The sequence below is a fragment of the Bos javanicus genome, chromosome 14 (genome assembly GCF_032452875.1).
Source record: "Bos javanicus breed banteng chromosome 14, ARS-OSU_banteng_1.0, whole genome shotgun sequence".
NCBI lineage: Eukaryota > Metazoa > Chordata > Mammalia > Artiodactyla > Bovidae > Bos > Bos javanicus.
The window spans coordinates 76,007,849-76,276,903 of record NC_083881.1 but is presented as its reverse complement, the minus strand read 5'-3'; the positions used below and the strand labels follow the sequence as shown (position 1 = coordinate 76,276,903).

At 40.3% G+C, this 269,055-nt stretch overlaps 2 protein-coding genes and 1 long non-coding RNA gene across 5 annotated transcripts; 1 reads left to right on the top strand and 2 right to left on the bottom strand.

Moving 5' to 3' along the window:
• The first annotated feature begins 6,438 nt into the window (after positions 1 to 6,438).
• CPNE3 (copine 3) lies at positions 6,439 to 54,946 on the top strand. Of its 2 annotated transcripts, none has more exons than XM_061439437.1 (16): positions 6,439 to 6,561; positions 19,735 to 19,874; positions 20,138 to 20,317; positions 21,837 to 21,911; positions 23,157 to 23,228; positions 27,896 to 27,979; positions 29,690 to 29,779; positions 34,188 to 34,286; positions 37,740 to 37,826; positions 39,125 to 39,184; positions 39,719 to 39,852; positions 44,563 to 44,617; positions 44,698 to 44,749; positions 48,026 to 48,159; positions 49,175 to 49,411; positions 51,729 to 54,946. In XM_061439437.1, exons 2-16 carry the CDS (start codon positions 19,743 to 19,745, stop codon positions 51,837 to 51,839), a joined length of 1,602 nt encoding a protein of 533 aa, XP_061295421.1. In that variant the 5' UTR covers positions 6,439 to 6,561; positions 19,735 to 19,742; the 3' UTR covers positions 51,840 to 54,946. The 2 variants fall into 2 exon arrangements, with proteins under 2 accessions (XP_061295421.1, XP_061295420.1); XM_061439436.1 differs by having other exon boundaries at positions 6,439 to 6,646.
• Positions 39,121 to 49,239, bottom strand: LOC133260754 (uncharacterized). 2 transcript variants are annotated; one of them, XR_009740951.1, is made up of 3 exons: positions 48,457 to 49,239; positions 47,063 to 47,482; positions 39,121 to 39,371 (listed from the first exon to the last, which is right to left on the bottom strand). It is a non-coding gene; the product is annotated as an uncharacterized LOC133260754 (long non-coding RNA). The 2 variants fall into 2 exon arrangements; XR_009740950.1 differs by lacking the exon at positions 39,121 to 39,371 and having other exon boundaries at positions 46,378 to 47,482.
• A 13,236-nt stretch (positions 54,947 to 68,182) lies between the features above and the next one.
• Positions 68,183 to 258,320, bottom strand: CNGB3 (cyclic nucleotide gated channel subunit beta 3). The gene is made up of 18 exons (XM_061439435.1): positions 258,210 to 258,320; positions 254,335 to 254,416; positions 237,464 to 237,590; positions 162,970 to 163,115; positions 161,818 to 161,946; positions 160,816 to 161,024; positions 152,374 to 152,424; positions 147,020 to 147,106; positions 143,721 to 143,785; positions 142,866 to 142,988; positions 129,140 to 129,281; positions 124,390 to 124,549; positions 122,217 to 122,314; positions 100,960 to 101,043; positions 94,426 to 94,544; positions 71,997 to 72,143; positions 71,577 to 71,751; positions 68,183 to 69,038 (listed from the first exon to the last, which is right to left on the bottom strand). Exons 1-18 carry the CDS (start codon positions 258,318 to 258,320, stop codon positions 68,781 to 68,783), a joined length of 2,313 nt encoding a protein of 770 aa, XP_061295419.1. The 3' UTR covers positions 68,183 to 68,780.
• Between the last annotated feature and the right edge of the window lie 10,735 nt (positions 258,321 to 269,055).

Here is a 269,055-nt window from a genome sequence, read left to right as displayed (position 1 = left end):
TTCCAAATTTGCTGGCATATTGAGTGCAGCACTTTCACAGCATCATCTTTCAGGATTTGAAATAGCTCAACTGGAATTCCATCACCTCCACTAGCTTTGTTCATAGTGATGCTTTCTAAGGCCCACTTGACTTCACATTCCAAGATGTCTGGCTCTAGGTGAGTGATCACACAATCGTGCTTATCTTGGTCATGAAGATCTTTTTTGTTCAGTTCTTCTGTGTATTCTTCCCACCTCTTCTTAATATCTTCTGCTTCTATTAGGTCCATACCATTTCTCTCCTTTATTGTGCCCATCTTTGCATGAAATGTTCCCTTGGTATCTCTAATTTTCTTGAAGAGATCTCTAGTCTTTCCCATTCTGTTGTTTTCCTCTATTTCTTTGCATTGATTGCTGAGGAAGGCTTTCTTATCTCTTCTTTCTATTCTTTGGAACTCTGCATTCAGATGCTTATATCTTTCCTTTTCTCCATCTTTGACTGTGAAGAATAAAATCAATCTGATTTTGGTGTTGACCATCTGATGATGTCCATGTGTAGCATCTTCTCCTGTGTTGTTGGAAGAGAGTGTTTGTTATGACCAGTGTGTTTTCTTGGCAAAACTCTATTAGCCTTTGCCCTGCTTCATTACATACTCCAAGGCCAAATTTCCCTGTTACTCCAGGTGTTTCTTGACTTCCTACTTTTGCATTCCAGTCCCCTATAATGAAAAGGACATCTTTTTTGGGTGTCAGTTCTAAAAGGTCTTGTAGGTCTTCATAGAACCGTTCAACTTCATCTTCTTCAGTGTTACTGGTTGGGGCATAGGCTTGGATTACCGTGACATTGAGTGGTTTGCCTTGGAAAAGAACAGAGATCATTCTGTCGTTTTTGAGATTGCATCCAAGTACTGCATTTCGGACTCTTTTGTTGACCATGATGGCTACTCCATTTCTTCTAAGGGATTCCTGCCCACAGTAGTAGATATAATGATCATCTGAGTTACATTTTCAAATTAGATATAGACTGGTTTATTTGACCACTGGAATATGGCAAAAGTGATTGTATATGACTCCTGAGGCTAAATCATAAAACTCATTAAGCTTTTGTTGTGGTCTTTTAGATTGTTTGCCCTGGGGCAAGCCAGGAGCCGTAGGATACTCAAGCAGCCCTATTGAGAGGGGCCGGTGGGAACGAAGCTGAGGTATCCCACCAGCAAAGTGCACCACTGTTACATGTAAGCAAGCCATCTTGGAAGTGGATCCTCCAGCCCCAGAAGACAGCTGCAACCCTGAAGAATACCTGCCTGCAATTCTCATGAGAGATGATGAGCCAGAACCACAGAGCTAAGCCACTCTGAAGTTCCTGAGACACAGAATTTATATAATAAATGACAACTTTATTTTTGTCATCAGTCAGTTCAGTCTCTCAGTAGTGTCCGACTCTTTGCAACCCCATGGACTGCAGCATGCCAGGCCTTCCTGTCCATCACCAACTCCTGGAGTTTACTCAAACTCATGTCCATCGAGTCGGTGATGCCATCCAACTATCTCATCTTCTGTTGTCCCCTTCTCCTCCTTCCCTCAAGCTTTCCCAGCATCAGGGTCTTTTCCAATGAGTCAGCTCTTCATATCAGGTGGCCAAAGTATTGAAGTTTCATATTCAACATCAGTCCATCCACCCAGGACTGATCTCCTTTAGGATGGACTGGTTGGATCTCCTTGCAGTCCAAGGTACTCTCAAGAGTCTTCTCCAACACCACAGTTCAAAAGCATCAATTCTTCGGTGCTCAGCTTTCTTTATAGTCCAACTCTCACATCCATACATGACCACTCGAAAAACCATAGCTTTGATTAGATGGACCTTTGTTGGCAAAGTAATGTCTCTGCTTTTAAATATGCTGTCTAGTTTGGTCATAACTTTTTTCTTTCCTTAGTCATATCTCATTGAATTTAAGTTTTTATTGGAGTATAATTGCTTTACAATGTTGTGTTAGTTTGTGCTGTACAACAAAGGGAATCAGATAAATGAATACACATATCCTCTCCTGCTCAGACCTTCCTCACTCCTTCCTGCCCATCCGACCCCTCCTGGTATCACAAAGCACCAAGCTGAGCTCCCTGTGCTGTACAACAATCTGCTTTACACATGATAGGGTATATATGTCAATGCTACTCTCTCAATTCATTTTACCCTCCTTTTCCCTCTCTGTGTCCAGAAGTCCTTGCTGCATGTCTGTATCTCTATTCCTGCCCTGCAAATAGGGTCATCAACACTATTTTTCTAAATTCCATGTATATTGTTTTTCTTTTTCTGACTTACTTCATTTTGTATGACAGAGTCTGGGTTCATGCACATCATTACAAATGACTCAATTTCATTCCTTTTTATGGCTGAGTAATATTCTGCTCGCAAAGAGTCGGACACAACTGAGCGACTGAACTGAACTGAACTGAATGTTCATTGTATGTATATATCACATCTTCTTTACCCATTCATCTATTGATGGACATTTAGGTTGCTTCCATGTCCTGACTATTATAAATGGTGCTGCAATGAACACTGGAGTACATGTATCTTTTTCAGTTATGATTTTCTCAGGGTATATCCTGCCCAGTAGCAGGATAATAAATGACTACTTAATTGCAAGCCCCTAAATTTGGAGTAATCTGTTATGGAGTAGTAGATAACTAATACACCCCCAAAGTAGAAAGCTGGAATCTAGAGTTTCAGGATTTGGAAGTTTGGTAAACTTCACAATATAGATGGAGGACCTCCCTGGTGGCCCAGTGGTTAAGAATCTGCCTGCTAATGCAGTGGGCTTGGGTTCAACCCCACAAGCCTGGGAGCAACTAAGCCCGTGTGCCACAGCTACTAAACACTCATTCTAGATCCTGCAAGTCTCAGCTACTGAGGCGAGTGCTGCAACTACTGAAGCTCATGTGCCCTGGAGCGTGTGTTCCGAAACAAGAGAAGTCACCACAATGAGAAGCCCACGTTCTACAATGAAGAGTTGCACCCACTCGCAGCAACTAAAGAAAGGCCATGCACACAAAATACATAATAAATAAATAATTTTTAAAAAGAATATAGATGAATTTCAAAGCTGTAAGGCTAGATGAGATAGCTAAACGTTTGGATGAAGATAGAAAAAAGGAAAGTCAAGATCTAAACCCTGGGGCACTCCAGTGTAAGAACTGGGAATAGGAGGACCAAAAACCAAAGGATATATGAAGGAATAACAAGTGAAGTAGAAGAACACCAAAAGAATACATATATATATATATATATATTTTTTTGTATTTCTTGTTCATTTTAGCATCCCTTTTCATCCCTTTAAATCTCCGGCAGGTGTTTAGTCCCATGTCTATTTGTTCTTTGTTTCTAGAACCTTGTTATGCCTGATACATAATAATCATTCAATACATGTTGAATAAAAGAGTGCATAAATAAGTACAAAAGTAGAATGGAATTAAGACTATAGTTTGAGAAGAATAAATAAGTTAATCAGCAACGGCACTGTCCATTTAGATGAGAGAATGCTTATTGGACACTAAAAGTACAAAACCATTTCATTGTCTCTGCTCCCAGTGGTAGTGGAGACAGAGGTCATCAAAGTTGGTATTGATATTATGTATTCTGAAAATTTTGAAACTTGCAACAAAATTAAGGTAACCCAAGGACCTTCACTTTACTGTTAAAACAGAATAAAAACCAAAACATAAAGGTTGTTTTTACCAATCTTTTAGTAAAAACAAAATAAGATACTTCTCTTTCCTTTCTGCTATGTTCCAACCACAAAGGTTGCTTCTGTTCCTGCAGTTTGCCAAGTCTAGACTTGCCTTTGCCCCTGCTGTCTTTCCTCTGCCTTCAGATCCTCTTCACATGACTGGCTCTTTAAATAAAATACCGTAACCTTAGAGAGGCCTTCTCTGTCTGAATAGGCTCTCATTATCCTCAAGTCCCTTTCTGTCACATTGTGTTGTTGTTCATTCATCCAGTCATGTCTGAATCTTTGTGACCCCATGGACTGCAGCACGCCAGGGCTCCCTGTCTCTCACCATCTCCTGGAGTTTGCCCAAGTTCACGTCCATTGCATCAGTGATGCCATCCAGCCATCTCATCCTCTGAAGCCCTCTTTACCTCCTGCCCTCAATTTCTTCCCAGCATCAGGGACTTTTCCAATGAGACGGCTCTTCACATCAGGTGACCAAAATACTGGCGCTTCATCTTCAGCATCAGTCCTTCCAATGAATATTCAGGGTTGATCTCCCTTAAGACTGAGTGGTTTGATCACCTTGCTGTCCAGCGGACTCTCATGAGTCTTTTCCGGCATCACAGTTCGAAGGCGTCCATTATTTGGCATTCTGTCTTTACGGTCCAGCTCTCACAACTGTACGTGACCGTTGGGAAAACCAGAGCCTTTACTATATGGAACTTTGTCAGCAGAGTAATGTCTCTGCTTTTCAACACAACGTCTAGGTTTGCCATAGCTTCTATCACATTACTCTGTATTATTTTCCTCATAGTACAATAATGTGAACAATAATCCATGTCAAGGTTGCAACAATGAGCTTTACTCAAGGGCCTTAGGAATTGCAATTTGGGAGACAAGGACTTGGGTAAAAACCAGAAAACTGCTTCTGGAGAGAGAGCCAGGGGCTTATAAAGGCAGATACTACGAGGTTGTTAAAGTTGTCTGGTGAGAATTATGGCTGATTCTGATGCAGAAAAGAAGATATTTCTTCTTAATGGGGAGCTGTTACTAGGGTCAGATAAATATCTTGAGTCTCATGGATTTTGGGCAGATGCTCTAGATGCTCCTACTAAGAGTCCACCTGAGCTGAGATGTGCATGTCTCACTCCCTCAAGGGTTCCTGGCTCCATTTTAGGAAGCTCTTTTAGCAATATCTACTCCATTTCGATTTTTCTCTCACAGCACTTATGGTTATCTGAAATCATTTTGGTTCTTTTAATAACCAAAATGATAGGTTCTCCCTCTAGAATAAAAGCTTCTGTTTTTTTGCTAGTTTATCCCATCTCTATAGAACAATGCTTGGCACAAAACAAGGACCCAGGAGGTGTTGAGTAAAGGAAGGAATCTTCACTTGCTTTGATACAATTATACTTTGCATATTTTTGGATTAAAAGAGAAGCCTGGTTTAGAAGTCTGTATTTCTTCATTTACTTTCCCATATCTTCCGTAATTAAAAAAAATTATCCTTTGCCCATTTTTCTATTTTTTTGAAAGCAATTTATACTTAAGATACTAACCCTTTCTTTGAAAGTCAATTTTGTAGCAAATATTTTTTTCTCATGTTTGCCTATTGATCTTTGTCCCGTTTTTTTGGGCGGAAGTTCAGATTTCAAGCAGTCAAATGTAGCAATGTTTTCCATAATACTGATAATTTGTTTTAACTCAGGCAGCATCAAGTCACAGTTAGGTGGGGTGCTTAGAGATTACTTTGAATCTGTGAATTCGGGCAGTAGGCCAATTACTTAGCTATCAAACCTCAAGTTACTCGTATTTTTCTAATTTGCAAAATGGGGATAATGGCACTAAATACGTCACAAACTGGGAGGACTGAATGAAATTAAGAATATCAAATAATTCCGATAGTGTGCACATTGAAAGCGCTCTAACAGTGGTTCAGTTCAGTTCAGTCGCTCATTTGTGCCCAACTCTTCGCAAACCCATGGACTGCAGCATGCCACACCTCCCTGTCCATCACCAACTCCCGGGGGTTTACTCAAACTCATGTCCATTGAGTCGGTGATGCCATCCAACCGTCTTATCGCCTATCGTCCCCTTCTCCTCCTGCCTTCAATCTTTCCCAGCATCAGGGTCTTTTCAAATGAGTCAGTTCTTTGCATCAGGTGGCCAAAGTGTTGGAGTTTCAGTTTCAGCATCAGTCCTTCCAATGAATATTCAGGACTGATTTCCTTTAGGATTGACTGGCTTGATTTCCTTGCAGTCCAAGAGACTCTCAAGAGTTTTCTCAACGTAACAGAGGGTAGGAGTTAGCACTTGTCTACTTTCATGCTGAACCTGATTCTTTCCTGGTTCACAATGCGGTCTAAATTTTCTCAAATGTAAATTCTTATATTTTCAGGAATTTATTTTGGTGTACCGGATAACTTACTTTAAAAGCCTGAAGTTTCCTAGGGGTTTTCAGTAAGAAACCAGTTTCCGGCAGGCAGTGGCCGAGGTGGGCGGAGCCGGCCTCAGCCCCGCCCCGCCCCGCCCCTCTACCGGGCCCCGCCCTGCCCCTCGTCCGGGCCCCGCCCCTATCCCCGCCTCGTCCCTCGGCCGGCCCCAGCCTCGCCTCGCCCCTCAGCCCCGCCCCGCTTCTCCAATCATTCCCGCCCCTCGCCCCGCCCCTCCACCCCGCCCCTAGGCCTCGCCCCTCGACTGGGCCCCGCCCATCAGCCCTGGCCCTGCCCCGCCCCTCGGTCCGCCCCTCGGCCCCGCCCCGCCCTTCGGCCGATCCCCCGGGTTTCCTTGGACTCACCGCGACTGGGAGACTGTCCGGTGTCCGCCTGCCGGGTCCTTACGGAGGGACTCCCATCCCTGTGGCCGAGCCGTGAGTGCGGACTCTCCTCTGCTTCGGGCCCGGTGTGGCGGGGCACCCGGAACCCAGCGGTCCCCTGGAGAGGAGAAGGAGCCAGGTCGGGAGAGCCGGGGATCCGCGCGACTGGGCCGGGCCGCACTCGCGCTGCGGGCGCATCCGGGGCTCCGCGCGGCCCGGACTCGGCCGGGCGCATGGGGCCTCTGCAGCCGCTGGACGGGCGATCGGCGACCGACCCAGGGCCAGAGTTGCCCGGAGTCTTCCGGGGAGCCGGAGCTCCGGGCTCAGCTCCGGGCTACAAGGCGCCGCCTGCGCTTGACCTCTGGTGCCCGGGAACCCACAGCCTCCTCCTGCGGGGTGGCGGGCTTGCGGCCCGGGGAGACACGCGGACTCGCGGCCCGCTCTGTGTTTCGCTAGTACCGGGGGGAGCGGGGCGCTCCTCGGTAGCGGGGGACCCCAGGGGAGCTGCCAGATCGTGGGGTGGACAAAAGTGACTCCGTATGGGGGTAACGCAGGAGGCTGCGGGAAGGCGTATCCTAGTGGCTCCAGTTCCGGCTCCAGCTTCGAATTTCTAAGGTTTAGTGTTTTGGGCTCACTACCACCGAGGGCGTGGAGGAAGTGCGGTTAGGTTTGTTTTGCATTACCAGAACCTCTGGGAGACCGAGCAAACCTATCACTGACGTTACCTGTGATGGTGATCCACACTTTCTGTTTATCCTCGGTATTATCTTTCCGTGGCTGCCTCTGTAACTGCTAATCAGGTAGGAGGAAGAGTGGCATTGAGTGCACCGAGTACTGGTTACAGGATGGCACAAACCCTGCTAGACAACTTTCCTATATGTTAGTTCACTGAGTGCTCGCAACCATCAGCTTAAGTGGTATTGCTATTTCGTTTCATACTCGAGGAAACTCAGATTGCATAAGTTTCCAAATTGCACAAGGATTAAGTGGTAGTAGCATTAGAACTGAAATTCAGATCTGTATGATTTCTGCACCCAGGCTTTATGGCCTAATGTGAAAAAACATTATTGGGGCTTTTCTGATGACTCAATGGTAGAGAATCCACCTGCTAATGCAGGAGAGGAGGGTTTGATCTCTGCGTTGGAATGATTCCCTGGAAAAGGAAATGGCAACCCACTCCAGTATTCTTGCCAGGAAAAATCCTATGGACAGAGGAGTCTGGCTGGCTACAGTCCATGGGGTCGCTAAGAGTCAGACATGACTTTGCGACTGAACAACAACGAAGAATATTATTACTCTTTGGGATAAGATGGATACCAAGGTTTGAGATCTATTCTTTGAGATTTGTTAGCTGTATGACCTTGGGCGGGTTGCTTAGCCTTTTAGGGCCTGTTTCTGCACTTGTAAAATAGAGATAAAATACCTCCTATGTCATAGGGTTGTTATGAAGATTGAATAAGATCTTTTTGGACCACACTTAGCCAAGTGTCTGGCACATAGTGGTGAACTATATATAGCAACATATATCCCACTGTTGTCATTAATTGTGGACGGCAGACTGCACCTCTGAGTGCTGCCAGCTAGCACTTATGCGGACCTAGAGCAGAGGCAGAGGGAAGCAGAAGAGGGTCAGAAGGGAAAGCTGAGGACAGATGGCACGGATGGTGGCGATTATGGGCGTGCCAGTGATCTGTGCGGCCCAGGGCCACTCTTCTGCTTTCATGAGAGTTTTTTAAAAGGCAGTTTGTTATAGCTGATGAACTGGAAAAACATCCCACTCTGGGCTGAAAACATTCTGAGAGGTGTCTGGGAGGGGACTGTGCTGAGGACTCCCGCCTGTGAGGGGGAGCGCGTTTCCACAGGGCCTGGCACAGCCTTTCAGGATTTCTTCTCCCAGATCGAGCGCCTGAAGAAAGGAGAAAGACAGGAGATTTCAGGTTGGGGAAAACAAAACACCTCTTTGCCTTTTCACTTCAGTTCAGTTCAGTTGCTCAGTTGTGTCCGACTCTTTGTGACCCCATGAATTGCAGCACGCCAGGCCTCCCTGTCCATCACCAACTCCCGGACTTCACTCAGACTCACGTCCATCGAGTCAGTGATGCCATCCAGCCATCTCATCCTCTGTCATCCCCTTCTCCTCCTGCCCCCAATCCCTCCCAGCATCAGAGTCTTTTCCAATGAGTCAACTCTTCGCATGAGGTGGCCAAAGTACTGGAGTTTCAGCTTCAACATCAGCCCTTCCAATGAACACCCAGGACTGATCTCCTTTATGATGGACTGGTTGGATCTCCTTGCAGTCCAAGGGACTCTCAAGAGTCTTCTCCAACACCACAGTTCAAAAGCATCAATCCTTCAGTGCTCAGCTTTGCCTTTTAAGAGTTGGTAAATGGCTGGACACTTCTTCTAATTTTACCTGTAGCTGTGGACACTTTATAGACAATGATATTCATTTTCACTCAAAGTTAAGGCAGCCTAAATGTTGCAAATTTGTACAGCCTCTTTACAGGGCTCTCACTGTTGCCCTGAGTATTTCCTCCTGTAGCATGGGTCCAGACACCCAGCTCATACCGCACCCTAGCTCCTGTCAGTTCTCGTGTGGCTTTGGACACAGTTTACTTGCCCTCTTTTGTTTCCAGTGATTCCTGTGATTTTTTTTCTCCTACTATTATTATAATTTACTTTTCTGTTTCTTTTTTCAAAACTTTATTTAGCCAGTGATTTACTATACTGGAAAATATGCCTGTCAGCAAAACCTAGAGAGTTAAAGTAGGATGTGAAAGTTGATTCAATAACACTTGAACTTCAAGGATTTGTGATTGGCTACTCTTATACATCAAAAGCATGATCTTTCAGGTAGCTCTTTCAACAAGGATTAATACTACTTCCACTGGTGCCATTCAACAAGTTGAAGAGTCCAACTTTGGCCATTCCTTTAATTTACCCATTATTACCTTCACCCTATAGGCCAGCTTCCTTCCCACCAATATTTTCCCTTCCTGTTCTTTCTTACCTTTTAAGGATTGCTAATTGGTTAAAGTCCAGACAATTAAGTAGAATATTTGGTAGAAGATTTAGTAAAAGATTGGCTGAGAAGAAGGTTTAAATTAACATCTAAAAGTAAAGTATCATAGATTTAATTTGACTACATTATTTGAGTTTCTAATATGATGATCAAAGGCAGACATTATATATACATTTTATTTATTTAGTTGAAGTATAATTCATCTACAGTACTATGTTAATTTTAGGTGCACCAGTGATTCAATATTTTTATACATTACATTACAAAATGATCACCACTATATATATTTAGGCAAGATTATACCTACAATTCAGCCAGTTATTCTGGTTTAAATCTATTTAGAAGATGAAACAAGGAGAAAATGGGATTCTTTTGGAGAGACTGTTTACTCTTTTAATATATAACAGCTCATGAGTGTGCAGTCATAGTTTTTAAAAAGACCTTAAAATTAGCCTATGTGATAGTCAAATTTACCAATATAAATTAGATGGCTAGCATACTAACACAGTTTCCCCATGAAAATAGCAGGAAATTACTACATATTCATTTTAGCAAACAATTCTGAAATGGATGTATTTCAATTTTGAAATGGATGGTACACTTGGATGTCCCAAGTGGATGTATTATGTCTGGTTCCTGTGAAAATTACCAAAGCAAGAGTGTGGCTGCAATATGTGTCGTCACCAGGCTACCTCAGTATCCTGAGCATTTAGCTTACCGTGTCTCTAGACCCTAAGGTGATAGATGGGACATGTTAAAATAGATATCTGAGACTGTATGGAGAAACTTGTCGTCCCTCCCTCCTCCCCCATTTCTTGGTATTTGACTTATTTTATATTTAAAAAAAGCAGGCTTCCCTGGTGGCTCAGTGGTAAAAAAAAATCCACCTGGCAATGCAGGAGATGTGGCTTTGATCCCTGAATTGGGAAGATCCCCTGGTAAAGGAATGGCAACCCACCCCAGTACTCTTGCCTGAGAAATCCCCTGGACAAAGGAGCCTGGCGGGTACAGTCCATGAGGTCAACAAAGAGTCGGACATGACTTAGCAACTAAACAACAACAGCAATAAAAATACACAACCTAAATATATGTGACACTGTCTATTTAAGACAAAAACAACTGTTAGATTTAACATTTTCAGTTATTTCAACAGAAAGCAAATATGTAAATGGCCTTATAAGAACAAAGTGTTTCTTTAGAGACTCTGCATTCCAGGTCTAAGGGAAGAATACCCCTTGAGTGAGCCATATAGGAAGTAATCCAAGTCTCCAACTCTCCAGCATGTTATTTCACCAGCAGGACCTTTATCACACAGTATCATAACGCACTGCTTGTTAGATATAACCTAACATCCACACTCCAAATTTAAGGTTTTATCTTCCCTAGAATACTTTAACAAAAAAGACAGTGTACAATCTGCTTAGCGGTCAGGATTTTTTTAAAAAGAAGGGAAAATTTTAAAAGTTTTTTTTCAATGATGTCATCAAAATAAGTTGATAAAAAATATATAAATATTACACCCATCTGCAATACTTCTTGCTCCCCTTCTGGGCTTTATTTCTCTCTTTAGCACTTACCGTCACCTAGCATACTATATATCTCCCTACAGTGTAATCACATCAAAGTAGAGATATTTGCCTGCTTTGTTCATTGTTGTCGCCTAATCCCTTAGAATAGTGTCTGACACACAGGCATTCTGTATTTGTTGAATGAGTACGGAGTGAATGAACAGTACTATCAAACTGTTCATGATTGGGAAATATAAAGTGGTTGGCCAGAATGTTAAAACCAATGAAATGTGTGCACTCAGCATCCAGAAAACGAATATTCTTGAAATCAGGAAATGTATAACATCCCAGGTCCTTTCTCAGCATTACAAACTTTTAAACCTTGAGGACCAAGGAAGGTTTTACAGTCTAGTTGTTGCAGCTCTAAAAGGAAAGAATTTTCATTATCACTGTTCACCATGAACGAGAGAGGAGCATGAAGTGTTAAAATGTGAAAACACCTGTCTTGCCCAGTTAAATAGTACATGTGCCCAGCTAAGAAGAGAAATAACGGAGCCAGGTTTTAGAAAGCACGCTTTCAGGATTGGGCATCATTGGGTAATACAGAGGGTGAGACCTTCTAATGGCTGGTCCAGCCTCTGGTAGATTGAAGAAGGTAGGCGGTTCTTAAAACGCTCAGAGGGAAGTGAGAACCCCAAGGAATGCCAGTAGGTTGCTGTGCCTTAATATAACATCCAACCAGTGCTGAATATTTGGCCAGTAGCTTTACTGAGTCTCTGTTGCTTTTTAGTTGCTAAGTCATGTCTGATTCTTCTGCAACCCCTTGGACTGTAGCCCACCAGTTTCCTCTGTCCATGGATTCTCCAGGTAAGAATATTGGAATGGGTTGTCATTTCCTTCTCCAGGGGATCTTCTCTACCCAGGGATCAAACCCACATCTCCTGCACTGGAAGGCAGACTCTTTACAATGGAGTCACCAGGGAACCTTAAATTTTCGGTTGAGCATCCTGGAATTTTCTGCTAGGTGATGCAGCTCTGATTTTTATCAAAGGAGTTTTGGTAAAAGATGATTCACTTAGTAGGTAAGGTACGTATAAGTGAAAGTGAAAGTCGCTCAGTTGTGTCTGACTCTTTGCGACCCCATGAACTATACAGTCCGTGGAATTCTTCAGGCCAGAATACTGGAGTGGGTAGCCTTTCCCTTCTCCAGGGGATCTTACCAACCCAGGGATCAAACCCAAGTCTCTGGCATTGCAGGCAGATTCTTTACCAGCTGAGCCACAAGGGAAGCCTAAGAATACTGGAGTGGGTAGCCTATCCCTTCTCCAGGGGATCTTCCTGACCCAGGAATCAAACCGGGGTCTCCTGCATTGCAGGTGGATTCTTTACCAACTGAACTATCAGGAAGATCCCCTGGAGATAGGGAAAGGTATGTATACTCTGTAGCTAACTTTGCCAAGATGCATGTTTCATAAGGCGAGGCAATATGATGTGATCATTACTTCTTTTATTAACACTTCACTCACTACTTATGGTGAACTGTTCATTTGATATGCTTGAAAGTAAAATAACCGGTGACATTTCTAAAATGTATGTACAGCAACCAGGGGATTAGTAAAGCAGGACAACCTGAAGCACATGGTAAGTAAACTGAATGATAGGTCAGGCCAGTGCATCTCAGAAATTTTCTAGAGAAATCAAGGGAGGGGCCTTAATTGATTCCTCACTTTGTGGTGGATGGGATAGAGTAAAACTGCACTAACAGTTTAAAGAAAGAGGGGTCAATGACAACTCTTTCATATTAACCTCTGCTGACCCCAGTTCTGCATGTCCAAGTGTCAGCAATAGTGTTGGTTTAGATTTTATTAGGATGATTGAAGAATCTGGAAGTTCAATAAAAAAACAAACAGTGGCCAAAAGCTGATTCCTTCATTCCTGCCATGATATGAACTGAGAGTTTAATAATGTGAGATTCTGTGGATGGTCGTAAAATTCACTTCCTTACTATGCTGCATGTACCTAATAGACTGAGCCCTCTGTTTTGTTTGTTGATGTGGATTATTTTTTCAAGTCATCTTGGGATGGAGAATTGAATAACAATTTTAAGTGAAGGTGCCTCCTTCAGTGGGAAAGTATCTGAATATATATATTTTTTCAGATATAGCTTTTTCAATAGTGGGAAACGGAGTTTGGAAACCTGTATCTTTTTTATTTCTCTTCTTGGTTCTTAAAATTTTCTGTTCCCCTTTAAAAAAATTAAGAAAAAAAAATATTTTTAAAGGAGTAGGAGCTCCTTTAGTTCAGTTCAGTCTCTCAGTCGTGTCCGTCTCTTTGCGACTCCATGTTCTGCAGCACGCCAGGCCTCCCTGTTCATCACCAACTCCCAGAGTTTACCCAAACCCCTGTCCACTGAGTCGGTGATGCCATCCAACCATCTCATCCTCTGTCGTCCCCTTCTCTTCCTGCCTTCAATCTTTTCCAAGCATCAGGGTCTTTTCCAATGACTCAGTTCTTTGAATCAGGTGGCCAAAGAATTGGAGTTTCAGCTTCAACATCAGTCCTTCTAACGAATATTCAGGACTGATTTCCTTTAGGATGGACTTGCTGGATCTCCTTGCACTCCAAGGGACTCTCAAGAGTCTTCCCCAACACCACAGTTCAAAAGCATCAATTCATCAGCGCTCAGCTTTCTTTACAGTCCAACTCTCACATTCATACATGACCACTGGAGAAACCATAGCCTTGACTAGACGGACCTTTGTTGGCAAAGTAATGTCTCTGCTTTTTAATATGTTGTCTAGGTTGATCATAACTTTCCTTCCAAGGAGCAAGCTGGTACTCCTTTAGTACTAGTTCCTAAACAAGTGCTTTATTCACTGTCATTAAGTTGGGATCATAGAACATTAACGGGAAGGAGCCTTAGGAGTTAAAGTGATTGACTCGACTCTTAGCTTTGACTCTTAGCTTTCCGGACTGAAAGAGCCCGAGGCCCAGAGAAACTGACTGCAGCGCTTGCCCTCCTGTGGTGACTGACACCGAAGTGCTTCCCGTCGTCTGTCCCACTCTCCTTGGTTCCTTTTGCACACTGAAAAGAACACTCGCCCTCTCTCTGTTTTTATGCTTCTGTACTTCATTCCCTATCCCCATGTGTAGTATCCCACGGCAAGGATTAAATAAAAAAGTGGGCATCCCTATCTTCTGAATACTGGGCAAACTCAGTGTACTTTTCTTTACTGTGAGGTGTTTGATCTCAGAGTCTGGGCTGTTAAGTGCAGTGTGTTCTGAGGATAGTTTTGCCTCCTTAAGCTGGTCCAGCAGGGCCCTCTGAGAACACTGAGATCCCGGGACCCTGTGTAGATCTGCGTGTGTGGGGACTTTACAGAGAAAATACCTTCTTAGCCTGAAGTCGTTTACAATCTCATGGGCTGTCTTGAAGAGAAACTGCTGTGATGTAAATATAAACCTTTCAGTTCTTCCCAGTCTTTGGCAAGTTACTGTTATTCTGTTTACATTTGTTTCAGAATATAGTAATAGTTATAGTATAAATATTAATCTTGTAATTTTGTACGATCCTATTCATTAAGTTGTGCCAGGCTGAATATTAATTTGACACACTAACTAAAAGGTCATAAGGAAATTAATAAGAGAATATTGCTGCTGTATTAAATAATGATTAATTAGAGGCTTCGGTGCCCTCAGGGCATTCTGGCAAGAGGGGGGAATAATCTAAGTGCTTTCTTTGGCCTTGCTACTTATTAGCTTGTTTATCTAGGGTAATTAACCTTTTTGGATAAATTCATTTTTTAAAATGGATACTATGCATTGTTTTGAAAATGTAACAATGTGCTAAAAATTATCAACATATTCAGAGGCAATCTAGTTATTTGCAGGCTTACTGTTATAGTTACAGCTGTGATGTATTGACCTCTTACCACATAGGAGTGCTCCTTGTCCTGGCCAGTTCACTAGGATTTCTTTTGGAGAGCACAGAATAAAATATATTATTTGGAAGCACTTTGAAAACTGCAAAAAGCAAACCCGCAGATTATCCAGATGAATGAAGTTGTTAACTCTTTCCTTTCCCACTGTCCTTCCCTTCTCTGCTCCCCCGGTCTCTCTCTACTTAAAGGGAGTCAGTGACAGTATGAATGCAAATGTTTTTATAGTGAATATAGTTTTCATCCTCAGTTTTGAGGATTAAAAACCTCTGAGGTGTTCTGTTGCTCTGTCTGAGCAACGGTTTGGATATCTTTGTATACAGAGAGAGCCAGGGGTTTATGTTGTCTTCTGTTTGCATCCCTCCATCCTCTGCATTTACGGCACTTGGAGGATCCTGTGTGGAATGACTGGGTGCCCAGTGTGCTTATCATGAGCTCCAAGATCTTCCATTGTTGCAGCGCCCCTCCGCCCAGCCCCGTGTCCTTAGCACAGTGATAGATAGGTATATAGTTGGAGAAGGACATGGCAACACACTCCAGTGTTTTTGCCTGGAGAATCCCAGGGATCGGGGAGCCTGGTGGGCGCTGTCTGTGGTGTCGCACAGAGTCGGACACAACTGAAGCGACTTAGCAGCCGCAGCAGCAGGTATATAGTAACCTCTTAGTATATACATCTGTTGGTTTGACTTGGGGCTTCCAGGTAGGGTGGCAGCTCTTGGATTTACTGCCATCTGACCCTTTTCCCACTTTGTTTGGAGGGGGTCCCCGTTGCTGTTGTGAGTCACGCAGTCTGAGAGCCCTTGTCTAGGCATGCACTGCTGATGCTGCTGGGCCGCCTTCCAGCCGCCCCAGGGTGGCCCCGGTTGGTTCCCTTTCAGAGGAGGTTGTGCAGGACACACTGTGGCTATCAGTTAGTGAGTCATGATGCTGGAACCAGGAGAAACCTTTGAGGACATTTTAGTACTGCCAGACTCCTCATTTTGTTGAAGGGAATGGAAACCCACTCCAGGATTCTTGCCTGGAGAATGCCATGGACAGAGGAGCCTGGCGGGCTACAGTCCATGGGGTCACAAAGAGTCGGACCCAGCTGAGCTACTCTCACTCGCTCCTCCTTTTGTAGCCAAAGACTGAAGTGTACTAAAGGCACTGGCGGGCGGGCACCGCCTTTTCCCTCCCGATCGCTTTAGGGCAGATCATGTTATTGTCGCTGGTCCCCGTGCAACTATTGCAGCTGCTCAGATAAATAAACTCTCCCGAGAGGATTTAGGAAAATTAGCACTTACCTGAAGTCAAGGCTGACTCCTTTGGCAAATTCATTTTGTGTAAATTCCAGAGGTTATTGTGTTATCATTCCAAGATGTTCTTCATAAGCAAGGATGAAAAAGGTGCTTTATGTCTTACTATTTAATAATGAGCCACCAATGCGTAGACAATCAACGGAAATACTTGAGTACTTAATAAAATAATAATCGCTACACTTTGTGGTGTGTCTAATATACATGCAGTTTGCATGCTGCAAACCCACGACTGTGAGAAACAGCTGTTTGGGTAGGATGCAACAGCTGTAAACAGAGCTGTGAATTCCAGGCAGAGCTGAGTGGACTAGGGTATGCCCTGGGCAGCCAGTAATGGTTATTATTATTATTTTTTTTCATCAGAATTGATAAAATCGTGATGTGAGTTGAGGGAAGATGGCAGTGGCAAGACTCTTAGGAGACTATTTCAGTAGGCAGAGGAACGCTACGGAATACCTGAAGTTGTGACTGTGGGTGAAGGAAGATGCTGTGCCTCCACCTTGGAGAGATTTGGGGTTATCGCAGGCGGACTCTGCTGCCGAGGGAAGATGGAAACTCGGGAGCAGACGAGACTGAAGGATTTTCAGCGAGGTCGTGGGAAAAACCATATGCCTTAAATTTCACACCTCAGGTCCTACTTAAGATATTAGGCCTTAATTTTCAATTCCTTTGACTGATCTGTGTTATATAGTGTTGATTCAGGAAAGTTCGGGTGACTCGGAGAATGACTGAGAAGCTTTCTAGGAGTTATTTGCATTTAGAAACCAGATGACTCCCCAGTAAGCGATCTGTACCATCAGAGAAGCCGTTGTCTAATCCTGGGGACCCTTCCTATCTTCTCTGTCACATGGCTTCCTCTGCCCAACCGCTTGTCCCAGGAACGTCTCCTATTTTCCATACTAAAGGATACAAAATAGTTGCTTCATTTTCTTCCATCATGAAAGAATGCCTATTGCTCTTTAAAAAGCTGAACATTTTAATATAATTGAATAAAAATTATTCTGTGCTCAATAATTACTTAGAAAGGAAATGAAAATAACATCTTCATGTTAAATATTCAGAATGTTTCAGACCAATGTGTTTATGTAATTTCTCCCATTTGCATTCAGCCATAATGGGTTTCTAGATAAAATTGGTGCTGCGTTGAGAGTCCTTTTCAGGCGGGGCGAGGAGCACTGCTAGTAGCTGTCAGCAGTTTAATAATGCTCAATAATCGTGTGCCTGGCATGTTGTTTTTGTATCTCTTGTGTGAGCACTGTTAAGGGAAAAATAACACTCTTCTGATATGTGATGTCTCTTTCCTATGAGACTGACTTTACATGTAAGGATTACCTTCACTGGGCTCCCCCAGTGGCTCAGCAATAAAAGAATCCACCCGCAACGCAGGAGATGCGGGTTTGACCCCTGGGTCAGGATGATCCCCTGGAGGAGGGCAAGGCAACCCACTCCAGGATTGTTGCCTGGAGAATCCCGTGGACAAAAGAGCCCTTTGGGCTACAGTCCATAGGGTCAAAAAGAGCTGGACATGACTGAGGCAGCTTAGCACCCACTCGTGCCACTTCCTATTCCAGGGGACCTTCCCGACCCAGGGATCCAACCCACATCTCTTGTGTCTCCTGCACTGGCAGGTGGATTCTTGACCATTAGGGCCACCTAGGAAGCCCCTTGTAATAGTAATCCTTATTATTTCAGACTTGACCACACATTTTGTAGAGCCCAGAAATCTCTTGACTGTAACAAGATGATGAGTAGATTTATTCTACTGTATTTTCAGAATTTCAGCTCAAAATGGAGTGCAAAGGGCACTAACCACTCCACATTCTAAGGACGTTGCCAGCAGCTCTAAGGGAGAGGGTACTTTTCTACCGCTAGGACCCGAAAGCTTCACTTTGCTTTAGACTGCCAGCCAGGTGGACTTCCAGCTGGGGAGTGCAATGCCCGCTTCCTCTTCTGATACCTGCAGGCCCTTTCCCCTGGTTCAGGGAAGAAAGGGCTCACCCTCAACCCCGCCTGCGTCTCAGGGCAGCGCCCACCGCTCTGCCCGCTCCCGGGTCCTCTCTGTATCCTGATGGCGAGTTGGGGCAAGCAGGATGAGTGAACGCGAGGCCAACTCTCGGGTTGTCTTGAGGAAAGGGAAGCCATGCTCGTTTGCTGGATACATTGTAGGTCGTGCTTCCCCAGTGGCTCAGCAGTAAAGAAACCGCCAGTAACACAGGCTGTAATGACCTAGGCTTCCCCGGTGGCTCAAACTGTAAAAAGTCTGCCTGCAATGTGGGAGACCCGGGTTCGATCGCCGGGTGGGGAAGATCTCCCAGAGAAGGAAATGGCAAGCCACTCCTAGCATCCTTGCCTGGAGAATCCTATGGATGGAGAAGCTTGGCGGGCTACAGTCCACGGGTTGCAAAGAGTCAGACACGTGACTGAGCGACGGACACACACTGTCATGCAAAAGACAGTGGAGACTCTGGTTCGATCCCTGGGTCGAGAAGATCCCCTGGAGGAGGAGGGACAACCCTCTCCGGTATCCTTGCCTGAAAAGTCCCATGGACAGGGGAGCCTGGTGGGCTACAGTCCACAGCGCCGTGAAGAGCTGGACACGACTGAAGCAGCTGAGCGTGCTCTGTAGATGGTAGTTTGTCGACCTTGTCTGCACATGGAAATTATCCAAGGAGCAACGCCCAGGCTGCACCCTAAACCAGTTAGAGCACATCTCTTTGTGTGGGCCACCAGCCTGAGGGGCTTTGTAAGCGCCCCGGGTGATTCCAAGAGCAGCCAGGCTTGAGGACCACTGCTCGAAAACGTGCAGGGAGGGGCGCAGGGGTGTGTGAGGGTCTTTTATTCCCCAGGTCTGGGTCTTAGCCAAAATTCCTTGAAAACAGCAAGTATCTCACTCAGTATTTTGTCAAACAAACAAAGTTAAAATTAAGGTTGAGGTTTAATCTGTCTCGTGAAGCAGAAGGCTATGTTTGCCTTTCCGTGAAAGGTCACGATTACACTTGGACTTTTTCTGAAGGGTAAAATGTACAGGGAAATGATAAGAAGATTAGTATATCTTATTTGCCATCTTGAAAGCTGCATTTTATTGTCACACTGTAAAATGAGTTTTATCCCAGAAAGATAACCTGGCGGAAGCAGTATGATTGGCACGGGGTCATGAGGCATCTGAGTCCCCTGGAGACACATGCAACAGTCTTATTCCAGCAAGTCCACTCTGTTATCCTGTTCTGACTGTGTGTCTTAAGAATTTAGGTGTTTCATTAACAATGCATGTGCCTTTTTCTTTGTTCTTTTTTTGGCTGCTTCACATAGCTTTCAGGGTCTGAGTTCCCTGACCAGGATCAAACCCCGGATGGAAGTGAACACAGAGTCGTAGCCGCTGAACCTTGAGGGAAATCCCAAGGAAAGCATGTGCTTGTTAAAGGCACCGCTTCACTGGCTTACTCATTTCTTTCTTTTTCTCACAGCTCAAGAGATGGCTGCCCAGTGCGTCACAAAGGTGGAGCTGAATATTTCCTGTGACAATCTTCTGGATAAAGACATAGGGTCAAAGTCAGACCCTCTATGTGTGTTATTTTTGAATACGAGTGGTCAACAGTGGTATGAGGTAATATTAAATACTTGCAGCTGAAACGCCACCTGAGTTGCTTTTTTGACAATATGAAGAGTTTATTTAAAAAATAAAGCCATCTCATCTGTTAGTGCAGTTTTTCAGGCAAATTAGTCCTTGATTGTGAAATATTTCATATACATATAGACACTTCTTTTAGCTATCATGCCAATATTTAGTCACATGTAGTATATAAAGATAATAAACAAATGCACCTTTCATCTGAGGTAACTTTTTTTGTTTTGGTGGGGTGAATATAGGTTGAGCGCACAGAAAGGATTAAGAATTGCTTGAACCCCAAATTCTCCAAGACATTTATTATTGATTACTACTTTGAAGTGGTTCAGAAATTGAAATTTGGGATTTATGACATCGACAACAAAACTGTCGAGCTGAGCGATGATGACTTCTTGGGAGAATGTGAATGCACCCTTGGACAAGTAAGTATGAATGGTACAGGTGTTTTCTACAGTTGAACCAAAGCATCAGGTGTTTTTGATAAATTCTCTATAATTGTTGGGCTTTCCAGGTGGCACTAGTGGTAAAGAATCTACCTGCCAGTGCAGAGACTTGGGTTTGATCCCTGGCTTGGGAAGATCCCCTGGAGTAGGAAGTGGCAAGCCACTCCGGTATTCTTGCCTGGAAAATCCCATGGACAGAGGAGCTTGGAGGGATACAGTCCATGGGGCCACAAAGCGTCGGACACGACTGAGCAACTGAGCTTGTGTTTGCCTTAAACATTATGGAATTTATCTTACTTTTTATGGGGGTAGGGACCATGGGTTTTTTTGTAGAGTGTATATTAGTTCTTATGAGTTAAAGATGTTCCATTTGCCATTTCAATAAACAGTCCCGTTACTCTAGCTGCTTGTCTGCAGTACAGTGTTGTTCTTACGTTTAGGTCATAAATGGTGTCAAGGTGACGGCAACTTCTCTGACGTTCTAACTTGCATGACCGATGCCTCTTGACCCCTTGATAGCCCAGCACAGTCCCTTTTCCTGGCTTGCTCCTCCTTTTGCCTTGGGTATGAACCCAACGCCCCCTCGCAAAGCCTTCTCTGACACCCTAGAGTCGTTTGGGTCACCCTGCTGTGCTCACTTGGTGGTCTTCTCCACTCCTTCTACCTTAATGTTCATCATATTTTATTGTAGTTGCTTAATTTTCTGTCTTTCTAGGATATCACAGGTTGGGTCGGAGCACGGGTGTGTCTGTGGGCTCACCATTGTGCTCCCAGCTCGGTTTGACTTCAAAGGAGAGCCAGTGACCATGTTTATGGGACTTTCAGAGGGAGGGGTTATTTTCTTTCAGTGGGTGACATCTAAGATTTGTCTTTTATGAGTTTATCTTTTAGTCTTGAATTTTTTGGAGATCATTGTATTTCCTGTGTCTCAAGGACAACATGGAGCTGGTCAGATTTCTAAAACTTTGATAGTTGTATCAAAAAGAAAATTAAAGAAGTATTTATTTTTTGGAAAAAAATCACTGTATCTAAAATTATAGCAAATTTGAGAAACATACTTGTGTGAGAGTATGTGTGCTTACTGTATTATTCTAATCAAAATGATATCTTATGAGGATCATACATTGAAGTTATGTGTCAGTTGAAAAATTGGCAGGTAACCCCTGTTTCCTATAGGGGTTTCGTTTCAGCTTAGGGATTTGTATATGTGATGAGAATCTGGCCCTCTTTTTTCTTTACAAGGAAGAATTTGAAGTGGTTGATAAAGAAACTAGTGGTGTGGGGAGATTTTATCCGCCAGGATTGGCTCCTTGGGAGTCTTTTCCATTTGGGTGCAGATGCATTTTGTAATCTCCATATCTTCAAGGAATGAACTTAATGTTTCCGTTTCTAATAACTTTCTATACTTTATTCTCAACTGTCTTTTGAAAACTGTTTAGTTTAAACGTTTACATGTTGAAGTGAAATAGCTCTTTGTATCACTTTCCGATTTTAACAGATTGTTTCCAGTAAGAAGCTAACGCGACCACTGGTGCTTAAAAATGGCAGACCTGCAGGAAAAGGGAGCATTACGGTAAAATAAGACCCTTTAAAATACAAGTTCTTTTGCCTCCTGAGACTTAGCACAAGAGGACAAGCTGAGACTGTGTATATCAGACAGAGATTCTACAGCAGGCGTTATCGTTTGATCCTGAATGTTGCCCTCCACCCACCCTTGACTTGCCTTAGAGTGATCGCACATGGAAACTGTGCTGTGCCTAAAAGAAAGTCACACGCATCGTGCTAATGCTTGCCTCTTCCTGATGGAAGCATCGATTCCCAGATTAGGAGGAAATTACGTAATAATGTGAATGGATCAATTTGGCTCTCAACAAATCAAACGTAGGCCCCTCAGCATGACAGAAACTTTCCATAGTGGTTTTGATTCGAGAATGATCTTGTAGTATGACATGGCCATTGAACCGCTCAGCTCTTAACCATGTTTTTGTGTGTGTGTGTGTGTGTGTGTGCGCGCGCATGTGCACTTTGCTATCTGTCCTCTTACCTAAATTTTTCCTTGCTGATTGCTGGACCTGGGCAAGTGAATATACGTATTATCTTATTTTAGATTTCAAATTATATAGTGCCATGCTTTTAAATGTTCTAAATGTTCTAGCTGTCTGGGTAGTCACAGCTGTCTGAAGAGCTGTCTTACTTTAGCTCTGCCCGGGAATGACTCCCTGAGAGAGTCGTGTTTGAGGATTATTGCAACTATCAAACACATTTCTCAGAGTAGTTTGCTCTAGGTTAGGTGCCATAAGAATGTCCAGTCTGTTGGGGGTGTTGACTTCTATGTGGGGAACAGAGATCATTACAAGTAGTTAGCTTTATGGCTTTTGGGACCATCACAGCCTGGAATTTGTTTTTGAGTAGAGTAAGTCTTTCAGTTACCTTGGATGAAAAATACGGAGCTGATATTTGAATGTGTAATGTTCTCTAGGTATAACTTACTCATGCTTCTCCATCTCTGGAGAGCTCTCGCTAGTGCTGTGCATGGCTTTGATTTTTTCCATCGGAAGAAGGAAGATCCAGTTTTGGCAACAACATTAAAAAGAAAGTTGCATGTGTAAATTAGGCGTATTTTGAAAATATATTTATTTCACATGCATAAAGGAAATAATGACAAATCTTTCTTAATGGTACCATTTTGTTACTTATTTTAGACTACCCTATGTTAGTGTAGACTTTGTATACTATTAGATAACAGACTAAATCAATACTTCATGACTGTATCAGAATCCCCAAAACACTTTCTTTTACTTACCTTGTCTACTCATAGATTTCAGCTGAAGAAATAAAGGATAACAGAATTGTCTTGTTTGAAATGGAAGCAAGAAAACTGGATAATAAGGTAGGTGGGTGATGCAGATTTCAACAAGGATATCATCTTTTTTTCCCCTCACATTGGTCACGTTTTGAAAAAATAATAATGCAATTAATATTATGAACTCTATCATCTAAAGCGTCATTTAGAATGTTATTTCCAATTTCTATTTTCTGGATGTGTGTTTAAGCAGAAGATATTTCTCTTTACCTCTTTCCTCTGGATGTAACCGAAGAGTTTGTATAGCTTAAAAGAAGAGTTAATACAAGCATTAACGTTATTGTAAGAGATATTTTAGAGTGTATTTGAATTACTTAAGGAAAAAAGCGAAAATCCCATGCTTTGTTGATTAGATTTTCCTCTTTGGGAAAGGAAAGGTGGCGCTAGTGGTAAAGAACCTGCCTGCCGATGCAGGAGACGTAAGAGTCGTAAAGAACCTGCCTGCCAGTGCAGGAGACGTAAGAGTCGTAAAGAACCTGCCTGCCAATGCAGGAGACGTGAGTCGTAAAGAACCTGCCTGCCAGTGCAGGAGACGTAAGAGTCGTAAAGAACCTGCCTGCCGATGCAGGAGACATAAGAGTCGTGGGTTCGATCCCTGGGTCTGGAAGATCCCCTGGAGGAGGGCTTGGCAATCCACTCCAGTATTCTTGCCTGGAGAATCCCATGGACAGAGGAGCCTGGCGGGCTTCAGTACATAGAGTCTCAAAGTGTTGGACACGGCTGAAGCACAGATATTGAATCAGAATTCAGCAAAGCCTTTTCTTTTTTGGAGAAGAGAAAGGCTACCCACTCCAGTATTCTGGCCTGGAGAATTCCATGGACTGTGTAGTCCACGGGGTCACAAAGAGTTGGACACGACTGAGCAACTTTCACTTTCACTTTCCTTTCTGCATTCAAAATTTAGGATGAGTACTAATAAGAACACTTAAGTGTAGTGTATACCCTGGATTGGAATAATTCTTTGAGTGAATTTTGTATGTAATTCTATAATGCAATCAATATTCTTCATCATTTTCATCTACCTTACAATGCAGTTTACAAATATCTTAGACCAGTAGTCAGTTATCTTTTAAAAAATATTTTGGAAAAATTTAAACATACACAAAAATAGAATAGTATTTCTAAAAAATTCCGTGTTCCTACCACCTATCTTTAAAAATGTTAAAGCTCATGACCAATTTTATCTCATCCCTACCCCTGTCTACTTTCTCTCCTCCCAGGCAGCATATCACTGCATCCGTAAATGTGGATGTATCTCTAAGGACTTTTTAAATAATACAGTTGATTAATGTGTCTCTTACATTTTTTAATCTTTACGTTCTCCCCTTCCCTTTACTTCTTCCCTTTTTCTCTATTGCTCTCTTGTTCCCTGTCTCTCCCTCCATCCTATCCATCCATCCATGGATTTATTCAATAAACTGACTCCTTTGTCCTATAGAAGTTTTCACACACAGTATACACTAATTAAATCCCTGTGATGTCATGTAATATGTTTGTCTCTCCATATTTTATTTCCTGATTTCTATCAGCTGAAATTGAATCTAGAGGTATGATCTCGTGGCATTTTGAATTGGTATGAATTTCATAGGTGGTGACACTAATTCCATCAAGAGGCTCACATTGTCAAGTTCTGTTTTTTGGGGTCTTAGTGACCACTGATGGTAACTACCTAGATATACTATCTTATTAAGAGTCTTGCTGCTGCTGCTGCTGCTGCTGCTGCTAAGTCGCTTCAGTCGTGTCCGACTCTGTGTGACCCCATAGACGGCAGCCCACCAGGCTCCCCCATCCCTGAGATTCTCCAGGCAAGAACTCTGGAGTGGGTAACCATTCCCTTCTCCAATGCATGAAAGTGAAGTCGTGTCCGACCCTCAGCGACCCCATGGACTGCAGCCTACCAGGCTCCTCTGTCCATGGGATTTTCTAGGCAAGAGTACTGGAGTGGGGTGCCATTGCCTTCTCCAATTAAGAGCCTTAAAATAGTGTTATTCTCATGCTGTCATTGCTTCTTCTTTTATTAGCGAGAATACTTCTCTAGAGAGAAGTATCTTTCTTCACATTAGGTATTTATTTATTCCAAGATAGTTTGTCCAGAAAAGGCAAGTTGAAGTGTTTGATTTTTTTTTTTAATATTTACTATTTTTTAGAAGAATAAATTTCTTTAAACGTGACTTTTACAGAAGAACTTAAAAAAAATTTTTTTTTAGTATTTCTAGGAACTCTATTCATACTTTTGATGCTTCAAGCATCCTAGGTTTGACCTATGGGGGGGCCTGTTTAAGTTTGTTCCTGAGCCATTTGGCACGGTCTCAGAAGTCTTTGGCTAGCTTCTTGCTCTGTGGCATGACAGATATTCCATGCTTATTTTATCTAATTTCTGCCCCAGATTGGCAGATTAAAGGGAGCTTTTCTATGGTGAGTCCACGATGTGGTACTAGGGGTGCTTAATGTTTATTGATTGCTGTTGCTCATTCTTTCTAGGACTTTTCAGTAGATAGCTATCGGAAAGTCTTTTCTTTTTTAAGGAAAACTAAATCGTAAACTTGTATAACAAATTCCAATTCAAATGTAAAATTACAAGGCTGTTATTTCTTTAATTCTGTAGTTGCACCTATTTTTACTTATGTCAAATGTTGATTCATAAGGAAATTAACGTAACTGCTTATGTTTTGCCCTACATTATATCTAACAGTTTAAGAATACAAATATACATGTTATAGCAAAAATATTTTTACTGAAAGTAGTTTGAGCTTTCTTTGAAGTTCTTTTTGCCTTTAGGGTTATATATTCCACTTGAATTATACGAATTTAATTCTTGGGTTTTAAAGGAATAATTGTTCTCCAAGTGGTTATGCTGTAACATTAACACATAATCAAATTTTGCTTTTGGTATTTAGAGATTGCTTTAAAATTTTGGGGGTTTAATTTTGCTGTATAATCATGTATAAGATGGTTCAAAAGCCAATAGAAAACGGTATATTCAACAAATTTAGCTTCTTTCCCTGTCCACGCTGCAGTTTTTTCTCTTGCTGTATTTTATTCGTTTGTAAAATTTATATTTAATGGCTTAATCCTTCATTTTCCAAAAAACGAAGGGTTTTTTTTGTGTGTGTATGTACACGTGTGTCTCTCTGTGTGTATATAAACGTACAAATAGATAGATATGGATGTATATGTCATATAGGTAGATATGAGTGTGCACGCCTGTGTATATGTATATATTTACATTTCCATACCCCAGCCCAGCCCCAGTCTTTGATTAAGTGTAGCATGATATATTAATACTACACATGCATCTCTCTGTCTTGTTCTTTTGACTTAACTTATCCTGGAGATAAGATTCAGGGAGTTTTACTTCTTGTTTTAGTTCTACTGTTGACAGTTTCATGAACTGTCAAGCAGGGTCTGTTTTTTGACCTTCATTATAGTAATAATGATATTCTACCTTTCTCAAAAGATTATCTCTAAGATAAAAGAGACAGAGGACGTTCATGTGCTTTTGGGAAAGTTAGCTTCTCTAGGTATAATATTGTTCCTAGTTTTATAAAATGGAGCATAGAGAGGCTTATTACATTGCTTAAATTCTTCTTAGAGAGAAGGTTAAATTTTAAAAGTTCTGTGTAGTCTTTGTGTTTTTATTTTTGACTATGAGAGATGTATTCCTTTCTTAACATTAAACTATGCTGAGGAAGGAAATAATATTATCTTAGTTCTTAATTTAATATTGAAGTAAATTCAAGACTGAAAAAAATCTTCGGTTTAGGAATGTATCTGCTTACATTCCTGTGGGTTTAACCAATGTCTTTTCACTTTCACAAATAATAAGTAGTAATGCTAAGGAGGATAGAAATTTCAAAACGAAGATAAATGAAAATGAGAAAGTAAAGTCATCCACAATCTTACTATCTTTACCTTTGTGCATCTCTCCAGGATTTTATCTCCCTGTGGAACAGTATCTGGGTGTGTGTGTGTAAGATGGCCATGAGGGGACGTTTGCACCCTCACTGTGCTTGCGCGTTGTACAGGAGAGCTGTGCGTGGTGAATCACAGAGGAAATAGGGTGTGCCTTGTGCTCTCCAAGCACTTCTGTTGTGCACTTCCCGTGTCTCCTTGTCTGTGCTCTCTTGCGTTTGTGTAAAGAAACGTGTGGGATTGCCGAACAGGTATTGGACATAGAAGGGTAAGATGTGAACTCAAGGCTCAGATCCATCACTTCATTAGATGTGTGATTTTGGCAAAGTCTTTAACTCCTCTGAATCCAGTTTGTCCTGCCTCTCGTGGAGCTAGTACGACTACTGTATGGGATTGTTTATATAAGACTACTTAGTGCTGTTTGAATGAGTGAATGCTGCTAATAATGAAAACCAGCTAAAAGCGTCCTGTGTTAATCATGGGTTCCATTGATCACTGTATTTTAAAGCCATCTTGTGTTTTGAGATTTAAGGGTGTAAGGATAATGAGCATTTATCAGGAATGCCTTAAACGTTCTCCTCGTAGACTTCAGCAGGTTTATGTTTGTGAGGAATGTATTGGGATTTGTATTTACTGTTGTATTGTACTATATATATGTATATATATATGTTTATCTGTACTATAGAATTAAACTTCAGGTACTACAGACATGTAACATATACAAAGTGTGTTTCACATGTTTTAGGAGGAGAATAATTGCTTTGCTTTTTATTTTAATGTAGGATCTATTTGGGAAGTCAGATCCTTACCTAGAGTTCCACAAGCAGACATCTGATGGAAACTGGCTAATGGTTCATCGAACGGAGGTGAATATCTGAATTTGAAAAGTAGGGTTGAAGTTTCCTTTGGAATTGTGGTAATCTGAATTTTAAAAATGTATGTATTTATAAAAATATTCATCTGAATTCAGACGTATATAACTGCCAGAGACACAAGGTCAGCGTGCTCGTTTCTTTTTTTTTAAATGAGAAGGTGCTGCTATGCTTAGTTGTTTTTAAATTCTTTACTTTTGGCTCAGCTGGGTCTCTGCTGCTGCCCACGGGCTTTCTGCGGTTGCAGTGAGTGGGCTCTGCTCTCTAGGGTGGTGCCCGGGCTTCTCATACTGCTGGCTTCTCCTGTGGGCCGAGGGCTCCAGGCGTGTGGTTCAGTGGTCGTGGCACTCATGGGCTTAGTTGCCCCAAGGCCTGTGGGATGCTCCAGGGACTGAACTGTGTCTCCCGTGTTGGTGGGTGGATTCTTCGCCTCTGGGCCCCCAGGGACGTCCCTCTGCCTTACTTTTAAAATCCTGTAAAGGACACTGAAATGTATGCCAGTGTGTCCTTCACCTAGATTTATCAAACGGTCACACCTGCACACGGGTGTGTGCTCTCTCTTGTTCACGCCCACGTCCATGCCCTTTTGCAAAACTATCCTAATGTAGGCAGCAGACATCGTGGCTCTTCACCTTTAACTGCTACAGGTATTTCTCAAGAACAAAGGCGTTTCTCCACACCTCCATAACTGAGAGAGTTAGCGTTGATTTAGTAACATCATTTACTATACCATGCATCTTCAGATCCTCCCAATTTCCCCAAACACGATTTTTATGTTTTGTTTTGTTTAATACAGGGTCCATTCCAGGTTCACAGTTTGCATTTGGCTATTATGTTCCCAGGACTCCCAGGTGACTCAGTGGTAAAGAACCCTCCTGCCAATGCAGGAGACTTGGGTTCGATCTCTGGGTTGGGAAGATCCCCTGGAGAAGGAAATGGCAACCCACTCCTGTATTCTTGCCTGGGAAATCCCATGGACAGAGGAGATGGACTGGCTATGGTCCATGGGGTCACAAAGAGTCAGACGCGACTTAGTGACTAAACAACAACAAATCAGTCTTTAAGCACTGTCTTATTTTATGTGAAATTATGTTGTCAGTTGACCTAGTACTTACCCTATCCCGTCTGGAATGAACTATTTCTCTTAGGAAGCCTGATTTTTCCTTTAAGAGGGTAGGATTTGCACAGCAGGGTATGAGTGCTCATTACTGCTGAGCACTTTCAGACCTTTTCAGTGGACATAAATGATAAATATGTTTGTGTATATATGTTTATATATATTAAACATTAAAAAAACCTAAAATCATAAATTTACACCATTTTTCTCATTCAAATCAAACATAGCAAGATCCTTTCCCAACTTTTCTTATTCCATATTTGAATCTTGTGTCCTGCAGTGAAAACTCTGGTTTCCAACAAAACCAATAATTTTCTGTAATTTGTAAATGCATCTTGTAATGGCTGGATACATTTCCCAGTTTTTTTTCTTTCTCAGAATGTATCTTGACTAGACAGTCCCTCACATTTTTCATATAACAGGTGTATAATATGGTCCTGGCTAGGTTTTCACTGACGAAGTTGGGTGGGTGAAGAGGTGAAGGATGAATGGTGCCCCTGGAGGGAACCTGGGAAAGGCAAGAGCAGAACATTGATGACGAATGGCATGTTTTTCTAACTGACCTTCATTATTATTTTTTTAAATAGGTTGTCAAAAACAACTTGAATCCTGTTTGGAGGCCTTTTAAGATCTCTCTTAACTCTCTGTGCTATGGAGATATGGATAAAACTATTAAGGTAATTTGAAATTATATATATATTATGTACACACATACACACTCACTGCTTTTGTAAATTAATTCATTGGCTAGTACTTAAAGAAAGTAAATGATGTAAGTTTGAATTTTATGTATATTTAGGAATGCTAAAATAGAAATGTTTCTGATAAGCAGTCAGTCTAAAGGAGCAGAGACATTTTGAGTGATCTGTTGATCTGTTGAATGCTTAATCAAACATTGTGGTTTTTATTTTATTCTTCATTTTTTAAAATAACGTATTAAAGTCTTCCCTACTTTTTAATAAGATTCTTCTGCTCTGGGAATGGAAACGGTTAACTGCACTCTTTGCCTTTGGTGTGTCCCTTGCAATAAAAGTAGGTATTACTTTAACTGAGAACCCAGAGCTTCCTTCCGCCTTCAGCGCAGAGCACGATAGTGGTGACACTTGCGTCACTGATGTTCAGTTCAGTCCAGTCGCTCAGTCGTGTCTGACTCTTTGTGACCCCATGGACTGCAGCACGCCGGGCCTCCCTGTCCATCACCAACTCCCAGCGCTCAGAGGAAGGTATAATTTACTACAACATTTGGATGGCTTTAGTTTTAGAGTTTTTAAAGGAAAGCAAAGTAGAAGCAGGGAGCTGCAGCAGATAGCTAAGAATTTTCTTAAATGTTTTCACTTCTAGCCAATATAGATATATTATTTTAAAGACACGTTTATATTAGTCACCTTTTTACATAAGATTCCCGATAGGAGCCTTTTCATGTATTGCAGAGGTCAGCAAACTGGGGTGAGTTTTTTGTTTATTTAATTTTTTTTTCTTTTGATAATTAGTATGGTGAAAGCAGGAAAGGTCATGAAGGGACCTGGAGTCAAACCACAGTCCAAGTCTTGACTTAGACCTTTAACCAGCTAAGGGATCTTGAGCAGGTTATCTAACTTCCTTACTTAACTTCCTTACTTATATAATGGAGAACATAATGTCTACATGGCAAAATTAAATCAGGATTAAATTAATGTACGTGAAAAGTTTCATAAACTGTTAAACACAGTAGAGATGCTATTATTATTGAAAACCATTTCATTTCTTAGATCCATAAATTTTTTCCTCATTTTTCAGAGAACTTTAAAGATCAATATGATTTGTGTGATATTTCAAACAGCAGTGAAAATTTTGGTACAAAATAAATAGAAAAGTAGCTTTGTACATTACTGTGGTCAACTGTAAAAAATGCACAGCGTGAGAGTTTTGAGTTAAGTTTTATTTGGGACAATCTGAGGGCTGCAGAGACAGCACCTCGGAGAGCTCTGAGAAACTGTTCCAGAGAGGCAGGGGAAAGGTCAGTGTTTATGGGATTTTGGTAAAGGGGGAAATACATGGAATCAAGCACAGGTTTTCCCTAAAGGTTTCTACGAGTCTTGTGAAGCTTCTGCTAGTCATGAGAAACCGTCGTGACCGTGAAGGATTTTAGTGCTTTTCTAGATATGCGGAGATGCAAGAATTGGCTTCATAAAATCAGCTCCTGCGAGTATTTAACTGTCTGAAGACCTGTCCTGCCAGTTTTTCCCTGAACACAGGGTGCCTCCCTTCTGCTCTCCACCCTAAACTCCTTCAGGGGCCATTAAAGGTCTGCAGCTGCTGCGTCACTTGATTTAATCCCTGTAGAGGTGATGGCAAGCCCCCACGGAGAGGGCCAATCTGTGGTTGACACTTTTTACTGTTATATTAAATCTAGACCTTTTGCTTTTCACATTAAAAATAACAAGTTAAGGCTTCATTAGATCTAAGAAGTAAGAAAGGCTAGGAAAAAAATGCCTAAACTGTTTGATTGTTTGTAATAATATATTAACAACGAAACAATATTTCTTTAACTTCTTTTTTTTGTGCACAGCGTCATGCTCACAGGGCTATTTTATTATAGTAAGTAAACTGATTTTTTGAGCTTTCTCTGATGAACGTCTTCATTCTTAAAAGATTCTCCACTTGTTTTCACTATGCGCCAGCTGGTTCGCCACCCCGTCTCTGTCTGTCTTTCTTTAGTTCTGTATTTCTTGCAGTCATCAGAAAGCCATCCATCACCGATTCTCTTGGGGTTTGGAAGGTGCTTAGAGGTGTAGACAGAGTTATAGAGCAGAGAACAGAGTCGGAATCATTGGTAATTTCTTTGCTGCAGTGTGAACGTCCCAGTGTTACCATTCTAGCATGGATTATTATTTTCATAAGAGTGTGTGAATAAGAAGAATAACCATGCATGTCTAAACTGAGAATGCATTAGTGACTGTAGTATTGTGTGATGTGTGCATTCTTTGCATATATACATATGCACATGTGTATATATGTGTACATTTCAGGTTCACAGACTGCTGAAGCTGTTGTTTAAAACAGCTAATAGTACTGGTTTTTGAATTCTTGAGAAGAGAAATTAAATGACATAAATCATTACACCCTTTGCCTCAGACTGTATCTGAGCACATGTCAGCAGAATAAATGTCACATTTTCCTTTAACGTCTAACATTTGTCTTTGATGGGGCACCAGTGAGCTTTTCCTACATGTTTATTACAGTGAGTTATCAGGAATCACATTCTAAAAATGGTTGTGCATTCCCAGAAGTTTTGGACAGTCTAAACATGAACTGTTTTAGCTCTTCCATAAGTTTTATTTAAATAAAATCTTGGTCTTATCAAAGCCTGATCTTGTTGTCTTAGGTATAAATTGGAGTTTCCTGAATGTAAATCTAAAATCCAATGTTCTGTTTTCTGTAATTAAAAAAAAAAAAACTTTAAAAAATGAAATTATTAAAATATTATTTTAACTTTAATTTTAATTCCTCTGGAAAAATTATTGATATCATTAATTTCCTGTCAGATAAAGGACTTTTGGTTTAAAAATTGAGTATGAAAAAAATAAAAATGAGTATCAGATGTATAGATCAAGAGTTCAAGATCAAGATGTATAGGTCTTACTAAGAGTTCACTCTTGATCTATACATCTGATACTCATTTTTATTTTTTTCATACTCAATTTTTAAATTGAGTATGAAAAAAATAAATTGACTGAAGTACTAGAAACAAATAAAAGCACTTACTGTTACTCAGAATTGCAATTCTAGACCTAGTTTGTATTCATTTATTGATCGTTTGATTTTTACTCTTGAAAAATAATGAAAATATATGCAGTGAAAGACTTCCTGTTTTGATAAGCACTCAATTCACTTTTCATAGAACTGAGGAAGAAAAATCACCTTGCTTGGTGAATATATATAAATCCTAAGTGTTTTAGCTTGATGATTAATATAACTTTGTAAAGGATTATAGCATAGGGTAAATGCAAATTGCTTTTCAATCATAGACTTTTATCTTAAATCACAGGCTCTAGAAGTATTCAAAAGTTTCCTTGGCACAGATGTGCTTTGTCGGTTACCACACAAGATTGGTCATCTTCTAAGACTATTAAATTCTTCTGTCTACCTGACATCCTCAGTAGATGCTGTGTGCAGTGCACATAATGAATGTTTGCGGAAGAAATGTTTGTAATTATAAAGCAGTATAAAAACTTAAGTTATTTATGATCACAGTGAGCACTTCTGCTTGCTAAGAGTTCACACCGTGTTAATTTTCTCGCTGCAATGAATATTCAGATATTCCTGTGAATATTTACTCTTTGACAGCATCTGCCAACATGGGAATCAGATACCCTCAGCTCTCTTCCACGTGTTTTCAGAAACAGTGAGCATTTAATGGAAGCCACAGCTCAGACTGGACTTGGCCTTGTCTTACATGGAAACAGCGTTGTGATGGCCCAGTGTAGACACTTCCTCAGTGGGTTAAATACTGTTTTCCTGGAATTTTCCTTTTCATTGTGGGAGTTGTGATCCTCAGAATGATGCAAATCCAACTTCATTGAATCGAACTCCTAAAAGAAGCCAAGCCTCACCAGATTGCAGCTAATGAAATACATTTTCCATAGTTATAAACCATCTAGAATTTAATTGTATGATTTTTAGCTGCCTAGGATACTGACTTCCTTTCTTCCTTCAGATAGATAATGGCTTTTAGCCACTGTAAAATAGCAAGGTGAAAAGTGGGCGAGAGAGAAGGTCTAATTGCATTTCAGTTTTATTAGAACTTGTAAAGGGCATATACAAGAACTGGAAACTGATCAACATGGAATTTCAACAGTATTTGTGTTTTTCATGTGCCTGCAATCTGTCTTAGAATCCCATCCCAAGAATAGCCAGGGCTTGAAAGGGTTTCAGTATTATTCCTCTAGGAACTTAGTTCCTGCTTCTCCAAGTAGGACTGTGTATTAAACATTTTCACTTATTTGAATTAAAAGTGCACTTCTTGGTAAGTCCCATTTATTGCAACCAGTTCTTTTAAACAAGATTGTATATATTTTTATATATTTATATTATGCTTCCTTATAGGTAGAGTGTTATGATTATGACAACGATGGGTCGCATGATCTCATTGGAACCTTTCAAACCACAATGACAAAACTGAAAGAAGCCTCCAGAAGCTCACCTGTGAGTCGCGCCTTTGTTATTTGAGTATACCTTATACTTGGCTCTGTATTTATTACTTCATTTTTTTCTCTTGAAATAGCAAATAGCTTTCCTTGCTTTTACTCTATAATACGTAATATTCTGAAATCTTTGGATTTTGTTTAAGTAGTCAGATGACTCAAAATTCTTACTTGGGGTGAGTTTACATTTATGTTTAGAGGTTTGGTTTCCTTTCGCTATGGACAAATTATGTGGTTTGTTTGAAAAGCCTTCATTTTAAAGATCTTGGCATTTCATTGGCCACAATAATTAATATCTACATGAGACAAATACCAAGGCTTAAACTGTGGACATTTATTCTCCTTTTGGATACTTTAGAAATTGGCTTTTACCTTCTCTCCCTCTCTGACATGTCCTTGCCCAAAGGATGGATAAAAGAATAGGTATACTACTTCAAATTATGTAGTCTTAAGCTGCCATCTAATGGACTGACTTTGTTAGGGTCATTTGTTTGCCTTAATTGCATTCAGTTTGTTAGTTAGCATCCCCACATATTTCTACGATTGCTTCTGAAACTTTCCTGTCTCTATGGCAAAGTGCCTAAAAACTATTCCAGAGTGTTTTTTATAAATAAAACTTATAAACTGCTTCCCTCTTACTTAACTTTCTAGTTTGAATGAAATAAGTTAATTCTCTTTTTAGCTTGCCTAGAATAATCTGAAATGTTTTTACCTGCTTAGTGACCTGAATAATGCTCTCGTATATAGCATTTGCTTTTGAAAATCCAAACATGAAGTTTAAAAGGTAAGAGATTATGGTCAGATGGCAAGGTCTTTTTTACCAAGTTATGTAAGTGAAGTGACCCAAAAGAAGATACTGATAGTTTTAGATCAAAACTTAAATACTAAATGAATAAACAAAACTGAATAGCTTTTTGATTTACATAATTGGGAGAAGTGAGTTTTGAGCTGACATAGTGGGACTAGAATTCTCAGGAGGTCATACAGAGATCTCTAGTCCTATCTCTACAGGCTTGCCGTGTGGCTCAGGGGTAAGAATCCGCCTGCCAATGCAGAAGATGTGGATTTGATCCCTGGGTCACGAAGATCCCCTGGAGTAAGAAATGGCAACCCACTCCAGTACTCTTGTCTGGAGAATTCCATGGACAGAGGAGCCTGGTGGGCTATAGTCCATGGGGTCACAACGAGTCAGACATGACTGAGTGACTGAGCGCACAGTCCTGTGTCACAAAGCCCAGGTACTTGTGTAGCAGAAGTACTTGTGTGAAGTAAGAAGGGCTTTTCCAACCACGCCTAATGGTTTAAATGCAAAGGTTGAATTAACAGTTTAAATAAAAACAACAGTAAAATTCAGCTGTAAATATTCTGCTGAAAGATATATATGTTTATTTTTAAGGGCAGAAATAATGGAAAATTGTGACAATCTGAACATTTCTATAAAGCAAGCTTCCTAAAAGAACTAAACATGAGGAGTGATGTGTATCGTTGTTTCGCTGGTTTCAGTTTGTTGTTATTTTGCAGAACCAGTAAATGACCTGTTTTTAGAAGAGAATGAACCAGAAACTAACTGTGTAATACTTTACAGAGCATGTAGGTGATGGTAGTTTAGTCGCTAAGTCGTGTCTGACTCTTGCGACACCATGAACCATAACTCGCCAGGCTCCTCTGTCCAGGGGATGTTCTAGGCAAGAATACTGGAGCAAGTTGCCATTCCCTTCTCCAGGGTATCTTCCTGACTCAGGAATTGAACCCGGGTCTCCTGCACTGCAGGCAGCTGATTTACCAACCGAGCTATGTGGGAAGCCCCTTCAGTTCCTAAAAGGGGACATTAATCCTACATTACAAGGTTGTTGGCAGAATTACATGAGATAATTGATGGAAAAATAAAGCGTTCGGGGTCTAGGAACTCACTCCTTTGGTGCAGTTGAGGAGAGGATGCCGTCTTAGCATGCGGAACTCTCCTAAATCCAGCTAACTTGGTCTTTCCCTCCCCCATGATAGAATGAGGCTTTTAATACTATTACAGTGACAAGGTTTACCCACTCGATCTTCAAAGACAGGACTCTATCTTATCAACTCTGTGTTCAGGACCTAGAACGGTGCTTGTTGCTTGGGTGGATACTGTACAAATGTGGATAAATGAAGTGAAGTAATGTAGCCTTTTACCAATGAGAGTTCTGCTTAGGGCATTTCTGCATCTCTAATATTCAATAATTAGTGTGTATGATGGAGAAGGCAATGGCAACCCACTCCAGTACTCTTGCCTAGAAAATCCCATGGACGGAGGAGCCTGGTAGGCTGTAGTCCATGGGGTCTCGAAGAGTAGGATACGACTGAGCGACTTCACCTTGACTTTTCACTCTCATGCGTTGGAGAAGGCAATGGCAACCCACTCCAGTGCTTTTGCCTGGAGAATCCCAGGGACGGGGGAGCCTGGTGGGCTGCCGTCTATGGGGTCGCACAGAGTTGGACACAAATGAAGTGACTTAGCAGCAGCAGCAGTGTGTATGATAATGACTGAAACTCTGGCAGGATCCTAAACCATCAAGAGATTTTTTTTTAAACATCATTTTGTTTGGTATCATTGTTTCAAAGGTATTTTTAAATGTTTGATTCTTAGAAAATTAGTAATGCCTCTGGCTAAAGTATGTAAGTTGCTTTCTATTGACCAGAAGAGGTGACTTACCCAGTATTCACTGAGTGTCTCTTATTATTTGGCAAGACAGTGAGAATTTCAGGGTATAACTTGGAAGTGACTGTACCCTAGCTATGAAAAAAATTAATGAAATGAAACAGTTGAGATTAATGTCAAGTATGTAAGTTTTATGTAGTTGTGGAAGCTTAATGAGAGAGATGGTGATCAGAGAAGACCAGAACAGGAGTTGATGCTATGGAGAAGGATGACTCGAGCCAAGCCTTCCAGAGGCATAGTGGGTAGGCTTTGGAAGGGAAGATGGTCTATTTGTGGGAAGAAGACATTAGATCTGTTTCTATGCATATTCCCAGTGGAAAGGAATGATCTTTGCTGCATATTTTACCATAGAGTTGGGCTTCATATATTTCTGTTTTCTGATGGTTGTTTTTTTTCTTTTTCAAGCGGTATGTTTTTGTACTTTGTGTGGGTGACAGCTAAAAATAATATTTTATTTCTTTTGTTATAAAGAAAAAAGATGATTACTTGGAGCGTTTATAAGGAAATGATCTACAAAGGAAACATTTATACTTAGAAACTATTTTAAAAGGTACAAAGTTTTAGAAGTGCTTTTAGGAAATGGGACTGATACATATTTCATATATATAATATAGTGTGCAGTTGTTTCACAGTTGTATTTTGTAACAGACCTATATCAGTAGATGGTTTGTTTCTAAGAGAAAAAAGTCATTCACTTAAATTTACATTGGCATTTTCTAATATCACTAATAATATTGAACATTTTGTCTTTTCTTCCTACAGGTTGAATTTGAATGCATAAATGAAAAAAAGAGGCAAAAGAAGAAAAGCTACAAGAATTCAGGGGTGATCAGTGTGAAACATTGTGAGGTTGGTTGCTCTTGACAGCTTATAGTGTAATGAGATCACATTTTAAGTTCTTCCATCAATATGGTATATATCACACAAACACTTTGAACAGTTGAAAATTACATGAGCATCTGGGCCCCTTTAGAGAAGAAAATAGGAAATAGTAGAGAATTTTTTCAAGTAACTTTGCTTCCAAGATTTGACAGCTCTCTAACAAAGGAAAAATTAAAGTTTTTCATTATCTTAGGAAATACCGGGCACCATTGGTGTTTTTCTGGTGCATCAGTGGAAATGACTTAACTCAGTGCATCAGTCCTGGTTATAATTTCAAGATGAGATGTTATGAGTGAAGGGGAAAAATCCAAGAGTTTCTTAAATGAGTGGGAGTTTTTGCTTTTGTTTTTAAACTTATTAAAGTCTCAACATATTAAACTCATTACTAGTTTCTTAAACCAGTGCATTTCATCTTTGGCTATTGATATTCTAATCTTCAGTTCAGTTCAGTCACTCAGTCTTGTCCGACTCTTTGTGACCCCATGAATCGCAGCACGCCAGGCCTCCCTGTCCATCACCAACTCCCGGAGTTCACTCAGACTCACATCCATTGAGTCAGTGATGCCATCCAGCCATCTCATCCTCTGTCGTCCCCTTCTCCTCCTGCCCCCAATCCCTCCCAGCATCAGAGTCTTTTCCAATGAGTCAACTCTTTGCATGAGGTGACCAAAGTACTGGAGTTTCAGCTTTAGCATCATTCCTTCCAAAGAAATCCCAGGGCTGATCTCCTTCAGAATGGACTGGTTGGATCTCCTTGCCGTCCAAGGGACTCTCAAGAGTCTTCTCCAGCACCACAGTTCAAAAGCATCAATTCTTCAGCGCTCAGCTTTCTTCACAGTCCAACTCTCACATCCATACATGACCACTGGAAAAACCATAGCCTTGACTAGACGAACCTTTGTTGGCAAAGTAATGTCTCTGCTTTTGAATATACTATCTAGGTTGGTCATAACTTTCCTTCCAAGGAGTAAGCGTCTTTTAATTTCATGGCTGCAGTCCCCATCTGCAGTGATTTTGGAGCCTAAAAAATAAAGTCTGACACTGTTTCCCCATCTATTTCCCATAACATGCTATAATTATCTTGAATCTTACAGATTCATGACATGTAGGGGTAGGTTGCTTTAAATTCAAATGTAGGGGTGGGTTCTATATGTTTGTATCTTGTGCTGTTCAGTTTATAGATGATTAAAAATGTATACCAGGGAGCTCTTTGCTTCTCTTAAAAAAGTAGGAAAGTTTTAATTTTGTTTACTATTTATTTTTAGATTACAGTGGAATGTACATTCCTTGACTATATCATGGGAGGCTGCCAGCTGAATTTTACTGTGAGTAACACACTGGATTTTTCCAGTGTAACATGTGGCTTTTCCCCTCTATTTTACAGTGTTTTTTCTTTTACTGCCAAACTGACTTTTTGATGAAATGTACACAATCTGTTGAATATGGTCTCTGCAGAGAGTTTGTCTAGGTTGATCCAGAAGCTTTTGGCCTTGTCAATAATACTTTTTCCACCTGAAAAAAAGCACGTGTGTATAAATCAGTGATTATCCTGCAGTAATTTAATTAATAAAAAACATTAATCAAATGTACCCAAAAGTCCTCTATGTCTAAAGTCATAGATATAATAATCTATGATTTAAGACGTCTAGAAAATTAGGACTAGCAGGTTGCTTCAGGCTGAGGCTGTAATTGTTTCATTGTCGTGAAAATACCTGTCGGCTCAGGGACTTGTTAGCAAATCAGAGCAGGCTCAGGGATGAGTGTTTCTGTGTCAGCATTCAGTGTGTGCGTTTTCCTGGACAGCAAGCAAGGATGTCCCTGCCTTCCCTTGAGTAAGGACCGCAATTGTCATTTGGCAGGTGGGAGTGGACTTCACTGGCTCCAATGGTGATCCGCGTTCTCCCAACTCCCTTCACTACATCAGCCCCAATGGTGTTAATGAGTATTTGACTGCAATCTGGTCTGTGGGACTGGTCATTCAGGACTACGATGCGTGAGTATGACTCCAGTGCATGACTCCCCAGAAACGGCAGTGTCTGGATCTTCTGCTGATTCTCTGATGTAGTTGATGGGATAACCGTACTGGGGAGAAGTAACTTTCTCCTTAAAATTTCTCTTATCTTTTCTATTTTTCCCTTTGTGAACAGTCAGTGTTTACCTTTGGCCTCTAATCTCTGGCTGTGATTAGTTGTATTATGCGTAGCGTCCTTCTCTAACAGCTGACTGTTGGCAAGGCTTTTGTTTCTTTGATCCGGTTTTCTTGGGGCTTACTCATTAGGGATAAGTTATTTCTGTGGTTGAAGTCCAGAAGACACATTTTGTAAACACTCATAGACACTAATTTTTAATGTCTATTTTCTAGGCGGTTGTTGTCAAATTAGTTTCTTAATGGTGATTTTCAGCAAGTGCTACAGGATACCTTGATATAATTGCTGTGAAGTATTTTGAATCGATTCTCAATGGATAGATTTTGAATAGATTAAAATAGGTCCTTCTGAAGGTGTACTAAACAATAGAAAAAAATCCACGGTATTAATTTTTTGTTCTGTATCTGTTAGGGTACAGTATACGTTTTCACTTGTTTTTGTCTGTCATTTTATGATAAAAGTCCATACATACTGATGGGATTTTTCGTTGATCTGTTATGCCATTTAGATGAAATTTTTAGAGAAACAAGTTTAAGCCAAGGGTAGCAGTTCCAATACCAGCCTAATAGAATTTAAGACAAAACTCATTAAAGGCAATTGAAAAGTTACTTTATAGACACTTTGTTGTATAATCCAAAATGAAAATGTAAGCATGGATATGGTTAGTAATACAGTATCAATGTATTTCAATTGAAAATAGCTAGAAATATGATAAAAATTTCAAAGAAACACAGTTGTAATGGGACTTAGATAAAAAAAAGTAGTAAATTTACAGGGTTACTTTTTCAGACTGCTTCTTGGAAGTCAAAACAAAACGTTAACTAAAAAAAACTTACCACATGAAAATTAAAAAAGCTCTTCAGTAGTTCTTAGATCAAAGAGGAAATCAGAGTGTAATAACAGACTGTCTAGAAATAAAGGGTAATGAGAAGGCTATACATGATCTCCAGCAACTTAGCTCCCCAGCCCACGGCAGTGAAAGCATCAAGTCCTAAATGCTGGACCACCAGGGAACTCCTCTTACTTCATTTTTTTCTTTTTTTTTTTAAAGCATCTCCAGGGACTTGAACCTATGCCCTCTGATTAAAAGTCTGATTACTCTACCAACTGAGGTACCCAGGCAGTACTCAGGCATCTTTATAAAGGAAGATTTCTGACACTTTTATTTTTTAAAAAAGAATTGAATATAAATGAACTAGCTTTTCAACAAAGTAAAATTCAAGGATAGAAAGAAAAATATACATACAGTAATAGTAGGAGATTCCATATACATGTTAGCTGTTATATGTCAGGGAAAATTTTAAATCCTTTCTATATGATATTCATCTAGTCCTCATGCTTGGTTGTGAGAGAGGTGGTATCATCATCTTGATTTTACGGATGAGAAGCCTGAGGCAGGAAGGCTAAAGTCACGTGTCCAGGGTCCCTCAGCGGGTAACGGCAGACACAGAACCACACCTGGGCTGTCTGGCTCCGGAAACTTGTCCTCACCACTTGGCTTTGCTCTGCTTCCTCCAAACACACAAAGTGATGACTTACACACACCAAGTTAATAAATTAAATGAAGAGATGATTCTTTGCAAGTTCAACAAAATTTAGGAAAACCTTTGTTGACACCGATCCCCAAGAAAAAGAGAAAACACATAGAATATTAGTAATGAGACAGAGATCATAAGCATAAATTCAGAAAAAAAATCATTAAACATTTGTATGTTATGTTTGGTAACATGTTATACTATTTCAGTGAAAAAATCTAGGTTGCAGGATGATTCTTTTAGAAAGCTACAAATTACCAAACTTGGCTCAAAGAGGCAGAGAACCTCCTCAGACCAGGAACTGGTCAAAGAGCTCTTCTCACAAAGGCACCAGCCAAGACAGCTTCATACATAAATGAGGAATGAATTCAAACCTGAGAGAATCAAGTGAAAAATGTTAGAAAGTAGTGAAAGTTCAAAATGTGGTTACATACAACATAAAATAAAAAATCAGCAATTTTTCATGAACTATCAAAAACCAGTTGAAGAAACTGGAGTGAATAAAAGATCACAGTTCATAATGCAATAAAAAATGAGAATAAATTTAGTCAAAGGTCTAAAGTGAGAGAAAACTACAGAATTATACCCAGGGACAAAGAAGGAAAGATACGCCATGATTCTAGATAGGCAGATGTCACAGTGATGAAAATAGAATGTTTCTCTCTGGATTATTCAGTTTTAATCAGAATTCCAGTGGAACCTTGACAAAATGATTCTTATAATTTTCTAGAGGGCAAAATGAATAAGAATAGCCAAGTTTTTCAGGAAAGAAAAAAGGAAATTTGTGCTTGTAGATATTAAAACTTGATATGTATACATATATGATTTATTTCCCTAGTGGTTCAAACAGTAAAGAATCTGCCCACAATGTGGGATACCCGGGTTCGATCCCTGAGTCAGGAAGATCCCCTGGAGAAGGGAACGGCTACCCACCCCATGGCTATTCTCTGTAGTTTTCTTGTCTGGAGAATTCCATGGACAGAGGAGCCTGGTGGCTACAGCCCATGGAGTCACAGAGTCAGACACGACTGAGTAACTAACGCTTTCACTTTGGGCTTTCCTGGTGGCTCAGCTGGTAAAGAATCTGCCTGCAGTGTGGGAGACCTGGGTTCCATCCCTGGGTTGAGGAGACCCCTGGAGGAGGGCACTGCAACCCACTCCAGTATTCTGGCCTGGAGAATCCCGTGGACAGAGGAGCCTGGCGGGTACAGTCCATGGGGTTGCAAAGAGTCGGATACGACTGAGTGACTAAGCACAGCACAGCAACATTATATATGTTTCCTGTGTACAATATTAAGTATATATTGACAGCATGGAACTATTACATGACCAGTAGAAACACGCAATCTTGAAATAGACCCAAGAATGTCTGTCAATTTAAGTATATGATAGAGATGGGGTTGTAACAACTGTCAAACTGCTCACGAACTGGATTTGAATCCCTGACTTGTGCTTGTATATGTTAGGATACTTCTGTACAGACTATGGACAGAACTGCAGAAATAGATACCCCAGCACACCGTGATTTTGACAAAATAGAGATTTGTGTCTCCTTCCTGTTGCACGTCTAGAGATAAGCAGTTCGGGGCCGACAGGGCCGTGCTGCCACTCAGAGCGTCCACCCTGGGTCTGAGTTCTCGTCCTCTCCAGCCAGTGGGAGGAAGACAAAGGGACTGAGGATGCATGTGCTTTCCCCAAGGGTGCGATTCAGAAGTGGCTGCAAACCCCTCCACTCACACATCCGGCCAGAACCTCGCCCCCGACCACTGCCAGCACAGAGGCTGGGTCGGGAGAATGTGGTCACTGGGGCCCACGGGATCCAGGGTTGAAGGGGGAGAGATGGATGCTGGTGGATCCACATGAGCAGTTTCTGCTTCACATGCCACTCCCGATGAATTACACGTTTAATATCAAGATCAAGGCTTGGAAGTCCTAAGAGAACATATATGTAAATTGTCTATAATACTGCAGTGAGGACAGCCTTTAAGCAAGACAGAGAAGGCAACAATCATGAAATAAGTTTTGGGTGTTCACAGTCATTAACGTTAATAACTAGAAAAGGGAAGCTCTTTTAAAGTCAAAGGCAGACTGTCAACTGGGAAACATATTGTAACATCTGTGACACAGGTTCTAGCCTTGGTGCAAAAAGAACCATTGAGAAGTAATATAAAAAAGAGTCCCGCTAGTAGAAATGTTAGTATCATCGTTACAGGGTTCTGCTATGGCCAGCCGCTGGTGTCTGTCCGTTGGGGGAGAATCTCCGTACAGTGGAACACTTGGCAGCCACTCTCATGATATTGTATATTCTGTCCAAATTATCTCTAAGCCCTTGGGTCAAATATTCATATATTTTGCTGCAGAAATGGAGAGTTTTATGATGTGTAGCATTTGTACCATATTTCTGTGGCCAAACGTATGATATCTTATTCATATTAAGTGGTATAAATAAATACAGGCTATAAATAACCTCTTGTCAGTTGAGGTCACGTTTTGCTGCCAAATGACTATTTTTTTGTAGACAAATGAAAAACTTGTGCTTTTTAAAGCTTTATTAATTTATTTACATATTTATTTAGTGAAATGATAAACGATACATAAGTAGAGGTGTGTTAAGTGTTAATTGCTCAGTTGTGTCCAACTCTTTGCCACCCCATGGACGGTAGCTCACCAGGCTCCTCTGTCCATGGAATTTTCCAGGCAAGAGTACTGGAGTGGATTGCCATTTCCTCCTCTAGAGGATCTTCCCGACCCAGTGATGGAACCCAGGTCTCCTGCATTGCAGGCAGATTCTTTACTGTCTGAGTCATAAAGTCCATATTAATAAATTTGTATAGAAAGACTTTAAATTCTTTCAATGCACAGAAAAATATTTAGGATGAGAGTTTCCAAATATTAACATTAGTTCTAGTCTTTATTTTTAGATTTTTCTAATATTTTGAATGTTTTAAAAGTAAGCTCGTATTGTCTTATTATGAGTAAAGAGACAAATGACCTTTTGCTTTTTTCAAATTTTCCTTTTAGTGATAAGATGTTTCCAGCTTTCGGCTTTGGAGCGCAGGTCCCACCTCACTGGCAGGTAGGAAGAGCTCATTGTGAAGGTTTGCCTCCTGGCAAAGCAAAACAAGCCTCATCAGTCCTTCTTTCATCTTTTGGCAGGTTTCTCATGAATTTCCAATAAACTTTAATCCATCCAATCCCTACTGTAATGGTAAGTTAAAAATCAACGTGAATTTTTAAACTGAAAGGCTTACTAAGTCTTTGTCAGTTGTTTTTTCCTCTATGATTGAAAGCTACTCAGATTTCCTTTCTAATATATTTTTGATATATATATATATATCTCTAATATATATATATCTAATATAATATATTATATATTATTATATTATATAATATATATATCTAATATAATAGAATAATATATATCTAATATATATTTTGTGATATATTAAATTTCCTATCATGTAAAGTAGAATTTTACACCAAGTTGGTGGTTAGTGTAGTAAGAAGGCAAATCACTATGATAATGATGAAGACTGCTGGCTAAATTCTTCTACCTTAAGAGGTCTAATAGAATAAAAGATTTCTCAGTCTTGATGGTAGATCAGTAAGAGTGATCATTTTATATTCACATATAAGTTGATTTAAAAATAAACCTTCAATAAAATGAATCATTTAATATGCAGCTGTTTTTCTCAGATTAACAGTTAACTCTCTGTGAAGAAAGTGTCCAGCAGCTAATTACTTGTTACACAGGTTCTGTAAGGAGGTGGATGTAGGCTAAAGAAGCACAGAATTAAGCTCTGGGAGTAGCTTTCCTTTGTGTGGAAAACAGGCATAAATATTGCTGTCATTCCACTTTTCTGTTTATCCCTCAAATATCCCAGTGCCTCTTCCTTTTTACCATATTGCTGCTGCTGCTGCTAAGTCGCTTCAGTCGTGTCCGACTCTGTGCGACCCCATAGACGGCAGCCAACCAGGCTCCTCCATCCCTGGGATTCTCCAGGCAAGAATACTGGAGTGGGTTGTCATTTCTTTCTCCATTTTACCATATTGAGCAATGCCAAATCTCCCACAAAATTAATATAAAACTAAACAGTTTGGAGGAGGGAAAGAGGTGGGGGCAGAGGCATACAAGTGTAGACCCTAAGCTAATTTTCTGCAAAGTGTCCTTTTAACAGTTGCAAAATATATAGATTTCTAATAGAAGATGATGTCCTTCCCTCCTCCTCTTATGATATTCATAAAGTAGAAGAGCATGAATATTTTGTTGGGAGTAGTTTGTATTAGGATTTTCTCCTTTTTTGCAAAACTCTTTTCTCATCCTTTATGCACGTTCAGCGGCTTTGGTTGTGGCCTTTTATATCCCTAGCCATATGAAACTGGGAATATTTTTCTTTTTTTGTATTTGGCAATGGTTAATTGGATATGATAGCAACACAGGCAACAAAAGAAAAAATAGATACATAAGACTAAAATTTAAAACTTCTGTAAATCAAAGGACACTGTCAAAAGAGTGAAAAGTCAGCTCATAGAATGGGCATTGTCACTTCATACCCACAATAAATAGCCATTATTTCTTTTTTTTTTTTTCAGTAATTTTTTCTTTTTAAAAAATGTGCTTCATGCTTATGATGAAATTGGAACAGTTTTTAGAATTTGTTGTAATTAGATTTTGTTTTGCAAGTAAATATGGATGACAGATCGTAGGATGATTCGTTTTAGAAGTTCATCCACTCTGAGTAATAAGAGCCTGTCTGTGGGCTGTCACGATGTGCAGCTTTTCTGCTTTCAGTTTAGTCTGGACAAAAGAAAGGATCGTTTTGGTTTCAGACAAAGGAAATGTCACATAGAAAACAATACAACTTTATTTTAAGACAAGGAAGTTTAATCCTCTTCTCTTAATTAGTCATTGAATTTAGTTGCCCATAAAAAAACATGTCTCAGTTGTTCCTTTAATGCAATGGAAAGATACTAGCATAATTCAGTTTTAGTTGAGGAATTGAAGGCTGTTGATATTTATGAAAACATTTAATAGCTTGTATACCTTATTGAAAAGCAAGCTAGATGATAGAAATGGAAGAAAATATTACTGTTGCTTTGGTTATGGGTTCAATTTTTCTATAGCATGTATCATTACAGAAAGATCCTGCTGCTGGCTTATGTTAATACTATTTTTGTTACTACTGGATTGACTAACCACTAGTTACAGCCTCACCTTATGCCTGTAAAATCATCTCTCTGTATGAATTAGTTACATTCTCAAAGGTGGTTCATAAGACCACTTATTCTTAAATTCAAAGTGCCTAAGGAGTCTATTGGCACTCATTCTAAGTGGAGAAAGTTGATCTCGTTAAGCTTTTAAACCAGATATACACTGCTCCTCCTTATTAATCTATGTTCTACGGGAAATTTTAAAAGCAGGACACCTGTTTTGGTTGACATTAAAAAGTCTTTTCAGATTTTCTTGATACTCTCAGCAAAGTACTGTGGGGGAATTACTATAGGCTTTCTAGTCTCTTACCTACATCTCAGACACTGTTGTGTATTAAGGGCAGATTCATCAGCAGTGCCTTAATCAGGAATGCTGTTCAGCTCTTGATAGGCTGTCTGCGGTAATCAACATTCTCCAAGTCTCAGTAATTTGTAATGACAATGATTTATGTCTCGATCACTTGACAAATCACTCGACTCTTGGCTAGACCGCTGCACTCCCCTGTTCCTTCTCATTCTGGGTCTCAGGCAGTCTGGAATACGCTGTTCCCATAGCAGGGGGGAAAAGCAAGACAGCTGGCAAAAACCGGCAGTAAAGATTCTTGAAACATCTGCTTAGACTTGGCTGTCGCGTCCGATCACTTGCACTGGGCGAAGCTACCCTGCAGGCCTAAGCCGCAGCCCACAAAGACATGCTTGAATGTTTCTGCAGCAAAATGTGATAAACAACCTGGAAGTGAATACTTGCAATTAGTGCAGTCCACTATACCACGCTTCATCTCTAAGTTATCCAATAAACCCTTGGCTAGAATTGACATTAAGTTCACAGCTGTCTGACATTTTTGTAGACCCTCTGGTCATATGTGCAAAGGTTTCCCATTTTTATCAGTTACTTTTTCGTACCTTGTCATCAGTTGTATGTTGCAGCATCTTTCGCATGGTTCTTTTTCCGTCAGAGTCTCATTCTCAAAACATATCAAAATTAAACAGTATAACAACCCTACTGAAGACTAATGAATAATTTGACTGAGGTGAAAACAAATGCCTTCTACTGGGGGAGAGGAAAGTTTATAGGTTTTTTTTGTGTGTGTGATGGAGCATCGCTATGGAGCTTTGTAATATATACCTTAGAGAACGCCTAAATATGGAACTTTTGACTCTTTAAAGCACTGTATGTTAGTATATAAATTAAACCAGCCACTATGGTGAAAAGTAGACAATTAAATTGTGCTTGAGAATTTTTAATCCTGCTTTTTTTTTTTTTTAAATCTAGGAGTCCAAGGCATTATAGAGGCATATCGGGCCTGCCTTCCTCAGATAAAACTCTATGGACCGACTAACTTTTCTCCAATCATAAACCACGTGGCCAGGTTTGCCGCTGCAGCCACACAGCAACGGACAGCCTCTGTGAGTGCCCTGTTGCCAGGGGCAGGGAGGACATGGGCTGGTAGTTGGCCCCAGTGCCCTTTTCCTGCTTATTTGGTCTGTCGAGATGCAAACACAGGGCATGAAGCAATGATATGTCCTCCTTGGTTTGGGAGTAACATCTGTTAAACTGGTGATCGTTAAAAACAAGAGAACAGCAAAACAACCTTTATACTTAATGAGTTTGTTCTCTATCTTTTGAAATAATTTTCCTGGGTAGGTTCTGGAAAAAAATTTTTTTTGAGTAGATTTAGCAAGTTAAGGCTTGAGGAGACTTACCACTTCGGTTGCTGTTGCAAAATGCCTGTTCGACCCTGGAGAACGAACCTCATTCAGCTTCATATCTTCAGAAATAAGTCAGGGATAACTGCCTCATACAGTTATTGAAAGAAGTGTGAGGAGATAAACCATAAACACCCAGCACATGATAGGTTCTATTATAATTCTGCTTTCCATTCCAGACGTAGATGACCCAAAAGATGGAGTCGCAACTTTATGTCCCATGGTATCACTCTCTAAAATGACTTAGCAGAGATGGCAGGATTGAGAGAAAGATTCCCTTCTGCCCCTCCCTGAACCATATCCATTTATTCAAAAGCATATTTTAGCTTGATAAACAATTCTACTTCCATATTTGATCTTTTAAGAATGTAGTTGTTGCCAGTTGCTCCCTTGACAGGTACTTTGACATATCCAATCCTCCAGTTCAATCAAAATGTTTCTGTGCTAACTGAAAGTTTCATCTTGCTTCTGTGTATTTTTGCCAACCTTCTTCTGTGGTCTGTTGCACTTTTAATTAACCTACAGTTTTCGTATCAGTTAATTTCCTTGTCATCAGAGAATCTTGGAAAATTTCATATAGATGGTATCCTGGGTAGAGACTGACAAGGAAAATGAGTGACGAAATGACTCATCAGGCGGGAGATGTCATTAACTGTTGCTTTTATTCTTGGGGAGCTCAGCTCGCTCAGCGGACATCATTGTCTTTTTTTGGCAGCAATACTTTGTGCTCTTGATCATTACTGATGGCGTGATCACAGACCTCGATGAGACCAGACGGGCGATTGTTAATGCTGCCAAGCTGCCTATGTCCATCATCATTGTCGGCGTTGGAGGCGCGGACTTCAGCGCCATGGAGTTCCTAGATGGTGACGGCGGAAGCCTCCGCTCCCCGACCGGCGAAGAAGCCGTCAGGGATATTGTCCAGTTTGTGCCTTTCAGGCAGTTCCAGAACGTGAGTACCACGCCTCCCTGCCCCTCACGCACTCCAAGGTGTTTGAACAGACTCTGCCTGTCCGTAGCCGGGCAGTTAAGAGTAGATGTCCGGAGTCGCCATGCATATATGCTGAGTTGTGTCCCACTCTGGGCAACCCCATGGTCTGCAGCTCACCAGGCTCTTCTGTCCCTGAGACTCTTCAGGCAAGAAGACTGGAGTGGGTAGCCTTTTCCTCCTCCAGGGGATCTTCCTGACCCAGGGATCAGACCCAGGTCTCCTGCAGATTCTTCAATACTGAGCTAGTAGAGTGTGTGAATTTTCCATTTGAAGAACCTTGATTAGATTTGGCTGTTTTTTTTCAAGGTTGTATTCTTGTGTACCTCTTATAGTCCCTATGATAAATTATTTAAAACGATGTTGTTGTGACTGCTGTTTTAAAATATATTTTATCTTTACAAATGTAACAAGAGAAAAACTATGTAAGTATATGATGAATTTACCAAACTAGAAGTTGATTTGATGAAAAACCTCTGAGGAGACTCTTTTACCCAGATTACTCTAATGGTAACATCTTGTAAAACTATGGTCCAGAATCATAACCAGGATATTGACGATACAATCAAGGTCCATCACAGCAGGCTTCCTCACGTAGCCCTTTTACAATCACACCACTTCCCGGCCACCTTCGCTCCCTCCTTAACCCCTGGCAACCACCAGTCTGGCTTCATTTCTATGTTTTTGCCATTTCAAGAATGTTATATAAATCACATAGTATATAACCTCGACATTGTCTTTTTTCCCACTTAGCTTAATTCTCTTAAGAGTCTTCCCACTTGTTGAATATATTGCTTTTTTATTGCTGAGTAGTATTCCGTGGTATGGGTATACCAGTTTAACCATTCACCCGTTAAAGGACATCTTCAATTGTTTCCAGTTCTCATCTGTCATACACAAAGCTGCTGAAAACATTCATAAGCAGGCTGTTGTGTGCACATAAGTTTTTATTTTTCTGGGATAAATACCCATAAGTGCAGTTGCTGAGTTGTATGGTTGTTGCATTTTAGTCATTAAAGAAGCTTCTGAACTTTTCTGGCATAATTGTGTCCTTTTACACTCCCACCAGCCAGGGTGTGCCTGGGAGTGGATGGAGGGGAATGAGCTGGGTGTGTATGCAGAAGGTGGCAATGTTAGGGATCTTTGTGATAATGAAGCTGTTCTGTGTCTTGATTGTGATGGTGGTTATACAGATAGACCCCGATGAGAAAATGACATATAACTGTGTACACACAGACTGGTGAAATCTGAATATGACAAAAATGTCATATAATGTAAATCATGTCATTTACATAATTATGTAAAATTATGTCATAGCTTTACGTTCCCACCAGCCAGTGTATGAGTGGGAGTGGGTGGAGGGGAATGAGGTGGGTGTATATTAAAAAAGGTGGCAGCGTTAGGGGTCTTTGTGATGGTGAAACTGTTCTGCATCTTGATTGTGACAGTGGTTATACAGATATGCTGCTGCTGCTAAGTTGCTTCAGTCGTGTCCAACTCTGTGTGACCCCATAGACGGCAGCCCACCAGGCTCCCCCATCCCTGGGATTCTCCAGGCAAGAACATTGGAGTGGGTTGCCATTTCCTTCTCCTATGCAGGAAAGTGAAAAGTGAAAGTGAAGTTGCTCAGTCGTGTCTGACTCTTAGCGACCCCATGGACTGCAGCCTACCAGGCTCCTCCATCCATGGGATTTTCCAGGCAAGAGTACTGGAGTGGGGTGCCGTTGCTTTCTCCCTACACAGATATACCCCCATGATAAAATTACATATAACTGTATACACACAGGCACACACACACACACACAAATGAGTACATGTAAAACTGGTGAAATCTGAATAAGTTGTGAGAACCGTACCAATGCTGGCTTCCTAGTTTTGTTATTGTCCTATAGTTATAAAAGATGCTACCTTTGGGGGAAACTGGGTAATGGGTACATGGGAGCTCTCTGCACTATTTGTAATTATTTCAAAATAAAAAGTTAAAAAAATTAATACCCAGAGAATGAAAGACCCACATTTAAAAGTTGAAAAGCAAAAGAACCAACATCATTAAATGCCAAAATGCAGGCACCAAAAAAGGACTTGTTAAATGTGAGCATACTAAAGCGTTCCCGAGTAACGGTTTGTTGTGTGTTTCGTGGCCTATTCTCGAGACAAGATACAAGCCTAGAAATTGGGAACTAACTGCTTTTTCCCGGTGGGGGAGTTCTTAGTCTTTTATCAAAATCCCAGTTAAAACTTGGTTGCTAATAAAATTGCTTTGATTTCATCTGTTCACAAGGCTCCAAAAGAAGCACTTGCTCAGAGCGTCTTGGCGGAGGTCCCCCAGCAGGTGGTGGGCTACTTCAACACGTACAAACTCCTTCCTCCCAAGAACCCGGCTACGAAATGAGAGGCGCCCTGGTCGTCCGAGCAGAATTCTTTTGTGCTGTGTGGAGCAACAGATTTCTCACCATCTCAAATCGTGAATCTGTCATTTTACACCCTTCTCAGAAACCCTACGATTTACAATGCAAACCTAGCTCTCTCTGGAGTATGTCTATTTAAAGCATTCTTTTTATACTTTTTTTGGAGGAGAGTGCTAACTTAGGCTTTGCCCAATCAACCCAGTGATTGCCAGTCATTGCAGTAATTGCGGTGAGGCTGTTTGGATTAGGAGCCGGTGCGAGAAAAGTACACGTTCATGTGGTTGTTTACTTTCATATGATGAAAATGCTGTTTTTGAATGTTTGTCAATAGAAAGAATGGGAAATTGTTGGAATGATGCAATTTACAGGTTGCTGTGCTTTGCTTAGGCGATATATGTATTATAAGCCGATGTCCACACCAGATGACCAGAGTTTCTTAAATTAGATGATACTGAGTTTGTATCTAGAACTATATTTTATGCTTTTCCGTGGGATAAAACTACCTTCACTTGTGCTTGAGTTTTGCTGCAACTTAGACATGCACAGTTCAAAACAGAATGCATCCTCAGAAGACTTCATAAGAAGTCCCAAATTAGAAAGGAAGACACATACATATTCAGTTCTTAAAGCTGTAAAATCAACAAGTAGAAGGAACTTCCTGTAAGCCATTTTATTTGCCTTCCTGGATCTTTCATTTTCACTATTTAATATTGTAAATGTGGTCAGATTTGACCTTTTCATTGATTGTATGTGACACTCGGGATTCTGTATGTGCATTAATGATAGCTTGTCCTAGACTCAGCATTATTAGATGATTTCAACTGGAGTTTGTTAAAATGGGTAGGACTGGGTTTGTCCAGGAAAAGCTATAAGGACCAAACATATAAGGGGAAATTCGGAATTGCACTTTCTGTTAGTTAATGAAAGACATTACTTATTAAAAAAGGCAAGCTTTATATTTTCCTTTATATCTTCCAAGGTCACATACATTGATTTCTACATTTATATAGATTCATTTAGGTATTTTCTCCTTTTTTTGTTAAAGTGATTTTTTACTCTGATTTTTTAAAACTCATGATAATGGTTATTAATCAAAATCCTATTTTACATTTTAATACCATGCTGCTTCCTAAGCCCAAAATGTACGGTATTAAGCAAAAACCTACTATAACTTAAAAAAAAAAATCCAACTGCTGCATAGGATAGAATGGACTTTCCATGCTTTTTTTTTAGTATATTTTTTTTTCCTGATGTTTACACTTTGGAATATAATCCTTAGCAAACATTACCTTTTCAGAATGGATTAAGGTTTTACTGAGGACCTGTGTGCCAGGTACCACACATGTCTGTGTGCTGGCCGGTCATGAAGTAACATCTGGTTATTGAGGACTGCATGTCGGTCACGGATCCGTATGGGATGCACCTTGTGCTGTGCTGACGTGCCTTCCAGGGTTACTGAAAATGTGCCACCGCGCGGGTCTTTTGTCCCCTGAAATATTTGAAGGAAGCGAGCCCTCAGCCATGAACAGCTTTTGGCTTCTTGGAAGCCGCTCGTTGCCCAGGTCAGGCTGAGAGGGGCTCTGCTGACCATCGTGGGTGCCTGCCCCCGGCGAGCAGAGAGGGCGTCTGCTGACCATCGTGGGTGCCTGCCCCCGGCAAGCAATTAACACTTTCCACTCAGCTAGCTGGCCTCTGGATGTGCGTTGTTAACCTGAAGGTACTTATTAACTAGTCGTCTGTTACCCTATAGTATGACTTATGAGATGACAAGTTATCTTGACGTCCGTCAGGAGAGGAATGAACTGCTGACTCTCCCAGGAGTTTGCAGCCTCTGTGTCTAAGATGCCCTGCTTTCAGTTCTTTTTGGTGCTGGGGAACAGCATATATAGTTTGCTTTGGTTTTCAGAATTTTCTTTTGTAAACATACGCGGCCTTTAAAAGAAACGATTTGCATGTGATCTTGGTATACTGCAAGACAGAAGTAGAGGTTCTAGTGTGAAGCTGAGGTCCAGGGGTCACCGGGCCCCCTCCTCAGTCTCCTGAGCCCCATCCTGGCGGCACTGGGGCCACCTGCAGGGCACCTGGGCACCGCTGGTCAGAAGCATTCATTGCTTTCATCGGCCAAACCAGTGTCCTGTCACCACTGTCATTGATTTGGTCTTCATAATTTTATATTCTGATTTTAACCAGAATTGTTCTCTTTTGAAAATTAATTTTGTATTATGCATTCTTGATTTGGTTCATCAGTAGGTGCTATTATTCATAAGACCTGTGATTCCAGTAGATTAGGGGAATTGATACCTTTTTGCAGTTTTGAATAAAAGTGTTGATAATTTCTAAATTATCATTTATAAAATTCTTAGAGCTTCAACATTTTGCATCATCACAGGCTGATTTAGTATTGTTTTGTATTAAAATAGTCCTTTTCCCTTTCGTGCTGCCATTCATTCCGTGCCATTAGTCCTTAAAATGCGTTTAAAGAAGAAATAGCCAAGTTGACTGTTACACCTCATCCAAACAGACACATCACAAACATACGAGGGCGACAGTGCCTGGGATGGACGTGGTACTTCTCAGTCTGCCTGTTCTGAGAGAAGAGCAATTAGCATGGTCACGTCACCTTGTGCTTGAAGTGGAAAACTTTAAGATCGGAAAAATTTAAAGTCAGATCAGGGATTTACAGCTGTCTACTTTGGTAGTGCCTTAGGCAGCCTTTCCAGAGTAAATTCAGGGCCCCCTTGTTGCCATGCCTTATTTAACATACTTTGCCTTATTAATTGTGTAAATTTTCTGGAAAATCATCTTCAATAAAATTTCTCCTAGTCTCTTTATATGTGTGGTTGGTAGTCATGGAAGTGACACATATGGTAAACCAGAAGCTTGGTTGAGATTTCGAGAGACTATTTTGTGGTTTTATGTCATATTTGATAATAAGTGTGTAAGTTACTAATATATGAATTGATGTTAAGTATATCTTCCATTTGGATAAAGTCATTTCTTGATGTGTTACAATAGTACCTTGTTTTTATTTTTGTTCTTTCTTCAAATGATATTGGTCAAAAAGTTAGAAATAAAGTTAGTGCTTTAATCAGCCTGTATTCTGTGTTTTTCTGAATTAAACAGTTTGGGGGGTTTATTCTTTTATGGGATGTAATCACTTAAAGATATTGAATGTATTCAAGGTATTTTTCAGGGTACAGTAAGGGAAAGGTTCTCAGCTTAACTAGGGTGCTCACATGAGAACTGTGCCCTCCTATTTTATCGGTTGTTGGGCAGGACAGTATATTCACCTAACTTTTTCTTCTAAGTTGCTTCTATCGTGTTGCAGTATTGGGCAAGGTCTTGGGGGAACAGTGTGACCTCGGAAGCCAAAGTTGCCGCCTTCATGGAAATAATGGACCGGAAGAGAGAGGAAAGACTAAGTAATTGTAGGGACATGAGGTCAGGGGGAGACCCGACCCACCTACTGCCAAGGAGCACTTTTCCCAGGATGTGCACCCCCATTCAAGTTGAGACCTGAACCCTCACTGGACGACGAACGCTCAAAGCATTTATGAAGGTGTCGTATCAACAGCAACTGTGGAGTTGAATGTTTGGGGAATGGGAAGAATTTAAGTTTGCTGGAATGCAAAGTGCGAGAGGGAGAGTGTGAGAGAAGAGGGGAGAGGGGAGACGGGGTGGCGGGTGGCTTTGCATCCTGTCCAGCCCCCGGGGGCATTCAAGGGCGTCCCTGCTTAGGCTAAAAGGAATGGGATGCCACCGAATGGACTTAGCAGCTCTGATGCGATCCAAGTCAGGTTTTTGAAGAACAGAAGGGTCTTACGTTAGGGGGGTAGGAGGGACCCCATTGCCAAAGTTGCTGCGGCCACAGTGGCCTTGGTGAAGGCCTGATGGAATAGGTGGTGGTCACCTTATGGCAAAGACTCCGCTGTTTGGTTACCCACTTGCCAAGTTCGGATTCTAGGTCAGTTTCTGAATTCTAGACTTTTTCTGCCACAGCCCTGCCTCCACACTGAATCATCTATCGATTAGCCCCATGTCAGTTCTTTCATGGCTCCAATGCTGACTCACACCTGATAATGGCACAGAGTCCCAGCATTGCCAAAGCCTTCTCATCTGTCACCCTTGTAGCAAGACCAGCACCCTCGTCATTTGTCATTGAGCGTTCCCAGGTGGCTCAGTGGTGAAAGAATCTGCCTGCCAATGCAGGAGATGTGGGTTCAATCCTGAGGTCCAGCAGACCCTTTGGAGGAGGAAATGGCAACCTGTTCCAGGATTCTTGCTTGGAGAATCCCATGGACAGAGGAGCCTGGTGACCACAGTCTACGGGGCTGCAAAGAGCAGGACAGGACTGAGCAACTGAGCACACGGCTGTTTGGCCAACTTCTCCAGAATACTCTGAAGAGGTTGCAGTGTCCTTAAAGAGTTATACTTTGTCTTGGCTATTGATCTTCTCTCTAAAAGGAAATGATCAGGAAGCAAATATCATTATAAGCAGAATTGTGACCTCTTACAATAGGTAAATGAGAGCCCTAGTATCTTTGATTTTTTTCATAAACTCACAGCGTGCCAGGTTTCACAACAGCGCTTGGTCATCTAGGACTGGACGCAAGAATCTCGGGTTGGGAAGCTCCAGAGGGTTCTCAGAGAGAAGACTGAGTGTGACAGGATTAGTCTTCAGCCACGTCTTCCAGCCAGTAAAAATTATTTGCTTGTTTTTGAATAAATATTGAATAGTTTAGTGAAACTTGCTCAGTCATGTCCGACTCTTTAGGATCCCATGGACTACACTGTCCATGGAATTCTCCAGTCTAGAAAGTCCAGAATACTGGAGTGGGTAGCCTTTCTCTTCTCCAGGGTATCTTCTCAACCCAGGGATTGAACCCAGGTCTCCTGCATGGCAGGCAGATTCTTTACCAGCTAAACCACCAGGGAAGCCCAAGAATACTGGAGTGGGTAGCCTTTCCCTTCTCCAGGGGATCTTCACAACCCAGGAATCAAACCAGGGACTCCTGCATTGCAGGCGGATTCTTTACCAACTGAGCTATCAGGGAAACCCAAATCGTTTAGTACTAGCAATCAACAGGTGGAAGTCAAAGTGAGTAAAATTTCTTAGTAACCTCAAAGAGTTTATGATCTAATATGAGAAAGGAGACAGTACATGATGCTAAAACAAGCAAGGTGAGGCAGGCTTTTTGTGAGACTTTACCTATTTTTTTCCCCCAGTTTCTCCGTCCCAGGAGGTGGGGTCGCTGGGGGCGGGGTGGGCAGGAAACTTTGCTCCGGGGCCACGGAGTCTGGGCTCCTTCAAGGCCCTGCGGGTGCACGGGTGCAGCGGTTGACCAGGCGGCCGTCCAGCAGCTCGCTGTAAGAGTGGACCTGATGGATGCGGTGCAGCCTGCAGAGCGCGCAGCCTCGCTGGAGCCCCGAAGGCCGAGAGCCGGTCCTGGACCCCGCGCACCGCGGTGTGCTATGCCTGCTTGCCCGCGGCCTGCGACAGCCGCTGCCTGGGTTCGGAGAGAAGCCCTCCGGCTCGGAGGCTTGGGGCGCTTTGATGGTCCATATGAACATCCTTTGCGTGAGTCTTTTCAAATGAGTCAGTTCTTCGGATCAGGTAGTCAAAGGATTGGAGTTTCAGCTTCAGCATCAGTTCTTCCAATGAACATTCAGGACTGATTTCCATTAGGATGGACTGGCTGTATCTCCTTGCTGTCCATGAGACTCTCAAGAGTCTTCTCACAGTTCCAAAGCATCAATTCTTCAGCGCTCAGCTTTCTTTATGGTCCAACTCTCACATCCATACATGACTACTGGAAAAACCATAGCTTTGACTATACAAAACTTTGTTGGCAAAGTCATGTCTCCTGCTTTTTAATATGCTATTTAGGTTGGTCATAACTTTTCTTCCATTCACTTAGCTACCTTTTATTGAACACACGCTATTAGTTATGCTATCCTGGGGTGGGGGCAACCCCACCTTATACAAATTTTTCATTTTTAATCAGAAATTATTTTTGAAATTCATAAGGGAAAGTGTCTCCCCCATCTATGTTTTTTTACCAGGTTCTCACTGTCCCCTCCACACATTTCACATTTTTAAGCAAAATATGGAATTGTTATCAACAGTGGGTTGTGGGCTTGGTGTCTGCTAGGAACTAGGAGATGATAAGGCCTTTTGGTTTTACGTAGAATGAATGAATGTATCAGAGTTTGTTGAGAGAAGTGTGGTCAACATCTGTGGAGGTTGTGTGTGTGCGTGTGTGTGCGCACTCAGTGGCTAAGACATGTCCGACGCTTTGTGACCACGTGGGCTGTAGCCCACCAGGGTCCTCTATCCATGGGATTCTCCAGACAAGAATACTGGAGTGGGTTGCCATTTCCTCTTCCAAGGCATCTTCTGGACCCAGGGATCAAACCTGCGTCTCTTGCATCTCCTGCATTGGCAAGCAGATTCTTTACACTGAGCCACCAGGGAAGCCCCATGGAAGTTACAAATCCAGTTTTCAACTACTGTTCTTCTCTGTAACTAAGGTGCTGGGAACTCTGTTTGCCATGTACCCAGCAAATGAGCTGATGTAATTTAAGGTGGGCATTACGTACATTCACTCACAGCTGTGGCTCCCTTGGTATGGTTATTTCACACCTCCACAGACCTGTCTTATCAGGTCTGCCTCTTGAATCTCCATGAGATATTTCTCATTCTTGTGTCCTGCTTCTCCAACCAACAGCTATCTCCTGCCATAGTTCATGAAATTAAGTATGTTAGTCTCCTGGTGCTGTTGTATAGAATAGTATGTATAGAATGTGTATTTAACAACAGACATTTATCTTCTCACAGTCTGGAGGCTGGAAGTCCAAAATCAGGATGCCTGAACTTTTGGTTTCTCCTAAGGGTACTCAGTGATTAATGCAAAGAAATAGAGGAAAACAATAGAATGGGAAAGACTAGAGATCTCTTCAAGAAAATCAGACATACAAAGGGAACATTTCATGCAAAGATGAGCACAATAAAGGACAAAAATGGAATGGACCAAACAGAAGCAGAAGATATTAAGAAGAGGTGACAAGAATACATAGAAGAGCTATACAAAAAAGATCCTTTTGACCCAGATAATCACGATGGTATGATCACTCACCTAGAGCCAGACACCCTGGAATGCTAAGTCAAATGGGCCTTAGGAAGAATTACTATGAACAAAGCTAATGGTGTTTCAAGTTCGAGTTATTTCAGCCGAGTTACTTCAGATTCTAAAAGATGATCCTGTGAAAGTGCTGCACTCAATTTGTCAGCAAATTTGGAAAACTCAGCAGTGGCCACAGGATCACAACAAACTGTGGAAAATTCTTCAAGAGATGGGAATACCAGACCACCTGTCCTGCCTCTTGAGAAATCTGTATGCAGGTCAAGAAGCAACAGTTAGAACTGGACATGGAACAACAGACTTGTTCCAAATCAGGAAAGGAGTAAGTCAAGGCTGTATACTGTCACCCTGCTTATTTAACTTATATGCAGAGTACGTTATGAGCAATGCTGGGCTGGATGAAGCACAAGCTGGAATCAAGTTTGCTGGGAGAAATATCAGTAACCTCAGATATGGAGATGACACCACCCTTATGGCAGAAAGAGTAGAACTAAAAAGCCTCTTGATGAAAGTGAAAGAGGAGGGTGAAAAAGTTGGCTTAAAGCTCAACATTCAGAAAACGACGATCATGGCATCTGGTCCCATCACTTCATGGGAAATAGATGGGGAAACAATGGAAACAGTGACAGACTTTGTTTTTTTGGGCTCCAAAATCACTGCAGGTGGTGACTGCAGCCATGAAATTAAAAGATGCTTACTCCTTGGAAGGATAGTTATGACCAACCTAGATGGCATATTAAAAAGCAGAGACATTACGTTGCCAACAAAGGTCCATCTAGTCAAAGCTATGGTTTTTCTAGTAGTCATGTATGGATGTGAGAGTTGGACTATAAAGAAAGCTGAGTGCCAAAGAATTGATGCTTTTGAACTGTGGTGTTGGAGAAGACTCTTGAGAGTCCCTTGGACTGCAAGGAGATCCAACCAGTCCATCCTAAAGGAAATCAGTTCTGAATATCCATTGGAAGGACTGATATTGAAGCTGAAACTCCAATACTTTGGCCACCTCATGTGAAGAGCTGACTCACTGGAAAAGACCGATTCTGGGAAAGCTTGAAGGTGAAAGGAGAAGGGGGTGGCAGATGAGATGGTTAGATAGCATCACTGACTCAGTGGACATGAATTTGAGCAGACTCCTTCAGATAGTGAGGGACAGAGGAACCTGGCGCACTGTAGTCCATGGAATAACAGTGAGTCGGACATGACTTAATGACTGAACAACAGCAAACCTCTGCCTTTCCCCAAGATCCTATCATAACTCATCCTTTTCTGTGCTTGGTGAAACCCTCATCTTTCCTCTGGTGATTGGTCTCCCCTGTTGCTGCAGGTTAATAATCTTGGCTTTTTCAGGCTACAGATTTGTCCCCAATAGTCTTGATTAGGTTGGCTTTATAAAAATGTGATGCATGGTATAACTAAAGGTCTCATTCTTTTTTCTTACTTAAAAAAATACACTAGTTTTAAAAGAGACCTATCCATGTTGTTAGATGTAAATCTAATTTGTTACTTTAATGGCTGAATAAAATTTCATTAAAAACACATCCATACTCCACATACTATATATAAATTTTTACCTATTCTGCTAGTATGGCCTATCTGGTTGCCTTTAGGTCCTTGTGTACTACAAGCAATGCATTTCCTCTTGCATTTTGTTGTATGGGCCTACTTGAGGATTTTCTGGGATGTATGTAAATATGAGCCAGTACTGCTGGGTTCTAAGATGTACTGCCAGAACAGTAGCCCAAATTTACATACCAGCACTCAGTATTATTGTCTACTACCAAATATTTTCCCACTTGATGGGTATATTCCTTTTTCATTCTGATTTATATTTCTTTGAGCATGAGTGAAGTCAAGCCTCTTTTCAATGCTGATGTCCTATGTAGTCTGCTTCCATGAATTCACTATTAATAATCTCTCTCTTTAAAAACAAAAAAACACAGTGGGGCAAGGAGAGGGTGGGACAGATTGAGAAACTAGCATTGACATATATACACTGCCATGTGTGAAATAGATAGGTAATGGAAAGCTGGTATACGACGCAGGGACCACAACCTGGCATTCTGTGCAGACCTAGAGGAGTGGCGTGGGGTGTAGGGTGGAAGGGAGGCTCAACAGGGAGGGGACAGATATACGCTTACGTATGTGTATGTGTATACACAATGTATATACTGATTTTTGTTGCTGTTCAGCAGAAACCAACACAACATTGTAAAGCAATTATCTTCCAATTTAAAAAAAGTTACAAAAATAAAAAGGTGAAAACAAAACAAACAACCCCTGGGCTTTCTGTCTTTATACAAATAAAGTGTAAGAGCTAGTCTTTACCTTATTGTAATATAAAATTAAGCAGAAGTTAGAGAACAACAGAGACATTACTTTGAACAACAGAGACATTACTTTGCCAACAAAGGTCTGTCTAGTCAAGGCTATGGTTTTTCTAGTGGTCATGTATGGATGTGAGAGTTGGACTGTGAAGAAAGCTGAGCGCCGAAGAATTGATGCTTTTGAACTGTGGTGTTGGAGAAGACTCTTGAGAGTCCCTTGGACTGCAAGGAGATCCAACCAGTCCATCCTAAAGGAGATCAGTCTTGGATGTTCATTGGAAGGACTGATGCTGAAGCTGAAACTCCAATCCTTTGGCCACCTGATGCGAAGAACTGACTCATTGGAAAAGACCCCAATGCTGGGAAAGATTGAAGGCGGGAGGAGAAGGGGATGACAGAGAATGAGATGGTTGGATGGTATCACTGACTCAATGGACATGGGTTTGGGTAGGCTCCGGGAGATGGTGATGGACAGGGAAGCCTGGCGTGCTGTGATTCATGGGGTCGCAAAGAGTTGGACACGACTGAGTGACTGAACTGAACTGAACTGAAAGAACAACGGAGGGCTTTACTGTGTGATAATCCCTTGAAACTGCAGCCATCAGCAGTGGGAGAGGTTTGGAAGTACTGGCAAGAGGTAAGTGATGGAGGAAGAATGATGCTTCTACTGTGGTAGAAGCATGGACAAATGCCAGAGGGTGAAAGGCGGGTGTTGGTTCCAGAAAAAGCAAGATGACTAGCTTCAGTGGAGAGTATGGTTGGGATAGTGGTAATCACATTTGGACAAAGAAGATTTAATCACTAGGACGAATTAGTAGGTCCCTGAGCAGAGAAACAACATGGTCAAAAGTAGTTGCCATGGTTTGAATGTTAGTGTCCTCCACCGCTGCCTGTTCCCAATTGCAGCAAATTTGTGTATTGAAATCCTAACCCCAAATATGATAGGATTAGGAGGTGGGGCCTTTAGGAAGTGCTTTGGGAGGTATTCAGCTCTCGTGAACAGGATTTATTTTCTTGTTCAGTCACTCGTTTGTGTCTGACTCTTTGCAACCCCATGGACTGCAACACGCCAGGCCTCCCCATCCTTCACCATCTCCCAGAGCTTGCTCAAACTCATGTGCATCGAGTCGGTGATGCCATCCAACTATCTCATCCTCTGTCATCCCCTTCTCCTCCCCCCTTCAGAGTTTCCTAGCATCAGGGTCTTTTCAAATGAGTCGGCTCTTTTGGTGGCCAAAGTATTGGAGTTTCAGCCTCAGCATCAGTCCTTCCAATGAACACCCAGGACTGATCTCCTTTAGCATGGACTGGTTGGATCTCCTTGCAGTCCAAGGGACTCTCAAGAGTCTTCTCCAACACCATAGTTCAAAATCTTCAATTCTTTGGTGCTTAGCCTTATTTATGATCCAACTCTCACATCCATACATGACTACTGGAAAAACCATAGCTTTGACTCTACTGACCTTTGTTGGCAGAGTAATACCTCTGCTTTTTAATATGCTGCCTAGATTTGTCATAGCTTTTCTGCCAAGGAGCTAGCATCTTTTAATTTCAGGGCTGCAGTCACCATCTGCAGTGATTTTAGAGCCCCAGAAAAGAAAGTCTGTCATTGTTTCCCCATCTATTTGCCAAGAAGTGATGGGACTAGATCCCATGATCTTAGTTTTTTTAATGTTGATTTTTAAGGCAACTTTTTCACCCTCCTCTTTCACTTTCATCAAGAGGCTCTTTAGTTCCTCTTCACTTTCTGCCATAAGGGTGGTGTCATCTGCATATCTGAGGTTATTGATATTTCTCCCAGCAATCTTGATTCCAGCTTGTGATTCATCCAGCCAGGCATTTTGCATGATGTACTCTGCATACAACTTAAATAAGCAGCGTGACAGTACACAGCTTTGACGTACTCCTTTCCCAATTTTTAACCAGCTTGCTGTTCCATGTTCAGTTCTAACTGTTGCTTCTTCTTCTTTTTTTTTTTTGTCTTTCTTTTTTTTTCAACTTTATTTTATTTTTAAACTTTACGTAATTGTATTAGTTTTGCCAAATATCAAAATGAATCCATCACAGGTATACATGTGCTCCCCATCCTGAACCCTCCTCCCTCCTCCCTCCCCACACCATCCCTCTGGGTCGTCCCAGTGCACCAGCCCCAAGCATCCAGTATCGTGCATTGAACCTGGACTGGCATCTCGTTTCATACATGATATTGTACATGTTTCAATGCCATTCACCCAAATCTTCCCACCCTCTCCCTCTCCCACAGAGTCCATAATACTGTTCCATACATCAGCGTCACTTTTGCTGTCTCGTACACAGGGTTATTGTTATCATCTTTCTAAATTCCATATATATGCGTTAGTATACTGTATTTAACTGTTGCTTCTTGACCTGCATACAGGTTTCCACCAGCTAAGGTGGTCTGGTATTCTCATCTCTTTAACAGCTTCCCACAGTTTATTGTGATCCACACAGTCAAAGGCTTTACCGTAATTAATGAAGCAGAAGTATATGTTTTTCTGGTATTCTCTTGTTTTTTCTATGATCCAATGGATATTGGCAATTTGAACTCTGTTTCCTCTGCCTTTTCTCAATCCAGTTTGAACATCTGGAAGTTCTCAGTTCATGAACTGTTGAGCCTAGCTTGGAGGATTTTGAGCATGACCTTGCTAGCATGTGAAATGAGTGTAATTGTGTGGTAGTTTGAACATTCTTTGGCATTGCCCTTCTTTGGTACTGGAATGAAAACAGGTTTTTCTAGTCCTATAGCCACTGCTGAGATTTCCAAATTTGCTGGCATATTGAGTGCAGCACTTTCATAGCATCAACTTTTAGGATTTGAAATAGCTCAGCTGTGATTCCATCACCTCCACTAGCTTTGTTCGTAGTGATACTTTCTAAAGCCCATTTGACTTTGCACTCCAGGATGTCTGGCTCTAGGTGAGTGATCACACCATCATGGTTATCTGGGTCATGAAGATCTTTTTTGTGTAATTCTTCTGTGTATTCTGGCCACCTCTTCTTAATATCTTCTGCTTCTGATAAGTCCATACCGTTTCTGTCCTTTATTGTGCCCATCTTTGCATGAAATGTTCCCTTGGTATCTCTAATTTCTTTGAAAAGATCTCCAGTCTTTCCCATTCTATTGTTTTCCTCTGTTTTTTTTTTTTTTGCATTGATCACTGAGGAAGGGTTTCTTATCTCTCCTTGCTATTCTTTGGAATTCTGCATTCAGATGGGTATATCTTTCCTTTTCTTCTTTGCTTTTTGCTTCTCCTCTCTTCTTAACTGTTTGTAAGGCCTCCTCAGACAACCATTTTGCCTTTTTGCATTTCTTTTTCTTGGGGATGGTTTTGATCACTGTCTCCTGTACAATGTTATGAACCTCCACCCATAATTCTTTGGATCTAATCTGTTGAAACTATTTGTCACTTCCACAAATCCTATGAATAGGATTAGTGCCTCCATAAAAGAGACTCTGGAGGGATCCCTTGCCCATTCAACCCTGTGTAGACAGTGAGAATGAGCCTTCTAAGAACCATGTTGGGCTTCGATCCTGCATTTCCCAGCCTCCAGACCTGTGAGAAATACACTGTGTTGTTCATAAGCTACCCTGTATGTGGTACTTTTATTACAGCAGCCCAAACGGTCTAAGATAGTTGTATTTGAGAAAGGCCTGACTTTAGCCATGGCAGAAGGACCAAGAAAGATAACGTGATTAAAGCAGATAGTGGGTAAAAAGTGATTATTTATTTGAATCGAACAGAAAATATGAACTGGATGGTTAGCGTTGAAGTTGAAAAGGAAAGGGAAATTAGTAAGATTTAAGAAAGAGACAGGATTTGGTGCACTATATAAGCAATGGAAGAATTGCTAATTATTCTTAGATTTGAGTCTGAGAGTCTGGTAGGATGAAGATATTATCTAAAAAAGGATAGTTTGGGAGAGAAAATAAATGACAGAGGAAGAGCATAATAGAGGTTAATTTTACTTTCTTTATAGGATATAAGGGGGAACATACAATTCATAAGCTCAGGACTTTTCTCATTTATTTTTTTCCTTATTATCAGACTTTTTAGAGGTCCTATTTTTACCTAACAGAAGCAGAAGATATTAAGAAGAGATGGCAAGAATACACAGAAGAACTGTACAAAAAAGATCTTCACGACCCAGATAATCACGATGGTGTGATCACTGACCTAGAGCCAGACATCCTGGAATGTGAAGTCCAGTGGTCCTTAGAAAGCATCACTATGAACAAAGCTAGTGGAGGTGATGGAATTCTAGTGGAGCTATTCCAAATCCTGAAAGATGATGCTGTGAAAGTGCTGCACTCAATATGCCAGCAAATTTGGAAAACATAGCAGTGGCCACAGGACTGGAAAAAGTCTGTTTTCATTCTAGTACCAAAGAAGGGCAATGCCAAAGAATGCTCAAACTACCGCACATTTGCACTCATCTCACACGCTAGTAAAGTAATGCTCAAAATTCTCCAAGCCAGACTTCAGCAATATGTGAACCATGAACTTCCTGATGTTCAAGCTGGTTTTAGAAAAGGCAGAGGAACCAGAGATCAAATTGCCAACATCCGCTGGATCATGGAAAAAACAAGACAGTTCCAGAAAAGCATCTATTTCTGATTTATTGACTATGCCAAAGCCTTTGACTGTGTGGATCACAATCAACTGTGGAAAATTCTTCAAGAGATGGGAATACCAGACCACCCGATCTGCCTCTTGAGATATTTGTATACAGGTCAGGAAGCAACAGTTAGAACTGAATATGGAACAACAGACTGGTTCCAAATAGGAAAAGGAGTTTGTCAAGGCTGTATATTGTCACCCTGTTTATTTAACTTCTATGCAGAGTACATCATGAGAAACGCTGGACTGGAAGAAACACAAGCTGGAATCAAGATTGCCAGGAGAAATATCAATAACCTCAGATATGCAGATGACACCACCCTTATGGTAGAAAGTGAAGAGGAACTCAAAAGCCTCTTGATGAAAGTGAAAGTGGAGAGTGAAAAAGTTGGCTTAAAGCTCAACATTCAGAAAACAAAGATCATGGCATCTGGTCCCATCACTTCATGGGAAATAGATGGGGAAACAGTGGAAACAGTGTCAGACTTTATTTTTCTGGGCTCCAAAATCACTGCAGATGGTGACTGCAGCCATGAAATTAAAAGACGCTTACTCCTTGGAAGGAAAGTTGTGACCAACCTAGATAGCATATTCAAAAACAGAGACATTACTTTGCCAACAAAGGTCCATCTAGTCAAGGCTATGGTTTTTCCTGTGGTCATGTATAGATGTGAGAGTTGGACTGTGAAGAAAGCTGAGTGCCGAAGAATTGATGCTTTTGAAGTGTGCTGTTGGAGAAGACTCTTGAGAGTCCCTTGGACTGCAAGGAGATCCAACCAGTCCATTCTGAAGGAGATCAGCCCTGGGATTTCTTTGGAAGGAATGATGCTAAAGCTGAAACTCCATACTTTGGCCACCTCATGGGAAGAGTTGACTCATTGGAAAAGACTCTGATGCTGGGAGGGATTGGGGGCAAGAGGAGAAGGGGACGACAGAGGATGAGATGGCTGGATGGCATCACTGACTCGATGGACGTGAGTCTGAGTGAACTCCAGGAGTTGGTGATGGACAGGGAGGCCTGGCGTGCTGCGATTCATGGGGTCACAAAGAGTCAGACACGACTGAGCGACTGATCTGATCTGACCTGATTTTTACCTTTAAAAAACATTTTTTTTTTACCTTTTCTTTCTGGCTCTTGTAATCACTCTCCACAACAAACTCCCATTTACCAAATAAGCACTATTTAACAATTTCTCTCTGTTTGCTTAACTATGGAAAAACACCACCCAACCTTTTGTAAAATTTGTCATGTCTCTGTGATACTCTTAATATTTTTGCATATAAAAATGGGAGTAACAAATGATACAGTTTCTTCTAGTGATTAATTTATACATGGTTTGCTGAATGTGTCTGTGTTATAGGCTTCTTGGCTAATATAATTTGTTAAAACACTCTCAGCAAAGTGCTGTTACAGTGACCATCTTCTGAGACTTGGAAATAGCCTTATTATACTGAACGTAATGTTATACAGTAATGGCATTTATTAGAATGGAATTCTATATGTATTATTACCTCCGACAGCAGCCTGGCTTTTTTAGCCTCCTCACAGCATGAAACTTTGGTAATTATGCTAATGCTAGCTGATTCATGAGGACAACTTCCTAAAGTGCACTTAATTAACTCGGAGATTTTGTAAACAGCTGTACATGTAGTTTCCGGAAATTGTAGGGATATGTCAATCTGACATGTGTACAGTCTGCCTTCCTAACCTCATCAGTTTTTACTAAAGCTGAAAACAAGAAGCTCAAATTTGGCACCTTCTGAAGCAAATGCCTGCAAGCTTCTGAGAAATGTTGCTTTAGCCTCCTGGAAGATGGGGACAATCTGATTTCTCCTGTTTGAGTCTGTTGAGCCAGATGAGACTTCTAAGCTGGTATGAATGAAAATATTAAAGCGTTGTCTTTAGTAAAGGGTATAGTTTTTCCAACATGTTGCTGCAATGTGATTTTGCTTGTGGGTTTGGGCTTCCCTCTTGGCTCAGAGGGTAAGGAATCTGCCTGCAATGCAGGAGACCTGGGTTCGATTCCTGGGTCAGGAAGATACCCTGGAGACGGGAATGGCAGCTCACTTCAGTATTCTTGCCTGGAGAATCCCACAGAGAGAGGAACCTGGTTGGCTACAGTCCATGGGGTTGAAAAGAGTCTATACAACTAACACTTTCACTTTCACTGTTGTTAGTATTGCTGACCAGCTGTGGTCTTCAGAGGACTCCTCTGCAAGGTGGGTTTTATATCCATTGAATTCATAATGATTGCTTCCTTTAATCCCACCTGGTGGGTTGATCTGATACTTGACTGACATAACCCTGGCTTGGATAAAAATCAGTTGATGTTTGACATTTTATTAAAATCTCACACTCCCCAAGTAAGAGGTAACAGTCATATACATAGAACATTTAACCAAGACTAACAGTGCAATGCAAGACTTTAACACACACACACACACACACACACACACACACACAATTAAGAGAAAAACCTAGTGAATTATTTCAGAGCCAAGACCAACCTAATCAAAACGGAGGGAAGAAACATCATCAAGAAAGTACAGAAGAAAAATAACCTTCTAGGTACCATTAGGAGAATACCAATTGCACAAAGCTGATGACAACGGAGAATAGGGATTTTTTCCTTAATAATCTTCTTATTGCCACTGCAGAAGATCACACTCTCAGATACGCCCTAGAAACTAAGCTAGAGATTTGCCTGTGGTTTCTCAAGGGTGCCGGCAAGGTCTTTTCCTGTCATTAGATTAAACTCCGATCCTGGCTGTAATCTCTCGGGGAACTAGCTAGAGTATGTCTAAAGATCATCACATATTTATTGCTTAGCCTTTTCTTTGACTTCGATCGTCAGAACCTCTTCCCCGGCCTCGGCAGAAGGAGCCATGTTGATGATGAGTGAGTGACGGGTACTTCCTCTGGGCAAAACCGCCCTTCTAGTTGCCTGGGGCGCTCCCTCCGCTGTAATGGAACTCGTTTCACATTTGGATGTTTCAAGTGGTTTCTCTGCTGTTGCTCTTCCTTTATCTTCAGATTCTTTTCCTTTATTCTCTTCTTCCTGGTTTTCGTCTTTTCTCTAGAAGAAAGTTATTGAAAAGAGTTGATTGGTGCTGAAATCTTAATCGAGGATGTTGGAGTCTTTTGATTAATATGCAATACCTAAGGATCGCCGTCGAAAGACTGACGTAATATGGGAATCATGTCTGCCGTTGACTATCCTTTAACTAAGTTTTCAGATGTGCTGGAGAATGGGGTTGAGCTGTCACCTTTGAACTCAGGGTTAGTGTGCCTTACATTTCTGTTCCTGCCAAGGAATTTGCTCCCTATTGGCTCCCATGGTCTCTGAATTATTAGACTTAGTGCTCAAGACGCTTTGCTTTTCAAATATTTACTTATTTATTTTATGAAGATGAAATTTTAAATATTTATCTTTTAATAAAAAAGTATTAGCCCAATACCAAATAATGCTGTAAAAACACTCTAGAACTATGGTTTCCCTCCTGCATAAGCTCATGGGAGCATCTCAGGGAGAAATTCATGTCTCCTTCCTAGTACAGTCTTCTCCATTTGCTCCATGGGTATTTGATATAATTTTAGAACCTTTGGCATTTAGGGTCATCTGTATAAATTTCAGATTAAGAAACATACCAGGCTGTTTGCTGGTGATGCTTGAGATCAGTTTGAAAGAGGCTTGTACAGGGTATGAAGGTGCATATACAGAGTTGAAAGCCTTAATTAACACACTGACCTACAGAGTTGTTTTCCCCATAAGTCTTCTACACAGATTATTATTTGTCTGCCAATTAAACGAGGCATCTGGTGTACCCTGACCTCTATCACAGTGTTGCGTGTGTGGAAAAGGAAGAAGCAACTTTGAATCTCTTGAGTGTGATTGACTTTATAATATTTGCTTTACCAATTTTCAGAAAGAGTCAGATACTCATTTCTTACTGTTTTAGAGACAACATAATAACTAGATTCAGAAAACTTGAATCTTTGCTCTGTTTTTCAGGATCTGGCCTCATAAACTTATCATGAGAATCAAAGAAATATGAAAAAAAAAAAGAAAAACTAAAACATTTCAGTTTCATGACATTTCTAGGAATTAGGAGACAGCTTGGTGTAGGTGTTGAAGTCTGAATTTCTGACTAATAACTTTTGCTCTGTCACTGATGGTGATCTTATCTAAATAATTGATCTGGATCTCAGTTTATTCAGCTATAACATGAAGGCTGTGATGCCCTCTGTGAGGTTACTTCTGTCTTAGTAATTGAATGAATACTGGTGAAAATGTTTAACGGCTGGTAAAATGTCTTACACATTTATAGGTATATATATGTTTATATAAATACAGTTGATCCTCATTATTCATGGTAGTTTTGTTCTATAAAGCTTCCTTAAACACTGAACTAGCAACCCCTGCTCTTTGGGATAATGCAAGTTTAGGATCCTACAAGCCTCTGGTTTTAACATTTTTGTCAACTCCTCAATACATAACCTTGTTTTACATACATTTCTATTTAGAAACACCTTATTTAATATGTATGGTTTATTCATTACATTGAACTCACAGCCAGTAGCACTCTGACTCATGCCCGGATGAAGCTTATCTAATACACGTGTTTCTCTGTAGGGCACATCACTGCTTTTTTGCCCTTTGGAACACAGTACTTTGGCACTATGTTTGAGGGCCATTTTTAATAGTGGGAGGGGGGAAATGCACAAAAATACAAAAAATGTGACAATAAATAGAGCATGAAAAGTTCATTCATTCACAGTGTGAGAGCTGAAACAACAAGGCAGAGTGTCTCCTTGTTCAAATTCAGCTGAAAACATGTGCCCCCAGCAACTTAAATTTTCGCTATTCTGTACATGTATGCCTGTGAATGACCCCCCAAACCCCTTAAATATTGGTTTTGAGGCTACAAACACACTTTAGTGAGTAAGCAGTTTCACAAACACAGAAAACACAAATCGAGCCGCCAGGGATGCCATATACACACAATCTCGGTGTTGGGTTTAGTCGCTCAGTCATGTCCAACTTTTTGTGACCCCATGGACTGCAGCCCACCAGACTCCTCTGTCCATGGGGATTCTCCAGGCAAGAATACGGGAGTTGATTGCTATTCCTTTCTCCAGGGTATCTTCCTGACCCAGGGATCGAATCTGGGTCTCCTGCATTGCAGGCAGATTCTCTACTGTCTGAGGAATATAGAATCCAACAGAAATCAGTCTAGATTAAAATGGCTACCTAGTCCAGTATTCTTGCCTGGAGAACTCCCTGGACAGAGGAGCCTGGCGGGCTATAGTCCATGGGGTCGCAAAGAGTTAGACACTGCTGAGCGACTAACCCTTTCACCTTTTCTCATATATATATATATATATATATAGTCACAAAACACTGAAACTGTCATAATAAACCCAGGGGGTTAACTGTGATGATACATGGGTATACAGTAAATAATAGTAAGTGCTGTGTATAATGTAGCAATTATATGCATTAGATGAATCCAGATTATCCCAGTGTCTGACACAGGATTAAAGTAGGAGCTTGTCTGAGTGTATTTCGTCCGGGGGTCTCTGTTACAGCCCTCCTTTCCCTCTGTCCTATTACCTGAGCGGTTTGTTCTCTCTTCAACGTGAGTAGTCTTGCAAGACCTGCTTTTCCAGAGCTTCCCAGAAGAGCTTTAAACATTTTGGGTGTTTCTTGTTTCGGTGGGAAGAGAAAGGCAAGTCCTTTGTTTGGGGGGGTTGCCCCTGTGCCTGGAGCTTTGTTCTTTAGAAGCACTCTGTGGGCAGGAGAGAAAGGCCATTTTAGATAGCATTGTGAGGATTCTGGAAGAACTTCCCAGAAATACTATCTTTTCGCCTAATCTGTGAAGTTTTCAATGCATAACTGCGTAAGCAATAGTATGTTAGGTGGTTCTCCTGCAAACAGTTAACTGCAGCCATGAACACAGTGTCAAGTGAGGCCAACTCCTCTCTAATGGGGTTTTTTTTTTTTTTTTCTCTAATGAGATTTCAAAGATGGTACCTGGCTTTCTTCATGAGCAGCTTTTCAGAATCTGGATAATGCACTAGAATTTCTTGGAGGGTCTTTTTGTCGAGAGTTAAAAGATTGGCAAAGCCGTGGGCCACCACGTTGGCCGTTCTTCGGTTTCCTCCTCTTGCCGCTAGAAGGCTGTAAGACAGAAAAGCAAATCTTTGCCACAATTTTCTATCTCCCTCCACCAAAATCTTTTAAAAAATAAATACCACATGTCAGAGCCATTTATACTGCCTCAGGGTCATTCCCTGGGGTGAGAGGTCAGGTGATTCTGTGGAGAGTCAGGATGTGGCGGCAATAGAAGTGGCAACAGCTTTTGACATGTTTGGCATCTAACTCCCGCCTCAAATCAAGGCTTTGTAGCCATCAGAGCCCGGGAGACTCTTCCTCCCAGATTCCAGAAGCGCTGCCTCTCTTTGGTGGGAATCCTTTATTTGCTCTTCCACACTCACCTTTTATCCCTCCTGACCTCTTTGCCCTCCAGGAAGCTGAATTGTGGGTTTGCTCTCTGACTTTGATTTGGGGTGAGCCAATGGGAAATATGAGGAGGAAGTCAGAAAGCAGGTAGAGAGTGGTTTTGGAGCATTTATTCCCCCATTCTTGCCCTGCCAGGACTTAGGTTAGCAATGGCTGCAGTTGCTACCAAAAATCCACAGCCCCTGACACGTGGCCGTCTCCTAGAACAGCTCCCACAGATTTCTTTCTGGGCCCTGATAACATGCCCTGCCCTTGTGCCCTTTAGGCTTGGCTGTGAAAACAGCTCCCTTGTAGCTAGCTTTGAGATATATCAGCATCTCTTGTTGGGTACTCTTAGATTTGTCTTTTAATTTTCTTTGACTGACTTCTGTCAATAATCCCTTTATTAAAGTCTTCTTAGTTAATTTCCTTAAATGTACATTCTGTTTCGCCTGTACTCTGAGTAATAAAGCTCTGACAGCAAATCTTAATGATACTTTGGTAACACTAGGTAGATTCACTCTCTTCCTATAAGTAGTTTCCAGATCAAATTATTTCTCAGTATCATAAATTGCTCTGTAGTACGGTTATTAGGGCTTCCCAGGTGGCTCAGTAGTAAAGAATCTGCCTGCCAAGCAGGAGACACAGGTTCAATACCTGGGTTGGGAAGATCCCCTGGAGAAGGAAATGGCAACCCTTTCTAGTATTCTTGTCTGGAAAATTCCATGGGCAGAGGAACCTTGGCAGGCTACAGTCCATGGGGTTGCAAAGAGTTGAACGTGGCTTAGTGAAACAATAGCTATGGTCATTCATATACCACTTCCCACTTGGAATGTTCGAGAATTGTGGGTTTTATATCTCTCAGGGTATTAGATCACATCAGATCAGTCACTCAGTCACGTCCAACTCTTTGCGACCCCATGAATCGCAGCATGCCAGGCCTCCCTGTCCATTAACAACTCCCGGAGTTCACTGAGACTCATGTCCATCGAGTCAGTGATGCCATCCAGCCATCTCATCCTCTGTCGTCCCCTTCTCTTGCCCCCAATCCCTCCCAGAATCAGAGTCTTTTCCAATGAGTCAACTCTTCCCATGAGGTGGCCAAAGTATGGAGTTTCAGCTTTAGCATCATTCCTTCCAAAGAAATCCCAGGGCTGATCTCCTTCAGAATGGACTGGTTGGATCTCCTTGCAGTCCAAGGCACTCTCAAGAGTCTTCTCCAACACCACACTTCAAAAGCATCAATTCTTCAGTGCTCAGCCTTCTTCACAGTCCAACTCTCATATCCATACATGACCACTGGAAAAACCATAGCCTTGACTAGACGAACCTTTGTTGGCCAAGTAATGTCTCTGCTTTTGAATATGCTATCTAGGTTGGTCATAACTTTCCTTCCAAGGAGTAAGCGTCTTTTAATTTCATGGCTGCAGTCACAATCTGCAGTGATTTTGGAGCCCCAAAAAATAAAGTCTGACATTGTTTCCACTGTTTCCCCATCTATTTCCCATGAAGTGACAGGACCAGATGCCATGATCTTCGTTTTCTGAATGTTGAGCTTTAAGCCAACTTTTTCACTCTCCACTTTCACTTTCATCAAGAGGCTTTTGAGTTCCTCTTCACTTTCTGCCATAAGGGTGGTGTCATCTGCATATCTGAGGTTATTGATATTCTCCTGGCAATCTTGATTCCAGCTTGTGTTTCTTCCAGTCCAGCGTTTCTCATGATGTACTCTGCATAGAAGTTAAATAAACAGGGTGACAATATACAGCCTTGACGAACTCCTTTTCCTATTTGGAACCAGTCTGTTGTTCCATGTCCAGTTCTAACTGTTGCTTCCTGACCTGCATACAAATTTCTCAAGAGGCAGATCAGGTGGTCTGGTATTCCCATCTCTTGAAGAATTTTCCACAGTTTATTGTGATCCACACAGTCAAAGGCTTTGGCATAGTCAATAAATCAGAAATAGATGCTTTTCTGGAACTCTCTTGTTTTTTCCGTGATCCAGCAGATGTTGGCAATTTGATCTCTGGTTCCTCTGCCTTTTCTAAAACCAGCTTGAACATCAGGAAGTTCACGGTTCACATATTGCTGAAGCCTGGCTTGGAGAATTTTGAGCATGACTTTACTAGCATGTGAGATGAGTGCAAATGTGCGGTAGTTTGAGCATTCTTTGGCATTGCCTTTCTTTGGGATTGGAATGAAAACTGACTTTTTCCAGTGCTGTGGCCATTGCTATGTTTTCCAAATTTTCTTGCATATTGAGTGCAGCACTTTCACAGCATCATCTTTCAGGATTTGGAATAGCTCCACTGGAATTCCATCACCTCCACTAGCTTTGTTCATAGTGATGCTTTCTAAGGCCCACTTGACTTCACATTCCAGGATGTCTGGCTCTAGGTCAGTGATCACACCATCGTGATTATCTGGGTCGTGAAGATCTTTTTTGTACAGTTTTTCTGTGATTCTTGCTATCTCTTCTTAGTATCTTCTGCTTCTGTTAGATCCATACCATTTCTGTCCTTTATCGAGCCCATCTTTGCATGAAATGTTCCTTTGGTATCTCTGATTTTCTTGAAGAGATCCCTAGTCTTTCTCAGGGTATAGCTGGGGCATTTTGCCTTTTGGAAGTAGCCAATAGATAGTTATCAAATAAATGAACAACGGAGTGAATGAAACAAATAAATATAACTTCTATAATTCAGCAGTAATCTAGAAAATGAGGGTTGATCTTTGAAAACAAGACAATAAAAAGCACATTTCAAATGTTAAAAAAAACACACTACAGGCTCTGCAGTGAGATGGTAACACTCACTGAGATTCAGCCTCTTGGAGTCAACCATTTAGGAATGGAGAAAGAAGTCTCACATTAATGAAAACAATCTCCAGGGTTGGGAAGGACTGAGCAAGCGGTCTGGCAATGGAAATGCTCACGCTTTCACAGCCCTGCCTTTGGGGGCAATGAGATGTGAGAAGCTGCCTGGATCTTGGGCCTGAAGATTGATATCAGACCATGTGTACTTCTCCAGCTGTTGTTGCAGAAAATGGAACATTCTGACTGGCCGTTAATCATTAGAAAACTAACAGAGTTTAGCTGTGACATGTAAAGAGCGTGGAAGCTGTCATTCCTGTCTTTACCACTTGAAAAAGTTGAACAAACTGAAAACCCAATGACTTTTCTCAGACCTGTCAGAGAACTGAGGTTGCAAGGTCAACCCCCACCCCAATCTGGATAATCAGATGATTTCAGAAGGTCATGGCCAGACCTGCTTATCTGGGTAGAAGCCCTTGGAGCTGTAACTGGTAGGGAACACTTAAACGGTAATTTTGACAAATTGCTATAGGTTGAGAGTAAATTATCAAGAGAATGAGAAACTCAGAGGGTCACAATGAGGGGGAAACTGATACTTTTATGGGTTTGACGTTGAGAAACTCCAGCAAATTCTCATGGTTGAGAGCCAAGAAAGATCTGCTTGTTGCTCTGGCAGTAAAAGGGGATAATTAATCATTGTTAAAAAACAAAACAAAACAAAACTCCCAGGGTGTATTTTTTTCTCCATCACAAAGGCCTACATCCAGGGAAAAAGATTACCAGAGTCTTATCCACCTTCAGGAAGGGCATTTCTCTCACTCTAGGCACTTCTAGCCTTCCTGTCTTATGTAATAGGATAAGAAGGACCTGTGAAGATCGCATCCCAGGGACATAAGTGCCCTAAAAGACTGAGATTTAATCCTAAAGTCTGAGCTCTCCCCCATACCTTAGCACCATGTCAAAGGGGCTTCTGTATAAAAAGAGTGGATTGTAGTTGCAAAATGCAGACTTGCTCTGAGGAGGAGTATTTAAGGAAGGCCAAAGGCAACAGAGGAGATGGAAACAAGGGCGCTGGAGACATTTAGAAGGTCCAGCACCCACAGCTACAGCAAACGGTAAACACAGCTCGACTCCTAATGAGAGTAATATAACATCTCATTCTAAACCTTTCGCCTCAGTTCCCATTACATCATGTACAATTTTTAACAAAAATTACAAAGCACGCTAAAAAATTAGTGAAATACAGCCGGAAGAGCCAAAGAAAGCATCAGAACCAGACTGAGATGTAAAACAGATGTTGGAATGATCAGATAGAGAGTTTAAAATAACCATGATTAATATGTTAAAGGATCTATTGGAAAAAGTAGACATCATTCAAGAACAGATGGGTAATGTAAGCAGAGAGATAAAAATTCCAAGACAGGTTCTAGAGGAAATGTTAGAAATCAAAAATACTGTAGCAGAAATGAATAGTGACTTTGATGGGCTCATCAATAGACTGAGTATGGCCAAGAAAAGATTACATGAGACGTGTAGAAAGTTCCTGAACTGAAATGCGAAGAGAGAAAAAGAAAATAAAAACAGAACATCGAGAACTGTGAAATATTCTCAAAAAGTATTATATATATACACACACACAGAGAAGCAACTACCAATCTCTAATACTAAAAAAAGAACTTGAAGTAATTATGGCAAGAACTTTCCCAAATTAATGACAGACAACAAACCACAGTTCCAGGAAGCTCAGAGAATACCAAGCAGAAGAAATTCCCACCCCCATTCCTGAGCATATCATATTTGAATTGCAGTAAACCAAAGACAATCTTGAAAAGAGATAAGAGGGGAAAACATTACTTATAAAGGAATGATAATAAAAATTATGGTGAACTTTTCATCAGAAACCATGCAGGTAAGAAGAGAGTGGAGTGAAATATTGTGCCTGAGAAGAGCAAAATCATCAACCTAGAATTCTATGCATAGTAAAATTACTCTTCAAAAGTGAAGGAGAGACAAAGATTTTCTCAGAAAACCAAAAACTGAAGGACTTTGACATTAGCAGAACTACTTTTTAAAAATGTTGAAAGAATTTCTTTGGGAAGAAGTAAAATGATACAGATTAAAAACTTAGGTCTATAAAGAGAATTAAAGGGGAGAAGGAATAAGTAGAGGTAAATAAAAGTTTTATTTTTCTTATTTTTAATTGATCTGAAGTATAACTTTAAATAAAGTAGCAGTGTATTGGGTGACTGAGCATGGGGAGAAGTGAAATGACCGACATTAATGTCTTCAGGGCTGGTACGGAAGGCCGTTATAAAGCTCCTGGATTACCTGGTAAGTCAGTCAGTTCAGTCCCTCAGTTGTGTCTGACTCTTTGTGACCCCATGGACCACAGCACGCCAGGCCTCCCTGTCCATCACCAACTCCTGGAGTTTACCCAAACTCGTGTCCGTTGAGTCAGTGATGCCATCCAACCATCTCATCCTCTGTTGCCCCCTTCTCTTTCTGCCTTCAATCTTTCCCAGCATCAGGGTCTTTTCCAATGAGTCAGCTCTCGCCATCAGGTGGCCGAAGTATTGGAACTTCAACTTCAGTGTCGGTCCTTCCAATGAATATTCAGGACTGATTTCCTTTAGGATGGACTGGTTGGCTCTCCTTGCAGTACAAGGGACTCTCAAGAGTCTTCTCCAACACCACAGTTCAAAAGCATCAATTCTTCGGTGCTCAGCTTTCTTTATGATCCAACTCTCACATGTATACATGACTATTGGAAAAATCATAGCTTTGACTATACAGAACTTTGTTGACATAGTAATGTCTCTGCTTTTTAATATGCTGTCTAGGTTGGTCATAGCTTTTCTTCCAAGGAGCAAGAGTCTTTTAATTTCATGGCTGCAGTCACCAACTGCAGTGATTTTGGAGCCCTAGAAAATAAAGCCTGTCACTGTTTCCATTGTTTCCCCATCTATTCGCCATGAAGTGACGTGTGATAGTGGTTTAGTGTAAATGTGAAGGTAAACTTATTTTAAAATGTGTATTGCAAACACTGAAATTTTTGAATCATCATAGATATGTTAAGAGAAAAACAGAATTATATAAAATGCTCAATTAAAACCAGAGAAGGCAAAAATAATAAAATAAAATAGAGGGAAGAAAAGCTTACTGTTAGGCCACCATAAGGCATCAGAGACTCCACCTGAACTTCATGTTAAATTTGAGTCCAAGACTATTCAGGTCACTTAAGAAGGGATTTACTCCTCCTAGATGGAAACTATTTCTTTGGAATCCACACAAATTGAGCATGTTAATGCCTAATTTTGCTCAAGATCTCACATTAAAAACTTAAAAGTTTGTTTCTCCATGGCCAAAAAAACCCAATTTACTTTATAGTCCTTTCCTGAGGTTCTCCCAAAGACAAGCTCTGCCTTCAATTTCTTTTCTTTTTTGAGGAAGAAAAAGAAATTTTACTGTATCATTCATCTATTTTATCATCTGTCTTCCTACCTATCTATGAAATGGATGTTACCATTTGAAGGACAGTGATTGGATGAGCCTATTTCATTCACAGTCCTATCTCCTTGGAATAGAGTAGTCCAGTGCCTAGGCAGGGCTAGATGGCATTGAGGGGCTTAATTTGGACCTTAATTTGGACCTGAGATTGTCTCTGTGTGTGTCAGACTATGAGAGCAGAACAGAAAATAACATATTTAAATGTCAAGTTATTTTGAGATTTCTCAAGCCTTAATTAAAGTTGCCTACAGGTTACACATTTGGAGCGCTTGATGAGTTTTTGAACGGAAGAAATAGTCTGTCTGCCAGATGGATTTTGCCCAAACTCTCTCAGCAATGTTTAAAATAGCATCTTTTTTTTCCTTCTGTCCACAAAATGCTTCTCCAGCATTCCACCAATGGAAAGTTTCGCTCACTAAATAGCTTAGTAAGAAGATCTCTAAATATTTCCAAGCCCACAGAGTTTCGGAAAGAGCACGTGCTGGAGGGTGAACAGCTGAGGTTAATGATAAGTGTCCCCAGGTCAAAAATAGTGAATAGAGCAACAGCTCGGAAAACGATGGGATGGATTCTAATTCCAGGTCTGCCTCTGTTTGCTGGGACCTTAAACAAGAACTTAAGGACCTTTTAGATGCTTACTCCAAGCACATAAGTAATTATTGAGCACCTATCATGTATTCAGGAGGCCTGAAGGAAAAACACTAAAGCATGATATGGTTTTGTGCAAAGAGTACAGATTTTGGAACCAGATAACTCTACCATTTATTTATTTATAATGTTTAAAATTTTAAAAATTGAACTATAGTTGAACTTTGCTATTTATTAAGTATAGTTCTGAGCAAGATACTTAATCACTCTTTTGGGAAGCAAGTCCATCTTTTAGCACCTACTATCGGAGAAGGTGATGGCACCCCACTCCAGTACTCTTGCCTGGAAAATCCCATGGATGGAGGAGCCTGGTAGGCTGCAGTCCATGGGGTCACAAAGAGTCAGACACGACTGAGCGACTTCACTTTCACTTTTCACTTTTATGCATTGGAGAAGGAAATGGCAACCCACTCCAGTGTTCTTGTCTGGAGAATCCCAGGGATGGGAGCCTGGTGGGCTGCTGTCTATGGGGTCGCACAGAGTCGGACACGACTGAAGCGACTTAGCAGCAGCAGCAGCAGCATAGGTATCATTATCCTTAGGGAGAAATAGGTGTTTGTAGACTCCTGACATTCAATTATGAAGGTGTAATTAGGTAAAACTCCTGGCTGAGAAGTTTTAAACCCTAAAATGGGGTATGTAATTGTAACAAGTATCAATAAGTATAATAAACTTTATTATTCAAGGTTTTCCAGAGAAACAGAAAAAACTAGGGTGTGTGTGCACGTGCGCAAGTGCACACGTGTGTGTGATTTGCGCGCACACACACACACACACACACACACACTTACGTATGTACATATAAAAGGAGATATATTGTGGGTATTGGCTCATGTAGTTATGGAGACTGAGAAGTCCCACCGTCTGCCACATACAAGCTGGAGACCAGCAAGCTGGTGGTACAATTCAGTCTGGGTCCGAAGGCCTGAGAAAGCAGAAAGAGGAGCCTCTGGTGCAAGCGCAAGTCTGGGTCTGAATGTTCAGAACCAGGAGCTCTGATGCCTGAGGGCAGAAGGCAGATGCGCTAGCTCAAGCTGAGAGGGTGAATTTGCCCTTTTTTTGCCTTTTTGTTCTATTCACGCCCTCAGTGGGTCTGGTGATTCCTCCTACGTTGCTGAGGGTGATCTTCCTTACTCTCTGATTCAAATGCTAATTTCTTCCCCAAACACGCTCACAAACACACCCAGAAACAATGCTTTATCAACTATCTGGGCATCCTTTAGGCTCATCAAGTTGACATACAAAATTAACCATCATATTACTAGCATGAGAAAGGTGAATAAGTAAATGAAATCGGTGATGGGAATGTCAGAGGGAAAAGGTATAAATATATTTAGTGTGAGATGACCTGTATGTGCAAAACTTGATAAATGTCAGGAGTCAGTAGCAATATGGAGGTTATATATGTACATATTAGCATATTTACATACACATCTATTATACATGTATAATATACACATATGTTATACATGCATGTAATAAACACATCATATACATATAATATGTAAATGCACATATACAGTAAACAATTATGCCTATATATGTGTTTATGTATACATAGGTGCATGTTATGTGTCTACATCAGAAAGAGCTAGAATATTCAGATGGTCCCTTGTCAGTCATTCGTTCCCAGTTCTTTTCCAGGCCTGCCACGTATGGCATCATAAATTGTGCACAGCACACACCAACTATAATATGACTGGAACACACCCTCACAGCCCTTTTTAGCAGAGCTGGTTTACGCAGAAGGCATTCACAAGGATAAGTAGAATACAAAAGAGCCTAAGAGCAAAAGAAAAACAAGAATGGAAACATAAAATGAGGTTTACACAAGATTGCGAACTCTGCCACCAGAGGGCTTCAAATTTGGCTTTAAGTCTCTTACATCATAAAAAGTGATCAGTTCTTAGTTTTAAGACAGAAATACCTCCTGAAGGGCTTTAGTAGAGAGGCCACTATGAAACTGGTGGACAACATGTTCATATTCTTATTACAGATGCGAAACTAAGCTCGCCAGCACCGTTTGTGATGTGGACCTCAGTAAACGTCGTGTGTCATTCCAAAGTCCAGTTCTATCAGAGCAATTCTGTGGGTGGGAAGGGCAGTCAGTATAGGGCATATCAGATACTCCTCTCTGTTTTCAGTGGTACCCAGACTATCGAGAAAAAAATAATCCTCCTAAACAATGTCTTTCTCAAATGTTCTCTTGATTAGTAGTTTTTTCTAAGAGTTTGAGATTGTACGGACCATTACACTTTGGAGGCCAATCATGCAGAAACATATAAGAAATCCACTGTATGAACTGAAAAGGAAAGGAAAAAAAGAAATTAGAGATAAATTAGGAGTGTGTAGAAATAGCATACTCCATAATGACCTAGATACTGTGCTAAGTTCTGGGGTTATAAAGATGATTAATATCTGTCCTCAAACCAAGAGGGCACCCGCCTACACTGTTGGTGGGAATGTAAATTTGTGCAGCCAGCGTGGAGAACAGTGTGGAGGTTCCTTAAAAAACTACCATCTGGTTCAATAATCCCACTCCTGGGCATGTACCCGGAAAAGACAGAAGCGCTAAAAAAGATACATGCGCCCCAGTGTTACAGCATCACTACTTACAATAGCCAAGACGTGAAAGCGAGTGTGCATTGACAGATGAATGGATAAAGATGTGTTATACACATCTTTGTGTATGTGTTACACACACATATACACAATGAAATATTAGTCATAAAAAAGAATGAAATAATGTCATTTGCAGCAGCACAGATGGACGGAGACATTATCATATAAAACGAAGTAAGTCAGATTAGGACAAATATTATATTACGTATATGTGGAATCTAAAAATTAGTACAAATGAACCTATTTGCAAAACAGAAATGGACTCACAGACATAGAACACAAACTTATGGTTACCAAACAAGAAGGGACAGGCGGTAAATCAGGAGTATGGGATTAACAGATGCACACTACCAAATATAAAATAGATGCACAAAATTATTTACTGTAGAGCATGGGGAAGTATATTCAATATCTTATATAAACTATAATGGAAAAGGATAAAGAAAGAATATAGATATATACATATATGTGTATAACTGAGTCCCTCTGCTGTATATCTGAAACTAACACAATATGGTAAGTCAGCTATATTTCAAATTAAAAAAAAAACTATCTGACCTCAAGTTTCTTGCGATTCAGGAGTGGGAGAAGCATGAGTGAGGTTATCCGACTTTTTCTAGTTGTCTAGTCAACCAGAAAATACTGATAGTGATATTAGTAATAGTGACAGTTTTATAGTAATAGCTAATATTTGGGGGTATTTTTCTAAGTTCTTTTTGTATATTAATACATATAATGCTTTTCAAATCCTATGAGGTAATTATGTATTATTATTACTCCTTTTAACTTTCATTTCATGAAGAAATGAAACCTCAGTTTGGAACCTTGCCCAGAGTCACACAGCTCATTGTTGATGAGTTGGATGCAAACCCAGACAGACTTCTTAAACAGAGACGCACAGTTCAGAATGATTAATGCCTTGATAACTGTAAGAAATGAGAATGCTTCCTAAAATGAAGAAGTTTCTTGACTAAAAGCATTTTCTCACATAGAATTATTCCCTATAGTAGAAATAAATCCAACTCTAAATACTGTCTATGGAAAAATAGCAATCATATCCCATGCCGAGTGAGAGATCACAACTTCAAATATCTACTCTCATTAAGCAAATTTCCAACTGGATTATATTTGGAAGGTAGGAGGTTAGGTCACCTAAGTAGGATTTTTGAGATATTCTTTAAATCTTTTCAGTGTTATTGGAAAATACTTCGTTGCTTGAATATTTTTTACCACTTCACTAAAAATAAATTCTTATGAAACTTTAGTGGGTTAGCAAATATCAGACGACATTCTTATGTCAGCTCTGCCCAGGCTGCTTGCTCTTTGCCGTGACTTTGATATTCATAAAATTACTGCAAGGCAAACACATGTTAACCTACATGTTTGAGAAAAATCTCTGGGTATGGATTTTCATCAGGGTTAGAGGGTTCAGATTTCACAGATACAAAACATGTAGCCCTCTTTCCCCCAAGAGGTCTTTATTTCAGAGTTGAATTGGCCTTAGAAGTGGATGATCAATGAAGAATCCAGGTAAAAATTCTAAGAAAGGAGAAAGGAAAAAAAGAATATCATGCACTTTTTACTCCATGCTTTACTTATATCCCTTCAACTATCCAGGAAGATATATGATACTCTGCTAGAAAATAGCTAACGATGTGATACGTTAATGACCACATCAACCTGGTGAGGTAGGTTCTCAGCCTACACTTATTGACATGGAAACTGAGGCCCAGAGTCCAGTGAAGTGACTTATTCCAGAACAGATACTTATGCTTTCCACTGTTGAAATCCAAGATCAGAGCTGACCTCAAGTCTTGAGGTCTTTTCTTTATACCCTAACTCTAGCGCTGCTAATGAAGCCATTGTTATTGTTCTAACATTACGGATTTGCCTATGGATGTCAGAAAAAATCAGGGAGGAAGCCTGCTAGGCAGGCCAGGATAAGCTCTGCCAAATTCTGAGCGTTAGATTCTTTACTCCCTCTCTGCTCTTCCAATTAATGGTAAAGATCCTTGATTTTCATAGAATTAGAGTTACCAGGTGGTCACTTTATGAGGAGTTCTGAGAACGTCTGAATACAGGTTTAAACTGGTACTGATAACAAGTATCAGTGTTCTCCAAGCCAGGCTTCAACAGTAGGTGAACCTTGAACTTTCAGATGTTCAAGCTGGATTTATAAAAGGCAGAGGAACCAGAGATCAAATGGCCAACATCTGCTGGATCATGGAAAAACCAAGAGAGTTCCAGAAAAACATCTACTTCTGCTTTATTGACTATGCCAAAGCCTTTGACTGTGTGGATCACAATCAACTGTGGAAAATTCTTCAAGAGATGGGAATATCAGACCACCTGACCTGCCTCTTGAGAAATCTGTATGCAGGTGAGGAAGCCACAGTTAGAAGTGGACATGGAACAACAGACTGGTTCCAAATAGGAAAAGGAGTACGTCAAGGCTGTATATTGTCACCCTGCTTATTTAACTTCTATGCAGAGTACATCATGAGAAACGCTGGGCTGGATGAAGCACAAGCTGGAATAAAGATTTCTGGGAGAAATATCAATAACCTCAGATATGTAGATGACACCACCCTTATGGCAGAAAGTGAAGAGGAAGTAAAGAGCCTCTTGATGAAAGTGAAAGAGGAGAGTTAAAAAGTTGGCTTAAAGCTCAACATTCAGAAAACTAAGATCATAGCATCTGATCCCATCACTTCATGGCAAATAGATGAGGAAACAGTGGAAACAGTGAAAGACTTAATTTTTTGGGCTCCAAAATCACTGCAGATGGTGACTGCAGCCATGAAATTAAAAGACGCTTGCTCCTTGGAAGAAAAGTTATGACCAACCTAGACAGCATATTAAAAAGCAGAGACTTTACTTTGCCAACAAATGTCAGTCTAGTCAAAGCTATGGTTTTCCAGTATTCATGTATGGATGTGAGAGTTGGACTATAAAGAAAGCTGAGTGCTGAAGAATTGATGCTTTTGAACTGTGGTGTTGGAGAAGACTCTTGAGAGTCCCTTGGACTGCAAGGAGGTCCACCCAGTGCATCCTAAAGGAAATTAGTCCTGACTATTCATTGGAAGAGTTGATGCTGAAGTTGAAACTCTAATCCTTTGGCCACCTGATGTGAAGAACTGACTCATAGGAAAAGACCCTGATTCTGGGAAAATTTGAAGGTGGGAGGAGAAGGGGACGACAGAGGATGAGATGGTTGGATGGCATCACCAACTTAATGGACATGAGTTTGAGTAAACTCTGGGAGTTGGTGATGGACGGGGAGGCCTGGCGTGTTGCAGTCCATGGGGTCACAAGGAGTCAGACACGACTGAGCGACTGAACTGAACTGAACTGATAACAAAGTTGTTCACAGGAATATTGTGAAACTTAGCTGAGGGTTGCTCTTTGCTCTAAGGAAAAAGATGTTACACAATCAAAGACACTGTCTCTTAAAAAATGTGGTGAAAATACAAACACGTTTTTAAAAACGTGGGTAGTATTCACAGTATTGAGCTAGAAAAAGATGGAAGTAAAATTTTTCTCCTTCAGTATTAATCAGTCTTCTTACCCCTTTCATACTTCCAATGTATCTACTATTTCTGTATTTTAGGAAAAGCAGTGTTGTGGAGGAAGTGATAACAGAGTTATTCTGATGAAGAATAAAAGTATGGAATTAAAACAGTTGGAAATAACTAAAACTCTGCCTTATGTGCTTCTGTGTGCTAAGTCGCTTTGGTCATGTCTGATTTTGAGACAGTATGGACTGTAGCCGGCCAGGCTCCTCTGTCCATGGGGATTCTCCAGGCAAGAATACTGAAGTGGGTTGCCATGTCCTCTTCCAGGGAATATTCCTGACCCAAGGACTGAACTCGCATCTCTTTTGTCTCCTGCACTGGCAGATGGTTTCTTTACCACTAGCGCCACCTGGGAAGCCCAGAACTCTACCTTGGTGCTCACACTTTGAAAACTGAGTGTTTAGGAGAAACAGGCAAACGTTGTTTGGAGGGAACAAAGAAGTTTAAAATTATTTTGCAAAATATTTGGCCTTTTCACAATGGCTTAGAGTAAATATTTGTTAAATATTCTGCTAAATATGCAGAAGGTGTGATTTGACCAATATAGCTGGTGGAAGTCAGAACTTAAATACTTTAAATGAAATCCAGAGTACATAAAACATCAGTTCAGTTCAGTCACTCAGTCGCGTCCGACTCTTTGCCACCCTATGGACTGCAGCACACCAGGCTTCCCTGTCCATCACCAACCCCTGGAGCTCATTCAAATTCATGTCCATTGAGCTGGTGATGCCATCCAACCATCTCATCCTCTGTCGTTCCCTTCTCCTACCACCTTCAATCATTCCCAACATCAGAGTCTTTTCAAATGAGTCAGTTCCTAAAACATATCACTGCCTAAATTCTACTCAATAACTTGTTATGTGTGATGAAAAAAGAATGTTGTACAACGAAAGAAATGCAGAAAGTAAATGATTGTGTTTATGAAAATAAATAGGCCCAGAGGAAATTAATTCATTTAGAAAATATTTATTAAGGACCTATTATTTTCTATGCACTATTTAGAGAAATGAAAATTAAAACAACCCATTAAAATGCAAAACCAGTGAGAGTAATGAGGTAATATCACTGATGCTAGGGGAAAATAGCTTTATATTGCACGTTGTATCATAAATTGGTTCAATTTTTCTAGAAAATCATCTGCCCATATATTCCAAAAGTTATAGAAATGTTTCTACTTTTCGACCTAGTTATTTCACTTTGGGGAATAAACTTTAAAGAAATAAAAGAAAAGGAAAATGACTTTACAAGGACAAACACAGCAGTCTTATTCTTAATAAAAAAGCTGACAAAAAGGGCACAAGGCCGAATATGCACGCTCAGGACAAAATGAATATGCGTTAGTACATTTACAAAGATAGAAAGATAATGATGTTAACTTATTTATTCAGTAGCTATTTATTAGGCATTTATGTGGGGCAGGCACAGCCCTAAGGGCTGGGGATCAAGAGCAGATTGAGTGTGGTGTCTGCTAGGGCCTGTGTCTTTGTGCACAGTGGAAAAATACAGCCTCTCTGGGCAAATGCAGTCCTGTAGGTCAAGCTTGGCCAGAAAAATGCCCCCTTTTTCAAAGTAGAGGGCACCTGTGCATGAGGGGAATACAACAGCAGGGCTCACACTCAGGAGCGGCGTACAGGCTGCATTGCAGACCTCCCAGCCCCGCCCTGGACATCCTGATGCAGAGGGTGACCAGCACGACCATCCAGAGTAATCCTGGTGCTTACAGTTTAGTGAGGAAGGAAGAAAGACGCTGAGGAAATAAATGCACCAGTGAGTGCATGCTTACAAAGGTAAGTGCTCTGAAAGAAAGGAATGTAGCCCAACCAGAGCATATGGCAAGGAGACCAGGGAGGTCCCTACAGTGGAGAATAAAAGAGGTCCCAAAAGAACCTGAGGTTAGGTTAATGGGGTGGGTAGTGCATTTGGGCAGAGGTAAAAACTCCCCATGGTTGCTATGGAAAAACAGCATGGAGATTCATCCAAAAAATTAAGACCAGAAGCACCATATGATCCAATTGTTCCACTTCTGTATGTTCATCCAAAGAAAACAAAGACTAATTTGAAAAGATATATGCACCCCTATGCTTGTTCATTGCACCTCTATTTACAATAGCCATGATATGGAAACAGCCTTAGTGTCCATCAGTGAAAGAATGAAGAAGATGTGTATACATACGTAAAATACATAACCAGTGGGAATTTGCTATAAGATGCTGGGAGCTCACCCTGGTGCTCTGTTACAACTTAGAGACGTGGGATGGGGTGGGAGGTGGGAGAGAGCTTCAAGAGGGGGGACTTATGTATACCTATGGTTGATTCATGTTCACGTATGGCAGAAACCAACAAACCAACAGTGTTGTAAACAACTCTCCTCCAATTAAAAATATATAAATTAAAAAGAAAAGGCGTGGTAGATACATTCAATGGAATTCTACTCGGCCATAGGAAGATGAAATCTTGCCACTTGTGACAAGGATGGATCTTGAGGGTATTGTACTGGGTGAAATAAGTCAGATAGAAGAAGACAAATACTATATGTTTTTACTCATATGTAGAATATAAAAAGCAAAAACAATGCAAAATAAATGAATAAACCAAACAAAAACATAGATACAGAGAACAGAACACTAGTTACCATAAGGGGTTTGGAGGACAGTGACATGGATAAAAGGGGTCAAGTATATAGACAGATGAAAACTACATTTTTGGTGCTAAGCTTGCAGCAGTATAAGTCAAAATGTAATGTATGCATGAAACATACCTAATGTCATAAACCAACATTACCTCATTTTTAAAATTTAAAATTAGGAAAAAATAAATCAACCCTCCACGGTTTGTTGGCATGTGGCACATTCAAGGAATTGAAGTACGGATTAAAGTGGGCAGGGGGAGTGTGGTGCACCCTGCAGTGGAGAGGTAGGCAGGAGCTGGATTCTGCAAGGTCTTGGAGGTCAGGCAAGAGCTGTGATCTTATTCTCTGATCTTATTTCTAGGAAAGCACTGACAGCATTGCATGGTTTGAGTGGTTTTAAGCAGGAGGGGAATGACACGGTCATCCCTGTTTCTGAAAGACCTCCCAGCCTATGAGTGGGGCCTGGATTACAGAGGGCGTGGTGGTCGGGGTGGGAGACTTGGAGCAGCGGCTGCAGTTGTCCAGTGAGAGAGGGAGGTGGTGTGGACGGAAGTGTGGGCAGCAGAGAAGGAAAGGTACAAATGATCGGAGACACACTTTGGAGGTGAAACTGATATTAGGTGTGGACCCGCCATGTAGGGTGAGTTGAAGGGGTGCCACGCAAACCTTTTTTTTCCCAGTAAATTTCAAAGGTTAACAGTGTAAAGAGCTTAGTTTTATATTAGTTTCCTGGGGCTGCTGTAACAAATTCCTGCAAAACCAGTGACTACCAACCGATATTTATTTTCTCACAGTTCTGGAGGCCAGAAGTCCAAAATCAGGACGTTGGCAGGGCTGGCTCTCTCCGAGGACTCTAGGAAAGAATCCCATCTTGCCTCTCCTAGATTTGGTGGTTCCAGGAGTCCCTTGGCTGTGGCTGTGTAACTCCAGTTTCCGCCTCCGTCTTCACGTGGCCGTCCCCTCTCCTCCTTGTGTCTGTGTGTCTTCTCTTCTGTCTCATGTGAGGACACTTGTCATTAGATTTAGGGCCCATCCGACGAAATCCAGAATGATCTCACCCTGAGATCCTTAGCTTAACTGCATCTGCAAGCTCTTGTCCCCACCTCCCCCCCACCGCCGACTCACAGGTTCCAGGGATTAGGGCATGGATATGTCTTTGTGGGGGCCAACGTTCAACCCATTACAAGCATTATGTGAACAATCTTTTATATACTGCTTGACTTTCCTGGTGGCTCAGACGGTAAAGAGTCTGCCTACAAGGCTGGAGACCCGGATTCCATCCTGGGCTGGGAAGGCCCCCTGGAGATGGAAATGGCAACCCACTCCAGTATTCTTGCCTGGAAAATCCCATGGATGGAGGAGCCTGGCAGGCTACAGTCCATGGGGTCACAAAGAGTCAGACAGAACTGAGCAACTTCATTTTCTTTCTTTCTTTCTTTTTTCACTTTGTATGGGCTACCAGGACTGACCTTCACGCACACATATTGTCCCACAAGTCTTTTGAGAAGCTCTGAAAGGTCTGCCTTCACCTCCCAAAGCAACTGCTAAATCTAACGGATTGATGCTTGTGAAACCTCTGCATCTCTATGCTAAGCATCTGTATGCTCCATCATTGCGTGCAATCCGAGCATTTTGTCACCTGCTGTTGGAATCTTGCTGTTTCCTCGTCTCTTATTTGTAAGGCCCTTGGAGGAGGTGATTGTTTACCTTTCTTGTTCACCAGACCAGGTGTGGCCTTCCTTGAGGCACTTCACATTATGCTGTAAGGTGTCTCGAATATAATTTTTTAAAATCAAATCGCAATTAACTACTTAATTAATTAGAGATTTCTGAATAGCACCTGCAAACTATTTTGGTTGGCAGAATATCAGCGAGAATGAACACATTGTATAGTTTTTCTATAGCTGCTGGTGACTTAAAGATGGAAAGTTTTAGTTTTTACATTTTAATTGCTTAGTCTATTAAGATTTGTTTGAGCAAATTAATTATAAATTAGTGGTAATTCCTGTTGTAAAGTCATGCATGAAATGCTATGGAACAACAGGGAGCAAGCAGCTGGTTATTTTGGTGGAGGTTAGAGATGGCTTCCCCTGGAGGAGGGCATGGCAACCCACTTCAGTATTCTTGCCTGGAGAATCCCATGGACAGAGGAGCCTGGCAGGGCTCCTGGCAGTCCATGGGGTTGCAAAGAGCTGGACCCAACTGAGCAATTAAACAGCAGCAGTAGAGATGGCTTCAGGGAGGTGACATGTGAATTGAAGTCTTGGGAGGCGAACAGATATTTTCCAGGGGGAGGTTATCCAAAGAAAGATGAAACCGGAGGGATTCCTATTGAAATCATAAGAGCACTAGCAAGGGAAAAATTTCAGATGCATTTTCAGGAAAAGTGAGATTTTTAACAGATGCAGAAGAAGGAGAGGAAGCGGTTAAATATATTCAGTGAATAAGACTTGGCAATAAATGTATTTGTGAAAAAAAACAGCAGTGGAGTCAGAACTACTACAAGGCCATTGCCCAGCAGACCCTGGGCCTCTCTGTTAAAAATGGGGTGTCTGAACTCTTCAGATGTTAATTGGAAGTGCGGTCTGGGTTTTCTCCATGACAGGCTGTAAATCTATATTTTAGTCAGGGCTTTGCTCTTCTGGATTAGTATGTAATGTCCTTGAAAGCCCTCGGTTCTTTTTTCTTTCTTTTTTTCCCAAAGAAAAAAGAACCTTCTTCAAAAAGTTACATGATGCTGTTGGACTTAGCTAGTTTTTACAAAGGTCACAGCATTTTTGAGTAGTAAACACGATTGCTAGATCTTTCCAGTATCTAGATATTTGGCAGGCAAGCCTCCATTGCTGGAATAAATAACTAGAGGGCCAGGGGCATATGACAGCTGTGGGCCCGAGAAGCCTGGGAGTATCTGGGAAGAAGCAGACGCATCCTATCTCTCCTCAACCACGGCCAAGAAGACAATCGAGGCAGAAATCTCCCTGTTGCTTGAATTAACCAGATTATTGAGCAAATTTAGAGCTTGTCTGGTCTACTGGTTTCAATTTGGCCTTACAAGCCCAGTGCGAAACAGGAGATTTATTTGAGAAACTGCTGTCAAGAATCTAAGAGTCCTTTCAATCGCAGTTCAGCCGCACCTGGATTGTATTTTTAGAGTATTTCCTCCCGTGATGATAATATCAGCAATTAACGTACTTGTATTTATAAAGCCTTATTCTTCAGGGAGTACTCGACCCTTGAGACAGGTCACCTAATTAATTTCTGCAATGTTTTAGATTAGACTGTTGCTTGTTTTGTGACCTTGAAGACTGCAGTGATTATTAAGTCACTAAAATATTAAATCACTTTTGCAAGGACTCCCAGTAAGGAAGCAATAGGAAACAGGCAAAGAACACACAAAGACCTGGATATTCTGGGAAGCGTTTTCACTCCTGCAACAGAGCAGGACCCCCACAGGCATGCCCACCCTGTTTTAAGCAAGGAGGAAAAATTAGAAAAGAGAATCCACATTATCAACAGAGAAATAACATGCTTCAATATTCTAAGGAAACTTTAGTCATACTCATATAAACTCATCTGAAATGTCATATCTCTGGAACCTTGAAGATAACTTCTTAGCAGCTCTGAAATAAAAGGGTGAATGAGCACCTTTCTTCCTGGTATGGTAGAAAGATCACTTGACCATGATCCATGAAACTTGTGTTTGAATATTGTTCCTTTCACTTATTAGCTATATTATCCTGGGCAAGATAATTGATGCCTTGGAATTACAATTTTCCCAATTGTGAAATGGATATGTTAATAACTGCTTGACAGTGCACTCTACCTTAAGGGCCAAAATCCTAGTTCAAGACTCCATCATCTTTCACTTGAACCACTGCAACTGGCTTCTAACTGATCTCCTGTATTTCATTCTTGTTCCGCTGCTGCCTTTTCTCCGCATAGCTGTTAGAATGGTCTTTTAACATCACAGTTCAAGTTGTATCATTCTTTTGCCTAAAATCCTCCACTGGCGTCCATTGGTATTTCGAATAAAATGCAAGTCCCTTATCATGGCCTAAAAGATCTGTACAGTCTGGTCCTTGCCTACTTCTTTGTCCCTGTCGCTCCACAGGGCCCCTTATTCACTGAGCTCCAGCCATACTGACCTCTGTGACGTTCAGCCAGGCATGGCTGCCTTCCCTCTAGCCTCCCACACGTGCGGTTGCATCATCCAGGAGGCTCTTCTGCCACGTCTGGAAGCTTGCTCCATTTACTCTCTCAAGGCCCAGTTGGAATACTATCTGTCCAGAGAGGTGTCCCTGGACACTGTATGTGAAGTGGCATCCCTGGTCACTTTCCAACAGTTTTTACCTCCATAGCAGTTATCACCACGGGAGTCTATCTTATCTAGTTAGTTGTTTATTTATGGTGAGGTTTATCCCACAAGACTGTAAGCTCTTGTTCACTTACACAGTACATTCCCAGAGTTTAGAGCAATACCTGACAGTCTAGCATGTACTAGGCACTCAAAATAAGGGTTTATCAGATGAATACATGAGTGTAATAATATATATGAAATGTTTAGCCCATAAAATGCTTAAATTTGCTGTCGGTAGCATCAGACCTTTGTATCCACAGGTTGTGCATTTGCACACAGGTTGTGCAGGCTGGTCTGTTGAATCCTGGGGTGTGGAACCCTCACACGAGGGACCCACAGACACAAATGGCTGATTCTACTATGCTATTTTACAAAAGGAACTTGAGCACTGGTGAAATTTGGTATCTGTGGGGGTCCTGGAACCAATATCCTGGTAGATATTAAGGGTCAACTAGAAGCCGAGAGGACCCCATGCCTGAAGGGCGGCGGCCAAGAGGAGTTACCCCACGTCCGTGGTCAGGGGCAGTGGCCGAGAGTGCCAGACTGCGACGGTGCAGGAACGGCGGAGAGGAGCTACCCTGCATCCGAGGCCAGGGGTGGCGGCCGCGAGGAGCTACCCCACGCCCCCAAGCCCGAGGCCCAGGGCGGTGGCCGGGAGGACCAACCCCACGTCCAAGAGCCGTGGCTGCGCAGGGCGCAGGAGGGCCTAGAGGAGCTATCCCACGTTGAAGGTCAGGAAGGGCGGCGGTGAGGAGATACCCCTCGTCCAAGGTAAGGAGCGGCGGCTGCGCTTTGCTGGAGCAGCCGTGAAGAGATACCCCATGCCCAAGGTAAGAGAAGACCAAGTAAGACGGTAGGTGTTGCAAGAGGGCATCAGAGGGCAGACACACTGAAACCATATTCACAGAAAATTAGTCAATCTAATCACACTAGGACCACAGCCTTGTCTAACTCAATGAAACTAAGCCATGCCCGTGGGGCAACCCAAGATGGGCGGGTCATGGTGGAGAGATCTGACAGAATGTGGTCCACTGGAGAAGGGAATGGCAAACCACTTCAGTATTCTTGCCTTGAGAACCCCATGAACAGTATGAAAAGGCAAAATGATAGGATACTGAAGGGAGGCTTGGCGTGCTGCGATTCATGGGGTCGCAAAGAGTCGGACGCGACTGAATGACTGAACTGAACTGATTCTTACTCTTGGGGACTCACCTTTAGGACAAACTTCTCCTGGCCAATAGCAAATAATAATAACAATAGCTAATATCTATTGAGCTCCTAATAGATGCTGAACATTTCTCTAAGTGCCTTTAATGAATTAACTCACTTATCAATCCTCTAAGATATGTGTTAATATTATCCAACTTATTAGGATGAGGGACAGATGGTTCAAGAAATAAAGAAACAAAGGTTTTGTTCCTAAGTAGAGGGATGGGGATTTGGACTCAGGTAATTTGGTCCCACAGCGATAATCATTATCACTCACCTACTCAAACTACTGTCTTATCCTGGCATCCCAGCTTTCCAACAATCTGATGTCTAGCTCTCCCAATCTCTTCTTTCATCATTCATCCATCCGTTCATGCATTGAACATCCATTGTTCAACATATACTGAGTGAATACCTTATGCCAGGCACTGACCTAAGTCTTGGGCTTAAATGGTCTTTGGAGGAAGGGAAAGGATAAATAGAAATGTGAAACTCTTTATTTTATCCATGTTGTCAGCGCAATAAAACCACTGATGAATTTGAGCAGGAATTTTACGACTTAAGACTTCTCTTTTATGACAAATGACAGGGTGTCTTTTGAATACCTGATTTCTCCAAACACTGCCCCAGCTTTCAGAGTGACCAGAACTTGAGTTCCATCAGCACCTCCAAGAACTTGGACTTCTCCTTGCTTAATGATATACATTTCCTTGCCAATTTCTCCCTGTATGCCAAATAAAAAGAGGAAATGATAGTCACTTTATTCTTGACAATTATGCCCCAAATTAAAGAAATATACACTCCTCTAGATGAATAAACATAAAGGAAAGAAGCGTAAAAGTAATTATTTGAAGTCTTAAGGGGGTTATGGACATTAGTTTGATATATCTTGTGAAAAGAAACGATAAGGAAAGTGATACTCTTCAAAATGAGAGCACCGTGTGCCGTCACTGGATAGTCAAAGATATTTTAGCTAGCACATTGTTTCAGGAATGGGATTGGAGAGAGGAAATTAGAGACTGTAAGAATAGCAACCTTTTCTTTTTTCTTTTTTGGTGACCACTGCTTTGTTTTGAAGAAGTTGCTTAATTTATGCAGAGAGTACGGGTTACAGTCATTCAAAGATGAACTCTACTCATCTGCCTATAGCACTGAGATCTCATTTTAGTAATTGGGGCATAGGAGGCCCTTAAGCTATTATTCTTGTTCCACATTGAAAGTGTTAATGCAGCAGGTTGTTTTTATTCAGTTCTTGTTTATCTCTGGGGACCCTGGAACCAGGGCAATGACCCTTGTTCAAAGCCCCGAGAACTAAACTCCTGGAGTGTTCACATAGCCCCTGGTTAATGATGCTGCTCTGTATGCCTCAGGCAGCGTGGCGGGATGTACCCGGCTGTCAACACTGTTTAATGTAAACACGAAGATTTACGATGTGTACTTGGTGTCTAGTTTGTAGTCTGAACCATGGCTGGTCATGTAGCTGTGTGGCCAGACCCATTTAAAAATTCTAGACTCCAAGACTGTGTTGAGCTTTCCTAGCAGAGATGTTGTGTCCTTGTCCGCAGTGGGTGATAAAGATGAATTTCATGTGACCCTCGTGGAAGCAGGACCTAGTAAATCTGCACCGTATTTTTCTAGTCTTTGCCTATGAATGTCTCTTTCTTGCTTTTCCTGCACTGTATGCTTTACTATAATAAATCTTAGTTGATAAATACCATTTTATATTGAGTCATGCAAATCACCAAACTAGTGGGTGATTGTGGGACCCTTGGAACACATCTCACTCCAGGATCCAAAAAGAATAAATATGCTTTACAAGAGACCTGAATGGCACTTGGGTCAAGAAAAGCTGTTAAACTTTAAATAAGACAGTTGTCATAATACTAGGCAAACTGGATAATAGTACCTATATGTCTTAATGAGTTGAGTCTTGATCAATCTGAGCTATTAAAAATAGCATGAATACAATAAATTCTCTTATACTTGGCTTAGGAGGGGACTAGATTATTTGAGTTCATCAAATATTCTTGTTAATCATATTTTCAGAAGATTAGAACACACTAAAATTAATTTAGGATTAAACAAGGTTGATTATAGTTTCTGCTCTGCAAAGACTGAGACAATGTCTACTTTGTTCCAGTGCTGAGCGTAGGAATTATGACGTAGACAGCTCATTTCTGAATAATTTATAATTTCACCATTCTCTGGGAAGTACTTTAATACCAAGGGTTATTTTCCTGATCATTACTTACTGTCACATTCTAACTGTTAGGTTAAGTTTTTAAGTTTTTAGGTTCTATCTCTTAGCTGACATCTGTGACATTCTCATTTTATCTCCCTATGACTTTTATGAGGAAGTTAGCATAGATATTATTATTTCCATTTTACAGAAAGAAAATAAAGGCACGGATTGACTTACTGGCTAATATTTGGCTGAGTAACCAACGCTCCATGACAGTAATTAGAAGCAAAAGGAAGCCTAGAATGCACATCTCTGGATGAAGCAATGCAAAAAGTATATTTAAATTCTGCATTGTGGAGAATATTAAGCATATATTTATTCCCAAATGTAGATCTGAGTAGAAATTCCAATACAGATGGATCTAATTATAGTTATTTCCATAATATCAATACTAATAATACATCTTGCATTTTGCAAAGTATTTTTAAGCTCACAGTGTCAGGTTTTACATTGCTCCTTATTTTATGCCTGTGTTTGTTTGATCAGAACATGCTACTTTATAGCTGCAAAATATTTTCATAGATATTAACATATAATTCTTGCAAAAATCTCAGTGAGGTCATATAAGAAAGATATCATTAGTTGTATTTAAATTTGGTTGTGTGTAAGTCATTCAGTCATGTCTGACTGTTTTCAACCCCATGGACTATACAGCCTGCCAGGTTCCTCTGTCTATGGAATTCTCCTGGCAAGAATATTGGAGTGGTAGCCATTCCCTTCGCCAGGGGATCTTCCTGACCCAGAGACTGAACTCAGGTCTCCTGCTTTGCAGATCAGATTCATTACCATCTGAGCTACCAGTAGAGACTTGAAAAGTTAAGTGTCTTGGGCAAATTCGTGAGGCTGGCAGATGACAGCATTAGAACCAGCAACACCTGAGTCATCTGACTATATAATATGTATATTAAATATGATATAGTATATCTATATCATTAAATATAGAACATATTTAATGATGAATCCAATATCAAGACTGATCTCTTTAAAACCAACAAAATAGCTATGAGTTATTTTTAAAATGAGGGAAAGTGTCTGAAAATTAGTTTTTCAAGAAATACTCCAAGAAGTAATGATTAGAACATGGTCATATTCCTTCATTTTTTGCATGAAGTCATTCTCAAGGAACTGGAATGATTTTTCAAAGGCAGTTTTTACAGCTGACTGGAGGTAGAAGTACATAATGGGTACTTAAATATAGTTCAGCACTTTTAATTATTTTTTAATGATCATTTCAATAATTTTTCAAGGAGATCTGGCATAATCACCGAACCAAAACTTCCACTATTTCTTGCATATTTCTAGGCTAATTTAAGACTTTCCTGCAAGTTTAATTAGCATTCAAATGAAGTAGACATTCCTTAGAGAAGAAGGTCTGACAGCATGTGCAAAATAAGACCAAACCAAGCTTTGGTGGTTGGTTTACCTGCTAATTTGGAGAAAGCATAGAAATGCAAGCACTTCATATACAGTAGGGTAACTCTTCCTGAGAGAGCATTTAAAATTTTCAGAGTTCCCCTGTGAAAGGCTATTCCAAGCCTGGCAGGGGTATTATGACACTCAAATTAATTCTTGCAAATTAATCCTGGGAAAACTCCCAAACACTCTTTGAAGCAGTCCAAGCTAGCCACTCAGTAACTTTAGGAGCCATCCAGAGGATTAGGGCTTCTCTGGTGGCTCAGACAGTAAAGAACCTGCTTGCAATGCAGGAGACTCAGGTTCGATCCCTGGGTTGGGAAGAGGGGAATGGCTACGCACTCTAGGATTCTTGCCTGGAAAATTCCATTGACAGAGGAGCCCGGATGGCTACAGTCCATGGGGTCACAAAGAGTCAGACACGACGGAGTGACTAACACTTTCACACTTTCAAGCATATGTATCTAATTCCTCTGGGGAATTTGGGAATGCGAACCCAGTGTTAGGAGATGTTTAGAGGATTAGGTAGGTCAGCAGACTCAGTCCTGAGCCCTGCCATTTCTTCAATTATTTAAACGACCTCTAATGAACATGTTTGTTGTTTGTTTTTCTTCCCTTTTCCTACAATGATTTGTGGAAATGATAAAGCAAAAGCAAAGCTGAATTCAGCTGTCTAAAATCTGGTCCAGTAACAACTTTTCATCTCTACGTTTACTATTAATTAAATCCCTTCTTTAAAACAGAAACGGAAGCAGAGAAATGTGGCTTGGGTCTCATGTCTTTTCATTTCTGCTCTTCCCCCTGCTTACTTTTTTCCCTTCCTTCATTTGTGTTCAATTGATCCATTTTTATTACTAAGTGATGGATGTGATGCAAGGAAGAAATTAGAAGCGAAAAGGCTGCATCTACTCTGCATTTCACACTTTGTTAAGCAAGTTTTCACTGCTTAAGGGCATGAGTGCTAAAGTTTCTATGAGTTGTCTCAATTTTCAGTCCCTGCTGCTACAAATTGAAAGGCTATTTGGGTGCATTAAGGCCATGCCATCCTAATGCATCATTGATTGAAAGGAGTCCTTAAATCGAGCTGTGCATTTCCCATTTTCATGAAAATGATTTCATATCATCAGTATGCCCACTTTTAATCTGGGCTTATTTGTGTGGGCTTATATATTCCTCGGATGGTAAAGAATCTGCCTGCAATGTAGGAGACCCATATTTGATTCTGGGGTCAGGAAGACTTCCTTGGAGAAGGGAATGGCAACCCACTCAGTATTCTTGCATGGAGAAATCCAGACAAGAGAAGCCTGGCAGGCTACAGTCCCTGGGGTCGCAAAGAGTCGGACATGACTGAGCGACTAACGCTTTCACACTGTATTCCTGGTTTCATTAATATCACAATGTCTCATCCACATTTTCCTCTCTTACTACTGAGAGCTCCTTCTCAGTTGCCCTCCGTGATTCTTCTCCACTGACCTCTTCCATAAATACTGTTTTTCTTCAAAGTTACAACCTTGGTCTTTTTCACGTACCTTTGTTGAGCTTCTTATGATATCAGTTCTGTTATATGCTGGTTCCTAAAGATGTACCTCCAGTCGTATCCTCTCTCGCAGAGTACATTATTTCCACCTCTGCACCTGGGTGCCTTGAAGTACCTTCCCTCTATCTGACTTTGTCCTTTGCCATTATGCTAGTTGATTATGTGCTTCAATTCCTTAAGTTTGTCAAGTTCTGTCCTGCCTCAGGTCCCCAAGTCTTCATCTAAAAAACTGTCCTCTCTAGTTTTTTTCTTTTTTTTTAAACTAGAGAACTATTTCTGTTTAGACTTTCACAAAGATTATGTCTGACAATCTGACAATCTTAAGTACCTCTGCCACCACACAAATTCTGCGTTCCCTTCACAGAAGTTAGCATGTTTTGGAGTTACGCATTTATTTAATTTATTCATTGTTCATCTCTTCCATCAAGACAGTGATATTCAACTTTGGCTGCACGTGAGAATCACCCAGGAGGCCTTAAAAGTATTGATATGTGGGCTCTACCAGACCAATTGAATTTCTGGGGATGGAGCCCAGACTTCTAAATTCTGGTGAATCTGATGTAGACTGTGAATTGAATACCCCAGCATCAGACAGTAGGCCTCTGAAGGGCAAGAACCACCCTTTTCTGATATATACTGACTATATCCAGTATCTAGCACAGTGCCTGGCCCATAGCATTTCAAAATTATTTATTGAGTTTTGCTGAATAAATGACACTCAAATTTTCCATCTTTTGACTTGCGGTTCCATACAGTCTCTCCGCAGACAGCTCCTTCCTTTCTGCCTGAGCTCATGTGAACTTTTTCCCTTTATCTGGAACGCCTGCTTCTTCTTTCTCCTGGTTCATGCTGACTCATTGTTCAGGACTTTGCTTGACCGGCATCTTCTCCAGGAGCTCTTACCAGCACCCCAGGGAGAAACATTCTTGACCTATGTCCCACTACAGCTTGTGCTTACTTCTCCCACCACATTTAACACATTATTTGGGGATGTAAGTGCTTCTTACCCCCACTTGTCTGTAAACTCCCTAGGGTTTTGGATCATCTTTCATTTCTTTGAACTACTTATCTTCCTCTACGTTTAATTTTGATTGTTGCCTTCACAACTGATTTAATGTCTCAAGATGAAAAACCCAAGGTCATCATTCCTTCTCTCTCCCTTAAGTTAGTAATCAGAGATGTGCAAAAATACTCATTTTGGAGTTATTTATAATAGCAAACACTTGGAAATTGATTATGATACATTCATAGACTGGAATACTATGCAGCTTTAAAAAGGAGGTTGTAGATTACTTCCTATGATATATTGTGACGTGACAAAGCAAGTTTCACCCATAAGGGAGGTATGATGCTAATTTTATGAAACAAGCTCTACCTATCCATCAATCTATTTATAAAAGAGATAGGTTGAAATATATTAATAGTGGTTATTTATGGATGCTGGAGTTTTTGGCTTTGTGCTTTTATGTGTTTCCCATGTTAAAAATAATGACCATGTATTACTTTGTAATTACAGTACAATTTAAAAAATATGGCATTGATTATCCACTAACTGGGTGAGCTAAATGGAGGTAACTGATAGTTTGCTGAAGACATAAAAGGGGCAGAACCACCTTTCACTTCTTAAGGGAAAAGGTAGAAAGGTAGAATTAAGGGAAGGTATTTGGAATTAATGGGGTATGACAGTTGATGACTTCCATATACACAAACTGACTTTTCAGACCACCCACCACTCATATGCTACAAGTAATGAAATCCATATTGTCTTATTCTGTTTTGAACTCTGAAAGCACATTATTGTTTTACAGAATTGTATCTCATGATTATTTTCATACTTTGGAACTCACCCTAGGCAGATTTTGTTTAAACTGTTCTCCTGACTTATATCTGAACTCTTCAGATATATTTATTTATGAGTCATGCACTTGAAAAATTGCAGGCACTCACCTTTTTGCAGACAAAGTCACCAGGTAAGTAGACAATGGACTTCAATCTTAGCAGCATGTCATAAATCATCTGTGTGTCACAGCCCTAAAGAAAAAACAGTAAAGAGAAAAGTAATCTTTACTGATACAGCTAAGAGGCAAATATTCCGAGAGGCTTAAAAGGCAGTGAAAATAAACACTAACAGATTTTTGTCTGTGTTGATGCTAAAATAGTTGCCAGTAGATATGGACTTGTCTTAGAACAAAACATAGAAAAAAAATACCTACAGCATAATGGTTAGAACTTAAATGCTGGTCAGATATATTAGATCCCTCTGGAGAAGGGACTAGCTACCCACACCAGTATTCTTGCCTGGAAAATCTCCTGGAGAGAGGAGCCTGGCGGGCTAAAGTCCATAGGGTCACAAAGAGTTAGATACAGCTGAGTGACTAAGCATGCACTCTTGCAGATATATTTGGGTTTTAATCCTGTTTCCACTACTTATTGCTATGTATCTACATATCTCATGGCCTCATTTTCCTAGTCTGCTAAATGGGAGTTAAGTGGTACTAATTTTGTAATAGTAAAATTTTACTCATGTAAAACTTAACATAATCTTAATAAATGATAAGTATTAAAGATTATGGTAATGTAATGGTAATAACAATTGATTATTAATATATTAACACTGACATATAAAATATTTGCCACATATTTTTCTTTTTAATAACATCTTTCATACTATTGTGAGATAGTACATTTGCAAACTTGTATGTTTTTCTTCCCCAACTTGTCCTCTTCTTTAACTGTACTTAAGAGATATAAAAACAATATATGTTAAATAAATGACTGTTCATATTCACTTCAGTAGTGTAAGAAACAAATTTGATTCATTTGAAAATATGTTTATATTTGTTCTCTGTCTAAATAATTATAATTCACCTATGTGTGTGTGCTTAGTCACTCAGTCGTGTCCAACTCTTGGCGACCCCATGAACTGTGACCTGCAGGCTCCTCCATCCCTGGGGATTCTCCAGGCTGCAATACTGGAGTGGGTGGCCATTTCCTTCTCCAGGGGATCTTCCAGACCCAGCGAATGAACCCAGGTCTCCCACATTGCAGGCAGATGCTTTACCATCTGAGGCACCAGGGAAGCCAATAATTTATCTACAACATAGGTTAAAGAAAAATCTGTAGATGTTTCAAAAATCTCACCTCACATAGTGATTTTGGATTTTCTACTTTCATTAGACTTTCTACTCCTCATAGTCAACAAAAGAGTCTAAAGTGCACTACTTGGGTGCAATCTCAAAAATGACAAAATGATCTCTGTTCATTTCCAAGGCAAACCATTCAATATTATAGTAATCCAAGTCTATGCCCCAACCAGTAATGCTGAAGAAACTGAAGTCAAACCATTCTATGAAGACCTACAAGACCTTATAGAACTAAGACTCAAAAAAGAAATCCTCTTCATTAGAAGGGACTGGAATGCAAAAGTAGGAAGTCAAGAGATACCTGGAGTAACAGGCAAATTTGGCCTTGGAGTACAGAATGAAGTAGGACAAGACTAACAGAGTTTTGCCAAGAGAACGCACTGGTCATAGCAAACACCTTCTTCCAACAACACAAGAGAAGACTCTCCACATGGACATCACCAGATGGTCAACACTGAAATCAGATTGATTATATTCTTTGCAGCCAAAGATGGAGAAGTTCTATGCAGTCAGCAAAAACAAGACCAGGAGCTGACTGTGGCACAGACCATGAACTCCTTATTGCCAAATTCAGACTGAAATTGAAGAAAGTAGGGAAAACCACTAGGCCATTCAGGTATGACCTAAATCAAATCCCTTACATTGCATTTCAGTGGAAGTGATAAATAGATTCAAGGGATTTGATCTGATAGGCAGAGTGCCTGAAGAACTATGGATGGAGGTTTGTGACATTGTACAGTAGGCAGTGATCAAGACGATCCCCAAGAAAAAAAAAAGCAAAATGATTGTCTGATGAGGCCTTACAAATAGCTGAGAAAAGAAGAGATCAGATCAGATCAGTCGCTCAGTCGTGTCCGACTCTTTGTGACCCCATGAATTGCAGCACACCAGGCCTCCCTGTCCATCACCAACTCCCGGAGTTCACTCAGACTCACGTCCATCAAGTCAGTGATGCCATCCAGCCATCTCATCCTCTGTCGTCCCCTTCTCCTCCTGCCCCCAATCCCTCCCAGCATCAGAGTCTTTTCCAATGAGTCAACTCTTTGCATGAGGTGGCCAAAGTACTGGAGTTTCAGCTTTAGCATCATTCCTTCCAAAGAAATCCCAGGGCTGATCTCCTTCAGAATGGACTGGTTGGATCTCCTTGCAGTCCAAGGGACCCTCAAGAGTCTTCTCCAACACCACAGTTCAAAAGCATCAATTCTTCAGCGCTCAGCCTTCTTCACAGTCCAACTCTCACATCCATACATGACCACAGGAAAAACCATAGCCTTGACTAAACGAACCTTTGTTGGCAAAGTAATGTCTCTGCTGCATTTCATGGCTGCAGTCACCATCTGCAGTGATTTTGGAACCCCCCAAAATAAAGTCTGACACTGTTTCCCCATCTATTTCCCATGAAGTGGTGGGACCAGATGCCATGATCTTAGTTTTCCGAATGTTGAGCTTTAAGCCAACTTTTTCACTCTCCACTTTCACTTTCATCAAGAGGCTTTTGAGTTCCTCTTCACTTTCTGCCATAAGGGTAGTGTCATCTGCATATCTGAGGTTATTGATATTTCTCCCAGCAATCTTGATTCCAGCTTGTGTTTCTTCCAGTCCAGCGTTTCTCATGATGTACTCTGCATAGAAGTTAAATAAACAGGGTGACAATATACAGCCTTGACGAACTCCTTTTCCTATTTGGAACCAGTCTGTTGTTCCATGTCCAGTTCTAACTGTTGCTTCCTGACCTGCATACAAATTTCTCAAGAGGCAGGTCAGGTGGTCTGGTATTCCCTTCTCTGGAAGAATTTTCCACAGTTTATTGTGATCCACACAGTCAAAAGCTTTGGCATAGTCAATAAATCAGAAATAGATGTTTTTCTGGAACTCTCTTGCTTTTTCCATGATCCAATGGATGTTGGCAATTTGATCTCTGGTTCCTCTGCCTTTTCTAAATCCAGCTTGAACATTAGGAAGTTCACGGTTCACATATTGCTGAAGCCTGGCTTGGAGAATTTTGAGCATGACTTTACTAGCGTGTGAGATGAGTGCAATTGTGTGGAAGTTTGAGCATTCTTTGGCATTGCCTTTCTTTGGGATTGGAATGAAAACTGACCTTTTCCAGTCCTGTGGCCACTGCTGAGTTTTCCCAGTTTGTTGGCATATTGAGTGCAGCGCTTTCACAGCATCATCTTTCAGGATTTGGAATAGCTCCACTGGAATTCCATCACCTCCACTAGCTTTGTTCGTAGTGATGCTTTCTAAGGCCCACTGGACTTCACATTCCAGGATGTCTGGCTCTAGGTCAGTGATCACACCATCGTGATTATCTGGGTCATTAAGATCTTTTTTTACAGTTCTTCTGTGTATTCTTGCCATCTCTTCTTAATATCTTCTGCTTCTGTTAGATCCATACCACTTCTGTCCTTTATTGAGCTCATCTTTGCATGAAATGTTCCTTTGGTATCTCTGATTTTCTTGAAGAGATCCCTAGTCTTTCCCATTCTGTTGTTTTCCTCTATTTCTTTGCATTGATCGCTGAAGAAGGTTTTCTTATCTCTTCTTGCTATTCTTTGGAACTGTGAATTCAGATGTTTATATCTTTCCTTTTCTCCTCTGCTTTTCACTTCTCTTCTTTTCACTGCTATTTGTAAGGCCTCCCCAGACAGACATTTTGCTTTTTTGCATTTCTTTTCTATGGGAATGGTCTTGATCCCTGTCTCCTGTACAATGTCACGGACCTCATTCCATAGTTCATCAGGCACTCTATCTATCAGATCTAGGCCCTTAAATCTATTTCTCACTTCCACTGTATAATCATAAGGGATTTGATTTAAAGGCAAAGGTGAAAAGGAAAGATATACCCATTTGAATGCAGAGTTCCAAAGATAGCAAGAAGAGATAAGAAAGCCTTCCTCAGTGATCAACGCAAAGAGATAGAGGAAAACAGTAGAATGGGAAAGACCAGAGATCTCTTCAAGAAAATTAGAGATACCAAGAGAACATTTCATGTAAAGATGGGCTTAATAAAGGACAGAAATGGTATGGACCTAACAGAAGCTATTAAGATATTAAGAAGAAATGGCAAGAATACACAGAAGAACTGTACAAAAACGATCTTCATGACCCAGATAACGATGGTGTGATCACTGACCTAGAGCCAGACATCCTGGAATGCAAAGTCAAGTGGGCCTTAGGAAGCATCATACGAACAAAGCTAGTGGAGGTCATGGAATTCCAGTTGAGCTATTTCAAAACCTGAAAAATGATGCTGTGAAAGTGCTGCACTCAATATGCCAACAAACTGGGAAAACTCAGCAGTGGCCACAGGACTGGAAAAGATCAGTTTTCATTCCAATCCCAAAGAAAGGCAATGCCAACGAATGCTCAAACTACCACACAAATGTACTCATCTCACACACTAGCAAAGTAATGCTCAAAATTCTCCAAGCCAGGCTTCAACAGTTTGTGAACTATGAACTTCCAGATATTCAAGCTGGATTTAGAAAAGGCAGAGGAACCAGAGATCAAATTGCCGACATCCGTTGGATCATCGAAAAAGCAAGAGAGTTGCAGAAAAACATCACTTCTGCTATGCCAAAACCGTTGACTGTGTGTATCACAACAAACTGTGGAAAATTCTTCCAGAGAAGGGAATACAAGACCACGTGACCTGCTTCCTGAGAAATCTGTGTGCAGGTCAAGAAGCAATAGTTAGAACTGGACATGGAACAACAGACTGATTCCAAATAGTTAAAGGAGTACATCAGGCTGTATATTGTCTTATTTAACTTATATGCAGAGTACATCATGCAAAATGCTGGGCTGGATAAAGCACAAGCTGGAATCAAGATTGCCTGGAGAAATATTAATAACCTCAGATATGTAGATGACACCACCCTTATGGCAGAAAGTGAACTTAAGAGCCTCTTGATGAAAGTGAAAGAAGAGAGTGAAAAAGTTGGCTTAAAGCTCAACATTCAGAAAACTAAGATCATGGCATCAGGTCCCATCACTTCATGTCAAATATATGGGGTAACAGTGGAAACAGTGAGAGAGTTTATTTTTTTGGGCTCCAAAATCACTGCAGATGGAGACTTCAGCCATGAAAAGATGCTTGCTCCTTGGAAGAAAAGCTATGACTAACCTAGACAGCATATTAAAAAGCAGAGACATTACTTTGCCAAAAATGTCTGTCTAGTCAAAGCTACATACATGACTTTTCCAGTGGTCATGTATGGATGTGAGAGTTGGACCATAAAGAAAGCTGAGTGCTGAAGAATTGATGCTTTTGAACTGTGGTGTTGGAGAAGACTCTTGAGCGTCCCTTGGACTGCAGAAGATCCAACCAGTCCATCCTAAAGGAGATCAGTCCTGGGTGTTCATTGGAAGGACTGATGCTGAAGCTGAATCTCCAATCCTTTGGCCACCTGATGCGAAGAACTGACTCATTTGAAAAGACCCTGATGCTGGGAAAGATTGAAGGCAGGAGGAGAAGGGGACGAAAGAGGATGAGATGGTTGGATGGCATCACTGACTCGATGGACATGAGTTTGAGCAAGCTCCAGGGGTTGGTGATGGGCATGGAAGCCTGGCGTGCTGCAGTCAGTGGGGTCATGGGGTCACAAAGAGTCGAATACAACTGAATGACTGAACTGACTTTCATCAAATATTTTTAGTTTTTCCTCCCAGAACTGTTAGCATGTAGCTGCTTTCTTTTTTGCTTGTCCATTTTTTAGGGACATTATTATTTTCAGGTAACTAATCCCAGGTAGAAAAGCAAAGGATCTACCCCCAGTTCACGGATTGGATAATCATTTCTTTAGCGATCATGCTGCTGCTGCTGCTAAATCGTGTCAGTCGTGTCCAACTCTGTGCGACCCCATAGACGGCAGCCCATCATGCTCCCTGTACCTGGGATTCTCCAGGCAGGAACAGCTGGAGTGGGTTGCCATTTCCTTCTCCAATGCATGAAAGTGAAAAGTGAAAGTGAAGTTGTTCAGTTGTGTCCGACTCTTAGCGACCCCATGGACTGCAGCCCACCAGGCTCCTCCACCCATGGAATTTTCCAGGCAAGAGTGCTGGAGTGGGGTGCCATTGCCTTCTCCATTAGCAATCATAGGTTTCCATAATAATTTCAGTAGCAAACACTTGACCTAGATCCATATAAAATTTACACCTCAGGCTTGCTTGACTGATAAGGAAAGTTAATGATTTATGATTGAAATATTTTCAAATAGCCATGGGTTAGAAGCATTCAGATGAACTTGAAGCTGGGATTTAACAATTTATTTGAGAAGCTATAGCTTTGGGTTCTGTTGAATAGAGAGAGGCTGAAGCCAATAGGAATACCTTCTTAACACAGTCCAACACGTAATGACGAGAAGCTGCTATGAACCACACCCTTTGTCCAATCAGAGGTGAAAGAGAGTGAGTCTAGTTGGGAATGATGTTTTAAGTAAACAGAAAAACAGTAATTTGTGGTAAAAGGTAATCATGCTGTAAGTTATGTCATGTAAAAATCCATAAAACTTTTCAGAGACGGGGGCGCTTACTTCTGCCTGGGAGTGCAGACAGGAGACAGGGGAGACGGGAAGAAGGTGCTAATGTGGGCCACAAAGCCGAGTCATTTGATGAGTGTGATTTATATTTGAAAAGACGTGCAAAGGTCCTTTGAGGAAGAGAGAAATGTACCACTTCTTTCTTTGTTATATATTTGCTTAGTGCAAAATGTATAATTTTTATTTATATTGACTTTATTCCTACTATGTCCCAGATTATCATATTTGTAAAGGCAAATGACAAACAGTAATTTCTTTCTAAAATTTATTATTTTGCTTTTAGTAAAACTTCTCTAACTCCATGGCTCAAGTGTTCTATTTCTTTCAGTGCTGTCATTGATTCAGAGAAATTTCATTTCAGAAATTGGTGTTATGATCACTCAGAACTCTATTAGGGGAAAAAACAGTACTTTAAGATCTCTCCCACTAAAGAAAGTTCGTGTTTTCGATATTTTAAAGAAAATTCATTAGAAATATATTTGGAAGTTCTTAAAGCTTAAACATGACTTCTCTGCCCACAGATTGCGCTTTTGTTGTTTCCAGTCTTTTCAATACATTTATGGAATTATTGCCATAAGAAAACAACACTTAAAATAATTAATAATTCATATTAACATAACATAACACAGTTGGGAACTTTCATCAAAGTTCATTCCAGCACGAATGACTATCACTGCAATGAAGGTAACTCTCAATTTTTTATACCTATGGAGAATAATTCATGGGAAATAGATGGGGAAACAGTGGAAACAGTGTCAGATTTTATTTTTTTGGGCTCCACAACCACTGCAGATGGTGACTGCAGCCATGAGATTAAAAGACGCTTACTCCTTGGAAGGAAAGTTATGACCAACCTAGATAGCATATTCAAAAGCAGAGATATTACTTTGCCAACAAAGGTTTGTCTAGTCAAGGCTATGGTTTTTCCAGTGGTCATGTATGGATGTGAGAGTTGGACTGTGAAGAAGGCTGAGCACTGAAGAATTGATGCTTTTGAACTGTGGTGTTGGAGAAGACTCCTGAGAGTCCCTTGGACTGCAAGGAGATCCAACCAGTCCATTCTGAAGGAGATCAGCCCTGGGATTTCTTTGGAGGGAATGATGCTAAAGCTGAAACTCCAGTACTTTGGCCACCTCATGGGAAGAGTTGACTCATTGGAAAAGACTCTGATGCTGGGAGGGATTGGGGGCAGGAGGAGAAGGGGACGACAGAGGATGAGATGGCTGGATGGCATCACTGACTCAATGGACATGAGTCTGAGTGAACTCCGGGAGTTGGTGATGGACAGGGAGGCCTGGCGTGCTGCGACTCATGGGGTCGCAAAGAGTCGGACATGACTGAGCGACTGAACTGAACTGAACTGATGGAGAATAATGGGTCTCCCTAGTGGCTCAGATGGTAAAGAACCTGCCTGTAATGCAGGAGACCTGGGTTCAATTCCTGGATTGGGAAGATCCCCTGGAGGAGGGCATGACAACACACTTCAGTATTCTTGCCTGGAGAATCCCATGGACAGAGGAGCCTGGCGGGCTACAGTCCATGGGGTCAGAAAAAGTCAGGCACGACTGAAGCAACTTACCACGCATGGAGAATAATAGCATTGCAAATGATCAGAAAGAGAAGGTCTTTTAAAAAATCTACTTACATTTATTTTAATGTGCATAATTTGAAATTTGATGTTTTTGGCCTTAACTTTTACAATTATAATGTATAGGCCAAAATACAATATAATGTGTAGGCCTTGCAGTCTCTTGGACTGCAAAGAGATTCAACCAGCCCACCTTAAAGGAAATCAGTCCTGAGTATTCATTGGAAGGACTGATGCTGAAGCTGAAACTCCAATACTTTGGCCACCTGATGTGAAGAGTTGACTCATTGGAAAAGACCCTGATGCTGGTGAAGATTGAAGGCGGGAGGAGAAGGGGACGACAGAGGATGAGATGGTCGGATGGCATCACCGACTCGATGGACATGAGTTTGAGTAAGCTCCGGGAGTTGGTGATGGACAGGGAAGCCTGGCATGCTGCAGTCCATGGGGTCGCAAAGAGTCGGACACGACTGAGGGACTGGACTGAACTGAACTGAGGCCAAAGTAAAGTTTTTATTCCTTAAACAATTCCAGCTGGAATGAACTTTGATGAAAGTTCCCAATTGTGTTATGTTAATAGGAATTATTAATTACTTTAAGCGTTGTTTTCCTATGGCAGTAATTCCGTAAATGTAAAGATGTATGCGGCAGTATCATTTTCAGTACTGAAAAGACTGGAAACAACAAAAACGCGATCTGTGGGCAGAGAAAAGTACCGACGGTGTGTAGGTTGCAATAGCATACAGTGGTTAAAATCAATACACCGATTCTCTCTCTCCAGATATGGTTGAATTCAACAAATAATGTGTTCTGCACAAAAACAAGCTACAGAATATGTTCACTATGACTCCAACTATGAAAAAAACACTGAACAAAATAATACTGCCTGTCACTGATTATAGATACTTCATACTGCCTGATACTGTTTATAGATAAAAAGTAAAATAAAAATGAGGGTTGTAAGGCTATTCTTAAAATTATCTTAGTGGCCACCTCTGGGGAGGGAGAAAGGAGAATGGAACTGGGGAGAAGAACTGATTAGACCTCAACTTTAACTTTTATTGATAATAGTAAAAATAAAGCAAAACACACATCCTAGGATTGCTTGTAGGAACAAAAATCCTCTTCGAGAAGGACCACGTTTCATCTTTCTCTTCTACCTTTCAGGTTAACTCAGGCAGAAAGCACTATAAAGAAACCTAATTAATGGAAAGTATTGGATGAAACTAGGAGATAAACCTTAAAATAACTTAGCAAATGATTAGTGCTTTCCTCAGTAGAAATGCCCAAATACTTAAAAGAAGAGATTTTAGCTTATGCCTTGGATTTCTTCAGAGAAAAACATATGAACCACTACAAATATATATTTTTATCAACATACTTGCATAAAATATGTATTATTCATGTAAATAGGCCATAGCAATTGTGTACTAGAAAAAAAAATCTACAACTTAAATTTCATCAATTGATTCTGGACCCTAATGATTGCTTTGTGGACAGGTTGCCACTGGCCTTGGGGCAACTGTGATTTAGGACTAGGTCCTTCCTTTCTCTCTTAGTGAAACAAAGTTTGTGTTATGAAGCCGTTATATCTTATGATGTATTTGAGAATAATTATCTCCTCCCCCTCCCCTGCCAAATGATTATTTTCTTGAGATACAGTTTGTTCCATTATCATATGATTTAAAAGAATCACATCCCAGGGTTGGCATTTTTTCCTTTATAATGCAGCTCCATTTCCTTTATAGAAGTAATTAGGAAAAATTTCTGATTCTCAGAAAGTCAGCACACAGCCATTGTTTCATAAATGTTCCTTTTTCTATAAAGTGAGCGTACCTGTGAGAATGTCAATATTCACTTTTGTATGTATTCATCGTACATTTGCATTACATTTTATTTCTTATATTTTTTGTTTAATTTTTTTTGTATCTGTTTAATTCTCTCAGCCTCCCTGTGAGGCCTGACATTCATTAACACATTGTCAACACTCTTGGATTTTAGATGAGGGAGCACAGGCTCAGGACGTCTATTGACTCTTCAGCTGAGGTCACGTGTGGAATCTGTGTCGGAGGAAGACTCACCAGGGCGTGTGCGGGGGAGTGCGCTGCTTAATCCGCACTCTGAGCAACAGGACAAGACAGTGCTTCCATCTCCCCGGTGTCTTGCCAGGGCTGGGCGCATGCCAGGCACTAAATAAATAAGGCCTGACGTCCGTCATGAAGTTGTTAGAAAGCATTCTCTTTTCAACAATGGGAAGTTCAGTGCCGTATAAAATTGGATTCATATTTGAATAAGGCTCCTGGAGATGTGAATGAAGTTGGGAGAAATTCTATTTTTATTCAACACATGAGCTATATGTTAGATGAATGTTCCCATACCCAGGAAGTCCTTTTAATACCGGCAAACTCTGAACACAATTGTCAAGTTGGTAACATTTATCTCTGGGCGCTAACCTTCTCAGTCTTGAAGGATTTCTTCATTTCTAAGCTCATTCTCCCTAAGTTATTTGAAAAAGAACTCAAGATACTATCAGTAATATATAACTACTGGGACTTTCAGTCACCCTCACGTATAAGCAAGAGTCTTCAAGGCTTTTCTCAACTCAGCCCTGTTTGTTAAAAGAGGCCTTGCTCTGTCCCATCTGAAACTGCACTCCCACTAAGCCAGGGATGGGTGATATGTCTAGGCAGGAATTCTGAAACCAGTCGCCCATGCTATCGACTATACCAGTCATGTTATTGATTGGCAGCTTTGGAAGCAGCAAAGTCAAATGTGATAGATAATTTGCAAGGCACTATGATGGCACAACTTATTGAGTTCTAAGTGATCTTAGACCGAACCCTATGCTTCATATCTGCAAACACGAGGAGAGTCATTTCCATCAGGCTTTCCCTGAGAACTAACAATAATTCTCTTTTTCTAGGAGCCTCAGTATCACAGTCAAAATGGGAAGTCACAAGCTGGATGCAACCCGGAGGATGAATCTAATCCATCTTCCTAGGATCAAGCATGACCACACACTGGTTTTACCTGTGTGAAAACTCCTCTGTGGCTGAATCAGTTTTATTCCTCAGGGATAGTAGTAATAATCACAATATATGAATAATGTATGTATATCTGATGTATTGATATAAGCGCTTTGTATGTTTTGAGTTACTGAATTATCGCACAACAGCCAAGGATGTCATCTTATTTGTGTAGTTTGCCTACCTTCTGGGAGGCAGTGGAGAGCAGTGACCATAGGGGTACAGGGTCTGAGGCACCCCACTGGTGCTTTAGACAGAGTGACTGCTCAGCATGTTTCGCTGAGTGGAGTTCATCTGGATTATAAGCTAAACGTCAGAACACTTTCAACAAGTCTAGCAACAGTATTTGGAGAAGGCAATGACACCCCACTCCAGTACTCTTGCCTGGAAAATCCCATGAACCGAGGAGCCTGTAGGCAGCTGCAGTCCAAGGGGTCGATGAGAATCGGACACGACAGAGCGACTTCACTTTCACTTTTCACTTTAATGCATTGGAGAAGGAAACAGCAACCCACTGCAGGGTTCTTGCCTGCAGAATCCCAGAGAAGGCGGAGCCTGGTGGGCTGCCGTCTATGGGGTCGCACAGAGTCGGACACGACTCAAGCGTCTTAGCAGCAGCCGCAACAGTATTACTGATATCACCGTAGTTAAACATAGTTAAAAATGAAAAGTAGTAAGCCTCCTGTAATGCTCTGATTTCAGGCCCCTGGGAAGAATTATGTGAACAGGTGGACCCTGGGTGAGGGGAAGTAATAACAGTGCCTTTCCCATCCCACCCCTGGCGCAGTCTGCCTTCACAGACGAAACTCGTCTCCGCGTGCTTCCTGTCTCTGACATCACAGCCTTTCCAGGCTCTGCTTGCCACACAAGGACGAGTCCCAGCCGCCCCTGAGGGGTCCTGTTTGGGAAGCAGTCTGCATTGTTACCGGAGCAGCAGACGGTGAGACGCTTCGCGCTTTCCTTGACAGGCCGGTGGTACCTTCATTTTCAGTTTGGTGTCTTTCCTACCTTGGAGCTGGGGCTCTGTGTGCTCAGTCGTGTCCAACTCTTTACAAGCCCCTGGACGCCTATGGAATTTTCTAGGCAAGAATTCTGGGGTGCGTTGAAATTTCCTACTCCTGGGGGCTTCCCAACCCAGGGATGGAACTCATGTCTCTGTGTCTCTTGCATTGGCAGATGGATACCACCGCTCCATCTGGGAAAGTGAAAGTCGCTCAATCGTGTCCGACTCTCTGCGACGCCATGGGCTATACAGTCCATGGAATTCTCCAGGCCAGAATACTGGAGTGGGCAGCCTTTCCCTTCTCCAGGGGATCTTCCCGACCCAAGAATCCAACCGGGGTCTCTTGCATTGCAGGTGGATCCTTTACCAGCTGAGCTATCGGCTTCCGGGAAGCCGATCCGGGAAGTCCTACTAATCAGCTGCTGCTGCTGCTAAGTCGCTTCAGTCGTGTCCGACTCTGTGCGACCCCATAGACGGCAGCCCACCAGGCTCCCCCGTCCCTGGGATTCTCCAGGCAAGAACACTGGAGCGGGTTGCCATTTCCTTTTCCAATGCATGAAACTGAAAAGTGAAAGTGAAGTCGCTCAGTCGTGCCCGACTCTTAGCGACCCCATGGACTGCAGCCCACCCGGCTCCTCCGTCCATGGCATTTTCTAGGCAAGAGTACTGGAGTGGGGCGCCATTGCCCTCTCCGTACCAATAAGCAAGGGGATCTTTTTCAGTTTCTAAAGGATGCAATCTTAATTCCACACACTAGGTGGCGCAACAGAACTTTCACTAAATTTTCTCCAATTTCTGGTAATTTAATGGTAGACACAAAATGTGATTTCCCTAGCATTTAATTTGATAAAACATATTTAAAAATCAATACAAAAGTAATAAATCAACAGATAGGAAGGGAAATTGTCCAACCTCATGGGAATAAATCACTCCTTATTAGCTTAATACTTGAGTTTGGGCTGGAAAAAGAGACCCATTTTTGTGGAAAAAAAAAAAAAAAGTCAAAAAATGACTATTCATCTCGAAGCTCTTTGGAAACTCTGATCACCCCATGTAGAAGGAGCAAATCTTACTAATTCACAATTGATTGAAGCAAAGTTTTAGTGAAATTCTGTGACTTTAGTTCTACCTGCTTTGAACAAGAGGGGAAAAACCACCTGAGCCACAAGGTCTTAGTAGGAGAGTAGCAAAGAGTGTGTAAATTTAGGTGTCTGGTGTGAGACTAATCGATGTGCCGAGTCTAAGTCTGTGACATTCACCGCAGGATGCTATGTTGCTGTTTTTTGACTCTGGGGACACTTTCTCAGCATCTTACCACTTATCTAGACAGGGCTGGTGGGGAACTGAAAGGTCTCATCACCGAGCTGCTAAGACTGTAGCCTGTGCAGTAAAAATTTGCTTCCTGCTCTCTTTGGCCTCAGTCAGGTAAATAGTTTCTACTTTCTGTAAAATGAGGGGTCATAAAACTTTTCTCAAGAGACTTGCTGTGAGAATTAACTGAGAGAAGGTAGCAAAGAAGATAATACAGTACAATCAGAACCCAATAAACAGTAGCTATGATTTTTGAGAAGTAAAGAACCCATCTGACAATGCAGGAGACATAAGAGATAAGAGTTTGATCCCTGGGTCAGGAAGATCCCCTGGAGGAGGGCATGGCAACCCACTCCAGGACTCTTGCCTGGAGAATCCCATGCGCAGAGGAGCCTGGTGGGCCACAGTTCATGGGGTCACAAAGAGTTGGACACGACTGAGCAATGAAGCACGCATACACACAAAGCAAGGTCCACTCCGTTATGTGGGTTGGCCTCATCCAATAACTGAAGGCCTTCAGAGAAAAAAAGTCTAAAGTTCCCCAAGGAGCAGGGGAATCTGCCTCCAGACTGCCTTTGGATTTGAGCTGCAACAGTAACACTTTCCAGGGTTTCCAACAAGCTGACCTGTCCTGAAGGTTTTAGATCTGTTGGTCTGCATGATTACACGAGCCCTTCTTTAAAATAAATCCCCCCCTCCAGTCGTGTCCAAGTCTGCGACACCCTGGACTGCAGCCCACCATGGGATTCTCCAGGCAAGAGTACTGGAGTGTGCTGTCATTTCCTTCTCCAGGGGATCTTCCCATCCCAGGGACAAGCTGATCTCCTGCATCTCCACCATTGGCAGGCTGATTCTCTGGAGTACCCTAATACAGGGGCCATGAGACAATTGGTTACAGCAAGGTATGAGGTGACAGCCCTGGGAATGAAAGATCAGGGGCAGCACAGACCACCTTCATGTAACATTGTCCGTATTATAATCTGTGATACTCCAGCATGACTTACATTACTTTCATTAAAGCATTAGGACACTCACTGTTTCCCTAGTAAATAAACAAACTTCACAAGGTTAAAAGGAAAGAAATATAAGCACGTTGTCCTTTGGACTGGAAAAGGTCAGTTTTCATTTCAATCCCAAAGAAAGGCAATGCCAAAGAATGCTCAAACTACCGCACAATTGCACTCATCTCACATGCTAGCAAAGTAATGCTCAAAATTCTCCAAGCCAGCCTTCAATAATACGTGAACTGTGAACTTCCAGATGTTCAAGCTGGATTTAGAAAAGGCAGAGGAATCAGAGATCAAATTGCCGACACCCATTGGATCATCAAAAAAGCAAGAGAGTTCCAGAAAAACATTAATCTGCTTTATTGACTATGCCGAAGCCTTTGACTGTGTGGATCACAACAAACTGTGGAAAATTCTTCAATGGGCATACCAGACCACCTGATCTGCCTCTTGAGAAACCTGTATGCAGGTCAGGAAGCAACAGTTAGAACTGGACATGGAACAACAGACTGGTTCCAAATAGGGAAAGGAGTATGTCAAGGCTGTATAATGTCACCCTGTTTATTTAACTTATATGCAGAGTACATCATGGGAAATGCCTGGCTGGATGAAGCACAAGCTGGAATCAAGATTGCCAGGAGAAATATCAATAACCTCAGATATGTAGATGACAGCACCCTTATGGCAGAAAGTGAAGAACTAAAGAGCCTCTTGATGAAAGTGAAAGAGGAGAGTGAAAAGTTGGCTTAAAACTCAACATTCAGAAAACTAAGATCTTGACATCTGGTCCCATAGCTTCATGGCAAAAAGATGGGGAAACAGAGGAAACAGTGACAGACTTTATTTTTTTGGGCTCCCAAATCACTGCAGATGGTGACTGCAGCCATGAAATTAAAAGACGCTTACTTCTTGGAAGGAAAGTTAGGATCAACCTAGACAGCATAATAAAAAGCAGAGACATGACTTTGTCAACAAAGGTCCGTCTAGTCAAGGCTATGGTTTTTCCAGGAGTCATGTATGGATGTGAACATTGGAATATAAAGAAAGCTGAGTGCCGATGAATTGATGCTTTTGAACTGTGGTGTTGGAGAAGACTCTTGAGAGTCCCTTGGACTGCAAGAAGATCCAACCAGTCCATCCTAAAGGAAATGGGTCCTGAATATTCATTGGAAGGACTGATGTTGAAGCTGAAACTCCAATCCTTTGGCCACCTGATTCGAAGAAATGACTCATTTGAAGAGACCCTGATGCTGGGAAAGATTGAAGGCGGGAGGAAAAGGGGACAACAGAGGATGAGATGATTGGATGGCATCACCAACTCGGTGGACATGAGTTTGAGTAAACTCCGGGAGTTGGTGATGGACAGGGAGGCCTGGCGTGCTGCAGTCCGTGAGGCTGCAGAGTCGGACACGACTGACTGGCTGAACTGAACTGAACTGTCCTTTTAAAAATTGAATACAATGCACAGTTAAAGCAACAGACATATATCTTTGGAAAAGCTGAAACAAGTTTATTCTAATTTGTTAGTTTATTCTAATTTATTTAGCATAGACTTATTTTCTGGTGCTACATTGCAAACAAATGCTACTACATCTGCATCCCTTCACACATTTACAAAGTGCAAAGAGTCCTTGTGAAATTTCTAACTGAAGATTCAAGATACAAACTTAAAGTATTCTTTCAGTTCAGTCGCTCAGTCATGTCCAACTCTTTGCATAAAGTATTCTTTCGGGCATCTTACACGAGGTATTCGTGAATTAAGTGATTTTCAAGTACTTTTAATTTACCCTAATCCTGAAGATTGGAAAGACACAGAGCATGCCCGCCAGCCCCCAGTCCTGGTATCCTTCTGTGTGTGTGTGTGTGTATGTGTTTATGCGTGCGCTCTCTGTCTCTTTTTCTCTCTGCTCCTGCCTCCTGGCCTTTTAAAGATATGGAAGATCCATTTTCAGGGAGAATTCAAGATATGGAGGTTGTTAACAGTTGACAGTCACTTTTTTTTTTGTTATCCCTGGATGTTCTGTTCTATTCGAAGTATCCCCATTTCTTGTCTTTGTAAAACTGAAATCCGTGCTGTTGGGTTCCTCCTTTCCAGCTTTCTTGGCCTGCAGGATCGGGCCCGTGTGCCTTGGCCTGGCTTCAGCTGACCTTTCTAGACTGTCTGTAGCTGTTGCCACATGCTCTGGTCCTAACGAGTGACAACAAGGCCCCTGCCTGGGAGCCCCTCTCTTTTCACTCCGAAGCTGCCGGGTGAACACAAAAGTTTTCTCCTTTGTGCCTTAGACCCTCGAGGGCAGAGGTCACTCTCAGTGAACTCTGACTGAATGAGAAGTGGCGCGTCAATTGGGTATAATTTATGAGCTAAGGGTGTAGGATTCCCTAGTCAATTTCCTCCCTAAGAAAATAACAAATTTGTGTCAACTACAAAGATTGTCTTCATAGATTTAGAAAAGAAATAAATTTAGGAATTTTTCCATACCTGCTTATTTTCTACTTCACTGGCTTTAGGGGAAAAAAATAACTTTTTTCATTTAACAGAAATATAGATGGAAATGGGTTCTTTCCGGAAGGAACTACATCTTTAATGGAAATGTCAGGGAGGAATGAATCTATGTTTATGAATAATGGTAGCAACATGTGATGATCTAACCTTTTTTTCTCAATCAGATATTGTTGATTTTATGGATTTCCAAAAATATATGCAAAAACAAAAGAAAAATATTTTTAAAGCTGGAAACTGAACTTCCTAAGTCAGAGATAATTATATAAAAGTCACCAGTGTATCAGTTAAAGGTTTTGTTTTCTTAAACACAGTTCTGGTTGTTCTCACTTAGTCTCAATTAAGCCAGTCATTGATGTGAAAGTCACTCATTGGTGTCTGACTCTTTGCGACCCCATGGACTGTAGCTGCCAGGCTCCTCTGTCCATGGGATTCTCCAGGCAGGAATATGGAGTGGGTTGCCATGCCCTCCTCCAGGGGGATCTTCCTGACCCAGGGACTGAACGCGCGTCTCTTACGTCTCCTGCTTTGGCAGGCAGATTCTTTACCACTAGTGCCATCTGGAAAGCCCATAGATATGCATATGTATATTTAAAAGAATAAATAACAGAAACAAAAATTCTGTAGTATAATGCTTACCCTTATTTATGTGTGTAGCACTCTGATATTTTCTTGTCTATTTTATATGCTGGTTATGACCCATTTAATTGAATTCATGATTCCCGAATGAACTGCAAGCTGCAGCTTGAAAACGATTTATTTAGAGGCACCTGTTAACCAAGGTAGAAATCCCTTTCCTAGTCTCCCTGATAGAAAATCAGAAAACTGAACGCGTTCCATGATGCTTCTACTTCACCAGAGCTTCCACTGTGGCGCTTGCACTAGAAATTGGAAACCGCTTTCCAATTAGGAAACCACATTCTAAAATCTCCAGGAATTGACCCCAGGGCACCTTCCCTCCCGTCCTCTCTCTTTCCTCCTAAGACCCCTCCTGTGGGGATCAAGACCATTAGGACCAAGCCTTTTTCTCCAAGAATGTTTTGTTCCAGTAGATGTATCTGCAGCTTAGAAATGGGGTTTACAGTTGAGTGTTATTTTGCCAAAATAGGGAGAGTAAATGTTATTCCTTGTTCATTTAACAAACATTACTCTATGTAACTACTGCTGCTCTTGAATTAATTTTCCCAATAACTAAATATGCTCAGCATCTATACATTTTCTTTTGAAGCCATTATTTTTTAAACTGAAGAATAATTTATATGCTGTGAAATATATAAATTTTAAAGGACAGATCAATTTTGACAAATGCATGCATTGTGGCACTTCCCTAGTAAGACAAAAAAATTTCTATCACTCCATAAAATTCCCTCATGTCTTCTCATAGTTAATATCTTCTTACCCACTCCCAATTATAAGCAGTCATTGGTCTGATTTGTACCATTATAGAATAATTTTGTTTCTAAAATCATTCTTTTGCTATCTTCTTGGTTCTCTTCTACTCAATCCATACTTCTTATCCCCTGAAAGATGGTCTAATTTGTCCAAGTCCTTCTTAAAACTGAGCTTCCCTTTTGGCTCAGCTGGTAAAGAATCTGTCTGCACTACAGGAGACCTGGGTTCGATCCCTGGGTTGGGAAGATCCCTTGGAGAAGGGAAAGGCTACCCATTCTAGTATTCTGGCCTGGAGAATTCCATGGACTATATAGTCCATGGGGTTGCAAAAAGTCAGACACGACTGAGTGACTTTCACTTCACTGCTTAAAACTGGTTATTTACCATATATGTTAAAAGAAATGTAGTTGCAATAATCAAGAAAACTAATATTGGGTTAAATTTTAGGGCAATATTGTATATAACTCTATTGACTCACATGTAGCCTGAGGTCAACTAAAACTTCCAGGTATTAAACAAATTGTTATAAAACTATTGCTCTTTTATAATTTTAGGACTAAAATTCAGGATTTTTCTTTTATGCCTATGGAAGTTAATCTTGGTTTTGCTCATTGTTTCCAAGTATTCAGTTAATTTTGTTTCGTCATCTAACACATTTATAACTATCCCTCTTGTTTGTTTTATCCGCCAATTTGAAAATCACATGGTTTATATCTTCATTCAAATCCTTATGGAAATTTAGAACAGAAACTATCACCCAAGAAAAGGGTCTGGGATACTGACACATCTCTAGTTTCCTGCAGTCTGGGGTTAAGCTAATCTCGAGAGTGACCCTGCCTAACCATTTCAGCATATAGTGTCTGCTTCTTCATCTTTTACGCAAAAGTATCTTTCACCTATTTTCAAGCCATCTCTTTCTGTGTGGATTACATAATAGGGGATTGTATCTAGTCCTTAGCTTAAAGTCCATCAGTATATTGATTTGCCCAAATTTATGGCTCCAGCTTGGACCTCTCCTCTGAACTCAGATTTATTTATCAAACTGCCTACATGACATTCCATCTGAATTCTGGTTCTCACCTCACACTAACACATCTCCAAACAATCTGTTTCTATCTTTCTCACTCTATGCTTGCTTTAAAATTTCCTATTTTGCAAATGGCATCTTTGTTCTTACTGTTCCTTCCTCAGCTTAAATCCTAAATTATCCTTAATTTTTTTTTTCTCTCTTCACACAATCAAATAGCAAAAACTATAGGCTCTTTCTTTGAATGCATCCAATATTGGGCTACTTCTTAACTCTGCTGCATGGGGTCACAAAGAGTTGGACCACTGAGCGACTGATCACACAACACACACACAGAGACACACAAACTCTGCTCCAACTACTCTGGGTCTGAGCGCCATTATCCCTATAGAATTCTGTAGATGGTGATCCCTCCTTGGCTTCCCTGACTTCCATATTTGCTTCTGTGGTCTAGTCTCCACACAGCAGGAAAAAATCCCTTTCAAAAAGATCTCAAGTAGGTCAGCTTCTGCTCAAGATCTTCAGTGGTTTCTGCATCTCAGAGGACAACCCGAAGTTTATGCCACAGCCTCCAAAGCCCTCCATTAAGCCCTCCATTAACTTGCCCTGACTGATCATTCCAGTTTTTCCTCTCCTCTGCCTCCTCTTGCTGCACACGACTCTGCCTTTAGCCTTGCAGACCAGAGCTTCATCTCGTCCGTCCTCCTGCAGGGCACCCTCTCTGTCTATCCCTCCTTTCCTGCTCCCGGTACCTGCACGCTCACTCCCTTGCTGCCTGCAGTCCTCTGCCCCAATACTCAGTTGCACTTCCCTAGAGCAAACCTTTCATAGCCAATACCACCCTTACTCTCCTTAACCTGCTTAATTCTGTTCCTAGCATTATCACCTCCACACATGTTCTATATTGCTTTTTTATTCCTCTCTTTCAAAATTTAAGCTCCATGTGTGCAAGTATTTTTTCTTTTAAACCATTGAATTCCTAGTAGCTAAAATGGTGCCGGGAACATTTAAGTAAGAACTGAATAAAATGTTTGTTGAATGAGTTAATTAAACAGATGAATCAGTGAGTGCCCCACACAGAATAAGTGTTAGGTGAAAGACACTTAAATGTAATATAATGCATTAAGAAGAGGAAAATTAGAAAATTAGAAACATTCAAAACATTAAAATTTCTTTGCTATACATTTTTTATTTACAAAAAAAGACCTCTAAATTTGAATTTGGCCATGTAAAACGTTTGGATCCAAATCATTTGTATTAGAGACATAATTAGGCGCTGATTCTCTGACTGTCAGGCCAATCCAGAGCTAATCTGGGGCCTGATTGTCATGCATTGCCAAGGCATATTCTTAAATGGGAAATGACGTGCTTAGTAGCAAAGACATAGAGCTGTAGAATTTAATTATATTTAAATTAATGCCAGAAGAGCCTGAAGAGCTCTTCTTCTTTGACACCAATTAGGAGAGAGGCTGCTAAAGAATAAGTCATCTGCTGAAGAGAGACCCATAGTTTATTTGACTCTAATTTCACATAAAGTCTCCAGATAACTTTCATTTTATTAAAAATAGGGCAAAAAATCATAAATGCTGTATTTAGGAAGAGCTTTGATACCTATCGGGAAATTGATGTGTTGCCTTCCTAGGCACTGGAGAAGCACTTGCCTTGAACAAGTCGACTTTGCTGATGACGCCGAAGTTGACGTCAACAGTGAGGGCGAGCTGCATGGTGGTCGGCAGCGTCTCCAGCAGATCGGATTCATCTTCATAGAGATAAACACATCAACCCACAAAGAAGAGTCATTAATAAACAATACCGAAGCTCATTAAACATTAAAACAATAACAGTAACAAAATGCCAAGTCCTGTTTTGTAAATGAACAGCTGCACCACTGTCTATATTTTCCTTACTTTTATTGCACCGGCATACCCCATCACAACGGAAAAGAAACATACTTTCACTATTGACGACACGACAATTGTGAGTAATTCCAGAACTTTGTGCTTGCTGAAACTTTAGATATAAAATTTAGAGAGGATGGGGCCAAGGCTAGTGAACAAACTGGGGTGGGAAAAGGATCTGGTTCCCATCTTCTGATTCCACAGCCCTAACATCCTAGGGATGGCAAAGAAAAATGAGTATAATGAGTACCAAGTGGCTTACAGAGTTCTGTCATGATCTTATTGGATGCTTGGGGCAACCCCAAGTATGTTCATTCCTGCTTTCTGGAAAGAAGAAAGGAAAGGGGAAATGAAACTTAGAGCAAAAAAGTGTTAAGTGTCTTGTTTTTGTGTAAGTGGTGAGTGGCTGAGCTGGGAATGGAATCTAAAGAAAAAATGTATTAAGTGAGCAAATTCAAATGATTGTTATTTCCTTGCTTATTAACTCAATGAACTATGTGAATACATTAAAGATTTTTCTACCTGTGAATTAAATGATGGGCCTTTAGGCTGATAAAATGGTCCATGAACAAGACTACCCATTCTTAGTCTATAGTATAGTATGGGTTTCTGAGAGTTGATTATGTGTGATGTTTTCTTACATCCATTTAGATAAAAAAAACCCATGCTGTCTAATTTTGATTCAAATATTGAAATTTGAATATTTTCAAATATTCAAATCAATATTCAAATATTGATTCATATTCTAAATACGAAAATCCTTCCTATAAAAACACAGCTCTTTGTTTCCAAGGGCTGCTTATCTTTAGGTCCTTCCTAAGCTGAGGGTTTGGAGCAGGGTCCACAGGGAAAGAAGGAAGGGGTCTGCTACCCTTTCTCTCCCTGCTCCTCCCCCTGCATGAGACACCCTCAGGAATATTTGTGGGTGCTTAGGAAAAGGTTTGATTTTTGTCATTTAGATTCAGGAAGATGTTCTAAACCTGTGGTTGGCATCTCTTAAGACCAGCAGAGAGGAGAAGAAAACCATCAACAACCAGTGGTTCTTACCTGCTTTTTGGGAACTTTCATGATTTGGGAATCACATTGTAGTTTGCATTCTGAAGGCAGTAGCCTTTTTTACTTCTCAGTAGCACCAGTTCTTTGGAGAAGGAAATGGCAACCCACTCCAGTGTTCTTGCCTGGAGAATCCCAGGGATGGGGGAGCCTGGTGGGCTGCCATCTATGGGGTGGCACAGAGTTGGACACGACTGAAGCTACTTAGCAGCAGCAGCAGCAGTTCTTATTTTTATAGGGTGAGGTGCAAACTAGAAGTTGAATCTGATTATTGTTAAGTAGCACATTATCTTTAACTTACTTTATATCTTTTAGTAAGTGTTACTTTTACCTCCAGTGCTATGGTACTAACAGTAGACACTGTGAATGATTAAGGGTCTCCTGGTAGAGACCTGCAGCTGAGAGTGGCCTGAAAGATCACTGCTCTGAGCGCTGAGCTCTGGGAAGAGGATGATATTGCAGAGACAGCAAGAGTTTGGAGAACAGGTGCACATCTGAGCTCAGTATAGGCCATTTGCTGGCTCTGTGCCCTTGGCCAATTTTTTTTCAGTTAGGAGCCTCCATTTCCTTGTCTCCTAAAAGGGGGTTGGTAACGCCTAATTTCCCCCATTTTTCTGGGTGAAGATTAGATGAGGTAATGTGTGTAATATCTAGCATCTGTTGGACACTAAAGAAAATTTAGCAAGCCTTCCAGGATTTGCATAATCAGTAAGTTATGTTTGATTTGAGGGAAAATCCCATGGTATTAAGTGAGTGCTTTAAAGATTATTTAGTTGTTTCCCAATCTTTTGTTCAAATCCAATTAGTCTCTGCTGCTGCCTTACAGGATTTTCATTATGGGACATGGTTTACAGGGACTTAATCAGTAATTCCCAATGCTTACCTAGCATTCTTTGAGAGGCCCACGTATATTCATACCAAGTCCGGACCCGATTCTGCACAATCTTAGGAATGGAATAAGTATTCATATAGGCAATGGTATGATCCATGCAGATGCGGAAGTTGTTCTGATTGGCTGTAGCCGCCCCAATTACGTCTTGCATCTAAAACCACAAATATGGTCACTCCACACCCAGCAGAGGAAGTGGAAGAGTTACTGTAAGCCCAGCAGAGGAAGTGGAAGAGTTACTGTAAGCCCAGGTGAATTGAGTTCTCACATGACACAGTCCATTCTAATGCTGATCACCTGATCTTTTAACACACTGATACTGGGTCTTACTTTCAACCATTCACTGATTAGATATTGGACAAATCATATCCTTTCTGACCCAACGAGGACAGTAGAACCTATTTTACCTACCATGTGAGGCTTTTGTGAGGATTCAGTCTCATAATGCATGTGACTGCACACGTTCTTCTTTGCAAGCTTGCATATTACTACAAAGGTGTTAGTTGATATTTTAAAAATATATAGCTTGTGCTTATGCAAGAAATGTGCAAAGAAAGTTAAAGCAATTAATTACGTGGCAGAATGGCTAGTCCATTTCGGTGAATCTCGTTTTGCAAGCATCCTTCACAGATTTTTGCAGTGTGGCTGGCTATATGGACTCAATTCATCATGAAACTGCAACCTCTGTACTTCTCTTTGTGTTGTTTAGACAGATAAAATCAAATCTCATCATGCTTAAGGCATAGTATTCAGCAGAAGTTGAAATGTGCTGAAATTACTGACACATCATGTACAGATGTGACAATACTTAAGGAAATGTCAGGTTTTAGCTCTTGGATGTTTATAACTCAGCCATAAAAACCCACTCTAGGTTAAAAGCTGATCTTTAAGGTCTCAGCACAAAAAAGATATATAGCCCGACTCTTCCTCTCACATAGAGGGAAGCGAGTGGTTGTAAATTTGCTTTGACTGTGGGTTTATAATAGGGAGGAAAACCTGGGCCTCGCTTTCACACTCTTAAGACTTCGCTCATTCATTCTAGTAGCTGAGCCTTTTCTGCTTATGGAAAAACCACTCATTCTTTGAGGTATAGATCAAAAATGGCTCTTTTGTTGCAATGCCCTCCTCAGTTTCCATTTTTAGAGTTAACAGGTTCTTCTACTTGTTGGGAGCATCTACTGAGGAGCTATGCAGAGAGTCAACTGTACACACCTTTTCCAGTTCTGAACTTACCCCTTGAGGGCTATTTATCATCAACCTCAATTCCTAGACCCCCTTTTTCCAAGCCATTTTAGACAAATGATGGACATTACCCACTCACCTAAGGCCTTGAGAATTGGGATATTAGAGGCTGGGTTGGGAGATTTAATAGAGTTTTAAATTGGGACCCAAGGACAATTAAAAGCCTTATGGATTGGTGTTGAGGGCAGAGGATTTGTAGTGACAGTAATCTGAATGCTTTATGTGCAAGGCTGGATTTTGATGGTATAGGTGAAGAAGACATATATTCTATGATGTGTGTTCCAGATTGGAGGAGGAAAATGTCAGTCTCTATGAGCTGTATTCAAGACTAGAATATTGCAGTTAAAATGGGATGTGGTTATCTAGGGTGTAGCTCTTGGTATGGTTATATATGGGAATTTTGAATCAGTGGAGATTCTGTTCAGGACTTTCTGACTTTTGTTTCTGTTTTTCTCAGCATCTTTATTCACTGTGAGAGTCAAGGCACAAACCTCTATCTCCTGCCTCAACCTTTCTTTTGGGCTCTACTCCATTTTTTCGTGGCTTGGTGGTTCTCACTGATCCAGTTGGAACGTCACAGTCAAGGTACAGGCAGGTGTGGTGTGGGGAATAAAGCAGCACTTTCAAACTTTCGTGTGCATATGAATCTTCTGAAGATACTATTAAAATGCAAATTCTGATCCAGTAGGTTTGCGGTGACGCCTGAATTCTGAATTTCTCAGGTGAGGCTTCTACTCTTAGTCCAAAGACCACTTCGAATGGAATTTTAACTGGAGCTGGACATAGTTTTTTAATCTTGTAAGAATTGCCTTGAACATAGTAACTGCTAAATATGCCAGATTTTACTATTTTTATTGATATTATATGGTCTTATCTTATGACTTCTGAATTACATGTATGAATTTGGGATACTTTTTAATCTCCTCAAACTAGAGTTGTCTCAACTGCAAAACTGAGAAAATACTGAAGGAGATCTGGCTACTTCACATAGATTTTAGAAGTTATAAAATAATATGATCTTTGCCATTTATATTCAAATTAGTTGCATTTATATTCAAATTAATTGCCTTTCTCTATAAACAAACTTCCTATTTTCAATCATTGTTAATGTGTCTCCCCAAGCATTAAGATTATGATAATTTATACTCATAGTTTTAACTGCATAGTGTTCATCTTCCAAACTGAAATATTTTCTAAATAGAGTTTCCTTTACAATCTCTCTCTCTACTCAATTACCACGTTCAGGTTGAAGTGGCATGTATTCACCGTATTTTTTTATTTTTTGTATTTTGATGCTTCGATTTCTTGGATTATCCCTCCCAGAGTTAGCTAAGCCAGGTGGCACAGTGGTAAAGAAACTGCCTGCCAATGCAGGAGATGCAAGAGATGTGGGTTCCATCCCTGGATTGGGAAGATCCCCTGGAGCTGGAAATGACAACTCACTCCAGTATTTCGTGCCTGGAAAATTCCATGGACAGAGGAGCCTGGTGGGCTACTGTCCACGGGGTTGCAAAGAGTAGGACAAAACTGAGCACACGAAGATTGCAACCAACTCAACTAGGAGAGCCCCTTTCATATGCAAAACAGCCAATCCTGAGCCCTGACTTCAGCAGCCTTCTTCAATGGCTCTCATATTCCAGGCTACTCTCCACCTGCCGCAATTACCTCAGGGCCAAGTGCCAGGCCACTGAGAGAGTCCCTACAATCCAGAGCCTGTTGAAATGATACAAACTTGCCAATCTTAAATGCTGTTACCCTGCTTGATCAGTTCCTTTCCTGGTTCCCTCCTAAGTAGGCCTCTAGGCAAGGAGTGACCATCTCCTCCTGGATCTGTTTGTATAACAGACTATCTTTTCAGTGTCAATAGTCTCCTGATCTGTTGCCCTCACCATCTGTAAATGATAATAAAACCTCTATTTTAAAACACTATGCGTGCATGCATGCTAAGTGGCTTCAGTTGTGCCTGACTCTTTGCAACCCTATTGACGCTAGCCCGCCAGGCTCCTCTGTCCTGGGATTCTCCAGGCAAGAACACTGGAGTGGCTTGCCATGCCCTCCTCCAGGGGATCTTCCTGACCCAGGGATCAAACCTGTGTCTCTTTCCCCTACATTGGCAGGCAGAATTTTTTTTTTTTAAACCACTAGAGCCACCTGGTAAGCCCTTAAAACAGTATAACCCTTCCAATTTATATTTTGATTGATCTTCCATAAATCTCTTTGTTCAAAATTCTTCCCTGGCTGACTTTCCATTGCCCTTAAGATTAAGTTCAACATCTGCATCATTCAGAGCCCTTAAACTATCTGGTCCTTACTACGTCTCTAACCTTATTTACAGGTGTCTTTCACTCCAGCTGTTCTGGTATTCTTCCATTTCCTTAAACATGTATGGTGCTTTATTATTGCCATCTTTCACACATAGTTTCTGATTGAACTATCTCTCTGTAACTACCGAATCCTATCTGCTTTTTTAAGATGTTGCAAAGACATTTTCTCCTCCATGAAACCTCCTGGGAGGCTTCCTTTTTCTGCTCTAATACAGAGCTTTCAAACTCCCCTCTGGAACTTATCATGGTTAGCAGCTCCTTGACATTCATGGAAGTAGGATTTGAGTTTTGACTATTTGTGATCAGCTTTTTGTTGTTATTTAGTCACTTCAGTCGTGTCTGACTCTTTGTGACCCCATGGGCAATAGCCTGCCGGGCTCCTCTGTCCATGAGATTTCCCAGGCAAGAATGCTGGAGTGGAATAATTTTCATTGCTAAATTTTGTTAAAGCATATTCATAACACTGTTAGTGTAGTGAGTGGGAATCAATCGCTTATCTGGTGGTAATAATCATTTTGTGATTACAATCTCAAGATGGCTTTTTGCTTTCAGACATACAGTGTGTAAAGCACCTTACAAGGAAGTATAATTCTAAAGACGCTGTGCTGTTGAGCTTTTTTTTTCTTGTGATCTGATAAATCTCAAAGGTGCTGGGCTCTAACCTTGGCAAATGCCAATCATTTTGCAATAAAGTTATTTGGGTATTTGATTTACTTTCTCACAAGACTGTGATTCCTTAAGAATAAGGACAAGAAGATGCCATAATAAACATTTATGGGCCAATGATTTTAATTAATTTAGATGACATTTGGTAACCTCTGATTTAAATGACCTCTGAAGTTGACTTTAATCCAGGGATTCTATGACAATATTTGAAGTTTAAGTAAAAAAAATAGAGGGCTTCTAAAGGTTTTCAGAAAAACTTAGAAATGTGACTCTCTGAGAGTCTAACAGATACTCATTGTGTACAAGTTTTCTGATAGATTTAATAGTTTAAAAATGGAAAGACAATGTTGATCCATTTACAGCCCCCTTCAATTCATTAAAAGAGATGAAAGTTAGTAAAATTTAAAAAGCACCATATAGATTTTTATTTTTCCTATGTAAAGTTTATAAAAAATTGATAGGCTTTCAAAAATGACAGCATCATGTATCTAGGGATTCACATCTCAATTTACCTGACCAATTAAGCTGGAGAACACAAAAACTCCAGAAAAGAAGTTCAACAGTTGAAAAACAATTTCAAATGAAGTTTGTGGTTCTGGAAGGCCCCCAATGGTAATCAAAGTTCGAACTGCCCAATAATAACATCTCAGATACCTGTGAAAAGAGAAGATATACATTTTGCTTTTTACTATAGCAGTAAAATGCCATTATGCTTGGGAATATATTGCTATAATACTAGATTTTAACACATTCCCTTGTAATTAAGATTTCTTATCTTTAAGCAGCATTAGCAACTACCGTGTGTATTAATGTAAACTCCTCTTTTAAGGTAAACTTCTTGATAAACACTGTGAAATGACTAAACAAAGCCAAAGAAGGTGCCTATTAGTCATTCCACTTATTTCTCCCTGCAGAACAAGTCACCCTAGAGTTTAGTGGTATGAAGCGGCAACTATTTCACTAGGCTTGTGACGCTGTGGGTCAGATGTTTGTGGAAGACCCCCAAGACGGCTCATCTACTCCATGAGGAGTGAACCCTCAGGAGACTTGAATGCCAGGAGACAGCTGGGGGGACGTGATTGAGGCCAGAGTCCTGAGGCCGTGGTTCCAACTGTTGGCTGAGTTCTTCTGTTGTGCATGTCTGTTGGAACACCCAGGTGGTCTCCTCTCACAGTCTGAGCTGGGATGGTTGCACCCACTGGGGCTGGCTGTGTATTTTCATTCAGCCTGTGAGTGTGGCTAGCTTGAGCTTCCTTACAGCATGGAAGTCTTGGCGTAGATGGACTTCTTGCCTGGCTGGCTTCCCCCCGAGTGGTAGAAGCTCAGGCAGTAGCTTGTAAGGCTTCCTGTAACTCAGAAGCCCTATAATGTCTTAATCTCTTGCCACATATATTTGCCAAGCAAGTCTCTAAGACCAGCCAGATTCAAGGGAAGGGATATTTGAATCTACCTTTCAATGAGAGGAGCAGCAAAAAGTGTGAGGCTACCTTTAAACTACTTCGTAGTGACTAGTGAGGGATATCATAGATATCAAGGGGGTTTATGGAGATTGAAAAGACCTTTATAGTTTAGAACCAGCTGTTTTTTAACTGATGGAAGATAGAGCAGGTGGGTATATACCTCCTCTCTCTTCTACTCATATCTTACTATATGATTGAATATATAAACCATGACAGAGACAGAGAACTGAGTTCTATCTTAAAAGGGAAATTACTCTTGAGTGTAATAGCTAATTTATCTAGAAATTTAGTATTGAAGAAAACCAAGTATGCTCAGAAATATACTTTATAAAGATTCTGTACTAAACTTTAGCAATTGCAAATGGAGAGACAGATCATTATAGCCCAGATGGGAAGAAAATCTGGCACCAGGGCAACAAAAACAAATATGATAAAGATGAGGACAGAACATGTGAGATTCACTTGGCTATATGTGGCTAAGGGTTTCATGGAGTCCCAAGTGAGGTGGGAAGAGAAATTAGTATTACAACCCATTGCATATATATTATAATTTTGGTCCATAATTAGATACTGTTTATTGCTGTTTAGTCGTTAAGTTGTGTCCGATTCTCTGCCACCCCGTGGACTGTAGCCAGCCAGGCACCTCTGTCTATGGGGTTTCCCTGGCAGGAATATTAGAGTGGGTTGCCATTTTCTTCTCCAGGGGATCTTCCTGACCCAGGGATTAAACCCATGTCTCCTGCTGGCAGGTGGATTCTTTACCACTGAGCCCCCTGGGAAGCCCACACAATTAGGTACCTATTTGGTATATTCCATATAGCTCTGATAACATGGTCTGGATCAGATATTTCCACTGAATCCTGGAAGAAAAATGTCCTATATATAGAGGCCATTTTCAGATACTGTTGCAGAGAGGCATTCAGATTCAGTGGGTTCCAGCCAGCTATCTTAGTTTCCAGAGTACATAGAAAAGCAGCACTGTTACCGAATTCTGCCCTGGTCAGTCCTTTATTTCTTATCTGGGTGTGCCACATAAACCTTTGCACTTTAAGTAAACGTGCATTTGTCTTTGAACAAGGATGGCCTTTTGTGTGTGTGTGTGAGAATAGGTTATAATTTTCAGATCTTCAAACAGTAAGAAGTTGAGGTTTACAAAGAATCAAACTGCAGTTAAAGTCAGTATTCAAATAAAAACAGATCTAGAGAGAAATCACTTGTTTTGAAATTCAATACCTTTTGAAGGACATGAGTCCTGTTGTTTGTTTTATTTGGTACATACAAGAACGGACAAATAATTAACTCTTTGGTAGGATCTGAAACCACTGTGCCAAGAGAATAAAAGTATCACTAGTCTGCAAAATTTTTTCTAACAAGCTTCCTTGGACTTACAGATACTATAGTGAACTGGATGTCAGAGAGAACTGCCTTGCAGAAGTATGGAATTAATTTTATGGATTGCATTTAATTTTCAACTCCAGTTTATAATTTCTCATCACCTGACTTAGCATGATCACAAGTCCTGGGCCTGCGGCTCTCTGAATTAAGGAAATTTATTGACCCCAGCGCAACCCACGAGTGGGACACGGACCAGATTCTCTCCCTACGTAGCCAATTCCAACTGTTGGGATTACTATGCTCTACAAAGTCCCTCTAGTATTGAGAGGAACAAACACAGGAATTACTTTCTCTTACTTTCTTATTTACAGATGTTAGAAAATAACAAGTGTAAAATTTAGGCATTGATTTTCCAAATCTGAAGGGTCAGCCTTGAACCATTTTTTTCATGATGAAAAAGCCTGCAATGTTAATTGGAAGTTTTCTGTCCTGATGCTTTGTGGTTTACCTTGGAATTCTTTTCTCAGTCATGTCTTATATCCAGGCATGCACAACCAGAGGTAAGATTTGTAATTTAATTAGATGGCACCATATTGATCTTCCAGGATTAGCTTAATTAGTCAAGTGTGTCCACCTCTAATATTTACACCTTGGGCAGATAGATCTTTTCAAGGAGATTCTGTCTGGCTGATTTAATACGTGAGCTATCTTATAGGCTATATATATATATATATATATATATATATATATATATATCTCCTCAAGTTAAAGCACTAAGGCAGAATTTGACATAAAACCATAAAAAATCATTTTGTATGAAAATAGAACTTCTTCCTCTGTGAAACAAATGCAACATGAAACTTCCCCCCAGCATTTTGTTTTGAAATATTTCAAACAAGCAGAAAAAACTGAAAGAATTTCACCCTTGTATTCACAGCATAGATGTTATTAATATTATGAACATTTTACTTTATCTTCTTTGTCACATGTTTCTCCACTTTCCATCCATCAACCCATCTTATTTTTGGGTGTATTTCAAAGTAATTTGCAGACAGACACTTCCTCCTAAATACAGTACTTCAGAATATATATGTGTGTGTATATATATATGTATGTATTACTACAGGTCTATACTGATATTTAAAAAAACTTGAACATACATTGAAAGCACAAATCTTAAGTATACCTTCTGACACTATTTGATGAATTCTGAGAAATCCATACATCTGTGTAATTCAGAAACCCATCAAGACAGAGGACATTTCCATCACTTCAGAAATTTCTCTCATTTCTTTTCCCCAGTCAGTTTCTGCCCCCAGGGGTGGCTGTTGTTTCAGATGAGCTTTGCCTGCTTTAGAATTTCACACAAATGAAATCACACATGTGTACATGGTTGTGTAAGATGTCTTTCACTCAGAATAATGTTTTTGAGATTTAGCTGGGTTTTTGTGTGTTTATTCATTTTTACTGCTAAGCAATATCCCTTGCATGACTACAGTACAGTAAGTTTATCCATCTTTCTGTGGATGAAAACCTAGACTGTTTCAAGCTTTTGGTTCTCATGAATAGACATTCTATGAATATACTTATATATGTTCTTTCATAGGCATATATTTTTAAGTTCTCTTGGGCAAATATTTAGGGTTGGAATTTTTGTTTTTAAGGTAGGTGCTATATTTAGTTGTATGTCAGATTTTATCCCTCCAAACGTGTATGAGATTTCCATTGCTTTATATGTTTAACCCAAGAATATGAAGTTTTAAAAAATTTTAGCCAATGTGGTGGATGTGTAGTGGGACATGCAACTTTTAAAAGTACCCAATTCCATACTTTATGAGTGAGCCTTTTAACTACCTCTACCTGTCTTAGTTCCAGTTCCGGGTTTCTGTAAATTTCTCACTGAGGACACTGAATCTGGAGGAGAACGTTAGGAGTCTAGTCTCATTAGAAGATAAACTCCTCAACAACAGGCATGACAAATAGGAGCTGAATAATATTTGTTAAACGCTGTGAAAGAATAAGTGGAAGGTCTTGCAAACCCAAGACTGAAGAACACGCGAGGCTGCATCTGTGATTATGTCCAGTAATCCCCATGCGGACTCCTCCCTGTCACGCCACCAGCTGCCTTTCATCTCCCTTCTGGTCTGCCGATCTGCTGTTCTGGAGTGGCTGTGATGCATTTGAGGGAGTCCAAATGTCTAGTGTAAAGACCACTCTTTCTTTCTTTTCCTGCTAGTGTCTGAACTGAAGTATCTAGGGGACCCTGACTTAATAACTTCATTTACCCTTGTCTCATCTTCCTCGTGTACAAAGGGAAGGGAGTAAGTTATCCCAAATTTCCTGAGCACTAAAGTATGGACATTCCGACTCCTTCTTCACCCCATCTAGAGTTATGATTCCCATGACACACTTGCTTGCTCTTTTACTCGTTCATTTGATGATTTATGTGTCGGGGATTGAGGTTAGGGATTTGTTAAGAAATTTTTGCACATTGGGAAATTTGTATCAGAAAATAAATAAATTGAGGTATATATGGATAAAGGGAGACTGGGAACATTTCTGGATACCAAATAACTGGAGGAAGGAATGGCAAACCACTCCATTATTCTTGCCTGGAGAACCCCATGGACAGTATGAAAAGGCAAAAAGATATGACACCAGAAGATGAGCCCCCAGATTGGAAGGTGTCCAATATGCTATGGAGGAAGAGTGGGGGGAAATTACTAATAGCTCCAGAAAAAATGAAACAGCTGAGCCAAGGTTGAAACGATGTTCAGTTGTGGATGTGTCTTGTGGTGAAAGTAAAGTCCGATGCTGTAAAGAGCATTGCATAAGAACCCGAAATGTTGTAATTGGACATGGTCAAGCAAGAGATGACAAGAGTGAGCACTGACATCTTAGGAATCAGTGAACTAAAATGGACAGGAGTGGGCAAAGTTAATTCAGATGACAGAGATATCTACTACCGTGGGCAAGAATCGCTGAGAAGAAATGGAATAGCCCTCATAGTCAACAAAAGAGTCCAAAATGCAGTACTTGGGTGCAACCTCAGAAACGACAGAAAGGTGTTGGCTCATTTCCAAGGCAAACAATTAAACATCACTGTAATCCAAATCTATGCCCCAACCACAAATGCCAAAAAGCTGAAGTTGACTGATTTATGCAGACCAACAAGACCTAACACTAAAAAAGATGTCCTTCTCATCATAGAGGATTGAAATGCAAAACTAGGAAGTTTAGAAATACCTGGAGTAACAGGCAAATTTGGCCTTGGAGTACAAAATGAAGCAGGGCAAAGGCTAACAGTTTTGCCAAAAGAACACACTGGTTATAGTAAATACCCTCTTCCAACAACACAAGAGATGACTCTACACAGAGACATCACCAAGTGGTCAAAAATCAGATTGATTATATTCTTTGCAGCCAAAGGTGGAGAAGCTCTATACAGGCAGCAAAAATAAGACCAGGACCTGACTGTGGCTCAGATCATGAACTCCTTATTGCAAAATTTAGGCTTAAATTGCAGAAAGTAGGGAAAGCCACTAGGCCATTTAGGTATGACCTAAATCAAATATCTTACGATTATACAGTGGAGGTGATGAATAAATTTAAGGGATCAGATCTGGTAGACAGCATGTCTGAAGAACTACAGAGGTTAATATCATAGTACAGGAGGCATTGATCAAAACCATCCCCGAGGAAAAGAAACGCAAGACGGCAGAGTGGTTGTCTGAGGAGGCTTTACAAATAGATGAGAAAAGAAGAGAAGCAAAAGGCAAGGGAGAAAGGCAAGATACACCCAACTGAATGCAGGGTTCCAGAGAATAGCAAGGAGAGATAAGAAAGCCTTCTGAAGTTAACAGTGCAAAGAAATAGAGGAAAACAGTAGAATGGGAAGGACTAGAGATTTCTTCAAGAAAACTGGAGATATCTAGGGAACATTCTATGCAAGAATGGGCATGATAAAAGGCAGAAACAGTAAGGCCCTAGCAGAAGCAGAAGTGATTAAGAAGAGGTGGCAAGAAATACACAGAACTATATAAAAAAGGTCTTAATGACCTGGATAGCCATGATGGTGTGATCACTTACCTAGAGCCAGACATCCTGGAGTGTGAAGTCAAGTGGGCCTTGGGAAGCATTACTACAAACAAAGCTAGTTGAGGTGATGGAATTTCAGCTGAGCTATTTAAAATTCTAAAAGATGATGCTGTTAAAGTGCTGCATTCAAATATGCAAGCAAATTGGGAAAACTCAGCAGTGGTCATAGGACTGGAAAAGGTCAGTTTTCATTTTAATCCCAAAGAAGGGCAATGCCAAAGAATGTTCAAACTACTGTGTAATTGTGCTCATTCCACACGCTAGCAAGATAATGCTCAAAATCCTTCAAACTAGACTTCAACAGTACATGAACTGAGAACTTCCAGGTGTACAAGCTGAGTTTAGAAAAAGCAGAGGAACCAGAGATCAAATTGCCAACATTCATTGGATCATAGAGAAAGTAACGGAATCCCAGAAAAACATCTACTTCTGCTTTATTGATGATATGAAAGCCTTTGACTGTGTGGATCACAAATAATTGTGGAAAATTCTTAAAGAGATGGGAGTATCAGATCACCTTACGGGTTTGCTGAGGAACGTGCATGCAGATAAGAACACTTAGAATTGGACATGGAACAACAGAGTAGTTCAAAATTGAGAAAGGAGTAAGTCAAGGCTGTATTTTGTCCCCCTGCTTGTTTAACTTCTATGCAGAGTACATCACGTGAAATACCAGGTTGGAGGAATCACAAGCTGGAATCAAGATTGCCAGCAGAAATATCAACAACCTCAGATATGCAGATGATACTGCTCTAATGGCAGAAAATGAAGAGGAACTAAAAAATCTCTTGATGAGGATGAAGGAGAGTGAAAAAAACTGGCTTAAAGATCATGGTGTCTGGTCCCATCACTTAATGGTAGATAAAAGGGAAAAAAGTGGAAATGGTGACAAATTTTATCTTCTTGGGCACCAATGTCACTGTGGATGGTGACTGCAGCATGAAATTAAAACATACGTGCTCCTTGGAAGGAAAGCTATGACAAATCTTGATAGCATGTTAAAAAGCAGAGACATCATTTTGCTGACAAAGGTCCTTACAATTAAAGCTATGGTTTTTTCCAGTAGTTATGTACAGATGTGAGAGTTGGACCACAAAGAAGGCTGAGCACTGAAGAATTAATGCCCCTGAACTGTGGTGCTGGAGAAGACTCTTGAGAGTCCCTTGGACTGAAAGGAGATCCAACCAGTCCATCCTAAAGGAGATCAGTCCTAAATATTTTGCTCAAGTTCCAATACTTTGACCACCTGATGTGAAGTGCCGATTCATTGGAAAAGACCCCGATGCTGGGAAAGATTGAAGGCAGGAGAAGAAGGGGGAGACAGAGGATGAGATACTTGGATAACCTCCCTCCAATCAAACTCCAGGAGACAGTGAAGGATAGGGAAGCCTGGCGTGCTGCAGTCTATGTGGTCTGAGTTGGGCATGATTTAGGAACAGCAGCAGCTTATGTTCTGATTTTGAGCTAAGTAAGCCCTTTCCTGCTTTGTCATATTTCACAGTCAGATGAAGGCTGCCATGTACTTAGTATAAATGAAAATAACCTCTTGTCTTCTACTGAAATGAACAGACATTGTTATTTTGATGAAGATTAATAGAATAGTAATACATGCCTCTTATTTTAAATGTTCACAGTGCTTCACTTACACCCTACAGTTGCTGCATAATTCTAACTAGGACAAGGTTCACAAGTCCAGTGATCTCATAAGCAACCTCCAAATTATATGTCGTCAGGAGCCATCACAAGGGTTAACTAAAAAAAGACTTCACGCTTTTGAGGTCAAAGAGTAATATGAAGTAAGAGAAGAGGCAGGTGCTGCTTTAAAACTGTGGGAAATGCAGGTGTATTAACAACTGCCCTTTACAAATTATTTATTATCATTTTATTTGCCTGTGCCGAGTCTCAGTTGGGGCATTTGGGATCTAGTTCCCCTACTAGGGGTCAAACCCAGGCCCCCTGCATTGGAGTGCAGAGTCTTAGCCACTAGGTAAACTCTGGGAGATGGCGAGGGACAGGGAGGCCTGGCATGCTGCAGACCATGGGGTCGTAAAGAGTCGGACGCAACTGGGCGACTAAACGATAACAAGAACAATTATTTATACATAATATATATATACACATATACATATATATATATATAAAAATAAAACAGCACACACACATTTGCTACTTTTAAAGGCATTTTCTTGGTAAGGATGTGTCCCTGACACTTGGTAAGAGGATTATTGGGCTTCCCTGGTGGCTCAGCTGGTAAAGAATCTGCCTACAATGCGGGAGACCTGGGTTCGATCCCTGGATTGGGAAGATCCCCTGAGAAGGGAAAGGCTACCCACTCCAGTATTCTGGCCTGGAGAATTCCATGGACTGTATAGTCCATGGGGTTGCAAAGAGTTGGATATGACTGAGCGGCTTTCACTTTCACTTTCAAGAGGATTATTAGAGCTTTGGTTTTGGGTGAGAACCCTCCTGTCTAAAGGAGCAGAGAATGCAGGCTGTTTGGTAGTAATGCTGAAAAATTATCAAAACTTGCTCCTTGGGCTAGAAAATGACCAGTTTTTTGTAATCTATCATGAATGATTAAGAAGAATGAGTGGCTTCTTTTTCCAAAGAGAAAATGCAGATGGCCTATCAGATCAGATCAGTCGCTCAGCCGTGTCCGACTCTTTGCAACCCCATGAATCGCAGCACGCCAGGCCTCCCTGTCCTTCACCAATTTCCGGACTTCACTCAGACTCACGTCCATCGAGTCAGTGATGCCATCCAGCCATCTCATCCTCTGTCGTCCCCTTCTCCTCCTGCCCCCAATCCCTCCCAGCATCAGAGTCTTTTCCAGTGAGTCAACTCTTCGCATGAGGTGGCCAAAGTACTGGAGTTTTAGCTTTAGCATCATTCCTTCCAAAGAAATCCTAGGGCTGGTCTCCTTCAGAATGGACTGGTTGGATCTCCTTGCAGTCCAAGGGACTCTCAAGAGTCTTCTCCAACACCACAGTTCAAAAGCATCAATTCTTTGGTGCTCAGCCTTCTTCACAGTCCAACTCTCACATCCATACATGACCACAGGAAAAACCATAGCCTTGACTAGCCGGACCTTTGTTGGCAAAGTAATGTCTCTGCTTTTGAGGATGGCCTATAGACACATGAAAAGATGCTCAACATTGCTAACCATCAGGGAAATGTGAATCAAAATCACAAGGAGATATCACCTCATACATCTTAGAATTTCTATCATCAAAAAGAACAAAAATAACAAATGTTGGCAAGGATGTGGAGAAAAGGAAACCTTTGTACACTATTGGTAGTAATGTAAATTGGTATAGCTGCTATGGAAAATAGTACAGAGGCGTCTCAAAAAAACTAAAAATAGAACTATCATATGACCCAGCAATTCCATTCCTGGGTATATATCCAAAAAACTCACTAATCTGAGATGCACCCCAATGTTCATAGCAGTGTTGTTTACAATTGTCAAGATATGGAAGCAACCTAAGTGTCCGTTAATAGATGATTGGTTAAAGAAGACGGACACATCTTTTCCATACAGACACAGTGGAATACCACCCAGCTATGACAAAGAACGAAATCCTGCCATTTGCAGCAGCACGGATACACTCGGAGGGTGTTATACTAAGTGAAATGGATTGAAGACAAATACTGTATGATATCATTTCTATGAGGAATTGAAAAAAATACAACCAACTAGTGAATATAACAAAAAAGAAGCAGACTCACAGACACAGAGGACAAACTAGGGGTTTCCAGTGGAGTGAGGGAGGGAAGGAGGGGCAATGTGGGGACAGGGAATTGAGAAGTACAAGCTATTACGTATAAAATAAGCTATAAGAATATATTGTACAATGTGGGGAATATAGTCAATATTTTACAATAACTATAAATGGAGCACAACCTTTAAAAATTATGACTCACTGTATTGTACATCTGTAACTTACATAATATTGTACAGCAACTATAACAATAAAAATTTTTGTAAAAGGATGAGTAGCTTCTAATTCTTTGGTACAAGGTTCCATTTGCATCTCCTAATACAAGCTTATTAATGAGATTCTCAAATCTTTTATCTTTACTGTCTTTGGTGCTCGATCGGTTAATAGTTGTGTGTTGATGTCTCAGACTTTGATGGTGTGTTTGCCAGTTTCTCTTCCTTCTAGTAATTTTTGCTCTGCAAGTTTCTTTGACTCACTGTAACTATTTTGCATTAGGTGCATTACACATTTAGAACTGGGAAATACTGATGGCGAATCGAAACTATTACCATTATATGGTGACTTAATTTTTCCCTAAAATAATTTTTGTTTCGAAGTCTATTTTGACTGATATAGTTTGATAATCTCTTTCAGCTGGTGAATTTAGTCCATACTAACTTATTCTGCTTACTGATATATTTTATCAGTAAGAATTGATGCTTTTGAACTGTGGTGTTGGAGAAGACTCTTGAGAGAGTCCCTGGACTGCAAGGAGATCCAACCAGTCCATCCTAAAGGAGATCAGTCCTGGGTGTTCTTTGGAAGGAATGATGCTAAAGCTGAAACTCCAGTACTTTGGCCACCTCATGCAAAGAGTTGACTCACTGGAAAAGACTCTGATGCTGGGAGGGATTGGGGGCAGGAGGAGAAGGGGACGACAGAGGATGAGATGGCTGGGTGGCATCACCGACTCGATGGACATGAGTCTGAGTAGACTCTGGGAGTTGGTGATGGACAGGGAGGCCTGGCATGCTGCAATTCATGGAGTTGCAAAGAGTCGGACATGACTGAGCGACTGAACTGAACTGAACTAATATATTTTAAATTGTTTTAGCATCTCACCATTTTTTTTCTTCTAATGATTAAGAATTTATCCTCTCTATTTCTATTCTTTACTGATAATCTTACCACTCAACTCCAGCTTCAGGACACATAATTTTTTTTTAGATTTCAGAGATTCCTTTTACTTTCTAAAGAATTTAGCAATCGTTGGGAACTGTTGTAATATGTTATATAGAAATGTGTCTTATAACAAGTAATTACAATACCTAATACAACAAACATTTCAAGTAGGTTATCTTCTTGTATTTTAGTGAGAGGGCATTTTGAATATCTGGCCTACACTATAGCTGGAATTAGATGTCTAAAATATTAGCACACTTTAGTTTTAGCTTCTTATGGGTCAAAGCTGAGGTTTCTTTCTTCTTATTATAATAATATAAATTTAATTGCTCCTTCCTTTTTTCTTTCCTTTCTCTCTCTTTCATACACTCAGTATATGTTAGGTATTTAAAGAAGGCGAGAAGGAAGAGAAAGACTGAAGAAACTCCCTTCTTGTCTTCTCTAAGACCAGCATATACTAAGCGTGTGCTGTATACTTAATATTCTAAGCACTGAGAGCAAGACATATTCTCTAAAAATGCTGCAGAGAGGCATCCAGGGATGAAGAGAGAAATAGCTCTCCTCTTTCTAGACGGCAGAAAATTTTCTAATTTGAGTAAAACAGTAATCAGACTCATGCATCTGATGATATTGAATTATATACTTCTAGACAATATTTTGGAGAAGGCAATGGCACCCCACTCCAGTACTCTTGCCTGGAAAATCCCATGGACGGAGGAGCCTGGTAGGCTGCAGTCCATGCTAAGGTTCGGACATGACTGAGTGACTTCACTTTCACTTTTCACTTTCATGCATTGGAGAAGGAAATGGCAACTGACCCCAGTGTTCTTGCCTGGAGAATCCCAGGGATGGGGGAGCCTGGTGGGCTGCCTTCTATGGGGTTGCACAGAGTCGGACACGACTAAAGCGACTTAGCAGCAGCAGCAGCAGCGGACAATATTTAATATAGTTGGTATCTTAGTCAGTTTTCTATATAGTTATATTAAGCTGAATACATATGTAGTTTCTAAAGGAAATTACTTACAGATTTGGTTATAAACTTTCTTCTGTTGCTGTGTGTGTGTGTGTAGTTTCCCAGTCAGTGGGCCCTATGACTTTAAATTTTTAAAATTAGTTCTGGCTAAAAGTTCAAAAAATGTTGTTACCATCCCTCATTCAGATCCTGCTCACTCTAGCTGGTGTGTAATTCCGTGAGTTATCTTTCCTCCCTCCTGTAATTGCTTTCCTTCCCAAGGCTGCTGTGAGTTGCCCTTCAAAATCATGCTGGGACCTGCTATTTTCCAGTAAGGACATTGCCTTACAGTATGCTCAAACTCATTTCACTGGAGCAGAAAGTCAGTGGCGGCCACTTTATGCCAGGCCTTTATATCTACCAAAAATTTCACTATTAAATAACTCAGCTGCCATTATTGAGTTGTGATTCTACTGCACCAAAATTTTCAGATAATCTCTTTTAATCTCGAAGTATTTGCACGTCTAATTATCAAGTTTAGTTTATGATCCTTGTTTAAACTTTATCCTAAGTTTAGTTTATGATCTGTAAGCATTTAATTGAGTTAGTGGTTATAGCTGACTCATAACCCATAAAACCCTTCAGTGGTAAACTAATTAGTCATTGCACCTGCCTTCCAAATAATTAACATTGTTCATTACTAACATTGGCGTTGGAATTATTAAAAGTTACTTTACCACTCTGTTATCTATAGCAGAGGCTTCCCAACTTCTCTGATCTTGATCCAGAGTAAGAAATGAATTTTACAGGTCAACTCAGGACACACACACACACACACCCACACATACACAAACACGGACGTGAATGCACACACACACGCACACAGATGCACACACACACGTGCACACACACACACAAGCACACGCACACACACACAGATGCACACATGCACGCGCACACACAACACACCCCTACTAGGAATGACAGCCTGTTTTCTACTCTGTCATCCTCTATTCATTCTACCCTCTCTCACTCAAAAGCATACTGACTTCCTACAGAGTTTTTACTGTCCACTAATGGACCGTGCTTTACAGTTTCAAAAACTGGCTTACGAAAACTCCCACTGGAACAGAAGTTAAGAAGAGTCAGTAAAAGTTTCCTTCAAAAGGAACGCTTACCCTGCACGCAGACGTAGAGAACAGACTTGTGAACACGGGAGGGAAGGAGAGGGCGGGGTGAACTGAGCGCAGGAGTGAGATATACACGTTACTATGCGCGCAATAGACGCTCCTAGCTCCTGGGAGGCGGCTGTGGCACAGAGGCGCTTAGCCTGGTGCTCTGTGATGACCTGGGGGTGGGGTGGGGCTGGACGGGGGAGGTTCAAGAGGGAGGGGTTAGATGTACACTCGTGGCTGATCCACACTGCTGTACAGCAGAGCCGACCCAACATTGTAAAGCAATCATCCTCCAATCAAAAATAAATAAAAAAATAAAAAAAAATAAAACTCACTTGTTTCCCTCACCATCATACACCCATCTGGTACTTCCAATTCCTTCATAGTTTGAAGCCCAGTAATACATACAAGCATTAATGTGCAGCGTAAACAGCAAGTATCCAGTTGTTCGAATTACTCTATCAACGAGAAGAAGTGCAAAGTGAGGCTCGTGTTGTTTCTGGAATACAGCCTATTTTAACATTTTCTTTTTCTTAAAGTCTCTGCTGAATCTCCTTGCTTTAAATTTGTGAACTGTTAGCTCTCATTAGTACAGTATAAAATGATGCTGCCATCACAGGTTTTCAGGCTTCAGTCTCTTGACTGGGACTGACAGAGTGGAAAAAAAAACTCTTCTCTTCTCACAGATGGCATGAGTCAGTTCCCTGAAAGACATGTCTCCAGGGTCACGTCTCCAGTCTGAGTTCCATAAAATACACCATGCTGATTTCACTGGGTATCTCCGAAAAGCTCATGGGACTTCATGCTACAGTTGACTGACTAGAGGTCTCTGGGCAAGTTAAGTTCAGAACAGCGAATGAATGAAAATTCAGATTGGAATGAATTGTCAGGAGAGAGATGCAAAGTCAGCTTGGAAAAACACATTTCTCTGACCTTGTTCTGAGGGAAGCAGGTAATATGCCCTCTTTTTTTTTTTGTCAGGTATTCTTCTAAATCTAAGTTTCATACTTTCATCTCACTTTGAAGTGTTCAGATCTGTTTTAGAACATAACCCAATATTCTACATAGCCCCAAATCTGAGATTATTCCTTACTCTCTTGCAGGGAGGCCATATTCGTCCCCAATTCTGTCTAAAATGTCATAGCACTGCGCTCTCTCCCAGCCCCAAAGTACACTGAGTTATACTTTACCTGTAAATGTACGCCTTGTTCATTATAGACTCGAGGTGATGGTTAAACTCAAAAAATGAAGAGTACTGTGTAGGAAACAAGCAAAGGAATCCAAAAGTGTGTTAGTCTTAAATACATCTCTTACATTTAAATAAAACAATATGAAATAGACTTTATTTGCTACTGAAAATAATTGTATTCATGTCTTAAACAAAAACTGAGATCTGTTTAGTGGTGTTTTCCTCTGGGCAGTGCATTTTAGCAAGGTGCCAAACTTATAGAGCTTCTCGCTTTTTTTTCATTTCTACTCTCTAGTTATGTCTTATTTGTAATGCTTTTAGAAAATCAAGCTTAAAAACATTTCTTTCCTTTTTTCTTTTTAAAGCATATAGTGGAACTTTGTTTCACAATAATTAAAAATCACACCTCCCTTCAAAATATAGGTAAAATAGGAGAAGAATAATAAAATACATTCAAGTCACAAACAGGTGTTAAGTCCTGGTGCTCAACACTGGCATTACATATAAGCAAGCTGCATTAAATGTGTATTTATTTCAACAAAATTTAAAGTCCAGTAACTGTTAGCATTGTTTTCTATCCTTGACGCTGTTCAAAGATACAGTGGGTTTAGATGCGTCTGAACAGTTGCAGTTTGCCTCAAGGTTTTCTTGTGCTTACACCCACTTCCATCTCAGCAGATACTCCCTACATGCATCCCCTACTTTCTCTTTTAATTTATAGGCTGTAAAATGCAAGAGCATGAAATCCAGAGCTGAACACCAATCTCTTCTCTTCCATTTATTAACTGTGTGACCTTGGAAAAGTCACTTAATATTTCTGTATTTCACTTTCCTCATCTGTAAAATGAGGACATCAGAGAACATGACTCCAAAAGAGGCTGCATGCTTACATGACTTCATGCATTTAATCATATAATATGCTTAGACTCATAGGACCTTACAGATTGGAAGGGCTATGAGAGGTTATTAAGTTCAAAGAGTATTTGGTTCAAAATTTCATCCAATGCAGGTATGACTGTAACAGAACATTTGGGAACTAGAAAACAGGTGTAATAGCAATGACTACTAATCTCGGAATATGCACAAACGATTTGTTTTTCTAGAATTCCTGAGTAGGAAACATTCATTCAGCACTCAGATTAAGATAATTTCCATTTGTGGTAACTTGTTTACTGTGCTCTTGATAGAAGCTTGCACAAAGACACATTTTAAAGTTTTGCTTAAGTGTTCACTGTAGAGAAAATTCATATTCTTAATTTGTTTTTTCATATATACTTTGGGGGTAGACAAATGATATTTTCTCTAGAGAACTGCACACTAAAATGACACGCTTCTGTGGAAATGGCTGGACTGTGGGGCTATGATAAGAAGATTAATGCTGACTTTCAGGACTTCCTAGATTTTAAAAACCTACTACAGATAGTGAGCTTTTGGACACCATAGGGATGCAAAGATGGGGTGTGAAGAGCTAGCATTTTATAAGATTTTATTATGATACAAAACTCCCCAATCCATAGGAACCAGAGACTCTCTAAAAGTTGCTCATCTGAGAAGTGGGCTCCTGAAATGTCCATTTGACACTAGAAAATTGATGATGGATGGCCAGCCCACCAAGCTGCCAGGAATGTTAAATTCTACTCAGTCTAGACCCACACCCTGTGGTCAAAACAGAAGTCCCTAGAGTAGTCTTGAGTGTGTGAGACTATAGAGTAACATCCCTCTTGATGTGGAAAAGTCATGAATGTGGAAAGAGAGCCTTTCAGCCTGAAGTTCACTTGCTCATCTGATGATAGTAAAGACTTTGGAGTCAAAAAATGTGTGATAGACTCCAGATACTGCCACTCACCAGCTGCGTGTCTGGACAGATTTTTTTAACCCTGCTTATTCTCATTTTCATCTCCAGAAAGAGCTTGTTTGGAGGAATAAATGAGACAATGAATAAAAGTTCAACAAAGTGTGTAGCACCGAGCATGGATCCAGCAAGCAGCAGTTGCTGCTGCGTCAGGATCCACTCGAGTCTCCAGGTTATGCCATCTTGTCTTCCCAAAGTGTCAAAGAGATAATCGCATAAAACTGAAAGAATCTGTGGTATTCCTTTTAAGAAGGCTGTCTTTGGGAATGCAAGCTACTATTGCTATTATTAAAGATTTCTACAAAATTCCACATGCTGACTCTCCTCATTTTAGGTGCCTGATAAAGCTATGAGTTATAAAATATTTATATCTTAGAATCTTTATCAATAGGTAATTTATTAATACAGTTCAAGAACAGTAAGAAATGAATACCTTCAAAGTCTTTTCTTCTATTCTGCCCCCGTGCCTGCCTGCTAAGTCATTTCAGTATTGTTCAACTCTTTGTGGCCCTGTGGACTGCAGCCCGCCAGGCTCCTCTGTCTGTGAGATTCTCCAGGCAGGAACACTGGAGTGGGCTTCTGTGCCCTCTTCCAGGAGATCTTCCTGACCCAGGGATCGAACCTGAGTCTCTTATGTCTCCTGCACTGGCAGGTGGATTCTTTACCGCTAGGAAAGGAAGCCCCATTCCTGCCCCTATGCATCCTGATTTCCTCTCCAGCCTCAGTTAACCATTTTTATTCGATTTTTTTTTTGTAGTTGTCCACTGTTTACATAATACAGAAACATAGAATATATTCTCTTTCTGTTGCAAGACTTAACATTGTTCTATAAACTGTTTTGTAACTAACATTTTTTCCTTAACTTTGTTGTTTTATCTTGGAGGTTGTTCTCTACCAGTTCACAGAAAACTCCCTCTTTATTTTTACATTACAAAGTCTTCTACTGTATAGAGGTACTGCGATTTAACTAGTTCCCTCTCAATGAACATTTGAGCTCTAACTATATAAATACTTTTGTTATGCAAAAGTGTTTGCATTTTTCTATAATTGTAGAATTTTACATGAGTAAGATAGCTTAGCGGTCATCTCATCTGACACCCTCATTTTAAACCCAGTGTTCCAAGCATTCAGTGACTATGTAATAAAAAGTGACAAGTGGAAAAGAATAGATTTATAAAATATTCATTCATAATTATAGCTGTATTTAGAAACACAAAAGCATTCCTATTTTAAAAATACCTGTTATGAGGTACAGACTCAAAACAACCAAGAGCAAGCAACTTCTATCAGTAGAAATAATGATGTTTTCCCTTCATTCAGTTTTTAAAATTTATAGCATTGATGAGGGCAGAAAAAGGGAGGACAGTTTTTTGGAAACAATTGGGATATTTTAAATTACTTGAAGATTTCCATTATTAGAAGAAGAAAATTAAATATAGTAATCTTACCTTTAGCATCCTATTTGTCCTAAATATTGGATTAAACCCAAAGACGAGGTAGAAAACATCAAAGGGCATTATTGATGCCATATCCAGCTGTTGGAAGAACATACTCATAATTATGATGTGATTACATAAGGTTTTGGACATAAATGGACATATCAGTGTATGTGAAAGTTAACTAGTCACTGCGAATTATTTGCTGTTTAATATAAAATTGTTTTCAGTTAGATATGCATGGTGTCACTGAAAGGTAGATCAACACCATGAAAACAAGAGCACTATTTCATAGCTTCTGGCCAATGAATTTCATTGTCAGCTTCATGCATCTGATCTTGCTAAGCTTAGGCGTTGCATTTGTCTGGAATTTTGTTGAGCTGTCATATGTATTTCAGAGATGGCATGGTTGCTACTGTTAGAATATATTTTAATAGTATTTTGAACTTGGGGTTTTTGGACTGAAGCTCAAGCTCATTATTGATTTTATTTGAAACAACTGGACATTCATCGTAGTGTTAGATTTTTATATTTCAACCAGTTCTCCAGTGGTCAGGCTGATTGTATTGTTGGTGGTACATCCAGATGCTTCAGTTCTTTCTACTGCTCTCTACTTTGGATCATATTGTTAACAACAAACAGCAGGGAGCATATCTGTCACAGACTGTACAGGCTAACAGAGATGAGAGGAAAGAAATCAGTTCCATTTACAATTAATTATCAGTTCTGATGGGAGAAGGTATTGAAAGTACCATTATAGCTAAAAACATATTTTAAATATGTGATGTATTTAAATTATTCTGGCTTTATATTACCTTGGTAATTGTGAAATGACAGCATCATATTTGCATACTTTCTTGATTTCAATGATAACAATAAAAATTTTTATGTAAGATAATGATTCATTTTCATTCATCTTTATGTTATCTTGAAAAATAGGGTACATTAAGGAAACATTTAATTTATTTAAGATAATTAAGAGCAGTTAAGAATTTTCTGTAAGGCCATACATATGAAATGAAAAGTTAAAGTAATTAATTGTGTACTAGAATTTCAAAGCCTAGTGATATTGGAAAGAAATGGGACTGTCAGTTTGAATCAACCAGATTGGTTACCATAAACAAATGATTTACTAGAAGTATTGGCTTAAAAATGCATAATGTCATCAAACCTTATTGATTTTATCCTACAGATACTGGGCCTCCTGACAAGTTGAGAGGTGTACACAGAGTTACTATAATAATGTCTTATAAATGAGGAAGCAGGAGCATGGAATCGCTGATTTGTCTAGTGCTATTTCAACATCCAATTGCTTGAAGGCCCATTTGACTTTTCCATGCAGACAGTCAATAAGTTGTGCTTGATATTAACATATTGTCATGGATTTGTGTAGATAGAGATGATTTATTTATCCCTGAATTGTAGAAAATTGAATTAATGACCAACACTGTACTCTGTACAAGGAACTTTGCAAAGCACATCGGAGTTAAGATACTGTTTCTGTCCACAAGAAATTAACAGTCAATGATAGCATAACCAAGCACAAAATAGGTATAACACAATGCTATAAGACATGTATTATATGTCCACCTGCAGTGCAGGAGACCCCGGTTTGATTCCTCGGTCAGGGAGATCAGCTGCAGAAGGGATAGGCTACCCACTCCAGTATTCTTGGGCTTCCCTGGTAGCTCAGCTGGTAAAGAATCTGGCTGCAATGTCGGAGACCTGGGTTGATCCCTGGGTTGGGAAGATCCCCTGGAGAAGGGAAAGGCTACCCACTCCAGTATTCTGGCCTGGAGAATTCCATGGACTGTATAGTCCATGGGGTCACAAAGAGTGGGACACGACTGATTGGCTTTCACTTCACACATGACCTGTGGGATGTGCTAAGGAAATTCAAAAGAAGTGACCTCAATTAAACGTGAAAGTTTACACTTAGAAACCCAAATTAAATATGTGAGTTTATTTGCATTTGTTCAAATTCAAGAAAGTGATTAAGAGTTTGAAATAAGCTTTGTAGCACTTACAAAGAATGTTAGTTCTCTTTGTAGAGTTCATCAAAGCAGTTTAGATCTTTTATGACTATGTCTAAGTCTGTGGGAAATTTTTACAAAGAAAATTAGTTGGAGATGAAAACAGATCGAAAGAAATTACAATCACCAAAAATTGCCAACAGGGACAATCTGGCACCTAAACTTAGATCTGTGTATTTTACAAAGTTTGAGGCCACTGTAGTGTCCTTGAAATGGGAAGTTGGAGTTCAGTCATACAGATTGGGTAAGCTTGGATCACCCTCAACTCTCTGCCTAATTCTCAGAGTTAGATAAACAATAAAAGATAATAAACTACCTTGTAAATAATTATTCGAAGAAGCAGAGGAATCGGAAGTCATATTGCCAGCATTTGTTGGATCATGGAGAAAGCAAGGGAGTTTCAGAAAAACATCTATTTCTGCCTCATTGACTATGTTAAAACCTTTGGCTGTGTGGATCACAGCAAACTAGAAAATTCTTAAAGTGATAGGAGTATCAGACCACCTTACAGTCTGCTGAAAAACGTGTATATGGGTCAAGAAACAATGGTTAGAACTGGGCATGGAACAAATGACTAGTTCAAATTGGGAAAGGAGTACAACAAGGCTGTATATTGTCACCCTGCTTATTTAACTTACATGCAGTGTTTTTGTTTGGTTGCTAAGTCGTGACTGACTCTTTTGTGACCCCATGGACTGTAGCCTGCTCCTCTGCCCATGGGATTTCCCAGGCAAGAATACTTGAGTGGGTTGCCATTTTCTTCTCCAGGGGATCTTCCTGTCCCAGGGATTAAACCTGCGTCTCCTGCATTACAGGCAGATTCTTTACCACTGAACCACCAGGGAAGCCCATCATGTGAAATTCCAGGGTGGATGAATCACAAGTTAGAATCAAGATTGCAGGGAGAAATATCAACGACTTCAGATATGCAGATGATGCTACTCTAATGGCAGAAAGTGAAGAGGAACAAAAGAGCCTCTTGATGAGGATGAAAGAGAGTGAAAAAGCTGGCTTGAAACTCAACACTGAAAAAATGAAAATCATGGTGTCCAACTCCATCACTTCATGGTGAGTAGAAAGGGAAAGAATGGAAGAGTGACAGGTTTTATTTCCTTGGGCTCCAAAATCACTGCAGTGACTGAAGCCATGACACTCAAAGACGCTTGCTTCTTGGAAGGAAAGCTAAGACGAACCTAGACAGTGTGTCAAAAAGCAGAGACATTACTTTGCCAAAGAAAGTCCATATAGTCAGAGCTATGATTTTTCTAGTAGTCACGTACTGATGTGAAAGTTGGACCATGAAGGCTGAGTGCCAAAGAGCTGATACTTTTTACCTGTGGTGTTGGAGAAGACTCCTGAGAGTCCCTTAGACTTCAAGGAGATCAAACAGTCCATTCTAAAGGAAAACCAGCACTGAATATTCATTGGAAGGATTGTTGCTTAATCTGAAGCTTCAGCATTTTGGCCACATGATGCGAAGAGCCAGCTCATTGGAAAAGCCCCTGATTCTGGGAAAGATTGCAGGCAGGTGGAGAAGGGGAAGGCAGAGGATGAGATGGTTGGATGGCATCACTCACTCAATGGACATGAATTTGAGCAAATTCCTGGAGACAGTGAATAAGCATGGTGTGCTGCAGTCCATGTGGTTGCAGAGTCAGACATAACAGTGACTGAACAGCAACAACAACAGATAATTATTGGTGAAAAACTACATATGGGTGAAAAAATAATATTATACAATTATTTGAAAAAAAGAAGGTGCCATGTTATCTATATAATTGCTTCTTTTTTATTTGCTGTATGCCATTTGAACAATTTCTAGAGATTTTATCTTATTTAAAAGTTTTTTATTTTGTATTGGAGTATAGGTGATTAACAGTGTGGTGTGAATTTCAGGTGTACAGCAAAATGATTCAATTATACATATTCATGTATGCTGTTGTTTAGTCACTGGGTCATGTCTGACTCTTTTGTGATCCCATGGATTGTAACCTGCCATTTTGCTCTGTCCATGAGATTTTCCAGGTGAGAATCCTGGAGTGGGTTGCCATTTCCTTCTCCATGGGATTTTCTGACTCAGTGATCAAACCCGTGTCTCCTGCATTGGCTGGCAGATTCTTTACTGCTGAGTCACCAGGGAGACCCTGGTGTTGGATGTATACATGTATATTGTATACTGAAAAGCAAAGACGTTACTCTGCTGACAAAGGTCATATGGTCAAAGCTATGGTCTGCCCAGTGGTCACGTACGGTTGTGAGAACTGGACTGTGGAGAAGGTTGAGTGCCAAAGAATTGATGCCTTTGAACTGTGGTGCTGGAGAAGACTCTTGAGAGTCCCTTGGACTGCAAGGAGATCCAACCACTCAATCTTAAGGGAAATTAACCCTGAATATTCATTGGAAGGACTGATGCTGAAACTGAAGCTTCAGTTTTTTGGCCACTTGATGCAAGCAGCTGACTCATTGGAAAAGTCCTGATGCTGGGAAAGATTGAGGGCAGAAGGAGAAGAGGGCATCAGAAGATGAGAGGCTGGATGGCATGACTGATGCAATGGACATGAACTTGGGCAAACTTCGAGAGACGCAGCCTGGCATGCTGCAATCCATGGGGTCACAAAGAGTAGGACATGACTGTGCGACTGAACAACAGCAGCAGTGTATATGTTTGTATATGTACACGTGTTAGTTGTGTAGTTGTGTCTGACTCTTTGGGACCCCATGGACCGTAGCCTCTGTCGATGGAATTCTTCAGGCAAGAATACTGGAGTGGTTGCCATTTCCTTCCTTCCTTCAGAGGATCTTCCTGCATTGCAGGCAGATTCTTTACTGTCTGAGCCACCAGAGAAGCCCATGTATATGTACATTCTTTTTCAAATTATTTTTCCCATTTAAGTTATTGCAGAATATTGAGCAGAGTTCCCTGAGTTATTTCATACTGTATTTTATGTTATATGAACAAGAATGAAATAGGAGTAGAAACAATTTTGTTGACTTTTACATCATCTTGCTACATGAATTGGAGGCTAAAATTCTGTATGGACAGGACAAAAATACACTCCACATTCCTTTACTGACATTTAATAGGATTTAAATACGGCCACTCTGCTTTGTTTTGCTTAATAAAGACCCGTATTTTGAATTACACACTTGCACACACACGGAAGTATATTGTATAATTATTGAGAAGAAGAAACTCAGCCTAATACAACTTCATCTGTATAAACTTTGTTAAACAGGCTGCAGTTTTGAAAGGAGGCAGTTTTTTTTGGTAGAAATTTGTGGATGGACTTAAACTCAAAATGATATTGGATTTTGGAATTGTAAGTCACCTACCTGAAATTTTGTAGAATTCCTGTAGTGTCTCTTTAGTTCATTTGAATCCACCTGAAATACATTATAATTCATATTAATTTTATGCAATTTCATTAAATATATTCTCACTTAAAAATATTTATAACTCTTTCTATTAGGCCCTTCCAATTTCAGCCTATAAATATGCTTCCTCTTTACATACCTTAAATCAATAAACCTTCCTTGGCTTTGTTTTCTTTTTGTATTTTTTCTAATTATTTGTCACACTCAAGCTTCTTAGAGAGTTGCCTACCTTGTTTTGTTCTATGCCCTTCCCTCATATTTATTCCTCAATAAACGGTAATTTGATGGTGATTTGACTTTTGCTTACTTCTTCAATTTCACCAAGGCTACAGTTTTGAAAGCCACCAATGATCTCCTAATGAGCACACCCAGGGGGTCTTTTATAACACTATCATTCTTTTATGGTGGGGCTTCCCTGATAGCTTGGACGCGGAGTAACTCCTCTCGTCGCTGCCCCTGACCTCCACCACCCTTATGGCAGAAACTGAAGAGGAACTCAAAAGCCTCTTGATGAAAGTGAAAGTGGAGAGTGAAAAAGTTGGCTTAAAGCTCAACATTCAGAAAATGAAGATCATGGCATCTGGTCCCATCACTTCATGGGAAATAGATGGGGAAACAGTGGAAACAGTGTCAGACTTTATTTTTCTGGGCTCCAAAATCACTACAGATGGTGACTGCAGCCATGAAATTAAAAGACGCTTACTCCTTGGAAGGAAAGTTATGACCAACCTAGATAGCATATTCAAAAGCAGAGACATTACTTTGCCAACAAAGGTTCGTCTAGTCAAGGCTATGGTTTTTCCTGTGGTCATGTATGGATGTGAGAGTTGGACTGTGAAAAAGGCTGAGCACCGAAGAATTGATGCTTTTGAAGTGTGGTGTTGGAGAAGACTTTTGAGAGTCCCTTGGACTGCAAGGAGATCCAACCAGTCCATTCTGAAGGAGATCAGCCCTGGGATTTCTTTGGAAGGAATGATGCTAAAGCTGAAACTCCAGTACTTTGGCCACCTCATGGGAATAGTTGACTCATTGGAAAAGACTCTGATGCTGGGAGGGATTGGGGGCAGGAGGAGAAGGGGACGACAGAGGATGAGATGGCTGGATGGCATCACTGACTCGATGGATGTGAGTCTGAGTGAACTCCAGGAGTTGGTGATGGACAGGGAGGCCTGGCGTGCTGCAGTTCATGGGGTCGCAAAGAGCTGGACACGACTGAGCGACTGATCCGATGTCTGATCTGATCCCTGATAGCTCAGTTGGTAAAGAACCTGCCTGCAATGCAGGAGACCCCGGTTCGATTCCTGGGTTGGGATGATCCGATGGAGAAAGGAAAGGCTACGCACTCTAGTATTCTGGCCTGGAGAATTCCATGGACACAGTCCCTGGGGTCGCAAAGAGTAGGACAGGACTTAACAACTTTCACTTTTCTTTCATGGCACTCACTGTGTTTTGAAATCACACATACCTTTCGTTCCCATTTATTTAAAATCGGTCTACTCTGTGAATGATAATGTGTTTCTGGACAGGGTTGATTTTGTTTAGGAACTGTGTATAACTAGTGACTATAAATATTAAAAGCTCAATAAATATTTGAGTGGATGAACAGGTAAAGGAACAAAGAGATGAAGAAAACTTTTGAAGCAGTTGACTTTTTGGGGACAATTTTAAACTTTCTTTTTCCCAAGAATCTGTAATGCCATTCTTTACTCCTTCAGTTTCAACTGAAGAAGTTGAAAAAAACTGCTTCCTTTCAAAACTGCAGCCTGTTTAACAAAGCTTATACAGATGAAGTTGTATTAGGCTGAGTTTCTTCTCAATAATTACACAATATACTTCCGTGTATGTGCAAGTGTGTAATTCAAAATACGGGTCTTTATTAAGCAAAACAAAACAAGAGTGGCCATATTTAAAGTCTATTAAATGTCAGTAAAGGAATATGGAGCGTATTTTGTCTTGTCAGTACAGAATTTACTTCTTCAGTTTCAACTTTTCAGTGTCCCGCTTGCATTCTTTGACTAACCATTTAAAAGTCAATATTTCCCAGGCTTCAGCCTTCTTCTCTTTTCTCTTCATATTAATTATACTTCCTGGGAAATTTCATCCACTTGCAGAGTTACAAAGTCACTAGGTATGTTAATGCTACCAAACCTCTACCTCCATTTAATACCACTTTCTGGAGCTGTTAACCTGTCCAGCAATTGGCTTCTCACTTATCAGTTTTGCTAATCGCAAAGTTAGCCTACAACAAACATGAATGCAGCATCATCTCCATTTCCCCTGAAGCCTGACCACACTCCTTCTCCCGCTGAGTATCCTACTCGCGTTTTCATCTCCCTAGTCAATGAGCCCACACCACACCCTCTCGCTCAGCTCTCATCCAACCAGCAACCAAGTTCTACTGGTTCTCCTTCCTACAATTTTCTCATGCCCAGGGATCAGACCCACATCTCCTAGGTCTCCAGCAATGGCAGGTGGGTTCTTTACCACTCACGACACCTGGGCAGCCCTGTTCTCAAGCCTATTTTCTCCTCTGGCTTTGGTTTCCTTGCCTTGAGTCATGCTCTCTTAGATCAGTTCTACAGTGGCAGTGAGATGATCGCTGTAGATCACTAACAATTCTATTGATTCATGATATCACACAACCTAAAGGAAAAAAAAAACCTGCTCCCTTTCATGTACACAAAGCTCTACTCTGTCTGTCCACTCGCCTCCTGCAGCATGTCATACTCACTCTGTTTAGAAGTGCATCACCAAATTTCCTACTGTAATGCCTTGACTTTGCTGTTCCCAGAGCTTGGGACATATTTTTTCCTTTTTCTTAGGGGAACAAAGGTGTGCAGACAATTTCAACTCATTCCTCAGAATGTGGACCAAGTGGTCCCTCCTTTGTGTGGTTTTCTCTGTATCAAATAGCACCCAGGGCTCACCTATGTCATGACTCACATCACAAAACGCCACCGCTTTTCTTTTGTTTATTTCTCCTTCATCCTCTGAGCTACTTAAAAAGATAAGGACCATATCTTTGTCCTCCATTTCTCAGCTCCTAACACAGTGTCTAACACATAATGGATGAGCACTGAATGTGTGATAAGAGGTAGAGGAAAGACATTCATTCATATTCAGACCTAAAGGAGTTAATGCTAATGTTGGACTGATGGGGCTCCCAGATGGTCTTAGTGGTAGAGAATCTGCCTGTCATTGCAAGAGACTCAAGAAACGTGGGTTTGATCCCTGGGTTGAGAAGATCCCCTGCAGAAGGGCATGGCAGCCCACTCCAGTATTCTTGCCTGGGAAATCCCACAGACAGAGGAGCCTGGCGGGCTACAGTCCATGGGTTGCAAAGAGTCGGACATGACTGAGTGACTACTATTACTACTACTATTGAGTTTATATTTGTCGATTTTAGCTATAGGTAGGAAGAAACTGTGTATTATTAATTATTCAACCAAGGTATTATAACTTGGACACATGGAAGCAGCATCCTCTAACATTATTATCCAGGCTGTCCATGTTCAGAAGTTTTGAGCTGCTCTTGAACAGTGTTGAAAATCGGTTAGCTAACTTTCCAATTCCTGTCCCACCACCTCATTTTACTTATCAAATTTTACAGAAGTGTATTAGAAAATAAACGACAAACTTATTTAACAATTGTTTTCTCTGAAACAAAATGGCATCCTGAGCCACAGGTAGACACAGATACGTATATATAAGTTTATGTTGAATCAAGTACCAAGCTTGAGTAAGATGAGTCAGTTGCTTTAAAGCTTATATGGAACAAGCAGACATTTCAAGTGCTAAGAAGTTACGTTAAAGTGTAACCATATCCTTCAACTCTGGAAGAATTTTCTTAGCATATTCATACCTTTGCTTTCAGAGTTGTCTCTGATCCTATGATGGAATAAATGGAAGTGTGCTAAAACTTGCTGCTACTGCTGCTACTGCTAAGTCACTTCAGTCATGTCCGACTCTGTGCGACCCCATAGACGGCAGCCCACCAGGCTCCCCCGTCCCTGGGATTTTCCAGGCAAGAACACTGGAGTGGGTTGCCATTTCCTTCTCCAATGCATGAAAGTGAAAAGTGAAAGTGAAGTCACTCAGTCGTGTCCAACTTTCAGCGACCCCATGGACTGCAGCCTTCCAGGCTCCTCTATCCATGGGATTTTCCAGGCAGGAGTACTGGAGTGGGGTGCCATTGTCTTCTCCGAAAACTTGCTAGATTATATGAAAATGCCGTCTGGGGTTTCTAAAACCTCTCTTCTTGGCACATTAAATATATTTGGCGTCGTTAGCCTTCTGAAGATCAGTATGCTAACTGAGGACAATTAAGCACTTATTTTTTAAAATGTGAAAAGTGAAAGTGCTAGTCACTTAGTCGCGTCTGACTCTTTGCAACCCCATGGACTGTAACCCACCAGGCTCCTCTGTCCATGGGATTCTCCAGGCAAGAACACTGGGGTGAGTTGCCATGCCCTCCTCCAGGGAATCTTACCGACCCAGGAATCAAACCCAGTTCTCCTGTGTTGTAGATGGATTCTTTACCATCTGAGCTATTAGGGAAGCCCATAAAATAACTACAGTGTAGATTAAATAGTTATTCAAGAGAAAAAAAAGATCCTTGAGCTAAGACTGCCATTCACTCACTCCTTCAAATATATCTGGAATATATCCTCTGATTTCCTAAGGTAAATAGGGAAAGTAATTGAATGCTGTCCCTGCTCTCAGGAGACTTATCAGGTAAGAAAGGAGACCACATATACAAACAGGAGACGAAAGGAAGTTAGCATGTGGACATTCATTCATTTGATTCAGTCAGCACTTTACTGCACACCTTCTAGAAGCCAGACCATGGCTAGGTGTTCACGTTGTCTTATTTAATCTTCACAATAAGTTTATGAGGTGGGTGGAATAGTTCTGTTTTATGGATGACAAAGATAGTACACAATGAAAGGGTGAATTTATTTTCTTCAAGTATTATTCTAAGTTAATTTCAGAGGTGAAACTTGATCCTAGTCTATTACTATTTATTTCTACTACGTCATAGTGAGCTTAATGGTTATATACCAATTAAATAACAGAAGTATGAGCAAAATCTGCAGAGCAAAGAGAAGAGAGTGGTTAATTTTCTTCAGATCAGTTTATAAATAGGAACTAAATCACCAAAGGCAGTTGACTCTAAGGGCAGGCCTGATAGACGTGGTCACTAGAAGGGCTTCCTTGGTGGCTCGGAAGTAAAGAATCTGTCTGCAATTCAGGAGACCTGGGTTCGATCCCTGGGTTAGGAAGATGCCCTGGAGAAAGAAATGGCTATTCTTGCCTGGAGAATTCCACGGACAGAGGAGGCTGGTGGGCTATGGTCCGTGGGTCACAGAGTCAGGCATGACTGAGAGACTAACACTTTCACCTCTTTCACAGAAGGTGCTGAGGGTTTCCATGGATCCTTGTGATTGGCAGGCTCAGCAAAGTGTTGTGAGTGCAAATCTCATCTAAATAACCCAGACGGTCATTGCCAGCTCTACTCCTGCTGTCAATGAAGGACATTTTAAATGAGATTTTTTTTTTTTTTTTTTGGTCCTTGAATCAAAATTCTGCTCTCTATGGAGCACCATTTTCAGAAGAAAGATATTGCACATAAATACTATGGAAAACTTGTAAACACTCACCATTCCCTCTATTGCAGGCCTCCAGCACTCAATCTGGTATCTATTTTCCCTCAAGCCTTTCAGGAATTAATATTTCTGTACTCTGCCTGGAATATCTGGTAACTGTAGGTATGTAATAAATGTTTGTTGAATGAATGAATAACTTGGAGGTGTAACATAAAGGTCACATGAATAGCTCAACTGCAGTGAGACTCTCGGGTTGGCTACTTGACTTGGATCGTCCTCTTGTTGCTGCTACTGCTAAGTCATGTCAGTCGTGTCCGACTCTGTGTGACCCCATAGACGGCAGCCCACCAGGCTTCCCCATCCCTGGGATTCTCCAGGCAAGAATACTGGAGTGGGTTGCCATTTCCTTCAATGCATGAAAGTGAAAAGTGAAAGTGAAGTCACTCAGTCGTGTCTGACTTTCAGCGACCCCATGGACTGCAGCCCACCAGGTTCCTCCGTCCATGGGAGTTTCCAGGCAAGAGTACTGGAGTGGGTCGCCAGCGCCTTCTCCGGATCATCCTCTTAGCGACATGTAATCAAAGTTTTAAAGTCTAAAACTACCTACTCTGAGTTAAAGAAACCGTTAAACTTCATTTGAACAAACAAAGCAATTAGATCCTGCTCTATATTTGTGGCTTGTGATAATGAGTTTTAAATGGAGCCCATTGAGTGTATTTTTATTGGTTATTTTTCTTGGTTTTAACACTCCATTATGTGCAAAGATGTCTTCGAAAATTGAAAATAAAGTTTCTCCTTGCTGATTTTGTCATTTTCCATTTGTCAAACATTGATTTTTCTCCCCTTCTTGTGCATCTAATGGAGGTTGAAATTAGCGCTCACTTTCTTGCGTGGTGTTTCCTTCTTATTTGTGTGCCGTCATCACCGTTCATCAACCTGCCAAGTGCGCTTAGAGGAGTGCCGACTTAACTGGTGGTCTGAAGTCTGCACAAGGAATGGTTTGAATAGATTTTTGCAATAACTTTAGCTCTGGCCTTTAGAATTCTTCCTAGGAAAGATTTCTTTTTTTTAAATTAAATTTATTTATTTTAATTGGAGGTTAATTACTTTACAATACTCTATTGGTTTTGCCATACATCAACATGAATCCGCCACAGGTGTACACGTGCTCCCCATCCTGATCCCCGCTCTCACCTCCCTCCCCATACCATCCCTCTGGGTCATCCCAGTGCACCAGCCCCGAGCATCCTGTATCCTGCATCAAACCTGGACTGGCGATTTGTTTCTTATATGATATTATACATGTTTCAATGCCATTCTCCCAAATCATCCCACCCTCTCCCTCTCCCACAGAGTCCAAAAGACTGTTCTATACATCTGTGTCTCTTTTGCTGTCTCACATCCAGGGTTATCATTACCATCTTTCTAAATTCCATATATATGCGTTAGTATACTGTATTGGTGTTTTTCTTTCTGGCTTACTTCACTCTCTATAATAGGCTCCAGTTTCATCCACCTCATTAGAACTGATTCAAATGTATTCTTTTTAATGGCTGAGTAATACTCCATTGTGTATATGTACCACAGCTTTCTTATCCATTCGTCTGCTGATGGACATCTAGGTTGCTTCCATGTCCTGGCTATTACAAACAGTGCTGCGATGAACATTGGGGTACATGTGTCTCTTTCAATTCTGGTTTCCTCGGTGTGTATGCCCAGCAGTGGGATTGCTGGGTCATAAGGCAGTTCTATTTCCAGTTTTTTAAGGAATCTCCACACTGTTCTCCATAATGGCTGTACTAGTTTGCATTCCCACCAACAGTGTAAGAGGGTTCCCTTTTCTCCACACTCTCTCCAGCATTTATTGCTTGTAGACTTTTGGATCGCAGCCATTCTGACTGGTGTGAAATGGTACCTCATTGTGGTTTTGATTAGAAGGCATTCCCTATCAAATGGTATTTTTAAAGGAAAAAAAAGACAAAACAAAAGCAAAACTACTCCTTTCAGCTTTTTGATAACTTAAAATCATCTAAGTATTTAAAAGAAAATATTCAGGAAATCAAGGAACCTACCTCTTATCTTCAAAAACATGTACGAGCCTAGGGTGCCATGCACTCGGTTGCTGTGCTCACCCCAGGGTGGCCCTGGAGGGTCTGTTTCTGTGCAGCGCTCCCCAGAACTGTGATGAAGATATCACAGGGCACGTGCGTTGGAAAGGAAGCATCCTTTTAGTGAGCTGGGGACGGCCCTGGGGGGCAGGGGAGTGTAAGAGATTTGGGTGTGTACTTGTGAAAACTTATTCTTCTCTTTCTGTCTTAGATTGATTGGATTAACTGTGAAATTCCCTCAACAGTAAGAATAAATCCAGTTGAAGATGAGGGTGAGAATGCTCTTTCTCAGGTGGATCAAACAGGGCGCTTGATGCTGAGGAATGAGGTGTGATGAGTCTGGAAAGTGAAGTGCGGAAAGAAGACAGGCAGCAGACACAGTTGCAGGCGCCCTACGGGCATCAATTCATCCAGTCTCCCCATCAATATTATGAAGGTACTACTGTTGCTATTTTTAAAATGAGGAAACTAGAGCACAGGGAGATGCACGGTCCCCAGCACACAGGGGAGAGCTCAGTGGTTGTTTTGTTATGGTCGTTACTAAACTGATGGTTCCAGTGGTTAAAGACCCACGCATGCAGTCCCTCAAACGTTAAATTAACAACAAGAAAACATTAATTGGTTTTTTGTAGTTCAATCTTTGATATTCCTTTGTCAGTTTCTGCTTCTCCCGAGCCCCTACTTACTATTATATCTCCTCCTCTCATAAACTGGAGCCTGGGCTGGATTAATAGCAGATCGAAGAGGTAGATGGTATCGCATATGAGGTCTGTAATAAGCCAGTAGTGTGTGTTGTGTGGTGTCTGGTACGGGAAGACCACTCGCAGGGGTATAAACCAGCAGTTCCAGTTAAAGGCGATGGTGACAAGTGAGAGCCACAGGAGATAGAATCGATCTGGAAAAAAAGCGACAGGAGCAACCCACATGGCAGGTACAGAACATTAAAATAATTCTGTTGCTTAGTTTGGTCAAGTTGGGGCACTCCCCTCTGGAGATAAGGGATTTGTGTACGAGGCTCTATTTACAGCAATCACGAGGTTCTGCCACTAGAGCCGAGGCGCCGGGCTTTAAGAGGGATGTTAGATGATCTTAGCAGCTTTCCTAACTTTGGAGGGCATCCTTCCTGTTTCCTAGAGTAGTAGCCACTGTGTCTCTCTGCCGGAGTAACTGCACGATTAGCATCGGGGAGGAGAACCCGAGGAAAAGTTGCAGGCCTCACTGTGTCTGGAACTGCAGCAGGACCCTCCAGCGGGTCCTTAAGGAAGCTGCAGGGTCAGGGCTTGTGAACCAGGGCCTACATCTTGCTCACCGGGGGGGAGGCTGGGGATGGGACTTGTCCAATTAAATGCACAATGTGAACCCATGGAAGAAGACATATTTTATAAGGATTTTTTTTTTTTTTTGGTGGGGAGAATGTTCAATGAACATATTGCTGAATGCTTCTTTTCAAAGATTATTAGGGACTGGACCCGCTTTGGACTGTTTAAAAACAGACAGGAATATTTTTATATCTTCTTTTCACTAGAAAGCGGCAAATGATTCACTGCAGACCATAAGTTTAAATACTGGTTTCTAGACAGGCTCAGAATACTGGCTAGAGAACATGGAAGCTATCTGTGAGCTTGGGTTTCAGGGGTTCTTGGGAATAGCCAGCCCTCCCACCAAGACAGTCCACTCCTTGACGGTACCTGTGTAGGAATCAATGCTTTTTGGAAGTCTGAGTCGCTTTAGGTACTCGGTCAGGGGTGCCTTCTGGGAATGCTCTTCTTTTAGCTTAGCACTACTTTCTTGCGTTGATGACACAGCTGTGGGCTTTGCTTTATAGGAGAAAGAAGATGAAAAGCTTTTTAAGAGGTTAAGTTAGCTTAGGGAGGAAAAAGTTTAGATTGGAATGAAAACATTTTGTAATCTTCCTTCACGCAGGCAGATGAGGCGTTTTATGACATTTACAATATTGTTGTGTGTGAAAATACCTAAGTAACGAAAACATTGAAATTTGGAAAGAAGTAGCAGATTTAAAGTTTAACTTAAATGACCTAAAGGTGTTGCAAATAGGATATTTTAAATACAAGCCTCATTCCCACATATTTTGGAGCATAAGTAGTTAGTACTTTGGATTGACATTGAACAGAAACTTTACAAATATACACCATTCCACGGGTTCTAGTTTTGGGCTTCTTTAGCTTTATTCATGTCCTTCCAGTATGGGTAAGTAAAGCTCAAAACATTCTTTTTGGTATATCTTTATAAAGCTATGATGACTATATTTTAGACCTTTCCCTTTAAAAAGAAACTATTATATAATAGTTCATCTCCCTGCCAGGGCATTGTCTCCCAGCTGGCTTGCTTAAAGTGCTGGAGTATTAGGAAACAGCAACCCTCTCCAGTGTTCTTGCCTGGAAATCCCACGGACAGAGGAGCCTGGTGGGCTAGAGTCCAGAGGGTCACAAAGAGCTGGGCACGCTGAGTGACTAGGCACAGCACAACACCTTAGCAGCTTGCCCCAGCAGCAGACCTCAGCCGACAAAGGGCAGGAGTTGGTGGACTGATCTCCCAGCTTCGTGTTCCTCCAGGATGATTCTTATGTGTCGTCCACACAGATGTTCAGCTGAATCAGGCCCCAGTGGCCCTGCCATTAGCACACCTTCATTGTCTTAACTCCCTTCCCCGTCTCTCTTGCTGTCTCACCTCCTGCACCACCCTCAATATAAAATATTCCTAGCTAAGTCATTGTCTTGGGGAAACTGCTTTTGGGGAAGCCCAAGTGAAACCATTTGCAAAATACTGATACATACCCACTCATCCCCTTCGTCCCAGAACTTTGAGGTAACACCACTCACCAGTTTGGGGACTGCTCTCAGGTGAGGACATATCACCTTGCACTAACTTCCTTTTGTAGAAATCTGTTCTTTGGCGCAGTCTTCTCACCAGGCTGTGCAGCTGGGCATCCGCGTACTCGTTAATAACAGGGGCTACAGGTGGTTTGCTTTTTGGATGAAATGGAAAAAAAAGGTGACAGAGTCAGATCTATAAGGAGATACATACGGGGAGGGATTAAGTTTCTTCCTCTTCCCCATAAACCTAAGGAGATACTACAGGGGAGGCATTAAGTTTCTTCCTCTTCCCCAAAACCCAAGATAATGTACTAGCTTCTCCTTCTACAACTGAGTAGAACAACTCAAGAATAAAATTTAATGGATAGGGTGCTCTGTGCAATACAGATTTCCCACTGAAAAACTAGAATCCAAAAATAGCAAATGACTATTCTGTGATGCAGTCCAGAGGGTCATAAAGAGTCAGACACGACTGAGTGACTGAACTGAACGGATTCTGTGATTCCGTCATTAGATGGTATCATGAGAAGAAAAAATGCTATAGTTGATATGGTTGCTGCTGCTGCGGCTAAGTCGCTTCAGTCGTGTCCGACTCTGTGCGACCCCATAGACGGCAGCCCACCAGGCTCCCCTGTCCCTGGGATTCTCCAGGCAAGAACACTGGAGTGGGTTGCCATTTCCTTCTCCAATGCATGAAGGTGAAAAGTGAAAGTGAAGTCATTCAGTTGTGTCCGACTCTTCGCGACCCCACGGACTGCAGCCTACCAGGCTCCTCTGCTCATGGGGTTTTCCAGGCAAGAGTAATGGAGTGGGTAGGCAGAGTTCTAAGATGTCTCCATGGCTTGCATGTCTTAGGTAATCCCAGGGACAATGAATATGGTGGAGTTTACTTCCATAATTGGTTGTGTTATGTGGCTCAGCTGACTTTAAGATAAGGAAATTATAGCGATGTGTCTGATGTAATCAAATGAGTCCTTTAAAAGCAGACAGTTTCTCCAACTGGTGACAGAACAGAAAGTCAGAGATTTGAAGCACACGGGGAATTTCTCCATTTTTGGCTTTGAAGGAGAAAGGAGTCCCCTGATAAGAATTGCATGAAGCCTCTGGGAGCTGAGAGTGATCCCTGGCTAGCAGATAAAAAGGAAGCAAGGACTTCAGTCCTACAACTGTAAGAAACTGCATCCTACCAATAATTGAATAAGCTTAGAAGTGGATTCTTCTTTGGTGCCTCCAGATAAGACCCCAGCCAGGCCTGGCTGGTACCTTAATTTCAACTGTGTTGTGCCTAAAGCAGAGAACCCAGCCAAGCCCACCCGACCTTCTGAGCTGTGGAAATGTGAGCTAGTAACTGGTTGCTGTTTTAAGTCTCCAGAATTGCCATAATGTGTTAAGCTATAGTAGAAAACTAATATATCTAGCATGCTTTAATAAACTTCCCTTCTAAGAAGACATACAAAATAAAGCATACAGTAAGTCCCCTGCATAAAAACGAGTTCCACTCTTGTTTCTTTTTGTTCTTTCTCTGAGCCTCCAATTCCATCAGGCCTTCATTAGTAAGCTTCTTGTGTTGCACAGCAAGGAGTTCAGTGAAGTCGTCCTCTTGCAGACCTCGCTCCAACTTCTCAGTGAAGGTCATTAAGTTGCTGAAGACCTCCTTGGACGCCTCATCCACCTTCTTAAATCCACTAAAGTTGTGAACAAACTGTAGACAAAGGTTCTCCCAAATACCATTCTTGGTGACAGCTGTAACCTCGTGCCAAGCATAATCAGTGTTTTCATGGTCTTGTAGACCAGAATACTGGAGTGGGTTGCCATGCCCTCCTCTAGGGAGTCTTCCCAACCTGGGGATCAAACCCAGGTCTCCTGCATTGCATGTGGATTCTTTACTGTCTGAGCCACCAGAGAAGCCCTGTAGTTTTATGGTCCTTCCAATGTTGTCACAAGGTTTTCCCGATTCATTCCTTGTCTTCACTGCCTGACAAAGTGTGATGTAAATAATATTTCTTGAAAGTCACTATAATTCTCTGGCCCATAGGTTGGATGAATGACCTAGGTACTACGTTGATCCTAGGATGAAAGTTGTCCATGAATTGGGGGTTGGTGGTGGTGACCCAAGCATTGTCAAGCAGCAAAAGCATGTTGAATGGGATGTCCTTCTCTGAGCAATATTTCTCCACGTCCAGGATAAAGTGGTGGAAAAAACCAGTTCTGGAAAATTGCCTGTGAGACTCAAGCTTTGGGGTTACAGTACTGTTCCACACAATAGGAAGAGTCCATGGCTATGTTTATAAAGGCTCTTGTGTTAGGGAGTGTTTAACAGGATTCCTACGTGCTGTTTCTCACAAGTCTTTTGTTTCTTTTTAAGCGGAACAGCAGGCTGCTCCCAGGAACTGAGGTCATTGTGTGAGACAGGCCTGAATCTCCTTTAGTAAACATTCTCTTTACGACAAACTCAATTAATCAAGACCCTTTTCACAAATATAATAAATAAGGGGGATTGTCAGGGACATTTAACAGGAGGAGTCCTGCGTGCTGCTGTCTGTTTCTCAAGGATTCTCCGTTCCTTATCAGTTCCTATTCCAAGAACGAGTAAAGCTGCATGCAGTTCTCAGGACTGAGGTCATGGGATGAGACATGCAGTGACTCTTTTCAGCGTCAGTGACCTTGTATGTATTAGACTATCCACACTGTGGCTATTGATAAAATTTCATCCTGTGTAATAGCTGAGTAATCATCTTACTAAAGATATATAAGCCTGCATTTCTGCTAATAAGGCACCTTTGCGCCATCAGAGCTTGGGTCCCCGTGTCTTTCTTTCTTTCTTTCTGTCTTTCTCTCTCCTCGGCTAATTCTCTGGAAGGCAGAAACCCGTCTAGCTCACTCTCCTGCCCAGGCTTCTAAGACTCTCTTGAGAAGGTGCCCCGTGCCTTCACCCCCACCTCGAGAGGGTGCCCGGTGCCTTCGTGAGAGACTCGAGTCTTATGTCAAGGACTTTATTGGTTCTCTGCGTAAACCAGGGTGTATCAGCCTCTTTCTCTCTTTCATTTTTGTTATGGTCACCTCCGGACCGCCAGGTCCTGGTTCATTAAAGGACACCAACACTCTTGAATTCTTAGAATGATTAAGAGAGATTTCAGCTTCATATCACCAGAAGCATTGCCACCAAACAAGAGTTAGCCTGTCCTTTGCTGCTTCATAGCCCGACATCACTTTTCCTCCTTACTGATGCAACTTCGGTCTGGCACCCTCTTTAGTACAGTCCTGTCTCATTCACATTAACATCCCGATGGGACAAATATGTGCCTTCATAAATAATTTCTCAAAACATTTCAGGAAATTTCCAGCTACCGTATCTGCATTTGTTGCCTTGCCACTTACTTTAACATTGTAAAGGTTGGCTCTAGCCTTGAACTGATGAAATCATACACGGCTGGCATTAAAATGTGTGCCATCTGATTCTTCACCACGTTTCTTCTTCAAGTCTTCATAAAGGCTTTCAGCTCTCTCTTGAGGCAGCATTAAGCTGAGTGGGGCTCGACACTGATCCTGATCCTGCATCTACACGCCGAGAAGTTTCTCCACCTCCTCCATCACTCTTCCTTGCTTCTTCAATTTTATTGTTGACGCCATCAGCACAGCAGACTTCACATGTTCCATGAGTTCATCCTTCTTCTTTAGAACCATGTTGATGGGTGAACAATTCATGTTGTAAGAACAAGTGGCGTCTGCCATCTTTTCGCCTCACTCTACTCTCTCAGTTATTTTCTTTTTGTTTCCATTGTTCCCGCTCGGCACTTCTCAGCAGTTACAGCTATATCACCGCTGCTCTTACACTTGCTTCTGGACACCTTGGGCTTGAAATGAAGACACTGTACACTGTGTGGTACACAGTGCTGCACAATAAGTCGCACAAAAGTACAACCGCCCCTGGAGGATGCATGCACGTGATAATGTACGTCAGACGTGCAAATAGCTTACACTACTGGCGTGTGAACGCATGTGTGCATCTTTGAAACTGTGCGGCTTGAAGGCTTGTATGGAGTGGACTTACTGTATAAACTAGTATATTTTATAATGATCTGAGTTTCCTCATAGTTTATCCTCAAAGCTCTAACTCACTCTTGACCCTCCTGAGTCTAACACTGGGTCTACATAGACCCGCATAAGTTCCAGCCATTCTCACCTTCTCACATCCATATCTGCCTTTTCTGTCTCCCTTCCAAATGGGAACCCATGGGGTTCACAGTGGAACTGGGTAACCTGTGCATTCTATTTAAAGAGGACTCTAACATGAGCCCCTCTCCACTAATATCCATTTTCCACCAGGTCCACAAATAAATCATATCTAACTGTTTACAAATTCCCTAACCATTGATGTCTTTCTCCCCTTACAATTATCATAGTATAATTTGCACCTCTTTCAAATGTCTAAAGTCCTGCTTCAGCATCAAGATTCTTCAGGTGTGTCTGTGTCCCATTAAGACCTTTATAAACCATTCAAGGATGGAGCAGCAGTGGAAGAAAATCTGATATACGATATAGAAATAGGAGGGCATTCAGTCCACAAAACCAAGAAAAAATTTTTATTTTCTGATGAAAACTTGTTGCCATTTATATCATGTCATAAATTTCTGCTTAAAATCTTAGTATGCCTAGAAGCTTATTCATTCATCAAACAGTTATTGAGTTTCTACTTTTCGTACTGGAAATAGAAAGATATGTTGAACAGACACTAGCCCTTTGGATGTTCACAGTTTAATGGGGGAAGCAAGTATGTAAATAAGTAGCTAATTAGAAGTAATAAACATACATAGAGAATGCTATGCTCACACTGAACTTGGCCTGGGGATCAGAGTGGCCCCATAGGGAGAGCATCACAAGTCTGGAAGGGTTAGAATGTCTTTGACAGAAAAATGAAATGAGGCCCCTCCTGGCCTTGAGAACAACATGTTAAAAAATGTGAAATAAATATGATACGTTGAACAAGTGTTTTGGCGTGACTGGAAGGCAATGTGTACATGTAAGGGGCGAGGTGGTGGTGGGGTGGCAGGAGAGGTAGTAGTTAGGTCTGAAAAGGTGAGTGGGGTCAGGTTATGATGGTTCCTGTTTAATCTGCTTATGGGTTTAAACACTGACCTCTAGGTTAATGGGAACCAATGGAGAATATTACGCAAATGAGGTGTATGAGCTGATAGACGTTTTGGAAAGGTAGCAATAACGGGAGGACTGAAGAGGAGCAGTGTAAATGCATACAGGCAAGGAAGGAAGCTAATAGGTTAGGTTAGAATTGATGAAGGGAAAATGGACTAAAGAAGTATTGTAGAGGCAGAAATCAAAGAATTTGAACTTTCTGGATCTTTTGGATAAACCCAAATAAAGAATCAAGACTAATTTCTCAGTTTTTATTACAAGAGGCTAAATTCACAAAGACTACTATTACAGGAGACCAGATTTAAGAAAACATTAATAAAAATTTGAATTCAGAAAGAGATGCTTGTTTGTAGTGGGTATATGAAAAAATGAATTGTGTCTATAAGTATATGTGTGTGTGTTCAATTCATGGTGTTTGTAGGACTTTGTGTGATAGGACCTTGCTTGGGACACTCAGGAAGCATTCAGGAATATAACTCTTACAACAAGATCTTGATGATCTAGTGTATCTGGGATTTTTGAAGCTATGTTTGTTTTTGATAGTATCATAAACTGACAGTTTCAAGATCAGGAACTGTATGTCTTCTTTAGATTTTGCAAGATCTAGGACAAGGTGTATTTTAAATACATGTTTGTTGAATAAATAAACCCACTACTTTCAACCTTTTTCTTTGACCTTATTTGATGTACTTCAATGCATTAAAAAAAATCCATAAAAAGTAAGGTTGAGGCTTGGTGGATTACTGACTGTAAAGTCAGGTGTTCAAACTGTCAAAATGTCTAATTCAAGCACTAAGACTTAAAGAGAATGCTTTTCTTTTCCTGAATTATCTATGTCTTATTTGATTGTATAATTGGCCCTTAATCGCACCAGTTTGTACTGTGCAAACATATCTCACAGTTACATGTTTAAAATTGCATTATAAAGCATGTCACTATTTCTAATCCATAGCTATATTTCACATACTCTGTATTTTTCTTTTTGTGTTAGCTGAACATCAATATGCTAATCTATTCCACCTTTTCTGTTTTTTTCCAGCTTTTTTCCACAGTAATCCTTGCCTATCTTCTTCTCCACCAATGTATATACAGAAGTTATAAATGTATTTCTCCTTAGATAATTTGGTGAATGAATGAAAAAATGGAGATGAAGAAACAATATTCCATAAAATAAACAAAAAATTGTATGGAAGTATGAGGGAACCAATGAAATATGCTTTTATAACAAAGGTTCTTTTGAGTTATACTTGATAATTCTAGTTCATATTGTATATTTTTAAAAGAATTATTCCTCATAACTCCTTGGTGAAGAATTTAGGAAACAGTAAATATATTTTATAAATTTTGATAAACAAACATGAGAATAAAGTTTTATTGATAGTCATCTCTGATTGACATGGTTAAGCATTTTAGATTTTGTGTGAGAATTGGACTATAAAGAAAGCTGAGTCACAAAGAATTGATGCTTTTGAACTGTGGTTTTGGAGAAGACTCTTGAGAGTCCCTTGGACTGTAAGGAGATCCAACCAGTCAATCCTAAAGGAAATTAGTCCTGGGTGTTCATTGGAAGGACTGAGGCTGAAGCTGAAACTCCAATCCATTGGCCACCTGATACGAAGAACTGATGCATTGGAAAATATCCTGATGGTGGGAAATATTGAAGGTAGGAGGAGAAGGGGATGACAGAGGATGAGATGGTTGGATGGCATCAGCGGCTTGATGGACAAGAGTTTGAGCAAGCTCCGGGAATTGGTGATGAACAGGGAAGCCTGGAGTGGTGCAGTCCATGGGGTTGAAACGAGTCAGACATGACTGAGCAACTGCACTGAACTGAACTGAATATGTACTTATGGAGGACTAAAGAATTAGTTATTGTTAAAATACAATTTATTTCTCTTTTTGATAAGGGTTCAGAGGAAACTCATTTCTAAAATCAATTGATAGCAAATAAGAGAATTATAACAGTATTCCTTACTTCCTAAATTCAGTCAGATAGAGGCAAAAAAATTACATAATTAACAATTGTCCCTGTGTTTGGGATTGCAAAAATTTTTACACTCTAGGACAATGTATCATAGTAGTATTGGGATGGGTTAGAAACAGGCTTTTTTTTGGCAACTGAGAGAAAAGCCAATGTGAGAGGAAAGGTAGGAAAGAAAAACTCATCTGCAAGTGACTTAGGAATACCAGTTTCACGAAAGAGTATGTATGTAAATTATAGATTTTGAACTTGATTATTTATAAACCATTGGTGTTTATAGGGCTCTAGGAAAGTTTTCATGTGCACCCTGTGATACATATACTCTAGTTCAAGATTGTAGCTTTAGCATAACACAAACGGATGGCAAATTTTGATGGGGCAAAATGAATAGATAGTAATCAGGGATGAGTCTACAGAGGAGGAGGAATGATACTTTAATGACGTAAAGGGAAGATACTCAAAAGCCTGAGGAAAGATGTATTAGTTGTTGCCTTGTTGAGGACAATAAAGCCTCAAACATTTTAATATAGGATCTCCAATCACCTGTAATTTAGCTTGAAAGGTCAATTGAGACCACTGAAGAACCATAACAGAATTATAAACAGAAGAGGGACATTATTAGCTATGTTTTAGAAAGTTATTGTAAAAAGAAAGATAGTAATTAATTGTGATGAGGAAAAAGTATGATTTGAAGAGGGAAGACAGTTGAGTTAAAATCTGTGGATTAGTGTAACAGTAGGAAATGTCAAATTTGGTGAACATAAGACATGGATAATGTTCTGCCAAAATTCATGTCCATCCAGAGCCTCAGAATGTGACTGTACTTGGAAACAGAGTCTTTGCAGATGTAACTGTTTACGATGAGGTCACACTGGAGTAGAGTGGGCTCTTAATCTAATGACGGGAGTCCTCCCTATAAGAATGCCAAGTGAAAACATGGAAGAAACACATGGAGAAAGACATGTGACCATAGGGGCAGAGGCTGGGGTGATGTGTCTACAGTCCAAGATTGCTGGCAATGACCAGAGGCCAGGAGAAAACCATGCAACAGATTCTCCCTCAGAATTTCCCGAAGGGCCAACCTTGCCAATAGCTTGATTTCAGACTTTTAGTCTTCAGCACTGAGAGAGTAAATTCCTGTTGCTTGAACCCACTCAGTTTGTAGAAATTCGTTATGGCAGCCTTAGGAAACTAATAGAATTAGCAAAGTAGGTAATTGTGGTACCACATGGACAACTCAGAGGGAGATATAAAATGTTGCAAGATAAATTGAAATATATTAAATTTAGCATATGGTAAACTTGAGGTGTGAATGAATAATCAAGATCTTTTAAAATACAGTCAATATTTCAGGCAGTTGAAAATTTGGATCTGGAAGTCAGTTGGGGGCTGAACGGAGAATCACCTCTCTAGAGGAAATGGTGCAAATTATATAGAACAACATAAGACCGGGAGGTCACAATCTTGGAATTTGCTGACGTTTAAGGAGTAGCATAAGTAAAGGAACTGAGAAGCAACAATTAGGGGGAACTGAAAGGAAAATGTCACAAAAGTTGGGGAAGCCAAGAGTTTGAAAAAGGAAGTCAGTGCTATACCCAAAGCAAGATGGGGACTAGACTAAGGAGGACTCTATATATTTAGCAAGTAAGATTTCATAGGTGATTTTTAAGAAAATTGATTGGGGAAAAAAATGTAATGTGATCAAATTTTGTCATTTTTATCCTCTATTGTCTCAAGTATTTTGTAAAATCAGTACTTAGAATCGACCTTTGTTCTCTAAATAATACTTTAGATTTCCATTCATTAGTTCCTAAATTCATTTAAATGTAGTGTTTATTTCCTATAATAAAATCTTCTTGAATGATTTTTGGCTTTCTTTTGCAAACTTTGCTAGATTCTTCTTAATGCTTAATTAAATGACAACTCATTTAAGAAATTCCAGTTGGTTAAAGTCTTTAAAACCCATGATTTCTGTCTTGAGTAACAGACAGGAATTAGCTAATAAATTCCAGGAAAGGTGTGGTCAAAATGGAGGAGTAATAGTCCCTGAATTCACCTAAATTACAACTATTTATGAGCAACTATCTAACAGAGAAACTCCCTATGAGAAAAACAGGAAGACTAGCAGAAAGTAATTTTACAGCTGAAGATATAAAGAAGGAACCACAAGAAGATGCGCGGGTGAAACAGTCAGGACCCACATCCCTCCATCTGTGACCCACAATCACAGAGGTCCTTCCTGAGAACTGAGGGATCTCAGCCCCAAATTGGGCTCCTTAGACTGGGGGTCTTGCATTGGGGAGATGAGCCCTAGAGTGTCCAGCTTTGAAAATCAGTGGGGCTTCTGTGTGGGAGAGCCAGAAGACTGTGGAAACAGTGTCTGTTCCAAAAGGGTGTATGTAAAATCTCACACTCTGTAAGTCTTAGCACAAAGGCAATGGTTTTAGAGAAGCCTGGATCAGATCCCCTTGCTCATCTTGAAAAGCCTCCTGAAGAGGCAGGAGGCAACGGGGACTCCCTCTAGGGTTGGAGATGCTGGCTGCAGCTGTTTTGGGCAGCTTGTTTCACTGTGTGGACACTGGTGCTGGACAGTGCCATTTAGGAACCCTCTCTTTAGCCTATTAGAACTTCAGGCTTACCTGCCTATCTACCAGTGGACTGACACCACATCCGCTGTCCTCTATCCTGTACAGCCAGCCATGAAGGGCTGTGACCATTGGCAGACTGGTATCAGTGTTGTGGCCCCTTGAACCTCAGTCTTGGGGGCCAGGCATTTGGGACCCAGCCTCACCCACCACTGGGCCACAGTCACTGCATGAGGCAGGCCCTTGCAGTCAAGTGGGCTGGGAAAAGCCTTGCTTACCAGCATGCCCACAGAAGTCAGGCCTACCGTAACAGAGGAGGGTTCCCAGATTATATAGGGGTACCCCGAGAGCATACATCTGGTGGCCACAGCAGTATGGTCCTAGAAATCAACTATAATTTTTTTTCAACTACAGTTTTTTAAAAATACAAAACACACAAACATGTGTAGCCAAAACAATATGCTACAAAACACTAAAAATATCAAAGGGGGAAAAAAAACCTGAAGACAAATGGAAGTGGAAACACAACATTTCAAAATCAATGAGAGACAGCAGAAACAGTTCTAAGAGACAAGTGGGTAATGATACAGACCTACCTCAAACAGCAAGAAAAATCTCAAGTACTCTATCCCCGAACCTGAAAACTAGGAAACAAACAAACAAGCAAACACATCTCAAAGTTAGAAGGAAGGAAATAATAAAGATCAGAGCAGAAATGAATGAAATAGGGGAGTCTCTCTCCCCACCCACCAGGAAAAACTGATACAAGAGATCAATGAAGCTGAGAGCTATTTCTTTGAAAAGATACACAAAATTGACAAACCTTTAACCAGACTCATCAAGACATAAAGAGAAAGAACCCAAATAAATAAAATTAGAAATGAAAGAAGTTGTCTCTGGCACTACAGAAATACAAAGAATTATGAGTCTACCATGAAAAATTATACACCAATAAAATGGACTATATGGATGAAATGGATAAATTCCTAGAAATGTAGTTTTCTAATACTGAATCAAGAAGAAATAGGTACTATGAACAGACCAATTATCAATAATGAAAGTGAATAAATACTACTACCAATAATAATTAAAAAAAAACTCCCAACAAACAAAAGTCCAGGACAAGATGGCTTCACAGGTGAATTTTACCAATTGTTTGAAGAAAACTACCACTTATGCTTTCCAGCTATTCAAAAAATTGAACAAGAAGGAATGCTTCCAAACTCGTTCAATGAGATCAGCATTATTCTGTTACAAAGACCAGACAAAAACATCAAAAAAGATTACAGGCTTATATCCTTAATAAACATAAATGCAAAGATTCTCAACTAAGTATCAGCAAACTGAATTCAATAATACATTAAAAGGATCATGCACCGCGATCAAAAGGAATTTATTCCAGGGATGCAAGAGTGATTCAATATCTGCAAATTGACCATGTTAACAAATTGAAGAACAAATAGCATGATCATTTGGATATATGCAGAAAAAGCTTTTGACAAAATTCAATATTCATTTATGGCAAAACTCTCAACAAAGTGGGTAAAGAAGGAATATCTCAACATGATAAGGGCTATATGTGACAAGCCCACTGTCAGCATCATACTCAATTGTGACAGCTGAAAACCTTTACTGTAAGTTCAGGAACAAGAGAAGTGTGCCCTTGCCACTCTCATTCAACGTAGTTTTGGAAGTCCTAGCCACAGCAATGAGAAAGAAATAAATTAAAAGTCTTCGAATTAAAAAAAAAAGTCTTCAAATTTGAAAGGAAGAAGTAAACCTGTTGCTGTTTGAAAATGACATGTTAGTATATGTAGAAAATCTTTGACACTAGCAAAAAAGTGTTAGAACTAATAAATTCAGTAAAGGTGAAGGATACATAATTAATACAAAAATCTGTTGCATTTCTATATGCTAATAATGAACTATCAGAAATAAAAATGTAAAAAAAAATTCATTTATAATCGCATCCAGAAAAAAGCCATGAAAAAAATCTAATGGAGGCAAAAATTTTGTTCTCAAAATATCAATGTCATTTTTCATAGAACTAGAAGAAATAATTTTAAAGTTTGTATGGAAACAAATGATGTTGAAAAGTTAAAATAATCATGGAAAAGAAAAATGTGAGTTTATCATGTTCCTTGATTTCAAACTTTATTGCAAGCTAATGTAATAAAAACTTTATTCTTTTAAAATAATGTTAAAAACAATAAAAAACATATGGTACTGGCCAAAAACATACACATATATCAATGGAACAAAATAAAGACCACAGAAATAAACCCTCATTTATATGGTCAATTAAGTATGATGACAGAAACAAGAATATACAATGGAGGGAGACAGCCTCTTCAGTAAATGCTATTGGGAAAACTGGATAGCTACATGCAAAAGTATCAACCTGGATTATTTTCTCACACCATACACACAAATAAACTCATAATGTATTAAAGAATTAAATGTAAGGCCTGAAACCACAAAACTCCATACATGTCATGTCCTTTGATGTTGGTATTAGCAATATTTTTGGATCTGTCTCCTCAGGCAAGGAAAACGAAAGCAAAAATAAATAGATGCAACTACATTAAACTATAAAGCTTTTGCATGGCAAAGGAAACTAGCAATGAAATACAAATTCGGCTTACTGAATGAGAGAATATATTTGCAAACAATATATCCAATAAGAGATTAATATCCAAACTGTAAAATGAAATGAGAGAACTCAACATTAAAAAAAAAAAACCTGCTTAAAATTAGATATAGGATCTGAATAGAGATTTTTCCAAAGAAGATATCAGTCAGTTCAGCTCAGTCACTCACTTGTATCCAACTATTTGCAACTCCATACAAATAGTCTGCAGAATGCTGGGCTTCCCTGTCCATCATCAACTCCCAGAGCTTGCGATGGCAGAATAGAAGGATGTGCTCATCTTCTTCTGAGAGAACTTTAAAATTGCAACTTGATACTGAACAACCATCGACAGGAGAATGTTGGATGCCACCAAAAAAGATACCCCACATCCAAGAGCAAAGGAGAAGCCCCAAGAAGATGGTAGGAGGGGTGAAATTGCATTTAGAATCAAACCCCATACACACCAGAGACACACAGAGGGCTCAGACAAAACTTTGTGCACACCAGGACCCAGAGGCTCCACATAGACTGAGCCAGACCTGCTTTTGAGTGTCTCCTGCAGAGGCACAGGTCAGCAGTGGACGGCTGCGGGGACAGGGGCTCTGGCTGCAGCAGACCTGGGACACGCCAGCATGTGGCATAGGCCCTCTTTGAAGAGGGTGCCATTAGCCCCACCATAGATTTGCTGAGCAGATACCCACAAACTGCAGAACAATTATACTACCAAAGAAATTCTCACACTGTTAAGAAAGTTCTAGGACCCACAACAGATTTCCCAACCTGGGGATTCGGCAAAGGGACTGAGAACCTCCAGGGAATTTGACTTTGGAGACCAGTAGGATTTGTTATAGAACTTCTGCAGGACTGGGGAAACAGACTCTTGGAGGGCACAAAGAAAACCTTGTGTGCACCAGGAGCCAGGAGAAAGGAGCCGTGTCCCCACTAGAGACTGACCCAGACTGGCCTGTGAGTGTCTGGGAGTCTCTGGCAGAGGTGTGGATTGACAGTGGCCTGCCACTGGGGTCAGGGGCACTGAATCCAGCAGTGTGGGCATAAGTCCTTTTGAAGGAGGTCTCCATTATCCCATTACCCCTACCGTAATTTGGCCTCAAGCCAAACACCAGGGAGGGAACACGACTCCCCCCATCAACAGAAAATTGGATTAAAGGTTTACTGAGCATGACCCCACCCATCAGAACAAGACCCAGATTCCCCCACAGTCAGTCTCTTCCATCAGGAAGCTTCCACAAGCCTCTTATCCTTATCCATCAGAGGGCAGACAGACTGAAAACCACAAACACAGAAAACTAACCAAACTGATCACATGGATCACAGCCTTGTCTAACTCAATGAAACTATGAGCCAAGCTGTGTAGGGCCCCCCAAGACAGACAGATCACAGTGAAGAGTTCTGACAAAACATGGTCCACGGGAGAAGGGAATGGCAAACCACTTCAGTATTCTTGCCTTGAGAACCCCATGAACAGTATGAAAGGCAAAAAGAAGCCATGGAGATGGCCCAAAGACTTGAAAATCTGCCCAAGGTTAGTAATCATCAGTGAACTCCTATCAAAACCACAATGAGATCTTACCTCACACACATCAGAATGGCTATTAAAAAGTCACAAGTGTTGGTAAGGATGTGGAGACAGGGAACCCTCGAGACTGTTGGTGAAAGTGTAGATTGGCGCAGTCTCTATGGGAAACAGCATGGAGTTTTCTCAAAAAATTAAAAATAGAACTAAGGTATGATCCAGCAATTCCACTTCTGGGTATTTGTCCCCAAATATAAAACACTAATTGGAAAATGTATATGCACCCCAGTGTACACTGTAGCACTATTTACAGTAGCCAAGATATTGAAGCAACCGAAGTGTACACGGCAGACAAATGGATAAAGGAGATATTGTGTGTGTGTGGGGGAGTATAATATTATTCAGCCATAACAATAAGTAAATATTAACATTTTTACAACATTGATGGATCTAGAAAGCTAAGCTTTAGTGAGATAAATCAGCTAGTAAAAGACAAATAATGTATGATCTCAATTATATGTGGAGTCTGAAAACAAACAAATAAAACAAAAGTGTAACTGGCCCATAGAGATAACAAACGGGTGGTTGCCGGAGGAGAGAAGGTGGGGGTGAGTAACACTGATAAAAGGGATTAAGAGGTATAAAATTCTAGTTATAAAATAAATAACACACAAGATATAACATACATCTTAATAAATATCAGTAATATTTAATAACTTTATTTGGGAACAGATGGTTACCAGATTTAGTGGTTATCATTTCATATCTTTTGAAAATGTCAAATCTCTGTGTAGTATACTTGAAAATAACATAATATCGTATATCAACTATATTTCAATACAAAGAATTTTATATTCTAATTTGGGAGGTTTGGGAGGCAGAGAGTAGCAGGTCATTTTTCTAGTCTTGAGAGCAAAAAAACAGGCTTAAAATTCAACATTCAAGAAAGCTAACATCATGGCATCCAACCCCATCACTTCATGGCAAATAGAAGGGGAAAATGTGAAAACAGTGACAGATTTTATGTTCTTGGTCTCCAAAATCGCCGTGGACCATGACATGCAGCCACACAATTAAAAGATGCTTGCTGCTTGGAAGGAAAGCTATGGTAAACCTAGACAGTGTGATAAAAAGAAAAGATATCATTTTGCTGACGAAGTTTCATATAGTCAGAACTGTAGTTTTTCCAGTAGTCACGTGCAGATGTGAGAATTGGACAGTAAAAAAGGCTGAATGTGGAATAATTGATGCTTCTGTATTGTGGTGCTGGAGAAGACTCTTGAGAGCACTTGCACTACATCCTACATCAAACCAGTCAATCATAAAAGAAATCAACCTTGAATATTTATTGGAAGGATTGATGCTGAAGCTGAAGCTCCAACACTCTGGCCAATTGATATGAAGAGGCGACTCAATGGAAAAGACCCTGTTGCTGGGAAAGAGTGAAAGAAAAAGGGGAAGGGGGTGACAGAGGATGAGATGGTTGGAAGGCATCACTGACTCAATGGATATGAATTTGAGCCAACTTTTAGACATAGTGAAAGATAGGGAAGCCTAGCATGCTGCAGTCCATGGGGTCTCAAGGAGTTGGACATGACTTAGCAACTGAAAGATATTAATTAATGATAAATTCATAGAGCTGTCCTCTATGAATTTTACATCTGCAGAAATCTGATTTGAATAAGTGAACATTTTTGTAGGATTAAATTTCTAAATAAAAATATTTAAAATTTACACACAATTCTGATTTTAAGTAATGTATCTTTTGCTCTATCATAAAAACAAGTTGTAAGCAAAGTTGGGTCATTAAAATAAAGCTTAACCAATTCTCACTTTGCTGTCTTCTCACATTTACCTCTAAATACTGAGAAAAGTTTGAGTTGCTTGTCACATTTCACGTCTACATATGGTATTGTTTGTACACATTAATTTGTACATATGGTAGTGTACATATGGATATTATGATCCACAACTTCCTAACCTAAATTATTTTTGATCTGTGTAGAACAGCCTATGATGCATTTGTGGCTCCAAATCTTGTTTGCAAACCTATTCCAACAGTCTGCTCTCTAGATCTATTCTTCTGTTTACCTGTAAGTGCTAGAGACTGTGTACATAGCACTTACATTTATTTTTAGTGAATCATGTTCTAATAGTCTATAAATATGGTGGTGCCTAACTTTGTTAGAACTTAAGTGACTAGTTAAGACTGAAGTCACAAAAGTGTTACAGAAATATTGCCACAGAGATTTAAAATTTGTAAGTCCCATATGTATACTAATATGCACAGATATCCACAAACACATCACTAGACATAAGAACAGCAACCCTTTCCAAATCTTAGCCCAGTTGGAAAGAGAATTTTTTAATAGCATATCAATATCAAAATTTATTAGTCTTTAATACTAATATATTTCATTGAATAAACATCTTAAATTCCCTAGTGAATTTCATGTTTGAGAGTAAAGTAAGGAACAGTCATGTTTTTATTATTTGTTTTATACAAATCCAACCTAAATGAAGCAAAGAATACATTCACAAATGTTCCTGAAAATTGGTGTCTTGGGAAAGCTGAAGTGCATTTTGAGTGTCTCATTCATTTATTCTACAGATATTTTTGCACACTACTTTTCATCAGGAAAGACAGCATGTTCTACATTCACTTCGAAGATTCTTTAGTTAATATCCCTCTCTTTCACTTTACACGTGCCCTTACATTTGTTCTTGCTTATCAGCTTCTTCTGAGTAAATTGCTGTTTTCTTTAAGAATAAATCTATTAAAATTGCTATTGACTGAATGCTGTTCCTCCAAATTCATATGTTGATATGATCATCCTTAATGTGACTATTTGGGAGATAAGATTTTAGAAAGGTAGCTGAAGTTAAATAGAGTCATAAGAGTGAGATCCTAATCCAACAGGATTTGTGTTCTTCTAAGAAGAGGAAGAGACACTGGAGAACTCTCTCTCTGATTGTTTACAGAAGAAAGACCATGGGAGGAGATTATGAGAAGGTAGCTGCCTACATGCCAGGAAAATGGTCTTAACAAATCAACCATGACAGCCCTCTGATCTGGACTCCTATCTTCCAGAACCATGAGAAAATTAAGTTTCAGTTGTTTAAGCTGCCCAGTCTGTGGTATTTTGCTATGACACTCTGAGCAGACTACTCCAGAATGACTGAATGTCTAGGAAAAAAAGGGCAGAGCTATTTTAAGAAGCAGATAAAAAAATTAGATCAAGATAATAGACTGAATGCCATAAATCTCTAGAAATGACAAAAATGATGGTTAAGAAAATATACAGTGCTGGAAAACAGGAAATTTCTAGCTGGAAAATAGGAAATTTGAGAAGTTTCTTAATGAGAAGTCACATGGGTTCATATCATTTAATTTGCACAAATTGTGAAGTGCTTAGAATAGGCTACTGTTGTTACTATTAATGAAGAAAACTAATACCCAAAACACTCATAGGAAACATTTCTTGCAAAGTGAGAAGGATTCTGGAAATGCTCTACCCTTGAAGAGGGTAGATTCAAGTGCCATGGTCAATCATTAAGGTGATTACATGGGGTTAGTAAGTGAAGTAAGTTGACTTCTTTCTCACCAAATCTGCATGGAATGGATGAAAGCAGAAGCAATTGTCTCCAGGGTGGGGCGTAAGATTGGGAAAGATTGGGAATTTGAGCTGGAAAAGCAGTGCTGTATCCCAGGTGGATGGCAAAAATCAGAGGGAGTTGGGGACTCTATGCCCAGACAATGAGTTAGTGTTATACCCTTCTTAGGAATTTTTAAAATTAATGTAGATCTCTTGGAGTAGGAATTGGCAACCCACCCCAATATTCTTGGCTGGGAAATCTCATGGACAGAGGAGCCTGGTGGGTTACAGTCCTTGGGATCACAAAGAGTCAGATATGACTTAGTGACTCAATAACAACAATTCAGTATAGTTTATTTACAATATTGTGTTAGTTTCAGGTATACAGAATAGTGATTCAGCTTTCTGGCTGATAAAATTTCAGATATTCCATTATAGGTCATTATAATATATTAGGTGTAATTAGCTGTGCTTTACCATAAAGCCTTGTTGCTTACTTATTTTTTCTTAGCAATGTTTCCCCCACAATCACTGTAGAAAGAAGACATTTAATGGAACAGAATCTATAGCAATGGCTTATCATGTGGTGGGATGAATTGAGAAGGTGGATTAAGTGAGGGTGTAGTGGGACCGATCTTTCCCAGGTGATGGCAATAAAGGGGAGTAATGTCTGCAGGGAAATTAAAAAAAAAACTATAAATAACTCAAAGTCAGCCCTTATATTGTCACTGTGTGCTGATAACAAATTATTCTGATGATAAAATACTTCCACCGCTAAGGTAGACCATGCCTATTATCCCTCTTTGTATACTACAAATCTACCTAAATTACAAAGAATTTCAGTACAAAGATAATCATACAAGACAAAGACTGTCAAACAATTGCGCAAAATGAGCACTATGAGAAGCATTAAAGAAAACAAACACCTGAGGAACTAAAATGAACAAAACAGACAACAATTTTTGTAAAAGATTAATGTCCTCATGGAGATAAGAGAGGGTATCTATTTTATGTTAATCAGAATCTTTATTGTGAAAGAATCAATTAGAGACTTGGAGATAAAAAATTTTAATCATCCAGAAAGCAAAAAAGCAATAACAATAAAAACAAAAACAGATATGAGATTGATTAAATTTCAGGATGGACACAACTGAAGAGAGATTCAATAAGTTGAATAATTCTCCCAGAATATAACACAGAAAGACAGGAGATGTAAAAACATGCAAGACAAGGTAAGAGAGAACTGATGGCAAGAGAGGTGAAATAGACATGAAAGATACAACTAGAAGTTCTGACATAAGTTAGGTAAGTCCCTGAAGGAGAGGATATAGAGAAAAATTAATAAACTATAGAGAAACTTTTTTTAGAGAGAACAGAAGAAATGCACAAATCTTTAGATTTAAAAAGGTCACCAAATGTGAGTGAGGAGTAAAATTCAAACATAGCAAACTGTTTTAAATCTCAAAACATTAAGATAAAAGTCCTAAAAGTTTCCAGAGATGGAAAAAATGTCTATAAATAAACATAAGATTGGCATGAGATTTCTCACTGATACTGCTGGATGCTGGAAATTTCTAGAAATTACTAGAAGACTTAGACATTTCTGCTGCTGCTGCTGCTTGAAAAGTGAAAGTGAAGTCACTCAGTTGTGTCCGACTCTTCACAACCTCATGGATTGCAGCCTACCCAGCTCCTCTGTCCATGGGATTTTCCAAGCAAGAGTACTGGAGTGGGGTGCCATTGCCTTCTCCTTAGTCTGCTGCTGCTTAGTCACTCAGTCCAACTCTTTGTGACCCCATGGACTGTAGCTCGCAGGTTCCTCTGTCCATGGGATTCTCCAGGCGAAAATACCAGAGGGGATAGACATTGCCTTCTCCAGTGAATCTTCTCAACCTAGAAACTGAACTTGGCTCTCCTGCATTACATGTGGATTCTTTACCATCTGAGCCATCGGGGAAGCCCTTAGACATTTCTAAGGGAAAATAATATTTTTCTTGAACTCCCTGGTGTCAAATCTTCTGTAAGACCACCTCTTGGCTTTGCTCAGGAAGACAACTTTCTAAGCAAGCTCTGACTTGATTACAAAGCAGTAAATTCAATATTCATATCAACTATTGTATGGTGGCCTCTTCCTTCGACAATAGGAATACAATTTAACAGGTAAAACAGTTTTGAAAAAGGAAGCAGATGAAGGGTTTGGGATTTCTGTGAGTGGAGAATGAAGGGCTCTGATAAAACCTGTGTTGAGAAATTCAGTCTAAACCTTGAGGCCAAAGTAGATTCTCCAACTTCTCTCTGAATCTAAATTTTGAAACATCTTACTGAAGAGAAATATGCTATTTCTTCAGGCCTGACTGTTGGGTCTACTAGTTCAGTTCAGTTCAATCACTCAGTCGTGTCCGACTCTTTGAGACCCCATAGACTGCAGCACGCCAGGCCTCCCTGTCCATCACCAACTCCCAGAGCTTGCTCAAACCCATGTCCATCAAGTCAGTGATGCCATCCAACGATCTCATCCTCTGTCATCCCCTTCTCCTCCTGCCTTCAACCTTTCCCAGCATCAGGGTCTTTTCCAATGAGTTAGATCTTCTCATCAGGTGGCCAAAGTATTGGACTTTCAGCTTCAACATCAGTCCTTCCAATGAACACGCAGGAATGATCTCCTTTAGGATGGACTGGTTGGATCTCCTTGCAGTCCAAGGGACTCTCAAGAGTCTTCTCCAACACCACAGTTCAAAAGCATCAATTCTTCGGTGCTCAGCTTTCTTTATAGTCCAACTCTCACATCCATACCTGACTACTGGAAAAACCATAGCCTTGACCAGACGGACCTTTGTTGGCAAGGTAATGTCTCTGCTTTTTAATATGCTGTCTAGGTTGGTCATAACTTTCCTTAAAGGTGCAAGTGTTTTTTTCTTATTTCATGGCTGCAGTCACCATCTGCAGTGATTTTGGAGCCCCCCAAAATAAAGTCTGTCACTGTTTCCACTGTTTCTCCATCTATTTGCCATGAACTGATGGGACTGGATGCCATGATCTTAGTTTTCTGAATCTTGAGCTTTAAGCTAACTTTTTCACTCTCCTCTTTCACTTTCATCAAGAGGCTCTTTAGTTCTTTTTCACTTTCTGCCATAAGGGTGGTGTTATCTGCATATCTGAGGTTATTGATATTTCTCCTGGCAATCTTGATTCCAGCTTGTGCTTCATCCAGCCCAGTGTTTCTCATGATGTACTCTGCGTGTAAGTTAAATAAGCAGGGTGACGATATACAGCCTTGACACACTCCTTTCCCTATTTGGAACCAGTCTGTTGTTCCATGTCCAGTTCTAACTCTTGCTTCCTGACCTGCATACAGGTTTCTCAAGATGCAGGTCAGGTGGTCTGGTATTCCCATCTGTTTCAGAATTTTCCACAGTTTATTGTGATCCATACAGTCAAAGGCTTTGGCATAGGTGGGTCTACTTACCCACCTACTAATCTTAAGTGAAAATCTTCTCTAAGTAGAAGTCTGTACCTAGGTAGTTTTACTGCATCATAAAGGAAAAAGTCAAGAAAAAGGACAAGACTTGATCTCCTTTCTTTAAGGCACAGTAATCCCATTCATTACTAAACCATGGAAGAAGAATGTTTTGGGTTCCAACTTCTCCTACCAGGAGAAATTGGGAATGAGACGGTGGAGAGCAAAAGGCTGATGTGACAAAGGTAGAGTAGAAATATTTCAGCTCCACTCCCCCCACGACCAAATGTCAATTACCCTGAGGCAGATTTGTAATTGTCTTAGCAGCAGTATGTGTTGCTGGGGCCTGAGGATGGAGCAGAAGCTCATAAAGCAGAGATCGACTTCCCTCATAAGAATGCCAATGGAGAGTTCCTGCCAGGAAGAGATTCCTCTTGAAGCAATTTAGTAATTTAAATGCAAAGAAAGGCAATTTGTAGAAAAACAGAAACCAATACTGTCTGAATCAATGAGGCAAAATCATAAGAAAGCCTCAGAGAAACTGGAAATAGCACAGAAATAAATCAGACTAGGGAATGGAGGAGGATTCAGGGTGCTTGTAATCAGACAAGTGAATTTATGTCATGATTCTGCACCCTGTGTACGGAACTGCTGAACAGAAGTCTAAACTCAGGTGGTTTGTGTGTAGTTGTGATCAGCTTTTTAAAAATTGAAGTGCAACTGACATACAGTATTATATTAGTTTCGGTCATACAGCACAGTGATTCAACATTTATATATATTTTTAGATGATCATCATGATAAGTCTAGTAACCAGATGTGACCATTTAAAATTAATACCATATTATTGTTTATTATAATTAAGGATAGTGGCTCAGATGGTAAAGCGTCTGCCTACAATGCTAGAGACCTGGGTTTGATCCCTGGGACAGGAAGATCCCCTGGAGAAGGTAATGGCAACCCATTCTAGTACTCTTGCCTGGAGAATCCCATGGACGGAGGAGCCTGGTAGGCTACAGTCCATGGGGTCGCAAAGAGTCGGACATGACTGAGCGACTTCACTTTCACTTTACTGCATATTATTAATACAATATGTTCCTTGCTCTGTGTATTGCATGTCCACGACTTATTTTATAACTGAAAGTTTCTACCTCGTTATCTCCTTCACTTATTTTGCCATCTGCTTACCTGCCTGTAGCCTGTAAACCATCTTTGTTCTTTATATCTATGAGTCTGCTTTAGTTCAGTTTTTAAATTTCATATATAATTGCAATCATAAGATAGTTGTCTTTCTCTATCTGACTTACTTCACTTAAGCATATTACCCTCTAGGTTCACCTGCTGCTGCTGCTGCTAAGTCGCTTCAGTCGTGTCCGACTCTGTGCGACCCCATGGACTGCAGCCTACCAGGCTCCTCCATCCATGGGGTTTTCCAGGCAAGAGTACTGGAGTGGGGTGCCATCACCTTCTCCGGTTTGCCCCAAATGCCAAGACTTCTTTCTTTTTTATGGTTGAACAATATTCCACCATATATACTACATCTTCTTTACTAGTCATCTACTAATATCAATAGACACTGAGGTTTCTGCTACATCTTGGCTACTGTAAATGCTGCTTCAATACACACCGGGGTGCATCTATCTTTTTCAATTAGAGGTTTTGTTTTCGTTGGGTAAATATCCACAAGTGGAGTTGCTGGATCATCTGGTAGTTCTATTTTTTTTAATGTTTTGAGAAACCTCTATATTGTTTTACATAGCAACTGAACCAATTTACACTCCCAGCAAGAGTGAGTAAGGGGTTCTCTTTCTCCACATCCTCATCAACACTTGTTATATTTTGTCTTTTTGATGAAAGCCTTTCTGAACCATCATTGCTTCCCTGCAGTAAATCTCACCTGATTACAGTGTATGATTCTTTTAACGTATTGACTTTGGTTTGCTAATATTTCATTGAGGACTTTTGCATCTATCTTCATCAAGAATACTAGCTGTAATTTTCTTTTTTGTGTGATATTTTTATCTAGTTTTGGTATAAGGATGATGCTGATCTTCCTGAAAGAGTTTGGAAGTGTTCCTTCTTCAGCTTTTTGGTAATAGTTTGAGAAGTTCAGGTGTTCACTTTTCTTTGAATAATTGGTAAAATTCATTTGTGCAGCTGTCTTGTTCTGGACTATTATTTGTTGAGCTTTTTTTTTTCCTTTTAGTACTGATTCAATTCGCTATTGATAATTAGTTTATCTTATCTACTTCTTGATTCAGTCCTGGGGGATTGCAGGAATTAATAGAAATAAATTAATAGAATAAATTAAATAATATAATAAATCCCTAGGAATTTATTCATTTCATCTAGATTGTCCATTTTGGTAGTTTCTTATGATCCTTTGCATTTCCTTGGTGACAGAGGCAACTTCTCCTATGTCATTTCTAATTTTATTTATTTGGGTTCTTTAATCAATTTTGTTTATCTTTTCAAAGGACTAGCTCTTAGTTTCATTGATTTCTTTTTTTCTTTTTTGGTCTCTGTTACATTTATTTCTGCTTTTATCTTTTTTATTTCCTTTCTTTTAACTTTGAGCTTTGTTTGTTCTTTTTTGTAATTCCTTCAGGTTTAATTGGGGCTTCCCTGATAGCTCAGATGGTAAAGAATCCACCTGCAATGCAGGAGACCCTGGTTCGATTCCTGGGTAGGGAAGAACTGCTGGAGAAGGGATAGGCTACCCTTTCCAGTATTCTGGCCTAGAGAATTCCATGGACTGTATAGTTCATGGGGTCCCAAAGAGTTGGACACGAATGAGTGACTTTCACACTAGGTTAAGAATAGAATGAGATTTTTCTTGCTTCTTAAAGTAGGTGTGTACCACAATTAACTTACCTCTTAGAATTGCTTTTGCTGCCTCCCACTGATTTTGGAATGTGGTGTTTCAATTTTCATTTTTCCCCAGATAGTTTTTTATTTCCTTTTTGATATTTTAGTAACTCATTGGTCATTTTAGAGCACACTGTTTATACTGCATGTGTTTTTTTTTTTGTTTTTTTTTTTTTACAGCTTTTAAAAATTGTAGTTGATTTCTAGTCTCAACTATTGTGGTCAGAAATTATGTTTCACACGAGTCCAGATCAGATCAGATCAGGTCAGTCGCTCAGTCGTGTCCGACTCTTTTCGACCCCATGAATCGCAGCACACCAGGCCTCCCTGTCCATCACCAACTCCCGGAGTTCACTGAGACTCACATCCATCGAGTCAGTGATGCCATCCTGCCATCTCATCCTCTGTCGTCCCCTTCTCCTCCTGCCCCCAATCACTCCCAGCATCAGAGTCTTTTCCAATGAGTCAACTCTTCGCATGAGGTGGCCAAAGTACTGGAGTTTCAGCTTTAGCATCATTCCTTCCAAAGAAATCCCAGGGCTGATCTCCTTCAGAATGGACTGGTTGGATCTCCTTGCAGTCCAAGGGACTCTCAAGAGTCTTCTCCAACACCACACTTCAAAAGCATCAATTCTTTGGCGCTCAGCCTTCTTCACAGTCCAACTCTCACATCCATATATGACCACAGGAAAAACCATAGCCTTGACGAGACGAACCTTTGTTGGCAAAGTAATGTCTCTGCTTTTGAATATGCTAGCTAGGTTGGTCATAACTTTCCTTCCAAGGAGTAAGTGTCTTTTAATTTCATGGCTACAGTCACCATCTGTAGTGATTTTGGAGCCCAGAAAAATAAAGTCTGACACTGTTTCCACTGTTTCCCCATCTATTTCCCATGAAGTGATGGGACCGGATGCCATGATCTTCGTTTTCTGAATGTTGAGCTTTAAGCCAACTTTTTCACTCTCCACTTTCACTTTCATCAAGAAGCTTTTGAGTTCCTCTTCACTGTCTGCCATAAGGGTGGTGTCATCTGCATATCTGAGGTTATTGATATTTCTCCCGGCAATCATGATTCCAGTTTGTGTTTCTTCCAGTCCAGCGTTTCTCATGATGTACTCTGCATATAAGTTAAATAAACAGGGTGACAATATACAGCCTTGATGAACTCCTTTTCCTATTTGGAACCAGTCTGTTGTTCCATGTCCAGTTCTAACTGTTGCTTCCTGACCTGCATACAAATTTCTCAAGAGGCAGGTCAGGTGGTCTGGTATTCCCATCTCTTTCAGAATTTTCTACAGTTTATTGTGATGCACACAGTCAAAGGCTTTGGCATAGTCAATAAAGCAGAAATAGATGTTTTCCTGCAACTCTCTTGCTTTTTCGATGATCCAGTGGATGTTGGCAATTTGATCTCTGGTTCCTCTGCCTTTTCTAAAACCAGCTTGAACATCAGGAAGTTCACGGTTCACGCATTGCTGAAGCCTGGCTTGGAGAATTTTGAGCATTACTTTACTAGCGTGTGAGATGAGTGCAATTGTGCAGAAGTTTGAGCATTCTTTGGCATTGCCTTTCTTTGGGATTGGAATGAAAACTGACCTTTTCCAGTCCTGTGGCCACTGCTGAGTTTTCCAAATTTGCTGGCAGATTGAGTGCAGCACTTTCACAGCATCACCTTTCAGGATTTGGAATAGCTCCACTGGAATGCCATCACCTCCACTTGCTTTGTTTGTAGTGATGCTTTCTAAGGCCCACTTGACTTCACATTCCAGGATGTCTGGATCTAGGTCAGTGATCACACCATCGTGATTATCTGGGTCATGAAGATCTTTTTTGTACAGTTCTTCTGTGTATTCTTGCCATCATCTGCTTCTGTTAGGTCCATACCATTTCTGTCCTTTATCGAGCTCATCTTTGCATGAAATGTTCCTTTGGTATCTCTGATTTTCTTGAAGAGATCCCTAGTCTTTCCCATTCTGTTGTTTTCCTCTATTTCTTTGCATTGATCGCTGAAGAAGGCTTTCTTATCTCTTCTTGCTATTCTTTGGAACTCTGCATTCAGATGTTTATATCTTTCCTTTTCTCCTTTGCTTTTCACTGCTCTTCTTTTCACAGCTATTCGTAAGGCCTCCCCAGACAGCCATTTTGCTTTTTTGCATTTCTTTTCCATGGGGATGGTCTTGATCCCTGTCTCCTGTACAATGTCACAAACCTCATTCCATAGTTCATCAGGCACTCTATCTATCAGATCTAGGCCCTTAAATCTATTTGTCACTTCCACTGTATAATCATAAGGGATTTGATTTAGGTCATACCTGAATGGTCTAGTGGTTTTCCCTACTTTCTTCAATTTCAATCTGAATTTGGCAATAAGGAGTTCATGGTCTGAGCCACAGTCAGCTCCCGGTCTTGTTTTTGCTGACTGTATAGAGCTTCTCCATCTTTGGCTGCACACGAGTCCAGTCTTCTTCAAACTTGTTTTGCAGCCTAACGTGTGTTCTATTCTGGAGAAAGTTCCATATGCACTTGAAAAGAATGCATACTTTATTATTTTGATGGAGTGTTCTATATACATCTATTAAATCTATTTGTCTAATATATCTTTTAAGACCAGTGCTTCTTTGTTGATTTTCTGTCTGAATGATTTATCCTTTGCTGTAAGTGGTGTATTAGAGTCCCTTACTATATAGTATTAATGTCAATTTCTCTTTTTATGTCTGTTAATATTTTTTATATATTTAGGTGCTTCTATTTTGAATTCATTAGTATTTCCTCTTGTTGGATTGATCCCTGTATCATTATACAAGATATTTAAAGTATTAAAAGATACTTTAAAAATCTCTTTTAAAACCTTTGTTTTTATGTCTATTTTGTGGATATAAGTACTGCCACCCTAGCTTTCTTTTTGTTTCTGTTTATGTGTAATACTTTTTTTGTATCTCGTCATTTCAGTCTTTGTGTATCTTTAGATATGAAGTGTGTCTCCTGTAGACATTATATAGATGGTCTTGTTTTTTATTCATTCAGCCACTCTATGTCTTTTGATTGCAGCAGTTAGTTGATTTACACTTAAAGCAATGACAGGTATATACTTATTGTCATTTTGTTGATCGTTTTCTGCTGGTTTTTGTAATTCTCTGTTCCTTTCTTCTTATCTTGTTCTCTCCTTCTGTGATTTGATGACTGTCTTTAGTGTTATGCTTGGATTCGTTTTTCTTTAATTTTGTATATCTCGTAAGTTTTTGAGATTTCATGGCATATTTTGCATCTTTTTAATTTGTGCATCCTTTGCTAATTATTGTAGCTATATTTCTGCTTTATTGACTATGCCAAAGCCTTTGACTGTGTGGATCACAATAAACTGTGGAAAATTCTGAAAGAGATGGGAATACCAGACCATCTGATCTGCCTCTTGAGAAATTTGTATGCAGGTCAGGAAGCAACAGTTAGAACTGGACATGGAACAACAGACTGGTTCCAAATAGGAAAAGGAGTTCGTCAAGGCTGTATATTGTCACCCTGATTATTTAACTTATATGCAGAGTACATCATGAGAAACGCTGGACTGGAAGACACACAAGCTGGAATCAAGATTACGGGGAGAAATATCAATAACCTCAGATATGCAGATGACACCACCCTTATGGCAGAAAGTGAAGAGGAACTCAAAAGCTTCTTGATGAAAGTGAAAGTGGAGAGTGAAAAAGTTGGCTTAAAGCTCAACATTCAGAAAACGAAGATCATGGCATCTGGTCCCATCACTTCATGGGAAATAGATGGGGAAACAGTGGAAACAGTGTCAGACTTTATTTTTCTGGGCTCCAAAATCACTACAGATGGTGACTGTAGCCATGAAATTAAAAGACACTTACTCCTTGGAAGGAAAGTTATGACCAACCTAGCTAGCATATTCAGAAGCAGAGACATTACTTTGCCAACAAAGGTTCGTCTCGTCAAGGCTATGGTTTTTCCTGTGGTCATGTATGGGTGTGAGAGTTGGACTGTGAAGAAGGCTGAGCGCCAAAGAATTGATGCTTTTGAAGTGTGGTGTTGGAGAAGACTCTTGAGAGTCCCTTGGACTGCAAGGAGATCCAACCAGTCCATTCTGAAGGAGATCAGCCCTGGGATTTCTTTGGAAGGAATGATGCTAAAGCTGAAACTCCAGTACTTTGGCCACCTCATGTGAAGAGTTGACTCATTGGAAAAGAGTCTGATGCTGGGAGGGATTGGGGGCAGGAGGAGAAGGGGATGACAGAGGATGAGATGGCAGGATGGCATCACTGACTCGATGGATGTGAGTCTCAGTGAACTCCAGGAGTTGGTGATGGACAGGGAGGCCTGGTGTGCTGCGATTCATGGGGTCACAAAGAGTCGGACATGACTGAGCGACTGATCTGATCTGATAGTTTATTTTACTACCTTGGTTTTTAACATTCATACTAGATTTGTAAGTATTGATCCAGTACCTTTTCTTTATTTTCATGTTTGTAAGTGAGATTATTTCATGTATTTTCTTATCTGCAGCTATGGCCTTTTTTTTTTTTTTTCCACTTAAATAAGTTCTTTTAACCTTTTGTCTACATGCAAGTTAGAGGTGATGAACTTCTTTAGCTGTTGTCTCTCTGGAAAACTCTTTATATCTCCAAATCTGAATAATAACATTGCTGTCAGTGTATTCTTGTTTTTTCCTTTTAATGCTTTACACATATTGTTCCAGTTCTTAGTGGCCTGTAATGTTTCTGGAGAAAATTTCCTTACACATTACTCGTTGTTTTTCTCTTTCCACCTTTAAGATTCTGTCTTTAACTTGTGACTTTGTCGTTATAGTGTGTCTTGGAGCTTATCTCTTTGGTTCATCTTATTTGGGACTCTCTGTGCTTCCTGTATCTGGACATCTGTTTCTTTCTTCAGATTAGGAAAGTTTTCAGCCATTATTTCTTCATATAAGTTTTTTGTCCCTTTCTGTCTCTTTACGCCTTTTGGGACCCATATAATGTGGATGATAGTATGCTTTAAGGTGTCCCAGATATGTCTTAAACTATACTTTTTAAATTAATTAATCAATTTTCAGTTCTGATTAGGGGATATCCACTACTCGGTCTTCCAGTTCATTGATCTGGAAGTTCACCTGATGCTGATCCCATCTGGTGTATTTTTCATTCCGGTTATTGTATTCTTCAGCTCTGAGTGGTTTTTATATTTTCTGTCTCAGTGTCAAGGTTCTCATTATATTCATCTAGTTTCTCCTGGTTTTTGTGAGCATCTTTATAACCATAACTTTTAATTCTTTAGTGGATAACTTATGCATATTTGGTCTCATCCTTTTTCTGAAGTTTTGTCTTGTCTTTTTGTTTTGACCATATTCCCCTATCTCCTTGTTTATCCTAAGGTTATGTGTTTGTTTCTAGGTGTCGGGTAGACCAGCTATGTCTCCTGGTCTTGAAGGAGTGGCCTTATGTAAAAAGTTGGGGCCTGGAAAAGCAGTCCCTCCTGGTTACTAGCTCCTGGTGCTCCAGATGTGTCCCCCATGTGGGCTGTGTGCCCTTTATTTTGTGGTGCTGCAGTTGGTGCACTGGTGGGTGGAGTATGCTCCTGGTGTGGAAGCCACTTTGGAGAGGTGCCTGTCTGGTCCAGGGCTGCCAACTGGGTGTGGTAAGTAGGGAGCCACTCTGCGGGTGGGGGACACCTGTCCTGGTGCAGGCCACCCACTCACTGTAGAGCAGCAGTAGCTAATTTGTGGGGTGCTAGTCTGGCCCTAGGAGTAGTGTTAGTTGGTCAATTGTATCCAACTCTCTGTGACCCCACGGACTATAGCCTGCCAAGCTCCTCCCTCTGTCCATGGCATTCTCCCAGCAAGGAGTGGGTTGCCATTCCTTTCTTCAGGAGATCTTCCCAATCCAGGGGCTGAACCCAGGTCTCCTGCATTGCAGGCAGGTTCTTTACTTTCTGAGCTACAGGGAAGTCTGGTCCTAGGCCACCAAAAAGATGCGGCAAGGTGGGAGCTGTATTGAGGGGTGCTTACTAGGGCAGGCTGATTGTGCAAGGAAGTGCTAGAGAGGATTGCCACATGGGCAGAGGGTGTTAGCAATACAGACAGTGAATGTCACAAATGGAGCATGCTGGTGTCCGGCCAACCAGGAGAAAAAAAATGGCATCTACCAGCACTTTGAACCCCAGAGAAAGTTCCAGTGCCTTTTTGGTACTTCTCTTAAAGTTAGTCAGTGCACCTCCTTCACTTAGGGTTCAGGTGCTTCTCAAACTGCTGCCTCTCTGCTTGGACTTGGAGTGAGTTTTCATGTGAGCCCTTTTAGAGTAAAGTTTTCATTTTCCATGGCCCTCTGGCTCTTCTAGATGAAAGCCCTGCTGGTTTTCAAAGCCAGATTCTATGGAAGCTTGTCTCCCTGGTGAGGGTCCCCAGAGCTGGCGTGCCCACTGTGGAGCTCAAACCCCTTCTTCTGAAGGAAAGCCTTTGCATTTGTGATTCCTCTCCTTCTTGTGGGTCCTGCTCCTACCTATCTCTGTGTGTTTTTTTCTTTATATCCATAATTGTAGAAGAGCTGTTCTGCTAGTGTTAAGGTCCTTCTCGTAGGATAGTATTTCTACATCTAATTGTAGTTTTGGTGTGTCCATTTATGGAGGGGAATGAAGGATCTTTTTACTCCAGTATCTTGATCCTTGTCTGGTAGTCAGCTTTTAAAGCCCAGGAGCACCAGGATGCCCTTCTCTGCCCATTTAGAAATTTGGCAGTTCAGTGTCTGATTGGGCAAAGTGCTCAGGTAGAGTTTGCCTTAAGAGTGAGTGAGCAGTGAATGGTTATCAGAGATACATATATTTGATTTGAAAATATTTGCCCAACTTCTTTTCTCTGAAAGTACAGATATATCAATCATATCTCAGGCATATAACTAATAGTATAAGAAAATAATATTCAGCTTAATGTTGAAATAAATGAGAAAACAGGGCATATATTTAAGAGATCCTCTGAATGCCCAATTCATGTTTTTCTCCCCCACTTTTTCTAAATGCTTCAGTTCAACAGACATCAAGTTGAAATGAAGCACTAAGGAGCCAAACTAAACATGTTAAAGCAGGCATCTGGGCGTGTAGATAAAGTTTGAATAATTTCTGACCTTTAAACCACTAAATGAAAAGATAAACTTTTAGAACTAGATAAATAAAGAGCAAGATGAAACTAAACAAGTTTCTGATAACTGCTGAAAGTTAGCGAGTGAATTGTGCTAGTAGTCTGGCTCTGTATTGAAGCTTTCCTTAGGATGAAAGCAGACTATAATAATTTTCTTTCTCTTCTAGTAATTGTATTTTCATGAGGAGCTTTGTACTGACTGCTTCACTAACACAGTCTCTCTCTCTTTGTTTGCTTGCACCGCATGGCTTGTGGCAACTTAATTTCCTCACCAGCGATAGAATCTGATCTCATGGCAGTGAAAACTTTGAGTCCTAACCACTGGACCTCCAGGGAATTCTCACTGCTATAGTCAGTGATTGCAGGGGACAGACCTTCATGTCTGAGGACAAAACATTAACACCACCATTAAAAAGGCACCACTTGACTTTTGACAAAGGTACAAAAGCAATTCAGAGGAGGAAGAAGCCCTTTGAACAAATCACGCTGGTACAACGGGACATTCGAGGCAAAGATATGAACTCAATCCTAAACCTCATGCTTCATAGAAAACTAACTCAAAATGGATCATAAACTTATGTGTTGAGTATAAAACTATAAAACTCTTAGGAAAAAAGGGAAAACTCCTCTATGCCTAGGACTAGGCAAAGAATTCTTAACTTTGACACCAAAAGCATAGTCCTTAAAAGAAACAAATGGATAAATTGTGCCAGGTTAAAACCAAAAACTTTTGTTCTGTGAAAGATTCTGTTAGAAGGATGAAAACAGGCAACAGAACGGGAGAAAATATTTGCAAGCTACATATCTGACCAAAGTCTAACATCTAGAGTATATAGAAAACTCTCAAAACTTATTAGTAAAAATTACAAGACTCCAAGCATAAACCCAAGTAAGATGGTAGGTGTTGCAAGAGGGCATTAGAGGGCAGACACACTGAAACCATACTCACAGAAAACTAGTCAATCTAATCACACTAAGGCTACAGCCTTGTCTAACTCAATGAAACTAAGCCATGCCCATGGGGCAACCCAAGATGGGCGGGTCATGGTGGAGAGATCTGACAGAATGTGGTCCACTGGAGAAGGGAATGGCAAACCACTTCAGTATTCTTCCCTTGAGAACCCCATGAACAGTATGAAAAGTCAAAATCACAGGATACTGAAAGAGGAACTCCCCAGGTCAGTAGGGGCCCAATATGCTACTGGAGATCAGTGGAGAAATAACTCCAGAAAGAATGAAGGGATGGAGCCAAAGCAAACCAATACCCAGCTGTGGATGTGACTGGTGATAGAAGCAAGGTCCGACGCTGTAAAGAGCAATATTGCATAGGAACCTGGAATGTCAGGTCCATGAATCAAGGCAAATTGGAAGTGGTTAAACAAGAGATGGCAAGAGTGAATGTAGACATTCTAGGAATCAATGAACTAAAATGGACTGGAATGGGTGAATTTAACTCAGATGATCATTATACCTACTACTGCGGGCAGGAATCCCTCAGAAGAAATGGAGTAGCCATCATGGTCAACAAAAGAGTCCGAAATGCAGTACTTGGATGCAATCTCAAAAACGACAGAATGATCTCTGTTCATTTCCAAGGCAAACCATTCAATATCACAGTAATCCAAGTCTATGCCCCAACCAGTAATGCTGAAGAAGCTGAAGTTGAACGGTTCTATGAAGACCTACAAGACCTTTTAGAACTAACACCCAAAAAAGATGTCCTTTTCATTATACGGGACTGGAATGCAAAAGTAGGAAGTCAAGAAACACCTGGAGTAACAGGCAAATTTGGCCTTGGAATACGGAATGAAGCAGGGCAAAGACTAATAGAGTTTTTCCAAGAAAATGCACTGGTCATAACAAACACCCTCTTCCAACAGCACAAGAGAAGACTCTATACATGGACATCACCAGATGGTCAACACCGAAATCAGATTGATTATATTCTTTGCAGCCAAAGATGGAGGAGCTATATACAGTCAACAAAAACAAGACCAGGAGCTGACTGTGGCTCAGATCATGAACTCCTTATTGCCAAATTCAGACTTAAATTGAAGAAAGTAGAGAAAACCACTAGACCATTCAGCTGTGACCTAAATCAAATCCCTTATGATTATACAGTAAAAGTGAGAAATAGATTTAAGGGCCTAGATCTGATAGACAGAGTGCCTGATGAACTATGGAATGAGGTTCGTGAGACTGTACAGGAGACAGGGATCAAGACCATCCCCATGGAAAAGAAATGCAAAAAAGCAAAATGGCTGTCTGGGAAGGCCTTACAAATAGCTGTGAAAAGAAGAGCAGTGAAAAGCAAAGGAGAAAAGGAAAGATAAGTATCTGAATGCAGAGTTCCAAAGAATAGCAAGAAGAGATAAGAAAGCCTTCTTCAGTGATCAATGCAAAGAAATAGAGGAAAACAACAGAATGGGAAAGACTAGAGATCTCTTCAAGAAAATTAGAGATACCAAGGGGACATTTCATGCAAACATGGGCTCGATAAAGGACAGAAATGGTATGGACCTAAACGAACCAGAAGATATTAAGAAGAGGTGGCAAGAATACACAGAAGAACTGTACAAAAAAGATCTTCATGACCCAGATAATCACGATGATGTGATCACTGACCTAGAGCCAGACATCCTAGAATGTGAAGTCAAGTGGGCCTTAGAAAGCAACACTATGAACAAGCTAGTGGAAGTGATGGCATTCCAGTGGAGCTATTCCAAATACTGAAAGATGATGCTGTGAAAGTGCTGCACTCAATCTGCCAGCAAATTTGGAAAACTCAGCAGTGGCCACAGGACTGGAAAAGGTCAGTTTTCATTCCAATCCCAAAGAAGGCAATGCCAAAGAATGTTCAAACTACCACAAAATGGCACTCATCTTTCACCCTAGTAAAGTAATGCTCAAAATTCTCCAAGCCAGGCTTCAGCAATATGTGAACTGTGAATTTCCTGATGTTCAAGCTGGTTTTAGAAAAGGCAGAAGAACCAGAGATCAAATTGCCAACATCCACTGGATCATGGAAAAAGCAAGAGAGTTCCAGAAAAACATCTATTTCTGCTTTATTGACTATGCCAAAGCCTTTGACTGTGTGGATCACAATGAACTGTGGAAAATTCTGAAAGAGATGGGAATACCAGACCACCTGACCTGCCTCTTGAGAAATCTGTATGCAGGTCAGGAAGCAACAGTTAGAACTGGACATGGAACAACAGACTGGTTTAAATACGAAAAGAAGTATGTTAAGGCTGTATATTGTCACCCTGAATATTTAACTTATATGCAAAGTACATTATGAGAAACGCTGGGCTGGAAGAAGCACGAGCTGGAATCAAGATTGCCAGGAAAAATATCAATAACCTCAGATATGCAGATGATACCACCCTTATGTCAGAAAGTGAAGAGGAACTCAAAAGCCTCTTGATGAAAGTGAAAGGGGAGAGTGAAAAAGTTGGCTTAAAGCTCAACATTTAGAAAACGAAGATGTCATGTCATCTGGTCCCATCACTTCATGGGAAATAGATGGGAAACAGTGGAAACAGTGTCAGACTTTATTTTGGGGGGCTCCAAAATCACTGCAGATGGTGACTGCAGCCATGAAATTAAAAGACGCTTACTCCTTGGAAGGAAAGTTATGTCCAACCTAGATCAGATCAGTCGCTCAGTCGTGCCTGACTCTTTTCGACCCCATGAATTGCAGCACGCCAGGCCTCCCTGTCCATCACCAACTCCCGGAGCTCACTGAGACTCACGTCCATCGAGTCAGTGATGCCATCCAGCCATCTCATCCTCCGTCGTCCCCTTCTCCTCCTGCCCCCAATCCCTCCCAGCATCAGAGTCTTTTCCAATGAGTCAACTCTTGACATACGGTGGCCAAAGTACTGGAGTTTCAGCTTTAGCATCATTCCTTCCAAAGAAATCCCAGGGCTGATCTCCTTCAGAATGGACTGGTTGGATCTCCTTGCAGTCCAAGGGACTCTCAAGAGTCTTCTCCAACACCACACTTCAAAAGCATCAATTCTTTGGCGCTCAGCCTTCTTCATAGTCCAACTCTCACATCCATACATGACCACAGGAAAAACCATAGCCTTGACTAGATGGACCTTTGTTGGCAAAGTAATGTCTCTGCTTTTGAATATGCTACTAGGTTGGTCAAAACTTTCCTTCCAAGGAGTAAGTGTCTTTTAATTTCATGGCTACAGTCACCATCTGTAGTGATTTTGGAGCCCAGAAAAATAAAGTCTGACACTGTTTCCACTGTTTCCCCATCTATTTCCCATGAAGTGATGGGACCAGATGCCATGATCTTCGTTTTCTGAATGTTGAGCTTTAAGCCAACTTTTTCACTCTCCACTTTCACTTTCATCAAGAAGCTTTTGAGTTCCTCTTCACTTTCTGCCATAAGGGTGGTGTCATCTGCATATCTGAGGTTATTGATATTTCTCCCCGTAATCTTGATTCCAGCTTGTGTGTCTTCCAGTCCAGCGTTTCTCATGATGTACTCTGCATATAAGTTAAATAATCAGGGTGACAATATACAGCCTTGACGAACTCCTTTTCCTATTTGGAACCAGTCTGTTGTTCCATGTCCAGTTCTAACTGTTGCTTCCTGACCTGCATACAGATTTCTCAAGAGGCAGATCAGGTGGTCTGGTATTCCCATCTCTTTCAGAATTTTCCAGTTTATTGTGATCCACACAGTCAAAGGCTTTGGCATAGTCAATAAAGCAGAAGTAGATGTTTTTCTGGAACTCTCTTGCTTTTTCGATGATCCAGTGGATGTTGGCAATTTGATCTCTGGTTCCTCTGCCTTTTTAAAACCAGCTTGAACATCAGGAAATTCACAGTTCACATATTGCTGAAGCCTGGCTTGGAGAATTTTGAGCATTACTTTAGTAGCGTTTGCATATTCAAAAGCAAAGACATTACCTTGCCAACAAAGGTTCATCTAGTCAAGGCTATTGTTTTTCCTGTGGTCATGTGTGGATGTGAGAGTTCACTGTGAAGAAGGCTGAGTGCCGGAGAACTGATCCTTTTGAACTGTGGTGTTGGAGAAGACTCTTGAGAGTCCCTTGGACTGCAAGGAGATCCAACCAGTCCATTCTGAAGGAGATCAGCCCTGGGATTTCTTTGGAAGGAATGATGCTAAAGCTGAAACTCCAGTACTTTGGCCACCTCATGCGAAGAGTTGACTCATTGGAAAAGACTCTGCAGCTGGGAGCGATTGGGGGCAAGAAGAGAAGGGGACAACAGAGGATGAGATGGCTGGATGGCATGACTGACTCAATGGACGTGAGTCTGGGTGAACGCCGGGAGTTGGTGATGGACAGGGAGGCCTGGTGTGCTGCGATTCATGGGGTCATGAAGAGTCGGACATGACTGAGCGACTTAACTGAAGTGAATATAAATTGAACAAAAGACTTGAACAGACATTTCAAAAAATAAGATATAAAAGTGGCAAATAAGCATATGAAAAGGCTTAGAATATCAGTGACCATTACAAATGAAAGCTGCAGTGATGTGTCACTACACATCTATCAGAATGGCTAAAATAAAAAAAGTGACATTACCAAATGCTGGAAAGAATGTGGAGAAATTGCATCATTTCTTATAAATCTAAAAGTGATTACTGTATGACCCAACAATTTCACATTTGCACATTTATCCCCAAGAACTAAAAACTTGTGTTCACACAAAAGCCTGTACACAGATGTGCAAAAGCAGATTTTTTTTCTTCATAAACCCAAACAGGAAACAACTTAGATACTCTTCAGTGATTGAATGATTAGACTATGGTACAGCCATATCATGGGGAATAAAAGGAATGCATTATTGATGCACATTATACTTTGCATGAATCTCCAGGGAATTATAATGATTAAAAACCAATCTCCAAAGGTTAGAAGCCTTTTCCATTTGTATAACCCATTCCATTTGTATAACCTTTTTAAACATGGGAAAATTTTAGAGCTGGACAACAGATTAGTGATTGTCAGGGCCAGGGAAGGGACAGGGTGTTGGGTAGGGAGAAAATGCATGCGGCTATAAAAAGCAACAGGAGAGACCTTTGATGGAACTGTTTTGTATTTTGACTGGTGATGGATACATGAACTTACATGGGATAAAATTACATAAAACACAAACACACACACGCGTACAGGGAAAATCTGCGTAAGATCAGTCGATTATCTATCTTAATATACCAGTTGTGCTATTGTTCTGTAGTTTGCAAGGTGTTATCATTGGATGAAAGGTATATGGGAAATTTCTATATTATTTCTTATAACAGTATGTAAATTTACTGTTACCCAAATTGAAAGTTTCATTAAACAAAAAAACAGCGAGCTACCTGCTTAGTTACCTTTAGCATAGTCAGGTTAGAAGCATGGATCTGTAACCTTGCCACTCAAAGAGTGGTCTGTGGACCCATATTGGCATCGCCTGAGAACTTTTCAGAAACCCAGAATATCAGGTTCCACCCCAGACCTATTGAAACAGAATCTGCATTTCGACTAGCTCCTCAGATAGTTTGCACAGTAGTTTGAGAAATATTGTTCTGTAAGAGTGGTTTTACAAGCTTAAGTCTGTAAATGTTGGCAGAATTCATACTTTTTCATTGACTTAAGCACCCATTAAGTAAGGGGGCAGGGGGAACGCTATAACTTGTATTGAATGCTGGCTGTGTCAATAGCACACGTTTCCCACAAAGCTCAATGAGATGGGCTTCACTGTATCCCTTTTCTGATGGACTGAGACAGCCTACATGATGAAAAACCATGTATGTATGAAAATTGGTGATGGAAGGTTATTAACAGATTATGACGGAACTATAGAAGGGAAAATGCAAATACTTAGAACTCAATATTTTGAGATCTGTGAAAGGTGAGTATTTTGATTTTAAGAGGCCAAGCTAGGTTTATAGTGAGTTACTTCTCTTAAAAAATGGAGAATATTCTGAGTACACGGAACACAACTGAGCAAGAATCTAGTCATTTAGTCCCATTTTAGCAATATGAACTGGAAGGTGAACTTGTTAAAATTGAATGACACTAACTTAAACTTAGTTTGCTCATATGTAAGGTAAAGTGAATATTTTACAGGGGAGAATAACGTGACGAACTATGGGAATGCGCTTGAATCTTTAAGAGGAAAATGTGGAAAGCAAAGAACAGCATATGGGATGATAACATAAATCGCCAGGGCTTTTTGGAGCGGCAGGGCACCCTCCTGATGAACACTGTAATCAAGCTTTACAGTCAAAATTGCTTACCATGTCTTGTGCAAATAATTTGCATTGTCTGTCACATACTGTATTACACTGAACATTCGGTTCAAATAACCCAGTTTCTGAAGGGCATAACAGTATGTAGAGTAAAGCTTAGCCATAAATCATATAAGCATGGTTGAGGGAGCTTGCCATTTGATCTATTTGTAGGCAGTACCGATCTTGGATGCGCACCACAGACTTTTATGTAAATCAGGGACATCAATAGTCATATAAATTTGCATCTGCAACTTGATTCCTCTCAGTGAATGTGACAGAATCATCTTATTGGCTACAAGCAAAATGCAGAAATAATGTAAAAGAGATTGCAGCTTTAAAATATTGTAGACACCCTATGGCTCTGTTCTTTTTAATTTGATATTGGAAAAGAAGAGGTAATTGTCAGCAGAACTGTGTATGTATCCTTTTGGAAACAAAAATTTATGCTTGGCTTTCTAACCATAAGCTGGATTCAGGTTGTCCTGCAATTGATAAGCGACTGGGATTATTAAGATTCCTGTCATGCCATCTGTAATACGAGGTTCTTAAACATCTTACTCAGGAGGTAAGATTATTTGTCATAAAGGCTTTGAGTCAAATATGGTGACTCTGCAAGCGAAAGAATGCACCACCACAGCTGGAGATAGGGATATTTTTGTTATATTCTTGAACACTAGATATTTTCATTTGGTTGTGTGCAGGGAAACTTCAAATTTTGGGAGCTGGAAACTATATAATTTATAGGGCTCTTTTAATTAAAAAGAATAGAAAATTGAGTCCTAATTTCAATGCCGAATCTTTAGTGAGGGGCTCTAAAACATAAAGCTTATTAGCTTTACAGTAAATTCACCCCTACAGATGTTAAAGATGTATTCAAAACAGTGCACTGTTTTAAAGTCATCATCCAGAAGTACCACCTCAAACCCAGCAAAATGAAAAACGAAAAATTAGTGTTGACAAGGTTTTAGAGAAATTGGAACCCTTGTACCTCGTATATCATTGGGAAAATAAATGGTTCAGCTGCTGTGGAAAATAATTTGACAGTTCCTCAAAAAGTTAACCACATGATTATTACATGAGCTCACACCTCCACTCTTGGGTTTATGCTCCAAATAGTGGAAAACAGGCAGGTAGACAAACACGGGAACAAGCCTGTATAACAGGCTTATTCACAACAGCCAAGAGACGGAAGCAGCCCGAATGGCCACCAGTGCGCGAGTGGATAAAGAAATTCTGGTATCCACGTATAATGGAATGGTATTTGGCCACGAGAAAGAATGAAGTAGGGATGCATGCCATGGCAAGGATGAACCTTGAGACCATTACACTAAGTGAGAGAAGCCAGGAACACGATGTCACGTATCATCTGACTGCATTTAGACAAAATATCCAGAATGGATAGATACATGGAGGCAGAACACAGATTGGCGGATGTTAGGCATTGGAGGGGGAAAAATATGGAGAGAAACTGTTTAACGGATAAAAGATTTACTTTAACATAATGGAAATGTTTTGAAATTAGATGTGGTCGAACAGCAGTGAATGTACTAACCACTACTCAGTAGCTCATTTTAAGATGGTTAATTTTATGTTGTATGAATCTCACCACAGTCATTTTTTTTTTTTAAATCCACAATCCAGTCATTCACTCAGAAGCTAATTGCTACTAGTGTTGTAACATTATAACGTCACCTTATATTACAGTGTGCTAAGCTTCAAGGAGAAGTAATCAAGTGTTTACAGAGGACTCATAGGTATCTTAATATGCTAAAAAGGTAAGTCACATGACTTGTTCTTAAATAATTTAGTATAAAAATGAAAAAAAAAAACCCTGTAATTGTCAATATATTTCCAGAATTGTGTGATTTCCACCATCCTTGATAAAGGGAAAGAATCCGCCTGAAATGAGGGAGACCTGGGTTCAATCCCTGGGTCAGGAAGATTCCCCCTGGAGGAGGGCTGGCAACCCACTCCAACATTCTTGCCTGGAGAATCCCCACGGTGAGGAGCCTGGCGGGGTGCAGTCCATGGGGTCACAGAGTCGGACACGACTGAGTGACTAAGCACAGCACAGCAAGGAATTATCAGACAAATCTTCAAAAAGTAGATAGCTTTGAGATGATTGTGTAAATCATCTCTCTTGATATGTGAGTTCAAGTAATGGAGGAAACTGAGGGGTTAAGAGAGTGAGCACAAGCGTGGAGATATGAATGAGCACAGAACTCCTGGGAGCTAGAGAGGACCAGCAGAGAAATGTTTTGGGTAAAACGGGTTAGTTATTGTGAGGCTAGATAACAGAATTAATGACCCAGCAGGAGGTGGGTGGGAGGGCATGTTAGTGCAAGAAATAACATGAGCAGAATATACGTGTGGGAACCACCAAGTACTCAGTTTGCTGCTGCAGGAGTTCTTAACTTAGGCTTCATTGATTATTTGAAGGTTCTTTTGGTTTCAGAAATTCTTTGAAACCCTGAAATTGCATACCCTTTAAAACTGTTCATGCATATTTTTTCTCTGTGGAAAAAATCTATATATTTTCAGTAGATTTTGAAAGGGTAGCACCTCAACTGTTAGGATTTAGCAAAGCTCACATATTGCTAAAAATTGCTAGCAAACACTATTCTTCTTTTCACGTTTTAGGAACTCTTGTTGTTCACAGAGCCAGAACGTCAACCTTGGGTCTGAAATAGCAAAGAAATGTCTAATTTAGGAGTCAACTCTTAAAGTAGTCTTTCCCTGCAGTAAAGAGGTGTGGTATCCTAATGAAATTGATCAATCTCAGTGGAATATGACCAGTCTCACACTTGTGGCAGCTGACAATGGCAGTTTGCAGTATGCCTGGAAGGGAGCTTAGTTTTGACATTATAGACACACTGCCACATCTCCCTCCCACTACGGTTAGATTGTGGTGGAAATACAGGCATTCCTGGTGGCCTCAGAAGCAGCGAGAAGCAAAGGGAGTAATTTGACGAGAGCTGCACCTTGATCCGGAGAAGGCAATGGCACCCCACTCCAGTATTCTTGCCTGGAAACTCCCATGGACGGAGGAGCCTGCTAGGCTGCAGTCCATGGGGTCGAGAAGAGTCGGACACGACTGGGCGACTTCACTTTCACTTTTCACTCTCATGCATTGGAGAAGGAAATGGCAACCCACTCCAGTGTTCTTGCTTGGAGAATCCCAGGGACGGGGGAGCCTGGTAGGCTGCAGTCCATGGGGTCTCACAGAGTCAGACACGACTGAAGCGACTTAGCAGCAGCAGCACCTTGATCATTTCTAATGGATTAAAGGGGGAGTGATAGGGCTCTTTGGGATCAAGCAGTTTAACCTTCCTTTCAAAGGGAGAATCCTCTCTCCCCTGCTTGGGACAGATGGCCGTTTGATCTCTCTGTGAACTTTCTTGATGATAGCAACTGCCTGTCTCTGAAAGTTGTGCATTCCATGTGTAAATAGCCGTCATTACTGGCAAGATTTTTTTAATTGATAGACTTTGTTATCATTACTTTTTAAACAAAGACTTTATATTTTAGAGAAGTTGTAGGTTTACATTTGAGGAGGAAGCACAGAGAGCTCCTGCCTCATGTGCCTCTCCTCAACCTCCATTTCCCCTATTATTAACCTCTTGCATTCATGTGGTTTATGGGACTTCTCTGGTGGCTCAGACAGTAAAGAATCTGCCTGCAATGCAGAAGACTCAGTTTAGATCCCTGGGTTGGGAAGATCCCCTAGAGGAGGGCATGGCAACCCACTCCGGTATTCTTGCCTGGAGAATCCCATGGACAGAGGAGCCTGGTGGGCTACAGTCTATGGGATAGCAAAGAGTGGAACATGACTGAGTGACTAACACGACTACCTTGTTGCAATCATGAAAAATATGATTATGAACTAAAGCCTATAGTTTGCATTGGGATTTACTCTTTGTGCTACACAGTTATGTGGATTTTGACAAGTGCATAACGATATGAATCCATTACAGTATCATACAGGATAGCTTCAATGTCCTAAAGCTTCCCTGTATTCCACCTATTTATCCATATAAAATCCCTCCCTCCCCCAAATCCTTGGAAAGCACCGTTCTTATGTTTCTACAGTTTGCCTTGCAGAATGTTGTATAGTTGGAATTACATAGTACATAGCTTTTCAGATTGGCTTTTTTTACTTAGCATTATGCATTAAAGAGTCCTCTATAAATTTTAGTCTCAGTTTTGGCAATTATGAATAAAATTGCCATTAGCCCCATATGCAGGTTTTGTGTGGACAAAAGTTTTTAACTCACTTGGGTAGATTTGGGTAAGAAGTGTGCTTGCTGGGTTATGTATTCAGACCAAGATTATCTTCGTTAGAAACTACTGCGCTGGCTTCCAGGGTGACCCCACCGCTTTTCTTTCCTGCTCGCAGTGGATGAGAGTTCCAGTTGCTCCATGATATTATCAGCATTTGGGGTTTCAATATTTTGAATTCTAGACATTCTCACAGGTGTGTTGTGATACCTCCTTGCTTTAATTTGCAATTTCCTAAAGACAAATGATGTTGAGTGTATTTTCACATATTACTTTCCATTTGTCTATCTTTGATGAGATGTCTGTTCAGACCTTTTGCTCATTTTTTTTTTTTTTTGATAATTGGGTTGTTTGTTCTGTTATCTTCTTTTTCAATTAAAGCATATTTGATTTGCAATATAATATTAGCTTCAGGTGTACTTAATAGTGATATAATATTTTTATAGATTATACTCCATATAAAAATATTATAAACTGTTGACTATATTTTCTGTGCTAAACATTACATCCTTGTATCTTATTTCTTTTCTGCCTAATAGTCTGCAGATTCTTAATCTTCTTTACCTGTCTTGCCTCTCCTCTCACCCTAAGTGGCTCTCCCTCAGTCTGTATTCAAGTGGTTGAATATTTAAAACTTCTACTAGGAATTCTACATTTGTTTCTTGCACATTAAAAAAAAAAATTTTTTTTAATGGCACTCATGATTTTAAAAGGGTTTTTACCATTCTTGCCTTATTTGAATCTCTCAACAGCCCCATGAATAAAACTACTTGAGATTAGTCTCCTTTTTAAATGAGGAAATGAGGTTCTACCAAATTAAAAGGTTTGTCCCAGGCTGTAAGAACAGTAAGTGGAAGTTTGAAGAGAAGAATCAAGTTCTTTAGTTTCATTTATTTTAATCTATTATTTCAATCTGTTATTTTTTTTATCCACCACAAATATATTTGCTATCTTATCTTATTTTGTTTTAATTTTAGACTTGGGACTTGTATCATCTGTGACTTTCTCCTAGTCATTGAAAAATATGTTGAGCTGCACAATATAACATACAGAGTCTGGAGTAATGACATTACAGATGATCAGGTTTACACTGGTTCATTTATTAAAATTTAGTAGTAGGTCTATGTTTTCAGAGAACTGTGGATTTACTGAACACATTTCCCCATCTTGTTTGAGAATATACTATAAAAAACTGTGAAATTCTTTCCTAAAACGAGGTTAATGGGACGAATTCTAGCAACTCCCACTTGCTATTTAAGGAATACCATTTTGTTTTCTAAGTGTTCAAAAGTCATATTTAACAATCCATTTTAGAGTTCTGCATGGGATCAAGCATAGAACTGTGTGGTCTATAGTTTCTAGATTTTATATTATACTATTCTTTGAAAATTAATACATGGGCATATTTTTATATAGTATATTCAAATCAGTTGTAGTTGAAGATTCTTCTAAATGTTATTTGTTATTTAGATGTCCCTTGGAAATTAAATAAAATTTTCATCAGGACAAAATAATGCTTCTGAATCTACCTGTGTGTGAGCATTATTATGACCTTATAGTCAAGGAGAAGTAATTATCTTTAATGAATGGAATAGAAATGATATTTCAAGCTTGTACTGGGTGGAGGCTTTGACTGAGTCAAGGACACCTTTATAGAAAGAAAGGAAAAAGTTGCCTAGTGTTTGATTCCTTTGCTCTGCTCCCTTCCTAGAACTGTCCCACATTTTTGATGATATGCAAGATTTCTTAATAGGGGAAAAGCTTTCCATTCCATAATTAGAATTAGGCTCAACTTGCTTTTGAGAGAGGCATAATTTATGTTAAGATACAAATGACCAAGATTGTTTTATTTCAGAAGGAGCCTTAGGAGTGGGGTGTAGATGATGAGGTGAGTGGTAGTGGCCAAGGATCGGGTGTTAGGTGGACAGAGTTCTATGAAGAGTCTGGGATCCTCACTGCGGTGTAGAGGGCGAGCGTAAGTTGAAAAGCGCTGCTAGGATGAAGTCAGGGCTCCCTGGGTCACAGTGATGCGTTGTAGCTGCTTCGCGATTTAAAGCTGGATCACACTGGACCACGGCAAGTTTACAAGTAACAGGATGAAGATAGTCTGTCATTGAAAGTATTTCTCTCTTCACTCACCTTTCTCATTCTGGACTCTTCTCTGTTCTCTGACCCTGCCACACAGTTCTTACTTATTGTCCCCTCTTCTACTTCAGCGTGCAATCTACTGTCCTGGGTGCTGGGTTTATTTTCTCAGTTTTCTCAGCTAATATTATCTTCTTCAAATTAGTGATCAATGACAAGGCAAGTAATCATCTAGTTACAGCTTTGCATTTTGAAAGTTAGTGAAGTAGAATACTCCCATAATTTATTTTTCAACTGACAACATATATTTAAAAGTCCTCTCAAGTTGAACCTCTTTTCCTATTCCAAATATTGCACATTAGTGTCATGTTAAAAAATACAACAGAATTTAAAAATCCTCTTCATTAAGATGTTATTGTGTTAATAGCTCAATTATAAATTAATTGGCTCTTATTTAAAAAATAACAGAATTCAGACTATTGCATGTCAAAATATAGCGTACGTGTACCATTTCCAATAGACCATTTTTTAGCACTCGTGGTTCCTTGTTAAATACTGTGTATGATTCTGGCCTAAGAAAAATAATGTCCTGACATCTACAATAACTAATAAAAAGAAAAAAAAACTCCTGAAGCTTTCAAGTCTTTTATCCTTGAAAAATTGCAGTTTGGATAGTTAGATTTCCCCTATATCAATCTCATTGTGTTAGATCCTTTTTGCTAAATTTATAGGGTTGTCAGAATATTTTTTTTTTGCACAATGCTCATAATCTTCCAACCTTAGCAGGTGGTAAATCCTTTAATCTTTCCTCTCAGGCTCTCTGAGAGGAGACTCAATTAGAATCGAGATATAGTTTCTCCTTTTTTCCCCCTTCCTCACCACCCCATCTTTCCCCCACTTCCTCTCCCCCTTTTCCCTGCCTCCTTCCCCACCTCCCTCCTTTCTTTGTTCCTACCCTCTTTCCTTCCTTCCTTCTCTGTTTCTCTTTCAATCCAAATCAAGTCAAATAAAATAGCAAGACCCCCACAAAATTTTAACATGCTCAATTTCTTTTTTGTGTTTACAAAAGCGCTTCATTGCTGTAGATTTTTATTTCGAAAAAAGGACGCTTAAGAATTTCCAAACGAATTACTATACAGTAAGAGCCACATACTATGAGAAGCAATATTTTAATAGGGATATTTCACTTTAACATAAATATCTGAAACTTCTTGTGATATTAAAAAAAAAAAAAACCTAGTCAGTGATTAACTCAGCTCTGACAAGGGCTTTTGCATACACCTTAGAGATTATTACAGTATCTAGCCTACCATTTCCAAGCACTTGCATACTCAGCATCATTTAGTTGATCACATGGAAATTTACCACCAGGAAATTTCCATGAGTAGATATTTTCACCTAGTTGTATTTAAAAGGTAGCTAAAGAGACTTTTCTAATGGTCCAATAGTTAAGAATCCATCTTGCAATGAAGGGATACAGGTTCAACTCCTGGTTGGGAAACTGGGATCCCACAGGCCAGAAGGCAGCTAAGTCCAAACCCACAACTGCTGAGCCTGTGCCCCACAACCAGAGTCCACACGCCTCAGTGAAAGAGCCCACGTGGCGCAGGGAAGTCCTGAAGCAGCCAGATAAACAAAGAAATGATTAAAAATGGGACCTATGGTAAACATTCTGGAAAATTTTCTTGATAAAGAATATACATCTCTTTAATGTTATTTTCTATTTGCAAAATGTCTTCCAGTTACAGTGAATAAGATTAAACTGTTTAAATTCTAACTCCTTACCTCCAATGCCTTCTGGTTATAATATGAATCAAAACCAGAACAGCCCCAAAGCAGATGAACTGGTAGAGCAAAGGGAAAGAATGTTTTAGATATTTCTAAATCATGTTTTCTAGCTTCTGGGTAATTATCATTTCAATATAATTTAAAATATAAACAATATTACAAATATTGAATTCTAACTCTACTAAAACCTTTACCTCCTTAGCCTGAAAAGAATGCCTTATTTTTATACACTTTGATAGTCTATGAAAATAAATTATTTTTATATTTTAATAGCTATGAGCTCATAGACTTCCCTGGTGGCTCAGACAGCAAAGAATTTGCCTGCAATGTGGAAACCTAGGTTTGACCCCTGGGTTCGACCACTGGAGAAAGCCTGGAGAATCCCACGGACAGAGGAGCCTGGTGGGTTACAGTCCATGGGGTCACAAAGGGTTGGACATGATTAAGCGACTAACAGTGTCAACACTTTGATAATTTTCCAAATCACAATTTATGCACATAGCATTCATTGCTCTTTTCTTTTAGGTTCAGATGTTCCTCAGTTGTAAAAAATCTCTTTGGCAAGCAAAAGAAAACATATTATGAGCTGGAACTTCAAATTTTCAAGTCTAAGATGGTAAAATATGTTAACATTAGTAATATTACAGATTTCTTGGGATTTAGTTTCTTTCAGTATTGAAAGAGGCCCACGTTCCCTGAAATGTGGGCCTCTAGCACCCACTAATGATCCATACTATTGGTGGACTGGGGTGCAGAAGGCAAGCTTTGAAGGACATCTCAGTTCAGTCGCTCAGTCGTGTCTGACTCTTGAATTGCAGCACGCCAGGCCTCCCTGTCCATCACCAACTCCCAGAGTTCACTCAAACTCATGTCCATCGAGTTGGTTATGCCATCCAGCCATCTCACCCTCCGTCGTCCCCTTTTCCTCCTGCCCCCAATCCCTCCCAGCATCAGGGTCTTTTCCAATGAGTTAGCTCTTCGCATGAGGTGGCCAAAGTACTGGAGTTTCAGCTTCAGCATCATTCCTTCCAAGGAACACCCAGGACTGATCTCCTTTAGAATGGACTGGCTGGATCTCCTTGCAGTCCATGGGATGCTCAAGAGTCTTCTCTAATATCACAGTTCAAAAGCATCAATTCTTTGGCGTTCAGCTTTCTTCACAGTCCAACTCTCACATCCATACATGACCACTGGATAAACCCTAGCCTTGACTAGACAGACCTTTGTTGGCAAAGTAATGTCTCTGCCTTTGATTATGCTATCTAGGTTGGTCATAACTTTCCCTCCAAGGAGTAAGCGTCTTTTAATTTCATGGCTGCAGTCACCATCTGCAGTGATATTGGAGCCCCCCAAAATAAAGTCTGACACTGTTTCCACTGTTTCCCCATCTATTTCCCATGAAGTGATGGGACAAGATGCCATGATCTTAGTATTCTGAATGTTGAGCTTTAAGCCAACTTTTTCACACTCCTCTTTTACCAAGAGGCTTTTTACTTCCTCTTCACTGTCTGCCATAAGGGTGGTGTCATCTGCATATCTGAGGTTATTGATATTTCTCCCGGAAATCTTGATTCCAGCTTGTGCTTCTTCCAGCTCAGCATTTTTCATGATGTACTCTGCATATAAGTTAAATAAGCAGGGGTAAAATATACAGCCTTGACGAACTCCTTTTAAAACTATTTGGAACCAGTCTGTTGTTCCATGTCCAGTTCTAACTGTTGCTTCCTGACCTGCATACAGATTTCTCAAGAGGCAGGTCAGGTGGTCTGGTATTCCCATCTCTTTCAGAATTTTCCACAGTTTATTGTGATCCACACAGTCAAAGGCTTTGGCATAGTCAATAAAGCAGAAATAGATGTTTTTCTGGAACTCTCTTGCTTTTTCGATGATCCAGTGGATGTTGGCAATTTGATCTCTGGTTCCTCTGCCTTTTCTAAAACCAGCTTGAATATCAGCAAGTTCACGGTTCACGTATTACTGAAGCCTGGCTTGGAGAATTTTGAGCATTACTTTACTAACGTGTGAGATGAGTGCAATTGTGTGGTAGTTTGAGCATTCTTTGGCATTGCCTTTCTTTGGGATTGGAATGAAAACTGACCTTTTCCAGTCCTGTGGCCACTGCTGAGTTTTCCAAATTTGCTGGCAGATTGAGTGCAGCACTTTCACAGCATCATCTTTCAGGATTTGGAATAGCTCCACTGGAATGCCATCACTTCCACTAGCTTTGTTCATAGTGATGCTTTCTAAGGCCCACTTGACTTCACATTCCAGGATGTCTGGATCTAGGTCAGTGATCACACCATCGTGATTATCTGGGTTATGAAGATCTTTTTTGTACAGTTCTTCTGTGTATTCTTGCCACCTCTTCTTAATATCTTCTGCTTCTGTTAGGTCCATACCATTTCTGTCCTTTATCGAGCCCATCTTTGCATGAAATGTCCCCTTGGTATCTCCAATTTTCTTGAAGAGATCCCTAGTCTTTCCTATTCTGTTGTTTTCCTCTATTTCTTTGCATTGATCGCTGAAGAATGTTTTCTTATCTCTTCTTGCTATTCTTTGGAACTCTGCATTCAGATGCTTATATCTTTCCTTTTCTCCTCTGCTTTTCGCTTCTCTTCTTTTCACAGCTATTTGTAAAGCCTCCCCAGACAGCCATTTTGCTTTTTTGCATTTCTTTTCCATGGGGATGGTCTTGATCCCTGTCTCCTGTACAATGTCACAAACCTCATTCCATAGTTCATCAGGCACTCTATCTATCAGATCTAGGCCCTTAAATCTATTTCTTACTTTCACTGTATAATCATAGGGGATTTGATTTAGGTCATACCTGAATGGTCTAGTGGTTTTCCCTACTTTCTTCAACAAGACTGGGAGCTGACTGTGGCTCAGATCATGAACTCCTTATTGCCAAATTCAGACTTAAATTGAAGGACATCAGAAGACCTTTGATCTGATTCTTCTGAAGCAAGAATCCTTTCCACATTATATCTAGAGAGTTAATTACCCACTCTTTCTAGGTGTGTCCACAGCTAACTTGAGGAAGTAATTTAAAAGATTAGAAAAACAGGAGAATTACACTGTAGTAGTGTGTTATCTAAAACAACTCTCTTAGGGACAAACTCTACCATGTCATCTCATGATATAACAACAACAACAAAAAAATTCAATAGGTAACCCTTGGAAATAGCTACTTCCGCTGTAGTATATTTGTACTCTTTTGTTATGGATTTTACAATTTAAGACTTAAACATTTTTTTCAGTGCTTAAAAATGAGTAATCATCTTTGAGAACTTGGAAAATACAAAAACATGAAGGAAGAAAAATAATATGAATTTTAGGTTTAGTAGTCAAGGAAAATTATTATTAACATTTTGGTGTATATTCTGTATAGATTTGAAAAATGTATTTGAGGTTATATGATATGTACGACTTTGTGCTCTCTTTTTTGTTATTAGTAATCTGAGTTTTTACATTACAATTTGTAAACTTTTTAATGGTTAGTGATAACCACATTTAATGTTTACACTATAAAATGCTTCCTAATCTTTTTCATATCATGGCACACCTAGAAAATGACTATTTTTAAGACCCTCTAAGGTGAATAGATGAAGGTGGCTTGAGGGTCAGAGACAGACCCTGTGATCATCTTTGAGAACACAGAGGGTAAGTGATTGTGTGATCCATTTTGCAGTGTGACAGGAGCCACCAGTGAGCAATTCTTAAGGCTCTTCTCTATTGTTCTATTGCTGGACATGTAATATGCCTGTAAGTTTGAATCATTATAGATAATGTTGCAATATCATCTTTGACCATAAAGCTTCTTACACATTTAAGAATCTTAAATATTTCCTTAAAATAAATTATCCAAAATAGTAGGGTTGAATATTTTTTGAGCATGAATATTTCTGATACATGCGAATTATTTTTCTAAAGGTATGCAACCAGTATTTGAGAATGTTTCTTTTACCTCCTCTTCTTCAGCACTGGATGTTCTTATAAAAGCATTTCTGTTAATGTTAGGTTGAAAAATTTTCATTAGCTTATAATTAGCTTATAATTTTCATTAGCATTTTTTTGTTACTCTCAAGGTAAATGCTTTCACATTTTCTTTTAAGCCATTTTTTACTTGTTAACTGCTGGTTTAGAAATTGTATTGTTTCTTATATATTTGTATCAGTTTTTCATAGGCTATATAAGCGTAGACATTTTCTCAGCTTATTGTGTTCCTGCTCAGTTTTTTAAATAATGAAGTTTTTATTTTGACATAAATTATCCACATTTCCCTTTGTCATTTCTTCCAGCTTAGAAAGTTCTCTATATATGTACCAAATGTTCACTTCAATATTCTTATTTTTTTTGAAAATCACTTTTTGGTTTAAATTTTAAGCATCTGAAATCTACTTGGCTCTTTGGACTTATGTGAAGACCTAACTACAACCCCCTTTCTTAAAACTAGCTCACCACCCAACATTATTCTTTGAATAGTCTTTCATTTTTTTGTGTGATTTATGATGTCATCTTCATTCTCCATTAATACACTATTCTTTTTCTATCAATCAGATTTCTGTTTTAAACAAGGCTACTTAATCCTTCAGATACATCCAAATATTAATAAATAATATTTAAGTTTTAATTCACAGCTTTATCACAGGATCCTTTTCATTCCACCCACAGACATGGCCAGAATGAAAAACAACACGTGTATTGCATTGGTAAAGAGAGAGGGGGGTGGGGCTGGGGTGGGGAGGAGGAGAAAAGCAGAGCTTTTTGATAATTTATTTTTCCATAATAGAAGTTCGCTGAGTGCACGCGATCTGATTTCTTTTCTAATCATTTCCTTCTACCCGGTAGCCACTGCTTTCCTTTGATCTGCGTTCAGCTTCGTGGTTAGTCCGATAACGCCGGTCGCTGCGTCGCATCCGATGGGTGGGCTCTAGGGGGCAGTGTAGACGCACGTTAGGGGCGCAAGCCCTGACGCTGCTCAAAGGCAGTTCCGAGGAAAGTTCAAGCTTTGTTGTGACTGATTGGCGCTGCGCCTCTTTTTCTTAACTTAATCCATGATTTAGTTCAGCAGTCCACCGCACAGTAGGAGCCAGGGCTAGGCAGACTATTGCAGACTGCCACGGAGCTTGTACAAGGGAGTCAAACCTCCTTTTGGTCTTACACTGTGAACTTGTTCATCCAATCATTCTTTCGTTTGCACTTTTCAACAAGGACTATTATAACGGGTATTATATACAACTATTGAGATCATGAATGGTTTTTACTTTCAATATGTGCTATTTATCAGATTTCCTAGTGGCAATGTGTAAAATTATTATATAAAAGAATATATGCCGTACAAACTAATACTTCTTATTGTCCCCAGGGACTTCCCTGGTGGATCAGAGGGTAAAGAATCTGCCTGCAATGCCAGAAACCCTGTTTTGATCCCTGGGTCAGGAAGATCCTCTGGAGGAGGGTATGGTGACCCACTCTAGTACTCTTGCCTGGAAAAGCCCATGGACAGAAGAGCCTGGTGGGTTACAGTCCATGGGGTCGCCCAGAGTCACACAGCCACTGTTCCTAGCAGTCAAAACTGACTGTAAATTTACTAAAGGACTGTGCTTTAATGATGGAGATAGAGGGGAAGAGAGACCCGTCGAGTTACATTTTCCTATATTGTAAACCAGGGATGCTGAAAATGTCGCCATCAAGCACTGATCAAACAAGGAACGTGTGAGTCCCTAGAATTAGACATTTGAGGCTGCCTGGGGGGAAGTTCTGCCTCACTCTTGAGGCTGCCTGGGTGGGAAGTTCTGCCTCACTCCCGAAAGCCAAAACCCTTGTTCTTTTGCCATTTTCTTGCAGACGGTGCTCTGAAGGACTTTCTGCCTGGGCTTTGGAACCACATCAGAGGCTACTTTCTAGGTCAGAGGTCCCCAGTCTTTCTGGCGCCAGGGATCGGTTTCATGGAGGAGAGTTTTTCCATGGACCAGGGGGGAGGATGGTTTGGGGGTGATTCAAGTGGATTATATTTATTGTGCATGTTATTTTGTGGCCATCTCAGATATTCCATCTTTAGAGTCAGGGTTCTTGCTCCTGCAAGAATCTAATGCAACCGCTGCTCTGATAAGAGGCAGAGAGCTCAGGCCATAATGTGAGCGACAGGGAGCGGCTGTCAATATAGACAAAGGAAGCTTTACTCACCTCCTGCTGTGCAGCCCCTTGCCTAACGGACCATGGACCGGTACCAGTCTGAGGCCTGGGGGCTGGGGACCTCTGCTCTCAGTGGCTTGATCCACCTCGGGAGTTGAGACAGGAGCTCTGTGTGAAGGGCACTGTAGCAGTGATGGGTTCCAAGCTGAAACTTGGAATACAGTTTCTCACAATTAGCTCTATATTCCTTTCAAATAGCACTGGTCTTAAGGAAATTATAATCTAAATTGAATTCTATAGATCTACCTTGGCATCTGTTGCTTTTAACATTGTTACAATGAAAAAATGCATTAGGACTTCCAAAGCACCATCTATTTTTTTTTTTTTAAACCTGGGGGATCATCTATATGAGCAAATGACAGAGGGTAGTTGATCTCCTTCATTCAGGGGTCACTAGCATACCAGGGACTGGAAATGTATCAGCAGCTACATTTAAGGACAGAATAGAGTTAAAATTAGATCTGTAATTTAAATTAGCCCATGTCTAAGTATTTAAAGCTATCCAGAGATGATAAACCCCTCCCCACACCTCTCAAAAAGCATCTTGGAAGAAGGAAATTGCCTAGGAATTCTAATTATCTTCTGAAGCTGTTTGCCAGTATTTCACTTTGAGTGGAATTCTCATATGTATTTCTGTCAGTGAGTAGGCAGCTTTTTTCTTTGGCCAATTAAAACTCAAGTCTTGGAAACTTTTCATTGTCATTGTTTAATTTTTGCTCAGTCTTTTACTGTATTTACCTGTCAAAATTATGCTTGGGCCTGTAAACTTGAGTAAAAGAAAAGGTGACCCTTCCAAAGATGTCCACGCTCTCATCTCTGGAACCTGGGAAATTCATATGTTAGTGGCAAAAGGAACTTTGCAGTTTATAGACTTTAAAATGGGGGATTATTCGGGTGAGAGCATCAAATCCAAATACAAGGGCATACCTGACATGAGCATATGTGGATCCAGAGAAAACCTAGAACCTGAGTTTCTGGGATGCTGCTGCTGCTGGTTTATAAATGGCACCAGAGGCTTAGCCTGCAGTGGGCGGTGAGATGCTTCGTTACTAGGCCTGCTGGATTTATGTTTGCCCCAGTTCAGGGAGCTGATCCCAAGAAACTAAAGGGCCTCTTGATGAAGGTGAAAGAGGAGAGGGAAAAAGCTGGCTTAAAACTCAATATTCAAAAAACTAAGATCATGACATCCAGTCCCATCACTTTATGGCAAATAGATGGGGAAACAATGGAAGCAGTGAGAGACTTTCTTTTCTTGGGCTCCAAAATCACTGCAGATGGTGCCTGCAGCCATGAAATTAAAAGACGCTTGGTCCTTGGAAGAAAAGCTATGACAAACCTAGACAGCATATTCAAAAGCAGAGACATTACTTGGTCAACAAACGTCTGTCTAGTCAAGGCTATGGTTTTCCCAGTGGTCATGTATGGATGTGATAGTTGGACTATAAAGAAAGCTGAGCGCTGAAGAATTGATGCTTTTGAATTGTGGTGTTGGAGAAGACTCTTGAGAGTCCCTTGGACTGCAAGGAGATCCAACCAGTCCATCCTAAAGGAAATCAGTCATGAATATTCATTGGAAGGACTGATGCTGAAGCTGAAACTCCAATACTTTGACCACCTGATGTGAAGAGCTGACTCATTGAAAAAGACCCTGATGTTGGCAAGGGTTGAAGGCGAGAGGAGAAGGGGACAACAGAGGATGAGATGGCTGGATGGCATCACTGACTGGATGGACATGAGTTTGAGTAAGCTCCGGGAACTGGTGAAGGACAGGGAGGCCTGGCATGCTACAGTCCATGGAGTCGCAAAGAGTTAGACACATCTGAGCAACTGAACAATAATAACAGTGGTGTTGGCCCAGACGCTGTAGACGTAGGGAAGTGTAGAATAGGAACAGGGATGAGCAGAACCAGATGCTGATCTGAAGAGACCAAGACAGAAACTTATTACACCTGGTTAAATTTTACACCGGGTTATTGATGAGCAAGAGTTGTTGATTTCAGAACTTTCTTTACTGAGGTCCTCTACCAGGAGTGAGCTAAGTATGGTAATTTAATGGTAGTTGCTTGTATAAATTGCCTGTTAATCAGAACACAGTTTCTTCCATATTGTAGTTTACATTCCTCAGTAAGTCTTTTCAAAATTGTCTTTAAAAGTTGAGGGTGAAGTATTTTGTCAGGTTCCATTAAAACCAAATATCTGATCTAAGGAGAATCGTTGATGATTGAGTAGAGATTGCTGTGCCAGGGGGGACGGCTAGGCAAACAGCCCCTCTTCCCCTCAGATTAATGTCCCAACAAGGCCTGTTTCCGTCTATGTGAACCGTATGTTACATTTCCAGTTCCTTTCAAAACACATGTTGGTACGGTTTAAGCAAAACATTCATTACTTAAAAAAAAAAAACCCTCTGATTCTAATTTTAAAAACATGCGAGTAAATGCATTGCTCATTAGTGTGGGGAAAACACCATGTTGAGCTCCAAGTGGGGAAAAGTGCAACAGCCTTGAGAGCTCTTCAAGCAAGTGGCCACCATGCTTTTCTCCGGTTCGCTTTGCCTTTCTCTAATTAGCTTTGCCCTGAGCAGGAAACCTCCTCTGTCCGATAGCTTGGTACTTTTGTTACATGGACAGATGCCTACTGAAGTCCAGACTGTAACCACTGTTTTCCTTTCATCGGAGTCTTAACTCATATCCTAGACTCTGGAGGTGAATATCGAAAGCAGTCCCCTCCTGATTACAGTGCTCTCTCCAAATCTGAGTCACACGAGTCATTATAACGATTGTAGTTGAAACCAGCAATTGTAGAGAGGAAATCAAATGCATAGCTCCTGCTTATACTTGTGGAAGCAGTTAAAGCATAAGTCCAATTTTGTTTTTGACCCCAAATAGCTTAAAAGCACATTAAACTGTGAATTTGCTCTGAGCCATTGGAAAAGACTTGGTGGTATTTTGTGATAAAAATGTTGTGAAATCAGACATGGAGCTTGATCAAATATATTAATGGAGGAAAATGTTCAGTTGCTTAAGAGAAATTAACTTGGCAATGGTTTAAATTTCAGAATGAAGTAAATATTTATGGGGAAAACATTATTATCCCTCCAGAATCATATAATTTGGGGATCTCATTCAATCATTCAATTAGTCATTCATTGGTTTATTGTAGGCCTACTATATGCCAGGAGTCTTCTGGACATTGAGAATACAGGAATTTAGAAATAAGCTTAATGAAATCCTTCCATCAGGTATCCTACTTTCTAGAAGGGAGAGACTGACAATATAGACATTTAAAAAATACAGACTATGTGAAGTGATGGTAAATGCTACAGAGCAAAGCAAGTCAGGGTAAGGGCACAGGAGGAGTGACAGGGACTGCCGTTTCCCATCAGGTGGCCAGGGAAGGTCCCTTCAACGAATGAGGTGACATTTGAGCTGAGACTTGGAAAACAGTGAGGGAGGAATTATAGAGACGTGAAGGAAGCCTGTTCCAGCATGGCTGGGTCAGAGTAAGGCAGTGAACATGCTGGGGGCTGAGGGCAGAGAAGCGGGGGTGAGGTTGGGGGACAGGGAATGGAGGGCCCTCTGGCCCGTCGTGAGGACGGCTTTCACTCTGAATGAAACGAGAAGCCGCTTGAGAGCCTGGAGGAGAAAGGGGTGATTTGCATTTCAACTCGATCGGTCAGGCTTTCTGTTGAACATAGATTACAGAGACGAATAGTGCAAGTCAGGTGATGGTTAGGATGCTATTGCAACAGCTATAGGTGGGATGCTGAGATGTGGCAAGATTCTGACCAGGTCCCAAAGGAATAGGCAACAGAAGTTGTTATTGCCTCGGCTGGACTTTATGAGAGAAAAAATAGGGTGATTTTTTGGCTTGAGAAAAAGGAAGAATGAAGGTGCCTTGTACCGAGAAGGGGAAGACTGTAAGAGGAAAAGATTTGCAGGAAGACAGGGAAATTAAGAGTTGGTTTTGGACATGTCTAATAGACACCATAGTGGAGATATTAAGTAGGTAATTGGTATGTGAAATCGAGGTCTCAGGGAGAGAGACAGATTGGAGATACAAATTCAGGACTCATCAGGGTATCAGTGTTGGTTAAAACCATAGAACCAGATAAAATAATACACTCAAAGAATTTAGTAAGGGCAGAGGAGGGGTCTGCAGATCATGCTTGGGGACTTCCAAGTTTAGGGAGACCCTAATCACCAATGGACAGCGGTGCGAATGTCCAAGGAGGTCGGGCATCAGTCAGAGCGAGGCATCTGGGATGAAGAGAGTGTTTCAAGGAAAAGAGAGAGGTCAACCCTGGGCTGCTGTTGATGAGCAGAAAGGAACAAAAGTGAGCCTGCCCATTGGCTCCGGGAATGCAGGGGGCATTCTTGACTTTGATAAAAATGGACAAAACCAGTAAAAACATCCCTAAAAGTAGAAAAAAACCCTAGTGGAATGAATGAATAAAATCCTGGTTGAAACAGATTCAGGAAGACAGGAGAGGATGAGAAGTAGAAAACGTGAATATAGGTCATTGGTTTGAGGAGACTGACTTTAAGGAGGAGCAGACAAATAGGACAATAGCTGATGGTCATTTGGAATTAAAGGAGGCATTCCGTTGCTGTTGTTTAAATGTGAGAAATGCTGCAACATGATTATATGCTTATAGAAATGTACAGAAGTGATCCAGCAGGGAAAGGAGAGATTAGATGTTGCAGGAGAAAAAGGGAACACTGCCAGCATGATGTCCTGAGTAGGTGGGGGGGGGGGAGCACTCCTGAGGGAGTCACCTTGAGACATGGTGTGCTCAGCCCATCCACTGTAATAGGAGCAAAGACTGATTAAAAGGGTCCAGACCCAGACATGTGTTACCCTGGATGATGGATGCGTGTGCAACGTCTCTCCTGATTGCTCCTGTGCTGTTCACTTGTCCCTGTGCTGCTTTTCCTTTTCGTGTAGCTGTTTCTCTACTGTCTATCAATGTCTTGCATGCCCAGGGCTTGGCTGGGCTCAGACATGCTTCCTGTGAGCTGGATGCCCAGATAAGACCTCTGGTGAACAACTGCTTGTGGACACTTAGAATGAAATGAACCAGCAGGCTAGGTGGAAGTGAATTACCTAGCTGGTGGTTGGCACATAAACTGGTTGAGAGACGATCTCTTACCTCGACAGAAATAGGTGAACGTTTATTGGTATGGGCTTCCCTTGTGGCTCAGCTGGTAAAGAATCTGCCTGCAGTGCAGGAGACCTGGGTTCGATCCCTGGGTTGGGAAGATCCCTGGAGAAGGGAATGGCTACCCACTTCAGTATTCTGGCCTGAAGAACTCCATGGACAGAGGAGTCTGGCAGGCTACAGTCCATGGGGTTGCAAAGAGCTAGACGTGACTGAACTACTAACCCTGGCACACTTTTATTGGTGTAAGATTATTAGAGATTTAAGCTTTCAGATTTGTCTCACCACATTACATAATAAATTGACCAGATACAATGGGATGCTGGAAGACAGTAACAATAAATGAAAACATTACTGCTGCATAAAAGAAAAACTGTTGAGACATATCATGACTGGTGAAAATAGCCATAGTTGGAAAGATTCCTATACTTAAAATGACAACAGTATTTAAGCCTTCAGTTCAGTTCAGTTCAGTCACTCAGTCGTGTCCGACTCTCTGTGACCGCATGAATCCCAGCACGCCAGGCCTCCCTGTCCATAACCAACTCCTGGAGATCACCCAATCTCATGTCCATCGAGTCGGTGATGCCATCCAGCCATCTCATCCTCTGTCGTCCCCTTCTCCTCCTGCCCCCAATCCCTCCCAGCATCAGAGTCTTTTCCAGTGAGTCAACTCTTCATATGAGGTGGCCAAAGTATTGGAGTTTCAGCTTTAGCATCATTCCTTCCAAAGAACACCCAGGGCTGATCTCCTTCAGAATGGACTGGCTGGATCTCCTTGCAGTCCAAGGGACTCTCAAGAGTCTTCTCCAACACCACAGTTCAAAAGCATCAATTCTTCGGCGCTCAGCTTTCTTCACAGTCCAACTCTCACATCCATACATGACCACTGGAAAACCCATAGCCTTGACTAGATGGACCTTTGTTGGCAAAGTAATGTCTCTGCTTTTGAATATGCTATCTAGGTTGGTCATAACTTTTCTTCCAAGGAGTAAGTGTCTTTTAATTTCATGGTTGCAGTCACCATCTGCAGTGATTTTGGAGCCCCCCAAAATAAAGTCTGACACTGTTTCACATGATATGTATTCATAAAATTTCCATCAGAAACTTTAAAAATACATGTTTTATGGTTCATTTCGGGCTTCCCAGGTGGCACTAGTGGTAAAGAGCCCACCTGCCAATGCAGGTGGGTAAGAGACACAGGTTTAATCCCTGGGTTGGGAAGATCCACTGGAGGAGAGCATGGCAACCCACTCCAGTATTCTTGCCTGGAGAATCCCATGGACAGTGCAGTCTCGCGGGTTATGGTCCACGGGGTCACCAAGAGTGGGACACGACTGAAACAACTTCGCACGCCATGCACATGGTTCACTTTGTGATTTCTGGGCTTCCCTGGTGGCTCAGACGGTAAGGAATCTATCTGCCTGTATTGCAGGAGACCCAGGTTTGATCCCTAGGCTGGGAAGATCTGCTGGAGAAGGGAATGGCTACCCTCTCTAGGCCTGGAGAACTCCATGGACAAAGGTGCGGTTCAAGGGGTTACAAAGAGTCAGATACGACTGAGCAACTAACACTTGCACTTTCTTTTCTTTCTTTTTTAGATTTAAATTTCTGGAAATCTACTTGGAGTAGACTAAATACTTGATGTCTTATTCACAAAGCAGTTATCTCTAAGTGCCTATGAAAGTGTTAGTCGCTCAGTCATGTCCAATCTTTTCGATCTCCTGGACTGTAGCCCGTCAAGCTCCTCTGCATATAGTTAGGTGCCAGATCCTGGGCTAAATATCTGAGATAAAATCATCAGCCCCTCTGATAACTGCCCCACTCTAACAGCTAAGTAATTCTGCTCACCTTTGCTGACTTGCTGAAACATTCAAGTCCCTTCCTTGCTCAAAAAGGTAGGAAAAAAGTATAGGAGTCTCTGATAGCCTCTATTTCCCATCCTGACCCCCACAGGCTAACTTACTTATCTTTTAGGTTGCTTATGGGGTTGCTCCCTCGGCTTATCTGTATGGCATTTTTGCTGCTTTTTGGATGCTGCAAGTCACTGCCAATTTTTCTGCTCCCCGTAACTGAAATCTCTGTTTTCTCTTTCTCAGTTCATTCCTCTCTTTTGTCTGCTGCTGTGACCAGGTAGGGAGGCACTCCCTTCCCATCTCTAGTCCTTGGTCTCAGCATTTTCTTGTCTCCTACTAATGCCAGTCCTTGGCAGATCCATCCTTTTCTTCTTCCCAAGGAGATAAAGATTTAAAAAAACTCGATGAGCCATCTAGTTACTCTCTCACATTAGGGAGCTTCCATTTTACCTGTTTTTACCAGGTCTTCCAACTTCCATCAGTCAATGAACTTTCAAATAAATCAACAAAACCTTTTTTCTAGACTATTGCTATTGATGCACATTTGGACTATTACAAACGCATTTAAGAGAATGTGTTTGGCTACAAAAACATGCTATTCACATGGAAGACTGCTTATTAAATAATGTCAGACAAAAGATATCCAAAATATCTGAAATACAGTATCTAAAAATACTACTATATAAGTCCAAATCCTAAAAATAGCAAAAGAATACTGAAAGGAAACACACACATTTATTAATTATAATCCACAAAATGTTCTTACCACTTTGATTCTGTCTTCTCTATGGGCTTCACACTGGGAACAGCCTTAATGAATGTTTTCCCTGCAGACCACATCTCTAACTTTACAGTGGAATTATATTTTTTAACACTGAACTTGTTTAGAACTTGCCTACCCTTTTAAATCAGTGACGGTAGCTGTGTTCTGTTTGGCCCATAGTTGAACATAATTTCAATTTATTTTGGTAGTATTCATTCTGGGCTCTTTTTGAAAAAGTCAGATGATATTCACAACACCGGCCTCACTTTTCCATATGGCAGCACTCAGCTTGATTGTCTCTTTGTGGAAAGGAAGAGCCCTTGGGTACACTCAAGTTCACTTCAGTGTGCCCTCCTCTTGTCTCTTACCACCCTGCTCACGCCTTTGTTTCCATATTCTCTGCTTCATTCATGGGTACTATTCTCCTGCCTCGTAGTAATCTGAATTTGTCCACTTGCATAATTTTTAAAAAGCTTTCAATCAATCCATTAATTATCCTATGTTTTCCTTCACTGTACCAAGTAAGTAAGAAGACTCATTTTTTTTTTAAATCATAATTTTGGTGAAAAAATTATTACAAAATTTGTCTAATTTCCTTAGTTTTAAGGCAAATTAAAAAAAAGAAGGTAGACACAAGTTCTGTCTGCTCTGGTTTTCTATGGCAACAGGCAGCTGATTTGCCTGATAATGAGTGATATTAATCCATGATAAAGACTGAAGTGATTTAAATAGGACCACAAACCATGTCTGTAGGCTTGTACCTCTCTCAAGACAACTATGAATGTTCTTAAATTTGTCTTTCATGTGCTAACTCATGTCTGACTGCATACCAGTACCTCGCTCTTGCTGTTTCTGACACTGGTCTGTTCCATCTTCACATGCCGCATCTAATTTCTGGCAGCAGTATTAATGTCTTTTAAGAGTAGAAAGCACAGATGTAGACTCTAGCAGGTAATATGTCACCAAATACACACATTTGTTTGGAGAAGGAAATGGCAACCCACTTCAGTATTCTTGCCTGAGAATCCCATGGACAGAGAAGCCTAGTGGGCTACAGTCCATAGGGCTGCAAAGTGTTGGACATGACTGAAGCGACTTAGTACACACATACACATTTATTATATGTATATGAATCAGTTCAGTTCAGTCGCTCAGTCGTGTCTGACTCTTTGCAACCCCATGGACTGCAGCACGCCAGGCCTCCCGCCCATCACCAACTCCTGGAGTTTACCCACACTCCTGTTCATCAAGTTGGTGATGCCATCCAACCATCTCACCCTCTGTCGTCCCCTTCTCTTCCTGCCTTCAGTCTTTCACAGCATCAGGGTCTTTTCAAGTGAGTTAGCTCCTCACATCAGATGGCCAAAGTATTGGAGTTTCAGCTTCAGCATCAGTCCTTCCAATGAATATTCAGGACTGATTTCTTCTAGGATGGACTGGTTGGATCTCCTTGCAGTCCAAGGGACTCTCAAGAGTCTTCTCCAATACCACAGTTCAAAAGCATCAATTCTTCGGCGCTCAGCTTTCTTTATATTCCAACGCTCACATCCGTACATGACTACTGGAAAAACCATAGCCTTGACAAGACAGACCTTTGTTGGCAAAGTAATGTCTCTGCTTTTGAATATGCTGTCCAGGTTGGTCATAACTTTCCTTCCAAGGAGTAAGTGTCTTTTAATTTCATGGCTGCAGTCACCATCTGTAGTGATTTTGGGGCCCAGAAAAATAAAGTCAACCACTGTTTCCCCATCTATTTGCCATGAAGTGATGGGACCGTATGCCATGATCTTGGTTTTCTGAATGTTCATATGAATAATGTATACATAATATATGTATATTATATTACATATATATATATATACACACTAATAATTACTTTATTTGAGGTCAAGATGGAGTTTTAAATTGCACCATATTGAGTGTCAGAATTATTGTTTTACTTCTGGGATTACATGACATAATGGTTTTATTCTATGCTAATTACCTGGTGGTTCTGTGGTAACGAATTCACCTGCCAACCAGATGTTGGTTGGATCCCTGAGTCAGGAAGATCCACTGGAGAAGGAAATGGCAACCCACTCCACTCGTCTTGCCAGGATAATCTCACAGACAGGGAAGCCTGGTGGTCATAAAATAGTTGGACATGATTTAGCAACTAAATAACAACTTGTGGAGTGTGTGTCTGTGTGTGTTTGTTGCTCAGTTGTATTCAACTCTTTGTGATCCTTTGGACTATAGTCCTCCAGGCTTCTCTGTCCATGGGATTTTTCAGGCAAGAATACTGGAGTGGGTTTCCATTTCCTTCTCCAGGAGATCTTCCTGACTCAGGGATGAAACTTGTGTCTCCTGTGTCTCCTGCATTGAAGGTTGATTCTTTACGATCTGATCCACTGGGGATAGCATCTTTATTATTCCGTAAGTTTGGTGTGGGATATTTTCATTGTTGTTCCTTTCTACATGTTTTCTAGTTTCACTCATGATGTATTTGTTGACCCAAGGGTCACTTAAAAGTTTGTTTTAAATTTCTTTTTTTATGACATTTTTTCAAAATTTTAGTTTCTTAAAAATTAACTTCTAACTTTACTGCATAGTAGTTAGAAATATATTCAATGTGAAATCTTTAAAATTTAAGACTCATGTTAAGTCTAGACTTGAGAAGTGGTCACTCCTAGTGAAATGGTTCTTTGCTCTGGATGGATGGTGGAATTACCTGAGGAGGTTTTTAGACATGTTAAAGACCCACTCCAGACCAGTAAAATCAGTATCATTGGGAGTAGCACACAGATATTTGTATTTTTAAGGAGGGTGTACCTCGGCAGTATATTGTGAATTTTTGTAATGTTCTATTTAAGCTTGAATTAACCGTTTATCCTTCAGTTACTGGATATAAGGGTTCTCTAAATTTCTTTTATGTTTAATTTGTCAGTTGTGTTGTTCAACTATACTATATACCTAATGAATTTTTAAAAACTATTAATAAACAAAAATTTATATTTTAAACTCAGCCATCAAGGAGCTGAATCATTAATTTCATTTGTAATTGATGTAATTATTCAGTGTTCCTTCTGTCTCTTGTCTATCATCTTATAATATTAAAATCATATAGATTTAGTGTATGTTTTAATTAAATTAGTGTTTTTCAAATATATTTTAACATGTGTGTTTCATTAGGAAGTTCTAAAATTGATCGAATTCTTAATTCTTTGTATGTAATCACCTTACTATAGAGGCAATAGTTCAGTTCTATCTCATTTTTTACCTTCAGTTTAGACATTATTATAATTATTTTGCTGGTGGTTCAGATGGTAAAGAATGCGCCTGCAGGGCAGGATACCCAGGTTCGATCCCTGGGTTGGGAAGATCCCCTGGAGAAGGGCATGGCAACCCACTCCGGTATTCTTGCCTGGAGAATTCCAACGCTTTGCGACCCCATGGATGGAGGAGCCTGGTGGGCTACCGTCCATGGGGTCGCAAAGCGTTGGACACGGCTGAGCAACTAACACTTTCACTTCCGTAATTATTTCATGGTGTCAGTGTTGGTCTCCGTTTGTCCACATGTTTTCCTTCATTCGTTATCGAATCTCTGTGCTGAATTGTCTGTTTGCAATCAGCAGCATTTCTGACTCTTCCTTGTTATTGCAGTGTCTGAAGGCCTGGGAACCTTATTTTTAAGACTCCTCTGCCAGAAGGGTTCTGATTTACATTCCACCAATGAGAGACTTTTTGTAGGCAATTTGAAAGTTAAAAGGAAGTTGTCATCTGGCAGAAGACCAGAGCATATTTCCTCAGAATCAGCAGATCTTCTTAAGCCTTCTTCAGAATCTATATTCTACTGCCAGTATCCAGCTTTGAAATTAAGGGGCAGCTGTGGCTTTGGCAGCTAATTTCTGGATTGCAATTTCCACCCTTGAACTTATAGGCAGCTCTCCTACCTCTTACAACAATTCTCAAACTGCAGAATTCTTTGTATAATATTTAGAATAATAATGTAGAATTAAGTATAATAAATTAATTTTAAATTAACTATTTATTAATTAAATGAATAATTGGTATTTTTATTGAAATATTTACAATAAATTCTTTTTCTTGTCTGATCCCTGACTACGCCAGTGTGAATATTTCCTCCTCAGATAGTTTTTTTTTTTCTAAAGTATACATTAAAACATTTCTAAGCTCTCTTCTTTTTGCTTCACTGAAAGTATCTCAGTTGTATGCTAATTTTTGAACAATAATTTCACCAGGTAGACAACCCTAGACTATTACTTTTAGAATCATGATAATGTTATTCTCCTGTCTACTAGTTTCCACTGTTACAGTTAAGTCAGATATTAGTTTATTTTTCCTATTTTATGTGGCCTGTATTTTTTAATTAAAATACCTTTTTTTTTGGTCTTTCGTACTTTTAAGTTTTACTAGAATATATTTAGGGTTTGTTGCTGTTCAGTATCTAAGTCGTGTCTGACTCTTTGTGACCCCATGAACTGCAGCACGCCAGGCATCTCTGTCCTTCACTATACCCTGAATTTGCTCAGTCTCATGTTCTTTGAGTCAGTGATACCATCCAACCATCTCATCCTCTGTCGTCCCCTTCTCCTCCTGCCCTCAAACTTTCCCAGCATTAGGGTCTTTTCCAGTGAGTCAGCTGTTGGCATCAGATGGCCAGAGCATTTGAGCTTCAGCTTCAGCATCAGTCCTTCCAGTGAATATTCAGGGCTGATTTCCTTTAGGATGGACCGGTTTGATCTCCTTGCAGTACAAGGGACTCTCAACAGGCTTCTCCAGAACCACAGTTCAAAAGCATCAATTCTTCAGTGCTCAACCTTCTTTATAGTCCAACTCTCACATCTGTACCTGACCACTGGAAAAATGATAGCTTATATGGATCTTTGTTGGCAAAGTGATGTCTCTGCTTTTTAATATGTTGTCTAGGTTTGTTATAGCTTTTCTTCCAAGGGAGCAAGTGTCTTTTAATTCCATAACTGCAGTCACCATCCACAATGACTTTGGAGGCCAAAAAGATAAAATCTGTAACTGCTTCCACTTTTTCTGCATCTATTTGCCATGAAGTGATGGGACCAGACGCCATAATCTTTGCTTTTTGAATGTTAAGTTTCAAGCCAGCTTTTCCACTCTCCTCTTTCACCTTCATCAAGAGGCTCTTTAGTTCCTCCTAACTTTCTACCATTAAAGTGGTATCATCTGCATATCTGAGGTTGTTGATATTACTTCCGGGAATCTTGATTCTAGCTCGTGAGTCATCAAGCATGGCATTTCACATGATGTACTCTGCATGTACATTCTGACTTCCCTGGTGGCTCAGACAGTAAAGAATCTGTCTGCAATGCAGGAGACTGGAATTTGATCTCTGGGTCTGGAAGATCCCCTGGAGAAGGGAATGGCAACCCATTCCAGTACTCGTACTTGGAGAATCCCATGGACAGAGGAGGGTGACAATATACAGCCTTGTTGTAGTCCATTACCAATTGGGAACTAGTCACTTCCATATCCAGTTCTAACTGTCGTTTCTTGACCCACATATAGGTTTCTCAGACGACAGGTAAGGTGGTCTGGTATTTCCATATCTTTAAGAATTTTCCACATTTGTTGTGATTCATACAGTCAAAGGCTAGCATAGTCAATGAAGCAGAGGTAGATTTATTTTGGAATTCCCTTGTTTTTTTCTGTGATCCAGTGGATGTTGGCAATTTGATCTCTGGTTCCTCTGCCTTTTCTAAATCCAGCTTGTACATCTGGAAGTTCTTGGTTCATGTATACTGAAGCCTAGCTTGAAGGATTTTGAGCATCATATTGTTAGAATGTGAAATGAGTGGAATTGTATGGTAATTTGAACATTCTTTGGCATTGCCTTTCAAGGAAATGGCAACCCACTCCAGTACTCTTGCCTGGAAAATCCCATGGACAGAGAAGCCTGGTAGACTACAGTCCATGGGATCACAAAGAGTTGGACATGACTGAGTGACTTCACTTTCTTTCACTTTCTTTGGGATTGGAATAAAAACTCTTTGAATATTTATTCTCTACCATTCTATTTATTATCTTTTTTTTTTGGAATCCTGATTATATGCATTTTTTATCTTTTCCTGCTTGCCTCCACAGTTAATTTTAATCTAGCTCTCATAGCTTTTATCCTTTTTCTTTCTGGTGGAAGTTTGGGTGATTTCTTCTGATTTATCATCCACTTTGCTAGCTCTTCAACTCTCTAATCTGTGGTCTAGCTCACGAACTTTCTAATTTTAGAGGTTATATATATTTTTTCTAGATGTTTTTCTCAGTTAATTTGCAAAAATACCTTGTCAGTTCTGACAAATTCTTGTTTGATGTTTCTTGTCTTATTTTCAATCTTTTCTTTCTTTTTATATATATATATATATATATATAGCATACTTATTTTATGCAAAATACTATTTTGGATAATTTTATCCTCTGTAGGTTTTAAGAGTCTGATTCTGCAGTTTGTTGCTTCTGCAGTGTTGTTCATAGTTATTTATTTCCTCATATGTTTAGTAATTTTTGACTAAATTGGACTAAAATTGGACTTTTATCAATAAGGATATTTTGAGATGTGGTTTTAAGGTTTACTATCTTCCAAATTTTGTTGGATTTTTGAAGATATCTGGGCTTTTAAACTTAATTATTTTAAATATTTTTTAGCTTCAATTTTTTTTAGGATACAGATAGTATAAGAATCTTGGTTCCAGGCCTATATGAATACTGACTTGTAGCTAATATTTTATTTTCTCCCCTTTCCTTTTCTTCCTTTCCCTTTCATCTCCTCCCATGTTCTTTCCTCTTTTCTTCCCCATCCCCTGCCTCCCTCCCCAATTTTAAATTTCTTCCACTTTTCCCACTCAAAATCAGGACAAAGACCAAGTATTTCTCAAGCTTTTTCTCTCTGAGAAATAGTTTACCCTGCGGTGGGTTACCTGGTGGAATTCTAGTTTTATGAAAGAATTTCCAATCTGTTTTTGCATCCGGTTTAATCCCAGGTTTTATTTCACTAGTGATATATTTCAACTCAGATCTAGGTTGTAGAGTTTCGAAAAATCCTCAAGGCAAACATCCAGTTTCTAAAACTTTCTATCAGAAGAATTTATTTTTCACTAGCTGGGGAATGCTTTCAAATGTAGGTTTTGCATTTTACCTAGTAGATTTGATTAAATTCTCCTCAAAGAATTTTCTATTAATATAAATATTTAGTCTGCCATATTGCTAGAAATGTAGTTAGCAATCATTATTAATATGAGTTGCCAATCTGTTGTTAAAAGTGTTTGCAATGTCTAATTATAAAAGTATTGCTTACCATAGAGGCAAATTTTAATTGGGGCTAAGTGTAATAGTGCATCATTCTTTATTATTCATCTCATAAAATCAGCAAATGGGTAGCTGATTTTATGCTTTCTACAATCTTATAAATTTTTACAGTATCAATTGTATTTTACTTTATAAACTTGATAGCTGACATTCCTTTTCTACTGCAATTATAAAGTCACATATGGATTTTTAAGTATCTTTCTGGCAGTGATTCTTGCCTTTTCTAGCTACGAGACAATAAACATCAGTGTTTATGAGTGCTGATAAGACTCTGAATTCTATTCTGTATTCATTGTTCCTGCTGTGAAGTACTGCCTATTTGAAAACCACCCAAATAGAGACTGATTGCTATTATGAACACAGAAGACTATTCAAAGAAATAACCTTCCTTCCTGGCATGATGGGTAGCGGTGGGGATGAAAAGCCATACACTAGACGGTAAAAGTCAGTCTTGCAGTGCACTCTAGTCACGGCATTGAACTTTTCACTCACTTGCTTGTTCATCATTTAACCACTTAACCTATCAGGCATTCAACTTTGTCTCCTTTTCAGACATAGCTATTTGACATTTCCAGGCAAAACACATCTTCTTTTGCTTGCTATTCATTAGCGTCCATCAAAATACACTTTTTTATATTAAAAAATAAGACTGTGCTGAGATGGAATGCCAGAAACAAGCTGTTTTTCTTAGTAATGGACAAACAGCATCACTGGGACTTTCCAGGGGTGAACCCCATGTCTTTTAGAAGCTAAATGATTCATCTGACAAGATAATGAGTTGGTTGCTTTTTTCCTGGGAATATTTGCAAAGAACATTTTCCCCTTGGCTAAACAGTTTACAAAAATTCTGAAGTGATATAAAAAATAATAAATATAAAAAGAAATAAACTAGTTTACCAAAAATGGATTCAGAATGGAGTCAGAAAGGTAGACATGTAATACTTGGATATCTTGAAAAGAAATCTCCTCCTGGGCTGACATGTATCTGAGATAAGTATTATTACTATGGCTAGAAAATTAATTTTAGACTGTATTTAGAAACTTCTTGGGAGTTGGATGAAAAAAATCACAGGATCACAGTAGTGATTTTATTTTATGAATTCACATCTTTATAATAATAATATAAACTTTACTCACCTTTTTGTGTTTGTATAAAAAGCTAATAGACATAAATAATATGTCAGTTTCACTTTGGCATATATTCATACTCCTCTATCCTCACAAAACTGTATTTGAGAAAAGAGAATATTTTTTAAACATGTGGTGTAACTTTGTAAATAGTTAACATTAGAGTTTCTCTTCTGTGGCATAATGAAGAAGGTCACTGTTGTGTGTGTCTAAGCATACTGAGGCTGTAAGTTAAGGAGTTGGGTGATGTCTTGCTCAGTTTAGGTTGCTATAACAAATACAATGGACTGGTAGCATATAAACAACCGAAATTCATTTCTCACAATTCTGGAGGTTGGAAGCCTATCACTGTGCCAGCATAGTTGGGTCCTGGTGAGAGCTCTCTTCTGTTTTATAGGATTCTTGTATTCTCTCATGGTGGAAAGAGGACAAGAGGGCTCTCAAGGGCCTCTTTATAAGGGCAAGAATTTCATTTATGATGGAGTCCACCTCCTAAAGACCCAATCTTCTAACCCTATCACATTGGGGGTTAGAGTTTAAGCATGTGAATTTTGAAGGAGCACAAACATTCAGTCCATTGCAGGTAAGAGGAGAGGGCTGTGAAATGGTGAGAAAAGACCATATTTTAGCATCAGAAAAACAAGGACTTGTATAGTGTCAACTGCTTTATGTGAGTAATGGAGATGGTGTGATAATTAATAGTATGTGTCACCTACCCTGAGCCACAGGGTCCCAGGTATTTGTGCAAGCAAGCCAGGTCACGACAGTCAAGGCCAACTCTTTGCAATTCTATGGACCATGTCCTGCCAGGCTCCTCTGTCCATGAGATTCTCCAGGCAAGAATACTGGAGTGGATTGCCAAGTCCTCCTCCAGAGGATCGTCTCAGGGATCGAATCCGCACCTCTTATGTCTCCTGCATTGGGAGGTGGGTTCTGTACCACCAGGACCACCTAGAGACCCAGGAGAGCCAATGACATAGTTCAGGTCTAAATCTGAAAGTCTCAGGATTGATGGCATAATTCCAGTTTGAAAGCTGGCAAGCTCAAGACCCCAGGAGGCACAGAGTCTGAAGGCAAGAAGAGCTCCTGTCCCTGCCAGGAAGAGTCTCTCATTCACAGGAGGGTCAGCCGTTTTGTTCTACTCATGCAGGCCCTCAACTGATCTGATGAGGGCCACTTACATTAGAGAGGGCACTCTGCTTTACTTAGTCTACACATTCAAATGTTAAAGTCATTCAAAGCACCCTCACGGCCACAGCCAGAGTACACAGCTGTGTGTCCAATCAGCTGAGGGCCTGCATGAGCAGAACAAACAGGCAGACCCTCCTATGAGTGAGAGGGACTCCTCCTGGCAGGGACAAGAGCTCTTCCTGCACTCAGACTCTTTGTGCTTTCTGGGGTCTTGAGCTTGCTAGCGTTCGAACTGGAATTGTACCATCAATCCTGAGACTTTCAGATTTAGACCTGAACTATGTCATTGGCTCTCCTGGGTCTCTAGCTCACTGCCTGGCGATGTTGGGACTTCCCAGCCTCCATTATCATCGGAGACAATTCCTTATAATAAATCTCTTTATATACATAAAGTCTTGTTTATACACAGGACTGTAAAAGGTCTGTTTTCATTCTAATCCCAAAGAAGGGCAGTGCTAAAGAATGTTCAAACTACCACACTATTGCACTCATTTCACATGCTAGCAAAGTAATGTTCAAAATTCTCCGTGTCAGGCTTCAACAGTATGTGAACATGAACTTCCAGATATATAAGCTGAATTTAGAAAGGGCAGAGGAACCAGAGATCAAATTGCCAGTGTCCATTGGATCATAGACAAAGCAAGAGAATTCCAGAAAACATCTACTTCTGCTTCACTGACTATGCTAAAGCCTTTGACTGTGTGGATCACAACAAACTGGACAATTCTTAAAGAGACGGTAATATCAGACCACCTTAACTGCTTCCTGTGAAACCTGAATGCAGGTTAAGAAGCAACAGTTAGAATTAGACATGGAACAACAGACTGATTCCAAATTGGGAAAGGAATACGTCATGACTGTATATTGTCACCCTGCTTATTTAACTTATATGCAGAGTACATCATGCGAAGTGCTGGGCTGGATGAAGCACAAACTGGAATCAAGATTGCTGGGAGAAATAGCAATAACCTCAGATATGCAGATGACATCACCCTTATGGCAGAAATCAAAGAGGAACTAAAGAGCTTTTTGATGAAGGTAAAAGAGGAGAGTGAAAAAGTTGGTTTAAAACTCAACATTCAGAAAACGAACATCATGACATCAGGGCCCGTCACTTCATGACAAATAGATGGGGAAACAGTGACTGACTTTCTTTTCGTTGACTCCAAAATCACTGCAGATGGTGACTGCAGTCATGGGATTAAAAGACACTTGCTCCTTGGAAGAAAAGCTATGACAAAACTGGATGGCATATTAGAAAGCAGAGACATTATTTTGCCAACAAAGATCCGTCTAGTCAAAGCTATGGTTTTTCCGGTAGTCATGTGTGGATGTGAGAGTTGGACTATAAAGAAGGCTGAGCATTGAAGAACTGATGCTTTTGAACTGTGGTGTTGGAGAAGACTCTTGAGAGTCCCTTGGACTGCAAGGAGATCCAACCAGTCCATCCTAAAGGAAATCAGTCCTAAACATACATTGGAAGGACTGATACTGAAGCTGAAGCTCCAATACTTTGGTCTCCTGAAGCGAAGAACTGACTGACTGGAAAAGCCCCTGATGCTGGGAAAGATTGAAGGCAGGAGGAGAAGGGGATGACAGAGAACGAGATGGCCGGATGGCATCCCCAACTCAATGGACATGAGTTTGAGCAAGCTCCAGGAGATGACGAAGGACAGGGAAGCCTGGCATGCTGCAGTCCATGGGGTCACAAAGAGATGGGCATGACTGAGTGACTGAACAACAACAATCTTGTTGTTAAAAATATATTTATATCTATATCCTGTTGATTCTCTTGTTATCTACCTCTGGCACATCTTTTGCTAAGTGTGACAGAAACTAAAGGCATAATCAATAATATCACAGTGCACTTTACACACAAAGACAGAAAATATCTACAACAAGCATTCTCCCCAATACTAATCAATCAGCTTGGACATATAATTCCTATTCAACCCATGGCTTAGGTCAGAGGATAAAATATATGCACTTACAATAAAAAACCTGACTTTAAGTTTTATTTATTAATAATCTAACTTTTTTAAGTTCAAAAAGTTAAGGTGAGAATGTCATTCACACAGCTTCTATATTTAGCACCTGCAATCAATCAAATCCTTAATGTTTTTCAAGGAGAAGGAGCTTTTTAAAACCTGGTTTTGCCCAGGTTTAAAGTTGCTGATTTTTAATAACTAAAGATATCAAAATCATTACTACTCATTGAGAGTGTTGTGAAATAATACTTTTAATAGAAATTTATTTTACCATTGATATTTTCTAGTTATGTACAAAACCTCTGCTCTCTAGGACTCAAGATGTGGTACCCTTGATGCCTGTGAAATCAAAAGAGGAAGGCTTTGGTAAGTCCTCCACGGGATTTAAAATTAGGATTTCTAGTCATATTAGTCAAAAGTGACGCTGGAATTTCCAGTCATCCTTTTAAGCTGCTCCTTCAATGTAACTGGCTCTCCCTCCATCCTGAGGAAAAGTGTGGTTGGCTATAAAGCCAGAGCTTTAAACTAACATGCGTCTACTCAGTCTGTCAGTAATTCTCAAGAGATTTTGCTGCTTATATTGCAAAGTGAAAGTGTTAGTCACTCAGTCGTGTCTGACTCCTTGTGACCCCGTGGAATGTAGCCCGCCAGGGTCCTCTGCCCATGGGATTCTTCAGGCGAGAAGACTGGAGTGGGTTGCCCTTCCGTTCTCCAGGGCATCTTCCTGACCCAGGGATTGAACCCAGGTCTTCAGCATTGCAGGTAAATTGTTTACTGTCTAAGTCACCTAGGAAGCCCATATTGCAAAATGAATGATCGAACATTCCAGAGAATAATCAGTTCATGAGTCCAAGAGTCTGAAATGGGACTGGTGTGACTGGAGCAGAGACATAGGAAGAAGCGGAAGGAATTGCGCTCTGGGGTAACAGACAAGGCCGTGTCCAGGAGTTTCGTGTGTTTAAGATATGATCCCTTTTCCGGGTAACTGAAATGTCTGCATTTTCATACTTCAGAAAAGTGAAAGTACTCTGTTAGGTGAAGAAGAATGTATCCTGAAAAATGTTAGTTATGGCTTCCACTCCAGTCCTTTGAAAAACTACCTATCATCCTGGTTGTTACAAAAAATAAAATATACTGAAATAAATGCTAGAAAGAGAGATCAGTTCAGAAAGTTAAGCTGTTGATTAGCAGCGAGTGTACTGGTGGGAGGCAGGGAGAGTTCCGCTCCGGGATCTGACTTTTCCACTGTCTGATCTTGGCGGAGCTGACCCTACAACTAGAGGCAAACTAATTAATCTCTTTGTGCCTTGGCAGCTTGTCTTTGCAGTAAAGACAACAGTGACTCACCAAAAGGACTGTAAACCGTCTATAAACGCCAACTGTTACAGATATAATATAAATACTTATCCCAGTTTTGAGAGTCTAATATTTACTTCAGAGTTTAAGTATCTTCTCTCTGCCTAAATAAAATGTCATGTTTAATTTTTGTCAAGCTATTTTTTGTATGTGTGGTAGAGTAAGCTTGAATTTATTTTCTCATACAGTCAAATCTATGCTTATTAAAAATGAACTTTTTCTGATGCCTGTTGTTCAACCCAATACACTGGGTCCCAGATGATCTTTGTAACACCTCTTGGCAGCTCACAGTTTAATGCAGTAGAGCTGCTGGGAGAGGAGTGGGAATAGGGGGTGCGGGAGAAGCAAAGGTACTTTTAACTTTTTTATAAATGACAGGTCTTCTTGCCTCTTAAATAAGGATACGCTTATTTCAGAAAAGTGAAAGTACTCTATTAGGTGAAGAAGAATGTATCCCGAAAAATGTATCCCGATAAAGCAATTCAAATTGGATCAGCAGACACATAAAAACATGCCAAGCGGTGGCCAAGTGAAGGAGCTTCAAATTGGGTTTTATTGTGGATTTGCTGATTCACATGGAAATTGCCATTTCCTTTGTGATATTTCCAGTAATTTTGTGGGAAGTATTTATATAATTGTATTCCTTCAGTGGCATAAAGATATCTCTTTCTATAATTATTCTTGGTTATCATATCACACTTTCTTTCGCAGATGAAAGGAAATAATAATCTTCTGGAACAATAAAATGTTTGCAGAATTGAAGTAGCTATTTCTTTGTCAACTGAGAGAAGAATCATACATTCTCTTCAAGCCCTTTAAAAAAATTCAAGCCTTGTAACTATGTAGGCTATTGGCAAGATGATATTAATGACTCAGATATGTGACTACAATGTCTTTGTTGGTGTGCTTTGGACTATGGCCAACTGGCTGCCTAAAGATCCTGGTTCGCGGCCGTGGCGGGCTGCTAAGGAACAGTGAGCTGGACAGACAGAAACCACCCTGTAGCTCCGGCCCGGGTCCCCTGTGCCGTGTGACTGCTGTAGTTCTCTCGGCCTGTGCTCAGCTCAAGTGAGGAATGGGAAAGTGTGAAAGTCGCTCAGTCGTGTCCATGAGGACTAGCTGTCTGAAGTTCAGAGTGCAGAGTTAGGTGTTTTATTGAGCTCTTACCTGACCGGGTCTTCTTTCCCTGTCTCCATTTCCTTCTGCTCTGGTTTTGCTCCAGTTGATGCTGCTGGATTTTGAGAGTCAGGGTTTGTGGTCCTATCTTCATGTGTATTTTTCTCAGAGTCTTTATCTGTGGAAAAGAAACAACATATAAATAGAAGAATATATGCCACTCTTAATACAGCTGTGTTGGACAGCAGATGATGCTTGTTTTTGTTTTTTCAGGATGGTCTTCTCCAGAACACCTCCTCTCAGATTCCTCTGAACAAAGTAGGATCTTATTCAGGAGATCTTAATAACATGCAGAACCTTCAGACTGATTAAAAAATACACTTAAATGTGGTGCATTATGCAACAAAAATTTCACATGGTATAATTTCTTTTTGATATTAGCAAAGCTGAGATTAATAAGGATTAATATTCAAAATAATTAACATTCAAAAGGCATTTTCAGTTCGCTAAGTATTCATAATTTATGGCTGAAATTGATTCATCAAAAATTCAGAAAAATAAAATAGGCAAAAAGGATGTCATTGGTATTTAGAATTTTGCATTCTAATTTTGCTTATTGATAAAAATGGCTTTTGATTTGATCATTTTAGCTATGACCTCTTTTCTGAAGAAGCAATGCAAGCTAATATGTATTAGATTCATTTTTATTTTTTCATTCAAACCTACAAATACAATTTCCAATTAATATAGTTTAAATTGTAATTTACCCAGAGAATAATCAATTCATGGGTAAATATTTGAATTTTAGAGAATATTTTAATGAAAGTAAATTGCTTAATATAAAAAGAAAATATAGAGGGGGCAAAGAAATACAATGAATACAATTTAATTCATTATTCACAGTTTCTAATTTATTTTTAATTGGATGTACTATGTTTAGGAAATTGAAATCAAAGCCCAAATAATGATTCTTACTTTATTATAGTACATTATAATTTTAAAAACTTAAGCCAACACAGTATTGAAAATTTGGGTTTGCAAAACTGATAAATCGGGAGATGATCGCTTACTTTACAAAAGTTTTCACCATACAAGTACTTTAATATCAAAATTGCTATGATCCATCTAAAGGTTTTCAATATACTAAGCTTTTCAGAAACATGTTTCAAGAATAAAGTCAAGTTATTACTTGAGCAATTAAAAAAAAAAATCTGGTTACTCAGTAAAAAATCTGCCTGTGATGCGGCCAGTTCAGGATTTGATTCCTGGGTGGGGAAGATCCCCTGGAGACAGGAATAGCAACCCACCCCAGTATTCTTGCCTGGAGAATTCCATGGACAGAGGATCCTAGTGAGTTATAGTCCATGGGATCGCAAAGAGTCAGACATGACTGAATGACTAACACAATATACAACAAACTCCTGGATTTTCCAAGATGATTTTTTTTTTCATTTTGCATCTATTTACCTTTGTTTTGGAATTAAAGTAATTTTGGCTGGAAGATAGGAAATACACACTTTCCATATGTCATTTTGTACTAAGAAACTTGAGATAGAAATAAAAGAGAAGAATTTTCCTTATGTATTTGGCTCAAGTCATATCTATTTCTTTTTATCCACCTCCCACAGTCATTTTCCAGATCTTTGACACTGTGCCATGTACTGCTGCCTAAGAAAGCGGATGGCCAACTCTTTTTCCTATGTCTACAAATATTGGGGGCAATCACTGTATGGTATTTTAAAGCAGAGTTCTTAACCTCTGGCTGTGGATGTCCAGTACATTCCTGGACTGGAACTCTTGACACTATATGTTTTGTATAAATTTTTTCCCATGGAGAGGAACTAGGATTAACGTGAGCTCATCAAAGGAGTCTGGACCAAAAAAGGGCTATGAGTTATTTTGTGCACATATGAATTTCTAGAAACACCTGTCCCCCAAAGAATATTAGGATTGAAGTAGAGCATGAAAAATGAATAAAAGAATTCAGAAAAAGCCCTCCTGAATATAAAAGAGGCAGAATCTGTAAAACAGAATATTCCTTAGGAGACTTTTAGTGACTACTTCTTAGAGAGGCACATGGGTATAAGTTATATTATCCTCTTCTTCCTCTTCCATTGCTAATTCAATCCACAGCATATGTATCTTTGCTGTGTTACTTTTCTGCTAGTACCGATTATATGACCAATCGTTTTGCAGCAGTTATTTTCTTCCATTCTAATAAAGAATTTATCTTTATTCCACAACATTTGGATTAAACTAAGTAAGCAGATCTTCACATCTTACCAGGTCTCCTCTAGATATTACCAAGCCTTTCTAAAAGGATGCTCCATTATGACAAATCTGGACTATTTAGAAATTAATTATAGCCTAATTTGCTTTGTGGATAAGCATTCCAATTATAAAATAAATCCTCAATCATAGCTTATTGATGAAGATGAGAAACCAGTTATTTTCCATTCTTGGATTCAAAGCAGAACAACTAAAAAAAAATACCTCTGAGAACTGAAAACAAAAGGCTCTCCATCAACCATAGTCAGTGTGGGTGTCTTTTCATCCATGCAGCATGTTATTTTGTTTGTGGGAACAGATGGTCACATTGTTTGCATCATCTTCGTCATGAAAGAGAAATCCAAAATACATGGCAAACCTCGCATTGGCATCTGGGTAGAGTTCTGTGAGCTGGGCATTGTACTTGTTCCCAGTTTTGCACATGGACAGCAGGATTCCCTCTTTTGTAGCTGCACAAATGAACGGAATGAGCCTTCCTGCCAACTGTGCTCTTTGCACACTGTCGAGCAATTGCCAGATCTCATCAGGATACTTGGTCAAATTTGGCCCTGGAATGTGTACCCATGGCAGATATCAGAGTGTTCTGATATGGCTGCTTTTACTGAATGCACAAGGGTGAGTACTGAGTGCTCTCCAAAAACCTGGCTGATTCTGTCTCCAGCCTGGGCCTCAGTAATGCACCTCCAGACTGCCTGACCCCCTGGTAGCAGGGCTTGCTGACGACCTGTGTGGGTGTGAAACACCTGCTTTCCTCTTCAAGACAGGAAACGATTGATGAAAAGTCATCAACCTTCTATATTTTATCAGTGGCACTAAATAACTGCTGCAAAAGGAGGGATTCAAATAAAGAAATTAATTTGGGAATAAAGTTCTTAATTAGGCATTGGTTCAAGTGGCTCTTTTTTGGATGAATGTAAAAAGAAGACCTGAAAATGCTTTCATTGGTTGGAATATTTGATGCAGGTGATCTTATTACTTAGTTAAATTTCTAACTCTTAAAACAGCAAATACATTATGGGTTCTGTTTCAAAAACAAATCTCTTTTTATTCAGTTCAGTTCAGTCCTTCAGTCATGTCCAATGCTTTGCAACCCCATGGACTGCAGCACACCAGGCTTACCTGTCCATCACCAACTCTGGGAGCTTGCTCAAACTCCATCGAGTCTATGATGCCATCCAACCATCTCATTCTCTGTCGTCCCCTACTCCTCTCACCTTCAATCTTCCCAGCATCAGGATCTTTTGCAATGAGTCAGTTCTTCCCATCAGGTGGCCAAAGTATTGGAATTCCAGCTTCAACATCAGTCCTTTCAATGTATATTCAGGACTGATTTCCTTTAGGATGGACTGGTTGGATATCCTTGCAGTCCAAGGGACTCTCAGGAATCTTCTCCAACACCACAGTTCAAAAGCATCAATTCTTCAGCACTCAGCTTTCTTTATAGACCAACTCTCATATCCATACCTGACTACTGGAAAAACCATAGCTCTGAGTACATGGACCTTTGTAGGCAAAGTAATATCTCTGCTTTTTAATATTCTGTCTAGGTTGATCATAGGTTTTCTTCCAAGGAGCAAGCATCTTTTAATTTCATGGCTGCAGTCACCATCTGCAGTGATTTTGGAGTCCAAGAATATAAAGTCAAACTAGTACAGCCACTATGGAGAACAGTATGGAGATTCCTTAAAAAACTGGAAATAGAACTGCCTTATGATCCAGCAATCCCACTGCTGGGCATACACACTGAGGAAACCAGAAGGGAAAGAGACACGTGTACCCCAATGTTCATCGCAGCACTGTTTATAATAGCCAAGACATGGAAGCAACCTAGATGTCCATCAGCAGATGAATGGATAAGAAAGCTGTGGTACATATACACAATGGAGTATTACTCAGCCATTAAAAAGAATACATTTGAATCAGTTCTAATGAGGTGGATGAAACTGGAGCCTATTATACAGAGTGAAGTAAGCCAGAAGGAAAAACATAAATACAGTATACTAACGCATATATATGGAATTTAGAAAGATGGTAACAATAACCCGGTGTACGAGACAGCAAAAGAGACACTGATGTATAGAACAGTCTTATGGACTCTGTGGGAGAGGGAGAGGGTGGGAAGATTTGGGAGAGTGGCATTGAAACATGTAAAACATCATGTAGGAAACGAGTTGCCAGTCCAGGTTCGATGCACGATGCTGGATGCTTGGGGCTGGTGCACTGGGACGGCCCAGAGGGATGGTATGGGGAGGGAGGAGGGAGGAGGGTTCGGGATGGGGAACACATGTATACCTGTGGCGGATTCATTTTGATATTTGGCAAAACTAATACAATTATGTAAAGTTTAAAAATAAAATAAAATTAGAAAAAAAAACACATTGAACACTAAAAAAAAAAATAAAAAAAATTGTTTTGGGTTAAAAAAAAAAAAAAAAGAATATAAAGTCAGTCACTGTTTCCCCATCTATTTGCCATGAAGTGATGGGACCAGGTGCAATGATCTTTGTTTTTTGAATGTTGAGTTTTAAGCCAATTTTTTCACTCTCCTCTTTCACCTTCATCAAGAAGCTCTTCAATTCCTCTTCACTTTCTGCCATAAGGGTGGTGTCATCTGCATATCTGGGGTTATTGATATTTCTCCCAGCAATCTTGATTCCAGCTTTTGCTTCATCCAGCCTGACATTTTGCATGATGTACTCTGCGTATAAGTTAAATAAGTAGGGTTACAATGTACAGCCTTGACATACTCCTTTCCAAATTTGGAACCAGTCTGTTGTTTCATGTCTGGTTCTACTGTTGCTTCTTGATCTGCATACAGATTTCTCAGGAGGCAGGTCATATGGTCTGGTATTCCCATCTCTTTAAGAATTTTCCAGAGTTTGTGGTGATCCACACAGTCAAAGGCTTTGGTGTAATTAATAAAACAGAAGTATATGCCTTTCTGGAATTCTCTTGCTTTTTTGATTATCCAACAGATGCTGGCAATTTGATCTCTGGCTCCTCTGCCTTTTCTAAATCCAGCTTGAACGTCTGGAAGTTCTCGTTTCACGTACTGTTGAAGCCTGGCTTGGAGAATTTTGAGCATTACTTTGCTAAAATGTGAGATGAGTGCAATTGTGCAGTAGTTTGAACATTCTTTGGCATTGCCCTTCTTTGGGACTGGAATGAAAACTGACCTTTTCCAGTCCTGTGGCCACTGCTGAGTTTTCCAAATTTGCTGGCATATTGAGTGCAGCACTTTCATAGCATCTCTTTTAGGATTTGAAATAGCTCAGCTGGAATTCCATCACCTCCATTAGCTTTGTTCATAGCGATGCTTCCTAAGGCCCACTTGACTTCGCATTCCAGGGTGTCTGGCTCTAGGTGAGTGTTCACATCTTCATGGTTTTCTGGGTCATGAAGATATTTTTTGTACAGTTCTTCTGTGTATTGTTGCCACCTCTTCTTAATATCTTCTGCTTCTGCTCTTATTAGATGCCAACAATACCTGAGTGCTAGTTGCTAGATGAATTAATAAAGACTAAATCTGAGTACTCTGATTAGATGCATAAATGATACTGTTATTTTCCTCTTAATGAATGAACATTTGGCATTAAAAAGTGAATAACACAGTTTACGAAGCATATGATTAACGGGCACCCAAGGTTATATTTATGGCTCAGCTTGTGATTAATTTTATAGTTGCTAGACTATAGGTATCCTTAGAATAATTTTAATTAGAACATAACACTTTGATCACACTTGAAATTTTATTACATCTTTGCAGATTGTGAAATGACACAGAGGACGCTGGCAAACATTATAGCAATGCATGTACAATGGAGTCTGATGGAGCACCCTGAAATGCCACCGAATAGAAAAATGGAGTACTTTACATTAAGTGCTCATGCAATTTTTAAAAATCTAAGGAAGAAGGAATCAGAGTAGGTGAGAGTTCTGGAAACCTTCCTATTAGAGGAATGGTTGAGGAACTTAAGTTCTTTAGCTAAGGTACTGAAGACTAACTAGTGACCTAGCCACTATTTCCAATTCTTTGAAGGGCCATTAAATAGACAAGAAAATAAAATTATTTCACACAGTCCAGAAGGCACAGGAAGAATCCATCCATGGAATTTATAAAACACACAAACAAACCTCAAACATTCTTAAACTTGTCTAACAGTGAAACGCACATTTTTGTGAGGCAGTGACGGCCCCATTGCTGGAGGTGTGCAGGCAGAAGCCTTTGCCAAGAGTGTCAGATGAGGTCCTTGAATCTGGTCAGAGGTTAGCGTTCCTCCAGGCAGCCGTAACATGCTAAGAAGTCCTGAAGGGGTTTTTACATTTAGGCAGATTTTGCTTTAACATGCATCTCCATAAGTAAAAAAATGAATAATAGCAAACAAAAAAGAATACAGATCCACATAAGGTAGCTTTGGTACTGTGTCAGAATCAGCTCTGGTACTTTCTCAACGTCATGCTTGATTTCCAGGACATTTTTTTGGGAATAATTCATCTAGAAAATACATTTTATGTATAGGTATTAAGGCAAGTGGTGATTTACTGGTGCTAGGTACCGAATAGAGAGCTCTAATCCTTACATCACTAATTCTCTGGGTGACTCTAGATAAGTCGCTTTTCTATAACAGTTTCCTCATCCATAAAATGAGAAATACTTTTGTCATGGGGATTTCTGTGAGGATTAGATAAAGACTGCATTTGAGAAAAATGCAATATAAATACAAAGTGTTCCACCAGCCAGACTACGATAAATTAAAATTATCTTTTAAAAAAGTATCTATATTAACTCCTTCATGTCTGCACAGCATTAATGTGTGTGGGGTATACAGGAACTTTTGTTTACTTGAAAGGATTCCAGGGATTTGGAAAGCAGAATGCGATTTCCTATATTTTTTTTAGTAGAAAGAAGCCTAAAAACAGAGTTTGGTGTAACTGAATTATGCAAATATATTTAAATCATTCAAGCTACAAAAAATGGCATTTTGTCCAAAAAATAATAAATGAGCAAAAATACCCATCCAATTCACATTGGTTACAGTCTCAAGTTTTCAGTTAAAAAAAAGATGGAAACGGAGGTATTTGATCCTAGTCTGCTCTTCTGTTTGATATTTAAAACAGAGTATGGTTTGTCTGCCTAACTTATTCTTTTAGCTGACACAGCCCCCCACTTCCGCTACGTCACAAGCAGGAACAGTGCCTGAGGGCGCCCAGAGCGGGGGCAAGCAAGAGAAGGCGGCCGTCCGCAGCTGCCGGTAGACCGCCACGCTGTAACGGAGGCTGCGCACTGGGAACAAAGGCTGTTATCTGAGTCAGGCAGACCACTCTCTCTGGACTATGGACCAGGAAGTGAATAGATGGCGGGAGAGCAGTCCGGAGGAGATACGCAGACAGGAACATAGCCATCTTGAGAACTGAAGCCACGTTGACCGTGAAACAAGAGTCAGAGAAGGCAATTAGCCCCTAGGACAGCTTCTGTCCCCAGACTGCTTTTTCAGTTCCAGTTATCCACAAGTTTTCCTACAGTGAGCCGTTGTCACCCAAGGTGCCCTGATCACTCCTCTGTCCCTTGCCAACCCAGCATGGTTTGGACTTTTCTTCCTCATTTCAAACCATAAAAGACACGGTATAGATATATATATTTTTTTCTAGACTAAATTTTCAGAAATTTCACATGCCAAGTTTATTCATTTCTCATTTCTTTTGTCCATCACTACATTAGGTATCATTTTTGAAAGAATATTCCTTAGTGAGCTCTATAATTCTAGTTATATACTATATAAGACTGTTTCTTTTCAGATGAAGCAGAGAAATATGCTTGGAGCAATTTTGGTAAAAATTTAATTCATTTTTGTCGTCGTTGTTGTGGTTTCTATATTCCCATCTTACCTTTAGCTGGTGAATAGGACTGACAGTCACAGAGAATGGACTATAATGCTAAAATTAACCATAGTAGTTCCTCTTCTGGATGCCAGTCAAGCTGTTTGCTCTTACATGGGGAATTTACTGATACTTATAAATTAGATTTCAGTAGATAGTCTGTCTATTTTCCTATCCCACATAAGGCAAGTTAAATTGTACAAGTTAATTGTTACTGCCAAGGACTAAAGAGCGGTGTTAGTTGCTCAGTGGTGTCTGACTCTTTGCAACCCCATGGACCAGAGGCGGCAGGCTCCTTTGTCCATGGGGTTCTCCAGGCAAGAATATTGGAGAGGATAGCCATTCTATTCTCCAGCTGATCTTCTGGATCCAGGGATCGAACCCAGGGCTCCTGCATTGCAGGTAGATTCTTTTCTGTCTGAGCCACCCAGGAAGCCCAAAGAAGGGTCTCTTGTTTAAATAAGCTAGGATTGCCCCTCTTTTTTTGGTCTATATTTTAAAAAGTCAACACGTTTTATTTTTTAGAATAGTTTTGCTCTAGAGCTGTTATCTCTCTGGATCTCTGTTCAAACTGTTAAGAAGCAGCTGAGATGCAGGCCACGTCAGTTTGGAGAGATGGAGGGAGCTGGCAAGACCTGGGATGCTCTGCAGACCTACACTATGCTGGACCTGGAGTGCTGGGATCTTGGTTGTGGAGAGCTGTTTGGCCCAGAAGATTCAGGGGGATCCCACAGCTGTAATCTGTTCGCAGCACAGTCTGGGCTGAAAGGCACGAGTGGAGAGGAAGGGAAGGGTAAAAGGAGAACTAAACGCATCTTGTTGAGGGCTGTCAGCGTCCACAGGTTTGAACAACATGGAGAACCTACAGGTGGTGGGTTAGAGGCCACGGGATGGTGGTATGGGTTAAATTTGACAAGAATTCAGTTTTTCCTTCTGGGATTTAAAAAAGGGAATCTGTGAACATTTAAAAAGTCAATGTTTAAAAACTGGGACACTTCAAGCTAAGATTTGTCTTTGCAGTCTCTCTAGACTGGAGATGGAAATGTCTGGAAGCATGTGACCCATATCCCCACGTGGAAGTGGCTGGTAGGATCCGCGTGGCCTCGGGGCTCTTTGGATCGGACATGAGCAATCCTCACTTGCACGCCCTGACTTCTGTCACCACTGGAATTTACAAACCTCAATGCTCAATACTTCACCTATATTACTTAAATTTATACCCACAACCTAGTCATGACAGTATTATCCTTATTTTATATATAAGCAAGCTCTGAGTCAGAGATGTTTAATATCTTGACTGCTACTGCTAAGTCACTTCAGTCGTGTCCGACTCTGTGCGACCCCATAGATGGCAGCCCGCCAGGCTCTGCCGTCCCTGGGATTCTCCAGGCAAGAACACTGGAGTGGATTGCCATTTCCTTCTCCAATGCATGAAAGTGAAAAGTGAATGTGAAGTCGCTCAGTCATGTCCGACTCTTCACGACCCCATGGACTGTAGCCTACCAGGCTCCTCCGTGCATGGGATTTTCCAGGCAAGAGTTCTGGAGTGGGGTGCCATTGCCTTCTCCAATATCTTGACTAAGGTCACAGAAAAACTAGTAAGTAGTAGAATTATAATTTGAATTCAGGAGTGTCAAACTCTAAAATCAATGCCCTTTCTAGTATAAAACACTGCCTTTAGTATTAATTGCATGATTGTCTGGACAGAAAAAAATGTTTTTAATTGTGACTTTTAAAAGTATGGAGTGTTTTGAAGCCATATACGTCAGTTTTCTATTGCTATAGCAAATTACCACAAATGTAGTGGCTGTAAACAACAGAAATTTTGTAAGTCAGAAGTTTTAAGACAGACTGTGTTCTTTCTGGAGGTTTTAGGAGAGAATCTGCTTCCTCATCTTTCCCAGCTTGTAGAGGCTGCCTGTATACCTTGGCTCAGGGTCCCGTCCCCCGTTTTCAGAATACATCAATGCAACCTCTGCTTCCTTTATCCCATCCCCTTCTTCAGCCTTTGGCCCTCTTGCTTTCTGCTTGTAAAGACCCTCTGGCTACACTGTGGTCCCCTTGATAACCCAGACTAATATTACCATTCTCAAGATCCTTAACGTAATTACATCACCATTTTTTTTCCATGTAAGGTAAGAAATTCATAGGTTTTGGGGGTTGGGGTGTGGACATCTTTGAGGCGGGCATTATTCAACCTACCACATTGTACTGGAGATGGGCACCTAACTTTGATACACTTCCACACAACAGAGTCACTTTACAGCATCATGAATCACTAGGTAAGTATTTACATATTCCCTCCTGGTACCAAAACATTTATTTAAAGAACCATTCAATGTAACATAAATGAAGTATAATCCTAAGAAAGATGATTGTAATCAAAAGAGGACTTTAGTAAGTTATCTTTATTTGAATCCAAAATATATTGCATTCTTCATTTCCATGCAGATATAAATTAAACCATGCTCAGCAGAAGATAAGAGTTCTATAATCAGAAATCAACATCTGCAGATATTATGACATTGCACCTGCATGTTTTGAAGTGAAGAACACAAAAATACCAACCATGTGTAAGATGCTATCTTTAAGCAGTAATAATTTTGCTTTTACTTTTTCAAAACAAAGTATCTGTTATTCCTATTAAAATTTTTGAAGACATGCTTAGTTTGCAAATTTAAATGATGCTGTTTTTCTCCTTCCTACTCAAATAGCTCCTCTGTTAAATGAAGCTTCCACAGAGTTTTTATTACCAATCATGAAAATTAAGCTTACAAATACACTTTGAATAAAATATAATAAGAATAAACTTATAATCCTGAAGATGTGATCCTTGGTTTCATGACATTAAGCTTATATTTTTATGTGAGAACCACAGATTTGAGACTATTACTATTATAAAATAACTCATACTATTAAAATCTCATCAAAAAACAAAGTACTTAGAAATGAACCTGACCTAGGAGGTGAAAAACTTATATGCTGAAAACTATAAAACAATGATAAAGGAAACAGAGTGATTTAAAGAAATGGGAAGATATCTCATACTGTTTGATTTGAAGAATTAGCATTATTAAAATGGCCATGCTACCCAAAGCAAACTATAAATTTAATGTGATTCCTATTAAATTGCCCGTGATTTTTTCACATAATTAGAATGAATAATCCTAAAATTTATATGGAATCATATAAATATAAGAGATGCAGAATTGCCAAAGCAATCACGAGGGAAAAAACAAAGCAAGAGGCATAACTCTCCCAGGTTTTAGACAATATTACAAAACTACAGCAATCAAAATAGCATGATCTTGGCAGAAAAACAGTCACGCAGATCAACAGAACAGAAGAGAGCCCAGAAATAAACCCACATACCTGTGGTCAATTAATCCTTCCACAAAGGAGGCAAGAATATACAATGAAAAAAGGCAGTCTCTTTGGCAAGCGGTGCTGGGAAAGTTGGACAGCTGTGTGTAAATCAATGAAGTACATCATACTCAAAACTAAACTCAAAGTGGCTTAAAGACTCAAACATACAACATGACAGTATAAAACTCCTAGAAGAGGACCTAGGCAAAACATTCTCTGACATAAACCATGCCAGTGTTTTCTTAGGTCAGGATCCCAAGGAAAGCAAAAAGAAACAAATGAGAACAAATCAAATTTATAAACTTTTCCACAGCAAAGGAAACCATAAAAAAAGTGAAAAGATAGTCTACAGACTGGGAGAAAATACTTGCAAATGATGTGACTGACAAGAACTTGATTTCCAAAATATACAAATAACTCATAGAACTCAATAAGAAAAAATGAGCAACCCAATTAAAAAAAAATAGATGGAAGGCCTAAATAAACATATCTTCAAAGAAGACATACAGATAGCCAGTGAAAGTGAAAGTCGCTCAGTCATGTCCAACTCTTTGCGACCCCGTGGACTATATAGTCCATGCAATTCTGCAGGCCAGAATACTGGAGTGGGGAGCCTTTCCCTTCTCCAGGTCCAAACAGAAACAGACTTACAGACATGGAAAACACACTCAAGTTTACGAAAGGGGTAAGGGGGTGGAGGAGGGATAAATCAGGAGTTTGGGATTAGTAGATACAAGGTACAATACGTAAGGTAGATAACAAACAAGGTCCTACAGTATAGAATAGGGAACTATCTTCAATATCCAGTGATAAACCATAATGGAAAAGAACATGAAAAAGAATGTGTGTGTGTGTGTGTATATATATATACAATCTATGTATAACTGAATCACTTTTCTGCAAACCAGAAAGTAAAGCAACATTGTATATCAAGTATACTTCAATAAAAACCTAAAAAAGGTGATAATAAAACAGAATTATAGTTGAATCATCTTGAATCAATTGAATCATCTTGACAGTTTTGTGGGTTTTTTCTTCCTTTGGCTTATGTAGACTTGGTTTCTACTGTAGGGTGTTTCTCTTCCTCAGTACCTCCCTTTGTTAACCACAGTTCATTGTATGCAGTGAAAATGCTTATATGATCTACAGAAAAACCTTCTATTCCTTTTCAAAAAAATTGAAGATTAAATAATGTTCTTAAATCGTTGCTAAGAAGATGTCAAGAGCTGGAGCGGGTGTGGAGAAAGGGGAGCCCTCCTACATTGTTGGTGGGGATGTAAGTTGATGTAGCCACTGTGGAAAACAGAAGGGAGGTTACTCAGAAAGCTAAAAATAGAATTAACAAATGATTCAGCAATCCCTCTCCTGGGCGTATATCCAGACATAACTATAATTCAAAAAGATACACACACCTCCATGTTCATAGCAGCATTATTCACAATAGCCAAGACATGGAAAAATCCTAAATGTCTACTGACAGATGAATGTGTAAAGAAGATGTGATACATATATGCAATGAAATACTATGCAGCCATAAAAATGAAAGATGCCATTTGAAGTGATATGGATGCAACTCTGGGAGTTGGTGATGGACAGGGGCGCCTGGCGTGCTGCAGTCCATGGGGTTGCAAAGAGTCGAACAGGACTGAGTGACTGAACTGAACTGAACTGGATGCAACTACAGATTATCATACTAAGTGAGATAAGTGAGAAGGAGAAAGACAAACCCCATGTGGTATCGCTTATATGTAGAATCTAAATCACAGCACAAATAAACCTATCTATGAAACAGAAACCGAAACAGGGACACGGAGAATAGGCTGGTGCTTGCCAAGAGGGAGTGAGAGGGAGAGGGCTGGTGAGAGCCTGGGATCAGCAGATGCAGACTAGTCCATGTGGAATGGACAAGCAGTAAGGTCCAGCCGTAGGGTGGCTTTGTAGAAAAGATGTGCACAGACTTCCCTGGTGGTTCAGTGGCTAAGACTCCGTGCTCCCAAGGCAGGGGGCCTCGGTTTGATCTCTGGTCAGGGAAGTAGATCCCACATGCCACAGATAGACCAGGTGCAGTCAAATTAAAAAAGGAGAAAAAGGTCCAGCTGTATAGCGCAGGGAACGATATTCAGTATCCTATAATAAGCCATAATGGAAAATAATATGGAAAAGAATGTATGTATATGCGTAACTGAGCCACTGCTGTACAGCAGTAATTAATACAACATTAAAGCAACTATATTTCGGTAAAAAAAGAAAGGGACCACAGGAATCTGAGACTACAAGTATATATAGCTATTTCAAGCAGTCTTTACTCTAAAGGAGGACGTGGGAATGAGGCAATAGTCAAAGAGGAATTAGGATCCAGAGAGGTGTCTTTTGGTTGAAGTTTTGTTTTCATTAAGGTGTTAGGGAAATTAAATAAATATTCTTGTTTAGGCTTCAGAGACAAAGCAGAGGGGGTCTCTGACCTTGCTTCTAACCTGCCTGGACACTGCCCAGACTGAGTGACTGTTTGCTGGGAGCGGAAGACCTGCAGCTCCGTAGATAAGATGGGGGAGGAGCCTTGAGATTGTTGAGACCTGGAGGGGGCCAGGGCAACCAGGTCCCAGCCTTAGCAACAGTCCAAGTTTTACACGCTAAAACTAACATGAAACCAGAGCTGCAAACTGGTCGCCGATGGATGCTGAAATCGGTGTGCGTCCTGGGATTATAAGTGGGAACCCCAAACTGCAGTCTTTGAAGTCCCACCCAGGGTGCGGCCTCGCTGCCCGGGACCCTTTCCCAGCTGGGACTCCAGACGCTGTGACTCGGGGCTCAGTCTGGATGTTGGTCAAAACCCAGTTTGGTGGTGTATCTTCTGCTCTTTCTGTTTCTCTTTCTGTTTAATGTTAGTTTATTGAAAGTAAGCTAGATAATTCTCTAACAAATGTTTGTATTATTTATTTGTAGACGAGTGGCTTATTTTGTTAACATCTTTGAACCTGAGATGAAAGTGAAAACTTTAAGCAAAACAAAAAATGGGAGGGAAAAAAATGTCAAGAACACATTTTTTGTTTTTTAAATTATATCATCTTGGTATAGGAGTCTTACTATCTGAGGAAATTTTATATATGTGAACTTTTATCAGAAATAGAGTCTTATGCTTATTAAATATTTCCCTTTCAGTGACACATCATAGTAAATATTTTAAATCAAATAATCTAATTGAAGAGCCTAGCTTTAGTAATGAGTTCAGATCAGATCAGATCAGATCAGTCGCTCAGTCGTGTCCGACTCTTTGCAACCCCATGAATCGCAGCACGCCAGGCTTCCCTGTCCATCACCAACTCCCGGAGTTCACTCAGACTCACGTCCATTGAGTCAGTGATGCCATCCAGCCATCTCATCCTCTGTCGTCCCCTTCTCCTCTTGCCCCCAATCCCTCCCAGCATCAGAGTCTTTTCCAACGAGTCAACTCTTCGCTTGAGGTGGCCAAAGTACTGGAGTTTCAGCTTTAGCATCATTCTTTGTGATATTAAACTACATTTATGTTGAAAAACATTGCAGAACATTCACTTTTTTTTTTATTTCTTCTTAGGTAAATAAATGGTAAATGCTGACTCTTTGATAAACACTGTTTTTTTTTTTTTTTTTGTTATCTTGGAGGAGATGAAAATGCAAAAGAATGATAGTGGACAAAATAGCTGATTTCTATAGAGAAAAGTAAGTATTCTCTTCATTCTAATAAGGACAATAAAAATCTAGAACTATACTTCAAAATAGATAAATAAACAAAATCAATAAAACTAGAGAGATAATAAAAATAGAAATATGACTTAACTATAAAAATAGATTTTTATTTCCACAATGTTATCTTTCAAACTGGGAACATATTATTTTCCTCCAGTCATTCAAGATTATTCTACAGTTTTCTGTTACATTTTTATTTTCTTCACATAGACACTTTGTCTTTCTCTTAAGTGAGAGCAGTCAGATATAATGGCAGTGGGACCATTTCTTCAGCTTTTGAGTGTGTTGATATTACTTTGGAGTAATTTGTTTACTTACAACCTTTCTTGTGATTGTTCATTTACAATCTTGTTTGTAATTTTCATATTCTTCTTATTTTTCCTCTTTATAGACAGGAATTTTGGCTAGTGAAAAGTCAATTGTGCCTCAGCCCCAAGATTTATTCTAGTAAAACTAGAGAATCATTAAAAATTATCCTAGATAGACCTTTGTCCAATATATGAAAAGCTAAGACATTTACTCTAGTTTTGTGACAATAATTACGTTATTGTTTAACAATAGCATATTCTGTTCTAGTGATTCCTCTACCATTTTTCTGTTTCCCTGGTGGTCGTGTTCCTACTCAGGAGAAATAGGAGAGAAGGGCTGGAAAGAGGGACTGGGAGTAGATTTGATTAGATCCTGCAAAGTCAGGTGAAGTAATTTAGATTTTGTCGTGCAGGCAATATTGAGGCACTCAAGGTTCTTTAGAAGAGACTAGCAGAGATGGGAGATCAAAATAGTGATTAATTTTGAAAAAGTAATCTGCTAATACTGTTGAGAGCTGGACAAAAAGAAGAAAGATTGGGTAAAATAGAGCTCTAATCAGAAGAGATCACTTAGGGCCTGGGAGTCATGCAGGCATGAGTTACTAATAAGGATAGTATTGGTGTTGGGATCGGAAAGGAATGAAGTGGGTTTGAGAGCCCTTATGAAAGAAGATTTGGTGGCTAATTTTCTTTATAGGGCAGCCTAGACAGAGGAATAAAACATCAATTAAGTTTTGAGCCCAGGAGACTGAAAAAGAAAAAAAAGATAGAACCAGGAATAGAAATAAATCAGGAGAGGGAGCTTATTTGAAGGAGAAGATAAGGAATTCAATTTTAGTCATGTTTTCTTTGAGATGGCAGTAGAACATTCAGGTATATTTGTCCAGTGGTTACTTGGAAAATATTGAACAGGGTCTTAAAAAAGAAATTGGTCTGATATGAATTTAGAATCATCAATGTAGAAATGAATGTGGCAGCCTTAGGAGGAGACAAGATTTCTAGAGGAGAGAGTTGGCAGAGGAACACAGAACCTTTACACACGCACAAGCCACATCTATTTTATTGTTTTCATAACATTTATCTGAAAAAGTATTTGCTATATTAATATAAACTTAACCCAAATTATTTATCACTGTTTCTCTAACTCACAGGCCAGCGCCTGGCATGTGATAGGTGAAAAAGAAGACATCTACTGAATAAATGACTGAATGAAGAAATAATTTTTGTAAATATTCATATTTTCACATTATCTCAAGCATCACCCTAGGTAATATCTAGTCAAGGAATAGTGTGCTTCATCAGACAATACATTTCAGAGAAATATACTTTTTACTTTTTTTCCTACAATTTGGGTCTTACCTTGGATTTTGGTCTGTGACTCTTCAGCTGAGACTGGTGGCATCTTGGTTTTGAGACATTTCTTTTCATTTTTGTTTTCTCCCTTTGAGAAAAAAAAATAGAGACTGTACGTGTGATTTTGAACTGTGATGATGGAGAAGATTCTTGAGAGTCCCTTGGATTGCAGGAAGATCCAACCGGTCCATCCTAAAGGAAATCAGTCCTGAATATTCATTGGAAGGACGGATGCTGAATCTGAAACTCTAATACTTTGGCACCTGATGCAAAGAACTGACTCATTGGAAAAGACCCTGATGGTGGGAAAGATTGAAGGTGGGAGAAGGAGATGACAGAAGATGAGATGGTTGGATGGCATCACTGACTCGATGAACATGAGTTTGAGTAAACTCCGGGAGCTGATGGACAGGGAGGCCTGGTGTGTTGCAGTCAGTGGGGTCGCAAAGAGTCGGACACGACTGAGCGACTGAACTAAACTGAATATGTGATTTTACATAAAAATGAAGTTGAATGTAATTATGAGTTTTTCATTTCATTATCAAGCCTATCATCAAAACTGATCATTTGTTTATGATATACTAAAAGTGATAGTTCTTGCACTTAGATGGATATTCCTGACTCTACTATTGGATAATCAGCTTCAACATCAACAGTTTGTTGGCCACAGTCTGTTTTTTCTGGTGTGGTTGCTGCTTCTCCCTGACACATGCTTCTCACAATTCTGGTTCTCACTTCCCGTAACCTGAACATTGGTTCTGAGCTAAGTCTTTGGTGATAGAAGGTAAAGTGATGGAGAGAAGAAAGCACTTTGCTGTCTTTACTCACAGCTCTCTTCTTTATTCCCTCCACAATTTCATTTTCCTCTGCCTCCTCATTTATCTGAACACTTAAGCTTTCCTTGAAATGTAAGTATATCTCGCTGGATGTGGCCAGTGTATACCTGAAGATTTTCCTATGGGGACAGAGTGAATCAAGAGATAAGGTTAAAGCACAGAAAAACTGGCTCCCAAGCTGCTCTCAGTCTTGCAGGGGGAATAAACACACACAAATGTAACTGACAAGAAATGTTATAGATGATGAGAAAATGTTTGTGGACCCTAGAGGTGGGGCTAGAGGTGGAGTGGTCAGTTCTACTGGAGTGGAAGGGAAAGGATGGACACTGTTAGAGAGAAAGTGACTCTTGAATTTACAAATCAAGATGAGATTTTTGTTTTCTCATGTTTTCTCATTTTGTTTCCATGGACAAAGCATGGAAAATACTCCAGACAGAGGATGCATGTTTAGCAAAAGCCTAAGGTGTGTATAGATGAAGGGAGACCACGGAAGTGCTCAGAAGGGGAAACATGTGAGGATATGAGGCCAATGAAGAAGGAAGGGGTCTTGAGAGTCTTATAAGCCTTGATATGAATCTTGACATTACTTTTAGACACTGTATATCAGACACATTTTAAACTGAAAAGCAAATGAATTAGATGATTTAATTTCAGCCTTGTAACAACATATGTGTTAGGCAAGGCAGCTATTATCATTCTTATATTATTGAATAAGGAATTGATTAACTGCCTAGAAAACGGATCTCTGGATAGATTATGAAATAGTGACAAAGCCTTCTGACTTCAATCAAGTACTTTTACGTCATATTATTCATTAACATTTTCATCATAGTTTTATGTGTACATAAATATAAATTTATGTGAATAATGCCTTACTCTGGAATATGAGAGAGAGTTTGGACAAATGTGAATTTGCAATTTTTGATTTAATGACTATTTACAAATCTGAATTACCTATGATATTTTGGTTTGAGAATTAACTGTTTAAATGACACTTAAAATACAATGCAAATTGATTTATTCATTCCTAGATATTTCCTTATAGGACTGAAATAATCTATTTGTATTTCAGAAATGTGTTGTTTAAATGTCATTTTAAAAGGTTATATTCTGTAGAGGAAAATAGGGGTTTAACTTTGTGTCAATTTTAACATTTAGCACTGTTGAAACTGGATAAAAAACTATTTTCCTTTTACTGACATATTATTGGAAAAAGTAGACTCAAATAATTCCCTAATATGACTTTTAAGATATGTGATGCTAGCAGACTTCCTGATGAGCATCCATAAATTGTGGCCGTCAGAATGGCACAGAATGTGTAAGAGCGTTTCTCCCGGGATCTACTCTGACTAGCTCTCCAGTATTAATGTTTCTGAAGGAAAGACAGCTCCTGAATTTTTGTTTACTTTGCCTTGTCTCTAGCATCTCTTTTTTCCCCCCTGTAGGTTAAGCATTTCGAAAAGTTGATTCAACTACTATTTCTCCTGTTCTGTAGAAACATAACCTAATGATTTAGTTCTCAGGCACTAAAATCAGACAGAGCAGGGTTCCAGTTCAGAGTCTGCAATTTGTCAGTGGTGTGTAAATAGCAAATTATAACAGGGCCCGTGGGTATTGTGAGCATTCAATACAATAGTGCTTGAAAAGGGACAACACTTTGTTTGGCACATAGTAATTCCTGTTAGCTATTATGTTCTCCGAGAGAATAATGTATTAGCTATTTTTTATGTGCTCTGTGGGAAAATAATCATGATAGTTGGCAAGTTGGCAAGCATCGCTGTGATGACTTTCCCAGAGAGAAACACAACAAGGCTAGCGGAAGGGAAGTACCCAGCTCAACATTTATGACCGTCTATAAGTTTTTAAACATATAAATAACTCGTAAAGTGTGAGATTATTTATTTTGACACAAGAATTAGAAAGAAGTCAAGGACACTCTCGTAAAGCCATGCTAAGCACATTCTCTCCAATTCTCTCCACTGCAAAAATGGTCAGTGTTAATCAGAAAAGGAAGGCAAATTTTCCAGGGCTAACATTAGGTAATCTTGATATTTTATGTACTCTAGGCTCATTTAAACCTGAATCATTAGACCATGCTATGCCAGTCCCTGAGGTACCTTCTTGTTTGTACTTGACATCTTTCAGCCAGTTCCCTTAGATGAGAAAATAATTCTTGCTTTAAAAATCTTATGTTGTGATTTTAGGTAAATCTAGTGAGTAATTCATGAAAATTGTTCTTTAGAGAGCTGTAAGTGAATGTTGATCATATGATTATCATTTGGACTTAAATCTGTCATAAGGATACAAATGATTAATAATGGTAATAAGAATTGCCCTACTATATGCTTTCTCTATACTGTCTCTAGTTTGTATACCAAGGCTACAAAGCAGGTATTATCTTTATTTTAAAGGTGAACAGACTTAGAACTTAAGAAAATATTTTTTCCAGAGCATGGTTTCTCCACTTTGGTAATATTAAAGTGTTAACCTGGATAATTCTATGTTGTAAAGGGCTCTCCCGCACATTCTAGGATTTATAGCAGTATCTCTGGACTTTCCCCTTTAGATACCAATAACTTCCTACCCTTCAACTGTGACAACAAAAAATATCTTCAAATACTGATAGTTGTCCTCAGTGCAAACTACTCCTCATTGAGAACTTCTGGTCTATAGAAACCACCATTAAAATATAGTTTACTAAGACCAGGATGTTTGACCTTCTCTGCTGGAACTAGATCATATAACATGCTTAATATTTGAGAAACAATTTCATTTTGGATGATGGCAGAAGTGAAAATCAACAAAGAGAAGTCTTACTTGGTTTTTCCAAATTGTAATAGAGTCTTCTACGCATTAGTCCATTTTAAAGCCAATATATGCAGTATATAAAATGATGAGGATAAACCCCAAAGACGAACAGTCCATGACTTAGTCGGTAGCAGGTAAAACTTCAGAGAAATCACATATCCCAGTGTTTATGAAAATCCCTCTCCCAGCCAAGAAGTGAAGCGAATCAGGAGTGATTTAGGGACATGGGGCACATACCTGTCCCGTGGCTTGCCGCGACTCACTGCTTGGATCAGGATCTTGGACATTCTCATTGCTTCCTTCACTAGGCTTCACCTTGTTGAATTTTACTGTCAGTGATTTAAACATCTCTGAGGTGGTTCTGAAAACTTCTGTTTTATGACTCTGTATCTCAAGGTAGAGAAATGTGCTTCGATTTTCTTTTCATTAGCAGACAAGCCAATTAGTTGTTTAATCAGGATTTTGTTCTAGTTAATTCCTAGAGGCAACTCTCTAGCTAGTCAGGGCTTTGGCTTAAAAGCAGCAAATTACTTCTGCTTGGGTGATTTAAATTCTGTTTATGAACTTCAGAGAGTCAAAATACCCTTGTGAATAATTTAGAAGTGAGAATTAAAACTTCATTGTTGATTTAAATTGTTTAAATGGTTATTTAAATGTGGGCACATTGCCCATTGGTTTATTTTTCTTTCTTTCTTTGTGATTACCCACCTACCTATCTCCATCTATTGAATTTAGGGTTAAAATAATACATGCAAATGATTAAAGACTCTTGAGAGTCCCTTGGACAGCAAGGAGATCAAACCAGTCAATCCTAAAGGAAATAAACCCTGAATATTTATTGGAAGGACTGATGCTGAAGCTCCAATACTTTGGCCGCCTGATGTGAAGAGCTGACTCACTGGAAAACACCCTGATGCTGGGAAACATAGAAGGCAGGAGGAGAAGGGGATGACAGAGGACGAGACGGTTGGATGGCATCACCGACACAGTGGAGATGAATTTGAGCAAGCTCTGGGTGATGCTGAAGGACAGAGAAGCCTGGTGTGCCACAGTCCATGGGGTCGCAGAGTCGGACACGACTGAGCGACTGAACAAAAACGAAGTGCTTATGATATAAAGCAACTCCCCCAAAGTCCTCGTTTCTAGTTCTGAACTGTGAGGTAACTACTTTTTCTTTTTCTTCCTGTGATTATTTTCTTTAATTGGCATTTTATTATTTGATTAGATTAATGATATTTTTTTAGAAAATATAATGGAAAGTGAGACAGTATTCCCCATTCCCAGTAGCCTAAATGTCCATCTCCGATGCACGAGGATGATTACATTAGAATAAAGCAGAGAGACTATTAGCTTGCTAGGGCTGCCATAACAAAGCGCCACAGGCTGGGCTGACTTAAACAACATAAGTGTATTTTCTCGCAGTTCTGGAGGCTAGACGTCTGACATCAAGATAACAAGGGGCTTCCTTTGAAGGCTGTGGTAAAGGAGCTGTTATCAGTCTTTCTCCTCGGCTTGTAGATGATCATCTTCTCCCTGTGTCTTTCCTCTGTTCGTGTTCATGTCCAAATTCTGTCTTCTCATAAGAACACCAGTTACATTAGATTAAGGCCCACCTCAATGACCTTATTTTAATTGACCTCTTTAAAGACTCTTATTTCCAAATAAGGTCACATTTTGAGGTATGGGAGATTAGAACTTTATCACCAATTTTTGAGGGGACACTACTGAGCCCATAACACAGAGACAGTATGTTTGACGAATATCACTTTAGAGGAAATGTAATTTATTGCTAGGAAGCAATCTGCTCCAAAATTTCTTTCAAGTTTCCTATTTTCTTACAAATTGCTGAAATATTATGAATACTATATATGTGATTCTTAGTTTTATAAGTCTAGATAATTCTGTTGGATTATTAGTTTCTTAAACTATTAAAAATATATCTTTCACTAGTATTAATTTTTTTCTCTGATTAATCATTGAATCAATAAACCTAAACTCCTTGAAGGAGGACACTATGCATCATTTATTTTGCCCCCAGAGAGCCTTCATATAGAGTAGAAACTCAACCCCTGCTGAATAGAATTTAACTGAAGCCCTTTGTGTGATCTGACAGCTCTAGGTTTCCCCTATATCTCTGCTTTAATTCAAAACTAATTAAATATATTACACTCACAGAATCTAAATTTTGCATTTCTTAACGACACTTGGCACCACAATATGCCATTTCTTTCACTAATATTTTCCTGCATCTCTGCTGTCTCCCTAAATAGCTGGAAAGATGATTTCTATCAGAACCTTTGCTGCATCACTTCGAGTATCACCTTGTCATCAAAAATAGTGTTCTTTCATTGTATGTGATCCAGTTTAAACATCTATATAAAATATCTGAATATTTCTTTCACAGTTTGACAGATTAACATTTAGCTGTTAACCAAATTATGAAAGAAATATTGCAGTTTTTAAAAAATACTATCTTTTAACCATTTAGCTTTTTAAAAAATATCAAACACTTTTGTAGAAAAAAAAGATGAAATGAATATTTCAATTGCAAAACTTTGTTCTGCCCTTGTAAAAAAAGAATTGAAGTAATTTAAATAATAGAAAATGCTCTTTTCATAACAGGAAAATCCTTTTGAAGTGAGATCTTGCTTACTACATCAAGTTCCAAGGACACCAGAAACATTAAAATACTGATGGGTTAATTACATTTTACTTGGTTTTCTGGAGAATAAATATTTTACATAAATGCAAAAAGAGCTACTTTTATAAAATAAAATCTGGGCCTGTAGTTTGTGAAGCAAAAATACTTGCATATTAATAGGTGGAATCTTATTCCTTAACATGCCTTATTTTAAAAAGTAAAATCTCCTAGCTTTATTGAGGTATGATTGACATATACCATTTTGTAAGTTTCAGGTGTACAATATGATGTTTTGATGCACGTATATATTGCAAAATGATTTCCGCAGTAAAGTTAGACCACACAGCCTTTCCCTGACATATTTACCATTTCATTGTGTTGTATATTGCAACACATTTAAGCTTGATTCTTCTCGCGACTTACAATCTTGTTAGTTATGGTTACGTCTGGTGGTTATTTCTGCATTACTAAAAAATCTGCTTATTCTACCCTTTTTGTGTGTGTGAATTTGAATCCCAAATCAGTGTGAGGGAGATTCAACATTAAAAATTATTAAGGAGAACTTTATTTTCCTACCCAGAGCCCAAACAAACTTCCTTGATGGTCTGTGCTGTTGGACAGATTTTTTTTCAGTCCAGCAAGAATGTACTTTTTTAAGGGTGCTTTGATTTTGTTTTCAATAGAGTTTGTAGTGAACTTCTCTTGTGCACTTGCCAATTAAAACCAGAGCCTTTCAGCTCCAAGACCACCCTCCACATTATCCACACCCAGGGCAGCCTGAGTTAACACATCTAATACTTCTTCCTTCTGGATTTCTGGAACCTGGGGATTTCCTTGAGATAACAGTTATGTATTTTAAGAAAACAATATGGAAAAAATATGCATAACTGAATCATTTTAATATATAGCAGAAATTAACACATTTTAAATCAATTATACTTCAATAAAACTAAAAAATACTTAAGCATTTAAAAGTGTATTTGTAAGAGGAAAAATATGCAGGAAAGATTTTTAAGGAAGAACTTTAATTTAGTTTTTCATATTATCAAAATCATAAGTCTTTTATTAATTTTTAATTTTTTTAAATTTATATTTATTTATTTTAATTGGAAGCTAATTACTTTACAATATTGTATTGGTTTTGCCATACATCAACATGAATCTGCCATGGGTGTACATGTGTTCCCCATCCTGAACCTCCCACCCACCTCCCTCCCCATACCATCCCTCTGAGTCATCCCAGTGCACCAGCCCCAAGCATCCTGTATCCTGCATCGAACCTGGACTGGCAATTCATTTCACACATGATATTATACATGTTTCAATGCCATTCTCCCAAATCACCCCACCCTCTCCCACTCCCACAGAGTCCAAAAGACTGTTCTATACATCTGTGTCTCTTTTGCTCTCTCGCATACAGGGTTATCGTTACCATCTTTCTAAATTCCATATATATGCGTTAGTATACTGTATTGGTGTTTTTCTTTCTGGCTTACTTCACTCTCTATAATAGGCTCCAGTTTCATCCACCTCATTAGAACTGATTCAAATGTATTCTTTTTAATGGCTGAGTAATACTCCATTGTGTATATGTACCACAGCTTTCTTATCCATTCGTCTGCTGATGGACATCTAGGTTGCTTCCGTGTCCTGGCTATTATAAACAGTGCTGCGATGAACATTGGGGTACACGTGTCTCTTTCAATTCTGGTTTCCTCGGTGTGTATGCCCAGCAGTGGGATTGCTAGATCATAAGGCAGTTCTATTTCCAGTTTTTTAAGAAATCTCCACACTGTTCTTCATAGTGGCTGTACTAGTTTGCATTCCCACCAGCAGTGCAAGAGGGTTCCCTTTTCTCCACACCCTCTCCAGCATTTATTGCTTGTAGACTTTTGGATCGCAGCCATTCTGACTGGCATGAAATGGTACCTCATAGTGGTTTTGATTTGCATTTCTCTGATAATGAGTGATGTTGAGCATCTTTTCATATGTTTGTTAGCTGCTGAGGTCCAGCCCCGGCTGATCCAGGGAGTTCGAAGCGGGGACAGCTTCGGCGAGGATCAGGCTACAATAGCTTCAATTAGATATTAATTAGCGATATAAAGAGTAACAGAATGAGGATAGCTCAGTAGGAAAATTCAGTGGAGAAAAGAGGCTGAGTAGCTTGGTTTACATGGGAAACCAATAAAACTTCAAGACAAGAAGCTTGCACCACTTACGTAGGCCGCAGGCATCCTTCCATTCTCCCGAAGGAGAGGAGACACTGAGGCCTCCCCGGTCTTAGAAGCCCAGGCATAATTAGTAAGCATGGCAGGCTCCGCGCTCCAGATGGAGACTTAGCCAGAGTTTGTGAGAGAGAGTGACATGGGGAGACCAGTATTTTGAGAAACTGATCCCAATTCTTTATTTTCCATGGTCTACTTTTATACACTGAGATGTTATGCAAAAGTCACGCGGGGTCAGCAGTCCTGACTTTTATCAAAGTCAGGTGCTTCATACAAATGTATACAGAGGTCTTAGGGGTGTTACATCATCTTCTGGCCAGGGGGCCTGCTGGCAATTTATGACCCTCTCCTTGTGACAGTGGTCAGTCAACCAGGACACTTATTTCTCCAGGGGTGATTATTCTTAAAACAGAAGCCACCCAAATAAAGTTATATTCCTATAGGTTGAGGGTGTAGTTGGTTTTAGTTAAGGAAAGAATTTACTTAGCCTAAGGTTTAACGTGATTTATATCAAAGGTTAATACTTATTTCTTCTATATATTCATTAATGTGCGTAAGGGCAGGAGATGTGGAGACTTGGCAGCAAACATTGGCTCAACAAATGAAAAACCCTTCGCCAATACAATTTCTAATCAGCCCATTATACTTATACTAATAGCTTTCTAACTTTTCTAAGGAACCTGTTTTTAGAAGGTTTAAAGCATCTCGTGCCTCTCACGGTTGGGAGGCTGTGAGCAATCACATGTGGCCGGACAAGCTTGTCAGGCAGGCTAGAGAACCTTCAGAGGAGTTTGTAAGTTTGGAACACTCCTGTCACGCCCAGGAATTATTATTAACTGGAGCTCTAAGTTAACTCCTTCTCCGAAAGAGGTGGTGGGGGACAGCCCCCCGTAAAGTCAGAGGTGTAGGTGAGAGCACAAAGTAGTAAAGTAGGCAGGCTCTGGTTATGGAGGTAGATGCTCAAGGATTTCCAGGGGGACTCCTGAGGCTCCATCCCGCCTTTGCATATGTCGAGCCTCCTTCCTCATGACCTTTGCGATGGGCGGAGTGCCTCAGGCCGGCTCCCAACAGTTACCCATCTGTATGTCTTCTTTGGAGAGATGTCTATTTAGTTCTTTGGCCCATTTTTTTTTTTCCACATTATCAAAAAGTAGTTTTTCATATTATCAAAATCATAAGTCTTTTATTGATTTTTTAAAAAGAAACTATAAGTTTTCATTTTAGATTCAATCATTTCATCAAAAAAAACACACATAAAAACCAACTTTATTGATTATATGATTTGATTTTTATGTCTTGAAAATACAAAATTATCAATATTTATTTTTGTTCAAAAAATGGATGTTCATTGTTTTAAAAGGCAAGCTTTTCTTTTTGATCACATTTTTGCTTCAGAAACAATTATGAATGAATTTTTAGATATGTATGGGGTCATTTTAGGAGCTTCTCAGTTAATCCTCTATGCCTGTGGTCAGTTAGATTTTTGAACTTAGGATATAAACATGCAAGGAAATGTTAACAGCAGATTTGTGACTGATTCTCTCCCTTCCTGGGGCCTTCAGAGGAAGAAACAGCTTCATCAGACCTCCTTGTAAATCTGACCATGGTATTTACTGGTGGAAAGATACCAGGAAGAGCCTATATATAGGAAATGTATTTAGTAGGACGTTTTTGGTCTGTCTAGGTTGCTTAGGAGATCAGTCCTGGTGTTCATTGGAAGGACTGATGCTGAAGCTGAAACTCCAGTACTTTGGCCACCTCATGCGAAGAGTTGACTCATTGGAAAAGACCCTGATGCTGGGAGGGATTGGGGGCAGGAGGAGAAGGGGACGACAGAGGATGAGATGGCTGGATGGCGTCACCAACTCAATGGACGTGAGTCTGAGTGAACTCCGGGAGTTGGTGATGGACAGGGAGGCCTGGTGTGCTGTGATGCATGGGGTTGCAAAGAGTTGGACATGATTGAGCAACTGAACTGAACTGAACTGAGGTTGCTTATTGCAGAAAAGCCTGTAATTTACAGATTTATGTGGCATGGCTGGCTGGAGATGGGGTAACTTTGTAAGGAAGCTTAAAATGGAGATATCCTCAAACCACCTTGCTTTCTCTTTTTTATTGGCCACACCATGGGATTTCCCAAGTGTCTCAGTGGTAATCTGTCTGCCAATGCAGGGGGCTACGGATTTGATCCCTGATCCTGGAAGATTCCCTGAAGAAGGACTCCAGTATTTTTGCCTGGAAAATCCCATGGACAGAGGAGACTGGTGGGCTACAGTCCGTGGTGTCACTAAAGAGCCAGACATGACTGAGTGACTAAAACAAAAAAACGCAGCATGTGGGATCTTAGTATCCCAACCAGGAATTGAACCCATGCTCTCTGCAGTGAAAATGCTGAGTCCTAACCACTGGATTGCCAGGAAAGTCCCAAATATTTTAATTTGTTTCTTTGCTGAGTTGGGTTTTAGGTGCATCATGCGACATCTTTTGTTGTGATGCACACGCTGGTTGTGGCCCACGGGCTCCCGGGTGCCTGGGCTCAGTAGTTGCTCCTCATGGGCTGAGTTGCTCAGCGGCATGTGGGATCTTCCCAGACCAGGGATGGAATCCATGTTCCCTGCATTGCAAGGCAGATTCTTAACCACCGGACCAGCAGGGAAGTCCCTCCCACTGCCTTCCTTTTGTGAGAAATACTTTTGCATACAACACTCAAAACCTCCTTGTACATCTGAAATAAAAATGTGTCAAAATGCAGGGAAACTGTACAGTTTTAAATGCTGGGTCTGATGTTATCAGTCAGTTCAGTTCAGTTCAGTCGATCAGCCGTGTCTGACTCTTTGCGACCCCATGAATCGCAGCACGCCAGGCCTCCCTGTCCATCAGCAACTCCCGGAGTTCACTCAGACTCACGTCCATCGAGTCAGTGATGCCATCCAGCCATCTCATCCTCTGTCGTCCCCTTCTCCTCCTGCCCCCAATCCCTCCCAGCACCAGAGTCTTTTCCAATAAGTCAACTCTTCGCATGAGGTGGCCAAAGTACTGGAGTTTCAGCTTTAGCATCATTCCTTCCAAAGAAATCCCAGGGCTGATCTCCTTCAGAATGGACTGGTTGGATCTCCTTGCAGTCCAAGGGACTCTCAAGAGTCTTCTCCAACACCACAGTTCAAAAGCATCAATTCTTCTGCACTCAGCTTTCTTCACAGTCCAACTCTCACATCCATACATGACCACTGGGAAAACCATAGCCTTGACTAGATGGACCTTTGTTGGCAAAGTAATGTCTCTGCTTTTCAATATGCTATCTAGGCTGGTCATAACTTTTCTTCCAAGGAGTAAGTGGCTTTTAATTTCATGGCTGCAGTCACCATCTGATGGTTATAGCTTTTCCCAAAAAGGATGTTTTATAAATGTTTGACAGTGACCTGTATCCACTGAACCATTAATGCAGTTTGCTGTGATTTGGTGGAGTCTGATTTGACAATTCAAACCTTAGGATTTATCACAGATCATAAGAAAATTATACAGATATTGATTCAAGCATCTTTATCAATAACTTAAAATACTTCCAGTATCTTGATCTTTGTCAGTAGCATGGTGTTCACATAGGCATTAAAATTACAGATGATACTTTCACTTTGTTTAGATCAGTTCAATCAATTAGTCAGTTCAGTCTCTCAGTCGTGTCCAACTCTTTGCGACCCCATGGACTGCAGCATGCCAGGCCTCCCTGCCCATCACCAACTCCTGGAGTTTATTCAAACTCATGTCCGTTGAGTCAGTGATGCCATTCAACCATTGATCCTCCATCATCCCCTTCTCCTGCCCTCAATCTTTCCCACCATCAGGGTCTTTTCCAATGAATCAGCTCTTCACATCAGGTGGCCAAAGTATTGGAGTTTCAACTTCAGCATCAGTCCTTCCAATGAATACTCAGGACTGATTTCCTTTAAGATGGACTGGTTGGATCACCTTGCAGTCCAAGGGACTCTTAAGAGTCTTCTCCAACACCACAGTTCAAAAGTTCAATTTTATGGCTACAGTCACCATCTGCAGTGATTTTGGAGCCCCTCAAAATAAAGTCTCTCACTGTTTCCTCATCTATTTGCCATGAAGTGATGGGACCAGATGCTATGATCTTAGTTTTCTGAATATTGAGCTTTAAGCCAACTTTTTCATTCTCCTCTTTCGCTTTCATCAAGAAGCTCTTTAGTTCTTCACTTTCTGCCATAAGGGTGGTGTCATCTGCATATCTGAGGTTATTGATATTTCTCCTGGCAATCTTGATTCCAGCTTGTGCTTCATCCAGCCCAGCGTTTCTCATAATGTACTCTGCATATAAATTAAATAAGCAGGGTGACAATATACAGCCTTAACATATGCCTTTTCCAGTCTGTTGTTCCATGTCCAGTTCTAACTGTTGCTTCCTGACCTGCATACAAATTTCTCAAGAGGCTGGTTACATGGTCTGGTATTTTCTTCTCTTTCAGAATTTTCCAGAGTTTGTTTTGGTCCACACAGACAAAGGTTTTGGCATAGTCAATAAAATAAAAGTAGATGTTTTTCTGGAACTCTCTTGCTTTTCCGATAATCCAATGGATGTTGGCAATTTGATCTCTGGTTCCTCTGCCTTTTCTAAATTCAGCTTGAACATCTGGAAGTTCATGGTTCATGTACTGTTGAAGCCTGACTTGTAGAATTTTGAGCATTACTTTGCTAGCATGTGAGATGAGTGCAATTGTGCGGTAGTTTGAGCATTCTTTGGCATTGCCTTTCTTTGGGATTGGAATGAAAACTGACCTTTTCCAGTCCTGTGGCCATTGCTGAGTTTTCCAAATTTGCTGGCATATTGAGTGCAGCACTTTCACAGCATCATCTTTCAGGATTTGGAAAACCTCAACTGAATTTCATCACCTCCACTAGCTTTGTTCTTAGTGATGCTTCCTAATGCCCACCTGACTTTGCGTTCCAGGATGTCTGGCTCTAGGTTGGTGATCATGCCATTGTGATTATTTGGATCTTGAAGATCTTTTCTGTATAGTTCTTCTGTGTATTTTTGCCACCTCCTCTTAATATCTCCTGCTTCTGTTAGGTTCATACCATTTCTGTCCTTTACTGTGCCCATCTTTGCATGAAAAGTTCCCTTGGTATCTCTAATTTTTTTGAAGAGATCTCAAGTCTTTCCTATTCTGTTGTTTTCCTCCATTTCTTTGCACTGATCACTGAGGAAGGTTTTCTTATATCTCCTTGCTATTCTTTGGAACTCTGTATTCAAATGGATGTATCTTTCCTTTTCTCCCTTGCCTTTTGCTTTTCTTCTATTTACAGCTATTTGTAAGGCTTCCTCAGACAACCATTTTGCCTTTTTGCATTTCTTTTCCTTGTGGATGGTCTTGATCCCTGTCTCCTGTACAATGTCATGAACCTCTGTCCATAGTTCTTCAGGCAGAGTTCTGAAAGTTCAGCAAATGGGAAACTGGAAAGAATTTTAGAATTAGAAATGTGAATTTTGGCTCATTCTTTTTCAGTGGGTAGATGTGTTAGCTGGCTTCCCTGGTGGCTCAGTGGTAAGGAATCCACCTGCCAATGCAGAAGATGTGAGTTTGAGCCCTGGGTTAGGAAGATCCTCTGGAGAATGAAATGGCAACCCACTCTAGCATTCTTGCCTGGGAAATCCCAAGGACAGAGGAACCTTGTGGGCTATGGTCCATGGGGTTGCAAAAGAGCCAGAAAAACTTTGTGACTAAGCAACAACAACAAAGATGTGTGAGTTAAATTGAATCTCTTGCCTTAATCTGGAAATGACATGATGGGGCAAAATGGTATTTAAGTTTCCTTCTAACTCTAAATTCTCTGATTTTGTGTACCACAGAAGAAGACAGGAGAAAGAAGAGGGTTGCTTTTCTGGGTGAATTGGCTATTGGAATTTCACCAAGAGCCCTCCAAATTTTTTGTGCAAGGTTAATTGCTGCAGTAGTGACTGCCAGCCCGAGTAAAGACAATCATGCTCCAATATGAATCTGATCAATATGTCTAGATGAAAGCCCTCAATGACTCTTCCTGCTTTTGCTATCATGTCCAGGCTACCATTCTGACCTTTCTTGCCCTTTAAAATTGATCCTTCCCTAACTCTTTCATTTCATGTATAACCCACTCTTAGCCCTCACTGAATTATTCATGGTAACTTGAATCACACTTCTTTCTCTTACTATCCATGTCTTTC

What these genes read in the sequence shown, in the direction of transcription:
- CPNE3 (XM_061439437.1), top strand. Translation starts at nt 19,743, where the DNA reads ATGGCTGCCCAGTGCGTCACAAAGGTGGAGCTGAATATTTCCTGTGAC. An exon ending in GTGGTCAACAGTGGTATGAG is followed by an intron (nt 19,875 to 20,137) that starts GTAATATTAAAT and finishes GGGTGAATATAG; the next exon opens with GTTGAGCGCACAGAAAGGAT. An exon ending in TAATGGTTCATCGAACGGAG is followed by an intron (nt 27,980 to 29,689) that starts GTGAATATCTGA and finishes TTTTTTAAATAG; the next exon opens with GTTGTCAAAAACAACTTGAA.
- CNGB3 (XM_061439435.1), bottom strand. Translation starts at nt 258,320, where the DNA reads ATGTTTAAATCACTGACAGTAAAATTCAACAAGGTGAAGCCTAGTGAA. An exon ending in TGAGAGGAGGAGATATAATA is followed by an intron (nt 152,425 to 160,815) that starts GTAAGTAGGGGC and finishes AATGTATTTCAG; the next exon opens with GTGGATTCAAATGAACTAAA. An exon ending in TCTCCAGCTTAATTGGTCAG is followed by an intron (nt 124,550 to 129,139) that starts GTAAATTGAGAT and finishes TTGTGGTTTTAG; the next exon opens with ATGCAAGACGTAATTGGGGC.